We start from the raw sequence: 288,358 nt of genomic DNA on the forward strand, positions 1-288,358 counted from the left end.
TGGGAAACTCAGTTGCACTGAGGCTCTGAAGAAGATGATGGTATGTAGAAGGAGAATATATCCCTCTCTTTTGCAAGGATCATCGTGGAGGACACCAGCAAAGAGCAGGAGCAGCACAGGCAGCTGGAGAAAGCGAAGTTACTCAGTTAACCTCACAACCAGGATGATAAACCAAGCTACTGCAAGAGACACTCCATCTCCTGAAACTCGGTCTGGTACCTCTGCACTGCTCCAGGTATCCAGCCACAGGGAATGGTGCCCATTTTTCTCTATCAAGCAATGAACATTTTGCTTGATTTTGCACCAAAAGCAGAATAAGCCGGTACCTGATCACCAAGGCAGATTACAGCAGGCTTTTAACAAAGCTTTAATTTAGTTTTATCATGACTACTGGAAAAATAATGATTGTTTTGAAGGCTCTTATGTGTCAAACTAAATGTAGCAAAATTGTACACTAGAAATGGCTACTAAAAAGTAATTACAGCAGTCTTCGGATTGAGGCTAAGAGGCAAGGAAGCTAATGTAATGCTGTACCACCAGCATGCTTTTCTGTTGTGCAGTTCCCCTTGGGCTGATGCTCTTTAGCCTGGTAAATCACCTGAAGCTGGTACCTCTTGCACACTATTTGTGTTTCATTATCACAGCATTTGGGGTTGGAAAGGTTTCAGACTAAGTGTGCCCTGTACAGAAAACATTTCAATGATAATGCATTAAAACCTTCATCCTTCATGTGTTTAAATACAACCATTAGACTAATTGAGTACACAAATCAGTATGAGCGTACATCTGCCACAGAAGATAGCCAAAGCTGTTCTGCTTGAATTTACTACAGCCCTTCTGCCAAATATAGGCGGATTGACACTGCATCCAGTTTGTCGAGACCTTCATACTCTGTATTTTAGTATCCTATCTCCCTTGATCTTTCCATTAGGGGGTCCCAAAGTTGAGGAGCAGAAGACAAGGTCGTTAACCTAATGATGTGTGTCAGAACATGTCCTGTAATCTGGGTAGCTAATACTTTTATGTAAAGTTACGTATTGACATGTTCCTTTTGTTTTTGTGCACAAGTACAGACAAGGGCAAATTAACTTTTGATTTGATCAGCATGAACAACCGATCAGCTCCTGGGAAGAGGATTTTTCAAAGACACTTCCGGATGTACTTCATTTCAGTGGACTTCTCCACCCACCTATAAGGGATTTCTTCCACACTGCTTAGTCTAAGTAAAGCTCTGAAAAATGGTCTTAACTATCTTGTTTCACAGATGCACAACAAAGAAACATGCCCAGACAGGCAGCAAGGAGTCACAGTCACTTACATACCCCCTGATGTGCCACTGACTGCATTTTGTCCTGCAATGTATTTCCTCATGCATTGAAGAAGAGGGCAGCACAGAAGTGAACTTGAGCCTTGAAGCAGAGTGTTTTTGTAAAGCTACTCTTGGCAAGCGTATATGCCATGTCGCTGGTGAAGTCTGGAAGAAAGCCTTGTTTTCCAGCATTTACCAAAATTTTGCTCTGAATGAGCTGGTACCGATGAGGAGCCTTACAGACACCCCATAGTGCTCCAGCAAGGTTATGAGATACCTGATCTCCACCACACTTCAACATCCAGTTTATTGCCTTCATAGCAAGTATCCTGTCAACATCCTCTTCATAAAGCAAACCTTGGTCTTTAAAATGTGTTATTTTATCATCTGAGCCAAATCCCATCTGAGCCATTTCTGGTACCTGGTGAGCAAGGCAGACTGATAAGCTAATATCAGCAGACCAGTAAATTTTTCATTCCCATGTCTTCCCTCATCCAGGACTACGACAGTCATTTTATTTGCCAAAGACTTCCTCCTTCATGTTGTACAGAGAGAAATTATAAAGATGGCTGAAATACCCAGAAATCACATAGCAAAGAAAGTCGAATTAATTATTAAAAAAAAAAAAAAATATTCCGTGGCTGATTTTTCTCCAGCTGCACTATCAAAAAAGAGCTATCAAAGAAAACTATCATTAGTTTTTAATTCAGAGCAACTTCAGAAAGCGGCACTGACGCTTTGGCTGACAGCTTCGTGGCAGCCTTGTCATCTCCACGGGCCCGTTGCTGTCACTGGTGGGCGCTGCGGCGTCGCGGGTGCAGGTGGCTCACACAGCATCCCACTGCTGCGTGGACGCAGGCACCAGCCCTTGTGCGCACCGCAGGACCGACTTGCTGCACGAGTTTATGTGCCAGCAGCTGGCACACACCTGAGCAATAGGAGGCCCAGGCCGACACCGGCCACTGCTGGTGCGAGCCGCAAGCAGCGCCCGGGTACGTCAACGCTTTGGGGAAGAGCTGCCCCGCAACGCTGAGATAGTTTCTCTACGTGGAGGAAAAGAAAGGGCGACAAAGCCCTCAGAGGCACAGTTACTACATGTACAGTAATTTTTGTCATTTCACCTAACACCAGCCTCCTGTTTTGTTCTTTGATGCAGCAGAAAAAAGAAACCAGGGAGGAAAGTAAGTGTTGTAAAACCATCACACATAGATCAGTTCAACTTGGCAGAGGGATCTGGGGACAGATGTAAAGTCTGAAACTACTTTTAACTGAAAATATTTCATCTTGATATAGTTCCTTTACTTGGTAAAGCAAAAGTTTTGGGGGCAACTGCCTCATTTTGGACACATTCCACCCCCCCCCCCCCCCCAGCTTCTTACAGAAGTTGCTTAAATTAGAGCTGTTTCCTGAGCATAACTTGTTTGCCTGGACCCTACAGATACCGGATAAGATGCTAAGGAAAGCAGTATTTAAGAAGATGAGCGTATTTAAAACTAATAATGCTTATTTGAGGGTAGTCATCCATTTGGATTTTGGCAGAGAAACTTTAGTTTACAGCAGGAAAAGTTTGAAGAACAGGCTTCCGTGTGAGTCTCTAGTGTTTGTTGCTCTCCTACTTAAACAATGCTGTATGAAAATATATATTGTTTTGTATTATTTATGTATTAATATATTAACTTACATATTAGTAGTATATCAATAATATGTATTAACAATAACAGTTGGAGCCTACAGGCCCCAATCCTGTAAAAAGGAGACTGTAGAGGAGATTATACTCACAAAGTTTCCTGTCTGTAGCTTCTTCAGAGACCTGCGCGTTTGCCTGATGCCATTAGAGGAGAAAAATAAGATCTTTGGGGCCTCCTCCGAAATGTCGCTGGGTCTCCTCAGCCCCTGAGGCAGGGTCTTAGTGCTCTACCAAAGAGGTGGCAATCAGCTTGATGCACTGCTCCAGCTGTGCCAACAGCTGGCAAACAGGGCACCTAAGAGTTCAGGAAGGGAGAACGACAGTCGAGGTACTTGAAAAACTACCTGCAGCAAAAAATCCACATGTTCGTCGTGAGCTTAGAGCAGCAGGGCCCCCTCGCCAGCGCCAAACACAAAGACGGACGTGAGTGCACACTGTGCGCGCGAGCGTAGCTGACCTGTGATGACACAGATTGCATTAGCATCACCTGATGCTGCTGCAGGATGTCTCCTTCCAGGAGGGATGACCACTTCTACCTGTAGGAGAGCCCATGGTGTTGACCTGGCAAACTTCCTGACAGAAAACTCTCAGAAGAAAAGCAGGTGTAATGGCTAACTGACGCCTCTGCGCCGCTGATAGTTTTCATGCTCCAAACCGTGCTCTTTCATGGTGTCTTCTCTGCCCAACCCTCCTGACTGCTGCGTGCAGTGTTGGTTTCAGTAAAATAGTTACTTGTGCCGCTCATTAAATGAGGTTTTGATCATACAGTTTGGTGACCAGGGACATAGAAAGGAAATTCGCCAGCTGCCTTTCTGGGGGAAAAATGGCACTGCAGCCAGCGGCAAGTCACAGGCATGGGTGCACTTTCCCACGGCTGCCCCGCTGCACAGCTGGGCCGGGAGAGCACCGGTGCAGCAGCAGCAGCCCGTTTCATTTAGAAATGATGCAAACGCCCTCTTGCTTAATGCATAGCCCAGAAAGGGAGGTACAATGCTGCGCTGGTGTTGTCCCACAGTAACAAATGCTTTAGTTACTTGATACCACTTCATCTTCCAGGTATGCACAGGCTAGGTGGCATTTGTGCAAGGATTTATTTGTATTTACAGCCCGAAAGAGCTGAAGCTGTGATGGAAATACTCCTACTGCTCTGCAGTGCTTTTAAGTGTTAGCATGCAGTTTAGCCATGGCAAAACCTGCTGCTATTCTTTACTCTGTGGGTCTTCAGTTTGGAATGAAAATGTGTGGAGTAAATGCAAATAGGGACCCTCTGAGTTGGAGCCCCCACCCCCACCCCGAGGCAGTGGCATCTGCTGGTCTTTGATAAGAGTTTCTGCATGTGAGAGCAAAGCACTTAGACTGAAATTAAAAGCTTTGATCTCTCTTTTTTTTGTTTCATTATTATTTCATGTTTGAGGCCTTTACATGTTCTTTGCAGCTCTTATCTGGCCGGAGTATTTAGTACTCCTGCGTAGTGCGTTCGCAGGTGGAGCAATGCACCAGCCGGTTGGTCCCTGGCAGCCTCCAGTGGGCTACAAATGCACCCACGGTTACCTTTATGTGGGGCTGCTATGGCAAGCAGGCTTGGCTGCTGTGGGGACGTTTAATAGTGGTTTATGCCTCCTGCAGCAACCATCTCCACTGCAATCTCCCAATCCCCAGAAGGAGAAACATTGCGGGAATCCCGACAGGGGAAGCGGCTGCGAGCTGGTAATGCAGAAAAACTACTTTGGGGACCCTAAGCCAAGCAAAGTGGGATATTTTTTTTGGGAGGGGGGGGCTTAACCACTTTACCCTTGCCATGGTGCCACAAATGCCTCTGAAAGGCAACCACCAGGCAGAGAATGGCTGAACTGTGGCTAGTTTTGTAGCTGTTTGTGCATGCATGGTGGGGTGCCAGAGTGCAGCCCCAATACACACTCCCTCATGGCACTCAGCTATCAAAAAAGCAAGGGGTGGAGAAAGGATGCCAAGCTGCCAAATACGCTTTTTAAAGGGCCCAGTGCATCGCAAAGCCACGCACAGGGACTGCCATGACCTGCCCGTGATGAAAGCGGTACCTGCTCAGGGCCACCACCTTGCTTCAGCATCCTCAGTCCTTAACCATTTTTTTCAATAGGGGGTTTGATTGCCCATTGCCTTGCCTGGTCGCTGATGCAGGGGGCTGAGGCCGAGTGGCTTGGCCAGGGGGCTGGGGAGGGACAGAAGCCTGCGGAGGGGAGCCAGGCATCGCAGAGAAGCAATGGAGAGAGCCAACCTCTTCCCAGTGTCTGGGAGGAAGGAGGGACACATCAGACTTCCCTTTCCCCTGTCCCATTCAACACTTCTGCTTCAGTGAAAGACAAAAAAAATTTTAATTCTTTTAGAAGAATAAAATTGTTGTGGGGAGGACAGTTCTCTGAAGAGGATGGGCTGGGCAGGTAAACTAGGAGACTGCTCAGGGTGATTGCGGTCCATTTGAGAAAAGCTCCTGAGGTCACCCAGGAGCATTACAGCCTTTCCATAAAATAAAATAAAATAAAAGTAAGTAAGTAAGTGAAGAATTCAACTTCTTGGGAGCCTTTCCAAAGTGTATTCAAAGCATCAGCTGGGAAACCGTTAAATGCTTTCTTGCTTCCATGAGCTTCAGGGAAGCCAGATAAAACAGAGGAGCTGCAAAGGCAAAGTATCAACCTACCAAGGTAAGCAAAAGCTTTCAGCAGGCTGGCTTAAACATGCTTAGCAGCACCATCCTGCAAGAGCTTTGAAGGCTTATGTTGACGTTTCCTAGCATCTCTCTCTCTCTCTCTCTCTCTCTCTCTCTCTCTCTCTGTTGCTGCTGCCACCAGGGGTTGCTGCTGGGGCCGTCACCCAGCTGCCCCTCAGTCTCTGCAAGGTGCTGCCCGCCACAGCCCTGCTGGGTGTTTGGTTCCCACTCACAGGCTCGCAGCTAGAACCCATGCATCAGAGACCCTCGCCCCATGCCAAGCACGGGACCCAGCAAGTAACACAGTGACGCTCCAGGGACAGCCACAAACCATGTGTGTGGGGCCAGGGAGCCGAACTGCAGCCATGAAGAGCAGCCACATGTAACCTATAGGTGCTGGCTCAACACAGTTTCTTGTACGGCGCTAGTTCAAACCGCCAGAAGTTTGTTGGGAGTTGTGCTAAGTGCACTTTGAACAACATCACTATTATCCAACCCAGAGCTTCACTTTTCTCAATTTTACTGCTTCAGGCGCTGTTTTCTAATGCTCCCTCTTCTTGGTTCGCCCTGGATTTTTGGCTGAGGCAATATTTCCCCAGCCAAAGAAAGCAGAGGTGTCAGCAGGCGAGAGCCCTGACGATGGTGAAGTGCAGTACGCTGGGACACAAAAGCCAGTCCAGGTGACAAACTCTTGGGCCCGTGACCAGCGCTTGGCACAACACCCCCTCTCTCTTTCAGCAGCTACAACTTAAATCGTGACAGCAGGCTCCGATAACGTGGAGAGCATTGGAGGCCCTGGGTGATGGGGATGGTTTTGGAGAGGGAGTAGTTTAAGGCGGTTTCTTAATGCAAGATCTCCTAACTCAGTCGGTACCTCCACGTTTGCCTGCACTTGGCTCGGAAGGTAAGAGGCGGCAGGTGCTGCCCAGTGCTGGTCGCTGATGGGCTCCGTATTTTGCTCAATCATGCGAAGGGGCTTCCTGGGTGCTGCACTTGTCTCGTGCTGTCCTTCGCACCCCTGAACAAACCTTCCCCACCTCCGAGAGAGAGGCGTTTTGGAGGAAAAGGCCATTTTGCAAGCGATGCTGGCCTCACTCCTGAAATCATTGTTTAAGACTAACCAAACAGACAACAAACTATTGTTGTATCGCTGCGGGGCGGCCGCGGCCCGAGTCAAGCGCAGGGGTGGGACAGAGCGCAGCCACTAAAACACAGGCCAGCTTTAGCACCAGCAGCCGGTCTGGCAGCCGCAGTCAGCGCTGGTTCCCGTGCAAGTGCTGAGCTCGTGCTGCAGCTCACTCCCAAAGACAAACTGCAGAAGGGAATTAAAATTTCTGCCTGAAGTATTTAATGAGCAAAGCTTTATTTGTGTGTGTGTGTGTGTGGTGGGGGGGGAGGATAGCATTTCTGCTGCATTCAAACATCTGCAGCCGGTCAAGGAAAATACAAACAACTTCAAAGAGCAATACTATTCCCCCCCACTCAAACCAGCTAGAATTTCTATGTGCTTGCATATACTTTGTAGTATTTTTTTTTTCATCATGACAATTTAATTTTTTGTTTGCTTTTTTAAGGGAAGGGAAAAAAAAAAAAAAAACTTTTGCTTTAATGATATTTACCACAGTGAACTTGAAAGCAGCTCACAGAAGCAGAGCTCTGGCATTTTTCTGTTTGCACCGCTCAGTCGCTGGCGATTGATCTCAGAAGCCAGGCTTCATTTTCTAAGCAAAGCAAGTGGCAGTTAGCAAACTCTGATTAAAGTGAGTAGAGCTTCATCTGATGTGGCTGTTGCCACTCATTTCCACATCAAGTCTCTCTTTTTAACTACAGAGGACCTGCAGAAGACAGAACAAAAAGCACGTATCCGTCTATAATGCACTGTTGTGAAAGTTTAAGTGTTTACTAATAGGCCATCAAACTGTGAGGAAACCAGCAAGCGATGAGTATGGCTGCCTGCAGAAGAAACTCCTACAAGCTCTTGCGGAGTTTGTACAACATTCTTATCTAGCGGCCTAGACAAGACAAGGCGCTCGCTGGACTGGTGATGCTGCTAAACCCACCACGCAAAACCTGCCCTTGGGGCTCAGGAAATAAATATTAAGAAAAACGGGGGGACTGGGTTCTTGAATTTGCTTCCTGATTTTTTTGAGCCTTTAGGGCGTGCAGATCTATTACAGCTTCTGCCTCATAGGAGCATGAAGCCTAAAAGCACCTCTGCTCCTGCCATAGCTGATGCTGGCCTTGCTCGAGCTGCTCCCTGGGCAGGGGCTGACAATCTCTCCGCGGCAGCTCACGACAGACCGAATCTGAGTTACTTTTCCTCCTGTTCCTGAGGAAGGGGAGACGGCAAGGAAGGGCAGAGAAGGCGAAGCTGCATTCAAAGTGGTGCAAATACAAAATCGACAGGCTCGGAGATGATGTGCTTCCTTCAAAGGGCTGTTCACGGAGCGGCTCCTCAGCAGGATAACTAATGGCGTGTGAAAGGGTCCAAGGCACCAAACACCCACTGGCACATTGCAACAAAGTGCTCCGAAGCTGGGAAGGCTGGCAGAGCTGTACAAATAACTAACTAACTTCCCCATGGAAGGGGAAGGGGCCTCCACTGCTCCCGACTCCTTTCAAAGGCAATGCCCAGTGTCACAGCAGGCAACGTGGCAGCTCCTGGGGCTTCTACAAACCTGCACCGAAACCTTAAATTACTATCAAAGATTAAAGGCTAACACAAGCCCACCCTCCCTCGCAACTGCATTATTAAGACAACACGTTGAGCTCTGTAATTGGCTCCCGTCTGTCAGCACAGTGCTGGGTTGATAGGTTAGGACGATGGCAGGATGCTGATGTGGGTGACACGGGACTTCTGGTTTTGCCATTTTGGGGAAGAGCAACACTGGGGAAGACAAAGGTGCTCGGTCCTCGGTAGGGGATGGGAGGAAGGGGGAAATGCAGCTGCAACGGAAGCCATGGAGCAGTTCAAAAAGTTCAGTACAGGGGCTCCTGCTCTGTGTAAGCAAGAGCACTAACACAGATTTTATGTGGTTTTAAAATTGTTTTCCCTTCCTTTTGCTTGCTTTCCTGAAGACGTTCTTTCCTTCCACCTGTCAAAAACTGGACAATTCCTGCCAGAAGCCTGATCTCTCACCCTTTAATTACTATGTTTACCCAAAATGGGCCCTGTTCTCTCCTCTAAAAGCCACAGCACTAAAACCAACCGTCTATCAGCATGTTGCAGCAGCGAGCTGTACATCTTCAGCCTGGCAGAGGGTCCTTTCCATGACCTCGCAAGAAGCAAATGTGGCTTTGCCCGCTACATGCACGAAGTAGCACGCGCAGACGGCTTGCCTGATGCATGTGAACATGTTGTGCGTGGCGATCTTCTCACGCCCCCTGAGACCCAGGCTTGCTCCCCAGCTAACCCAGTTCACTTGCATTTGGGCTAAGCTAGCAAAGTGTTTCAATTCTGGTGAAAACCTGGGAACGCAACCCGTGAGACATGGAAGAGGAAGAGAAGTCTGAGGCATTGCCAGCATCATTTTATGCCTCTGCATTTAGATACGAAGAACAGTGAGACAGGGGAACTACTCAAAGAGGTGGAAAGCCAAGAGAGGGACATCGGGACAAAGTGTATCTATCTGCCCAAGAGAAACACTGATCTCGGAGAGAATACCTTAGATAATTTGGAACAACAAAAGTTGAAAGAAGGAAAAAAAAACAGAAGAATTCTAGGCATTCTGTCACAGTTAAATTTCAAAACTTAATAAAGTGATGGCAAAAGCAGCACTGGTAACTTCCCCTGGCAAGCATTTGGCCGGGAAGGGTCCTTTGGCTGGTCAGCAGTGGGTCCTGAACAGGTCAAGCGGTATCTGCTCAGCACGAGTACCACAATGACAACGCCATTAAATTGTCAATCAAGTTTAATGCATCATAAAGAAGTAAAACTACATTGGCATATTTAAGACAAACACTTTTTTTTTTCTATGCACACTATCCACTGGACAGTCCCCTTTTCAAAATAACTACTTTTAACAGTCCAAGACACTTCTTCAGAAATTCTTCACATATTCAACCTTCCACGCTTTTCCTTTTTTTAATTTGTCTGAGAAGGAAAAAAAATCATTAAACCTGAAAACATTTACATTGCAAGCCACATTAGAATGCATAACTGGCATACAATAACCAATGTATAACAATTGTGTTTTACTTAGTTCACTTTGTTCATCAATAAAAGAATATAAAAATCTTGTTCAACCGAGTGTTGTGTATTAAAATAGATTTGTATAGTACTGCACAGTTTCTCCCGGAGTTGTGAAAATGGTTGAAGGGACCATGTGCTGCCTAGTGATGGGCGCCGGAAAAAGCCAGTCCCTCGTTTTTTGTTTTTGTTTTTGTTTTTTTTTAAAAAAAGGTATTCGGCACCATGTGATATGCTGATGTGAGAGACTAGCCTTGCGTCTTGCTCTGGTGGCTTCTTGCTTTCTTCACGTACCTGTTGTGCTAACTGGCTGACAACTCGGAAAAGACGGAGGCGATGGCATCTGGTGTGTGTAATTTGAGCAAAACTGGGGTGCCCATCACTAACTTCCGAGGTAGGCCTCAGGGCTGCAGGAAAGGCCTGGGGCCTACTGAGGGGCCGGCTGGACCCTTGGAGTATCAGGAAGACTAGCTAGTGAAACAAGCAGGTGCACTAGGATTTTCTCAGGCTAATGCTAAACACCTTTCAAACGTGCTGAAATGCAACAAAATCTCAAAAACGAATCAAGTTTCCAAAAAAACAAAAAAACCCCAAAAAACCCAAACCTTTACAATTTTCCATAGCCTATCCCTCCCCCAAGACTCTTGATATTATCCAATACAAGAAACAACCCCTTGAGGCAGTTTTTTTTCCTGTACCATTTTATCTGTACAGAAATATCTGTAGCAGATATTTCTGCAAGTGAAAAAGAAAAATTAAAAAAAAAGTCGCATTATATATTTTTAACAATAAAAACGCAGTACAAAAATGTAAAGTTATCTTTTTGGCATATTATCTGTACTGGCAAGAAACAGAAACAGAATATTTATTTGCTTTTTTCTTTAAAAAAAATCAAAAATTAACAAAAAAGAACCCCCCCCCCAAAATAGTCCCTTTAATAAACAAAACCCAACCTGCCAAGGATATCCACTACTATGGTTTATGCTAAATCTTGCACAAAAACTCCATGAGAAAAATACACCAATAGCAAAATAAGTAAAAAGGACCTGCAAAAAAGTAAGGAGTTTTACAGTCATACTTTTTTAAATACTTCGGAACGCATATACAGAAGCATCAGCATGAAAATACTTCAATATTTTACTAGAAATGCTAACTTCATACAGTTTCTTTATTTAAATATCTGCAATTCTCAACTATAATAATACTGAAAAAAATGATCTTTTGTTTCAAAGGCTCTGTGAGTGTCCATGACGTCATTCTTGTCAAAACAGCCCCGTTTCCGGTTCACCTGAATCGATGGGGCCAGCTTTGTTCATTTAGTAAGAATCCATGTCAAGTCCTAAGCAGTTCAGTTTCTTCTTTTTATATTACCAATTTCCCTCCTACAAATAGCTTTCAACCCAGCTACTTCTCTACTAGTTCACTAAGTCTTTGTATTTAAAATTTTCCCCTTAAAGCAGAACTGTAAAATTGTCTGCCCCCCACAAAGGATATTCCACTTTCTATCGGCCATACTTTTCCTGTTCATCCTTATTCATAAATACATTAAGGCCAACATAACAAAAAAAATCTCATAAGCACTGAAGGTCTCGGCAAATACAAAACTGCAGCAAAAACCGCTCTGTGGGAAGTTGCTGCCACAGTGACCTACAAACTGGACTGATTGGTTTGCAAGTTCTATGCGTATAAAAACTGAGATTGTTTCTTCTTTCCTTTGTTTCAGGTTAATCTCTCCTTTGCGCATGTGTATAAAGTTCCCCCCCCCCTTCCTTTGCTTTCTTGCAGCCAGCTCTGTCAGTTGTTACCCTGTGATTGCTGCAAGGCTTTGTGCATGGCAGCAGAGGCAGATGAGGGTTTGATCCAGGGGACAGTTAGCAGGGAGGAGGTGGTGGTGGTCGTCATGGTAACCTGAATCATCTGCTCATTTTGTATCAGTCTAATGAGGGTTTTGAGACGTTCCAGTGACGAATGAGTCCCTTTCTGCTGGGCCAACAGGCTGTTTTTTAGCTCTAAGCATTTCTGTCAAACAAAGAGAAGAGGAGAGAGAAGGAAAGACTGAGAATACATTCAAATTGGTGTCAAACATCTCTCCAAACATCCTTTTGTGTCTTGAGTGCACGTCCTCAACAAATGAAGTATATTCTCCTTTGGGGATAGCAAAAACACAGCTTAATGAATGGAGTAATCACCAATGCTGCATACACCGCAGCAGCTGTCTAAGGTAACAATATTCAGCCAAGTCCACATGCATTCAGAAGACATTTTTGACCCCATCCTGTAGAAAGCCTGGCAGAACTACCTTAGGAATTCAAAAAATCTTATTGGCACAGAATCGTTATAGCTGTATTACTGCAAAGTACTGAAGCCACCAATAACATCTCTATAGCTTACCAAATGGCACTCATAAATGCTTGAGGGGGTAAGGCCCACCATGATGTATTTTGAACCTGCCACTTATTTTAGGGAGTCAGTATTGTGAAGGTAAGTTGCTTTCTCTAAACATGATTTCCGTATTTTGGGGGCATAAAACTTACTCTAAGTTACTACTGATATACCACTATAGTCACAAGAAAGCTCTTTTCCATGGAGTGCCCAAACTGCACCCATAATCACTTTAAACATTTCAGAGGAACCTACAAGAAAATGAGCACCACAGTAGGTGAGAAATGAAAGCTTCCAAAATCTTCTCCCTCTGCTCCAGCAAGAGATAAGTGAGAATCAGTAACTCTCCTTATATTCCCCACCTCCATATGCTGGGCATCCCATTCTTTACACTATCAATTGGCCTGTCAGTGACTTTGTGACAGACCAAAACCTTGAGCCCATCTGCTAGATGGAAAGGGACTGGGCTCTCTAATATCTGAAATGTCCTTTTTTCTTTCTTCCAGTGAGCCAAGGGACCTAGCTGGCAAAACTGGTTACTTGTCTGCAGGTTGCCTTGCCTTGGCTATGTTCTTGACTACCTGGCAGGGAAGAAAAAATCTCCTGTTCTGGGGAAGTGGCAAATGCTCACTTGAAAACCAGGTTCTGTTTGTTTGAAAAGCAACTGTGTAGAACTGCTCAAATATTTGTTTAAAAAGGTGAACTCTCAGGTGATGGGTAAATCATGTTGTGTTTTTACAATACCATTTCTTCTGTGATGTGTATGTGAGTTTTCCCTTTAATAAGATTTCTCTTCAATGTAAATCTTGGTTAAGGAAAACATCAGGTATGAAACTGCTCTGTGCTGGAACAGCTTTAAGTGCTTTTCTCCTTTCAAGTGGCTATGTCTCCAATAAATATAATCATTGGCTGATATTACCATTTAAACAAGAGACAGTGTTTCGCACTGAACAAATCTGATTCTGCTTAGATAGAACTCTTGCTGATGTTGGCAGTAGTGACATAGACCTAATAGCTAAATATATCCCCAAATGCCTTTCATTTTCCAAACACCTCATCCCACTGCACTGTCCTACCCACATAAGATATTCTACACCCTAGTGTCACTCCTTCCTCCATAGGTATGTTTCCAACAGTGCTGATGGTGGCTATGCATACTTAAAGGTACTATTCCCCTCTGTGATGCTTTTTAATAAGTTATTGCTTTTCCTTCCAGTCTGCTTTAAATGTAATAAATATTTTAATGTGCATCTTCTGCAATGGTAAAAAATGTAGTGACCAGTTACTCTTGCAGCTACTGCTTTAATTTTTTTAGGGTAAGGAAGTTTGAAACATTTATTGAGATTGTGATGCAAACTAACAGCCCTTAAGATTAGGCCCGAGGTGAGATAGCCCCATAAGAAACCCCTGAAGGATAGGAATTGTGGCTTTGAATTCAGCCTAATCAGTACTGTCAGTGACTGGTCCTCATACCAGAGGATGTGTGGGAGCCACTTTCAGCATCTAGCATTGGAAACAATATTTTATGTATAAAATCATTGCGAATCCATCTCCAGTCACAGAGAGTTTTTTACAATGTTCAGCCTTTAAGAGACATAATGGTGGCTATTCCTATCTAACCTCAAGAGTTTTGAGTTGACGGACAAGCAGTTACCACTGGAACTCATGGTTGTGACTGATCTTTTCATCAGATGGAAATGCCTTAATGTCACTGGGCAAATCAGAGCTGCGTATGGCACTAAAAGGAAGACAGGCACAATTTTGTGGGTTTTTTTGTGTGCAATAGGAATTCAGTCACTGGTGATTTCTTTTCCTCAGTCTGCCAAAGTAGCTTGCTTTTGTGCACGAAGAAAATCCATGTGCTTTTCCTCAGAGAGAAACATATCACATGTGAACATCCGTTCACATATCTATATGTTTTTTCAAGCATAAATTCTTTATAAACATCTCTGTAGGAGACTGTGTCCCCAGTCAAGAGTCTTACCTTCACCGCGTTGTTGAGAAGTCGATCTTTTTCTTCTAATTGTCTATGTTCACTTTTTAGCTCACTGCCTCTCTTTAATAACTTTCGCTTCTCTTCTTCTTTGACTGTGGAACAATAAAATTAAGGATTCGGAAGTTAAGAAAAGGATAGAAGGTAAAATTGTTTGCTTGACAGTACAAACCAGAAATGTGCATTTTGTAGGGTGAGTTTCAAATCTAATTAGTCTTTTGTCAACAAGAACTGTTGAAGAAATCTGAGTTTCTGTTTGCACACATGTTTCTATGTCAGTGGCTAGCACCTAGGGCAACCCAAAAGTTATAGTGCACCTTTGTGATTAATTAGAATTAATCCTTGGACCACATGTGGCCCTGGAAATCTCCAGAAAAGAGGTGAATGAAATTTAAGAACAGGTGGTTGGCACGGCCATAGTTCTGTGATCCTGCACTGATCATACAGTGTCAGACCTCTGCAAAGCTCCTCACAAACATGGTCTAATGCCCCCAAAAGCCCATTTTAAGAGTGCAATGGGGAACTAAACAAGAACAGTACACATATGAAGACCATCAGATATCATATAATACCTTATACTAATAACCGTGCTACCAAATAATACCAAAATAATTAGGTGCTGCTATTACTGCAGTATCTATGATACTAATCTGGCATGATGCTACATACACTTATACGACTGCCTAGCCTGAGAGTCTCTCTCTGCTTCACTGCCTGACTATGATTATGCCTCCAAACCCTGTTTCAAGACCCATTCCCGGACACCACTTTCAAGACAGCCTCTTCCACAGAGTGAAGTTCCTCAGAGACTGATCTCCGCTTCCTCAAAGAGTGAAAATAGGCAGGTAGCAGACAGATAGTAAGGGAAAAGAAAGTGACCTGCTGTTCCCAGCTACAGGCCTTTATGGCCCTTTGTTCAAAATGTTTAAAAATGGCAGAAAATAGCTTTAAAATACTTTTTTGATGTCAGTGACATGAAAGATTCAAAGAGTATCACTCATCATGAGCAGAGAATAGCTTGTCAATAGCTACGTTAATGCCTACCTGTTTTATGTGTAACATAGGAGTGAACAATAGCCAGAGTTCCAGTCCATGGCACATTGTCGTCTTTCTTTAACACCTACAAATCCAGGATACCAAAAAAAAAAAAAAAAAAAAAAAAAAAAAAAAAAAATAAAAGAAATAAAATCAGTATTCCAAGGACACACATACATGTTAATGTTTTTCTTCCTCCAACCTCACAGTTCTGCAGGACCAGTTATAGGGTCCTTGTCTCAGAATTCACAAGCTGAAAAGCAATGAGATGACAGTCATCTGAACAGCCATCTCTTTTTCACTTCACTATAAACAGTGCTACCAAACAGTGCTGAAATAAGTTATAAAATCCGAATTTCTTGTTGCCATGAGCAGAAGATACTCTTCCCCAGTATCTAACAAGCAGACCTTTACAACGTCAGGAATATTGCGTTGGTACTTTTGTCTACTGAGCTTGGGACAGGTTGTTTGACTGTGAAATACAAGTGTGTTGACCTAATCCTGGGCTGCTCTGCTCTCTACAGCTAACATCCAACAATCTCCTCTTGACATTTTCAAAGGAACATAACAGTGATCTCAATGCAAAACACAGAGAATTCTGAGGCTCAAAAATTAAGCCTCCATTCTACAATTCGGTGACATTGTACTGAACTAGTAATTGTTTTAGTATCAATGCAAACAGCTTTTTTCACAGCAACTAGGCAAATTAGCATTTCTAACATGGCTATGATCAGTAGCTATGTGCAATAAACAGGATTTAAAGAAAATTAAGTACTCTCCTTAATACTTTCAGATCCACTGGCGAACAGTGTCTCCTTCTGACACTGTCTTTCTCATCCGTAAGATCTACATTACTTGTTTTGCAACCCCACATGCTGGTGGCTTTATTGTAAAGAAGGGAAACAAGAAAGGACATGAATAGGCATTTTAAATCTTTTTCCAGGACAAATCTTGACAGATGTGATTACTAGGAAGCTAAGATACTAAATGTATATATAAATTCTAAGTCTAGCCCAATGAAAATACCAGAAACAAAACCAGTAAACTGCTCAAAAAACCCCCAGGACTATTTTTGCTAACCTGGTGCCCTAAACTGTGACTGTAGGTTAGATTAGTTTAGTGGTCAGCAAATTCAAGGTTTCTCCCATTTTCTTTTCTTGGTGTGCTATGCTTCATGTAGCTTACCTTCTGTTGGCACTTTGGACAGACCCAAACCCCCTTGGGGGCAGATTTGAGGGGTGGGTCCAAGCAGTTGAGGTGATATGCTCTGGGACATGTGCCACAGGGCTGCAAGTTAACACCACGCTTGCATGCAGTGCAGTGTTCATCATGGTGAATCTCATTCTGCAACAGAAGAGAAAGGATGGCTTGGGTCAAGTCACCCTATGGAGTAGTTCTCCCTGGACAGCACTCACAGCAACTATCGCAGCAGACAGGCTCACTCAAACACAAAATGTAATTGTTAAAAGTACCCTGGCTGCTGTAGAAGCAAAACAAAAATAATGCTGTATGATAACAACAAAAACAAACAAACAAGCCAGAAGCAAGTTCCATAAATGGAAATAGACAGAAAAATAAAAACCAACTAATCAAACACAGAAGGGAATCAACTAATATAGCCAGCTTGTGATGTCAGAATTGTTTCACTTGTTATTTTTGATAATGTGTCACTCCAACACATCTATCACCATGTGTAGTTCTATTTTGAAGCGTGGGTCAAAGTCAATATGTGGATCACTTGTCCTTCAAGTCCAAAGTAGAAGGAAGCAAGCAAGCAAAAGTTTCTGGGGAAAAAGCACAGTTCCATGTTTTATGTACATTGCCTTGAAGAGCAGCGAGGAAAACAATAGGCTTGAACACAACCTCTTCCCATGTATGTACCCTCTTTTGTGAATTCCTCTAGAGGGCTCCTCTGTCCCTCTGTTCTCCTTTCTGCTAATTGTTTTCTGCTGACTCTCTCTGACAATCTTTCTCAAACAAGACTGATTAGTACTTTGTCTGAAGCAATATATAAATTGAACTAAGACTCATCAACAAAGTTACAATGTCATGTAGTAAATTGCTATGCTAATCTGGTGGCAACGTTAATTACGCTTTGTATAATTAAGTGCATTTTAATACAGCAGAGACTGATTTTGAAACTCTCATGGTTTGTGAATCATTATAAAAACCCTCAAATTTCCTAGTACTTTTCCAGAAAGAATAATAATTTCATACCTCTGTTAATTCCATAAGTATATTTTCATTTTGGGGGATATTAATTATAATGTTTCATGATAATTTTAGCTAGGCTTAAATTGTGAATTTTAAATTAGTCCTGTCAGAAAATAGCTATCCAAAATATTACTGTTTAAAAATTACCTGCCTAAAAAGTCTTAATTTTAACTTCAATATAAAAAGATTTAATCTATACAAAGTAAAACACTTACTTCTTTTTCTTAAAATGTTCATTAAAATCACAAATCTGGACTACCAATTTCTCAAGCAGTGGATTTCACAAAAGGATTAAACTCAAGGCTTGAACATGAAAGCCTATGAGCTCGTCTCTCTGAAATTCTAACTTACAGGCTCAAAGATTAGTTAAGTGGGAAATGTTTCACAGAAGTAGTATGAAAGGCAAAGAGAATACTGCAGTTTTGCACCTTGATAGAGACTACAGTAATCAAAAAAAAGTACTCAATTGCACAATGATGAGGAAGACACTGGTAATACAGAAATCTTGCTAAACATACCTTCCAGAACGGATCCTCATTTGCTAGCATATGAAAGAAGGGCAGAGAACAGATTAGTGGGAAATACATCAGTGCAATGAATGCCAGTTCTCAGCTATATGAGTAATTTTAGTCAAGCAGTGACATAACAGATCAGGACATTGCCAAAATAACCATGGGCAGGAAAGAATGCAACAAAAAGCAGTGGAACTAGCATCAGTAAGTATTTTTAAATTCAAATTTAAAATTTTACATTGCAGGAGTAGTCTGTCTGAAGGTCAGATGCTAAAATACCACAGTATGAAGACTGCAGATTCTATTTCAAATTTTCAGTAGAAAGGATTTCTCCACATCTCACTTATGAAAACAGTTTTTTATGGACTTCACCCTGCTGAGTGACAAATTGTCTGGTCCCAAACCAGCAAGGCACTTAAACAGGTGCTTAACTTGTGAGTGCCACTGACTTACAGTTAAACACATGTTTAAATGTTCAGCTGATTCATGACTAATGTGTTTGGCTACTTGCAGGAGTGAGCCTTGTATTACTATCAACTCTTCATCATCAAACTGTTCACACTCAAAATGCCAAGATTATTTGACCTTTTGATGAACTGAGTTTATAGTGATTGCAGTTCACAGCCTGATAGGAGCAAAACCTGTCAGATCTGACCGCAAAGCAGACTTCATAAAAGTATTTCTGAAATGCTTCACACATTGGTCCAAAAATAAAAAGCTGGAAAATTTTAACAGCTTTATGGAAACTACACAGTGGGCTGCAATGTTTGCTGCTGACTCATAAGAGATGCATGCATACTCTCCCTGTGACAAACAGCTGATGGAGAGGCCTCTCTTTAGACTAAAATGGCAACAACCAAACTGATATTTCCGTCTTTAGCTCTCTCAGTTCCCTTTCCAATCTCATTTGGGGAAACAGCTGCCACAGCGTGATCCCACCCACATGGAGTAACCTGAGACTTCAGTTGCCACCTGCTCTCACATAGTAAAAACCTAACTTGTTATATCCATCACTATACACACTCACCTGCATATGCAAACACATTCACACCAACACTTGCACACATGTGAAAACAGGAACATCAGCCTTCAGCCCTCTGATCATCTTTGGAGCCCTATGCTGGACTCTCTCCAGTAGCTCCATGTCTCTCTTGTACTGTGCAGCCCCGATCTGGACACAGTACTCCAGATGAGGCCTCAGCAGGGCTGAGTAGAGCGGCAGGATCACCTCCCTCGACCTGCTGGCAACGCTCTTCCTAATGCACCCCAGGACACCATTGGCCTTCTTGGCCACAAGGGCACATTGCTGGCTCATGGTCAACTTGTCATCCACCAGCACTCCCAGGTCCTTCTCTGCAGAGCTGCTCTCCAGCAGGTCAGCCCCCACCTTGTACTGTTGCATGGAGTTATTTCTCCCTAGGCGCAGAACTCTTGCACTTGCCCTTGTTGGAAGTCATGAGGTTCCTCTCTGCCCAGCTCTCCAGCCTGTCCAAGTCTCTCAGAATGGCAGCACAGCCCTCAGGTGTATCAGCCACTCCTTCCAGCTTGGTATCATCAGCAAACTTGCTGAGGAGGCACTCTGTCCCTTCATCCAGGTCATTGATGAAAAAGCTGAATAGGATGGGACCCAGGACTGAGCCCTGGGGGATGCCACTAGCCACAGGCCTCCAACTGGACTCCACGTCACTGATGACAACCCTCTGAGCTCTGCCTTTCAGCCAGTTCTCAATCCACCTCACTGTCCACTTGTCTAACCCACACTTCCTGAGCTTATCTAGGAGGATGTTATGTGAGACAGTGTCAAAAGCCTTGCTGAAGTCAAGGTACACAATGTCTGCTGCTCTCCCCTACCATCTCCCATCTACCCAGCCAGGCATTCCATCATAGAAGCCTATCAGATTGGTTAAGCAGGATTTCCCCTGGGTGAATCCATGCTGACTACTCCTGATCACCTTCTTATCCTCCATATGCCTGGAGACGACATCCGGAAGCAGCTGTTCCATCACCTTTCCAGGGATGGAGGTGAGGCTGACTGGCCCATAGTTGCCTGGGTCCTACTTCTTGCCCTTCTTGAAGACTGGAGTGACATTGGCTTTCTTACAGTTCTCAGGCACCTCTCCAGTTCTCCAAGACTTTTCAAAGATGATGGAGAGCTGCTTGGCAACAACATCTGCCAGCTCCCGTGGGGGCACTCCATTAGGGCCCATGGATTTGTGGATGTCTAGCCTGCCCAGATCTCTAATCCTATCTTCCTCAACCAAAGGAAAGTCTTCCCTTCTCCAGACTTTCTCCCTTATGACCAGGCTCTGGGATTACTGGGGGCTGCCCTTAGCAGTGAAGGCTGAAACCAAGAAGGCATTCAGTAATTCTGCCTTCTCTGTAGTCTTTGTCACCAGGGCCCCCACCCCATTCAGTAGTGGGCCCACATTTCCCCTAGCCCTCCTCTTGCTATGGATGTATTTGAAGAAGCCCTTCCTGTTGTCCTTGACATCCTTTGCCAGACTCAATTCCAACTGGGCCTTAGCCTGCTTCGCAGCATCTCTACATACTCTGATTGCATTCCTATAATCCTCCCAAGTAGCCTGTCCCCTCTTCCACATTCTGTGTATTTTCTTCTTCTGTCTGAATTTGGCCAAGGGCTCCTTGCTCACCCCTGTATGCAGGTCTCCTGCCCCTTTTGCTGCACTTCTTACTCATAGGGATGCACTGTTCTTGAGCTTGGAGGAAATGATGTTTGAATACTAGCCAGCTCTCTTGGACTCCCCTTCCTTCTAGGGCCTTAACCCATGAGATTCCACCAAGTAGGTCCCTGAAGAGGCCAAAGTCAGCTCTCCTGAAGTCCAGGGTTGCAATCCTGCTTTTTGCTTTACTTCTTACCTGCAGGATCCTGAACTCCACCATCTCATGGTCACTGCAGCCAAGGCTGCCCCCAACCTTCACATCTCCAAACAGTCCCCCTCTCTGTTGGTGAGGACATGGTCCAGCAGGACACCCTTCCTCGTAGGCTCCTCCACCATTTGTGATAAGAAGTTATCATCAATGCACTGCAGGAGCCTCCTGGACTGTTTGTGCCTTGCTGTGTAGTCCCTGCAGCAGATGTCAGGGTGGTTGAAGTCCCCCAGGAGAACCAGGGCCTGTGATCATGAGGCTACCTCCAGCTGTCTATAGAAGGCCTCATCAACTTCCTCTTCCTGGTCAGGTGGCCTGGAGTAGACACCCACAACTATGTCCCTCCTGTTAGCTTGCCCTTTGATCTTTACCCATAAGCTCTCAACTGCCTTCTCCTCTTCCACCCCTAGGCAGAGCTGGATGCATTCCAGTTGCTCTCTCGCATAAAGAGCAACTTCACCACCTCGCCTCCCTGGCCTGTCTTTCCTAAAAAGCACGTAGCCGTCCATGACAGCATTCCAGTCATGCAAGCTCTCCCACCTTGTCATGCAAGGAACAGGGTCAGACAACCCAGTTGCTTCCCTTGAGGCCAGGTCTGGGTTCTCCTCATCCTGGAGTGCGCTGTTCTTCAACTGTAACTCCAAGTCTACAGGAGTATTAGCGGCCTTTCTTCTTTTTATTTGAGAAGGAACTAGTTTCCAGCCTTCTTCAACAGTGCTTTGCTGTGCTATTTCACTCTTCACAGAGTCTTCCAGCAACTCCCCTGCTGCAGGGGATTGGGACTCCGGGAGCAGTATGGTCTCTAAGAATGCCCTTTCTATCTCCTGCTCACTTTCTCGCATGCGTCGCAGTCTACTGACCTCATCCCGCAACTCTTTAACTTGACAACACAAATTGTCAACAACAGCACATCTCTTGCAGGAGGGTGGACCATCAGTCCAGGCCTTCTGGAGAGGCTCCAAGCACTCCCTGCAGCCTGAGACCTGTACGGCATCATCTGCTATAAGAGGCTCTGTCTGGGTTGAAGCTTCTGACACAGATGATGTAGCAATTCCCACAGCTACTGGCAAATATGCTTTACGGTGAGTTATAACCATGTTTGCAAGAGTGGGCACTACTAGCGCTGGAAAAAGAAAGATGTTCTCTTGCACCTAACTGCGTTCCTCCTGCGTGAACTGCTGCGCAAACTGCTCTGTCTGTTCGCTGCCTCTGTTTGCTGTGTTCATAGGGATTTCTTACTTCGTTCATTTCTCTTTTCAGCTTTTACTGAAAATGTTTAAACATTTTAAAATATGTTCACTTCTGCCTTCTAGTTGCTGAAATATTAAACTGAAGATTTTTTTTTAAAGGAGTATTACATGATTGAAGGGACAGTTAACTATGCATTGAAGGCAGACAATGAGACTACTGAAATTCCATGCTGTCTGTGACAGCAGCTACCTTTGGTTCTGAGTTTATACAGCATCTAACACATCGGTGCCCAGTACAGCAATTGCATGTAACTAACAAACATCTAAGGGTGGGAAGCTCTGCTATAAATAAGCCCAACTTAAAATTGACAGAATATGAAGAATCTGAACTCTGAAAAAAAACCCACCGAGACAGGACTCAAAAAAGAATGAACTATTAAGGAAGGACTGTGCTGTCTTCCAAGCAGCCTTGTTACAGTCACATCATCGGAACTTTCTCACTTTTCTACTTCCTTACAAAATAAAGTGGGAAATGTGGAGGAAAGAAAGTCAGAGAAATCAAACCCTACCTTATAAGAAAACCATTGACAGGCTAAGATATGGCTTGCTAACATCATCAGTCTCACTAGATAAGCATTTATGTGGGAAAAACATGTACTTTGATAAGACAAATGATAAATTATAGTTTTAATTTCAGAGAGTAAACTAAGCTAGGAATAGTTTTTTCCCCCTGAGGCTCACAGGAGCATGAGCTCTTGCTAAGAGGCATGTTGTCGTAGCTATTTACTGTGTAATATCCTCTATCACTCTCTGAGACTCTATGTATTAGAGGCATATTGTAAGTAGGCCAATTGTCTATATCTAGGACATGAAGTTTTGAAGGTGAAGAGAAGCACCAAGAGCATGTAAGCTGCTGATCCTGTGGCACAGGAATGCAAGGCCAAGCCAGAAACACAAATTTTAAGCTCTAAACATGACACTTGACAGGTATCGTGGAATTGTAAGGTTGGAAGGGACCTCTGGAGATCCATTTAGTCCAACCCTCAGCATAGCCCATACGGGGATTGAACCTGCGACCTTGGCATTAGCAGCTCCATGCTCTAACCAACTGAGCTAAACCTGGTATATCAAGCAAACACTGAAAATATGTTAAAATTTTATGTCTTCATTGAAACAACTCTTGTGAATGTTCCTTATCCTGAAATAATACTTGACTTAGAAAACTCCCTATGTTCCCTTAACTATGATGTACCTCAATAGAGCTTAGGTTGTAAAGGCAATACCAGGGCAAGGACATTCTTTACCAGCTTTCTCTCCTCTTAAATGTATTCAAGCTTCTCACTTTCTGCCTTAAAATCCTAAACACCTCCCATTTCAAGAATTGAACTTCATGCAGTTCTCTCAGCTCAATATTCTCCTTGTTTCTTCTCTCACTCTTGACTTTGCCTTTTCTGTATGTTGTGCCTTTTTCCTGGAATGGACTTCTTGACATGAGCTAATCATCATCATCTCCAAACGGCTCCTCTGAAATGGTCATTCTCAAAGGCTTTAACCATGAAATTTTCCACATCTGAAGTTCTTAAAAATACAAGATTGGAAGGCATCTTCAAGGCCATCAAATCTAGTTTTATGGCTCAAGCTCTTGGAGTCAGAAAAAAACATTTTTCGGGTATGTTTTTTAAAGAAAAAGATATGGTGAATTTCTAGCCCTTGAGTATGGACAGCAAGTTCTTAAAGCTGACAAAAGAGAGGTAAATGAAAAGCCTAGAATACTATTACTATTTTTTTAAATCCACGTATTTCAATACATATTTTTACGTACTTGGGGTTGGCAATACTGTCTTCTTCAATTAGTTCTCCTACTGCATAGTGATTACAATGCTAGAGATCAGATTTTTCATTGATTGAAGAGACTTTGGATCAGTTTCTACATAGTTTTGACCTTTAGTCTTATTCCTTAATTGTTTTTTTGCAGCAATAACATCTGTTTTCATGGCACACGGAAAAGAGCAGGGATAGGACACAAAGTTACACATTATGATACTCAAGCAGTAATTCATAAGAAATCCTACTAATAAATATTTAATATAGCATTAAAACAGTAGTGTATTCATCTACAAATATGCTTACCTCTTGCTGAAAGAAACAAGGGGTTATTCAAATAATTTGACGCAAGGCGTTTCCGCTGCAAGGGAAAAGAAACTAGTCATTGAAAAGTGCTCTGTCTCTCACTATTTTATATTAACAATCTCTAAAGGGCTTCCTTCATACATAACCAAGAATACAGAAGCTAATTCTGTGATTTAGAAGACTTGCTGCTAACTCCTAATTTAAACAGTTGCATTATTTACCATTCTAACAAGTCTTTCATAGAGCAGCTTTATGTGCACTAGATTTTATTAACGAGAGATAAGCATAAATTGCAAATGTTACTAATTGAGTTTCAGGAGACCTTTCAGAGTTTAGTAACTACAAACTAGGAGATAAATGATGTTCATAAAGGAAAAATTACATATTAAATTGTTGCTATGTGACGACATTTCTATTGGTGTACATCAAAATGGTTATAGACTTCCCACCTGCAAAAAGACATCACTACTTTCTGTGACGGTTGCTCATAACTATAAGGAACATATTTGGTTTGTAAGTTGCGTACTATAGCCTAAGCAAAATACTTCTCCTTCAGAAGTTAATACGTACAATCTCTGAAAGCTGGCAGTCATTTCAATTTCATGAGGTCACCAAAAAGACTTTCAAACCTGAAAACACAGTCCACTGGAAACACAACTGAGATGTTTAACTAATGTAACGTAGTCCATCACCAGCTTGTCAGAGGTAAAAGCTATTGGTCAATAGCAACTTGGGCTTCATTAACAGTCTATATAACCTCTAATTGACTTTTGAGCAGGACTGGAAACAGTACCATTTTCCTCGATTTGATATTGTTAGACTCTGCTTGGAAGAAAATTAGAGGGTGTTTTTTGCTAATAAATGATTTATTCTGTGATGAGTAAACTGTTCTCTTAAACGTGGGTGCCTGGCAGTTTGTTAATAAATTTTCAGCTGGCATTTCTTTCTTCAAAAAACATCCAGCCTGAAACTTAACCCCTTCCCATGCAAAAAAAACAAGCCACTAAGGGTAGGAGGAAAAAAAATGTATCTCAAAAACATAAGAAAACATTGAAAAAGAAAAAGAACATCATTCACGTGAAGACATAAGACTGATCACATTTTTGTAATCAAGGGAGTTAACATCACTACTACAGATGCCGAGTTCCAGTCGTTTGAGGGGCGTTGGCAAATAAAAAGTCTAATTTACATGCAATTTCAATTTAAACAATCATGAATTAAAGATCCTTCAGTAGACTAACTGTAAATTAAACTGCACCAAAATGCCTGAAATATCACAAAATACCTCAACTCACTGATTAGCAAATCAATCTGAGCAGCTAATTGATCAGAGAAAAACCATCTGCCTCCATTTTCCTTGAATGGCATTCCCCATGGTCAGTATTTAATGGCAGCTCCTAATGAGGACACAGATGATCAACCACAGGACTCTTTAACAGACATTCTCTCTATGTGCTATCCTTCACTTCAGGATATGCTTCTGAGAATAGATCTAATGAGAAATATGAAATAGGGGTGCACTAGTCCTCCTCCATTACCTCCTGAATCCCTGCTTAAAATAGTAGAGTTTCTCAAAAACACTGCTCAGAGTACAGCCACAAAACTTTGCAGCAAGTGTTTTAACAAAATCATCAGGACAAACCAATCTCAGAGGAGACAGCACAAATTTAACACTAGTAAGGCTAAGGTTCCGAAAATGTTAAATACTGGATGTATGAATATCTGTATTTGCTCTTTAGCGTTCACTAGAGAAAAATTCCTTAGTCTGGAAGAATTCAAGAGTGCAGAGCTGGTCTAGAGTCTAAAACACATCAATGCTTTCAAAAAGGAACAATTAAGCCACTAAGAAGCTTGACTACACTGGTGGATTTCTTCTTAGCATCATCTGCTTGCCCTCTGCCAATAAACTTGGAAAACCTGAAACACTGGTAGACCAAAATTTCTGCATTGTTGGTAATCTAAAAAAAGAAAAATCACATTCTTTAGGCTTAAAGAACTCGGAACACAGAGAAATCTTGCTTAAATAGAGAATTGGTTGCAAATAATTTTAGTTCTGTTGAAACAGAAGTTCGAATAGCTTCCATTCTGAAGTTCAAATACTGACCCCCAAATTGGGGAGAGATTTTAAGGGCAGAATTTTAATATAGCAAAAAATGTATATACTTCAATTCAGAAACAAACTAAAATTTAATTTCAGAAAAAAGTTATATTCTACTTATATTCTGGTTTTAGATAAGGTTTGCAATCTGGAATCGTATAGGACCAAATTTTGCTACTGTCGTAAGTGTGACAGTGTATGTATAAGAGGTATCAGAGATTTTCCATAGCAGTTCTATTTTTAATTGTGCATTATTATATTTATTATGCAGGCTTCCTTCCCACCTGCAGAGCACACTGATTCTTAAACCAATACATTCCTTTTATGAATATGTTACTAATATGAAAAGCAAAGTTCTCCATTTATTCTTTAGCACATATGAAAAGAGGAATAGCAATGCAAGTTTCAATGTAATGCCTCATTTCTGTTCCTTAGTTCCGACCTGCAGGGACCTTCTGTATGGATAGAAAAATAATTAGGACCAATATTAATTTAGTCCTTTTGGCCTTTATTAAAACTAACATGAATTCCAGTTTGAAGCAAGTGATGTTTTGGTGTGAAAACTGGTTGCTTAGATACTGAGATGAAATCTTGTCTTTCTTTTCCACATCAGTATCTCTTTACAAGTGAAAGCATGGTTTTGCATTCATATATACTTTTTAAATAAGAAACACTTAAAATTTTTATTAATGTGAAATAGAGCTGTGGTAGAAAGAGTGAATGATAAAGTACCTCTGTTTCCAAGAGTCCACTGTAGGCTGGATTTGCTGTGCTTCTTCTCTTTCTTTCCTGACGCTTGCTCTGGATTTCTGTAACCATGGAAAGAGATATGAATTTTGTATTTCTCATTCATCAGGGAAAAATGTAGATCTAGCTTGTTAAGCAAGATGCTCTTACCCTCAACCCCTTGGGTTTTGTGTTTAGTTCCAGTTTCTAAAGTATAATTGGGTTGCATCAGCATTGATATTTGTTGCAGTTCAAGGTTTGGCATTAATAAGCTTTTCCTTGTAAGAGTCAAAACACAGGGATTTTTATTTTTTTCCTCCAAGATGGACTAATGCTGCGCTACAAGATTTTTATTACGATCCTTTTAGAAACATATTTAGTAAGCATCAACAGAGAGCTTTCAAAACACCATCACCATCTGCTATTAACAAAAATGAATCATATAAAGCAGTAAAGTAAGTCATATCAGATGAAAGTACAAGATCCTTTTAAATTTCATTTACCTTACTTTTCTCTGTTAAGATTAGAAAAAGTATGGTCATAATGAGAAGGTTAGATTCAGTTCTAACTAGGGAGTGATGATTTATTCACCCAAAATACACAACTTCATGACTTTGAGCATGCAAAATTATACGAGCAATCCATGTCAATGGGAACAGCACACAAAGATAGGCTCACTGAATTGCAATACTGTTTGGAAAAGGGTGACACACAAAATAACTCCCTTTTACACTAAATGGTATCACCTATTCAAGACAGTATTTACTCAGCAACAACGAGTCATATGCATACTTCTGAAAGTAGTCACAGAAAGAGTGAGCAAAAACCTGGCCCACTGAAATCTATGGGTTTAACATTACTTTTCCCTCATCTAGGGTTTAATTTCTCTCATGTACTGAATTTTTCTCCAGCTGTTCATGTCAGCTGAGAACAGTAAGATTACTATAATAATATATTTTACAGCCTTTATTTTTATTTTGATAAGAAAGTAAGAGCAGTCATCTCTCAGAAGGAAAGGAACTGGCAGGAAGACTGGCTTGTCTGCTGAGCCAACCAGGAGCATGCCCAACAGAAACTCAGGACACTGCCTGGTTCTGCAGAAAGTCTGGCATCTTTTGTCAATGTCTGAGATAAAGAAGTGTATCTCAGTAAGTCCTCAGTGCCAGAATATGGCCTTCAGGATATCATGCACTATCTCCCATTTGCAATCCCACAGTAAAACACCATTCAGCTTTCAGGATATTCACGATACATGGGAACTGGATTCCTGATATATAATTGTTTCTAGGCACCTTTTCCAAAGGTTCAGAACCTCTCCACAGAATAAAAGGGGCCGTGTATCACTTCAAGTGTTGCTACAGTACATGGTATTAGTATTATCTGTTACATCTTGGACATGGTGTCCTTAGAGACGAGGCTAACACTTTGCAGATTTTGTACTGCTCTGAGAGCCAAGATACTGATTTGGAACTTTTCATTCACGAAGGACTGTAGGCTAAGCCCCTGCCCTTGGAAACAGAAACCTATCAGGAGGAAACTGGACAGATGAGAAAAAACGGAGGAGCAGCTACTTGCATATTCCTGCCAGGTTTTCTTACTGACAAGGGAGTACCTCACCTCTCACGCTTAGAAGGTGTTGCCTAGGTATATTCAAGGCATATAGTCAGGTCTGCATTCAGTCAGACATGAGATGGATGTAGGCTGCCATGCGGCCCAGTGAGCTATACAGATCTCACGATGAAGAAATATGTGATCTTAGACTGCACTGAGATGCAAAATGCTGATAAGCTCTTTGGCTGCAACCACTGGCTGGTGTCTCTCCTAGCACATTTGGTGCTAGGAAAACTCCACTCACGAGGTTATTGGATGGGTAATATATTTCTGTCCCACAGTGAAGGTATTTTCTGTGAAGTGCTCTTATGGCTATGTACAAATTACAGTCCTGAAGATTTCAAACTCTTTGGCATCCTCTGAAGGGAAGCTGGCCTCAGTGGCAGGATCAGTTGATCAATGGATCCAACAACCTGTCACAGAGCCACATGAATTAAGATGGTTTTTCTTGATGTCAGTTACAATCCTTACAGTAACATGGGAATCAAACATCATTAGAAGGTGGCAGAGATGTCACAAGAGTGGAAATTGTGCCTCAAGGCTAACAGAGAAAAGGAAGAAGTGGACTTCTGCTGACTTTTTACTTTAATCTTAACAGTGTGGGCTGTAGCCATGGTTCTTGCAGCCAGTGTTAGCAACTCAGCCTCTGTGGTCTACAGATTCTCCATGGTAAGTGAATTTGGGGTTGCAACAATCTCAGTGTCCTTGTGATAGAGCTGTGAAATGGCTGGAGTTAGGATTACTCAGCTGTAGTCTTTTTCAGAGGTTGTCACAGGAATGCAATATTGGGATTTTTCACTGGTCCAGAAAAAGAAAATAAGACTTTCACATGGCAGAGCTTCTATGTGTCAAGCTGCAAAACTGGGCTAAGTGTCTTCACAAGGAGACCATGATGCATCTTTAGCTCTCTGTTCTTATGTGTTCCAGTTTTAAAAAGAAGAATTTATTTGGTACATACTCTCACCAAGCAACAGAGCCATTTGATGGACTCTGACCCACACACATGGTATAGGCCTGGAGTACAGCTTTCAAAGAAGCATCCCTATGGGGCAGAGGATAAAAGAACAAAGCTGGCTGGTGGCAAAAGGAATAGAAATGGTGAAAATAAGAAGGAGGGAGTAACGAGCAGTGAAGAAGCTTCATTATACGTGACCACTGAGTGTTCCACCTTAAGTGAGTGAATGCAAGGAACTCAAAGGGCACTTAATGTACTCCACCCTACCTACCCATGCACCAACCATCAGGGAAGGCAGGTAGATTTATTTATTTACAGAAACTGTGAACACAAAAAATATCTGGGCTCGAGAGATAAGGAGTAATATACTTTAGGGTATATAAATTCAATCTAAATGCTTATCTAGATGCTGCCCTTTCTGCTAAATTTGGCAGAAAGAGCTCTAGCTAGTATCAGATGTGCACTGGATTTTAGTGATGTGGACAACAATTCACTGGAAATGGGGCTAGGATAACCGTGTTCATACCACACAGGGCACTGATGAGCTACCACAGAATAACTAATTGTATTTAACTGTGATGTTGGGATAATGTAAAGCGAGATTACTTTTCATCAGAAAATTTAACTACACCAGGTAGTTTTGAAGGAAGGAAACAAAAATACCAAAGTTTTGCAATAGTTCTGGCTAAAAATATTACAACATTTTCCATGGAAAAATCAAAACATTTTGATATGTTGTTAAATTAAAAACAAAAGAAGGCCTGAATAATTTTTAAATGGCTTTTTTAAATTAAGCCAAAACATGGCTTAATAAAGTAAAAATAAACAGTTTCTATTAACTTATTAAAATGTGTCAGTACTTCAAACAAATATTTCATTTTTTTCCTTTTCTAAGGTAAAAAAAGAAGTTCAGTTTTAGAATGAGCTGAACTGAACAATCCTTGTAAACATTTGGTTTTGTATCTAATTTTTTTAAATTTGTTTCTTTTTACACAGTGGTAAGTGTTCTAGTAGCTTAGAGAAAAAATTTAGTATGTCACATTCATATACTACATCATAAACTTGAGAGGCCTTATTCCTTAGTTTATATATATATATGTATAAAATCCAAACAGGAAAACAAAGCTAAACTGTATTAAATTTGACAGAGATTAATACACTTGAAGATAAGTTTATGTTGGAGGCAAAGCTTCAATGAACTACCACCATCATCATTCTGTATGGTCATTCCATGATGCCAGTAATAACAATTTATGTTTAGTGAAATATCTGCATATCTTGCAGAATGTCACCAGAAGGTTCATTCACTGTAAAAGGCCTCAGAAGATGCCTCACATTTGATCTCTGCAGAACAGTGGTCTGTTTCCGATACAGGGAAAGACATTCCTTTGGAAATTAGATGGCAAGGCTGCTAAGCTGATAGAGAACTCTACACAGGAGTGAATCAGAGCCCCTCAACACAAAATTAATGAATAAAATGAAGAAAAGTAGAAACACGGCAAATTAATGATACTGAATGAAAAGGCTTTTAATGACTCAATCTTGATACAGTTTAATTCCAAAAATGTAAAATTGAGAAACACATTAGAAGTACTAAAGTAAATTGAACTGTGTAAGGACTGGTAAGGACCACTACTTCCTGATAAATAGCAATGGCCAATAACAGTAAATACGACACAGCACTAAAATAACGATTCTTCAGCATGTGAAAGCTGTAAGGCTATTTTTGACAGTTGTAATCACCAATAGTCATGAAGAAATATCTTTTCTATATAAAATAGTTTGATGTTGGAACCATTTAGTTAAAGCTAGTAGGAATATAAAAAGTGAATTTGTCTGAAAGAATTGATTTTGCAGGATTAGTACTGTAGGAGTTAGGTTTAAAATGTGCATCTCTGGGCTTACTGTATAACAAACAGAACGGTACTTGGTGTTTTTAACATAAACGCTAAATCCACACAAACAATTTATTAGTTCCAATAAAATCAAAGGGTAAAGAATTATTCAAAATGAAGTTCTCTGTGTTGTAGGCAAAATTTGCACTTTAGCATAATTTCAAACGTTGTCCTATTTTACTTAGACAAAGAAAACCTGTCATCATTGGCACTTTTTGGATTAGAATTCTCCCCCAAAATTGCTGTAGCTTTTTAATTTCCATTTCAATCCATTACCATTAAGGGATTAAAAAGGCCAATGGCTTAAACTTTCTTTAAACTGCTTCCAAATTCTCAGTCACTAGGACATTAAATGATTTTCTAAAATGGAGATTTAAGGAGGAGAGACACAGAAAAAAAAAAAGCAACAAAACACACAGAAAACCTGCTGCATATATTGGCAAGACCTTATAATTAAGATGTTATTTTCTCCCTAATTTACAATCTATTTTAAAACGAGGGAAGAGAATCTTATTAAAAAGAAATTAAGCTGTAAAACGGTAACTCAGTCTCTTGAGTCAGCAAGATATCTAGGAATGTGGCTAACTTTAAAGCAGATAACCAGTCTTGTTGATTTCCCTAAAATTCATACACTGGAAATTCATAGATTCATAGACTGCTAAGGTTGGAAGGGACCTCTGGAGATCATTTAGTCCAACCCTCAGTGTAGCCCATATGGGGATTGAACCTGTGACCTTGGCATTAGCAGCACCATGCTCTAACCAACTGAGTTAAACCTGCGCCTGAAGGAACTGTTATTAGGAAGTGGGATACTGTAGAGGTCTGCTATCATAGAATCTGTAAGGTTGGAAGGGACCTCTGGAGATCATCTACTCCAACCCTCAAGTGAGTGGCCCATACGGGGATCGAACCTGCAACCTTGGCATTATTAGCACCATGCTCTAAGCAACTGAGCTAGTAATTTGTTGACTAGGGTTCATGGGATGGGTGGTAGATGTCAATTATCATTAACATCTTTTGTAATCAGAAATCATTTTCAGCTGTCACAGATATCAGATTAGTTCTCCATATATCAATGGAACACACCAAATTATATTCACTGAGGATAAAACTAAAACATCTCAAGCTGTGGATTTTTTTTTTTTTTTTTTTAATATAAGAATAATGGCTGTATCTATTGCTCTGTCCTCCAGAACCAGCCCCTTCTGTCACAAGAAATCCTCAAATCCATTTCATCCTTTTGGCATATTTGCTGAACAAGCTCTTTTCCTCCCATTATCTACATTTTCTGATGGGACAAAGCTAAAACTAATAAAGATTCAAATCTCTTAATTCTTGCAAGTATTTTTGGAAGGCTGCAAAAGAAAACAGAACGGTATGTGACTCTTGCATTTAATTTATGTGCAGTATTTGTCTGAAACCATGTTCAGAAGCCTAGGAAGGTATGCTAGCAGCTCTCCTATCGAAGCAGGCTCAAGCTCTGGAAATTAAGTTTATTTTTGGCTAAATAAAAATGAGCAAAAAGAAAATAATAGTTGGGGGGGAATAACTTGCTTAAAATCATACCAAACAAATCCTGACTTTCACCATTATTTTACACCCTGTTTTGTGGAACTCTAGAGACGACAGATCCAATTAACTCAAGAAATAGGAATAGGTCTATCTGTTGTGGTGAAAAGGAAGAGGGCATGCCTGCTTACAGAAGATCTGGGTAAATATCTTTGAACCTCCCTGACTTCAGCCAGATCAGCGTTGGTCAAAGCCTTTGCAGACTTTCAACTTCATTAACACCCTCCAGTTACTAACAGCCTTTAGGGGACCATGACAACTGACTTGAGCTATGAAAACGTCAGCTTAAAATCATAGAATCAGTAAGGTTGGAAGGGACCTCTGGAGATCATCTAGTCCAACCCCCCTGCTCAAACAGTGTCACCTACAGCATGTTAGACAGGGTTGCATCCAGGCAGGCCTTGAAGATCTCCAGAGAAGGAGACTCCACAACCTCTCTGGGCAACCTGGTCCTGTGCTCTGTCACTCTCACAGTGAAGAAATTCCCCCTCACATTCAGGTGGAACTTCCTGTGCTTCAAAGGCCTACCATGCTGTCTGTGTAGCCAGTTCCCATTCCTCTTGAGCTGCATAATGGAATTTGAGGCAGAACAAGAAAAGGTCAGTTATGGTTTTGAGGCTGAAAAGGGTAATTGTGCATAGGCAACATTGCACCTGATCTTCTGTAGCTCATCTGAGGAGAAAATCACTAATTTCTATTGGCTGCAGAGCAGCAGAGAGAAAAGATTTCACTCAAAAACTGAACTGTAAAACAACACATGCCATCTTACCTTCCAAATGTTCAGTTGTAACCAGTCCTAATGCTACCATAAAGGCAATTTTCTAAGGAAAAAGTAAACAGGGGTTAGACTTTTCCCTACAGCAATCATGGTAAACATAAGTAAATAAATAATCTAGCATTGTCAGAATAAACCCAATAAAGGTCTTTTAGAAATGTCTATTATTTGAATGCATAATAATGTAAAGAACTTTAATTAAGGATTTGCTTCAGGTCAGACATGTCCTATTTGTATGACTATATGACTTCAGCAATTCAGAGACCTACAAAGCAAATGCTGTATGATTATCTATTTTATACAGGTCATGATCAAAATTCAAACAGTTCAGTCAGTTCACATCCATATTACTAGTTACTGTTTTAACCATTTTTTGGAGAAGTGATCTGTGTGTTATTATTACTGTTTGGAAATGGCACTTCTTCTATTGGATATAAACAGGCTGTGTAAAATAAAAGAAGGAATCATACACTTTCAGTAAACTTTGCAGTGCTATATATCTTCTAACAATTAACAAGAAATTCAAAGGCCCGATCACCTTCTCCCCCACCTTTCAGAAATTGCTCTTCCTGAGATACATAGAAAGAATACCACATTGCATAAATTAGGAAGAGGTACATTGATCCAATATCTGCCCCCAATGTGAGTGAACAAATACCTCTTTGACACATTCTGCAAGGACAAATATGATCCACAATATTAGTCAGAATTCTTACATTTTATATATGCATAGAGCAGATCTGCATACTGACAAATCTTCAAATACGCCAAAGCAGTAATAGGGCAGGTACTAAGGCAGACTAAATTTTCTGTGATTTTTCATTAGGAAATTTTTTCTTAGAGAAGATGTTTTGCTGAAGCCTTTATATAATGTTTTTGATAGAAAGCTGAAATTCTGCTGTGTGATTCCAGGCCCAAACCAAACTGAACTCTCTGGCTTTGAGTTATGTCTATGGTACTGCAGGACCTCAGTGATATCCTCTCTCTGCTGCGCTGAAAAATCTTGCTGGATCATGTTACCCAAATGGTATTTTTATAAGGTGTAATTCCACGAGAGAGACAATCTGACTACAAATACCGAGCTGCCAAGAAAGTAGAACCTACAATCCAACTCTGAGAAAGTATCCAAAGATTACAGGAAGGTGCAATTATCTTAGCCAAAAGAAAATGTGTAGGTTTAGGTCAAATTAAGACAATGTTTAAATGGTAGAAGGTAAAAACATTCTATTTCAACCAAAGAAGGGTGAGGAGAACATGTTTCAGCACTTCCAAGTCAAAATATGTTTGACCTTTTTGTTTTGTGAAAAGCTTGATGTTTCAGCTTTTCATTTCAGTTCAGGATAAAACCAACTGATAAGTCAATGGAACTAATATTTTCTTGGTAATTCTGACATTAACACAGTGTAAGTATGAAAATAAGCATATCCTCACAAAAAAGATCTAGTTAAGGGATAGGTTCTTCAAAATCAGGTGGTCAAGACTAGGTATCCATATCTTGCATCTGTGGAAATCTCTGTCAAAGAGGTGAATTAACAACCTCATCAGATGGGAATATTGTCTTTCCACAATCTCCTAGTAGGTAATTCTTCCTGTAGATTAAAAAATGGTCATGTGGAATCTGAGCACTGACAATTTAGATGATACTTATGCTATATTTATGCCTTTCAAAACTGTGGTAATGACAGACATATGCATTCACTTGCATGTCAGATCTTGATTTCAGTAACATTCACTCCTTACACATTTAAAACACCAGCTAGTCACAGTGGGGGGTTCCACACATGAAAGGGAAGATGAATATTTGATCTGAGATCCATTGTGCAGATCTGAGAAGAAAATTAGTCAGTTGAGTTGAAATACAAACTTCACCTGACCCCTCCACCAAAACTAACTCTGTGACAGGGTAAGTCTCAGAGCTCTGAACAGTAACAATAGGAGCTAGATTTAGAAAGTTGGAATGGTTAATATGTGATCATATTTCCGCAATGGAGTATGGAATGCCTATATAATCCAAAGATTAAACAATTTCCTTTCTTCATGCTAAAATTATTTGAACAAATTTCTTACTGCATTTAATGATAGCATACTTGCTTAACATACGAAGAGTTTTCATAAATGGACTCAATAATTATTATTAAAGACAGGAAGGGTTAGTTTCTATAGATATTTGAAAGATGGTTCCTTTTCAAAAATCCCAGTACAAGCTGGATTCTTTTTAACAAACATATTAACAGAATATGTTTTCATGAGTTTTTGTACTGCATACTCATGTAGTTCATTGAACTCAACTCAAAATACAACCTCAACGGCTATATTTTCTTTTCAATATCACAGAATAACTACAATGAAACTTTGCTCATTTTCTTTACAGTAAACTACACTACCTGATGCTTCAGTTTCTCCAGGTTTTGCTGGAGATATGCTCCTTTGCTGGAGCAGGTCATGCTGGGATAACACTAGCATTTAGCCCAAAATTGCAATGAGTCTCCCATGTTTTTCTTAGGTGGAATTAAAAACATTGTCATCTAAATAACTGGCATTCATTGCAGAATTTTACTTTTTAAATAAAACACTACTAAAATGTAATACAAAACATTGCCAGAAATGTGAAATTTTAGCAATATATAAAATGATTCAAAAAGTATTGGGAGGAATTTTGGCCATTTATTGCATCTGAGATCCTCAAAAGAAAAAGTTTAAAAATAATTAAATTTTTTTTTTAAGTTTCAAAAGAGTAAAAAAGGTAAAAAGTAGACACTTATTCCAGAAAGGAACAGCTCCCTTGCTTTCATTCTTTGCAGAATTCATTCCAGTGGGAGAGGCTGGTGCTAATGAAAGTACATCACTAGACTGGCCAAAATAAACTGCTTCAGTTAGTTGCCTCCACCCTCAGGACAGCCAAGCTCACTCAAAGGAGTAGGAGGCATGCTTTTCCAGGCCCTTCTCAGCCTGAGGGGGACTAAGTTCACATTGCTGATATCTCAGGAGAGTGCTCTGTCACTGGCCTGGGATTATCTGAGTGATGGAGACTCTCTCTCCCTTCAAGGAATGCCATTCCACAGCTGGATGTCCAGGAGCTTAGGCTGTAAGAACAGCAGACACAAGGAACCTTGCTTTAACCTAATGACTAAAGCAATCAAGGAAGGGAGAAATCTTAGCCTTATGTAAAATGCACATATAACGCAGGGAGCTCTGTCCCAAATCAACTTGACAGCCTCCCAACAGAATGACCGAGCTATGAACAAAAGAAAATAAGTATCTTTTCTCTTTTGTGTTTATTCCATTACATTCAGCAGCTGCATGTGGAATTCCTGGCTGTTTGTAAGCCTGGTTATTTCTGTTTTATTTGTTGTACTATTTTAAATTAAATTTCTTAAATCCCAGTCTGTCATGACTGACATTTATGTTGAGAAGTACTGGAGTTCCTGCCTTAGTTTTGTGCTTTGAAGATAAACAAAGGTGTGGAGAGAAATGCCTAGAGTACTTATTTACTTAAAAAAAGAAAAAAAACACGGTATCTTTATTACTTTAAGGCAAAGGCCTTAAAGTTAATAATCTGTCAAACAGCTTTGAATGCTTTTGGAAATGTGCGGTATGTCTTTTCATGCAGCAAAACAAAGATTTTTACAAAACCACTTCATTTTGTAATTACATGTTCTATTTATGTCACTACATGTGTTTACACTAATTATGCTGTTACTTCTAATTACACTAATTGCATAAATACATGCCAATCAACTAAAGTTTACTTTAAAAGAACAAAAGAAATTAATTCTAGACCTACACGTTTAAGACTGTGAAACAAATCTATGAAAAGGAAAAAAAAAAAGTCATAGTTAAGGGCATAGTTCCTGCATCCTACACAGATAACTGTGCTTGCGGAGACCTCCAGTATACAGAGTAGGAACAATGTTTTCAGTTACATGAGCAAACTAGTCAAAAGGATCAATGACATCAGGATAGTTAGGAATTCAACATAAAGCTCATTAAATTTATAATTGCTCTACTAAAAAACTGTTCCCTAGTTTCACAATCTCTTCCTGCATCTCTCTGGAATTTTTGCTCAATATTTTGGGGGGCATAAGTTACACACAAAGAAAAGAGATGATTTTTCTAAAATTCACTTTTTGCTTCCTCTTTCTATTCTAGCTTTCAGTGTCTTGCCGGAGACAAAGGAAAAGCGTATACCTCCACCAGCTTTGTGTTCCTCCCTCATGCCTTCCCTAACTGGGTAAGTGGGTGAAGCTGGGCTGAAGATTCCTCACTACTACCTTGTTAGCTGGCCACTGCATGGTCAGATCCCTCAGTCCGTGGTTCAAGAATGGATACCAAGCTGTTGCATCTGCTCCAACAACTCAGTAAGGTGTAAATCTGTACATGGAGCCTTGAACCACAATGTTATAAGGTTGCCTCTACAAAGTTTCTGCCTGGTAAGGGATTTAAAGGGAGAATGGTGTGCACAGAAATAGCAGGTACTGTGGAGGCATTTTGGCTCTTAGGTCACTGGCTCCAGCTGTAAAATCAGGTATATATGAGTGGGTGTAGGCAAGGAAGTGCTTCTTCCTCCTTTCCCAAGTTTCTTGATTAATATAGTCTGGAGACTCAGGGGCACTTTCCTTAGTGAGCCCTTTGGTGCAAAGAACAGACTAAATGATTCCAAACTATCTGCCTCCTTCTCTTCAAGAGCAGAGGCTTGAATATAGAATGTCAATAAAAAAAAAATTAAAGCAGGACATACTAGCCTTTCTGCCCATAAGGTGCTACACAATGAAAGAATATTTCAGAAGTACCTCTATAAACAAACAAGCTCCTATAGTCCCATTATCAAGTGGCAATGAAGATTCATACAACGGTCAGATTTTAAACTTAGATGATTTTGTATATTTGGTATCACATGTTCTTGCAGCACCTTTGCATAAAGCTGTGATATTCTAGGCTAAAAGCCATAACATTCATTCTTCAACACTTTTAATTATATGAATCTCTTAAATAGTAAAAGGAATGAGCCCCTCACATTCTCCAAGCTGTAAATTTATATTGTAATAGTGCTTCCTGTTAAATCTACAGCTCCAAAGATTCTTTCTTGCTTCAAATTTATTAGAATAATAAGTTTAAGATTTCGCAGGACCTGAACATTTCCATATTGAAAATATTCAGTCTGTGTAACTTCTCTAACTGCCACAAAAGTACTCATAATCTAGTCAAAATCCAAAATGCCTGTTAAATATAGGCTCCATTTCTACATGGTTTCATGATTCTTTATTTAATGTATATAGCAAATGTAGTTCATAAGAGATTTAATATCAAAACCTACTTTCCACTTCCTTACTCAATTTAAAAAGGATTGAAATGTATTTCAGCCTAGAAAGAATCTGTATACATATGGAAAGACATGTACACAGCAAGTGCAAGAAATCATGTTGTAACACACAAGCTAAAAATTGTAAGATTCATTATGAAGAAGAAAATGTAAAAGCTCAGCTTACAAAAGAAATGTTAATTCAACTTCATACACAGCCTGTAAATCCAATGTTACATATTTGATAGCATAAAAAAATACATTAAGCTTGTGTGTATTTATATATATATATATATACACATATATACATATATATATATATACACACATATATACATATATATATATGTATTTCACAAGAAATACAGCTACATCCATGCAAGGTGCTTGATCATCATAGGGCCTACAATTCTTATATTTTGGGAATTGCAATGTTCAAACAATGCAACCCATATTTGTCAGTGCACCTCACTGAGGGAGAAATAACCGCAAATGTGCATGTGATGATTAGATAGAGGTGAACAACTGGCAGAACTGTGGGCACAAATGCAGTAATTATGTATTCACCCAGAAGAATGTTTAGAAATGGCTCCCGTAACTAAGCCACACTGTAGCTCATTTATAAAGAAAAAAAAAAAAATCACCTCTGGATTTTCCTCCTTTTTCTTTTTGGTAGGAGGGGGTCCCTGAGCTGACTCTTCAGGAGTTTTCTTTGTCTCCACTTTACTTTCTGTCTGGGTTTGGACTTGAGGCTGAATAATGATAACCTAAAAGACAATATACAAACAAAAGAACATAATTCACTACATGAACCTGAATTTTGCCATCCGAAACCTTTGATTCTTCATTATAGGATCACCTGATACCTATTCAGGCAACAAACACAAGTCAAAAGCCAAAAGTGTGAAAAAATGGATACCTATGTTAGGCTTCTAAATCTATAGTTGTGTTTCTAAAGCTTCAGTTTACAGATGCATCTTAAACCTACTGCAACCAAAGGGAGCCACTTGAACAGCATCTCTGAAAATTAGGACACATTATCCAGAGGGTTCCTAAAGCTGACTCAGTAACATAGTTTTAGCATCCACATTGTCAGTGATTTTAAGAAGAGATGGAACTATTGTGCGTTCAGAACCACAGTCTCATCTCAGTCATACCAGTGTTATTTCAGAGTATGCACATATTGATGGGAAAGAAGATACTCCTCACAAATACTGATATGCTGAGATCAGAATTCAATCCTCAGCATTTATGCACTGTGAGCTACTTACAGGGGATGCCCAGTTTTGCATAAACAAAATAAAACACACATTTTTATATTAAAATTCATTCTGATTTAGAACCTGTAGGATTACTATACACACCTATTATACATATATACATGCATATCTGTTAGTATATACAGTTCTGCTAGTTCTTTGAATTACCACGAGATTTACATGTTGCAGACAACATTATCTCAAAATCTATTAAATTAAAGGAATGAATGAAAATTCCTGACCACAGAAATGTAAATGTGACTTTACATCTATAACCAAAGCTTGCTAGGGACTATGGAAGACCTTCTAAAGCTCAGCTTCTTGATTAAAGTTATTGGTTTTGAACACAAGGCTTTTTACATTGCTAACTTCAAATCAATGCTATTTAATCCTTGTATATTTTATATCAATTTAGTCACTTAAAAGATTCAAGAGCATAAATGGGGGATTTGTTTTTTAACTAGTAACCAGTTAAGTACAAGACAAGTAGATCATCTTTGAAAAATATTCAAGAGAAACCTACTTTTATTAACCTCAAAAGTCATCCTATATCCTCTATGCTTTTTTAGCACTGTATTAGACCTTGCACTGCAAATAAGATCCAAAATAGTAGGAATTTGGTATCAAATTACAGTGAATATATGCTGGGCACATTGGCAGTCTTTATTGAATGTGTGCCTACTGTGAGAATGGTGATGTTCTTGTATTTCAAAGCTAAAAAGCTGTACAAAGAGGAAACAAGTAATTTATAACTTTTCCTATAATTTTTCCTACTTATTCATCTGCTGATCAGTTCTGAACCCCTGAGCTCTCATTTCATTTGGCCTTCCCTCAGAAATGGAGAAGAGAATGCCTGATTATTTGATATACTCCCCCAGGATCAGTCAATATAACTAATATCGTTGTATAATTGAAGAGGGAATCTGTAGGAAATGTGAGCCTTCACAGAATTCAGAGATTTTATTAGTGAGGACTAGTTTAAGGAAAGGAAGATCATATGGTTCTATTAGTATCAGGAGACACAATGATGCATTCTGTTCCCATTAAAAATTGCATGTACACAGAAAACTGTCTACTAGCATTAATGGGTCCCCTTAAGAATCTTCTCATTGCTTTCTGATTATTTGCTTTCAAAAGGAACCACTGACACCATTCTATACAGGGCTGTGCACTCCCAGGGGAATATTCTGCTTACATCTGCAACGTAATTCCTGTATTTAATACAAAAATGCAGTGAAAAGCAGAACCTACCTTGCTGTCGGCACTAATGAGGAGTGGTTGCACTTTAATGCTATCGTTGACCACCGAGACAGTAGCGCTGGTGCTAATAGGAGTTGCATTGTTGGGGGAGGTGGATATGATGGCGTACGCCACTCCTGCACTGCTCAGAGGAGATGAAATAGATGTAGATTCAGTGACACTTTGTGACTGGCTGTTAGGCGTCTGTACATGGCTGACGGTATTATTGGCAGTCGGGAGGGCAGGACTGGGGTTTTTGATGCTGACTACTGTTGCCTTTTGGAAAGTAGGAGGCTGTTTGGAAGGTTGGTCTCTGCACGGGGAAATAGGGAGGCTGTCTGGAATCAGGGTCTTTGGCCTAACCTACAAATAGAGATTTAGACATTATTAGACATAATCTAACATTATAATGAATAAACAGTGTAAACATGCACTCTCCCAGTAGAGCCTCTAATTGCATTAACCACATAACAGGAGTGTATGGAGAAACATAATATAGCAACTTCAAGTAGACAGCCATTCATTTAGTGAATTTCCAGCACTCCTCAGTTGAGTCATTGTTAGTCCTTAAGTCACAGCAATGCTGAGCAAGAAGGGAAAAAAAAAGGCAATTCCTCACTTTTATTAGCACATATCCATACAAATGCTATGCAAGTCACATTCAGTTCTCAGTAGTAATGCTTAAGCAAAAGCCTTTTCAAAGACTGGAAAACTCAGATGTAATAACTTCCTGTTCAGAAGGACACAACATTCTTGCTATGAATTAAGGAGCAGGAACTGAATCATTAAGGGAGTTGTGGGAAAGCATTTACAGGAACAGAAAGTGCACGCATATGATTTACATTGTGGATTAGTGAACAAAGATCCTTACCTTTTTACAGTGTACCTTTTCTAAAGGAGAAGAGATCAATCACTCTTTAACGCTCACAAAAAGGGGAGGAAAGAAACCCAGAACCGTTGAACTTACTTTGTTGCTTTAAGTAAAAAGCTAATTTGCAGCTGAGAGTGAATGCAAAAGGAACTTCGATGGATGGAGGGGGAGACTGTTTGCCAACAGTTTTGACAGCTGTAGCTCCTGCTCTATACAGAGCCATGAATGATAGCTGAAGACAATCGTTTTCAGCTGATGTGATGTGTTTCCAGTAGGGTAATTAATGTCACCCTGTCAACATGGCTCTGACTTAACAATATGTTAAGCACAGTTTCTGAACTGAAAATAAATAATTTAAACTGTTTCACATGAAGTTAACTTTACTCCCAGCTCATTCATTAGTATGACCACATAAAACTGCTAGTTCTTTCTGTGCTTATTTCAATCTGTCACTTCTCACACCTTCCATACTGTGAAACAAAATGACAAGTTCTAATAGACAGACATTGGAAACAGCTGTCTGTGTCACTATACTTTACTTTACAAGAATCATTCCAAATGCACTGACTTCAGTCTTGAGCCTAAGTAAGCAATTTAATGAAAACACAGCAATTTATTGATGTACACAAAATCATCTCTCAAGACCGGCCATCACCCGTTATCTCATCAAGAGAGAGACATACTCATTTGTCCCTGCAAAGAATACTAGGCGTAGCAACATCCACATTGTAAACTCTTCATATTTTGGTAACTCAGTTGCCAATAGGATCCTATGACCTACTAGCAATACAAACATGTATTAGAAGCACAGCCCTGCCCAGGAATATATAACTTTTAGGTAGATGGAAAGTGAAAGGGGAAATGGAGGCAAAGAAGAGCAAAAAGAAAGATTTCCGCCAGGTCCTGCAGCAGCTTAGTGACAGAGCCAGGCACCGCTGGGTTCTGATCACAATGAAGGTAACACTGAAAGGCCCTGTAGGCCCAGGGTGAAATGACACAAAACTATGCTAAACTATAGCGTATCATCTTCAGGTTACACTGACAGCAACTGGAATTTTCTTTCCTCTTATTATCTATCTAATGAATCACATTTCACATACTTTATGTAATGATTATTTGATTTATTCAGTTGAGGTAGCAGACAAATACTCTGGCCAAGATGTTTACGACAGGAGTCTATAATTCGCATCACATCTATAATTAGGCAACAGTCTTATTTTCAGCAGTAGCATACACAGGGTTGGTTTAAAACTGTCTTGGCCCAGGCATTTTGCGAACTAAGAGTTATAACATAAACAGCTCAATGTGATGGTAAATATAAAGCAGAGATATAGAGAGCTACGTGACTTGTTCATGTCAGTTATACAAGACACTATTGTAGTACCTATCTTTATGTTTTCATCAAAATATCCTTTTCCACCCTATACCTTAAATAAGTCTGTCATATGTAAGCCTGTACTTAGCTGTTCAAGCGGAACAACAGAATCACATTTGTAGAAGTAGTACCATTCTTCAGAAAAGAAAGTTTAGTTTCCGAAGCTTGGCAAAACATAGAACCAGGAACACTTAAAATTTAATCTCATAGCTATATACTTAAATTTAAACCTTAGGTGTTTAGCCAACATCTAAATTTTACTATTTCTCCTTAAAACAAAATAAATTATTTGTTAATTAATAAAACATCTACCAATGGAAATATTGTAAAGACACACAAACAGATAAACACATATATTACAAAGAAAGAGAGAGAGAGAGAGAGAATAAAGAGCACTTCAGATTCAAGATTCAAAAAAAATTCTGGCACAATTTTTGTAGTTTCTTTCTAGTCAAAACACTGTCAGGTAGTCTACTAGGATCTATTATATATGTCATTCTTAATGACATTTCTACATTTAATCCAAGGTCTAATTAAAACTCAATGTCTAAATATATTTTAACTACATAGTCATCTTTTCTACACTATTACATATATATTGATGCCAGGCATAATCCTTCAATAAATTCTCTATATAATAATACATATACATGCCCTCTATATAATTATTCACATTCTGCAAGTTGTGCATGAATAGTATTGCTTTGCCATAAAATAAGTTCTTATTACAGAGACAATGAAACGGACCTTTTTTTTCCAAAGTAATGTATTCTCTATAAAGCACTGTATATGTACTATTTGGTATGGCTTATCAAATGGTTACAACACCAGAACATATGCTTGGCATTTTCTGCCACCTTGTGATAAAACGGAGGTATAGCAGTTTTGATAGATCTAACCTCTGCAGATTTCCTGACAAGTTCATGTACTGCTGAGAAAGCATATTTATATATTTGCATTTATAGAATAAGAAAAAGGGCTGACTATAAACAAATTTTAGGTGCTCTTAGCACAAGTTAAAAGTAAAAATAAATTAAAATTAAAATGTTTATTTCAACAGCCCCCCAGGCATGAATCTGAAAAAGAAAACCAGCATAAAAACTCCTTTCGCTTTACAGTGCTCCAACACCTACGGAGCTTCCCCTCTTGAACCTAAATGCTAAGTTTAAGCACTTAATAAACAGGTAACTGCAAGATCTTTAACACAGTTCACATTATAAATCAAACTGCTACAGTAATCCGTGAGAATAAACAGCATCAATCAGGAAGAAATATAAGGGAAAGAGCTGGCATAAATGCCTTTTCTTCACAGCAAAACTGCTGCCTCAGCTTTGGGGTGAAAGGGAGAATGGGGACACCAGTCTGAAGGTGACAACCTCTGAAGAGCAACTGGGGAAAAACAAGGGCTGGGCATGGACTGTGTATTATGCGCAAGGTATCGAAGACCTGTCCTACAGAAAGTAGCATGGACCAGATGGCACCAGTCACCACCACAACAAATAAAAGGTGCAGAAGTTTAGAAAAGGGAAAGGAAGGAGAAAGAATAACAGCAGCATGTACGTTACAAAGAGAAAGCTGCGTTTGAGAGCACTGCAAATAACAATCCTCTGTAGCTCAACCTTCCTCTCCCCAAATATCTTTCATTTAATTTGTGACAGCTGCCAAAACAGAATGTGATACTACTAGGGCTATAAGTGTAGGAGAAGAGATAGCTTCTTCTTGAATATAACGATTTCACAAACCCATGTTTTTCTCGAATTTGCTCAATATCTACAATAACAGAAACGTTTGATTTTAGGTGGCAATATTCAGATACCTATAGTACTTTTCAAATAGCCTGCAGTTCAAGAACTTATTTCCAGATCTGAGAATTTACTAGGTGACTGTCTGCTTTTCAGATGGGGAAATAACAGGGAGCCTGATCCTCCAAAATGTGCAGATTGCTCTTTTGTTCAGCAGCCTCTAATTTCATATATTTTAAAGAGTCTGAGATCAGAAGGGAATCAGCTCCTGTGACTAATATGATTTCTGATATATCCCATATCATTAAGCTCCATCTATGAAACTCAAAGGCTTCCATTATACTGAAATATCATTCCAGCTCTCAAGAGCATAAATTGTTGAATACCACAGAGGTGAACAAACTGTTGAGTGGCCAAGATGGGAGAGCCTGATACGTGTCACCACTGACAAAGGCTCCTGTGATCCTGAGCAATCTGTTTTCAGAGCTACATCTGACCACATGAGCTACACCCATGCTGTAGTGAAGAAAAAGAAAGTAAAACAGAAAAACCTTTACAATCTCAAGATCCAACACAAACAAGTATGGGGAAAAACAAGAAGGGAAGGAAAGCACAAAATCCCTTCCCTCACTCTGGGCAATCATATGTAGTCCTAAAGGAGAGGATTTAATTAGAATAGTTATCTCAGCGCAGATCTGCAGGTGCTATGAGAATTGTTAAGGGTAATTCTGGTAAAAAGAAAAAAATCTGGTAAAAAAGGGCAATTCTGGTGTTCTCCTTCTGGCCCACTGAAGTGTACACAAGTGTACTCCAATTACAAAACCAAGAGTTTGATCCTCCAGCTCATGAACTGGCCACAGAATTTCTCTCAGAAACTGAAGACTGCTTTTAAAAGAAAATGCTGTAGATATCTTAATGATGAATTCATCATCAGCCCCCCCAAAAACTGGTCTAATACCCCATTAGCCTCATGACTGGCATTTTGTTGCAAGGTTGAATTTGCCTAACTTGAGTTTCCTGGATCTTGTTACAGCTTTCTCAGCAGTGCTGAAAAGCATGTCCCACTCCTCCACCCCCCCCCCCCCCCATATCAGGTATCAGCTGGATGGTGCTCAGCATCAATCAGTCCTTCCTACTGGCAGGGCCGATCTGTATTAGAGTAAATTTTTCAGCTCAATGCAGTATCACATTGCCTTTGAGAGAAAGACCATTATTCACACTTTATTTTCACTTCACCCTTGTACTCAGAGCTTAAAACCAAAAACTCAGAATGGATTTGGCACAATTCATATGTCACAGAGGCAAAGTGCTGGGAGCAGCAGACAGAGCTTTCATTCTTGAAAAGCTTTAGAGGATCACACAGAAAACATTAGCAATGGCTGATAAAATGAGTGCAATATGGAGTAATTATATCCTCACCAGAATGAACAGATGCACACTGACTTCACTAAAGCTGTGTCTATTTATGCCAGCTGAGCACTGACCCTCTCTCTTCTTTTTTATCAATACAAAATATGCAAAAGAAAAGGTTCTTCACAAGTTTACGACGACATATCCTAAAATCCAGGTTGCCCAAAGCCCTGACTACTGATGTTGCCAGCACACTTCATTTTTGGTTCCTCTCCTGATAAGCTCCCATCATCTTCAGCTTGATCGAAGATCACAGTCAAAATAAACAGTTTATTTTCTTGACACATAGGGAAGATTTAAAAACACATGTGACTATTGATCCACATACACTTCTCTTCCTTTCCTTAATAGGGCTACGCAAGGACGAGTTACTGTGTGTATTATGAGGCAACCCACACAAGCTGACTGTATCCCCCGCACAACATCTCCCCTTAGCATCTACCAGTGTTCCTAACATATTAGATACAGAAACCACATAAGAAGAGCAGAAGAGGCGAGGCAAACAGCAAGTAAATTCTCTAGCTCACATCTCCAATCTTTGCCAGTCTGGTCAGTGAGAACCAGAGAAGAAATCTTAATCTGACTGAAACCAACAGTAAGTTTTAATAGACTTCAATATGGCCACAATTGTAGCTAGTACCCCAAAACAAACCCAGGTCTCTTATTTAACATGCCACGTAAAGTATAAAACCAAGAATCACTCTGTGATATTTTCACATATGTTGAAATTATGTGAAGTAGATTGAATGTTTTCCACTGGACTATACACCTACTATATTTTGGTATTTCAATTTGTTAGTCACGGATAGCCTTCTTTAGTGAAAAGATGACATACAGATAATAAAACCTCTGTGCAATTTTTAAGAAGACAGTGCTATTTTATTTAATTTTCTCCTCTAGAAATCCTTTCAGCTTTGCTAGATACCATAGAAATGGAAGTTTTGCTGAGAGAGATGTTTATGTTGGAATTTGTCAGCTCTGCTTTTTGTTGCTGGTGGTATAATGCAGTCAGGTGGGAGTTCTTTATTAAAAATCTTATCAGTCTTTTGAACACAAAGCAGTATATGCACAGGAACTTGACCAATTTTTGCTAATGAAACATACACTTTCTCCCCACCTGTACTAACTACATTTTCTGGTTTGGCATTGCCACTATTGAGCTGATGATTTATTAAGTGGCTCTTTTTCATTTATAATGGGAAAAACTACCATTACACCAGCAAACTAAAATCAACATCATCTCAAATAATAACAAGTCAGGGTTGAAGCTGACAAGGATTCCTGCTTTTTTCTTTCCGCACAGTGATTCTGTCCTTGAACATGCAGTTGGCTATGTGCCTCTGAAAACAAAATTTTAATTCATATTGTTTAGAATTACAATAGAAATATAAAAGCTTGACTGCAATTATACACACTAGTCAATAACTTACTTCTATTTTTACTCTTTTCAGTATTACAAGTCAGCTTGCTTCTCTCTCAGATACTCATCTATGATTAACTTACTTGAATTTAAATATAAAGTATCTACAAAGCCTTTAGACACAAAAGCATGAACATCTGTCTGCTTTCCTTCTATGCCTACACTTTCACAGGTGAGCTCTGGATCATGCTATGCAGCCATGTGTCCACTGGGCCTAACCTCTGGTGTCACATTGAAGCCCATGGACATGACTGTCCCATACTGACCATCACTTCAAGAGTTTTTCATGATTTTAGACAACGATAATGGCACATTATAATGATTTGACCATTCTGGATTCATTTAATAGCCAAAATCAAAAATGTTAAAAGACAAAATAATCCCACATGGAGTTAAGGAGCTGAGAATGGATGAACTATCACTAGTCTTAGCTACTGTGTTATGAGTATCCAAAATGACAAAAATTGTTTTTGTTTGCAGACAACCTGAGCTAGATGCACAAAAAGCTGAGATATCAAAAGATGAAAACTAACATTTTATAGACATGAAGTAGTGCAGCAAATTTCTCCAAAGCTTGAGTGAGGTACTTCAGGCTGAGGAAACCTTTCTGTCAGCCTGTTGTTCAACCAGAAACCAACAGCAAAGTTATACAGCTGATGTTAAACCTTAAAAAACCAGTGCAGTCCAGATACAGGCCAGATATGGATATAAAGCCACATCATTTGCATGGATGCAAATAGTGTCAGTAGAAAGAAGAGGATATTTCTTCACATCTCCTTGGTACTTTGCAAAGCAGCATTCAACATGGAGAAACAGGAGATGAAACGTTTCACCAGGGGCAGAGATACAAAGTCAGATGTTAAAATGGCTTGAACCTTCACTGGGGGTTTTATGGATGTTTTAAACTCCTCACTTTCAGATTCTCACTGAGATTTGCCTTTCCACGTTCTTTTCAAAATGCACATGACAGTAATGAGGCACAAGTGACAAAAACATCAGTAATAGCCAGTTTCACTTCTGTTTCATGACACATCCTTGAGTATTCCACACTACTCCAATCAGTCAATTCTCAAATGAAGAAAAGATAACTGACACTTAAACTCTGAAGGGCAGATGTGACAGAGGAAGGTATTTTGGCAAATCTGCGCCTGAGTGTAGGTCCCTTGGATACATCACATGCTCACCTTTGTCGATACAGTAGAAGACTGGATTTCTTATCGCTGCCAACCTCTGGCATAGCATCATCCACAAGTAACTCCATCTTACCCATACCTTCTTGTACCGTGGCTGCATGACAGCAGTGAAAAATACGTAGCATGGAGCACTCTGGATGCACCAAAAAACCCATGATATTCCTGTGCCTCTCAGCAACATAGGCTACCTATCAAACCTATCCACTAGTAAGTAACTCAGATTCCTACAGACTTTCAAATAAAGTGCCATATCTTCATCACAATCTTCAAAGCTCTCCCTGTGAAGTCCCATGATGAAAAGCCAAGGTGGTGCATGGAGTCTTTACAACAAGGCTGACAATCAAATATGACAGTCAAATACCATTTTCACTAAACATTAAGAACACATGCTTCATCACTTCCTACGATAAACATTTTCTGTGTTTTGCTTCTCTGAAAGAGATATATAGTGGCATGCAATTAATAGCAACATGACTATAAAAAATAAACTGATAAAAATAAACCCAAACTAGAACTCTCAATTGCACATACTTCTTCCCATGGGGAAAGGATGAGGGAAGAAATAGATTACAACAGATGTTAATCTTATTGCTTAATACATTACTGGAAGGTGCTCCAAATATGGTGACAAACACAGTATAAAAGCGTATATAGAATGATCTGTATTTATTAAGGGCTACATTTTCAGCCAGGTCTCTGCAAGCCTTTATTTTGAAAAAGCGATTTGTTTCTCTGTTTACCGCATGCATACAGTCAATGAATATTAAATACTGTTGCAAAATCCTTAGGTTGGTTATATGTCACACTGATTAAGTTACCTTGAATTAGACTGCTTCTCTCCTCTACCAGCATTCCAACACATACCCCTGGAAGCGCAGAGGTTATGTACTAGAAAGGTGCATGACATTCTTAGGGGATTACAGTTCTTTTCTCCTCTGATATTGTAATAATGATTTTACTCAATTCAATTATTCCATACTCAAACAAACAATAAAGCAGTCTTGTCTTCCCATTGCACAATTTGGTTTAACTTTTTAAATAAACATGCATATCTTCTAGCTTCTTTTCCAGTTTCAATAAAAGCTGACTTGCATTTAATAATATCTTTCCCACTTTCTAGTGTCTACGCACAGTCTTCACACATTATACTTAAAAAGAATGATTTTTTTTTAGACTTACAATGCAGAGGGAGGCTTTGTCACAGACCAATCTGTTAAGACATTTCTCCTACAGTACACAGTAGCATCACACAACTTGCATTCTGACTATAAGTCTTTTTCCTCTCAAGAAATCTTCCTAGAATGCTGTCACTGGGGAGGCTGGAATAGTGGTTGGTTTTGGTACACATGTAAAAAGAAGCACCAGCCACCAGTGAAACTGTGGTTAATGAAAACCAAAGGAAGAAATTTTATAAATGAGAACGTGTTTAAGTTTTGGGAACATCAAGAGACCAAAATTTCTGTGCCCAGTGATGAATAAACATGTAGTAACAAAACAGTCCCTGTCCCAAATCAGGCTATAGCTTAGTAATTCTGTTCAGACCCTACTGAATTATGCACATTAAAATCACCAGAGAAGATTAAAATAAGCAGCATTTGACAGAAGAACTTACTATAGTCTATGGAGAAATGTGTACATTTTATTTAAAGCATTTGTGTGTACCTGTTTCTTTCTACCACTAATCTGCATGATAGTTCCATTATAGGCTTCTACTAGTCAACTCTCTGCTCTAAGGCAATTTGTAGCCCTGCTTTCAACCAAGATTGGAAAAATAGGTCAGGAAAATATCATTATGACCTGATTTAACTGCTATTCAAATAACCACAATCTCTCTCTTAATTTGAGCAGAAATTAGAATGGGCCCAAATTATTGACAACAAAATGGCAGGTTTGTTTTAGCATCTTTACCATTTCATTTAAAATATCTGTTGGAAGAACAGAAACTAAGATTTTTTCACATGTTTTCAGGTGGCTACAGCATGAATTTATTCTTCATGTAAACCAATGTAAAATAAGCAGACTATCTGCACCGCAGCAAGAAGTTAGAATTCCAACCTGACATAAGCCCTCCTCCCATCATATTTGATGGGTGCTGTAAAGCAGAGAAACTGCTCAAGAACATGCATCATCCAAGCATTTGAGGAAAGGACCTTCAAGATTTTCTTTTCAGAGTGGAGGGTGAAAGCAAAAAACTACTTGGAATTAAAATCCTAAACATCATAGCCCATAGCAGAACCTTTTACTTGATGAAAACAAAAATAACTTCATATTCTGGAAAAAAGAAAAAAGAAAAAAAAAAGAAAAAAGTTCTGCCAAAGAGGCTTGTTTTGGCAATAACGAATGCCTAAGGAAATATTGTTTGTATTGTGTAATGAACTTGTAATTAATGTTTGTTTGCTCTCCATTTAATAGCAGTTCTGCACTAAGTGATCGAATTTTGCTGCCATTTGTTAAAGTGCAGACTTTGAATCTTCATTCCCCATATGGAAGAGCTCCCAGGGGGTTGTATCATAAACCTATTCAAATGAACAAAACAAATGACAAGTATCTGTACAAGTGTGGAAAATGAGAAAGCTGCTTGTATTATTTTACATAGATATTGCAAGTGCCTCAGTTTACTTGTGTGGTATTTTCCTGCTTGGCTGCACAGACAGAAATCAAAAGAGCCTGTCTAGGTGAGGAGAAGTGAAAAGATGAGAATAATAAAGCTCCTTCAGATCTGATGAGGGGCCTTTAAAGGGAGGTGTTCCCTATTTCTCTTCAACCAGCCTGGCGAGGTTTCTTCTTCTCTACACTGAAAGTTAAAGGGGAGGCTGAAATCCCAAAGACATGGGACTGGCCAAAAGGAGAAAGTCAACAGGTAGCAGTCAGGGTGCTATCAAGAATGCAGAGACACCCTTATCTGCTCAAACCTGAAACAGGAGTGCAATCTTCTCTAGCTAAGAGAGAAGGCACTTCCAGAGGGTGACTCACAGACAACCAGGCTGCTAATGTGGCCAGGATCCTAGCAAGGATCCATCCAGACCTTTCTCTATTCTATAGAGAAGAAGCAGGCAGCAGCACAGGTAACCATGATTAAGGCAGCTTCAATACTGTTATCTTAGGTGACAACCTAAGATGGCAAGTGGGTACTTGCCACTGCACTAGACACAAGCTTCAGCTAAACTTAGCTGCTTGAGTAAGTAGGCAGGCATACTGGTGGGCTTATTGAAGCCTTTGCTGCTATGGTTTCATTGCTATTAGCGCTCAATTCTATTAAATGTAGACTTAGCAGAGCTGGAGATCAGGGGAAGTAGCAACAGCTTTCAGAATAAGATTCAGCTATAGCAAAAATGCATGAATATGAACCTTGTATTGCTTTAATTTTTGTGTGATAAGCTATGTACTTCTTGACAGATGAGTAATGAATAATGCTTTGTTTTGAAAAAGCTGTCCTTTAAATTTGCTGCAGAAAAGGTTTTAGCAGATGCCAAACTCAGTTGGGCGTTGCTTGCTAATATGTTTGGGAGACCATGGCAAAGCTGCCTCTTAGAAAGTCAGTCCTAGAATAGTAGGATTATACTACCTTATTCAGAGCTAGGTACAAGTGGCCATGCCTGTCACCCAGGAAGGACAGAAGGAGGTTAGCACCCAGCCTCCTCTGTAACGGGAGAGATGTACAACAGCTGAGAGGACATGGACTATAACAGGGCTCAATCATGCATGTTTTCCAGCTCCCCCTGCAAGATATTAAAACTCCCTTAATTTCCAAACTGAGTGAAAAAAAATCACTTTGGATTTAGTGTTTGTTTTTTCAGAGCTATGAATCAGAAGACATGTTCTTTCCCATAAAACCTTTGTATCGCCTCCTGGCACTTTTACACTTCTATCTTAAGTTTCCAGTCTTCCTGGACCTCAGATTCCTATCAACCCTCAAAATTTGTCAGAGATGACATACCCCTACAGTTTTTACAAAGAAGAGCTTTCTCAGTGATTTGGGACTGCAGCTGACTCACACTGGTCTCACAGATGGAGCACGCAGACTGTGATGAACTGGAAAGACAGACACAGTCTGTAAATGGAGCAGACTGTTGTTGAAGAAGGAGGTTCTGGCTTGTAAGAAGTCAGAAAACACTCAGAAGATGAGAAGTACCTCTGATAATGTGATCTTACATAAAGCTACCTACTTCATTTTTACTTTTGACAGTAATGAGTCTGCTGTGTGGTTATTTCCCATGCTATCTATATGAAACAGAATATTTAGTGAAATGCAGCTCAGGACTGCTGAGAAAGGGTTGTTATTTCATTAGTATTGAATATCGTTGCACAAAGAGGCCTGAAATTGAAGGTTTTGCTAGGAAACAAATGAAACAAAATGCAATATAAATAAAAACATTGCCACAAACTAAACAGAAAGACAGAAAGGATGTATTCTTTTCAAAAAGTTCAGGAAATCAGCAACTTCCACTTCTTTCAATTCTTCAGAATTGAATCTAACACAGAATGAAAATTTTTCTACTTAAAGTATGGAACATTGATGCCTCTCTAAGTGCAGCATTTGCAATGTTAGCATCATCGCTGAAACAATTAAATTAAGACTCTCTTACAGGTCTTTCAGCTGCTCCTGAACTTCATCTATTTTCAGAAACAATCTGTTCCTCTTTGACACCCCAAAATGGCAAAAATGAGTGTTCCATTATGCTGTAAGAACAACTAAACAACAGTCTTGAACTTGATAAGAAAACTATAACCTTCATTTATGTTCACAACTTCACTTTCCACAAAAAGTACATTTTGTAGAGAGAATTTAAGAACTTTATCTTGGAAATGCACCTTTCTTCAGGCAGATTTAGCTCGTAGATCTGCTTCTAGATTCTGCCTCTAAAGAAATATTAGGAAAAATTTAAAGGAAGCATAAGAAAACCTAACATTGGCTTTAATAATAGAAAGTTGTTCACATATAGAAATAGATTTCTAATGCTCACACAGGAAGAAATATATTAACAGTTGATAATCATGAGTCTAAGTCTCAGAAGAAAACTATAGAATACTAAAGCCCATAACAAAAAATGTGTTGAAAATGACATCAAAAATTTGGAGAAAGGAGGTAGAAATTGGGAATAGTAAATATATTATTTAGGTAGGAAACTTTTGCTTGATGTTAAAAAAAAAAAAAAAAAAAAAAAACAGTGAGTGTAAATCCCCTAGCACTTTCACTTTTACCCAGCCAGTCTTGCATCAGCCTGGCATAATTTCAGATCAGTTCAATTCATTGAACCAAAACTTTATACTGGGATAGGTGGAGAAAAAGCAAGTTAAGTTGGTAAGAGAATATGTGAGTCTAAATCTTGACCAGAAAGGTTGATACTTACACCTCTTCTTTAACTGCAGAATCACATCAGTGATTTGTGATGCATCTTACAAAAAGCATATATTTACACTTCATTTTCTTCTTTCACAATGAACACACAGGGTTTTTTATGGCTTTTCATTGTATGCTCCCAAAAGAAAACTGATTTTTCTTTTTTCCTCACAGATTTTTTGTAACTCTGCTGTTCAACTTTCACTGAAGATAGACTGCAAGGAACACAGCATCAAATAATTTAGGATTTATTCAGCCAAATAAGTGTGCTGAACTACACAGGCCTTGGCACCAGACAGGAACAGAGCAGAATACACATAAATGACAAAACAAACTTTGAAACTGTATTTGTACCTGAGGTAGCACTGCTGGTCCTTGTCCTGCCAACCTCTGCAAGGAGCTGACCTGAGGAACTTTAATGGGCACTGCAGTGATAGTTCCCAAAGTCTGTTGGAAAAAAAACAATTGAACACAATTTGAAACACTTGCAAAGCTGCCCCAGATGGACTCTGCCCTACCCAGCAGCTCCTTTTCAACTCTTTTGTTCAGCTCTTCCCCCAGCTCATAACAGAAGAGAGCAATACCTCAGTCCATTTGAAGCTCACTCTCTCCCTCTCTCCCTCCTCCTCCTCTCTCTCTCTCTCTCTCTCTCTCTCTCTTTCTCTCTCGTCTTAAGAGCAGGAAAGGTCTTCCTTCTTGTTAACTTCCCCTTCAAAGCACTATTAATTAAAGTATATTGTCTCCTTAGAGCATTTTGTGAGTCTGAGTGCAAAGGATATGTCTCATCATTGTTTAGATTTTTGGTACACATGGAAAATACGAGTGTGCTGCCACGACTGAAAGCTGTGTAGGCATTAGCTTGTTTTCAGATCTGAAGAAAGGTGTAACGCATTACAGTAAAACTTCAAATTCTGCATTGGTAAATGATGCATTTCATGGTAGCCAGGGTCACAAGGAACATTTACTTAGTGAATAGTAAATACTGAATTATTAAAATTGAAAGCTACTTATAAATCTAGTATAGCATACCACAACATTCAACTAAGATGGCATCCATGTAGTCCAACAGAGCCACAGTAGGGTCAGCTACTGTGATTCATGTTTATTCTCTCTACTCATCCTTAGTTGCATAATAATTTTATTTGAATCTTACCCATGAGATTTGACTTAGTTCCTTCTATAAGCAAATACTATGTTGTGAACTACATAAAGTTGACTTGGCAGATAGTAAAGTGATATTTTTAACGCAGTATTATCTTTATGCCTTATGAATGAAGTTAGATACAGAGTGGTGAGCAAAACATGGTTTTGTGATACCGAATCAAGTACACATACATCTTTCCTCCCTAAAAATATCTAGGTAGTGCCAATCCTTTGCTCACTTCTCACGTAGCTATAACGATAAAGATACCTATACATCTGTGTAAATGAGTTCTACTGTAGATGGTCTGAAGCTCGCATCTTTTTACAAGCTTCACCCACAGACACTCTGATAATATTGGACTGGCGACATTGTAAAAACTTGTACCTATTTTCCACACTAAAAGAAACAGGCAACTTACATGGTTAAAATTGAGTCCTACCTCTGAAGGACATTGCTAACTTTTCCCCTTTGCCCTCTTTCATGCACATATCCTCCCATACAGAGTTAATATTTTGCTTAACTGGCCAATACTCTTAAAATAGGTTTTGTAACTTTTATCTAACCTTTCTTAATTATGTTGGGAAGACATAGTAATAGAAGCAAGTGCACGACTGTCATTGTAAGAGCAAGAGACATTTTGTCTCTGGCCACAGAAAGTTACCAGGTTGACAGAAATGTCTAATAATCAAAAAAAGAACAGATTCATTTGGATTTCTCTACATCCATTTCTCTCCAAAACAAAGATATCTGATCACAGCCAGTAAGATAAAAGTATGTTAATACTCTCCAACTGGGAAACGAAATAAAGAGGAAACTAAATATACTGTAATCAGAAATCAAAGATAAATTGTTTCAGGTTCATGCTGATATGTTCTTCTCAGATCACAACACCAGAGTGGTAAAATAAGGTACTTTATTTTAACTATAGTGTTTGATAAGAATACTATGTATCTTCATGCAGAGTATCTCCAAAAATCTTGTCCTAAACAGTTTTTAATTTCAGCTCTACCATTCCTCCTGGAGACAACTGGGTTTGTGATGTTATATATTCAGGAAAGATTAAAATGTGCGTTAAGAGTTGGCTGAGTTAACCAAAAAGGAGACCTATGCAGTTAAAAACACGTAGACAATTTTTCCTGAGTACTCATGGATTATCAGTACCCTGGATTATCCATGAAAAAATACACTCCATTCAAATACTCTCTTGAGCAGCAGCAGAAGAAAAGCATCATTGCCACCCATGGAGGCAATGACAAGCAGTTACACCTTCCTGCTTAAGTGAAGGTCTTGGCAGCAGGAGAATGAGGAAAAGAAGGGAGTGTTCTGCAGGGATAACTGCAGTTACCCCTCTAGGAGTGAAACATGGGATAAAAAGAACGGAGAAGGATCCTATAAACTATCCAAATGAAAGACTTTATTGCTCTTCTACTGTATCACTGTCTCAGAATTTGGGAAAGAGGATGTGATGAGTTCCTGTAGGGTTTGGAGAGGAGAACTTGCGCTGCCAACTTTTACTATTGCGACTCATTGAACATATTACAGCTTCTTATTTTATACTAGCATGAACTAAAATTAATTCAGTCCAGTTATTTTGCTTTTAAAGCGAACACCAGAACAAATTTCCAAACCCACACTAGGAGAGCTGAAATTTTGTCATTCAATATGATCTGTGTTTTTCCTCCATCCCCCACATTCTTTATAAATAGATTTCATTTGTAAAGCAATGTGCCCAAGTTTTTCCTGGAAGCATCAGAGGCCCCACAACTTCTCTGGGGCTGCAGATGCACCCTCTGTGGCCAGCTAAAACAAGTGCTTCTTTCTAGAAGGTTGTGCTGAAAGTGTAGCTGCATCTCTCATCATTTTTATACATGCTACCACAGACCTAGAAAACGCACATTCTGATACTCATATCCCTACAGATACTGGATTTGCAGGAGTTTTCAGACTGGTCAACAGAATACCACATATTAAAATCAGAAATGCTGACATTGAATGGATTGGGAATCAACTATAAAGAAAAGTTAGATAAGATAGGGTTATCAATTGGTAGGATACACAGAACTCCGTGTGTCTGAGTAATAAATCTTTTTCCTTCTACTACTACAAGTATCAACCACAAGCAAAAAAATAAATCTGTCTAAAATAGAATGCTTCTATCCCATGTGAAAGGAGAGCATCTCAGCCTATGTATGCATTACTGTGCATGTTTAAATCTGTTAGGTTTAAATACACAGAACAACTGAGCCAAAAGGAATGTGAATGAGTGAAGAAACAAGAAACACCATAAAACTGTACTGTTCTCTTAGCTTCACTTGAAAACAAAGCCAGAATGTATTGTCTAAGGATATCAGAGAAATGAAATATCATTACTTCTGTCACCTGCATTCTCAAAAAAATCTTCAGATTTATTTTCCTGATTTAGGAGTACTGCAGCTATCTCAAGAGAACAGAAACAAATTATGGCATTCTAAGGTTATGAAATTTTCAGTGACAAAGATGCAGCCTACTGTTTACAAATCTTTTATAGGAAAGATCTGTTATTTAACATTCAAGGAAACAATGTCAGGATAAAAATCACATGGTCAAGAGAAAAATCAAAATATTAAGCTCATAATAATAGCACTCTAATATGTTGCAACAGAAAAATATTTGAGAGTCTATTTTATTTTTCACTATTTACATTATTTTTCTCAGCTTGGACAATTAATAGTTTAACCTATTCTATCAGCAGATTTCAATGACAGTAAACTCTGTACTTTTCCCGTAACACATTTCATGTTTTATCTCAGGATGCTTCACCTAAGTCAGTATTATTGTCTCCATTTTAGCGATGAAAAAATTTGAGGTTCAGACGTAATGTAACGTTGTCAGAGCCAGACTGTTGCACAGGTGGAAATGCAAGCCAGACTTCTTTTCTCCAGTGTGTCATTCACATGACTGATTAATCTCATCTCATCTGCTGATACACAGTCAAATCTGAGTGGCCTAATTTTTAACTCAGATTTTAATTATCAGGCCAGCATGTCTCCATGATGATGAGTCAAAGTGGGTAAAGCACATAAAACAGGGAATCACTGTTAGTCTCTGTGGAATGACTGAGGTGTGGGAGTTAGAACTGATAGCAGGGCAATTTGACTCTGGATACATTTTCAGCTTTTCAAAAAACTGTTTTGTTCCAGTTTAACTTGTAAATAGAAGAGTAGATAAAGCTACCTGCTTGGCAAACAAAAAAGTAAATATCCATATCTCATGTTACAGGCTAGGCAATGAGAACTGGAAAAACTCCCAGCTGCTCAAACTATGCCATGACAAACACTGCTCACCTTAATACTTCAGTTCTAGTCAAGTCCTCTGCTCAAGGCTATGGACTCCAAGAAGAGAGTAAGCAAGAGCTCTCTCCTCTAAAAAGTGAAATAATCTTTTTTTTCTCTTGTTGCCAGTGCCAACTGCTTTCACTCATAAACCGTCCAGGCTTTCCATGGTGAGCCTGGTGGATCAAATACATGTCACTCACTAATTCTACACTATCTTTTTCATCCATGTGGGGCTTTTTTTTTTTCTCTCCTTCCTTTCTTTCCGATTTGTCCAAAGAGCAAGCTGGTGCACATTCTTATAAACCTTTAATTAACAAGCTGAAAAGACATTTTTCTGGCAATGCCTGACCTTTAAGCACTTTGTATGAATTTATTGATACCAGCAGAAACAATAATTTAAAAGGTTATTTTATGAGTGCTGAATAGTTTATGGCAGCACTTTTGTCAAGATAAATGAGTTTCTTATTACTACATTTACAGCTCTAAGCATTTTAATAAAAAAGGTCTATAAAAGTCAAAGATAACTTCAAATCTCTCCTCTCTCTAAGTCTACTTGGGCTTTTCTAGTGACCCTCTGAATTACCTACAATGTGGAAGCAGTACTGAAATGTGCAGCAACGGGGGAAAGTTCAGAGTCAAGTTTCAGTTTGCCTCAGAATTCTTTTGATTTGATTTTATGGATTTACTATTTTACAATGAGAAAAATTTTCAGATATAAACAAATTCATCAGGTGTATTTTCCACTGCCTAACTCACTAAATTTTACATCAAGCAGCACTTGTTATGGGCAGGCATCTAGGAGCTTGTGACCCTTAGCTACCTTTACCACAAGCACCAGCCCCAGACCTCAACTGTAACAGAAATTTCAACCCCCTGCATCACTCATTTGTAGGAGTTAATGGCTAATGAACACATATGGCTGCAATACCAACCACCTCCAGTCTCGTATCTGCAGTGACCTATCCAGGGTAGACATCTAGCTGGCATGCTAGGGGAGTCTTTTGTGCATGAGTGAGCCACAGATGCTCTTGGACAAGAGCCACAGCACGCCTACTGAGCAGGTGACCTGCAAATCTCAGCTCGTGGGTAAATGTCAGCCAACAGCACGCTCTGAAGGGTCATGGTTTGAACTGCAAACAGGTGAGAAGCAACTGACAGAATCTTTATAAGTGAGCAGTTTACTCACTAAGAACATGATAATTAAAAAAGAAAAGAAAAAACCCTAAAGCCCCAGAATAGGACACTGATACTAAAAGACAAAGCACAGTTCCTCCTGTATATCCGAAAGAAAAGGGAAAAATGTAGGAGATGTTGCCAAGTGTAGCTAAAAAAAATCACCTCTCCCCCTGAGTTTTTCTATTAATACCCAAAAGCATTGCAACTATTTGCTGTATTTTCTTCTCCTATACTTCTCCTGCATTAAATCAACAGAGTCCCTTGAGCAAGGCACTCTCAAAAAGAACGGAGAGCAAGAGGAGGACAGGGACAATGGCAAGGGGACAACGGAAAAAGTGAAAAGATGGTAAAGATGGTTAGCAAATGAAAGGCTGCTGGGGCAGAAAGAGAGATCAGGTCTGCAGGGTCGAGGACCAGATTAAGGGCCATACATTTGGTTCCCTATTGCCTATTGTCTTACAACTTTTTTAGTCAATGCCTGAGTTTTTAAATCCATGACTTATACATATTTGTGAGTTTAGTAAACTTCTGCATTTCAGCCCCGAAAGAATAGAACAGTATCTCCACTTAACTGAAAGATATTTATATTTTGATCAGTTTGGGTAGATAAGATTGTTAGATTGTCTCTTACTATGCTTGCTTTGAATTATAAATTATTTTCCACTCTCATTTGCATGTACTAATAAAAGCTTAAGGACCTCTTCCTATGATTCATTATTTGGACAAACTCACTGTTGAGTTTGGATACATGAACAATTTAGGATTAAATCCCAGAGGTAAAACTGTTAGGGGACATAACTCCTCCAATTACAGAATTATACTAGTACAGATAAAATTGCTGAAGTCAATCACTGAAGAAAATCAGGTTCAGTGAGTAGCAAAAGGTTAAACAGCTACTGGTGGGAAGCCTTTCACTACAGCATGTTACCAAAACAAATACTTAACTCAGGAACATACGGACTTGTTACATCTTAGCAGAACAGTTCAATTATTTTTGAGCTCAACTGACACTGCATTGTTACATTATTTGCAAACTATTTTACACTGACATCAATACTGCAGCATAAATGTTGCGTTCCTACAAAGTACTATAGAACTGCTAATCTTTTTTGTTTTTTTTTTTTTTAAGTACATACGCATCTCTCTAAGATCTAGGTCTTCTTGTTGCAAAAAAGACACTTAAGCTATTAAAAAAATGTTTTTGTCTGTTATGTGTTCAATATTGGCAACAACAGTTTTACAGAATGGATTTTTAATGTGGTAGTGACAGGGGAACAGATTGCTATGGCAACAGCAAAGATGAAAATTCTTAACCTGAATGGATCATCACTGAAATAATTGCAAGGTTTTTTTACCCATTCTACATTCATTTTACAACTGAATGCTGCATTCAACTTTGAACTTGCTTCATGTAAATGCCAAGCACTAAATGCAACCTCCAAGTTCATTTGACTTAAAACTTGCTGCATGTTACTTCTGTAATCCAAGATAGTTACTGTTCTCTAGCTTCCATAAACATCTGAATACCATTATTTTTCCTTATACTCCAACAATAAAATACAATGTGCACTTGGATATAATTTTGACGTTCTTGCAAAATATACATACATATATATTTTTTCTTTCCTGTGGGAAAAGAAAACCTTGTGCTGTGGAAAATCATTCCTAATTTTCGAAGTATGATGAAATCACTATACATGGCATTTCTAAAAATTTGGTGGAACAGTGTCATATTTCAGTTTCATGCTCAAGTTGCATCGCAGAGACTGAACTACATACATTTTGTGTAAACAATAGTTAAACTGAGATTTCACAGAAATTTAAAGAATTCTATTCTAGCTTTTAGAAGTAAGAGCTTGTTTTCTCCACTTCCTTTCTCTCTAAACAGAATTCATTTATCATGTTCTTGTATGCATGTTTGTTATTACTACAAGGTAGACATTCAATCAGAGGCTAACAAGCCCTGTCGTATTTTTTCTTTCTTATATATCAGTATTTTTTGAAATGATCATTTCTTTGGACACTAAAATTACCCTTCCAAGCAATTGCCATTACAGCCAACTAACAAAGACTCAAACTAAGACAGATGCTGCTGCACTGAAGCAGCTACAACTGCTCCCACTGCCTGTTAGTAAGGTCCAGTAAGAGGGTAGTAACAAGCAGCAGGAGGCAAGCTACCACCTTCAATTCCTAAAACTGCTTTGAAAGTGACAGTGTGACCGAATTCTTGATTGTTGATGATGCAAAACTACTAATTTCTTTCACCACCACTCATCTGCAAGGGAACAGACAGTGATATCAAAGCTCACAAGGGTATCAGAGCAGTATACACAAAGATAAAGGAAATAATTTATCCCCACTTCTACCACGTCTCTTACACTTTTCAAACCACCATCTTTACTTCTTGCTACTTATTTATTCCCATCTGAACGACTCAAAAAACAGAAACTCAGTTTGAACACATTATGGACAAGTACTCTATCAAAGGAAAAACACGCTAAGTAAAGTTCATGAGTTTCCTTGAAGTCCCATCTCTTACTTACTCAAGGGGACAGATGCTATGGCAAATATCTAGTCTTAAATTCAGGTTCCATCCCATTATTTATTGGTTAGTACTTTGTTTTATTTAAAGGCACAGTTGTTTTTATCAAAGGAAACAGTCAGGATCTTTGGTTCATCATTAGATCACACTCTAGCTTCTAAAAAAAAAGAGAGAGAGAGAGAGAGAGAGAAAGTTTGGTTATGTGAACTGCATTAGCCTGAATATACCAGTTCTGTGATTTGATACTTTGTTCAGAAATCAAATTCAATTAATTAAGTCTCCAGCTACTGCACAAATGAGTTGCAACATCACTCAGCAGCTGTGATCACAACTACAGTCTCTTCTTCAGCCGATTCCTAAAAGATTTGCTGTTTAAGGACTAAACTGTTCCAGCTTGTTGTTGTTTTTAAAGACTAATGGCTTCAAATTACTTATTCTCTGTTCACAGGATGCAGAAAATATTTCTGAGTGAAGGAAAAATGCATGTACTGTGTGTCACACAGAGCAGACTCCAGCCTATCTCTAAAGCTGGTTCAGGCATGCATAAAAGAATACTCAGCAGGGGCACTTTAAAGCAGCTGCTTTAGTCCTACTACCATAACTCAGTTGAAGGACATGAGGATTGGGGTAGAGGAAGAGGATGAGGAGGGAGGAAGAATAATGGAGGAAATAACCATCATTCCTTGGTAATTTAAGAATCAGCACCTATCAAAAAGGCCCCTGCTGCTATTAGTAGCTAGTGAAAATTACTGTACCCTCCATATCATTCCATCTCAGCACCCATAGGGCATGAAGCTGTTTTTGCAACTTCTTGCTCTGAGCTTTCATTATACATTCTTCATTCACACTGACGAACTGGAAAACATGAGGGGAGAGACAGCTGAAGACAATCTAATTGCTCATTGCCACACAGTCCCTTTTGTCAGATGCTGTGCTGAGCTAATTCAGCTTACTAACCAGGAAAAAGAAAGTTTTCAGTTGCTTGAATTAGCTTAGGAAAGCACCCAACAAGGAATGGAGTAAGGACATGCACGGAAACAATGTTTCTGGAGACTGGGGGCAAGAGAAGGGGAACAGAAAAAATGAATGATGGTTGCAACCTTTTTGGAGGCAGCAAGCTATTAGATCAAATCAGCTGTCATAACTGTATGCTGTTACCATGCCTTGCGTATAAAATCTGTTGGAAGGAATGTGAAGAATTGGCCTAAATTCCACATAAAATGTATATAAATGTGACTGATGTTAAAATTCTGCTGTTAATACAATTACAGTTAGAAAAAGGAAACAGTAACTTTCCCAAGCAGTCTTAATTTGAATGTGCAGAACGTCCCATGAGCTTGCTTTATTTACTTTTTAGGCAGACTACCCAGCAATATTGAGCCGCCTGCCCATCAACAAAACCCAGTGGGAAATACTGCTTTAGTACAGCACGGCTGAATTACCATTACTATTGAATTCTTAACTTTCATATTCCATAGTTCTGGGATTGTAGCTGTCAAAATCACTGTCGATATTGTTACTTATGTGCCTACTTCCAATTAAAAGAAAATATTGAAAATATAGAAGGCAGCTGAGTTGGCTTTGGACAATGATAAACTCTACAGAATTCACTTATAAATGTAGTTGATTTTTAGAAGAATGATCCAAATAGAAGGGCTGATCTTTTATGTAGATTTGTTCAGACAATAACATGATATGGTAAATTTATATATATATATATAAATACATATGTATGCACACACACACAATATGGATGTGAATACACACACACACATTTCAGAATACATAATAATATATTACACATAATACTTCCCAAAGTTGTAAATATACTGAAATGAGTACCTACTAGAACAAGTATTTCCCCACAATGATAAAACCAGAAAATCTTAGAGACAATGAGAAAGTCTCTTCTCCTTCCTAAGGCACTGCATTAATGTTACTGCAGCAGATCCAGCCTTATGAAGAATAAAATCAGCAAAGGCTCCTCTGTCTCAGAGCCCAGAAATTAAATGTTTCTAGCATGCAGAAACTGTGATATCAAAAACAGAGAAAGAAATCAAAGCACAACTCTGGCCTACCATCTAGCTCATCTGACTTTTTCTGGGTCCTAATTACGACGTTTGGTCCTGCTAGTCCTAGATAAACCTGTACACTGGAACATCTTCCAAAGTCCTAGAAGGCTGAGTTTCAGAAAAAGCCACAGTGTGGCTATGTCCAACCTGGCTCCGGCTAAAAGGTTCAAAAACATATTCTCAAAACATTCTGCTTAGCTGCTGTCCAATCTTAGAGACAACTAAATCCTTATTTATGCACCTTGGATTAAACCAGTAACTTTCTGTAGGTGCCTGGAGATCTGCTTGTTGACAAGCCTGGAAGCCTGACCTTAAAGGCATTCAACAACTTAGCATCTAGAACCAAATCCAAAAGAGGACAGAGATATTTCACTGTACAATGTCCAACTGTTGGAGCCTTACTGAAGCTGGTAGGTAGGAACTGAAGCTTCTCCATGAAGGGTGGACACTTTGGGGAGAAATTTGCAACCAGTGTCCCAGGCTGGAAGCTATGTAGAGCGTCAGTAGGACTGTTCTGCTGCATTACCGTCTCTAGGTCTTGGTACTCTGCTCTGAATTAAGAGACCTGCTTCTCTCCCACCTGGGATTTGTATTCCTAAACACCCTCTTCAATGTGAACATTCAACTACTTTCATTCAAAACACACTTAAAGGAGGCTATTCTTCCCTTTCTTCTTCCTTCAGTCTTTCCTTTCAACTGATTTCTCAGGAATAAAATCGTATACTCCAAAGAAGGAAGATCTCAGTTCCCAATTAGCCTGGACTCTCTGGTAAGCCATTTAACCATCAGAGCATACTTTGGAGCAAGACTCTCACAGTTTTACCTGTTAAATTTGTCCCTGACAAAAGAAAGAACATAGACTTTATAGTCCAGTCTGAGAGAAGAGAGACCTACAATTCCAAGCAATGTTCTGGCCAGTTTGTTATTCAGCTAACGTAACAGTAGTTCTTGTGATGCCCCAAAACAAAACATTGAGTATGCAGGGAAAACAACTAGTAGAACTGTAGGCACTTACAGATTTCACCTATATCCAGACTTGACAGCAGCCTAATAAATATTCTGATGATCTAAAGTTTGAGTTCAGGACAGCTATGTGCACTTCAGCACTGAAGTACTTTTACAGAGCTAGCCTGTAAAAGTAGCCTTGCTAGAAATAAAAGAGATGAGGAGAAAACATGTCCTGTTTTTAGCTTACAGATTTTTCAAATTAGACACAACAGTAATCACTTCATAAAGGCAAAACTGTGAATATTTACAAGCCCTCACTGTGTTTAGTGAAGGTCTGTGCACAGATCCTTACAGAGATCATTGAAGAGATCAGGTCTTCATTCCACAGCCGTTCCCAGAACAGAATGGGGAAAGAGTTTGTTTTGTTTTGTTTTGTTTTGTTTTTGGACAATGGCATCTTAAATCCACAATAATTGTCAGGGAGATGTACAGCGTACTACCTGAAATTTTTTTAAACTTTTTTAGACTAATTAGCTCTCACTCTGGCAGGGTTATTTATATCATGCCACTGACCCAAAAAGCAAAATGTTGATAAAAGGATACCGTTCAGGTCTTCAGCAGACACAAAAGTTCTGTACACTCTGCATCCTGACAGTGTAAAGTAAAATCTTGAGAATCAGGAGAAACAGGCCTCAAAGGTATGCTTTTAATGAAAAGTTCTCTTTTAAAGAAAATACAATATTCGTTAATGGCAATATAAGTCTATTTTGCTGTTGTGTAATCCTTTAAATAATAGTGAAACATTGTGAGCAGCTTGCTGGTACAACTTTAGTATTACTATCTTTGACTTCAGAGGAGATGTTCCAAATTTACACATTTGAAAATGTGCATAGAACTTGTTCAGTCATACTTAGTTATTGAGGAGACTTATGAACTGAAACTTATTAAAAGAAATAATGAGAAAAGACTATAAATCAAGCTCTAGGATGATTCTGGTTCTGTGTAACAACTTTTAAACTCTGAAAGAATTCCTGGCCAGAGCAACCAGAGTTTGATCTTGTGTTCCTCAAGCCTTGAGAACAAAGGGTAAACATTTTGAACCATCACAATACTTAGTCTGGCTTTAAAGACCACATTAACATCACAGATACACCAGAAACTTGAAGTCTTTGTATTTGCTTGTACTTACAAGGCTGGTTGGGCTTTTCTTTTCAAGCAATACTAATAAATGCAGTGTCATTTCCCATATAACAAGAAATGATAAAAACAGTGATACAAGATGATAGAACATAGATTATTCAAACTTTTGAAATGGCAGTATATTTGGAAAGACAAGGGGAGGGGAAAATGAATATAGTGAAGTTTCACTTTTAAGTAAACATTGAGATATCAGAGAATAGGATGATGGTATTTTTTAGAGTAACTGCTAATTAACTACCACATACAGACTTTTAAAATCAAATCCTGCAGTATCCCTGCCAAATTTCCACAAGATTGTCATTCCTATTATGATAAAACGGCTGTCCTTCTGAATATCTTAATGTATTGATTCTTGAAGTAGAAATGTGTATTACATGAAATTAAAGAAGGCTGACTTGTATTTTTATTTTACACACCTAAGGATAGTAAGCATACAGCTAAAGTTTTTAAATCATCATTAACACTTCAGCAAACCACAGGAAATAATGTTACTTAAATCTTATCAAAACTGCCAGGCACCCTCCAGTATCACCTATTCAATCTCTACTAGTTCAGTGCTGTTGTAGGTAAAAATGAACTTACTTCCAATATAGCCAATCTTGTTGCTTGAATCAGTGAGGGATGCAACAATCAATTTGTTTATAATATCACAGTCCATCAATGTATGTGCAAATTTGATGACACAGTCACTGAACTGGGATCTTACTTAATAAAATCAAACACGAGAAACAGACTAAACAGAAGACTATAATCAGATTTCACTGAAGGGGAAAAAAAATCTGTTGTCTCCATTAACTAAACATCTAGTATAAAATCAGCGGGGATGTGTTCTTATTTTTACTGGCCAAGTCTCCAAGGACAATATTTGGCCAAAGAGCAAAAAGGGCTGACTTTTTGCCTATGCAATAACAAGATCCCTGGACCAAACCTAACATAGCAAATGCTTAGCCTTAAACATGTGATTGGTCCCACGTACTTCAGGCAGACTACCTACATACTAAAAAATGAGACCATTACTCCTCCCTCTTGAAAAAAAAAATTTATGCTTACTTGTTTTTGGAGCTATATTGATCTCCTTTTTCAACAGTGTTTAAACATATTCTTAATGACAATCTAACACTAAGTCATAAGCAACTCCACATAAGAAACTCCACAAAATTGTTTTCACTAATCATTGACACTGTTTTCCTTAAAATGTATTCTGAATCAGAATAAATAAAAAGATTAAGACCTCAGCACAGAAGAAATACACTCAGTTATAAGCACATGATTAATCCTACTGAAGACATGTGAAATACATACATGTTAAACTCAGGGTTATGCTCAAATGAAGGACAATATATCAATCTGTTCTCTGAAAATACGATAGTGAAGCCTGATTGCAAGATCAAGAAAAAGCATTTTGGTTTGTCTTACCTTGCCTGGTACCTGGCCTATTTTAAAAGGGCCTATGTTTCAGTTTTCGTAATGATAAATTCCAAGTCCAATGCAAGCCTTTCCGCCCCCAGGTCAAAAATGTGACTCAAGTCTACAGTGCACCTTCTGCACAAGAATTGTCTGCACTGAAGCAAAATCAAGCCCAAGAATGATTTAAAAGCAGTCAAAGAAGAAGCAGACCCATGATAAATAAAAGTTAGTTAACTAGTCTTTTCCCACACATACATGAGAATCAGAAACACACGATATAGCTGTTAACAGCCATCCGCCAACGCTCTGTCCTTGTCACTGATGGGAATTGAAATATATATCTCTTGCCATTCAGTTATTCTCTAAATTTAGAGATGAACAAATGTGGCTAAATTTGGATCAAATCACTCTCTGACTCACATTATCCTGCTAGGTATAAATCCTTCATACATCATACACAGAAAAGGCCACTGAATGTAATACACAATCCCTTACCTTTAAAATATACTGCATGCAGTCAAAGCAACAAATAGTAAAAAAAAAATATATAATTAAATCACAGGAAGCCTATACAAATAATTCTGATATAAGCACCAGAAAAGTGCTCATGTGTTTAAGTATGCACTCAGGAAGCTAGGTCTTCAGCTAATATATAACTACATTACTTTGAGCACAACTCTATAAAGTCCTAAGCTGTGAGGCTCTGACCTTTTGTATAGGAATATCTCCACAGATAGATTTTTTTTTCTTTCATGCACATATACAAATACTTCTAATTGCTTACTGTGTAGCAATTTAACTTGACTCTTTATAAAATGGCTGTGATGTGAAGATAACAACTAAACCCTAACATCAATAAGTGCTAATAAATATTAATATAACATAAGCACCACTTTTACTGCAATGTGAAACCAGTTTATTATCCACAGATGAAATCAAATTGCTGGCTTTATTACTGTCAGGAATGACTTCTAAGATATTTCTATTTACTACTTGAGTATTCATCAGCACTCTGTATTTACAGCATCCTCTCTCTCTCCCTCCCTCTCTCCTAGTCATACATAAGATAATTTAAGAGCAGTATTTTCTGCTACAGTTTGCCAATTAATTTAAATATAGACTCAATACATATTAGAAGATTAGTACCAGACCCACTGTCAAATCTTGATACAGTTCTAACATCAATAGGAAATCTTACCATACTTGTGTTTGTACTATGAACATTGAAAGATGATAAATAGGAGTGTGCAGACCAGTACCAAACATTCAAATTCCTAAAAATCATTCAGCTGCCTCATAAACTACAAGGATAATGAAAAAAAACACCTTTTGGTGATAACCAAAACTAAGATGTTTGGCTATATTCCCAAAGCCTTTCATTTCCTAAAGTGGTGCTTTTTATTAAAGTAACAGTACATGCAGAATAAGTAGATGTTTTTATGTATCCTGTAATTTAGAAAACCTAAGAGATGATTTCCCCACCCCCAAAGTTGATCATCTTTCATTATTACAAACTGCACTTCAATTTCAAATCACACAGCCCTCAAATTTTCTATCCATCCCCTTCCATTCTTGCCCCCCCTCCCCTTTTAAATAGAACTAACTTGAAAACTCTGACATTTGCAAGAATGCTTGCCTGGTAATTTACGTGAGGCACAGACAGCCTCAAATTACAATGAAACAGCTCCAGTGTATTACCATTTTTAGAGCACTCTTTGGCTTTCTAAAGTGAATCAAAGCTCTCCATGGGAGCTCCTCTGATTAGTGTCAAAACAACGTGTTATAAACTCAGAGCATTAGAACAAGGGATGCTGAACTTTATTTGTTTACATGGGTGGCATATAAATATATATAAAAATATCACAGAAACTTCTATAACAGGACTGCCTATATATTACTATATTTTAAGATCTTCTTTACTAGGAAGTTGAAACAGCTCCCTAGAAAAGGTGTGAAATTTAGAAGCATACGTTTTCCCCTCTTGGTCTCTTTTGGTTGATTCTCTACGCAAGTCAATTAATTACTTCGAAACTGTCTAGAAGGACCTAGATGATATGAACAGGCTGAAAGCTCATTCACTCTCTTGCTGTATCAGGAATCACTGACAAAATGAAAGTAACTTCAGTTATCTCCTTTTTCTGCTCATATTCTTTGGTAGAGATTCTTCTCAGATACTTGCAGGGGGAAAACCTATTCCATAAATACTAAAGTAGCATCCATATCTGCACTCCAGTTCACATGAACCTAGACAGTGGACATTTAGTGATAGGAACCAGAAAGCAGAACTATAGTGCGTTCTCCAAAATTGCATCTTTCTGTTGTTTCCTAGGGGTTTAAGTTCCTGTAGGGCGCTGTCTGTTTGGCAGTCCCCACAGAAACATGTTTAGCAAGGTTGCTCCTAGATCCTTACAGCAAAGCATCAGACAATCAGTGTGAGTCCACTCTTGCTTGCTCTTTCCTGCTGAATAATCCACTGCCTTCACTAGAAATGTTTGGCTATGGAAGGAATACCATGTTGTGCCTAATCAGGTTTTATTCAGTGTTTATTCAGTCATTGATACCAGTGGGTGTTTGACCCTATTGTTGACCAAATGAAAACACAGATTGAGAAAAGCAGAAATCCATGTACTTCAGATGTATTGACCACATATGTATGTCTGGGACATTTAAAAAGGAAGCCATTTATAATCAGGAAGCGTAAGTGCTTATTCTGAATCTGACATTTAAATATCCCATCAACAGCAACCAGCATTGCAAAATGGTTTAATTAACCTGAAAGGATGTAATTTTATGCTATTTAGCAAGAAATACAAAATTTAAAGTGCTTTTATGCAGGATATATCTGAATAATAAAGCCAAATTCAGCTCTGAGCTACCCGTATGTGAATATGGAGTAAATTCATGTACCTCACTTAATAAATCTGCAACTAGCATGGTGTAAATACACACAGAAACTGTCACACATACTCTATAATCTATTTCCTAAAATTACTATGCTTTTTACTGCACTGTAATGGTAAAGTTAAAAGTTAGTAAAGTCCCAGTGACAGAATGGACCACAGGATTTTGCATGGGGCTCTGAATCTTTGGGGTTACCCCTTCCCTTGTCTTTTTCTAAATTTCTCTGAGACACCTCTCCCCTTCTACATTTACAACTACATCCCGAAGATTACTTGTCTTAAAGCTACCAAAGGATGATCCAAGAGATTGAAAATACGATACTGAATACTTCCACCGTAAGCAAATGATCAGAAGCCAATCTTGGTCAGTACTAGATCTTTCTACTACATATCCTTTGAGGTCCAATATTAAAGCAATTCAATGTCTCTGTCCTACACATAGGCACGTCACGGTTGACATCCTTCTGAAAGCCACAGCAGACAATCTCTGACAGTGTGGTCTACTGGACAAAATATAAGACTGTGATGATCGTTGTGGATAAATCTGAGCTCTCTCCTGCTGTGTGACCCTAGAAGTTGTTTCATCTCTCTACATCCTGATTTCCCCAGGAATTTCATTTTGAATGCTTGGATTGTATGCTCTTTAGCTGACACTCTCTCCAGCATGCATGGAGAACAAACAGGAAGGATAACCAAGAGGTCAACATGTTAAATGAGGCTCTGCGCCTCTCTGAGCGCTCTTCAGAGTGTCTACATGCCCCCAGGCAAGACACTTGGCCCTAGATACCTCAAACCAAAGTTCCAATAGGATATACACTAAGGAAAAACTGTTTTACTGTGAGGGTGACTGAACAGCAGAACAGATTGCCCAGAGAGGTTGTGGAGACTTCATCTTTGGAGATATTCAAAAACTGTCTGGACAGGTTCCTGGGTAATCTGCTCTAGGTGACCCTGCTTGAACACAGGGGGTGGAATAGATGATCTCTAAAGGTCCTTCTAGCCTCAACCATTTTGTGATTCTGTTCTGTGGTATTTCAGAGAATGTAGGTCTTTATCTCTCTGACTGGGTCTACACAATCCTGTTGCAACATCAGCAAATCCCTTCATGTCAAATCCCTATCCACACTGCTGTCCTTCACAGCAGCTCAAATGGTGTCCCCCAGAGAGGATTTTAATCGTTAAGAGTTCTCCATAGGTTCCTCTAACGTGGTCTACTTGGATCACACTTCCTTTGCCTACAGTAACTTTGCTCTATGAACCTGTGTCCCACAGGGCACAATGGCAGGGACAGCAGTTCAACCTCACTCTGCAGCTTGCCTGTTCAAAATCTTCCTGCCACAGACTTTTTGCGTAGTTCTCTAATGTATTGCTATTTATAATAGAATGCAATTACCACACCAAGTCCACCACATAAGCTGGCAGAAGCATATAGCTTAGAGTACTAATCTGGCCCCCAGCAGGAGACTCAACTCCCTTTTCATATTTGAAGAGATTGTAAGAAATGGCAGAGTTGGAAGACAGTCAGCAAGAACTGTCATCCGCACACACATCAATGATTGTCCAGTTGCTCTAAATGAGATACCCAGAAACTAGCACCAGTGCCAAAGAAAATGAAGCTGAAGTAAGCTCTCAGCAGAACCCCTCAACATCTGGAAATTCATGAGCCACTGCTAATCAACCCACATTCGGAGAAAGGAATGATCTTATCTGAGGATACTGACAAAATCAGATTGGTCATAAGATCAGCAGCCATGGATTCCAGAAACACAACTGTTTTTTGCTACATTATAGGCAGCCTAGTATGCTTCTGATGCCATCAAGACTCATGGTCCTGATGTCAAAGATTACCAAAATGACCATAGTCATCAAAAGCCACAAGGCACTATCTTCATATTTCGCCTTGCCTAGATCTGTGTGGATCCTCTCGATTTCTCTTTTGTCCTTCTCTCAGCTCACTAGTCAGCATTTCATTCTGGCTGCTGGCACACTGAGATCAGTGCAGAAGCTGAAAATTGAGCAGCAGATCAAGAAGGACATATAAAGGAGATGGGTAAAGAGCTATGGCAAGATCTAAAGTGAGCATGGTCCACGGACTTGTAGGACAATCCGTGTTCCCAAGAATACTGACTGCAGTGTGGACATGTCTGAGGCTTTCTCAGAATGACCTAAAAGGCCAGTAGTGTGGATGTCAATACAATGATCCTGCTCAACACAGCCCATGGGAGTTTCCTGTGAGGGAGCACAAATGGATCATTTGTTTCTCAGTTTTCCAATGGTAAACTCTGGAATAATAGCACTCTAGTCACAATAACTCTATACTGTGAGGATAAATTAACTATTGCCTGTACTCAGACACTACAATAACATGGATCATAGAAGAAAGCTATAGCCACAGATAAATATATCTATAAATAAAACTCTAAGTACTACTGCAATACAAATAATAAATAAAAAGCAAAAAGACTTAGTCATACATGCAGGTGGCTTTCCAATTACAGAGGAAGCACTTTTACAGAGAGCAGAATAGAGCACATAAGTGAAATGGAGAAGAGAAAGGTAATAAATCATTCTGCAAATAAATTATTTTGAAAAATGGCCAAAACAGGCAGAGATATATTCTTAAACTTTTGAAATGGAGTTTTTTCTAGTAAATTGAATAAGCAGATAGCCAAGAGGTATATATGAGCATCCACCTACACATACAAAAGCCATTTTTTCCTGAAAAAAAAAACAGATACCCATGTAGCCTGCTCAAGCTAAACAAGGATACAAGTAGTTCTTTGAGTTGTGGAGTTAATGAAGCGTTTGTGGAGAACAGTTTACTATCTTGCTAAGAATTTATAGCACTATAAATCCTCATACTATATTTTACTTTGAAATAACCTCCCTGTATAGACAAGCCCCGAGATGCAACAGCATGTGCATAGGGAAGCTTGCCAAACTTTTCTCCATCTGACTCAGGGAATACAAGTGCGGGAAGGAAAGACCAGAGAGGAGCAGCAAGCTGCTTTTGGAGTCTCGATGGACAAAAGGGAGTCAGTATCTCGCTAGAATGCTTTCAAAGAGCCACACATAGTAATAGGGGCCTTACGATCAATTAGTGGGAAACCCTACATCAGGATCACAGATAAGAGCCAGTTCTTTATTACAGCAGTATCCAAATGTACCCAGTATCTGCCTCTTACTTCATGAGCCTTTAGGACCTATACTGGATGAATAGTGCACATACAGCAAATGACAGGTAAATACAGAGAACACTGTTTAAGTTGATTAAGCAAGAGCCAATTCCGGCAACAGCTTGACGCCAGGGTCATGGCAAAGTTTAAAGCCAGCAGTGCTGTGCTGTGTAGAGACAGAAATGCTAGCTGCAAACAACTTCACTGTGCAACCAGCAGCGCAGCTGCCTGAGAAGCAAAAGCCACCTCAAGCAGTACCCAGCATACTGCTTCTAGGACATGAAATAACTCTGTAGAGCCACTCTGTGCCATGTTTCTGTGGAGCTACTTTGTCTACTCCTTCCACAGTGCTTCACAGCCCAGTGCAGATATGCCCCTCCAGTACTTTTTGCTTTCCTCTTATTACAGCTCCTGAAAAGCAGTCGAGTGATATGACAGTTGTATTCCTCCCCCCTCCCTTGCTTGTTCCCCCAATAGCTGGCTGATCCAGTTGCCTTTCAAGCAGCCAAAAGGATTTCTGCTTTTCCCAAACTAGGTTCTGTGATGCCTGCTGGCCATCAGTTTTCCTGTTTAGAAGAGAATGAGGAGGTAGCAGAGGGCATTTTCTTTACTCAGTACATTGTTCCAGCAGAGCAGATGGGACTTTGTCCTTCAGCAAAGCAACCTCAGATCCTGCGTGCAGTCAGGAAATGGTGGCTAGAATAGGAAATAGCAAACACCATATAAATACAATTTCAATCAAAATATAATTTGAGAGTTTCATATTAAAATCTCTTTATAGTAGGAGAACAGGTATGCTGTTATCCTACATCTATCCAATAGACATGGGATATTCTCTGTATAGAACAACAGCTATTCTCTGAAGGCAAAGCACTCCTAGTGTACATACAGCATATGCCAGCAAAATTCAGCCAAAGTCAGCAAAATTCTGTTTTTGCCAACATATCTTGCTCCAGAGCATCCAAATGAAGCTCTAAGCTTGAGAAAGAGCTGTTCTCCTGATATCATTGCCCCTGCATTTCATCAGCTTAGCTCTGTCAGTCATGTCTTCATACACTGGATTGACACTGAAAAGCTGCCAAAATGTAGATATAGTGCTAGTTTCTGGAGCTTACAATTTCTGATGCTTACAGATTCCGATCATCACCAACATCACAATGTTTCTTCCTTCTAGTAAGAGGTGTGATAAATATCTGATCAATCCTCCAATGTTTGTTATGCACATATTTATTTAGATACTCTTTTCAAAGCAGATATTGCTTCCATTACAGTCAACGTTTCAAAATCACTTTAAAAATCTGCTGCGTAAACAACAGCCTAAAATGAAAGTGCTGACACACAGCTGCCCAAATGAAAATTCTATAACAAACTTGCATTTAATCCTATCTGTATTTAAAAGTTGTGTTAGATGATACTATTCGATATTTTTTTTCGGCTGAGTTTCATTTAGCATTTCATCCTTCCTGTTAGATACCCCTTGAGATGATCGCATATACAGCCTGATCCCCTTAAATGCTCTCAAGCAGACACCACTGTTCAGAAACTCATAACATTGCATTTCATGTTCTTGCCCTTTCCCTCACTTCGCAGATGCAGAGAAGAAGGATACACTACACCAGTAATCTCATTTACTACTATCAGCTTGCCACCTTAACCCAGTTTGCAGGAGGCTGTCATTATCCACCATCTCACAAACTTCATACATTCCAACAGAAAAAAAAAAAAACTTTCTGAGCCATAACAATGCCACAGAAAAAAAGAAAAGAGGAGAAAGTAAATGCTTATTAATAAGTGTCAACAATGAAGTTTCCCACTGACATTACAGTGCTGGTAGCTAAGGTGTTACTGGTATTGATTTGTAATCACCACACTGGGAACAGTCAAGAATACTGAGCTTGAAGTAAGAACAGATTTTTTCTCGCTGGACCAGAAAAAAGAAACCTTGCAAAACACATTTAATTTGGGTAGAGGAATGATAATTAATTTACAATCCAGCACTAAGCTTCCTGACAGCGTAGGGCCAAAGGTCAGCTTGCATTCTTATACATTTACAATTCAATACTTCTAATTGTTTTCATCCATGCCTGCTGACTCGCTTTCAAAAAGAGAAAACCACTTAGTTCTGTTTCAGAAACTTGCCATTGCACAGCTTTTTCTTGTATGAATTACTAACAAAATCAGTGATACTAAATCATGAAACCATAGTTGTAAAAAACATGGTAAGGTGAAGACATTTCTAAAGAAAAACACTGTACTGCTTCCTCCAATAAAATGAATGCCAAACTCAAAGGCAGCACAATATTCACATGCTATTCCACTAACGGCAAGCGCAGCTTAAAATGAAATTGTTCTTCATGAAAGAAATTGCAATGCCAAGGAAAATACTCTTTCAAATTTGAGAGCACACAACATAGAAATACACAATCTAGCATCATGATTCTGTTCCTACAAGGTACACTGTACTGCTAAATGTAACAGGATCGGTGACATGGAAGGTAGAGGTGGGACTTGTTTGGCCTTCTGAAAAAGATACACCGGAAGCATTAATGCTAATTCAACAGTCCTATAGCTTGCCAGATTAGAAATTGTTTCTTTTAACAACTCTTACAGAGATCACAGCCAATGACACAATTCGGGCTAAATACATTAAACGTTGTTTCAAGCTTCTTTCGTTATTTTTGAATTCTTTCTTCCTATGGCTTCTGACAGTGATAGTAAAAATAGTCCTTCACAAAATGACAGACCACTGAAATATAGAAACTTCTATCATTTATATGATTATCATTGCTATGATTACTTCCCAGGATTCTAAGAAATATCTACTGGAAATACCTACTTCAAGTATCTTTTCAATAAAGCACAAACAACACCTTAAATAAAGAAAAAAATCACTCAGCATGAGTACAGAACAGAAATTCAAAATCAAATTCCCTGCACAATTACTGTATTGAAACAACTAAAGGCGATGACATTTCTCCAGAAAAAGTGACAGCACAATTTAGTTCCTGAGGTGGTTGCATGTGCTTTCCCATTTGTTAGTTGATTTAATGGGTGGCGGACATGCTCTCTCTAGAGTTTAAGAGGAAACTTTATGGGTATGAAAAAGCCTCCTATATTCCAGTATAACCTTGATTTACAAATGTCTCCAGTTACGTTGTCTATAGCCCTAGAAGAACACATTTTGTTCTTCTGTCCTGAGTATTAGAAATCAAATTCCTGAGCTTGTGAAGAAGACTTAGGATACAAAAAAAAAAAAAAAAAAAAAAAAAAAAAAAAAAAAAACAGCCTCTATGTGCAGAAAGACATAAGGTTTCTTGTAGACAAAAAAATCTACTTTTCAAGTTTTAGCAATAATAGTTTAAATCTGTATGTCCTAAGTTTTAGGAAAAGGCTTTGTGACTTTCTTTGAACTTGAGATTCATCAGGATCATTTCACTCTCCTAACACATGCTCCAACTAGAGTAAAAACTCTTCTGTTGCTGTTAATTGACCACACAAAATTGTGTCCAGGACAGAGCACTCCTTTCCTTTTTGTACTCCTTCTTTTCATTAATTCAGTCATTCTATTTCATGTTTAGATTACTATGAATACAAGCATTAAAAAAAACCTCTCAATCAGTGTAACTGGAAGAAATAGTTTGGTAGGCTGCCAGCTCCTGTAGAGCTTGCAGTTCCCCCCCTGCCTAAGTGAGGGAAGGTCTGAACCACTAGCAGGATACCTGAAATTATGGCACCACAAGGAGACTCTCCACCCCTGCAGACAGTGTCTGAACCACAATACAGCAACACTTCTTTAAACCGCTTTATTAGGAACTGACTCTTAACCAGAAAGGTGGCCCCAGAGGGTGAGCAAATCATAGAACCATAGAATGGAGGCGAGCAACAGAAGTATTAAATTCCCAAGCAGGTGGACCATCTCCTCCGCTCAGCCCTCCTCTAGCAGGGCCCACATGCCAGTCCATGGTGGGTCTCAGAGGCGAGGGGACCGACCTCTCCCCCAGTGCCTGCCAGACTCCAGCAGTGCCCCATGCTTCCGGGGCAGGAGGAGAGGGGGACAACTCCCCACACTCCTGGGAGTGGGGAAGCCCCCATAACCGTAGGGGGAGGAAGTCCCTACACAGGAGAGAGGGCAAGTCTCCATACCTCCAGCGGGGACCCCATCCCAATACTCCTGGGGGTGGGGTGAGGGGTTGAGCCTGTGGACAAATCCCACATCCTCAACCTGAGGGTGGCCCTGACACTAACTGGAACCCCCCCCTCCCTGCTTCTCCAAGGCTGCGGCCCCACAACCTGCTCAGAGCCGCCACCGCACACACGCCCCTCACACGCACCCGCGCGCCCCTTTCCCGCCGCGCTCGGCACTCCCCCTTCCCGGCCCGGCGGCGGCCCCGCCCCTGCTCCCGCCCCCAGCCCGCGGCGGCGGGGGCGCCCGCCGGTACCTGGGCGTTGGAGCCGAGCTCGGGCGCTCGGCGGGCGTTCACCAGCTTGGCGGTGGTCTGCAGGTTGATGGGGGCGCTCTGCGGGGGCTCCACGCCCGCGGCGCTGCAGCCCAGCCCGCCGTTGAGGTGCGCCGTCACCATCGCGATGGGAGCCTTGGCCGGCAGGACGGAGATGGCCAGGCTCTGGCTCGGGCCGCCGCTGGGGCTCCCGCCGCCGGATGCCTTGAGGAGAGCCGGGACGCCGCCGGGCTTGGCGCTGCCGCTGGCCCCGCTGCCCACCAGCACGGCCGCGGGGCAGCTCCGCACCGCCAGCTTCTGCCAGGGGAGAGAAGGAGAGAGAGAGAAGCGCCATCATCACCCGTCGGGTTGCAGGAGGCGGCAGCGGCCGCGCGGCCCCCCGACCCTTCGCGCCCCCGCTGAGGAGAGCACCCCGCCGCGGGGGCCCGGCTCCCCCGCCGAGCCAGCGGCGGCCCGCGGCACCGCCGGAGCCGCTGCGCCCCTCGCCGTGGGGCGACAGACCGCGGAGCAAGGCGGCGGGGACCGCGCTGCCCCGTAGGGCGTGCGGTGGCGGCGCCGCCAACGGCCACTAACGGCCGGGCGCGGGCGGCGCCCCGCTCCGCCATGCTGGTGCTTTCCTGTCAGTCTCCTCGGCGGCTAACCTGGACTTGCATCTTTTTACTTTTTTTTCTCTCCTCCCCCCCTTAAAGAATGGGCAGGGAGGAAGGGCTTCACTCCACCTTGAGCGTTTGACATAGGGTTGTGGGTTTCCGGTCCTTTTTTTTTTTTTTTTTTTTTTTTTTCCTTGGGTATATGTTTATGGCTAGAACTAATGATCCTGGTATAGGTCTAGATATTCTAGCAGCACTAATTAGTAACAATAATAATAATAAAAATATTTTTAGACTTAAAAGGATGTTATTTTTCAACTTTGCCTTTCTGCCATCGGACTGAACTCCGTTAGACTTGCTAGCCTCTTGCTGAACACGCGATTAGTTCTTGTAGTTTCTCACCTTGATGTACTTTTGATTCATTTTTTCTTTTCCCTTGATCTTTATTAAATTTCCCCCCACAAACTTCCACTATTTTTTCGAGTGGCTTCTTCAAGCTAAGTTTTCTTCATAGCACCCATTAATAACTTACAGTTATCGTTATTTTCCTTGACAGATATACTTTTCAATTACTGCAGAGTGGCTGTTTTGTCATTTGGAATATGATTACATTTATTACCATTTATTTACAGCATCTGTTACAAGCCTTGTAGTCAAGATTTGTACAGACACTGTACAGTTGCCATATGGTAAATACTCAAATCTGTGTAAAATATTAACTTTTGGAAAGAAAAAAAAAATTATAAACTTATATTTAAAAAAAATAACTTCTCAGAAACTGTTCATACTAATGCTGTTGGCAGGTCAAATATATTTGGAAAAGTATGATTGGTCAATCCTCTTTTGATACTTTTAAGTATCTTATTCTTACAAGAGTTAATCTCAAAGGTGCTTAATCCTGCAAAGACTTGTGCCTGCCTTTAATTTTCTTCCCTGTGAATGGTCCTATCAGTTTCAGTGAAACTACTTCTAATGAGCCTTTTAGGAAACTTAACCACATTTATAGGTCTGCTGCTCTACTATGAAGTCGCTAAGAGTTTTGTTTGCAATTTCAGTTGTTCAAATAAAGTGTGTGTGAAGTCATAAATGTGCTTAGTTCTTTCCAGAATCAAGGTTAAAAACCTTACTTCTGGGAATAAAGTAGTAGCTTTATAGTACATAACTAATTAATCTGTCTCTTAAGGAAATAGCTTCTTACCTTTAACCCCTGCTACACACTTTTAAGGCTGAAAAATCTTCATTGTCAAATATATTTGCTCCAAGGACTGTAGTTTTTGTGCTTATCTGAATTTATAAGCAAGCATTGTAGTAGAGATATGTTTTGTATTTTAATATAAAAAGCATTATTTTTTGTGTTACCGTTACCTTAACAATCATGACTTCATATAAATTATTTCAAGCTTTGTTCATTTTTTTCTTCATATTTTATTCTCTGTTATCTAACTGGCCATCTTAAGGAAGTACATGCAATATTTTCCTTAAGATAACCTGTTCGTGTATCATATATATCTTGAAGGGGAAAGGAGAATTTTGAGTACAGAAATATGCCCATCTGTTAACTTAGAAGTACTCAAATGAAAGCCAAAAAGCTCAGGTGCATTGTATGTATGTGGAAAAAGTTGCATATGATAAAATACCATAATACTTCTATGTGGCTATTGTGTTTTGGTACTGTTCTTCCATTGGTATTCCTTGTACTGCTTCAGTGTACTAGCACATAACTGCAAATGCAAAACTCCTGCATGTATGAGAGCTGAACATTACATCTTCAAAACTCTACTGAGAACCTCCTTGCACAGTGCCTCATTAATCTGTACAGTAATACGAGTTTTCAGATTAAGATTTCAACTCTGGAGTTATATTTTTCTTTCAGTTTGTCACCTGAAACAGATTAAAAGCTCACAGACCATAGGAAAAAGCTATGCTTTGTTACAATGATATAAATCCATTCCCAGGAAGTAAATGGAGTTAGTTCAGGAGTGAAGTCTTAGTTCTGCTGAAAACAGTAGGAGTCTTGTTGCTGACATGACCACTGGGATTTCTGTTCTGTGGAAGCCTTTATCCCTAATACCTATTATTTCCTTCATTTTCGTATTGCAAAAGTACATGTTAATCTTTGTCCTCAGAATGCAAATATTTAGATTACTAAATGCAAAACTTCTCACAGAAACATTCTGTGTTTCTATACTTATTTCATACTTTCATTTAAAGCAAATAAAATTTCTAAGAGGTAATATTCTAATGGTGTTAATACAGCTTTACTTTTCGTTGGTCAGTTCAGTAACAACAACAAAAATCATCCAAGCAAACGGAATGCCATGATCCGAAAAGATGTACAATACTTGGTAGCTCAGTGGAAAAGGCAAGTAAATACAGAGTAGATTATTACTTTTGTGGCCCAAATTAATAGCTAGTAATTTTTTTTCATCTTGCTCTAAAGGAAGGAAACACACTGAGAAGTACAAAAGCAGAAATTCTGCAAACATAAAAACACTTTTTTCTTGCTACTCAAACTAATATCCATCTACTCTTCGCTGTTCTCCCTACCATACCATTAGCAGTCAATTACTGCATGTCTGTATGTCATGTTGTGGTATTTTCCTGATAAGCTGGCCAAAATGTCTATTCACATATATGCAACAAAAAAAGCTAACAGGAAATAAAGGTTACTGCTTGTTTCAAAGTCTAACTTGAGGTAAATGTTAAATGCTTTTAAAGTCAACTGTTCAGCTCCTAGTGGAAAACTTTTATTTTAATCTAGGTTTGGGGTTTCTTTAAGTACAAGAGAGAATACTCCCCCATGACAGTCTTCGAAAGGACAAATCAGCCAGAGCACTCCACAGAGAACACCACTATCCTAAGTTTATTTAAATAACCGCAAATTTTGGAAACAAAATGTGGAAGCATATATGAAGGCTAAGGTCTTCGATATTAGCTTCCAAAAGACGGTTGCAGAAAATTTGTCTATTTGTATAGAGAAAAGCAGTTAGAGTTTCTCTTTTGTGTCTCATTTAATCATGTTGTGAAAATGTACCTATTATAACTCCATAAGGTCCCCCTTAATCAGATTATGTTTGAAGGGGAAAAGATATTACTCAGTTTTGCTTTGTAATGACCTTTTTTATTTTACACACCCATGAAGACTTTGATAGAAGAGTGTTGGCAAAAACAAAGATTATGATATGAGAGATTCAAAAAAAAACCCTCAACAAAACCTACATCTGCTGCATTCTAATTCTGCCAGATTAATTAAAAGAATAGTCTTGTTTTTTTTGAAGAGAGCTAAAAATCTGCATTTTGAGAATCAGCATAGCATATTCTCTGACACTTTTGGAATGACGAATAACAAGAACCTAAGCATGCTTTGGACACTGCAGTTGAAAACGTGCTGATACAATGGAAGAGCCAAAAAAAGAAAAAAATACTGGCTCTAAATGCTGGAAAGCAGGTCGCTGCTTCTCTTCCACAGCATAACAGTCCTTACAATACACCAATTTTGAAGCAGCGCCTTTTCAATAGCAACACAACTTTCATTTTCACTGCAGGATGCCACAGGCAAACTGGAGTTTGAAATATGTATGCCAGTCACATGCAAACACACTACAATGTGCTGGAAAGCTGCTGCTGGTTTATGATTTTGCATCCTGGACATGGCACAGCCTCAAGTATTCAAAGCACAGCTAATATTTTTTTCCATATGTATCAAAACAACTCTGGCCTTTATTTTTATTTATAAGCCCTCCCCTTACATCCCTCCTTCCTATAGAGGTCTGCGTTGTAAAGGTTTGTAGGTGAGATGACAACCATGCAACAGTTTTAGCCTTGCTACCAGCAGTTATTCAAATGATACTTCTCCCATCATGTAACATGGATCATTCTTTTTAGTGAATAAAGAAATGGAAAGAGCAAAGGAAGAAATAGATCTGAAGAGTGCTGTGCTATTACAGTACAGACACTGAGAGATACACATACACACGTCCATGTGTGCACACGCCGCAGACTCCACATGGACAGTACCCACACTTTCGTTTTTTTAGCTTAGCATTTCAGTTTCTTCATTTTTACCCTGCTGCAGTTCACATCGCTTCTTCAAATCCTTACGAATCTGATGTTAGCCTTATTTGGCACATGCATCTCAAATAAGAATATGGTCCTATTCTCCAATAGGGGAATATGCTGCTGCTGGTTACTCTTCCCGGTGGCAGTAATTTAAAATAGATGCATGCCTTTCAACAAACCTTCATGTTTGCCTAGTAAAATATGAGATCTTTTTAAAAAGGACCTAAAATTCACTGTCCATCACATATATATTTTAACACCTACACGCTGTAGATAGAGACTTCAGTCCATTAATCCTTCTAGAATGATACTCTCCTGACAAAGCAGTTTTGCGATGAAAAACTGCAATTGTTTTCACAGCAGTATCATATCTTCAACTTAGCAGCCCCACAGCTAAGCGAAAACATTTGGCATAATCATAAGAGTTTATTTAGCTTTCAGAATCAACTTGCAAACCAAAATGATGTCTTGTCAATTAATAATTTAACATTTGTCGCCTATCTAAGGCCCTGCATGCAGAACAGCTGAACAGACTCCTCCAGCAATAAGGGCCTTGACCTCTGTTAATTTACTCAATTGTTGCAATAAAACTCGCTTGAACAATAGCATATTTAATATTCTAACCGTGGCAACACACAAATGCATTGCGGAGCAGCCCCTAGCCATAGCACTTGGAGAATTTCCGGCTTTCAGTACAGTCCTTTGAATTTACATGTATTTATCAAGTATTTCCAAGTTGCTACTTTCATACACAGCAGTGGTGAGTGATCCTGCCTTATGTGGGCCTTGATTCACTACACACCTGCATTGCTTCATGTGCTGAAACAGAAGTCAGGGGAGCTTATGCTGGGCATATGTATGTACACCTACATAGGTACCAAGAGGAGTCCAGTGGAGATTTATGGAGGAGAAGGGCTCTGTGGCCAGTGTTTCATCAGCAGAGTCCCACTAAAAAGCTTTTCCTTTGCAGATAACCCCTGGGCATCATGGCGCCTGTGTCCGAAGAGAAGAGCAGACGTTAAATATATTTTCATGCAACTGAGGACTGAGACACTTGCACAGAAAAGTTTAATGTTCCATTCCCAAAACATCCCATATTGCTATGGTGGTGTTGAAGCAGAGCAGCCAGCAGGGAAGGAAGCAGAGAAGGAGGAGTATTTTTAGGACGCCTGGCTCCTCCTGCCGAGCTCCCTCCAAACCATGTGCCAGAAGGTCATGATCACTTTTGGCAGCAGCAGCACAGGCCCCCTGCTTCTCCCCCAACTCCTGGGGTGCTGGGACCTCGGAGAGGCCATGGCCAGGGGAGCACCCACTCCATTGCTTCGCTCCTCCCAAAGAAGCAATAAAGCACTATCAATAGGCAAGGAAGCAGGGATTTTGCTGCTGTTTGGAACTGGTGTGTTAAATCAGGGGACACGAGTTTAAAAAAGTAAAAGAAACAGAAGAAAATCTGAGAATAAATACAAACATCCCAGCAGAAATGCTAAGAGGCACAAAAGAACGGGCAGCACTTTTGTAGGGACTGGATTTTAGTCAAGCAGGGCTGTGTGTAAAACATAGGCATGTAGGTAGGTTTATGTGTGCTGAAGTACAATCACAGTATCTTTTTTTTAATCTTCTTTTGCCTATTAGTTTCTTCTCCTTTTTCTTTCCTTTTCTCTTTTTTTTTGACAACTCACTGCCTGCCTGTCATTAGAAGTAAGAACACATTCATTTTTCTCTATCAGATCTCTGTTAATTAGCCATCGCTGCAGCAGGCTCCAGGATTTAAATTCAAAGTGAAACTCATTCTAATCAAAACTGCAGCAAACTGGGGGTTTTGTTTGACTTCAGCCTGAAAGTCAGTTAGTGTACCACTGATGTACATACCACATTACCAGCTGAGTGCTTTCAGCATCCCTCTATCAGTGTGAAATATTTAATCGGCACAAGGATCCAATCAGCACAGCAGAGGGGAATCCAGCATGTGCATTAATTTACTTTCAGTTGAAAAGCAGCAAAGCAGGTCAGAAACATATAACCTTCCCCCTTCCCCCCTCCCAGACAAATATCCAGCACATCAGAAGAGTTTTTTTGGTGGCGGGGGAGGGAATGAAAGCCACCCTCGATGAATCCAGATTGGAGAGTCAAGACAATAAATTAGTCATTCCTGCTACAGAATGACAAATACTGCCTGGAATAGAAAAGGGGGACCCCCTCCCCAGAAACATCCCCCCCCCCCAAATCCCCTCTCACACTAATTACACTGGGTTTCTGGGGTTTTTTTTAATCTTTTACTCTTTTTAAGCTGAAAGGATGGCTGAATGATTACCCCTCCTGTGTATGAAATTAATGAGAAAGAAAGCAAATGCCAGGAAATAATGAATCAGTCTTTGTATTAAGGTGCAGTGGCGCTGGATTTCCCGACCAGCCCCACTTCCCGGGAACAGCTTCCATTACTGTTATTACTAAAAATCTGGTTTTGAAGCATTACCAAATGCTTTTACACATCAGCAATTTTCATATAAGGCAGAAGCATACTGCAGCGTACCAAAGCTCAACTTTTTCTCCTACCAAATTCACCCTCACATTTCTCATCCTTACTCTCTGGAGAAGACCAAGTTCCTTATCTGTGAGAAAGCAAACAAGAAGAGATGCGCTCTTTTTTTCCCTTGTGCTCATTTACAGTGTCACCATGCAGAAATGCAACAATAGGCAAAAATTAAAGTTGCATGCAGACCCCCCCTAGCTTGTTGTCAGCTTGATGTCACCAAAACTCTCAGAGCAACCGCTTTCCAGGATGGGGCAGGAAAGAAGAATTAGAGAGCTTATGCACAGACAGAATTTTCAGATAGTGATACATAATAGTGATACATAAAGCCCTTATAAAAGGCCATATTTACTCAAGTGTAATTATCCTTTAATTTCTGAAACCATTAAACAGCTTGCTGACTTAAAAAGAAAAAGAAAAAAAAAGGAGCATTTCCAACTGTATTGCTAACTGGCAATCCACTCATCAAAGCTCCAAATTATCTGCTCCGTAACTTGCAAACAGCACTTTTTAACTAATAAGGAGCAAGAGGAGGGGGGAGAGGATGCAATTTAATGAGGAAAGTCCAAATTTACATCGCAGAACATTCTAGACATGCCGGTGCATCTCGAAGGAGGGGAGGAGGGGGAGCTAGATTTTTTTTTTTCTTAATAACCTCACAAATAATCCCCTCCTCCTTCCTCTCTCGCAGCCTGTGTCAGCGATGAAGGAAATGAGAACAAGGAGCCTGATTCACAGCTGACTCCCCGTTCGGGTTGCATCAGATCAAGAAAGCGCAGTCCAATAGTGGGGGGAGGTGATTTTTGCAGGGGAAACGCATCTACAAGCTGGCATTTTGTCTCCGCGGCCTATTAATTGGCCCACTTTGCTCTCTGAGCTCTTAAAACTTGCAGTGGAGTTACCTCTACGCACAACGTGCATGCACTCGCACACGCACTCTGTACGCACACATATAAAATGCAGTATTAGACACGCAGGAGAGACTTCTCTTAGAAAAATCTTCAAGGAAGGGGTGGTATGTTTAGGATTTTCCCGCATGGATTTTGTTATTTTCTTAATCTCAAGAAAAAAACGGCTTAGCTAACTCATCATAAGGGGATGAGACCCGACCTACAGCCGCTGTTAAAGGCAGCCTTTTGGTTGAGTCCAGAGTGCGTGCTTTGGGTCAGGCCCATAGCGATGACAGTGCAGCTTGGGCTACAAACATCTGAAGCGCTTTCTAGTGTATAACTTTCCTTTAGAATATAACCTTATTTTAGAACATACATCCTTCCAAACCCAAATTGAAAACAAAAGGGAACTTGGGTTGGCTCTGGCTGCTGATACTCCGAGGAGCGCACAGGCTGGCTCTCAAGGGGCTGCAGGGGGGTGTAAAGGGCTCCCTGCTGTGCTACATGGGTCCTTCCCTAGCCCCAAAGCTGCCATCGGCAGCTCTGTAGATTTACATCCTTCTGCCACTGGCAGCACCAGCATTTCCCGTGATTTGCGTGCCTTGTGCATTCAGGAGTGCTATGTTCAGCCTGCTTAGTTAATCTTGAAAAAGAAAAAAACAACCCCCAATCAACTCCCCCCGAAAACACACACACACACACAAAAAAAAGAATGGTGCATACACCATATAAACACTAATGCACTTCTAATTTAAGTTTTGAAAAAACAAAGGCAGCATGATTAAAGGCTGCGAGCACACAACTCGGCATATGGAGCCCCTGTGAGCGCCCTCGAACAAGTTGACTGTTTGCATTGTGTGGACAGCTCATCACTCCCGCTACAAGGCGCAGTACAGACATCTGCATTTTAAGAGGGGCATCTTCTCATTTTTAGATAAAGCAGAGGATCCATCAAATCACATTCCTGGATATCCCACTACCCTTCGTTTCTGCGCTCTGCCTCACTATTTCCTTTTCCTCTGTATGAATGTCACTAAAGCTTGCATCCTCGTATGCCTCCAGACTGAGACATGAAACTCAGGGCCTCCTGTGTTTTGCTTAAAAATGTGCTACTTTCTATGATCAAGTGGTGCAAAAAGAGATGTGACTGTATGCAATTAAAAAAAGTAAACAATAAATTAGAGTAATTTACTAAATCCAATTTCAGTGATGGTGCCTTCTGATTCAATTTTCCTCCCCCCCCCAACTTTTCTCCCCCCAGCCTTGCCCACCCCAGACATGATAATTATTTCTTTGATTTCCCCCTCCTCTACCGCCTTTTCAAATCAAATTTGGGGATGTGCATCTTTGTTAAGGCAGAAAGAACTGATGAGACAATAAATTAAGCCAAATCCTCTTCTCTTTTTCTTCTTCCCAGATAACACAGAATCCTCCTGAAATGAACAAATGTAACTGTGAACAGTTACAGGCTTCCCACGGGATCAAACCATCCGTTCCTCAGTATACATATAAAGAAGAAAGAAGTTAAACGGTTGCATTACCCTAAGGGAAGGTAGAGCTTTAGTTGTGAAGTATTCCCAACAGAAATTCTGGATAAGTTGCAAAGGAAAAAAAAAAAAGGAAAAGGAAAACCTGCCTCCTCTCCGGACCACATATAGACATTTCCCCGGGAATTTTACATGCACGCATTCCATGCCGACAGCAGAAGCTTTTAGTATTACTGTGTTACTCCAGAGTGATTACTGTTTTCCATCGGCAGGCGTATTTGCATGTTAGTCATGAAGCTGCTCCGAGCAAGCTTTCAATTTTCTAACACTCCAAAATACAGCCTTGGTGAAAGTAAACAAAGGGCAGAAAAAATGAGCCCAAATTGAGCACTTACATTTAGGCGCCTCGATCCAAATCCAGGCATTTGTGTCCACACGAGCGGCTGTCAGCTGGCCTGGGGCACCAGTAGCCAGATATAAGGCAGATATGCTGCAGTACATGCACCTGGGTGACTCCCTCACTTTGCAACAAACATATTTGGGAACAAGAATGAAACCGTGCTGCAGAGTTTAGTGCAAAACCCGAAGAGAAGGTTTCATTCACAGGAGAGAAAATGAAGGCAACATTGCGAATAGGCTTTGCTGGAAAGTATTGAGCAGCTAACAGAGGTAACACACAACACACGCTGCACGAAGTTGGGGCCCAAAGTGCATTACTTGTTTTTTCCTTCCGCAAGTCACATGAAAAACAATCTATGGATCCAAAAACACAGCAAAGCCCAGAGCCAGGGAGGACAAATACACAACTGGTAACTATATCTCTAGAAAGAGATGCTGCGACTTTGAGGAAGGCAGGCATCCAACAAAGCTGAAAGATGGGAGAGCAGTCACTCGGGGGCAAAAGCTTTCACTCCGCGCTCTCTCAGGGCTCTGATAGCCAATGCACAGAAAAGGGTTGAAGTGGCAGATCCCTGAGAAATTCTCCTCCTACATTGTAAGATAAAACAATTTATCACAACTTATGATGTACAATGAGCAATTCTGAAGGCCCTTTGTAGGTGTAAATTAGAAGGGTGAGTTTTAAAGCTTCCTATTTTCTGACACCTTAATACACGGAGGACAACAGCCTGTCCCTTCCTGAGCATCCCTGCATCACCCATAGAAAATCCTTTGTCCTGATGAAACCCTTTCAGAGGGAGGAGCTCAGAGTACTCCTTTGCGAGGAAGGTAAACCTGAGGCCACGGAGACATCTTCAGAGCATATACCCAGTCAAAGCTAGGCATTGAATCTTAATGCCATACTACAAACCTGAAATTTTAGTCATCAAAACAGCATCAGCTCATTTGCCCTGTGATGTATTTAGGGCTATCCAAAATGTGTATTTGACTAGTCAAAACTGCCCTGTTTATCCAACCTCCCAGTGAGCCAGAAAGTGGGGTGGCTGCTGCAGACCCACAGCAGCAAGCTGTCTTTTCTGTATTTTGAGACAGTGGATGTTCAAAAAGGTAGATCATTGAACAACAGATTGTCAAAAGCACAGGGTAATTTTCAACACCTGGCTGAAAATCCCACAGTCAAATTTACAGAAGCAGGGGATAATGGAAACTAGGAACTTCAAATCTCCTATCATGTGCTCAGACCACTGTGCAATGCTCTACTTTTTTTTGTGGGACACATACAATGGCCTATCTTCTCTAGGGACATGGGAGGTTCATATGGATTAAAAAAAAAAAAAAAAAAACTCCCATCCCTAATCCCCCCATCTGCCAAAGAGCTATGTGTCAGTACATGCATGTGAAAAATCAAAAGCAAACTTTTACAGTCCCAGAATCACAAACAGTAGCACTTGACTAGATACAGATAACTGATCAGTCATAATAAGAGGGGGATGCAGTGTGTAATATTTTTCTTTTAATAAGACTTCAGAGAATGCATGAAAAACTATTTCAAATGACTGAATTGTACAAATATATTAGCAGGTGTTGAAAATACTGGTGAATTCAGGAAACAAGGGAATGATGTGCTTTCACTCTAACTTAATGGAAATGCAAATAATAGGATAATGTTTAAAGGCAAAGAAAGGTATACAGCAGCAGTGTTGGGAAAGAATATTAAAAAGAGACAAAGGAGCTGCTAATGAAAGACTGCGTAGATCGGAGGAAGAAACTAAGACACTTCACAAGCATTATTCCAGAGGCCAAAGAGAGAGTAACGAGCAATAAATAATGCAGATCATGCCAATGGCAGTAAATAAAAAGGAATGGAGAAGAGAGAACGAGAAAGAAAAGACTGGGCCCACTTCAAAACAACAATAGGAGAAGAACACAAAGGAGAAGGCAAGGACGCGCTACACAGGAACTCTGCTTTTACCTTCACAAATGAAGACATAGATGATTATATAATGCACAGCTAAAATGGAAATTATCTGGAAAATTCAGAAGCTAGTCTGCAGTTGCATCTGCACTAGTTTCTAAACTACTGCTCTGAAGAGAGATGAGAGAGAGAAAGGGGTTTTGTTTGTTATTTTTCTTGCTGTGGTTGTGGAAAGCACTTCAGCCATGAGGGCTGTATAGGTAACTATAGAGAGTGACACAGATCTGTGTGCATACTTAGAAAAGATTCAAAGGCACAAAAGAAAAGCGAGAAGAGAATGAGAGAAGCTTTAGCAAACTTTTTCACAACTTTGTTACCTTTAAGGCTAAGAATAAACAACATCCCTTTGGCCTTATTTCCCATTGTGTGCTCTGAAGTGCAGAACATCATAGCCACTTATGACAAACTCTACCTCAGTCAGTCACGCAGACCCTTTGCTTGAACGTTTATCTCACACGATAGCTTTTTTTCCTGATAAAAACCGTTGTGTGAAGAAGCCAAACCCCCCAAAAATGACAAGGTCATCAGGAAAAATCTGCTGCTTTGCCCTCCAGTTCCACAGTGCACCCAATCTTTTTACATTTCCATTTGGGCTTTTTTTTTTTTTTTTTTTTTCTGTGCAAGACTGGCACATGTTACAGCTCTCCAGAGCAGAAGGCAGTGATTAGGACATGGCTGGGGAGGTCTGTGGCTGGTTTGTGCAGCAGCCTCCAGAGATCCAGGTTCAAATACAGGGCAAGCTCTAAGTGGGAAAGAAATAGGCAGGTCTTGTTCTAGTTCCCATGGTCCAAAATCATCTTGGGTCTAACACTTCCTCCAGGGATCTGTTTGGTCTGCAGCTGTGTGAATTGCAAAGACATGATGTAGAAGAACAATAGGTAAATCAAGGAGGAATGAACCGACCTGCTGCTAATTAAAACTAACCTAACCAAAAGAAAAAAAGAAAAGGGGAAAAAAAAAAAGAAAAGAAAAGAAAGAAAAGGAACACACTCCATCCTTAGGACAAGGCACCTTGGCCAAAGGAACCAAGTAAAAAGCTACGGCACCTTTTATAGCATGACCAACAAGTTGCTCCCAGCAGTAATCAACACTCGCTCTCCTCAGCTGGGTGTTCAGCAGTCTGTGTGAAAACAGCCCAGCTCCCAGCAGACAGCTGCCTACAACATAACCAATAATAACTGGCAGACTCAGCAGAGAGGCTAAAGACCGCATGGCCACAGTGAGTAAATTACCCTCTCAACCCTTAGAGGATTATAGGTCTTTGTCAAGTCATTTGGATCTAAAATTTGACCTGTCTTAAAACATTTATAGCTTGCTAGGGAATAGCTTCTGAATTCTCAACAGCCATTTCAAGGAAAATAAACCTCTTGATTATGAAAATATTATTAAAATACCTTAAATAATTCTAATAATAATTTTTACCTACAAACTGTCTTTACCTAGAAAGCTTCTGCAATGTAAACTCCCACTTCAGCTTAATATATACTAACATCTCCATGTAGACAAAGTCCTGACAAACATCATCCTCAGAGTTATGCTGACATCAGAAATCAGAAACAAACCAAAAGACCTGAAGGCATCAAAAAATCAACTCAATGGAAATAAAAATTTATCAGCCAACACAAAGGGAGAGAGCAGACAGGGAAAGAAATGTAATTTTCAAGAAATGAGACATTAAGAGAAAAGCATTCAGAACTAAGAATTTTTGACAACATGCTTTCCAGGAACCAAAAGCAAGACATGTTGAAATACAGTGCTGGTTAAAGGGAAAATGCATTTGATATTTTAACTAAAACCTTTCGGAAGAAGAAAATACAACTTCAGAGGTGTTTTTCATTAGTATGCAGCTGGACAATGTGGCAAAAGACAAATACTGCTGAATGCAGCAGTGGCTACATCTATAAATGGGAAAAGCAACCCGCAAGCAGAAAGTTTTCCAAGTTGGAAAGAAAGTAAAGCTCCTAAGTATTTTAGCGTTGTGCACAACTGAATTGCCTGCTATTTATTATTTCAATATCATCCATTAACATCACTGCACTTAAGGGCTTATCAGCATTTCCATTATAAAACTCACCATGGTAGAAGTTTATTAATTGATTGCCTTATCTAGGGAGGGAGCGCAGGAATGGAAGATGGCACATATGTTGAAACAGGGCACATATGTTCTTAGCCAAGAGATTAGATTTTTTTTTTAAAAAAATGCAAAGACATGTGAGCAATTTCCTAAGAGATTTTTTCCCGTTAATGTGCAGTCTGTGAATATAATAGCACTTGCAGGGCCACCCATGCATAAGCTGGAAAAAAACAGGACAAGGTTGGGCCAGAACAACTGCTTATGCCACTCAGCGCTTTAGAAACATGTGCTCAAATCTAAAGCCATGAAGACCCATGTTGAAAACTTTTTGCGATTTACAGGGTGCAGAGGAAAATAAAAAAGGTCTTTTGCTCCTGACAGACAGGGTGTTATAGCACTCTGTGCAGCCTTTATGTTGTTCCAAGAGCAACATATACGCTAATTAGCCTCTCTGCCTGTATGAGGGGGAATTGAGGTGCCTATTCGCCAAGCAAGATAGCAGTTGGACCAAGGAAATGAAAACAGGGCCTCAAATTTCAAGATTTATGTCCCTGTGGTTCCCTCCTCATTGAATGGCAACTGCAGATTTAAATCTGGCACACCTCCAGCCGAGCGCACAGCTGGGCTACAGAGTTGGAAGAAACTTCTACTTTTGTTTATAGACTCAATGAGTTTTATTCTTCTCTCCTGCAGTGGAGTATAACACCCATCAACCTCAGCAGAACTGGTCTTGGTTTAAACTGAAACAAAGAAAGAAATCGAGCATTTAAATTCATAAAAATATAACACAGCTAGCTGGAAAGCTGATTCTGCTATTTGCTCTCTGCTCACTGTTTTCATAAAGGATACCTGAAAGCAAGGCAGTCTACCTCAGTGTGGCTCCCTCCACTGTCAACTGTGAGAACTAGTTCAAACACAGAGCAGAGCAGAAGACTCCTCAGTCACCCCATGGGACCCCCTCTACTACAAGCTGAGACCCCTTAGCTTATCTTAGACCTTGGGAACATCCTACTAATGCTTTTATATGGAAGGAGACAGGCACTTCAGAGGGCAAATCACCCTACCCGAGAGGTAAGCTGTCCTCTGGAGGGGTCCGTCTCTTTCCACTGACCTTACAAGGCACACAGGCTTCTAATTTACTCCCTTTCACCTTACAGGTGCTGGAAGTTGGGGAATTCAAGCTCAAAGGACCATGCAACATCCGGCCATGCAAACTCACTATTCTTTTATGTTGTGTCAGTATAAAACTAGCATGTCTCAGCTTCAGGAAATCTCTGCCAAAACCGTGAATCAGACTCATTTTGTCTCATTCGAGGCCCTGAGTGTTAGACCTTCAACATCTTCTTCTCCAGAATAGCTAAGGTCAGATTTTACTTTGGTTTCAGACATGCTAAGAATTAGCTTAAATGACAGAAGAATCTATGTGTTGATCTTAAGCATAGACAATTTAGGTATGCACATCTCCAAAGCAGGTTCTCAGGATGCAGACTGCACAACCCATGACCTGATCCAAACAATCCTGCCATCCCCGCATGCTCCTCCTTCCCTTATTGTCACCACATGCCCACAGCAATAACCTCCCCTGCACATGGTTGGGCCACTGACCAGCCAGCATGCCTGGAAGGGGGGCAAAACTGCCTCTGAAGCTTGGCATGCTCACTTTTCCCCCTTCCCAAGGCTGCCAGGTGACCATCTCTGCTTTAAATTAAAGGCAATATACAAAACAGCTCCTAAGATGTGTTTCCCTTGCTATGCACATAGAATGCATATATCTTTTTGGCATGACCTGGCTTAGTAGTCCACCTACCTTCAAAATTTCTGCCTCTCCTTGAGCGGCTGCAATGTAATATGAGAATGACAGAGGGTATGAAGGGCTTCGTATTGGAGGAAGGCTGATATTGTCAAGGCTGTTCATACTGAGCTCTGAAACTTGGGTCTGACCTTATCAACAAAGATTTTTTACAACTGTGAAGAAGACAGAGCAAAATGATCCAGACAAACTCAATGTCCTGGCAAGGAGCACAAGAACAATATATAATCAAGCAAAAGCTGGCTCATGGCAACAGAAATCTGCCCTCACATCATCATGACTAAACTATAATTAGATACCGTGGTTTTTTTTAACCTGTCACATGTGATTTTTTTTTTTTAGTGGGCTGGCAACATAAGAGTAAAGATTCTTAAAATTTCGCACAAGAATATTTTAAAGTGACCTTTTAACCCTTTTCATGCTGAAGTTAAAAAAAAAATTCTCACGTAACCTGTTTTCTTTCAACTGATTGATAACTATTATGACAGATGCTGTAGTATTTGGGCCTGGTACCTAAGAAAAGACAAGTGAGTTTTAGGACAACTATTCTGCATTGTGTTATACTAACATATCAAGAGACATGTGTTCACTGAACCACAAACAGCTACAGAAAATACATTTCCCATGCAAAAGATCAGCCTTTTGAAGGCAATACCAAACATTTTGCAACCATCCCCAGGAACAGGAATGCTTTTAAGCTCTGGCTGCCAACATGCCTGATTTCCAACCTAGGGGGCAAAAAGAAGAGACAAGAATGTTTTTATTTTACTTGTCCTTTCACTGTGTTCACTAGAAAGCCTGCAGACCAGAGTAAATGGGAGCTGCACACCTTTATTAGCATGCTGAGAAATCACTGTCCCTGAAAAGCAGTCATGTTTACCCTGGAGTTTGGCTCAAGCACTCCAAAACTGCTCCCATTTTTGTTGGAACACACTCCAATGAAAGGGTGCTTACGATGACTGCCAGAGAACACCTAGCAGATTTGTCAGCATTGCATATAGGCCATTCTGTCCATTGTCTTCAAGCCAGGGGTTATGAAAGAGGTTCCACTCCAAAACTGTACAACTGTATCCCACAGGAACACATATCAGCCAGCAAGTCTGTTGAAGGGACACAACTTACTGGTTCAGCTACAGACCAATTTGGCTTCTGGATCAAAGCTGATTTGTGTCTCACTGGCTATCACATCCTGCTAGTTATCACATGCTGATCTGGACATGACTATATACACAGTCAAATGTTTTAAGGAAAGTTTAGGACTATTTAACTGACTGATCACAGCACAAACCAGAAAAGTTAGCTCAGGAATTCCTGCATGAAGCTTACAATTTCTTCCTGGAATCTGTTTTCAAACCAAAGTTAATCTCAATTCAAGGACTGCAAGTAATAGCATCTACCACTTTACTAGGTTAACGACTTTCACTGTTAAAAATCATCATCTTCTTTCTAGCTTTAGCTTCTAGCCATTTATGCCTTTCTCAGCTTTACAGTACAGTAGCCTGCTAACCCAGAATTTGTTTCCCTGAAGACAGAGAAGATGATTCTGTCTTTGTCAGTGGGGAAGACCATATCCACAGAGGGCACTGCAGGTTGGGTAGAAGAGAAGAGGCCGCTTTTGACTTCTTCAGCCTATGTCTGCAGCCAAATCAGCTATTTGCTTTCCCTGGGAAAGGCAGTGATTGCCCTTCCAGTCTCTGAGCCCAGCTTTGCACTAGGACAAAAAAAGAACAAGTCCCAAGAACCTACTAGATAGTTGTATTTTACCTTCAGAACATTGTGTACAGAAGCCAAATTCTCTTGACTCAAGTCAGGAGATTTTCCCAGGAGATGGCTGCTTCATGTAAAATTAACCCATTATATTAACTAATGGTGTGTAAATAAAACTCATTTTGCTTACACTAAATCTAGATTCAGTGAACAGTTATTCATAATAAAGAGCAGAGGGAAGCTTGCCTTTGGCACTGTGTTAAACTTTCAGTAAGATGCATTGCTCTTTGGTAAAATAGCTTTGTCAAGTCTTTTATCAATGAATTTGTCTTTCAGCCTACTAATGTAATAATAATAACCAGGAACAAATTAAAAGAATATAAGCACATCAACCAGGTACCTGCAACATGCACAATATGCAGACTTCAGAGATTTAATGGCACACTTAATGATCCAGGCTGGAACTAAATGAATTTCCATCTGGGCAAACACCCAGGGTAGTACAGGTGAAGGAAAACACTCAACGTACTCCCATTCATGGATTTTAAGGCTACAAAGGATAATTCAATTAAGCTAGTCTGACATCTCACCTAACAGTACCATAGCAGTCAAACAACTAGGGCCTAATAGCTTATGTTCAGGTAAAGCTTGACCTTCCAGAGAATGCATCCTGTCTTGATATGAAACAGCAAATCCTCTGTTTCCCTTGGTCATCCCTTCAAACAGTTAAATCTTCCTCATTCTTCAAACCTTCAACCTGGCTTCTGACCTGAGTTGGTCTGGCGTTTTACCCTCAGTGGCTGTTAAGTTTGCTAGGACTATTACGACTTTATTATGGCCCAAATTCCTAACAGCTGCCTTGTTGCTCTAGGATTTTTGTATTTTAATCAGACTCAGGGAGCCAAAGCAAGCTGAGTGTGCAGGAGCATGTGGTATCCATGTGCAATGCAGCATACCATCCAGTCTTCTCAGCCATTCACATTCTTGCAACCTACCTCTTCTAAATCCCTCCTAATATCCCAAGCCCAACACAGAACAAATACCAACTTCTGTGAAGCTATAGCAGAGAAAAAACAAAAGGCCAACTTCAAAGTTGTTGGATTTGGTGTTTGGGCTTTGAAAAACCTGTCATTTGGGAGGAAGGGTGGGAGGCTGCTCTCTCCCCCTCCTTCTCATTAAACGGCTCCTCAGAACTTGGGAGAGCTCCTGCTCCTCATTATGCATTCCTCCTTCTGGAAATAAATACTTGTGTGGGTTGTCACATTAGTCAGTAGATACATGTCAAAAACAAATTACAGCCTGGCATGGAGCCAAACATTGTATATGAGCTATAATGGAGTATCTGTTATTAAGAAGGTGGTTGGTTCTGCATGTCAGCGGGTGGAGCCTCTTCCATGAGCAGAAGCCTTATTATGAGGGGCTTTCTAAAGAAGGAACAGAGAATCACGATCTTGTTTCATTCCTTTCCCCATAAGGAGATGTTACACAAACTCCCCATATGGCTCATTGCTACGCACAGAGAAATCATACTCCTTCAATGCTTCTTCCAGCTCTGTGAAGTCAAAAACAAGCTAAGCAGTCCCACAGCTCACTTCTGCCTTTAAACAAACTGGGGATTTCCAGAGGGACTTGAACCAAAAACTTTTTTTTCCTTTCAAGGTCCAGAGATCTCTCTTTCTCTCTCTGCTGTACATACACACACACTCACACACACATATCCTTATGTTATACAACCCTCCAGTCAGTTCTGGTGTCAGTTATGATGAGCTGCCAGAGTCAAACTGTTTTTCAAAAACAGATTTAGGAAAATATACCAAATGTCCAACTCTCACTATAAACCACAAACTTCTTGATCTGAGAAATCAGCATCCAGGATTATTATCAAATTGGTCCTGTGTGGCTCCTCCCTCCACTTTTTGCATCTGTGTAAATAGGAGCCAGGGTAGATGTCCAACAAAGCCAAAATTTTGCACTAACCCTAGTAAGAGGTTGTTTGCTTATGTGAACCTAAAGGCAGAGGAGACAAAGTTCCATAATTAGATCACCTGATCTGAAAATTTCAATGAATAAATAGAATTATTTCAGTTATACATGGAGCTCTTAGAAATTCAGCTGTTATTATGACATGCCTTCCCACTGCAGTGCTAGTGCCGTCTGTAGATAGCTGCTGTAACTGTGCAACCATAGTAGAAATTAGAGTGCTACAACTTTACCATTCATACATTCATTAGCAAGAGATGAGAATGAAACTATTAGCTTTCATTCCGGTTTACCAGATAGCATGTCATTGGCCTTTTCTCTAACTTTAATGTAAATCTACACGCTGCAGTACAAAGACTGTGATTGATTTTTAAAAGGAGTCTACCAAAAATATCAAAATATGTTCAAAAATTTCTGGGCTAGGTCACTAGTAGTGAACACGAATGATCAGAAAAACCCATTAATGTCTCATCATTGAAATTCAGAATATTGCCAAAACTCAGGTGCTCAAATATCATAACTCCAACTAATCACAAGATCAATTTGAAAATATGAGACTTTTCAAAAGCAATTAACAAAAAGGTCGTTCTTCCCCTCTAGTCATTTAGTCTATAAGAGCTATGTCATCAAACTTTCAGGAATAAGCACTAGAAATCTAATTTTTGTACAAATTAAAGCTGAATATTTATAGTCACATGATTCCAACAGCTAGGGCTTTAAAATTAAAATCAAGTATTGTGTGACCCACAATATCACTGCTACAGCTGGCTGTACTTCATTTATATGCTGTAGGGGGGGTCAAATTGGACAATGAAACTAAACCTCTGCATTTTACTTCTTGTTGCTGTTCAAAACTTGTCTTGCAGTCCTCACTCACTCTTTGTAAGTCACTGCTTTTCTTCAGTCTTGATCTTTTCAAGCTTTCAGACTCCACCCTTCTAACATTTGTGTATCAAAACAGAGCAGGTCTTCAATTATTGTAAGTGATGGCAGGGCACTGATGTCTCTCTGGATCATCTATGACCACATGCACATCTGAAGGTTTATGCACAAGGGGTAAGGATGAGGTATCATTTTACATATGAACCATTCATTTGACTTAAATAAATTGAAATCAATTTTGCACCAAGGATCAAACTCATATGCTACTCATGGGTTTATAGACTACACCTAGTAATGTTTGTCGACTTAGGACATCTCAGCAAGGATAACGTGTTCTGGGTTCATGCATAGATGATATTGAATTCCAAAGTTCTAAATGTTTTTGTGACTCAGGACTCAAGCTTTTTTATACTGCTTAATGCATAGAATTAACAGCTACTGCTATTATAAAATAATAATATTATACAATTGATAAAAAACAGTTTGAATCACTTCTTCGCTATAAGACACCCACACAGCACTGCAATGTTTGCCTTACCAGCAACTCAAAGTAACATAGTTATGTTTAATTGTTTTTCTCTTTTTTTTTCAACTTTTCATTGACAGGTTTTAAACCAAATGTCATGAAAACATGTCTATTAGCCTTAAATTTCACAGCATCTTTTTTCAGTTAAGCCCTAAAACTAGACAACAATGCATTTCAGAAACAGAGCAGTGAAAGAATAAATTTATAAATAATAACAAAACTGCAACAGTAAAAGGAAATATGGGCAATAAAGACCTTTTGTTTGCAGAGATATTATTTTATTTTCTATAGAATGTTGCTCTTTGCAGACTATTTTCAGAGTGTTTTAAGAGTAGCATGCATTTTTAAAGTATCAAGACTCAGAAAGAATACAAGAGTTATTAAAACTTCTCTCAATGAAAATGACAAAAACACTAGACAATGTTTACTACCAGGATCTTGGAACGAACAGGTAAAAAAATAATGTTCTGTTCTTGCTGTTCTTTTATTTTTTAATTATTAGAAATAAAAAAGTAATCAATATTCTTCTTAAATTATGTGAATATACTGGTGACTTTCAGCAGTCAGTGTTGTCTTTTCAATGGATTAGACTTTGCAGGAGTCTTCTTTTAGGTTTCATTACTTCCAGTCACTAGGGACAATTGCTGAAATTGAAGTGTTCCCATGTCTGAACACATAAGAAGATTCAGGGATCTGGACTATAGTGAAGTAGCAGACATCTCTCACAGTATCATATTTAAGAAGCTATCTGGATGCTGGAGTCAGGACAGCAGACTGAATGCTAAACCAGTATATCTGGTTTAATACTTTGGGTGCTATATTCTTCCTCTTGCCTTTGTATGCATCAGAATAACATTAGCTTCTGAACTATAAAATCAGGAAAAGTATCTGTACTTTTTCTTCTGTCTAAGCATCATTCTGAAGGGAACAGTTTCAACACTGATGATTCAGCCTCTGTTTAGAAGACCCAGGCTTTATCAGTAACACTTATTTGGTTAATGAACAGCACATGGCACTTGCATTTTGGGTGCCAGGTTCTCAGCACCTTTTTTGAAAAACCTAGATGAGTATATGTAAAAGAAATCAAAGCAAGTTAGATATTTTAGATCATTCAGTCTCTGCTCTGGATTGGATCTGTGGATCGACTGCACATAAAATGAGATTATTCTTACGGCTTCCAATTGTGGTCCTAATTCTGAAGACTCAGCAAGGAAGGCGAGACATCAGGAAGAGCATCTCACATGACTAGATATGTCAAATGAGGACATGGAGTGAAATTGGAAAATAATAAGCTCAGCAAAACCAATTTAGAGGTGTATCTTTATCTTTGAGGGCTTATCCATTTAATAGCAGATTTGGCTATATGGTTATCTTTCAAAGCACAGAGCCATGGCTTTGCTCGAGGGAGCTATGTTTTAACAGATTTTCTGGAGAATACTGATATGTTCACGTTTCATGCCTGTGCACATCTGAGATGCTTTCTTTTTTTTTTCATTTGACGGTCTCCTTTCACAAAGGCCATTTTGGCATGTTAATAAATCTGGGCATGATGAGTGTTTTCAGCTTTTTTCTCCTTTTAATAAACCACTTACTTAGGTTTCTCAGTTCACACTTTACTTGGTGCTTAAAGTTGCCTACTAAGAGAAAAGCTACCAGTCCCAATTTGCGACTATCTAGAGATGTATAAAAGGTTCCTCAAAATTAAAAAAAAAAAAAAAAAAAAAAAAAAAAAAAAAAAAGTAGGGTTAAGTGAAAAACAAGTTTTAAAGACGACGTTTAAGAAACACTTTCAAACCGCTTCTATTCCAAATGTAAATTTTTTAGGGAGGGAGAAGAAGGAACTGAAGAGAAAAAGTGTATGCATAGTATGCAACAGGAAGGCATCTGCAGAATCTCTGCTTTTTGTTTTATCCATTGTTCTACAATGCCTAACCTCTCTCCTCAATACTATCTCCCTCTTCCTCTAATGGAGCCTTGAGACTCTCTCCTTTCCTCCAAGTTCCACAGTTATAATTCTAAAATTCTCTGTATTTTCTACCTGGTAGGGTTTTTTGGTTTTATTTGGTCTTTGTTTTTCTTAAGTAGAAAAGCCATTAAAGGGGAGGTTCTTCTGTAATCAAATTAATTTCTCTATACGATAGCCAAATGCAAGTGAAGGAGATTACAGATTAGACAAGCAAGTCCTGAAATAGCGCACCCTGAGTACTGTGTGCTATTCTGAGCCATCATCATACAAGGTTTCTGTTAGAACTGGAAAAGATTCAGAGGTCAGTAAGGTACTGCAAGAGCTTCATATCACAGCCAAAGGTGAGAAATAGCTTTTGTACAAGGAATGACAAAAAATATTATTGTCATTCAGTTTGGAAAGCAGCTGATAAAGGAAAATATGATAGAGATTTACTAAATCTGGAGAGACATGGAGAAGGGACATAGAGGCTGACTGGTTATTTTTCGTCCGATGTAAGAACAACATGGCATCAACCAAAACCAGTGGTAGCCAAGTTCAAAACAAAAGGGCCTTGCCAAAGAACACTGGGTGCTACAAGTTTATGTGGTTTCAGAGGAAAAACTGAACACATTCATGGCAAAGCTAGCCACTGATATTTTCTGAATACATGGCAATTTGGCTCAGCACACCTGAGCTGAAGTAGTTGGTGGCTGGGGGAGCCTTGCTCTTCTATTTCTCCCTACACATTCACTTCTAGCCAATAATATGGACATGATGCTAGGTGAGCTTCTAGTCAAACTCAGCACAGCCATCCTTATGTTCTCATAATAGTATGGCTTAATGGGCTGGAAATATTAGCGTATTTGAAACTCTTTTCCAGGCTCCAAAAGATTTGATTTTGTAGATGATATGTACTTGAGAAGAACATAGATTGATTTACAGATAGCAGGATAGTTTTGAAGTTATAATGCTTAAGAACACTATTTTTTCAAATGCAAACTGGATTTCAAGTCAGTGAGAGCTAATAAGTATGGGACTTCATGGTGCCAATTTTTCCGGATCACCTTTTCAGAATAAAAATGTGGCTATTTAAAGATATAAGGAAGGGGAAGAGTTCAATCCTTGCTGATGATGAAAAAGAAAGATCAAAAATATTTTAGCACTCAATAGAACAACAGCTGCAATCTTAAGCAAGATTTTTTTTTTCTGATTAAGACCAATCGAAAAAAAAAAATCAATGAACGAACAAGATGTTTTTAAGGAAAAAATTGTTTTTTAATTAATTGAATTCTGTTCAAAAAATCTTTCTCTATCACCACTCTAATGCTGAATTATCTATATTTTATCTCACAGGTTACTATGAGTGAACGAGACTAAAAAAATAGCAAGAATATGAAGGGAGACTAATGTGCTCTAAGCATGGACTGAGTTGAGAATGGGAAAGCAACCGCAAGGTGGCAAAAGTTTTGGAGCCATTCCTCCATCTTCTGCAGCCTCTCACTGGGGACACTACTATGTTGTTCTTCCTTATGTTTCTGATAGAAACAGAAGCTAAAAACATAGTAGGCTGTCCACCCTGTCTAAGAACAGAAATAAACTCAATATCCTTTCAGTACAATGCAATTGTCAGGTGTCAAATCTCTTCCTCATCTAAATTGAGGTTAAGTGACACAGTAGAGTTGCAGAGGGCCTTTTATAACTCCACAGCAAAAGGCAATATTTCCTGCACAACTTCTACCTTTCAACACTCCATTTTTTCCTCATTTTTTTTTTTTTTTTTTTTTGCCTGGTGAGCGCAAGTCAAAAAGTCAAGAGCCCCCTCCATTTCTGCACACGACATTTAAACAAATTAAATCAAGCTCAGAGAAGACTGAAACGTTTGACTTGTGCTGAATTGGGAGGTCATAACCAATTAAAGCACCAGCTATGTCTCTGCCATAGGATTCATCCTGCTTCTGCTGAAGCCAGAATTTCATCAATAATTGCAATCAGATGGGAACCTTCAACAGCTACAGGTGCTTTTTTTTTGCCCATAGTGTGATGCCATGTGATCACTGAAAGGGCATCTGACAGGGCTCTGCTACTCTATTCCTGGGTGGCTAAAATTATTACAGTTCAGAGCTGGTCATTACTCTATTAAAAAGTTAATAAGTATGTTTGTATTAGATTTGGACTAGTATTGAAATGCACATGGAGTTATAAACAAATCTGCAAATGTGTATTATCCCTACTGTGTTGGCTAGTAGGCAAATACTCTCAGTATACCTTGGTTTTAGGTAATGAAATTATTAGGAGGCATGCTAAGAAGTGACAGGTTAGCAGTGTCTGCTGCGGCCATCCTACACAGCTGCATGCAACACGCTGATTTTCTCTTGACACATTTCTAAAAGAAACATCAGTATATACCTGAAAGCTAAAAATTACTTTCAGAAAGTGAAAGAATAGAAATTCAAGAAGTGTGAAAAAGACTGCATTATGTTTTTCATAACGTCTCCACTGGAAACAAAGGACTTGTCTACACATGCAGCTATTCCAGTAGAGCTACTGCAATTTAAATTTACAGCCTTACTTAAACAAGTGTAAACAAGCTGAAACACAGTAACAGACATCCAATAATGAAATTAAGGAGACATATATGTAGATACGTATACTTATGTATGCATCTATTTACGTATATGCAAACTCAAGCCAATTAATTGACATGTGCTAGGAAAAGGATAGCTTATGTATTCTTCCGAGTATTTTCTATGATGTTTGATTACAAGCAAATTGTCCAATTGGGCCCAACACTTTAAGCATCATTTCAGTAATTAGGTAATAACTGCACCAACTCCTCAATAAATGTATGCCCACTTTCCCTTTGACTAGTTTTCTAATATTAATTTCTTCCTTAAGCATCTTAAATACTATTCATACAGAACGACAATGAAAGAAATCAAAAACCAGCTCTTTGAATCTTAAGGATTTTTTTCCTCAAAAGTTTAGAAGTTTAATCTTCTAGAAGTTAAAAGTTTGACTCTGTGGAGTAAACCAGTGAGGCTCCTGAAAGAAACGTTTTATATTTCTACAGGATTCTTGCTCCAAGAATCCCAGAACACCATAGAGGATGGTCAAACTCTTGACATTTCTCTTTGTCAAACACCCATTGTTCTAAAAGGCCAGACAAATCTGCTATTCCTGACTCAGATTTTATACTTTGCTTTGAAAGTGGACTACATACATGTACCTTAAGAACATCCCATTCCAACAGAACAACAGGCATAAAAACAGGCAACATAGTACGTCGTTATCCTTCTTAATCTTCCTTTGGCTAGTATTGTCAATGTAATGTAACAAAAGTGTTTGATTTTAAAGAATGACAGGGTAGATCTCTGGCCTTTTAAATCTCTCCTTGGCCATATATCCATATAAATTTAGCAAGGAGCAGAGTGGGGAGAAAGCCAACCTCCAAATGTCATGTCAAGGAAAAAGTTCATATGTGACAGCATTACAAAAAGGAACCTGCGTAGCAACTGTGGTGACATGTAAACCAAACATCCTATCACTCTTCCCCTCTTTACCTTTTTCTCTCAGTATTCATCCATTATTTTAAGCCTAACTCCGTAAAAAAGATTAAGTTTGTTTACCAGCCCACACTGAACCTTTGCTGAGCCGTGAATCCAACTGCGAAACCAGCTTCAAACAGCAACTTCAGAAAGATATTTGTAGCAGGAGTTATGCACACAGCCAACTCTTGGATAATGTTAAGTGGTACTAAACATTCTGTTCTCCTCCAATGTGGTATTTTTAGAAAGAACAGCACATTTTACTGGAATTGTGTAGTATGTTGAAAATAAGCTTCAGATTTTTAGTTAAAATGCAAGAAGAAAAAATCTTGCCTTGCTAAAGGTAGTTAAAATTTACTCTTTAACAGTTTTAGTTTTACTGAAAAGAACCTCCACTACTTTTCCACTGTCAGAATGAATTGACTGGGCAATAGGAAGACCTACAGTAACATTGGCTGTTTCACCAGTCTTTTCAAGCATTATATAGAAATGCTAACCAGTAGCTTTATTATATGAAAAAACTTAGGATGCTGTGCTACATGTACAAAAAGAGAATTTTGTAATCGATGTATTATTTAAAAGATTTCTTATGGATATATATTTTATAAACTGTAGGCTCAAAGCTGTCCCTTACACTCTGGAGACCAACAAGATTTTCTTTATATGCTATTCATGTTTATTCGAATTGTTTCATTAATGTGTGCATCCACTCCAAACTCAGTGGTTTTTGCAAATGATGCAGTATAAATATTTCACTTTTCTACTTCATTTAGGCAAAAAGTAATGCAACTTTTAATTTTCTTTTCCCAGGCAGAAAGTAATTCTGCCTCACTTCCAAGGATTCAAATCCCACACTATACCTACACTATTAAATTTTACCAGATAACCTCCTGCTGGGGAAACCCACACTAAAGCTGAAATATGTTTTATATTTTAAGTGTGTTGTCTCTCTCTAAGGATAATGTCAGAGATTATTTTAACATATTCATTTTACACCCTTCAACATCTCTTAGACACCAAGCAATCCAAAAAATGCAGCGGCTGGGGACAATATTACGTCAACGGAAACTAATCCAAACCAAAGAATGAAGGAAAAACTGCTGACTCAGGATCAAGACTCATCCATGCAAGCAAAGCAACAGCAGATTGATTATTTTTTAGCCTCTTGGCATATTTACAGTTAAATTGCTTCATTTGAGATAGAATCAATAATTCTAATTATGTCAATTACAGTATTAAAAATACAGTGATCTACAGTGGAGGTGACACCAGGATATAACCTGGTAAAGGAGTCTCAGCATGTTTTAGTATAGTTTTCAGATAAATATACATTGTTTATGCAAATAAAGAAGTAGAAATATAGAAATTGTTGAGTCCTAATGACCTTCCACAGTCATCTCTTCACTTCTGCTCAGAGACAGGATCAAATGCATGCAAGTATATCTAGAAGTCCCCGCACAGATGTTTGTTTAACCTAGCTAGTGAGAGAGTGAGTCTACAGTCAAGTTTAAATGACTGATACTTTATGATGCTCATTAAAGCAAACCTGCTACCCTTTTCACCTCAACTTCTGAGCTAATATTCCTGTCTTTCTTAAAAAGAAAGAAAAAAAAAGACAGGTTTTTGAAGTGATCTTGTGCAGTAGGTTATTTTAATTGCTGTAACTTAAGAAGCCCTTGATTTCTAAATGCTGACATACACACAAGCATTTTCTCTGTGTGATGACGCAGGAGATTCTGCTTCTGCAAAATTCTGGGGTAAATCATGAGATTGCTGTGTCCCAGAGTGCCTCAGTGTATCCAGAGCCTGCCAAACACCAGCAGCATTTTTCCATGCATCTTCCTTGTTACATCTTCATAGCTCCAACTCAAGTGGCTTTACTTAGGACAATGGAGTGGCTAAAGAAGAAAACCAGTTCCACCAGACATTATCTGCAAGATATTGATTGAAAGGGGTGGATTGGGGGCTGTTCATAGTTTTCACAGAACAAAGAAATCCATTGCAAAAGCTGAAGCTTAAAAACCTAGCTTCAGAAACACAAGTAGCATGAGCAGACAGAGGAACAAAGTCACTCTTCCAAAAACACAGAAATGGCAGGTAAAGGAGAAGAAGAAAAACTCCTCAGAGAACAAGTCATACTCAGGCTTCGGAATCTCAGACTGGCAAGGTGACATCTAAGAGTAGAGAGAGAGCTGAACCAGGGAAAAAGGAATTGTAAATATTCATGATTTTTTCAAGATCTGTATATCTCTAGTACTAGTTATACGGTGCTTGCTTATGATTCCTGTGAAATCAAGGTTTACTGCTCTATACAATGACAAATCCGCTAAGAGGAAAATTGTAAGCACAGAACTGCCATAAAGTTGCACGTCCGAGTGTCTTCAGACACTCTTTAGTGTCTGGAGAACACGCAGGATCGGGATTAGTTTAGGAGAAATGAAGTCTACACTTAGACTACAAGGTCTCACTTTCAAGAACACGTAACAAGGACTGAGCCTACCCTCCAGTCTGATTCAACACTCTAGTCCACCTCTCCTGCTTCGGTTAGAGCACACAACAGTATTTACTTTATTGTCTGTTATAACATCAGGTTGTCCCAATTTTCTAATTTCAATACACACATTTTTTCTAGTTTGAGAGCTTTTGGTAGCCATCCTCCAGAGAAGAACCTCAACTCTAGGTCTTGGGCCTAACTCCAGGCATTGCACAGCTGCCTGACGAGAAGAAGTTTTGACATAATCATCTTCCCTAGTGCTTCCTCCTGACAAGCTCTTGGCCAGCTAGCTCTAGGCAACTCCTACACAATGAGTGGATTTTCTGAATTCTCCTTTGGGGCATTCCTCTCTGTTCTCCCAAAAGGAGCCCAAGTATTCTGAATCCCACCTGAGGCCAGGCTTTCCAACATGGTACTGACTTCTTTTTTCCAAGATGTTTGGTGCCCACAGCTCTCCTGGAGACAGAGAGTGCACACAGCACTAAAGAAAATTCCAACATATTTTTCTAATGGTAATGTCATTTACCAATTATCTGGAAAGAACCGGATGTTCAACTCTACCTACTCAGTTTTTTTTAATGCTGTAGCATTTTGAGCACAGTTTACAAGGCTGAGTTGGCTGTGTAATTTCAGCTCCATAAACTCAAAATTTGTAAGCTCCATGTGTCTTACAACAAAGCAGTCCCATACTGTATTTAGCAGCAGCCCCCTACACCATCCTCACTAATGCCTCATTCTCTGTGTCCACATCACTAGAATTCAAAATGAAGATCGATCCAAGGGGCTGATCCCAGAGATAGCCTGATGGTGAAATACTTGGCTTGACATAATTATTTTCACACAGTATAGATTAAACTGAGTACTTAAATTCTGCTTGCGAGTTCCTAACTAACATTACTTGACTGCAGAATTTCTAATTACAAGTATTACCATTTCTAATCTTCTGAAGCTCTGCCTGCTGTGCCTGCATCCAAGTCACCACATTACAAGGTCCTCTATTGTCTTGCTGCATTCTTCTCAGGCCTGCAGATGTTAATAAACTAGAATAATGAAAAAGAAGGATAACAGTAGGTCTGAGTAGGATGATAGTACATTTTAATTTTAAATTTTAGGCTTTCTAGTAATGGGGGACAACTGAAAGCTAATGTAGGCTTAACATAGGCCAACATCAGTGAAAAAAAAAATCCTGATGACACCACAGAAAGTGTGAGCTAAAGAGAGTAGCAGAGGAATTACGAGTTGCAGAAAGGTGGAGAACCCTTAAAGATTTGGTTAAATGCAGTCCTTGACTTCAAGGAAAATAAATACAACATATGCCAAAAAGAAAGAAGTCAAGGAACAAATATCACCTGACCCAGATTTTCATGTAGTAAACAACATCTCTGGCAGAAGTAGTATCAGATAGGCCAGGACTAGTAGCCACAGGAACGACTATGGCCATTGAACCAGGACCTCAGACTCCTTATCCCCAAGCTCCCTACCCTTTGCCAGACTTCAAAGCAGCCTGAGCACCACCCATTATGTGTGGGACACATACTATGTCTAGGTGCTCCCAAACCCGACAGACAACTAAGTTGATGATGAACAGAAAGCATAAAATCATTTTGAAGTTTGTAACATAGTATGAATCCAAACATGAAAATGCAGTAAGGAAAGGCAATGTAATTCTGGTAGGAATGAACAGAGCAGATCTGCAGAGGGAATATTAATATTATTACACAGTTAATCTCTGGCTGAATTTCACCTAGTGAATTGCTAATATTAAATTCTTGCTAAAACAAACAGGTTGGGTCATTTTACTCCTTTTTATCTTGTCAAGCTCCTTTCGTTATGTCTCAGCATCTCTCCTGAACAAGCTACACCACAGCTAGTTTATAAATCTGTAAAGCTAAAAAACTGTAAAGTGGGGAAGAGGAACAGCAGAATATTGTGGTTCACATAAATAAAGTACAGTTTGCCAAGGAAAAAGTTTAATTTTTTTACATTGAGTTGTGGATTTGGTCAGAGCACTACACTGAGTAGCAGGTGTAACAGTTTTGCAGCACGTACCCATGAACCCAGCACTGATGAAAGCCAGCTTTGAAAGGCCAGATGACAATAAAATCATCCTTCAAAGCAGATAAAAAGAGATTTTATGGAAAGGAACTGGCCAAATCCTCTATTACCAACAAGAGAGAAATGCCTGTTCCCTTTGATAGAGGCCTATTTTAACAGGGAGGGAACTAGCAGCCCATGCAGTGACTTTGCAGCAGAGTGGGCTGGTGTGAGCAGCGCTGCTGCTTCCCCTGTTTGCCTATAACACTCAAGGTGAACCCATCACCTCTGAGGACAAGAGATACTGGATCAAAACAAAGTTATGCCACTTTTCTGACCCTACCTCAGCCCCTGCTGAAAAGCTTGCTCATACTGGTACTGCAGGCTCAGTCTCTCAGGCAGCTTTATACATTTGAAGCCTGGGGCCTCATCCATATACTGACCACAGATGCTGGTCAGCCATTGATTTTAAGAACCACTCATCTTGTGATCAACCACCTGCAACTGGAAAGCTCTGTCCGGAAGACAATAAAATTGACCCTTAGTGATAACAGGAAGAGGTAAACCTGGAAAAAAACATCATAGACTGCGTAATTTAATTTGTTCTTACACATCCTGTAATATATAATTACTGAATGATATCACAGGAGGGAGAAGATAAGGTTATTTGGCTTACTTTAATTGTGCATCTCCATAACTAAATAAAGCTCTAGAAATTCTTCAAGTTGACCTTGGGTTTTACTATTCTTACTTCCTAAAAGTAACAACCTGTAGTGATTTTTACTTTATGATTACTTACAAATGTTTTCTGTGTTTAAACCACTTTACCATTCCTGCTTGTAAGGGAATAACAGAGGGAGAACATTTACACTTTAAAAATCTTGATAAAATACAGTGAAGCTGTTCAAATGCCATCTTTTCCATTTTCTAACCAATAATAATAATAAAATCTACTGCTCTCCCTCCTGTACCATATCTCATTTCTTTCCTTCACCTGTGAGAGATAACATTATCACTGAAGTATAATATAACATATTCTAGTTCGTACAAACAAAAGCAGCCCAGAGAACGCACAGAAAAGTGCACCACAGCATCAAATCACCCTTCACAAACAATGATAACAAATCATCTTCCAAATGAGCTTGATTTGCACCAGTACTTTGACTGCATATTAGGTAAGGTGCATTTTTGCTTGTTGCCCACCAATTGTTCTTCCCGAGGTCCAGGCATGCCACTGCTCAATATTTAAACTACATTGCCTTTCCCAATAGCTTCCCCTTCTTCCTCTCCTTTCCCACTTGGAGTCATTCTTTGTTTTGCCTGCAATGGAGGCCCAGGCACACTGAGCTTGGGCATCGTGGCTGGAGGCAATATAAGGGCGGCAGTAAAGCAGTGGGGATCTGCTTAGCAAAGTCTGCTGCAAAGCCAATTGCTGATCCAGGTGTCAACGAGACTGGCTCAGCTGATTCCTTGCACGCCTCCTAAAGAAACCTCCCTGAAGACCGAAGATGGAGCCACCTGGCTCAAATACACCTGCTGAAACTCATATGGGGTCTCTTTGGGCCAAATGCTTATGCACTTTGCTCTGGTAATGACAGCAGGCTTGAAGTGCAGAGTGAGGCACCTCTTTGAGACCTCTTTGAGCATGCACAGAGGGATGTAAAAGAGCCTTTGTATAAGAGAAACACCCTTTCTTAGAGCCTAGTTTGACTAACAAAGCTTGTAATACCAAAATGAGATCTTAAACTGAAATGCAAGGCAACAGAGCTTTTCCAATTTGTGAACTCCTAAAATTCTCCAATGCATGTGCTAATACCAGGACAGTAAATTCAAGCATAGCAATAACAGGATTGGCTTCCCCAGACCCTCTTAGCCTTGGTTGCTTTTCACAGACCCCTGAGGTCATGCTAAAAATCACTGATCTCGTTACAACCTTTTCCATGGGGAAGAAGAAGCACCAGTCACAATAAAGCACTAGCAATAAACTGAGTCCTAATGAAGCCAATCTCGTTTTGGGATCCCAACCAATTTCTCAGACACTGACGAAATGCATTTCACTGTATCTGTTGTAAAATGTCCAGCTATTACTGCGATTATTAATTCTGCGCAGGAGACAGTGAACTGAGGTTTAGGATTATCAAGAGAGTGGATCTATAGGGCGACACGTCTCCTAGATGCTCCTCAATAGGTTCTGAATAGCCACTGAGGTGAAATAGAAATAAAGACACTTGGCACTGTACAGCCATAAGCATTTTTCCAGCTTAATAAAAAGAGTTGGTGACAGGGGCAAGAACTGAGCTAAGTCTCTACTGAGAAGTTTATTTATAAGTAATACACGATATAGAAAAGGGATCTGCAAAACCCATATCCAGTGAAAAGCATTACTGAACTCAGGGCACTTCAAAAGACTGTTTCTTTGATCCACTCTGATTTGGGAGGTAAAAAACTCTTTAAATCTCAGGAGGGGATAGAGGGGAGAGGGAAAAAGGGGATAAATTCTGCCAACTTATTGCTATCTTAACTAAAGCAAAAGATCAGAAGAAAATAACTGCTCAAAGCCCCACACAAACCTCTTTTCTAGCCATTTTACTTATGCATTGACCAGGAACGATCTTTAAGTATCTGCTTCCCTGCTCTAATACGTGAACACTAATACAACTAATACAACTGTTATATTAAACTAGAGCTGACTTGGGACTCTAGTTGGAGATGAGTGTGTGATTTACAACAGTCTGATTCTCATTCACATGCGTAACAACACAGCTCGTATTAACACCACTAGGAACACAAATGAGCTTGAAAAAAGAGAGTCTTTTCTTCAGCAAATATAAGGTCATGTAGATCTAGTGCCTTTAATAGATATAAGCAAAGCAATACCAGCAGTGGGTCTTTTACCTTAGACGTTCAAAATAGAGCCGGGATAATGTGTCACTATTTAAAAACGTAAAACATCTTACATAAAATTTAGATGTTATTCCTGCTTGCTCCTTGCTGCCTAAAAACACAGCTACATTGCCCCGAATGTTTTTGAGAACCTCCATGGCTACATTTACTTCTTCATATACCTAACACAAGATAAAGAACAGCATCCAGCCTTCTTTGTCTCTCATCGCTGAATTTTCAAAACTTACACACTTTAATTTCTGCTAGTTAAATCAGAACATCTAATAAAACCTGCGTTAGCAGCCATAAAAACCCGTGCTCTCAGGGAGGGGGAGGAGAGAAGGCTAGCTCGTCGGCAGCTGGCACTTTTATTATGAGGCATTTAAAAAGCCTGACAGCTAATGCACTTTACTAAGACACTGAACTACATACCTTCAGAAGAAATTATAATAGCTAATGAGGTTTAGTTTGGCTTGTACGTTATACTCGCTGCTTTTCTGGGAGATGGATGCCGCATTCTATATATGCTTGCCGCGCAATATGAATTCACATGGTAGCTGACAGGGATAGATTTGGAAGTAAGATTTATCTCAAAGTATGTTTCCATGTTTACACACTCAGCATCATTTTTCATACCACCTTTAACCATTATTCCTCCCTGGCAGTAGAAGTCAGGTTCTTAATTATGTGAAATTTTTCATTGTAATGAAAGGAAACATAAAGATCCTTGTGAACACACTCACATTTATAACTTATTTACAATGTGTTTTCAGACTTCCAATAATTCACAGTGCTAAAGGTGGAAGACTCCACACACTAGCTGCACTATTAATGCTTTGAAAAATTATTAACTAAACTGGAAATTTTATTAGTCAGCTTTTCATGTTAGATGTGTTCTACTGGGATTTTGCAATACCAGTGCTTACTTCATGTTCTGACAATTTTTTCTAACTAGCCTAAGATATTGTTGTGTTAGATGATGGTTTACTCATTCTATTAAGCCCTGACACTAAATACATTTTTTGATAAATTAATTCTTTGTTAAAAAGAAAGCCTTTCCTCCTGATGGAGAAAAAAAGAGAACTCCTTGTTCCAGGGGTTGTTCAGAGAGAAAAGTAAACCTCTGCAAGATCTGAAAGATAAACTTACTAATTGTCCAGCCTTTTTACCCAAGAAATACTTAGTTTTAATGAAAAAAAACCCAAAAAACAAAAAAAAAAAAAAAAAAAAAAAAAAAAACATGGTTAGGGCTGCTTTTGAGGACAAGCTCTTCACAGTTTCTGTGTATCTGTACATTTTCCTGCCAAGCACCACAATATTGCAGGGGAGTCCTGGTAGTGCTTTTGGGTTTGTTTTTCATTTCTAATGGAAAAAGGAGGAGTAGTTCCAGCTAGCTGCATCCTCTGGAAGGCCATATGAAATTAGGAGCCATGCTCCTGGCTTTTGTGGTCTCCAACGAGCAGTAATAGGAGAGCAATTCATAGCTCAATTAGTAAAGATCCTTACCTCTAGGCAAACCCATTAGGAGTATATTGCACTGGCCTCAGGGGTACGCTGCAAAACCTGCATTTTTTCCTCCATGAAAGCCCTGTTCTGAGTGTTACACTAAACTGAAGGCCTCACATTCTGAACGCAGTGGTAAAACTCAGCAACAGCAGCACTGAGAGGTGGGATTTTGTACTTGTTCTCAAAGGACATAGACTTTGGCAAATATGGATCTATTGGAAACACTATTTCCGAACACTTTGCTCTTTTTTAAGTGAAAAAATCTAGCCTGCCATTGATAACTTCCCTTGCTCTGAGTGACTCTACTCATAAATGTTGATCATCCAAATGCAGCCAGGTCCATTTGCGGTAAAACTAGATACATTGCTCCCCGAAGAAATTAGTAAAAATAACACTGTCATTTGTAAACTATTTTCCTCAGTGACAGAAAGATGCGGCTACTTCCATTGCACTAATTGCATCATTTTCATGAGCAAAATACTAATGACTTCTATTTCAGACTAGTGGCAAGTAGAGTCACATTTTTTCTTATCAAAGAAAATAGGGATCAATACCTTCCTTCATCTAGAAACAACCGAGAGAACACCATGAAGTGTCTGGCAAGGTATTCATCTTCTTATCACATTAAGGTTTGGAAAGGAGGCTTTCACAGGCCAGCATCTAATTTCTACTTTTGAGTGATGGCTACCCAACAATAGATGCCTGACCCTGCTCTTCCTTGGTTACTGATGTAAAACATTGCTGCCAGATTGCTTGTGTAATGAGATTTTATTTGAATGCTGAATTTCTGAAGGTCTAAAGACCCACTTCCCCTTCAGGTTATCTCGGCATAAGCACTGCGAAAGCCAAGCACAAGGATCACAGATACCTTGTACTTGTTCTTTGCACCCTCCAACAAGATAGACACATCTGCAGCCATGACAGATGAAGGATACAAGACCCAGAAACCAGCCTTTATTGGATGCGATTCACCCCAAATCAGACCATAGAATCACATCTTATGACCATTTAATTTTGTCATTTTGTCCTTGCTGAGGCTCCTAGGTAGGTCCTCAACCTTGAACAGATCACTACACCAAAACACCAATTTACACCTGCCAGAGTCTGTTTCATTGTCTTTTGACCCGATCACCTATTTTTTAAAGGCTTCTCACCTAAAATTCTTGCCTCTGCTTCTGGTTTATTTTTTCTTGACCATGAACATTTGATAATGTATTCTGATTAGATAGAATAATACTTTGAGTAATTTATGATGAATCTAAGGTCTGGTCTACACACACAGAAATTACACCGATTTAACTAAATCGGTTTCTAAATCAATTTAGTTAAATTGGAGCAGCTCCCAAGCGAGGACACATAAATTGGTTTAAGAATGGCTAATATCATGTTAGCTTAATTCAGTTTTAAGAATGTCCACACAAGGGGGTTGCAATGATTTTATTAAATTGATTTAGTAACCAATTTATTTCACCCAGTACTATTTGTGTGTAGGCCAGGCTAGAGAGACCAGCACAAACTGCAAAATGCAACATTAATTGTCAGCATTACTAGTTCCAGAAACTAAAAAAAAGAATTAGTTAAAATAAAGTTTTAAATGAATTTGTTACTGAGCAGCACTTGTGTCAGAATAAAGCTAACAAACAAAGGCATCTTATATGTCTTAGTAACTAAAAGTCATACTTTGTTACATTATAGCCATAGTGTAGAAAGATTAAAATGTAAAGATATTTAAACATTTTGGAGTTAAGGTGATTATTGTTAATTTTTACAGCAACACAGATGAAAATAAAACTTCACTTTTCATTTTTGACCTTCTTCTTTTCCTTCATTTTTAGGTCTTGGGTAAAGTAATGCCTGAAGAAATTCATGCTTATTTATTTCAAAAGAAATGTATTAAGAAATTAGTTTTTTGTTTCAAGGATAAAACTTAAAGGTTAGATGATGCTTTGGCAACAAAAGATACAGATGATTCCCCTTCCATTTGAGTCTTCTACAGTCAGCTACAGAAATCTAAATAGTGGTTAAAATGAGGTGGTGACCAATTTTTGAACACCTACTGTCTTCCAAAGCCAAAGGCAAAAGTTAATATTCTGACATGAGGGCAGTCCCCTCAGAAACACTGACCTGAATCTGAAGACAGGTCAAATGCCTTTTGATCTAGGGGATATTAGAAAATAGCCAGACTAAAAAAATCCCTTCTATTTTCTTTTGGTAGCAAGGATGCAATCACAATGTCATCTAAGGGAAAGAAGACATACTGGGGAAACACTACTTCATGTTTCAGGGGCCTTAAAATCATTTCACAAAGGGCAATTGGAAGTGACTGCAGAAAAAACTAATTTTTTACCTCTTTCTCCATAATATACAGGAAGCAACTAGCCAGTGATGATCACAGCCCATTGAAGTGCAAATGTCACTTGAACAGCCCGGACAGATGGGTCTTTTCATGGAGAGATTAGATTGTGGCTGTATGTCCTGGGGAGAGAGGCAGACAAGACTCCTGTGCATGTATGGCAACATGCAATATCTTACGCCTTTCAGGTTCATCAATACAAGAAGGTCTTCGTTCTGGCTCAGAATGCCTGCATCACTCAAAGCTACTTTTTGACCACTGCATTTAGAAAAAGAAAAGATTTCTTAACAAGCTATAAGAAAGTCCTAGAGACAAAGGGTTGCTCACATCAGTAATGATATTGCCCCTTTCCTTCCCACCAGTCCTTCCCATGCACGCCTTATCTTTAACAAGAGTCCTTCGAGTGCAAGGCAGGTCCCATGGCTGTGTCCTGCACTAAAGTGTCCCTCTGAGTGCCAGGGTGACGAGCTGTGGGCTGTGCCTCTGCCCTGCATCTCGGCTGCTTACCACACTTGGCTGTCTCACTGTCATTCAAGGAGCTGTTCAGAATCTGATAAATTACTTAATGTTTGCAAAGCACTTTGGTGATGAAAAGAGCTGCTCTATCAACGCAAAGTACCATGATTATTTACTCTTCTTGCCTCCCTCTCTTTGTCTTGTCCTGCCAGAGGAAAATTGGTGACCACCTACACTTTGATCTACAAACGCAAACTTATGTTGGGCCTGTGGAATTCAGGAGCATGAGAGACACCTGCTTCACATGTCATTAAATCAAAGTGGCTCACATTTAATCCTTTTCATCATGTTTTCATGAGACAGGCAAGATAATTTCCAGATAGGTAAAATATTTCAGTGATATATTTTTCACAATCAAGTATTGCTGCTATTTTACAATCACTGTTTGCTCTCCTGACTGAGGGCAAGAATCAGTTCCCAGCTCTTGGGGACTAGCCGGTAGGAATGTGTAAGGTCCCTCACACCACACACAGGCCAGTCTCAGTCCAGGCAGCTTTCAAAGCAACTGGAAGAATCAAAAAAACCTGGTGATGAGTCAGGGGGATACAACACAGTTATCATATCACCAGGAAGAAGAACCTCCTGAGAGCTACTGAATGGTGGAAAAATGTCAACTTTGATCCCCCCCCCCCCCAAAAGCCAAAACAAAAACAAACTGATCCTACCTACACAGTGGTTGGAAACATAAGTGCCCGCACTAGCAATAAGTGAAAGAAATACTGTTTTTATATTACAAGGTGCCGACTGCTACAGAACTTAACTGTAAGCAAAAGATGTGATGAGCTGCAAACCAGTTGAACTGCTCATGCTGAGTTCGTTTGTAAGAAGGAGCTGATGGCTACACACTCAAGTTTGGTATGACTGTACATGAAATGTGCACACAACTTTTCTCAAGGAAAAAGCTGTCCCTATCTGAGCTATAAATTACTCCCCAGACACAACACTCAGACCCCAGAAATATGCCACAGACCATCCTCATGAGATGTTTCACAGTTAAAAATTCAGCAAGTTTCAGTCCATTATATTCCAAAAGAAGCTCTCCCAAGTCAGACAGAAATCTATGTTTCTCATTATTTTTTTAAGGAAACAGTTGATCCTCTCTACTGGAGGAGAGCTTGCAATTTGCACAATGAAATTCAATGGCCTTTTAAGTAGTTTTCCACAACAGACATGAAATTCTGAGCTCCATCTGCATAGAGTCAAGGCGGATGCCAGCATTTAAAGGACTTTTCCATTTGATTATGACTGAAGTGCAATTCCTTAACTACGTGTGCTTGTGGTTTTGCTGCTTGGCATTGCATCTGCCTTTAGTAATTCGGAGTGTGGGTCCATCTGCCTGTACAAGTTTGGTAAAGCTCTTTGCAGGCTGCCACTTTGCAAGCATGGGTATACGCATCCCCTTAGGTGAACCCTCTCAAATCCATTCGTATAACCCGCCAGCTGCTCCTTTCTCTGCCTCTTTCTCCAGTTACTAAGCAGGAGAGAGGGTAGAAACCCGCAGCCTGCCTTCTTCCCCCTACACCTTCCCTCTTTCCCTTTCCTTCCTTCACTCCAGCGCTGCTTAGTTTGACAAACCTGTCCTCCAGGCAGAGGAAGGCTAAAAAGCACAAAGGGAAGTAAATCTGCAAATCTCAGCAAATGGCCTTCCTGGACTGAACTGCAGCAAAAATCCCACTCTTAATTACATTAATATTAAACACCTCCCTGGAAGATATTTTAAGAATGATTCTTTCCTAGTGCTTCAATAGACGGATGTGACTTTCCTGTTCCCACTTCAGAGTGCTCTTTATTAACTTTTTAAATATTTTAATTGTTGCTAATGTTTCTTCTGCGAGGAATTTCTTGTAGCAGGGAAAAAAAACGTTTGGTGGGGTTTTTCATGAGTAATTCTCAATGGAAATTCTCGTCATTACAAATCTGACCTTACATTTAAAGAGCAGCAAGAAAAAAAAAAGCATAATTAGTCACATTATTTTTCCTCCAGCATATTTAAAAAAATTAGCAACTAGAGAATGAAGGAGAGGGGGGCTGATCCTGCAGCCCTTTCACATGACAGTTGTTGCACTGATGCCTCTGGGAACGTGCATAGGGACAGCAGGATCAGGCCCTTAAGCATAAGGCAGGCATAAGTAAGGCCACCAGATAAACACAGATCAAGCCTCCTGCCATGGTATCCTCATTCCCCATTAAAGTCAATGAAAACAAAAGGAGTATGGTGCTTTATTTAAAATCCTCCCTATTTTGCAGGCCCTAGCCTTACCTTAGCCACCTACAACCCTGCTAAGAGTGCCAGGTGCCAATTCACTAACCCCATGCACTACTTCTATGCCAGTGTAATTCTATTGCTTTTAATTGCATGTCATATCAGTTTACTTCAGAGTGCCAGAGCTGAGGAGCAGGTCCTGAATATCTAATCGACAAGCAACTGTACTTCAAGCATCTCTATTTGCATTTCTACCCTGAGGCATCATTTATTATGACAACTACTCAGCACACAGGATTTTTGACTATTACACTCGTGACTTTTCACCATTCTAGTAACTACCTCTCCCAAAACAAAGAAAAAGTGTTTGGTGATAGCAGCAGTGTTTCAGATTTTGATCTAGCTTCAGGATTCAGTTGTTTTATCTGCTCGCTCCTCGCTCACACCTATGGGAACATTTTCTGTTCTTCAAAAATCACCAGTGTAGTGATCACCCACTATCATTTCATTCTCACTATTGCACAGAGATAGAATAGCAACTTTATTGCTGTCTAGCTAATGCAATCAGTGAATGATGATTCAAACTGAGATGAAACGTCTATCTTAATTAAAGGTCTGGTGGGCAGAGCTTTAATAAGAAACCTGGATTAAGTGCCATCACTTTTTTGGAATCTAAAATATACCTCTCTGCTTTAGTTTCCCTTGTGTAAAATGGGGATGATTCAACTCTCTTTTCCTCACCTTTTGTGGGCCTCATCTAGATCTATAGGTCAGAAATTGGTTTGAGCAGGATCTGGTGACTCCAGCTATAGCTTTCTAACACTGCATTGCCCTCATCTGTTCTCTCTCAGGAGTGCCAGTCCTTCAGCAGAGTTTGCAAACAAAAAGTATGCAGGTGGCCCACTGACAGTTTCAAGGCAAAGTCCAGTCTTGGATCAAAACCAATTTTCCTCATCAGCTGAAACAAAATTTTTGGACTTCATTCTGAGGAGGCTGAGATACCTCCACACAGCCTAACCATTTCATAGAGGTCAGTACTTGCAGCTCTGGGTTGATGAAGGACCACTCCAAAGCAGCAAAGTTTCTAACTCACTGCAGCCTGTCCCATTACGACTGCATTTCCAAGGTCTATGGATATGGTGTCTCATGTGGGGCATCTCTGGATGCTACTATGATAAAACTGGTGTTATTTCCAATCCAGACTTCCAACAGAACAGATAGTCTTTCCATCTCGAGAATTGTTCAGAAAGTTTTGATTACCAATGGAGATCTTTCATTTTTGGATCAGCTTATAAAATTGAATATTTTGGTTATAAAATTGAACATGTTGGTAAAAATATGCAATGTGCAGAGATGAATTTTTTTTAATCTCTAAAAGGTTTGCAGTGTTCAAACACATTGTACAAAATAAAACAGCCTGCGTGAGGATATGAAAATGAAATTAAAGTAACCAGTTCAGTGTTTCTGATTCCAAATAGCTACTATCAAGACAAGATTGAAAACAACAGCAGCAACAAAATCAAACAGTATCATTATCCATTTCCCTTTCTCTCTCCAGTGTATCTGAATCTTACGCTTTTTTTCTTGCCACTAGCAGTTTCACTCCCGATTCTAAATCAATTCACATTTGTTGTTTGAGATTCATATCCAGCTGATTATCAAAATGCAAAGAATTGTTACAGACTTAAAAACAACCAATTCATTCAGAGAAACAGGAAGATGAATCTTCAGATGGTGCTAGTCAGCATAATTCCACTCGCTCAAAAGGAATTACATCAATTTACACTAGCTCAGGATGTGGTTCACTAATTTAAATTAGGATCTTTGGATATATAATGTGTCACTGAAGAGCTCTGAAACTCCAAAGCCAGTCTGTCCTCAATTTTATCTGTTTACAGATAAGCATATTTCCTTAAAATAGCTTCAACAGCCACAGTTAAAATCTTAAACCTACTTAGGTCTCAAGTTATTACTTCCTGCTGGGAATGTCTGAAAGGAGTTAGAATATTAATCTCTTAAAATAGGTCTCCTGGGAATATATCAGTGTTTTTCCTTGATAGTATGCATTCTGTGGAATTTGATAATCCCTGGCATTTTCAGCATTTCACACAAAGTCATTCTTAAGGAATGTCTTATTGTATGTTACCTTTAAAATGTTCAGAAAGCACTGATAGCTGGTTCTACCTTTACCCTGAAGACAAACTATTTTTTTCTTTACTCTTTAATAGAAGCAAAGGCAGGACTTCTCAAAGAAGCCATTTAAGGTAAGGCTGCCAATACAAAATCTTCCATTCACTGGTGGGAAAAACTCAGCTTTCTTAAAAATCAGGCTGTAATTTCTAGCTTCTCTTTTCATTGTTTCATGTATTTAGTCCTAGCCCATCTCTTCTCTATCGCCATTTGTATGATACCAGGGCTCCTACCAAACACATAACTGTAGTAACTGTCCACTCCACCACTGGAAACATAAAAAAATCTCTTCTCTCCTGCACGGTATAGTTGTAAGAATTCACGAGTGAGAAAAAGGTCTGTAGTTCAAAGATTACAAAGTCAGCAGGGATCTTTCAGGGTTGCCTTCAACCTAAGCAGCTGTCAAGTCCACTGAGTACTTTAACATCTGCTCAATAACTTGTGATTGAGTTCTAGCACTAATTCCCAAAGGGTTGGCCCAAACTCATGGTTCACTAGTTGTTCCAGCCATCCATTGCTGTTCTGGAAACCATAAAATTTAGAGTTATTTTCAAACAAACAGATGCCTGGTAGCAGCAGTATGTGCTGATGCCCCCAAAATGTTCAGGGCTGATCATGGTAGGTGATCCAATAAGGTCGGGGGAACACTGAGAAGCAGCAAGATTCTTAGAAAGATTTTCAGTCTTAAAAGCAATGGTCAGAGACTTAAGTGCCTTATCTTGTAATCATTTCTCAGTCAGAAAGAGGTCTTTGCCCACTGATGAGCAGAAACTGGAGCACTTTGTCTGAGCTCAGCACAGGAATACTCTGTCTCGAGCGTCTCACATACTCCCAGGCATTCTTCTATTTATTGACTGTGGTCATTTAAAACCAGCTGCACCTTGGTATCAAAGTGATTGTTATCATTTTCAGCAAACCACATATTTCAGGCTAATGATGAAACCCACCGTTCTCACTCTACGTAAATTAAGACAGTAAATATATTTATTTCACTATGTTCTAATTGTATGATAAGTTTACATTTTTAATACTTTTTTTTTCCTATTCACTTTCATTTCCTTTTAGCAGATCTAATTTATTAATTAATCAGCTGTCTTGAAATATAATCCAGCCATAGTGTATTTCATTTAATGCAATTAAAAACCCTGAATGTTTTCTGGAGGGAATGTTTCTCAAATGGAGTAGGCCTTCCCTCTGGGAACTGTCAAACAATTTGAGCAATGTAATCCAGAGAAGACTCTTCTCACTGATGAGTAATTTTGTTCATCAATACTTTTCCAATAGAGAAGCTCTTTTCTGGACAAGACAAAGGACCAAATTCTGAAATCTTTACTCAATGATCATGTATATTTTCCACGATAAATCTTCCAATGACTGAGGTTGTTTCCCACAATTGTTGATACTGTTGCTTCTTTCTCCATTGACATTCAAGCAAATTCTCAGGTAGTAAAAATTCCCCCTGCACAGGAGACCAGCACCAAAGCTAACCTACTACTTCAGACCACTGTCAGCCCTCAGCTGTATCTTAAATCAGAACTGAGGGATAGATTTGAGTCTTGTATTATGGAAACAGGGAAACAAGTATCATCAAGTTGCCTTAACTAAGGCAAACACAACTTTCGAAAAATATCTCTGCTCATCCAGACACAACCACTGACTGTTGACTTCACACTGCAGTACAGTGTGATATCACAATTACTTATAGAGCTGAGACTACAATGTAACAAGGAGAGGATGAGGGATTCGGCTGTATTACAATAAACATGAGGATTAAACTGTAATGTATTTAAGGCAAGCAGCAAGGTATTTAATCCTGCCTATGTTTTATCAGTTATATTAACATCACTCTCTTCAGCAGGGGTTTCACTATAGAGTCAGTGACTCTTTAAACTTAATGCTGTTGCCGAGCCATGTGCAAAGCTCTTATGGCTTCCCTGTGACCTTAGCATGCAAAGGTTAACTTCAACATTTCAATCCCAGGCAAATCGGGGAGGTTCAGCGATCATGAAAGAAAAAAGGAAAAAGAAGGTAATAGGCAAAGATAAACAAGTCATAGACTATGCACATTTGTTTTGTTTGTCACTTGCATATTGAGAGCCACCAGGTAGTAAGGGAACTTCGGGTAAAATTGCCTTTAAAGAACACAACTGTTTTAGTTAACCTGTAGCCACCAGCAGATATATAAACTGCAGCAAGCAGAAGGTCCAAGCCTTCTTACTAAAGTGAGGGGAGATTTTTATCTGATTTTGAGAATGGATCTGTAAAAACAAACCCCCAGTGTCAGCTTGTAAAATTCTGCAGATGTGCACTCTGCTGCCACAGATCAGTGCCTGCACAATCTTTACTTATACTGGAAACAAGTAGTTGGCAGGGTCACATCTTTTTCTTGTCAGCTGTTAGTAATGGTAGATCTTTTAATCCCCAGGCATCATTAAGTCACAGGAGAGCTGCTCTTCAAATTGCATCACATTGTTTAATAGATGTTACCCGCTATAAGGAATGGAAGATATATTCCAGATTATCACAAATGTTATTTGTATACTAGTTCTGCGGCCACTAACTTTCAAAAGTTGCCAGTTCCTCTATATTGGCTTGATTATCATCTTAAAAAGAAATCTAAACTTTGCCATTGTGGCCGAATTCCAAAAATGTCCAAAATGCAGAAGATTTACTTAGAGCTGCTGAATTTTAGCTGGAAAAACTCTGACCCATCCTGCCCTGGACACATAAAATAATTATCCCTAACACTTACACTAAGGAGCTTTCTGTCTTTCTATTTCATTCCTGTAGTCATCACTAAGTTCCATTTAAATTTTAGCTGTCATCTCTAATACCTACCTTCGCAAACATAATTCATTTAATTAGCAAATTATGTAGTGGCTTTTTTATATTTTTCCCCTCAAGGCTTATTAAACATTTGCCAGGAGCATCTTCACATAAAGTACACCACACAGACAACTGTGATCTGAAGATCTGAGATCCTTGTTCCTTACTTTACAACCCGCTAGGGCAAGCAAAGCCAGGCAGAGCAGGCATTGCCCAGAAGCGCAAACTTCTGTTAGCATCTCTGCCAACAGACTAGGTTCACAGGGTGTAGTGGAAGCTGAGGGACCCTGGGTCAACAGTGGCCACAATCACATCCCAAAATGCAACCATGTGTTTGCACCACGGCTCTCATCTCGCAGTTCTTCCTCCCCTCAGAGGAATCAGCACCTCAGAGAAGTGCTGACTTGCACGCCAGCACACCTAAGTGCTTGGAGATGGAAAGCCTGGGACTCCATCTCTCCTCTCCTCTCCAAATCGTAACAAACAAGCCTTAACTCTGCTCTTGTGTCAGCTGCCAATTTGAAGGCTATGGCAAGTCCACAGAAGACCTCTGGTCCTCTCAGGAAAGAGACCACTAGCTTTCTTTTACCATCATTTCTCACAGATGAGGAGCACATCCCAAACAAACTATGCACCTAATGGTTACATTTTAAAAGCTTCTGCTTCATATACAGCAATACATACTGCCTGTAATTTAATTCCAAGTCAGATCACAAGTTGTTTAGCAAAGGGACCTCATTTACTATATTAAATTCATCTCAATCTTTTCTGTGTAGCTGAAGACTGTGATGCTATAGGTGCATGGAAAGAGAGGCAAGGAGCTGAAGACCCACCTCCTAGGGCTGAATACTTTATTTATATGAAAAAAATAATAATAATTAAATAAGCAATAATGTAGCAAAGTCAAAAACCCAGAAGGCACTAAAGGCAAACAGAACCATTTTAATAGTTTTTCAATGCTTGCCTGTACATGACAGCTGCTTTTTAAATTTAATCATTCCAGTATAGATTTCTTCATCATACATAGTAATGGTGGCATTCTCCTGCAGGGAGCTCCTGGCTTGAATGCACTGCTGAGAGACCCTCAATTTTACACAGAAAGGTGAACACAAGGGAGAAAAATGTCAGCATTGTGCAAACAAGAGCCTTTGCATGTTCCAGGCTCCAGAAATATCTAGTGAACATGAGAAAGGCGAGAAGATTATAAAGAGTAGGGTCAACTGAAAAGAACAATTCAATTTCTATCTGACCTGTGGATTTTAAACATGGAATGAGAAGATCAGTTTGCTATTCTTGGTAAAGAATGCACTTTGTGTGGGGTGCTGGTCCTGGAAACCCAACACTCTGGAGAGAGCAAACGCTGGGAAATGCCACTGGCAATGGAGACGTACGTGACTTAGTTTCGATCCTGAGCAGTGCTCAGCACCTCAGATGACACTGATTTTACTTGGTGATGACAGCACCCAGCACCCCCTTGGACCAGTAGTTCCCAAGAAGTAACAAAGCTTTCTGCTAAAGATGAGTGGATTTTAACAGAGTTGGCAAAGTAGTAAGCAGAAAGCATCTCCAAAAAAAAGAAAAAAGAGGAGAAGACATTATATGTATGCATAACACTATGCCATGCAAAACACAGTGGGCTACATTACTTTCTAGCATAAGCTTGCAGAGGGCAACATGGCTAACGAGAAGGAGATCTGGCCCCTGTGCACAGCCATCCAGTGTGGCAAAGCACAGAGGTTTCACCAGCACCAATTCCCTTTCCTTGCTCAGATAGACAATTCTGCTGGAAACGGAGTCAAGCTGGAACTCCTACAGACAGAGTCCTGAGGTTACCAAATCTTGCCCATGCTAAACGGGAGACAAACGCTGGCACAACAGCTGCTCCTAACAGCTTTGTTACAAATTTATGAAGTGGAAGTCCTGACACAGAAACCCAAGATGAAGTCAACTCCCTTACCCTGTCAAGTGCATATTTTTCTCATTATTCAACACTTAACGGGGATGACAGCCAAGATTAAATAGTCACTCATCTTCTGCGCCATTATAGCTCCTGCATGATTGCTTCAAATTAAATCTAACAGTCAATGAAATAGTCAATATTTAATTTACTCATTGCAGGTGGCGATTTAGCTCCGGTTACGATATCATTTAATGACAGAAATATTGGTATTTATCACTTTTTATGAGTCTTCAGAAGATATGGGGTTCCTTTATTAGGTAAAATGTCCATGCAGTTTTAAGTCATATGTCACCCTTAAGAGAGAAGATACTGAATGTCTTCTCCCTGCTTTTCTGGGCATTCGCTCACAGAGAAGTGGCACAAGGGTGCCGTGAATCTCCAGGGACCCAGTAAGGCAGCACCAACACTGCGATTTTTCTCCAACCACTCCTTAACTAGTTAGCTACAAAAATAACAGAACATTTGGATTTAAAAGAACCTGGTACACCAATGACAGACCAGGGCAAGCAGGGTTAATTTCTACTCTTTTGACCTCCCTGACTTAGTTAAATAAAAGCCATTACACGAGTAGGGGGAGTCCAAGCAGAAACGTTTTGGTGACATTCATTACTGACCTTTTGACCACTTAAGAGTTCATCAAGTGAAGACAGATCATTTCAGCCCTGTTTCCAGAGCAGAAAAACAAGCAGCAATGTTATTGCACCCTTTTAATAATTATGCTACAATGTTTTGCTCTTTGTTAGCTCCCTTTTGGGTGACTCAAAATATTTTGGAGCACTTCAGCTCCCTGATGAGACAGACTGTATGCACTTTCCCCCTGAAGAATGGGGTTTCTTCACGTATCAGTTATTGCCATGTAGAAAATCTCTGTCTCTCTGCCATAGGCAGTTTAGTTCTTGCTTAAAGGTCAGAAATCAGAAAGAAAAAGCACAACTAGGCTAAGTATGCAATTTTCTCTCTTCCCTTCTCTAGCTGAGTGCAGACAGAGGGCCAAGTTTGCCTTTACCCCCACACACCTCGAAGGAGTATTTGCTTGTACAAAGACCAACATTCAAGTCGCTCCCTGAGGAGGGCGTAAGAAGGCACTTTGCAGGAGAGAGGGAGGCTGGCGAGCACTAGCTGAAAGCTGGTACTGAGCAACAGCGGACGAACACAAAGCCTTCAGCCCTTCCTCCCCTGCAAAGCCATAGTCGCTTGTCTGCACTTTGGGACCAAGGTGGCTTTGCAGGGCGATGCCCAAGGCCAGCCTCTGCCACCCTCTAGCCCCAGCGAATCTCTGCCCACAGCAAAATCCAGCTGGGTTTTTCCAGCATTGCCTCACACTGGGTCCCTCTGCACTACAGACAGGGGCAGCACATTATTCCTCCCCACGCGCAGGCTCAGCTGCAGGAACTCACACGTGAGGGGACTCTGTGCATCCCTCCCTCTTTGCTCCCCAGTGGCTTGGAAAGAGAAGTCCTGCACTCATAGCAGCCACCCATAACCAAGTCTTCCCAAACCAAGATCCTAGCGCATAAAGAGGGGTACTCTGCCTGCAACACAAGAAACAGCTCAGTCCTAAGACTATACTACAACCTGTGCAATTAAATGGTAGCTAAAGAAAGTTTCAGGAAATATGTTCTTGTTTCCTGTAAGTGATGCAGTTAAAATTCTGCTTTGGGATTAATTTGGGTAACAATCTGCTTTGCTAATCATGTGTTTGCATATACTTGTTTGGGGTTCCATGTGTTGTGTGTGTCATTATGGAGTGCACAGTTACCACACTTTGCTTTCTGTAATGTGTAAAGAGCTGGTTGGAAAAACAGGAACATTTCACAAAAATATCTCTGAAACTTTGTCCCTATTTTCCATCATAAATCCTTCAATCAGTTGGTCCTACCATAAGCATTTGTACAAAGCAAAAAAACTTTTCTAGTTTTCATTTAGAAATTCCTCACTTTAAATTTTTGAACCAGATCAAAAGTATTTCCAATCTTTATTAAACCGACATAATGAGATAATGAGCTTGATATTGCGAAGAATTTTATGCTTCACAAACCCAGCAAAAATTCTAATAGTTTTTATGGCGCATTGAATTTCCAGGTCTAAACACAGACTGATTATCAGCTGGGGGGAGGGGGCAGGCAGAAAAAGGGAGAGAAAGATTTTTGTAGCCATATGCTCATTCTCATAAAGATGCACAGCCCATTAACGAGTTGAATAGTTTCATATTTGCAGCTACTTGAAAATAAAATTGTGCCTATAGCCCAAGAGCCTGCTTTCTGCCTAGCGATCAATTTTTCTGCATCTGAACTTTGAGCATAAGAAGCCCCTGCAAATCGTGGGTGCCTTGTGAGCGTTTATGTGTTAATGATGCCACGCAAAAACCCCAACGCTAACAATGGAGAGCCAGATTGCATCTTTGCCCCAAGCGCCGCGGATAACTCTGCCTCCTCGGCATCGGCAAAGCATCAAATCTCTGCCTCCCCTTCGCTCCTGGGGATGGCAATTTGCTGCTGATCTACGGCAGCTGTAAATTACAATGCACCAACCCCACTCAGCAGCGCTCCCTGATACCCTCGGGTGACCCAGCCAAACCTTCTCCTGCTCCTGCCCTAGCCAGCTGATCCTGGGCACGGGAAGAGGCAGTAGGAGGTGCACCCCACCTGCATGGCTGCAGAGAAGCCTGGCTAAAGGGATTTGGGGGTCAAGTGATGGTTTAGCAAGGGTTTCCTCGACATTTGCCATGCACGCATTTGCAGCTTGACCTCCTGCTGGCCTGCGGGTTGCTCCAGTGCTCACAAAGAACACTTTGTTTCAGGTCCATTTCTTTTCCCTCAAAATGTCTTAAGTTGCTCCCGTGCTTTCTGGACGGACCTGCTGGCACACAAGTGCCTTGGCAGGTCCATGAGCAGAGAACAGAAGTGTGGGAAGAGGAGACACAGCTGGGCAAGAAAGTGCCCCTGCCGGGGCACCTGAGGTCGCAAACCTGCTGAGGTTCAGGAAGCCTGCAAGAGCGGAGGCAGATTTTCAGCAGGCATCATGGATTGGGCCCTGAGCTGCTTGGAAACTCCAGCAATCACCTTTCAGGGGGAGCTGTCAGGTATGGAGCGCTTTGGAAAATCCGGCTGTAAATCCACAGTCTGCCCCTTCTGCTTCATTAATTGGCTGTGGGGTTTAATTTCTTCATCTCACTTTCTCCCCTCTAGTGTAATACTATAATGAAGGCAGCTAATAGAGGTTCGTGTTTCTGAGTGCAGTTAGATGTGCTGCCTGTGGTGATTCACACTTAGAAATATATTCTGGGCTAGCCAATGGGCCCCCGGCCTTCAATACAAATACGCCTCAAAAATCATTTCAGTTCCAAGTAGGCAAATGATTGCCTGGATTTTAAATAAAGACATTGCTGAGCACCATTACAGAGACATTAAGAAGAGACCACCTCTGGCTCAGGAGGTCCCTCAGCCACAAATTGTAGGAGGTTGAGCAAAGGATCCCCATTCACTTGCCCTGTTCTTATGCCCTCTCCAAGCTACCTAGTTATCGGCCACTCCATCATGAGAGATGGGCTACTTGGCTAAGGGCACCTTTGATATGACCCTGTAAGCCGTTCTTAGTCCTTATGTTCTTTTTGTTTTTAAGAAGTGAGAAGCAAGCATTGAAAACATTTCAACTCCAATACTAACGCTCATTGTTTTAAGTTACTATAGACAGAATAAAAAATAAACAACTCAGGAAGCACATAATAAACTTTAACGCCATGTTCCCAGTTGACTAGCATCAAAGAGAATGCATAACCTTGACTCCCCAATATTTCCTAGCGTTTCCAGAGCCAAAATGATTGTTCTTCTACAATGAGTACTCTGGAAATTACATCTTAAAAGGAATTTATTTCTCCAAAAATCGGAGGCAAAAATGGCAAGCTGGACCCAGTAAATTGCTGTGGTTGTGACTGCAATTCGAAAATAAAAAGCTGCAGCTTATGTTTTCTCTCTAACTTACTTCCATTTCAGGGAAGCCTGCAGAATAGATGATGACATAGGTAATTCTAAGTTCCTTCAGGGATTTTAGAAACTTTTCTTCCCTCCAAAAGAATCTGACCCCCACACTGCTTTCAAAGAAATGATAACCTGGACTATAATGGTACAAGCTACCATGAAGTTGGAGATCGAACTTTAAAAGGTATTTGGGAGCTTACACACCCATTGATTTCAATGAGAGTTAAGAGCTATTGTACTTCTAAAAACCTGGGCCCTACAGTCCTGCAGTACTATATAAAAAGAAACACTGGCAGCTCCAAACATTCAACAAATCAAGACCTAGGCTCCTTCCCGCCTCTCAGTAGATATCAGTTAAAATTTGCAAGATGTGGGCAAAATAATACAGGCAGGGTCCTTTTGGTGAGTTGAGTTTTCAAGCTTCTCTCTGCCACCAGGCAACCTAAAAACTTTTCCTTTTTTAGAAAGAAAGTTGAACATTTGCTGACAAAAGATGAGCCTTAATCCAAAAGGCATTCATTGCTGCGAGACCTATGATAAAACCACAAGGGCTGTCAGCAATATAAGCCCCAGAGACAGTCCTGTGGTTCAAAGCCTGGGTTAAGTCACAAGCAGTAAAAAATGCCTTTCTTCTCACCCTCTACCCTGCCTGTCGACATCCCCCCAAATCACAAAATGGTGTGGGACAAGTGCCCCCCAGCAGCTGATGGCAAGATTGTGCCTCTAACAGGGCACCTCGGCCACAGAATGAGGAGGTGTGGGGTGGGGTGGGAGACACATGGACAGAGATGAGCTCAAGCTTCTCTGAATGAATTGCAGGCCATCAGTGAACCGTGGTGGAATTTGCTCCATTTCTTGTGCCGCCAAAAACCGTGATTATTGCTGCTCACTCCTGGAACTGGCCCTAAAACCCGGAGAGAAGCTGAAGTTGATCCCACGCTCACCCAGTCCAATCTCTCGCACATGCCATTATATCTCATCAGGCCCACGGTAATCCTGTATCACTTGGGTAATAATTGTGTGGGAGCATCTCCAAAGGTAAACCAGTAAATTCAGAATGAAGGAGAAGACAAGGACAAGGACAAGACCCACTAAACTCACTATGATTAACCAACACAATAAATTCGAATGACCGAGGGTCTTGGGCTGGTATTTACCAACACACACCGCCGAGTTGATCAGAACACAGGACTCTCTGTGCGTGGGAGAGATAGCCTGTTATCACACCGCAGCTTGTCTTTCACACCGCATGCACCACTTGCTACACAACTCAAGCACAGCTTAGCAATTTTATTCAGCCGGTCTGCCACAAAAACTCAATTTAAAAATCACATTATTGTAACCTGTGGATATGGATCCCATTAACTAGCTCCTTGTCACTTCGTACAAGCACCATTTCTGCACATTTTAGGTACAATTTTTGTAGGAGCTTTTCTTTTCTCCCTCCCCTCTTCTGTGTTATCTCAATCTGACTAAACTTTCCTATCTGCTTTGCTGTACTTTTGCCATCCCCCCTCTCCTTCCGGCATTTTAAGCCAGGAGGCAGATTTTTAGAAGTCTGTTCATTCATTGGAGAGGCACATCCTTGTAAGCAAGGAGGGGATCGGGGAGGGGGGAAGGAATGCCTTCATGTACCATGGAAAGGGTTTCTAAAGGCACTTTGTTGCTCTCCTGGATTCTCTACAATAAAGCAAGAATGCTAAAGAGAAAACTCAAATCCAGGCATTTTCAGGCCCTCATTCCAAGCAGATAATTCCATATCACCAGAATGGGAAATGGGAAGCATCCACAGCATCGTGCAGCTCTCTCCAGCCAGCAGGGTGTTCATGCCTCACTGGACACCATGCCGTCCAAGTACCTCCTCTCTTCTCCTCATCTCTCTGGTCTGCTCAGTAAGAGCTAAAAATACTGCCCTGTGCCCAGCACAGTGCCACTATGAAAGTCCAGTTAGCCTTTCCACCCTCCAAATCTCTTTCTTTCTTTTTTCTTTTTTAATCTGGGACTTCTCTTTCAGGCTTATATAGAAACAGATTGCTCTGAGCTGAAAACATGGGGAAGAAGCATCAACCCTGTAATATTTTTGTCCACAAAATATTAAGGTGTTTTTGCTCTAGAAAACACACTTCAGCACCATTCCAGCTTATAATGGCATTAAGCAAAGCTGACTGGCCATTTTTATAGCCTTTATACTGTGCTCTTTTCAATCTGCAGCTGGGACAGTGGCCTGAAGGCTGCTTGAACTTGCACCAGAGCCTGTAGTCAGTTCCAGGGAGAAGCAGAGTTCCAAAGTGACCTACATTCCTCCTCACGGTACCTTTGCTTGATGGAAAAGCAGCCAGACTTCAGGCAGGATCTCAAAATCCTTCTACTTCATTCTGCGTGGTCAGTGACCCACATCGCCAAGTGGGAGATAATAAATAAATATGGGGTGTCCGGGTGGTTTAGGAAGGGTTGCACAGGCTAGGAAAGGGGAAGTACCCAGCAGAGCATTTCAATTCTGCACTGCCCAGGTCCATCAGGTCATTGCAGGGCAGGATCAGGAGGTCTCCAGTAACAGAAGCTACCAGAGCATCAGCGGTGCTGCCTTCAGCTGAAAGCTGTGTGGGTACAGTGAATGCCTCATTTATCCTAATACAGTGTCTAGGATAACAAGGCCAAAAATAAGTCAATTTTAAGTGAATAATATTCACTCTTTCTACTGTTTGCCTGTATTTCACTCAGCTGAGGCACTGACAGGTTGGTTTCCAGTTATAGACAGGTTGTCATAATGCTGTTGGACACCAGAACATGCCACTAAAGCCATGTGAAAAAATGTCAGTCCTAGCAGTGAGTAACATTTTGCTTCCAGGTTAGTAAGACTGCAATACAAGAAAAAGGGCAAACAAAGCCTTGGCTCCCAACACCTGTTTACTTTGAAAGAATTTAAGCAGTATCTGCACCCACAGTATGTCAGTCATGACCATTTCTGATGAAGATTTGCACAGCTCAGGAAGGAATCTGGAGACTGCTGACCTTACTTCTAACTCCCAATGCTTGGTTTATGCAGATGAAACTCTACTGTTGTCAATAGGGCTATACCTAATTTAAATAAAATTGAAAACAGAATTATTATGCCTTCTATCCTGATCCTAAACCACAGTACTTAAGTGAAGAGGTCACGTATGATGTGTGACAAACCACAAAGAAGGCAAAGCCCACTCCTGTGTTGAATTGTTGTTGAATTTCATGAAACATGCTGGTATGTGTTTTCAATTGCTAATGCCAGGGAAGATCTCCTGAAGTATCTGTATTGTGCCTTAGCAAATGATTTTGAGAAGAGCTCATGAAAACCCAGAAGAAGTTACAAAGTTATTCACAAGAGTTCAGCTGCATTTCTATTTGACACAGCCCCACAGCCAACACACCAACAGGTTTGCTGTATTTGTAATCCAGCCAAGTCAACAACTTCGAAGTTTCCAATGTGAACACCTGCACATCCTGACCAAAGCGCTTACTGGAGTAAAGAGTCTAAGTTTAAAGAGACAAAAAAAAAGCAGAAAAGCATTAATAATTATGATACGAGGTTCTAGAGAACACCTTCCTTTTCAGCTCTCTTTCCAAATACAAATTAGTGCTTTCAGTTCTTGGGGTAGCTCTTTCAAAAAAATCAATACAGCAGCTTTCTGAAGACAATGGGAAAATGTGCACTGCCTGCATTGGGAACTATATAATGCCCACGGTGAAAAAGCCATGGGCTGCAAAGAGGAAGCTAAGAGTCCTGGTTCCCACTCCTGTGCTCTACTCATGAGACAGCATTTTCCCTGTATTGCTGAACAGAGGATTTAAAGCAGCAGCAAGAACTGCTGGGATACCACATCTCACAGATGTTGCAAAATTCCTTACATTCCACAAAAATTCCTGCAGCAGTTGACCAGCAGGAGGATGTATCAGGCACTTCAGTATATTTGCTCAAGTACTTCCACCACTAGTCAGTTTGGAGTAAACTACAAACCCAACAATGACAATCATCAGGGAATTATGTAAATAGTTGTTCTACCCTATGCAATTATTTTATCAAGTGGTTCATATTGAAAATAAACTAAAAATTCATTTTCTTTCTTGAACTTCTTTTGCTTAATTACCACCAGTATTTGCAATTAAGTATCTCTCTTCAAAGGGGGAAAAAAAAGACCTTATAGTTCTTTTGAAACTAACCTTCCGGTATCCAGTGCATTAAAAGACAATATTTGGGCATAAATCTTCCTGTTTTTGCAATGCAAGAACTGTTTTGATCTCTTTGCTGCAGTTAATTGATACCTTTTGGCATGTCAGAGCACCAGGAAAAGAAAAACAAAAACAAAAAAAAAAAAAAAAAAAAAAAAGAAAAAAGAAAGAAAGAAAAAAGAAAAAAGGACAAACAGCCTGAATTCTAACAAAGGCCTACGAAAGCCTGGCTGTGCAAGTCTTTCCTCTTTGCATATCCTGTGCTTACTCTTTCCACTCTGGTCCTTGGTCCTGAAAACAAAAGGCCACTTTCCAAGACAAAGGACACCTAGGGGGATTTTATAGACCAAGTATTTATCTTTTGAAAGCCCTCTTTCAGAACATTAAGCCAATGGGTGATGTTAATTAAGCCTCACAAAAAAGCCCTCAAAATCTGCTCCCCCCCCCCGTTAAAAAAAACACAGCAACAAACACCTATGTTCTAGTGATCTTTAAAAAATGTACAAAAAAAGAAAAAAAAAGGAAAAGGAAAAAAAGAAAAGGCTGGGAGTCTCTATACAAAGTTTGCTGAGACTTCTACCATGTCCCCATGTAAGAAATGCAGGGTTAGAATCCCAGTTGTCAGCGAAAGTCCTATTTTGGAAGCTAATGACATGCAGGCTCTGGCTGCTGGTAGGAACTCGAGGCAGTAATCATGCTAAAGAACTGCTACCAAGGCAGATATATTGCCTTGCTGCTTTATCTACTTAGCTCCCCTAGCCTGTCTCTACATTAAGATAGTTTCAGAAGGGAAAGCGCTCTGTTTTAATCAGCTTAATGCAGCGGGCAGTTAAGAAGGTGCATAAAAACGTTCCTCTTAAAAAAATAAAATAAAAAAAGAGTTACAGATTCTTTTCACTTAGCTTTTAATTAAAGGATGGAGAGGTGAGTTCATGGATGGGAATAAAGCACGCCTGTGGGGACACGCTCAGGACCCGGCATGCAGCACTTAGCGGATGCCCTCCATACACCAAGCCTGAGGATGGACTGTGACTGCCAGGGTGCCGCCACGCTGGCCTGATTTACTATGGCTTCTGCTTCAAGTGGTCGTCAAAGCAAGTTCAGGCACGGTTCATCATTATTATTTCATCAATTAAATGCACTATGCTCAGCTGGCAGCCAGTGAAGTAGGCTGTCACAGATGCATCCAAATCCAGGTCAAAGGGGGTCTTTGTTCTTCCAAAAAAAAAAAAAAAGAAAGAAAGAAAAAAAAAGAAAAAGAAAAAGAAAAAGAAAAAGAAAAAGAAAAAGAAAAAAAGAAAAAGAAAAAGAAAAAGAAAAAGAAAAAGAAAAAGAAAAAGAAAAAGAAAAAGAAAAAGAAAAAGAAAAAGAAAAAGAAAAAGAAAAAGAAAAAGAAAAAGAAAAAGAAAAAGAAAAAGAAAAAGAAAAAGAAAAAGAAAAAAAATCTACTGTGGAATGAGCTGCTCCAAACTAATGAAAACAGAAATGGAGGAAAAAACAAAACCGTAAGCTCTAGCAGAAGTTAAGCAAGAGGAAAAAAACAGCACACTTTTGTCTTTCTTGAGATTCACTGGATACACTTTGTCTTCCTGTGTTCAAAGAAACTTCCATTAGGCAAAAATTCCAGACTCAGCAGTACTTTAGCAAAACGCCCTTGCTGCAAAAGACTAGGAAGAAATCCTAGTCATTTGAGGATTTTTTTTCTTCCACAGAAATCTCATTGTTTTGCTTTCAATGCCAGAGACAAACAAATGCTGCTGCCCAGTCTCTGAAATGTCTTTAAGGGCTCTCTCTCTGACTCCCCCTCTCCCAAAGTCTTTGCTCAAGCAGTTTTACTGTCCCACCATGCTGGTCCAGGAGCAGTGACCTCTGCAGTGACCACATGGGTACCCTCCTCTGCACCAGCTACCCACAAAATTCCCCTATGAGCCATGTCTCCACCACTGGAGAGAGATGTGGGCATCACCACTATTTTTAAAGTACATTTTTCCTTCACTCCAGCATCTATTCTTATTTAGCCTCATGTACAGATCCTATGGATATGTAAGCGGTCAGCACTGCTGGCCTTTGAAATACAGCAGCTTTGCAGCTGTTCAATGTTAGTTTAGTGTCTGTTCTTACAGGCAGGTGGTGATTATTGGAGGCATCAGATAGATTACGGAAAGTTTTCAGAGGAGTTGTGTGTGTTTCGCACCTCAGTCTTGTTAGCTCATATCATAGATATTCTAATTTGTTCCAAGTCATTATATGCGGGGCTTTATACAGCATTGTAAGGGTGGGTGACAAATATGTTTTCTTTTCAGAGGTTATCAGCTGACAAATAACTACCATTAATCTTGACTCTTCATCTGAGACATAAGGATTTAGCCCCCGTCTCCTGAAATTTATGTCAGAGAGCATTTCAGAAAAGGAACGGATGGCTCCTCCCTCGAACAGCAGCCAATGCACCACAGTCCCAGGCAGGCAAAGGGGAGCGCAGGCGGCATCATTAAACCCAAAGCCCATCCCACATGGCTGAGGGGACTTCATCTGATTATATGCAGCAGCTTCATCTTCACTGCAACAGCAGAAAGGCAGGCCGAGGAGGCCCCAGGCTGCACTGCAAACGAGTCTCAGCACTATTTTTTTTCCAAGTGGTAAGATAATCCATACTGAAAATAGCAATAATCAATAACGGTTCCAAACATAATTACAAGCCATTCTCCACTCATACTGAACTGTTGGGATCATGAACAAAAGCATAAGTAGGTTGAGCTCGCTCCCCATGCAATCAACAGATTTCAATGGGTTCAGCTAGAGTTCTTGCTCATAACAAATTATAGTTCAGCCTTCATTTCTCTTGTTTATTATAAAAAATGGCATTCACTACTTTGCTTCTGCTAGCCCCAGAGAACATCTGGCTGCAAAAAAAATGTGATGCACTAGTTATCTCCCATATTTAGAGAGAAAACAGTGCATGCAATAACCTGTGTGGAAAGTACATGGCTGCCTTTATCCATGTATATACCCAAAGCATTTGCACATTAATTCTCACATTAAAGGATGGTTTGACTATCCTCAACTTACAGCGAAACTGAGGCCCATAGCCATGACGTGATATGCTTGCAGTTACAGACAGGAGACAGGAAGTTCCAGTAAGTGGACACAGGGTTAGACTGGTCAGTGCTTTGCTTGTGGCATTATCTCACTTCGAATAGCCCCTGGAGTCACTGTGAGCTCTGCTATTTATTTACTTAAAATATTCACTCATGCTTTGTAGAGCTCAGGCCAAAGATAAATATAAACTGTTTTTGCAGAGTTTGAGCATGGCCCCTCTGGTAGGAGCATAAGGCACCAGGATCTTCCAATAGTCCAGTTTCTAACAGAATAAGGAGTTATTCAATGAAATCTAAAGACGATTGATTTCAAATTAACACACAAAGCTTTTTTTTCTCTTTTTCCCCTATGAATCAGCCTCTGAAACTTACTCTCACATGATATCAAGTAACATTTAGCAAATTTTCAATAGCTGCTCATTTAATAAAAATGCTCACTGTAAGGCCTTGCTCTGGAAGTCATGTCAATGCTGGAGCTCAGGGCACAAGGCTGAACTCCAACAAGACCGAGGATGAACCATCCTATCCACTGGTGCTGGACACTATTCAAAGCAGGTTATAGACCACTGGTCCAGACTCAGTTCCTAAAAACCTACATCTGTTCACTATTCACAAAGAGTAAATAAAATACCTTCTTTGCTTTGTGTTTGCTTATAATTTAGGAGGATCCATGGAGCTACATGCATTTGATTGCACTCTTTGACATGTGGTCAACCAGGCAGGTGCGTAAGGAACAGGCAGAGGAGCACTGTGCCCTGTCCCATGAGTGTTTGAACACATAGGAGCTGAGGAGCTGTGCCTGGGCCACAGCACTGGCCATCAGTACACAGGGCCAGGCAAGAAAGGTCAGTCATGCAGATTTCCAGATTTGCATCTCCACTATTATTTCTTAATCAGGAAATTCACTCTACACTCACTAGTATAAGCAAGTACCAGTATGCAGACCTCCCAGACATCGTCTCACTCTGCGTGAGAAGAAAGGTGTAACAGGAGAAGCAACTCCATCAGAGAAATGTTTCTGGAGGGCTGTAGTTTTCCATTGGCCCTTGCGCCTCAGGCTCTCCCCAGCTGTGGGAGCTAATGTCCCAGCCAGGTGACCAGCAATGCACAGACCTGACCAACGTGCCTTGCCACTGACAAGCACAGAGCTGGGGTCTGGCTGTGGCATGCCTCTGCATGTGAGTGCGGTGTCCAGGCTGCCCATATGGGATAGTGAAAGGAGAGGCAGGACTAAGAGTCCCTTCTCTAAGTGAGAGATACGATGGAGCTGACCACAATATGTGAGCCAAAAACCCCTGGACTCATCAAGCTTGGCTTCCCCAAGCTTTGATTCTCACCCAGCCTGTGCAGTACCACTTTTAAACTACTGTTAATATACTCAAGAAATGCATTACAGAAAATTGTGCTCAGAAGAAGTTTCTCATGTTAATCTCTGCTTGCTAAAACACCCTGTTTTAACTAAACTTACCCAGCTAGAGCTTGCTATAGCACAGACTGACTACAAGCTCCTTCCAAACAGTTAGGTAGCATGACAAAAACTCACACAGTGCAATTACTATTCAGGATTTTCATGACAAGCTAGTACTCCTTGACAAAAGAGTACCCCAATCCTAAGCTTTTATTGGAGTTTCAATACTGGTATCTTCATACTTGCAAAAGCACACAGTCTTTTTTTTTTTTTTTTTTTTTTTTTAATTTAAACTTCATTCTGTTATTCATGTAAAAATGTCTTATTGCACTCGTCTGAAAGTCATTTCATTATAGAAATAGCTTGTTGTACTATTTCAGGTCATGAATAATACCACAATCTAGTTTTTATTATAAATTTAGGTAATATAGACTGTAAGATCTTGGGACTAGAACCATCTTTTTTGTTCTGTATTTGTGTAAAGCCCAGGAAAATGACTGAAATTCACAGGAATTGCCACAACACTTAAGAAGTAACAACTATGTGTTCCCATTATTTGTGTTTAAATGCTACATCCAATACTATTGTGTATCATCTCCTGTACATTTTAGCAAGGTATATTAGCAAAGATCAAAATCACCTTCCTCTTTCCTGAAAAGACAACACAAGCAAACATAAAAATAAACAAAGGACAAAAGCCCTCCTATGTTTTGAAAAAAAATCAGATTTATCAAAGCTAATGCTACCGTGAAGTATAATAGTTACAGTAATGTGACACACTGTTCAAATGCAGAGTTAAAAACGTCTGCGTATGTGGCTAAAAGTTGCAATTCCATATTAAAACACGCTTGATACACATCTAAACTTTAATTTTCTAACTTTATATCTGTGTATGCTAATGGTTATTTCTGGGATAATTAAAACAACCCTACAATGTTTTATTGGTTTGGAAATACACACAAGATTAGAGCATATATTACCTTGAACTGCAAAATACTAACATAATTAATGCACATGAACACATTGATCTTTGTAACATTTAATAGACATCTACAACCTTTAGCATTAGTTAAGTAGCTGCACGCATGCACTCAAGATAGTAAAGGAACTATAAAACATATAAGATAGTAAAGGGACTATAAAACATATATTATGACAACATTTCATTTCAATTTACTGTAGCAAAAGACATATCTCCTGGTTCAGAGTTCAATTTCCCCACATTTTTCAAATTTCACAACAAAATATGCAAATGATAGTCTGTAACCAGAATATTCTGTGTTTTGATAAATTGTCCAAAACCCTCACGCATTCTTTTTTAACATAAATGAATTGTCTAGTGCCCATTAATTTTGCAAAAGTAAAACAAAATTGAAACTCAATTAAAAAAAATCTGTTCCAATCTTTTAGAAGAAGCATATGTATAATATATATGGAAACTGTAGTTCTGCATATTAAACACAGAAGGCCTGGAATTAAAATACACATTAAGTGCTCAGCAAAATGGCTTCAAAGAAGCAGCTCCTGTCTTCTGGATGAGGGCATTTAGGTAACTGCATTTAGGCAGGGACTTTTGTGGGCTTCCTGGGCAAATAATGGACTCTAATCTCCGTTATTCATGATGAAAAGAAGGCAAAGTCATAAAATGGCATTAAAGGCATATTATCTGCCAATACAGCCTGCTCCAAATGTGATTATTACTTGTAGCACATCAGCTTTAACAAGAAACCTATTTGAAATCACTAGATTTTTTTTTTCATTAGTGTTTGTTCTGCCATAAAGTCAGTTACTTCTGATTCCTGCATCCCTCTTGCACTTAATAGCACGAGTGAGGCTGCTGCAAGGGCAGGGCCATGGCAGGTAGAGTACTTGGCGAATAGCTTGGGTTCTCCAGAGGCTCCTGTAATACATGGGGAGAGCATCCCTGCTCAGCACGGTGGAGCTCTCCTAGAGAGGAATCCCATTAAGGGCAAATTCAAAAGCAGCTGCCATTTACCGGTGAGGTCTTTTCGATTATCAGCTTAAAACATGCTTGGACATTTTAAAAAAAATAATTCAATAGTGTTCAGTTATCAGACTTTCCTATACATATAGAAATACATTACTGTTGTTGTTGTTATTTGTATGTTTCTAGGAATATATCTAAACTCTTTTCTCAGGGAGCTCTGTCTACACAGCCGCCACTGGTCATTATCTTATGCAGAAGCTTGAGCAGACAGATCTTTGATCGGACCTCATTTGGCTCTCCTTATGCAGGCTTGTTACATGCAATAAATACGTGAAAGCCATCTATGACCCACCAAGCAAGGAGTCAGATGGGGCAAAATCCATACACAATAACAGAGGGCTACCCACTGTGCCTTTTTGGGGGTATTGGATTGACATAGATTAAAGGGCCTGACTTTTCATAGAATCATAGAATCAGTAAGGTTGGAAGGGACCTCTGGAGATCATCTAGTTTTACAACCTGCCAAGTTTACCTTCACTTTTCAGATTAGATGCACAAAAAATGTTTATGATACCTAGCTTGTGCCGCCGTGAGGGCCCACTGCCCAGCCAGTCTGTAGCCCTCAAGCCTCCCCCAGCTTGTCTGCCTTCCACACTACCTACACACCTCCCTCTGTAGCCCAGCACTGAGGTCCTCCTAGCCCACTGAACCAGCTCAGCTAGATCCTGCATGAAAAGCTGAGGATCCCAAAATTCACTGCTTCTTAGATCTTGTCCACGACCACCCCCTGGCTGTGGGGTGAGCAACAGCCAAATGCAATAGCATTACTATTAAAATATTTTAGTCATTGAAACAAGTGTTTTTTCATACCCTTACAAAATCCCACGGGCATGAGACACTATTGTAAGCTATCTGCTCCTCAAGGACAGTGCGGAGCAAGTTTTATACTCAGACACAAAAGCATGTGAAGAGGGGATTCATGTGCCGATACACATTTGTTTGGTTTCACTGTGCAAATGGATAAGGCTAAACCTGTATTAACAAGACATCAAATGTAACGGAGGCTTACAGAGAGCCCAAAGTCTGCAAAAGTGACTCTGACCAGTAGGTGCTTAGGGGGAACGGGGCTTTGGGAAGCAGGGCATTGTTCGCGTGGGGTTACTAAATGACATCATCCACAGTGACACCACACAACTGGCTCTAACAGCAAGGTCTGGCAGCTGCTCATGTGTCAGTAGGAAGTGCCGTGTGCCTTACTGGCCCCAATGTGGTGGGGGACCTCAGGAGCACCCAGAACAGGAGTCGATCTGATTGCATGAACTATACTTCATGGCTGCATTTGCAAGAAGGCACGGGGGTTTGGGGTTGCTCCCTTTCACAGCAGATACTATTTAAAAAAGCTGAACGGAAGCTAGGACCACCCCCCCTTTTTTTTTTCTGTTAGCACATAAATGCAGCATAAACAGCATCTATTGGGATCAGGATTGGCTTATCTGAATGAAACAAGATTTAAGTAGAAACAGATTCCTAACATTAAGACCACTGGAAAGTCTTGCAGCAGATCAAACTCTGAAAGAAGTTTGGAGCACTTTGCATACCACTCTCAAGCATAACTAGTCTAGTTTCTTTCTATGAGTCACACGCACACAGAGGACAGTCTATGTGAAAGCTGCAGGGAAGCAAGCAGGAGTGCACCACTCAATAATGACACCGAGGTTACTGTCACTTTAACAAGCTCCTACTATAGTGCTATTATCATTCAAAGCTCCTTATCATGCCAAGTGCAAATATTATGACTAGCTGAACATCTAGAGTAATCATTGCCGTAACTGTGTACGTATATTTGTATTTAATATTGAGGGCTGTTGCTGTCACCAGGCTATAAAAACCAAACTGGCATTAACATCGGCGCGGAGGATTTGCATAACGCTGACAAGGAGAAAGACTGGCACCTGGATTGATGCGTGCTGTGCAAGCAGCGTCTCGTGGCAGCACAGAGCGACCAGCTGACCAAAACGGGCCAAGATGAGAGGGCTGCTAAGCAGATGCTAACCTGATGGGCAAATGATCTTGTGATCAATGAAATTGTCTTAGCGACAATTAAAATCTGAGTTGAAACTCAAGCATGTCCAGCAAACAGTGGCCACCAGCAAAGTGCTGGCATTACTAAAAAGGAGAAGAGAAACAGTGACACTAGCAACCCATCACTCTTACAACTTCTCCTTTAATGAAAGCAGAGCAAAAACTATCTTAAACATGCAAAGGTCTTGCATCATTGTTCAACTACTAATGTCTTGGAAAGGCTTTGTATCAATTTTTTGTCTATGTTAAATCTGCTGACTTACACCAGAGGCAAATTTGGCCCCTGCCATTAACTAAGCTCTAGTCATAAGGGAAATGGATTTTGCAGTTTCAAAATCTTATAGAAGCAAGGCAGCAGAATGCCCTGTGAATTAATTTATAGTAGGATTACAGAAAGCTGTATCCACAGAGAAAAGATGGACATGTGATTGCCTGTGCAACACCTATCATTATTAATAGCAGCATGTTACTACAACTTCCATTTTGAGGAACTTGCTCTCCAGACAAGGACGTACACAGAATAAGATAGTCAGATTTAAACAGAAGAGGGAGAGACTTACGCACTGCAGCACCGGTTGCCTAAAAGGGAATATAGGCTCTGTAGCACACAAACAGGCACTTGCTTTTGCTTGATTGTTTACATCTTGGCTTTTGCCAGCACTAAGCTCATCAGTATGAAAGTACAAAGTTGAGAGCCCTCAAGAGTGGCACTAATTAATTTTTTTAAGTAATGTTAAATCCTAAATCAGATTTCGCAAATTGCTACTCAGATCACTTTTGCTGGTACCAAACAAACTGAATGATTCATAACAATGGCGCTAATCAAATCCTGAAAAGCCAAGTGACCCCCTGCACTTGCTTGATAACTGGGAAACAGTGCAAGAGAGGGCAGGAGGCTGCAAGATTAAAGTTGAAGAGGTTCAGGAGGAAATTGAAGCCAGAGATGCTTTATGTTACTGCACTGTGCTGGGAAAGCAAGCCAGCAGATTTGTTGCCCTAGAAAAAGAAGGGGGTTGGCAAAAGTTTCCAGCACACAACTGCCAGAAAGAAACTTCTCCACTGTAATGTATAAGAAGCATCACAAAGCTGTACTTTGCAAACCTTTTAGATGTACACCTGGGTATTTTCAGTGCTAAAAGACAACCATATCATCTCCAATGACTTTGGATTCATAATCCTAAGCATAGCAGTAGCTAGCTCTAGAAGACATTCTCTAAGGCAACATTCCTTATCCATGAACTGCAACAAATGTCCACTACCAGTCAACTTCAGACACTTCCGGATTTTTATTTACTTTTTTTTACAAATAGACAGACAAACCTACCATGAATGCATGACTCACTCAATCCTGCAATATGGCTCTACATAAACACTATATTGCACCTAGTTGCATCCGCTTATGCCTATTCATACAGTGTGTGGTATCACCCAGCATGACCCAGCATAGGACACTGTGGATCAAACACTGCTAGGAAGGAGAAGAGAAAGAAAAATGGTTCTTTTAAATCTGAGGCACCGCTCCATTCCACCTCGCAGGCTGGTTTAAATCAGTGTTTCCTAACTATGATAGTAATTGAAATTTAACAGGGCAAGTATTGTAAAGTGAGCGCTGCTAACTATGTTTTATATAAAGATGAGATCTAATAAGACACTTGTCATATATTCCACAACTGCCAAATGATTTTTAAAAACAGATTTATGGAGGGTGACCAGCTGTATAAAAGACTGTATGACCTGTAACACTGTACTTAAAGGAACATTATCAGCTTCAAACACCAGTGAAATTACTTTATCTATTATGGCTACAAATGCTGACTAACTCTGCTCCAACTGAACTACTCTAGCAAAGGAAAAATAATTCCCTGTTTTTTTTTTTTTTTTTTTTTTTTTTTTTTTTTTGAGTCATTGTACAATTGGCAGCAGTTTGTGTCTAGATGGGTTCAGAGTTTTGCTTTTGATTAGTTGTCGCAGGCACCAGCTATTTGGGGTTGCTATGTTCATAACCATTTACTTCCCCTTGGCAAAAGGCTCTTAGAAGCATCACTGGGGACACAGAACAAAGCTATTATTTTTTAAAATTATATATTTTAAAATAACTCAATTGGGGCCTCTATTTTTAAGGAGAATTTTAGCAGGAGGTTCCATAAATCAAATTCAAAGATTTAGAAATTTGCAGTGACTCTAAGCTTAATACTCATATTGAGATTATATACATATACACATATACCTATATATGAGCATGTGTGTATATATACATACATATACCTAATATAAAAATTGATACACATAATCAAGACATGAAACCCAAATCCAGCTTCAGACTTTGATTTTCAAGACATTGTCCTGGGTGGAGGGGTCTCATCTGGCCAAGTAATAGAGAAAAGATGTAATTGTGAAATTGGGCTCTGAGCTGATCTTTTTTTTTTTCCTGCACACTTTTCTACCTATTTTCTGAAATGACTATTTCAGGCCATGGCAGGCCCTCAACACAACATTCTGATCATACAAGAATCCAAATAATGTTCCTAAAAGAGCTACAATTTTTAATCACTTGATGTGAGGCTGTCTCTAATTTAATTTTTAGGGCTGTTTCTAATTTCAGATTTCTTTTTCATTAATGAAAATTCATGCTCTTGTATTTCAGAGCTTTCAAAGAAACAGTTGCCAGTGCTGATAGCTACAAATGTACACTGTCAGCATGATACCATTATCACCTCTTCTTAAATTAATATCGGGTAGTTTACCTCAAGCATATATCCTGAGACAATCAATTTAATGGTCTATGCAGGTGCGCTGCCAAAATCAAGACAGATACAGCAAGACAGCCAGAAGGTTACCTTATGTCTATTCTTGTGCCTCATTCTAAGTTATCTTTAATTCTGCAAATCCATTTTTTTCCATATTTTAAGCTCCTCTTAACATGACTCACATCTCCTCTCCTTTTTCTCCTTCATTTACACTTCCTGTTTCAGCTGATTAATAAACATGCCAGCTTCTATATTCCAATAAAGGAAAATTTCTACAGGCTGCTGTCACGACACCATAGCTTGCACACTAATGCTCCAAGGAGCCCGTGCATTCACAGATGGTTTCCAACTCATTGCAATGACCAACTAACTATAAGCAGTTAAGACTCAAGCTGGAGAAAACTATTGTTCTGTTTGCACTGCACACATGCGGGAAGGCTCATATACTACTTAAGGAGATACTGTCCTGCTCACTACAGCTGCAAAACCACATGAACATAATTATTTCAGCAAAGCCTCTTCTGCTGACTAGGCAGATACCACAGAGATGGTGCAGCTGTATGAAGTATGGTCCAGCCCCACAAATACAGCTATAAGCTTTTGATTTCAAGGGACTATTAGCTTCAAAATGCCTCCACCGTGGATCTGCATACAAGTCAGGAGGTCTCATCCTACCTCTGCCACCAACCTGTAGCATGACCTTAGCCATTTCACTTAGCCTTATCCTTCCCCTCATCCATCTCTGAACAAAGAAGGCAGGGGACAAGCATTATGTACAACAGTTGCTTCGGGAGTTTGCTACTAATTTATGCTTATTAATTGCTTCAAGAGCTGAGGAAGAAAAGGCATGTAAAAGCAAAGGCTTTTATTTAAAGAAGCTGGAAGACAAAGTGGGACGACATCTGTAATTCTGAAGGAAGGCTCCCAGCCAGGGAGAGATGTGCAGTGGGAGGCAGAGGTTACAGGAGCAAGCCTGGTGGCAGAGCTATGATTGGGCCAGAAGCTAATCACTCTCCTTCCTTCAGTCCTGCCTTGAGCCTCTCTGTCTCCATGCTCCATTTCCTATGTGTTCCTGAAAAGTACTTAATTTTATGTTCTGTGTACTTCTCCCAACATCTGTGATCATTTCCTCCTCGAACAGGATCAGAGGAGGCACTCTGCTCCTGCAGCAGCTCACCACGAGCTCTAGGCACAGTCCTGCCAAGTGCTGATCTCCCCAGAGAAACAATCCCCAGCTGGAGAAGTCCGGAAGAGCCAAGGGTGCTCAGAGCTTCACAGGAGGGCAGGAGCCCACCACTGGAGACAAACTCAGAAAGCAAATCTCCCCTAAGCCTTCTTGATGAAATAGGTTAGCTGATACTCCCTTACTGTACCCTAATTTTACAACACAATTTAACAACTTACTGGGAGAGCTGTAGAGGGTGCAAATCACTCAGCCTGATCTCAGGTACATCACAACACAGAAAAATCCTTCAAGGCTCCATTTTATCAGAGCAATCACAGGGAATTGGTGATCTGCCAAAAGAAAAGGTCTGAAATAGAACCTCACATTGGTGCAGGTCATAAACATCTCAGCTCCAGAATGACAAGACAGTGCCTACACTTTATTTTTTCTGATTAGTATTTGACTCTCATAACTTCACCCATCTGGAAATGAACACACATTTCTAAAGAAGTTGATAAGCATGAAGTGACTGGTCATGCAATATTAGCAACCAAGACCTTTCTTACACAGCTACATGTTCAAGCATCTTCAAATGTTTTCCACGGGCAATTCCAGATGTTCAATCTCTGGCTTTTGCTACTGCTTACGCAAGTGTGCTACACATTTAAATGATCTCTTTTGCCATGACCTATCATGCCTGCCAACTGATGGAAGTAGTTTGTAGAGTCTGTTTTGAAACAACAAGCAAAACACATGTAAAATAATACAGTAAGTAGAACATGCAAAGGAGAACCCCCCAAAACACCTGGCTTATATAAATTCATCCTTCTAGCTTATCTGTCCCCAAACAGCTCACAGACGGTGCACAGGTCAATATTAATATATATCATAATTCAGTTTATTCTGGATGACTGATAATGGGATTATTGCTCACACACCAAAAGTAAGACATCCAAAAATGTATCCTAGGGAAAATAACAATTGTCATAGCCTAATGTATTTATCACTGTGAGGCTGAACCAGAGGGGCTTGCTCAATATAGTTCCTGAAAACTAGAGAATAAGATTGTGTCATAGAATCCATAAGCAGCGTTTGAAACAGTCAGAGGACACTGAATATGAAAAGTGATTCTCTTCAGGATGATATCTCCAATTTAGGGGAATGCTTCATAATCTCATATCTAACAAAGCAATGAATATGAGGTGGTTTATAGACACATAAACTGCAGTTCCTCAGCACTTACTCTCCTCCCCTCATCCTACTCAATATGAAAACAGAGATTTAGATTGATAGATTTCTCTGTGCAGGTAGGCCTGAGCTAGCCAACACAGAAGTCATCCCTCGCTGTGGGATGCTGTCCCCCTACGGGCTTTACTCTAGCTAATCCTACCCTGAGAAGCATAGTTTTGCCACTAATCCTGGCAACCATCAGCCATCCCCACTGCTTTTTACAGAGGCCAAGGTCTGAGCAGACAGGCAGATGAAGCTCAAGCTCGTCTCTCCCTGTAGGCATCTGAACCAAAGTCCTCTGCAGTCAAAGGGGAGACTCTGGTGGCACTTAATGGGCTTGGGATCAGATTTTAAGGACAAGGCTGATGTTAGGCTGAGATGATGGGACAGGTCGTAACTGTTCCCTTGGAGAGTGAGAGGCCTTCTCTAGAGCTGCCCAGCATCAATGGGAGATGACATATGGCTAAGATATATTTTCTGTGTTTAAACTTTACTTTCAGAAGACTATTCATGCCTGTAAAGCCACAAATTGTAGTAGCCACAGTGGAAACCTCCTTAGCAAACAATGACAAAATGAAGGTATCACCAAAAAGAAAACTAAGAACCACCACAAGGATAAAGCACTCTCTTATTTCAATACTGTACCATGGAAAAACATCTGTCAAACAGTATTGCAGTCTGAAGTAATCAGTGCAACTAATTATCACTAATTGTAATATTGTTTCTGTCTTGCTGCTAATACATTTAGACTTGCTAATCAAATCAAACTATTCCACCTTGCTGTGCTGCTTTCAAATAAACATTTCAGCGAGGATAAAAAATGAAGCTTTGTTCTCATTCTTTTGTTATGGCTGTCTGGAGAGGCCAGTGGCTTTTTTTCATTATTTCACACTGTGACAAAAGTAGTAGCAAATGCCATCAGGAGCACCGTTTGGTGTTTCAGCTTGTGAGCCGGTGCAGGGGAACCGCCGTGTGCATTGTACTGTGCTGCTTCGCAGCTGGAGCTAGCCACCATCACTTCTGCCATGCAGATATGCAAGGGGCCCATGCTCTCTCAGCTTGCTAGTGTAGGAGAGCAGCACCTTTTCCGTAGATCCATGGACTGACTCTATAAGGAACTATTGAGAAACATCTAATTCCAGTGGCAAAAGGAGCTAGCGTACACAAGGCAGTCTTGCAGGTAAACCGTTAAACTGGACACGGGAACTCTGGACGCAGTTTCTGGCTCTGCTGCAGATTTTTCAGTGCAACCTTGGCCATCTTGCTAGGCCTCTCCATGCCTCAGCTGCCTGTCCATGGAAGTGGGATTATGACATGTCTTTGTCTAAACAGAAAGCTCTTCAGATAGAAACTGCTCTCTGCTCCATGTCTGTGCATGGATTAAAGAGACTCTGATCAGATTTCTGGAAGCTCTTTTAATAAAAATAACAATTAAAAGTGTGCTTTCCAGGAATGAAATTATATTTGCAAATACATGATTTTCTACACCCTGAAAAAAAAATCAGAGGAACCTCTTTCCTTGAAAATTGCACTGTTCTATACATTTTTTTTTAAATGCATGACCATGCTACTAGGGACTGAAACATATCTGAGAGCTATACATTCTGGAAAGGTATTTCAGACAGGCAAATAATCCTAAAGCACTGATGCTACTGAATTGAAGTGAACTCTTTACTATTTCTCTGGCAGCCACGCACAACATAAAGCACAAATTGCCGCAGATGCAAAATTTCACTGAAGCAAGCTAGGAGCTTATTCCACCCAAGTGCTGATATGGCCCAAATCTTAAAGGTTCCTGCAAGATCAGACTCATAGATTCTTTTTGAGGACTTTCTCCCTACCCAAATCCAACTATTCCCATGTACAGAATACGTTTTCTAGGGGAAGAACAACAGTGGAACTTTTGGAGCTGTGTCACAACAGGGACAAATGTTCTCAAAACGCTGTCATCAGGAAATATGCAGTCACTTAACTCTTACTGCAAAAACGATTAGCCACTATTTTTATCAATGCAAATGCATAGGAGACCATAGTTATGGTAACAATGGCATTGCATTTGAATATTTAGCAGCTCTTTAAAAAGCAATAACCAAATTAAAGTGCACAGTTAACAGTAGCTGCCAATTTAGCACAAGCGTTTGACATTCCTAACAAAGGAAAAAGAAAACAACTAAATATTTTATACTGAAGAGTGCCTCAGATTTTAATTAATTTTTAGTCTTTGAACTTTGTAAACAGCTACTTGTAACGGAGTTTACAAAGGCCATTTAAATTTGTGATGTTGATCTAGAAATCAATGCGTTTTCACAAAAGGCAACTCATTAGGAGTAAACATACATAAGTGCCAAGTTTTCTACATACAAGAAGCAGCACCTGGAGGCTACTGAAAGGCACAGTAATCAGAGGGATTTAAAATTGTGACAAGATGATCAAAATTAGCTGAATATATGCATTCAAAAATTTGACCTGGTTAAGAAGAATTCAGTATTTTTAAAAACCAGAGCCTGTATCTCTTGTACCTGACATTCTTCTAAAACAATTCTTCTGGAATGTGAAGATCTCTGAGGGAGTCCAGCTGCTGCTAGAGGCACTGGTGCTCTCATAAACACAAGAGAGACGCACACTGTATAGCACAAATTACCTGGCAAGTTGCAAATCTGTCCTGCAAGGTGCTTAATCACCCTTCCTAAGAGATTCGAGACATCCTCAACTCCCTCCCAGTTCAGCAGAAGTATGAGGCACTCAGCATCTTCTTGATGCTTGACCCATATGTTATAAAGCCTAGGGGTAGTGGACAGATGTGACTATAACTGTTCTGCACTTTGGACAGCAGAATTCCAATACCTAGAGTAAATATTTGAAGAGGCATGAGGAAGGAAAAAATTTATCTAAAAAGCTTTTTAAACAGCAGAGGTAGTGTCATATAGCTTGAGTTTACAGCAAAAACCTATAGACTGTGCTCACCTGCGGGCCTCGGCTAGAAAACAAAAAGATCAATTACCCAGTGTTTCCACCAAATGCAGAGCATGCTTGGACAAAATCAGAAGCTCAGGAAGGTGCTAGGACAATCAATGACTATTGAAAAGCTTCATCCCAGAACTACAGAAGCAAAGACAAAACTTCACTGGAATCTCTGTTTCCCAATAAGGTCCTTCCTTCTAGCCCACCAAAATCAAATAAGGTCTAGGAACCGAGCCCCAAGACCAGTATTATACTTCAACAAATCACATATCTTCCAGACAATGCATGTTTTTTGCATAATCTCTGTATTTTAACACCATCTAACTTTGCACAGTGAAGATTCAAGACGTTTAGTGGGGAACTTTTTCAACAATGTTAATCCCAGAAAGAGGTCAAACATTCTCCACTGCAGGATCATGCACTACATCAGAGCTGAATTTCACTCGAGATGTGTTAAGAAAGTGAAGCTAATCTGACTTTGAGGAGGAATGACTGCTGTGAATGAGAGTTCATAGATCGTAAGTACAAAGAAGGTGTTCGGGAAGGAACAAGAGTTTGTCAGCTATATCAGATTTCTAGCTAAAACTCTAGCACCAAGAAACATGCCATGGATTTGGAACACTTGTCTATGAAACTGTAAATTACCAAGTTGATTACACTGATGAATATGTGAAAATCTGTATTTCTGGGAGAAAGAACATAGATAATATTCATCATTTGATTGTTTTTGTGATTATTCACATAAAAAGTAATGCATAATTTAATACTACTTACTAACACAGTTATAAATAGTCTTTGGTTAACTGCTACAGAGGACCCTCTGGAAGAAAGTAACCAAACTGAAAGATTTTGTTACATGTCTGTGGAGATTAATTCACTACATGGCATGCTGCAAACCTATCAGAAAAACACTAGGCATGCCACATGCTTTCTGGATGTAATAAAACTGCCGTTACATTATATGTGACATTGTTGGTTTGTGTGTTGTGTACCACAAAGTGGCACAGCCTAGTTGCACTTTCATAAAAAAGAGTTAGAGACAACTAGCAGACACAATCCTGCATAGAGAGTCCTACTAGCCAGTAATACAAATAACAACTACAGGAGTAAACAAATAACTACTTTTCTTTTCTTTTTCTTTTTTCTTTTTTTTTTTTTTTTTTTTTTTTGGTTGAATTAGCCCCCTTAACAGGCTGATCTCCACACAGTGTAGGTGCACCATACCAGGGGAAGGTAAGAAGTGACCACATCCCCACTTAAAATAGCACCTCAAAAATGTGAATGTTTCTGACAGTACTTGTACCATGGCTGAAGTAAAATGAAGTCTTGTCACTGAGATCAGTGACATCAAGAACTGTAATTATCATAACAACAGGGTTTCTTTTAAGGCTTCTAGAACTGTTGGGTCTGCAATGCTATGAAAAAATTTCTCCTAGCTTCATTTGGCCCTTTCCAGATGCATGAATATACAAATACCTCTCAACAGTATTTTGACATGAATTAGTCCATCAGGTTTTCAGCTGCCTCATCAAATATTTCCCCAAAACTACTATTATAAAAAAACCAACAAACAACAATGTGGTTGTACCATACTGCAGGGAAGAAGGGCTTTATTTTGTATTTTAAAGAGAAAACATTCCTTCTTCCTGAGATTTCAGAGTTGTATTTCTTTGAATTTAGATATATTTGAATTTAGATATTTTTGAATTTAGGTATTTATGTAACTGTGGCAAGATTATAGTTATATAATCTGTATGTATAAATGCATATACACTTCAAAAACAACAATAGCTAGGCAACCTTTAAGACAGTTATTCTGAAAGTGCTATGGTGACTACCTGAAACAAGGGAGATCTCCTGTCTCTGTTTTCAAGATGGGAAAGGAGGATCAGGTGCCGGAGGGCACCTGCCAAGTATGCGCAGGGAGAAAACACCAAAACAAGGAACTGAACTGGGTTTCCAAAACCCCAAGCCAACAAGCTAGCCACTTGAATAGAATATTCATTCCAATTTAGGTAAAATCTGGGGCCTTTCTTTACCTTCCCTATCTTTGTCATTGAGTCAATGCATTAAGTTTTATCCAGCCTGTAGCAAGCCGCCAAGTGAGCAACTGCTCTGCTGCCCTCTCTGAAGCTAAACTCTCTGAAGGACAGTCCTTTAGACTTGCACCTGCAGTACATTGCAGCTGTGCTGTAACTTTGCCTGGCACATACCTCTGGATGTAAATAATGACGTTAAAATAAGTCTTATACATTCCCCAAAAGTTTTGTTCATTTGTGAGGTTCTTAGAGTGGCCTTCTCTGGGCAGTGCAGCCAGTTTGGGCCTCTGGGAAGGAATAAAGCATGGAGTTCAGCCCTTCTGCTGACTGCTTGATGCCACTGCCTCCTATGGAATTCAGCAGGAAAGCTGAGATGTTGGCTACTAGTGCTGAAAGGGGTGCAAAGGCTTCCTACTAAGCTTGAAACAACACCAAACTACTTACAGCAACCTTAACAGCTAGGCATCTTTTCAGCTCAAAGAGCCTGCAGCTCCCACTGGATGGTAAATGAACCTGTTAGGTAATACTGAGCAAAGAAAATGAATCAACAATATTTTAATAAAAATGTAATAATGCTCATTTCCTAAAGAATTACAAAATTACAACGCCTGCGTGTGTTCAGAGGCTTTGAACCAATAGTGTAATTTCAACAAAACTGGACAGAAGGGTAGAGATCCTAAGGCACAAAGTTCCAAGTACCAAGAAGCTTCATGAAAATAGGAGTTTCATTAGGGGAAATAGTTGGCCTAACTGAAGCAAAAGTCAGGCATCATAGGTCACCCCTCACTAGGCACTACAGAATACATATTTGAGAGCAACTTTGTACATCCTAGTCACTGCAAAAGTTTGAATCAGTTTGCTTCTTCCTTAAGCACCAAGATAAATCAATCCCGAGGCACAAAATCATCGGAAAACCAACTTCCATAGCTCTTATATGCACAGAGCAATGTATTTCAGAAAGCAAAAATGCTGTAGAAACCATTAGGCTTAAATAATCATAGCTAAATACTCCTAGCAAGTTGAGACCCACCCCATTCTGACAGCCTGATTTAACTGAGCAATGTTTCCAAACTGTTTTGAAGGTCAACAATATTACAGAAAGGTTCCTGCAGTGCCTGTTGAAGAGGTAAACAACACCTATTATAATCCCATTTCCACACATGCATAACTTGGCCTTGGAAACATCTGTTTATAGAACAAATTCTGATGCCAGGTTCCAAATCAGAAGAAACCTCCCTTTGCTTTCCTTTGCTTTGCAGCACCAGTGTTTACCCTTACCTTTCAGGTCACTGTTTGGCCTATGGCATTAGCATTGGGGCTTTTCATAAACCGAATCAAACTCTTTGTGATGTTTGAGGATTTCCAAGAGTGAATCTAAAAATACATTCCCCTTTTTAAATCTATATTGTCTCAGCTACCAAGGAGAGCGAGGCTGACTTGTTGTCCACTGGAGACAGCAAGAATTAGTCTAACTGCTGAAGAAGTTGAACTGAGTCCATGCTGTGTGCCAGGGACCTTTCAATCAACTTTGAAAGAATTTGGATCTAGCTCATAGTCTCTACTAGTGACTACAGCACAGACTAAGTCTGGAAAGAAAATATGTGTTAAAGATAATTGGGAAAAAAATCACTTTTGAGTATGTTCCTTTGGCGGTTGCTACAAATTTAGTGTAGCTTAATGAGCATCAGTCTTAGCACCTATTGTCCCTTCTCAATCAGCAAATCCTGGGGGCTGCTGGACTAAGGCTGCCACAGGAGATAAGAACTTCACTGATCAAGGACTGGAGGACAAGGACTGCAGATGCTGCTGTGATCAGTCCCTTCTGGGACAACTTACAGACAGGACTGCAGTTAAAGCTGGGTTTCAACAAAAGCTCTTATTGCAGAAGCGTTTAGTCTGCTTCAGCTGAAATCAACAGTAAAACTCCTGTTGACTTCAGCAAGAGATAGTACAGGCCATTGTTGAGAGCTTTTGAAAATCCAATGCTGCATCATTAAGCTACACAGCAAAAGAGAAAATCTGTTGAGCAAGAAAGGTCTAGCTGTACACCCTGACGCTTCTACAAGCACAGCTGCACTTAACTATACTACTCCTTATGTCACAAAGCATGCACCAAAGAACATGCTGGAGAGGCAATGACATTACAGATGCAGAACTGTGTCCAAAACCAGAGCTCCCGCATTCCTTACCAGCTTCTGACTAATCCCATAATGGTAGCTTTATATATGCATAGTGTTTTCTCCCCCACACAGTGGTTAGCACAGTTTCAATTTCAAAATTACATTTTGTTACATCATTCTTAGCCTCTTTATGCTTGGAAGCATCCCATCCACAAAGTGATTCACATAATGTTGCAAAGATATAAAATTCCAGAAGGATCCAACATAATGTTTACTTCCAGCTACTAACTAGTCCAATCAAACCAGAAAGAAAGAGTCTGTCTTAGGCTCCTTCAGGTTGTGAAAAGATATGGAAAAAAAAAGCTGACAAATGAGAGACTTGTCAGCTATCCTAACCTGCCAACATTCAGGAAGCTCTAGCATCCTTAACAGATATTTTGAGATCCCACTTAAGATTACTTATTCCAAATAAATCTAGAAAAATTATCCAATGCCTGAAGGCTGTGGCCACTAGCTTAAGGAAATCACTGCCTCTTTACACTTCTACACACACACACACACACACACACACACACTCTTATTCAGACACACCCCTTGCTTTAGCTTGAAAAAACAAACTATATGCCTTTGAAACTCAGTGTGCTTATGTGTACGGCTGCATCAGAATACAGTCCGGTTGCTATAGCAAATGAAAGCCAGCACCTCACATAAGATGAAAAGAAGTGAACTGAGTGCACTTATCTGATAGCTCTGTTAAAATCCCACATTTATTCATACTGAGCCAAGTTCTCCACCAGTGCAGATGTACTGATCCCAGAAAATTTTAAGCCACCAGAAAATATGACACTGTCCCCAGATGTCCTTGTACATCAAATGTCCCATTTGCGAAAAATAGCATGCAGGAAGACAAAGTAAGTCTCAAGTACCCCTATAAGTATTGTGGTCACTTTAAAAACAGTTCCACCTTACAGCAGTCCACCTACGTCTGCAGAGATACCTCTGACACAGAAACACAGAATCAGGCTCTGCCTGAAGCTTTCCTACTCAAAAACTAATGAAGGACCAAATCATAGTCACAGCAATGCACACACTGCCATGTGCTGAAGCAGTTGTGGTACTGGAGAAGGTAAGATTGTTCTAGCTGGCATCTTCTTTTGCCTAAATTCATGTTAAAACTTGTGTAACTATTTATACATCCATAATTTGTTACATTTTCAGAAAGCTAGAGAAATATTAACTAACTAGTCAATGGTCTCAGTGAACTGCTGCACTGATACTGCATTGCATTAAATTATTAAAAACTCATACAACTGGTAAAAACTTACACAATATGCAATTTCAGCTGAGTGAAAGCAAGCTGTGGGTCCAGTAAAACACAAACAATCCTTTTCTTTCTATACCAAAACAAAAGAAAAATTTCCTCCTTCAAATGTGCCCAAGTGTTATTGCCTTTTAGTAGCCGGCCTATCTGGGTTTTTCAAACACCTAAAGATATGATAAGCGTTAATCTTCTGGCTCAGTTCATTAAAGTGAGTTGTTGCAGGGTTTGGACCCCGCACTTGGAGAAGGACAGCACGAGGGGTGGCTATCCCCTGCTCTTCTTGGGTGGAAATGTCAGGAGGTCACTTGAATCCCACTAATACTGCAAAATCCCACAAACATATATGTTTAAAATACACACCTACCTTGTTTAATGTTAGGATCACTTAGATGAAACAACCACCAAACTTTACACTCTGAATCTGAAAAGCTAGCAGACTCTGGCACTATACTGAGGATGGTAAAATAGTATTTTAATCCTAGGTGGTCCCCATGGCATTTTTTCTGGTTTTCAGGGGTAGAGAGGGGGGAAGCAGGAAGGATCAGTCTGTGCCTTTCAAGGCTGAACTGACCAGTTCTTAAAAAGGTACAAGGAGTTTTACGTCAATATTTGGGAGAGAAGGTGCTGCCTATCCCAGTTATCACTAATATTCTTTTCAGGAAGGCTGACCTTTCTATTTATGTTGCACCAAGATTATATCATGTTTTCTTTCTTTTCACTTCCCCCTCCCCCTTTTTGTGCCATCCAAACTCAGGAAAGGATTGGCTGGACTTCACGGCTGTCCCTTAGTGGCAGAAAGGAGAAATAAGGATTAAAATACCACATGTCATTGCTTTTCTTTATGGCAGTGTTTAACACCCTCCCCAAGATTATTAATAGCATTTTCACAAGCTCACTCACTTTCAGTCATGCATCTGTACAAACCATGCCATCTTCTGGTGCTTCCTGGCAGCAAAAAAGAAATACCAGTGTCAGAACTTAAATTGATGCCACCAGTTCTGCCTGTGCAGGGAGCTCTCTCTTTACTTCCTCCCCCGGTAGGAGGGCAACACTGTACTTGGGAAAAACGTTTCAGGGCTTCTCCAAATACTGAAAACATAAGGAAAATGGAGCACCAGGAACATGTGTGAGAATACAAACTCTAACTGTCCTACAAACTAAGTCAGCAATCTCCATTTTGGAAAAAAAATGTATATTCAGGTACTCTTAAAAAAGGTGCTCCTGTGAGTGATGTGGTAAGACTCAAAATAGAAAAGACTTTAGGAATCAGTTTTTAAATATAACAAAAACATCTGTGTACCAGGAAATTTATGATAGCTGGAATGGATTCCCCATACATAATAAATGGGGTAACATGTCAGTTTTCACTTGCATTCCTTAAGAAATTTTTCTGTATTTTGTAGGAATGGTTCAAAACATTGTAACCTCCAAATGAGCAGCTGCTATTTTATTTCTCCCCCTGCAGTCAGCCAAGCCTCCCCATGCCTTTGCCTGTCACAGATTCCCTTCGATTCTCCAAGACCAGTTGTTTGCTTGCACTTCCTCAATTGGAAAGTTGCTCCAGAACCTCATTCTTCCTGTCACTACTTTGAGGCTAATGCAATCCCAGCCTTCTTCTGTGGCTAACGCAATCACAACTTTTAGCTGCAGAAAGAGGTCAACTGTACAGCTTAAGTTTACTTTTACTTTACACACCAAGTTTTAACGGAACACTGGCACACACAGAACACACCAGTGTACACGAATCCTTTGGCGCACATTGCCTACATTTAACTACATGCTGTAGTCACGTGTCAGGTGAAGACTCATTGCTGTGGAGAAAGCTTGCCATGTCACTGGAAAACATCCTGACATCATGGCTGCATGTCAGGCAAGAGCTGTATAAGGTCTCTATGGCATCTGAGCACTTGCTGGGAACAGAAAGCAGCTGTTACACTGTGGCACAACCTGCGTATCACTAAGTGTACCCTGACTCAACTTACATAGTCCCCAGCCTGTTAACAGCAAGCTCCATCAGCATATTGATCCCCAGCTAGGCTGCTTACACAGCTCCTAGGAGTGCTAAAGGTCAGCAGTGGTAAAATTTTTGATGAAAGAATGGTAAGGGATTTTTTTAAGGAATACTGGGAGACTACCCATTTGCTCCTTTATTTTATAGCAGCTAATATTATTTAATATTAAAGAACTCTAGGCACTAGCATACTTTCTTCCACTGATATTCACTCAATTTTCTATGGTGAGCAAAATGTTAAGAGTAAATTAGGCCAAGCAATTTTTACCTGTGTTTATGAATCGCATTAATTTCTCTGGCTTTCATGTACTAGGCAGTCCTATAAACTTGGGGAACCCAAAAAGGAGGGGAATATTCCCTACTGAGAAAAGTAAATTGGTTATACATTCTTCAGGAAATGTAAGAAAGCTCAAAGCATACTTCCGATATCATATTGAAGAAAGGTAACAAAATTCACAGATGATAACTTCCATTAACACAGGTAAATTGATTGCAGAATGTATCCCAAAAAACTACTATGCTGCGGAAGAGAGGCCTTGTCCTTGAGTGAGACTGTTCCCTGTCAAACTGAAGTACAGGCCTTATGTCTGAAATAAAGAAAATAAAAGCCTTTCGTTGAATTTCAGAATGCCATTAGACTTGAAGTGGCCCAGACCTCAGGGCTAGAAAACTTTTCTAGCTGTCAAAATAGACTGGAAAAGATAATAGGAGCTGGTTCTTCATTCATTCTTCATTGTTGCCAGGCCGCTCTCCATCATCTTTGAAAGGTCACGGAGAACTGGAGAAGTGCCTGAGGACTGGAAGAAAGCCAGTGTCACTCCAGTCTTCAAGAAGGGCAAAAAGGAGGACCCAGAAAACTACAGGCCAGTCAGCCTCACCTCCATCCCTGGAAACGTGATGGAACAGCTCATTCTGGATGTCGTCTCCAAGCACATGGAGGAAAAGAATGTAGTCAGCATGGATTCACCAGGGGGAAACCCTGATTAACCAACCTGATAGCTTTCTATGATGGAATGCCTGGCTGGGTAGATGAGGGCAGAGCAGCGGACATTGTGTACCTTGACTTCAGCAAGGCTTCTGACACTGTCTCCCATAACATCCTCCTAGATAAGCTCAGGAAGTGTGGGTTAGACAAGTGGACAGTGAGGTGGATTGAGAACTGGCTGAAAGGCAGAGCTCAGAGGGTCGTCATCAGTGGCACGGAGTCTAGTTAGAGGCCTGTGGCTAGTGGAGTTCCCCAGGGCTCAGAACTGGGTCCCATCTTGTCCAACTTACTCATCAATGACCTTGATGAGGGGACAGAGTGCCTCCTCAGCAAGTTTGCTGATGATACCAAGCTGGGAGGAATGGCTGATACACGAGAGGGCTCTGCTGCCATTCAGAGAGATCTAGACAGGCTGGAGAGCTGGGTGGAGAGGATCCTCATGAGGTTCAGCAAGGGCAAGCGCAGAGTCCTACACCTAGGGAAAAATAACTCCATGCACCAGTACAAGCTGGGGGCTGACCTGCTGGAGAGCAGCTCTGCAGAGAAGGACCTGGGAGTGCTGGTGGGTGACAGTTGACCATGAGCAAACAATGTGCCCTTGTGGCCAGGAAGGCCAATGGTATCCTGGGGTGCATTGGGAAGACTGTAGCCAGCAGGTCGAGGGAGGTGATCCTACCCCTCTACTCAGCCCTGCTGAGGCCTCATCTCAAGCACTGTGTCCAGTTCTGGGCTCCCCAGTACGAGAGAGACACGGAGCTACTGGAGAGAGTCCAGCGTAGGGCTACAAAGATGATCAGAGGGCTGGATCATCTGCCCTATCAGGAACAGCTGTGAGAGCTGGGCCTCTTTAGCCTGGGGAAGAGAAGATTGAGGGGGGATCTTATCAATGTGTATAAGTACCTGAAGGGAGGGTGTGAAGAGGATGGGGACAAATTCTTTTCAGTTGTCCTGCGTGACAGGACAAGAGGCAATGGGCAAAAACTGAACCACAGGAAGTTCTGGCTGAATGTGAAAAGGAATTTCTTCACTGTGAGAGTGACGGAGCACTGGAAGAGGTTGCCCAGAGAGGTTGTGGAGTCTCCTTCTCTGGAGATCTTCAAGGCCCGCCTGGATGCAACGCTGTCTAACATGCTCTAGGTGACCCTGCTTGAGCAGAGGTGTTGGACTAGATGATTTCCAGAAGTCCTTTCCAACCTTACCGATTCTATGATTCCATGTCCTCCCAGCATGCAGCAAACAGAGGGACGCAATCAACGTACCCATGCTCACCAGTTGTCTTTTTGTCTCTCCCTCCACCCATGCCCTGTGATACCATTACCTATAGGGAGAGAAGGGCAGGGCTGGAGTGATGCTGTGTTCAGCACAAGAGGAACTCACTGACGTGGAATACCTATTGGTAAGTCTACAGTATTACCATTTTCGGATCAAGAGTTCACTTTTGAAGCACAGCACTTTTGATCTCACAGTTCTCCACCCTTCCTGTGCTTTGGTTCACATTACAAAGTTGTCTTGGAGCAGACAAACTAGATTCCTTCTGGATCAAATTGAACAGAAAAGTACATTTCTGGAGTGTACCTAATGTGTTGCTAGCATTCATGGATGTTCAGTCCACATGACTGAGCCCCCAGTAAGTACACATTGCTGAGCACACCAGGTCCTCAGCAGCAACCCTTTTGCTCTCCATATCTGCTCCCATTGTGCTGCACTACTTGCTTATGTGGATATAGCCATCATCTTCCTACAGACCTCAAGAGACTAAAAGAAAAGAATATCTTATCTCAAGAATGTAGTTCATTTCAACACAAAAATCCATCAGGATGAGGAACTGAGGACAAGCAAGAAAGGTGGGAAACTTGCTGGTAGCCAACACAAGTGTCAGTGTCAGAAGGTTAGTTTTCGCTAGATGGTTACTAGCACTACACAGATAGCATTAACATGGACACTAGAATAAAGAAAGGCCAGTAATGACATTCTAGTAAAGAAAATCAATCGTAGCTCCAGTAGCTGGTAACTAAAAAAAGATGCAGTATATCAGTGTTAAGAAATGCACAGGATTTTGACAATTCCAACCACAACTGTTTGGAGCCACTTCAAAACTCAACTCTTCACACATTTCCTGAGTATACATTCAGCAAAATTTTGTTCTGTGCAGAAATGAATCAACTTCATGCAAATAAACTGACTGAAGCTTCTGGAAGTGAGTACCAATCCCCACTTTAATTTCCCCATCTAGTCTCAAACCTGCAGAACCAAATTCCTGCCTATCTTCATTAGCTTACTAGTCTTAACTATGCCTTTACTCTAGATATCAACTCTTAGTCCTGCTTCTCTCGCTGTCCGGCTGTATCTGTGGTGTCTATACAGTCAAGAAACGCCTCCTGCTGGGAAAGGGAGTTTTTCTCCTTACAATGTGAAGGGCGCTTAGGCCAAATTCTTTGTGCTGGGCAGAATCTGGCCCTTGAAGCTTAAACCTTTGTGTCTACTTCTCCTTATAAGTCATTTCCACTAAAAAAGACATTTTGGATGCTCTTAGTGTGGAAGGTAGGTAGTCCTCTAAAAATAACGTTGAATGGGCTTGTAAAGCAAACAAAAAAATTTTGTTTAAGAGTGATTCGTTGCACATTCAGCATTTCAGAACAAATCTCCCATAGAAGATCAGTACTTCAGAAATGTTAATTTGAAGTTTGACCAAGTTGATAATAGTGTAATGATTTTGGAAGAACTGTTCCTCCCTAATGGATCCTTGACCTGGGAAAGCAAAATTCCTTCAGTGGGTCATGACCCAACAGACTATAAAGGCTCTGTCATGTCATGAAGCTGCATCTTAATAAATCTCAGGTCATCTATTTGTCCAACCTGGTGAGAACTATGCATTTTAAAAACTTTATAACTATGCATTTACAGGATAGCTTGCTCAGAAGCTGGCTAATGAATACAGAAGTATCTAATAGTCTGCAAGAGCTTTTCCAAGCAACAGTGACTTGTCAAGTAAATATGTAGTAATAGTTGTTATTTTGACTTTCTGCTGGAAGAAGAACATTTTTTAACTCTACTTTTTAAATAAATGTCTGCAAGTGATGTCAAAATCTGAAGGTTTAGCCTCAGTTTTTGCACAGTCTTTCCAGAGAGACCATCAGCAAACTAACAGTGGCTTAAGCTGAAACTAGCTTAAATGAAGAATAAGAATCTTAGGGACCATATCATACATCACATCACTGGTTGATTTAGGACCTTTTTAGAAAAAGTAATTTGGCGATCGTAGGGGGGAAGTTATGCCAACATGGCCCAGATTTTCAGGAAGTATCAACGGTCACAGCTCAACTGAACCCAACAAATCTACGAAAACTTAATCTGGCTGATGAAGCAAACAGTGACGCCTTTTTTTTTTCTTTGAAAGAATGATGAAGCAACCTGGAAAACTATCAGAAATGGTAATGATGGACAAAGCTTTTGCACATTCCTTGAACTCAACTAACACCAGTAAAACTAAAACAGGTCATACAATACAAGCATCTAAAATAAAATAATATATGAAATATAGTATATGAAATATAACTATAAAACTATAGAAAATATAACTATAAATGAAAATAACTATATCTAATATTTCCTATAAAACTATCTTTATACGACTGCAAATCCATAACAATAAATGCAGTGGATTACCTCAGACAGCCTAAGCCAGAAAAAATCCAGCATGATTGCTCTGTATTTGTAGCATGTTTAGCAAAAACATTCAAAGATGAGTTTTGGCAAAAGTTTATTCTGCCACTGTGTATAGCTAAACTTCAGCTACTGTTGCCTCGATTTATTATTCAGTGTTTACATTATCTTATTGTCTAGGAGTCCTGCAATAGAATCTCATTAAGCCAAGCACCGAATATACACAGGACAAAAAGAGTTTCTGATGTGAAGAGCTTACAGTCCAGCACCTTTAGAAGAATGACTTTAATTAAGTAAATGCAAAGGGAAAAAAGGCAAAAATAACCAAGCACAGCCAAATTTTTTCAACCAACAGGCCTGAAATCCCAAGCTTAAATCCAGATTTAGGCTCATAAATAAAAATGTTATATCTAAAGGTGCCAGAAATGTGTGCTCATATTGAAGGCCTTGTAAGCTCTATGACTTAAAACTCTTGAATGCAAAGAAAATCAGACTTGCAGCCAAGAATAAAGGCTGACACTCAAACTCGGTATCTTAAATCAGGTCTTCAGCCTTTCCTTCAGCTACCTAAGGCATGCATTAAAGCTAAGTGTTGGCCTAGATTTCAGTCTGAGTTCCATCAGTTTTGTGAATTTACACTCAAGTCTCAACATCACTGCACAGGAGTTGCTGATGACTTCCCTCTTTAATCATCCCTGCTAGTCCTCTGTGTGTGTATGTTTGCACATACGCATGGGGGAGAGAAGGGATGAGTCTCCAATGTCGAAAAATCAGCTGAATGCTGCACTCCCACATGGAGTTTGGCATACTAAAATCATAGGCTTTTCACAACCCTCAGTTATATTATTCATGCAGCATGCACTCAGCTTGCTATTGTTCCTGCTCTCATTGTTTATAAATGAGTCTTTGCTTCATCTGAAGATGGAAGTTCCTTTAAGTTTCCCTTAGTCAAAGTACTTCTGTAATAAGCTGCAGTGCTATTGCTCAGAGGGTTAAAGAAGTTTCTGGAAATTTTTGTGCTTCTGGAAATAAAATAATATTTTCTTTCTTTATTTAATCAAAAAGCACAGTTCGGTCTAGTTGTTTTGTTTCAGCCAATCTGATACACAGGTTCTTAATTGTCTTCTTGAGGTACTGTATATCTTAGGAAAACAATTAAATGCTTCATTTTGTTCTTCATTTCTGCAATATTTGCAGAGGAGGCTTCTAAATATGTTACGTCTCTTGCTTTTACACCTCACTTAAATATTCCCAGCACTATAACATAAAGTAAATGACCCAGAGGCATGGACTTCAAATGTTTTGCATGGTGCAAGCACTATTCCTCATGGTGGGACCAGAAACTGATGATCCCTTCCATTATGGCCAATATGGCTGCAGAAAAACATATAACTCTTTCGTCTAGCAATATTGCGAATTTTATGATTTAGCTTGTTCGACAGTTCAGGCTGTCATTATTAATCCCAGTGATTGTGCAAGATTCTGAGGCATTCCCCAGCTTAGAGTTTTTTCAATCCAATTTAAGTTAATAAACAGTGAACTGAATTGCAAGAGAAAAGAATAAGTTAATCACATGGCAACGTAATCTCTTTGGGCTTCAAAGGACATCCTACTGTTTCGGGTCTAATAGCACAGTATTTTAAAAGTAGGTGGGACTGTGTCTTTTACTCCTCCATTTACTGCACACTTTCTGCTTTTAAAGTTCAGAGGACTTCCTTTAAGCTCCTGATAAGACAGATACTGCAAATTCAAAAGCGACAACAGACAGACTGTCGCCTGACATCCTGGAAGCAGAAAACTGGAGTCAAATCCATGCATATTTTGGTGTGAAAAGAAACTTCTGTTTTGAACTGAGGATTCAAGAAACATAAAGGCTTGCCAGTTAATGGAAACACATTTACATTAAGCTAATGTTAAGGAAGGAAACAATTGTTCAAAAACAATCTCCTATCTACTTGCAAATACCAAAACAATACAGAATTGATGCTTTTTGTCTTTTAAATATCAACATCTGACCTATCAGCTAGCAGCAATTTAATCAAACCTTCCCCAAAAGCAGTATTTTTAAATCAACAATCATCATCTCTGGGTACTCTTAACACTATGGATGAACTTCCTCCTCCCCCTCCTTCTCATCTACTTTTCTCCAGGTAGGTGACTTTTATCTGATTTTTCTGATTTTTATCACATCAGCTAAAACTCCAGTTTACTACAAGAAAATACATTTCTGGAAATTACACCTGTCAGGTCAACAGAAAATGCAAATTTGGCTGAATGGTACTTAGTTTGTTCATAAACTGCATTTTCCTCTTTAATTCACGAGAAAAAAAACAACAAAGTCTAGATTCTGTTGCTCATATGCATCTTCAGTAGTACCTCGCTCCTCAGCGGACCCTACTGGAAAGAGCTACTCACAGAGTTCTTCACTCAAAACATACATACAGAGACTGGGCTGTAATCAAGAATGCAAAGAACAAAAAGTATTTCTTTCTACAACAATGAAGACCACGGGTCTCTGAAAGAGTGACAGCAGTGCACTATTTTTTATTGGTTTTATAAAAAACAGTTTTTTTTTTTTGACACATTTGCATTTTAAGTGGCAGGTTTTGTCAAAGAAAAAAGAAAGAAAAAGAAAGATTGCAAGCATTTCTAGCACTGCTATATTCCGATCAGTTTTAGAGGAGCAAAAGATGATAGATTAAAATAACCCCTTGTAACAGCTGAGAGCAAATAACCTACAAGTCTGGAAACTAATCTGTGCCTGTGATGTGGACTAGCATCGAGTGGAAAGCAGACACGGAAGAAAGTGCATTGAAAGAGGCTTGGTTTGTTTTTAATTTAAGTCCCTGCTTATTCAAAAGAGTCATATCTGAATTTCCAAGAGCAAGCAAAATCACTACGCATTTACCATACTAAATGCCTTTTTCATCACCTAACAAAACAGAACAGATACAAATGAACCAATCAGGGATTTGGAGTGAGCTATCAGTGTTGGAAAAGCTAGTCTGCACATTCCAGTTGAGTCACCACAGAGAAGTGGAAAAGAAAAAAAAAAAGGAAAAAAAAGGAGAGAGAAAAAAAAAAAGCGAGGGGGGGGGGAAATAAATTACTGTGTGCAACTCCATCTGCAAACTGCTTCTCCCGCACTGGTATGTAATAAAATGTGTTGCTAAGATACAAGCTGCTAAAGAAGTTCATTAAAGGACACTTTAAACAAAGCTGCCAGACTCTTTTTCCCTTTAAAGACTGCTTATTTGGTTCTGTCCCTTGTGTTTATAATTAGATCCTCTATATGAGAGATTGTGCTCCATTCAAGCCCACTCAGCAAAGAATGTTAATAAAATAACGTAAATAAGACACTGGCTTAGGTTCTATATATTTATGGGCTACAGGGCTGTTCATAGAAATACATCTGGATTCTACTTGTATTTTTAAATGAGAAATAAAGCTTTTCAAAGTCACTGCCCCCAAGCTGGAGAGCAGAAATGTCAGTTTTTCCATCCAGCACTCTAACCTAACTTTTAGCACAGACAGGAATACTTGCAGACAAAGAAAACAGGCTTCTTTACCCAAGTTGGGAGTTTTTTGAGATACCTCGTACGTAAGATTTTATGTGCAAAACAAAGCTATCTACACCAAAATAAAGGCCAAGATTGTTTATGTCTTTCACCTGGCAATCTTTATCTTTTCCCATCTGCGCGTGAGTTTCTACATGTGTGTTAACGATTTACAGAATTTCCTTGATCGTAATATATTAATGACATGAAGAAGTCTTTTTTGTCACATTTAATTTCCAGGAAAGACATGTTATCAGAGAGATCTTTATCTGACCTTCTGTAAAATACTTTTACTCTCCATGGTAATATTTTCATGATAAGGGTATTTTTGTTTTGGTTTTGGCTGGGGGGAAAGAAAGGGCAAGCTGCATTTTGTATTCACTCATGTGTTGAAATTATATCTTAAATAATTCCAGTATTTATCCATTGGATACTTAATAACACAGGAGATGCATAAATCACAGATGAGAGTTAGTATCAGTGATTATATAGGAAATGTTACTTGTCACTTTGTAACCTGCATCTCATATTAAATTCTGTATCACAGTCCCCAGTATGTATATATTTTTAATTACATTTTCAGGCTCATTTACATGCGCATATTGGCTTTCTGCCTGAATGATATCAAAGAGAAAGACCTTATGCTCACACCCAATGACACACACACACAAGCACATTTACACACAGAGACACTCGAATCTCCACATTTCTGAGAATGGCATCTTCTCTCATCTTTTTCATTCTTAGAAAAGCTTCAGTTCACCAGTAACTCTTTCAGCAAGCCTAGCTGATTCAAAGTGTTTCAGAAAAATGGAAAATTACAGAAAATTAAGGTTAATCTCCTCTGTATGTCAGAAGTATCAATGATTCTCACTTGACTCATGTTAATCAAAACATAATATACATTTTCACTTTATATAACCTTATGAGATCTATCATCAACAGCTGGGTTTGCTCAGAAAGGTTATTCCGTGCCTTCTGTCTGGATAAGAGATAAGCTGCATCACAAAATACCAACATGATCAAGTTACGTCCATCTAGAAAGGAGAACGACCTACATACTACATAGATTTAACTTCAGTTTCAAGACCAATTACATGCTACTCTTGACTAAATGTAAGCAATTGGGCAAATTTTCAGGCAAACACACTGTTCTTGCTACAGCCTCAATGCCCAGGCTCTTAGGACTAAATTCCAACTCTGAAAATAACACTGCCTCTCAAAACACTCAAATCAGCACCACCCATCATAGCTACCAAGTTCTCAGGCCCTTATTGTTCTGATTTTCCTACTGCCACATTCAGGGCCAGTTCTCCAGTTTACTCCAGATTACATACAGTCAGAAAGGTGATTTTGTAGTTTCAGCTGGGGCACACACTTAATTCCTCCGTGAGTTAAAAAAAATAAAGTATATCCTCATATTTTTTCCACTGTCTTTGTATATTAACCAGAAGGGTATGCCTGTACATGTGCAAAAAAAAAGCCCCAGTAGTACATATTAGATTTCAATAGCTGCTTACTATTGGCAGTCGCAGGTTGTAGCTAGAACTAAGCCGCATCAGCAATTTCATATGACACTCTGGAAATTGCTACTACATAACAATAAGCAGCTGATTCAAAAAAGGGGGGGGGAGAGAAAGCATGTTTAAGGAAGTACATTTTCCCCCAGAAGAACATTTCCAAATAAAAAAGTAGCACCACCTTAAGTTACCCCCAAAAAAGATATACATACATATATATACATATACATATATATATATAAGGAACTGTGCTTAAGGTGATTTAACAAGGAGAATTGGATATGACCAAATATGATTCTGTTAAGCTGAAATAACTGTCTGCTTTAATGGGAGAAAGACAAATTTGCATTTCAATTAGTCCAATTCTTTTTTAGTTTTTCTTTGTTCTTATCTTAAACTTGCAGCACATCTTTATACTTCCCTTACCTCCAACTACTATGCATGTACAAATTGCCCTTCTTGACATCATGGTCACACACACACCATTTACCATGGCCTTGTCTTATTGATTTGCAAACTTCTACCCTTTAACTCTATTGATTACAAATTGTGTTGATGCCTCAGATTTTGTCTGGGGGGAGAGGAAAGGAGAAGGAGATATCATTTTATAATCAAGTAAAAATACCGCGTATTTTATCTTTGATCACAAAGAGAAAGGCATAGAAGGGAAAGTTAAAAGTAACTCTATATTAACGTGCCTTTATACGCCTTCATGCTTTCAACTTGAAAATCAAATATGAAATGAGATGAAAAGGGATTTTCTGAACTTGAATGTACCAGAAGTGTTTGGAGTGATGCAGTATCCCATTGGAAATGTGATTTAAAATCACCATTCAAAACCCCTCCTCCAGCATCATTCTTCAGAAAGGAGACGTAGTCTCCCTTCCTTCTATGAGCAGAATGAATCAGTGGGCCAGATCCTGAAATAAGGTGAACTAGTATAAATCTCTGACCCAAGGCACAGCTCTAGATCAGCTTCATGTATGGCATGGACCAGTGGAGAATTTTTTCCAATTGAATCACAGCTCTACACAAAGACTTCCGTGAAAGCACAGTTTTAACTGTCCAAACATCTACTACAAAATAAAAACAAATTCTAACTCCATTAGACAGAGTTGCTACATGGAACTAAAGTTTCTTTGAAAGGGTCTACCTACCAAAGTATCGTGTACAGCTGAATAAATACCTGCTCGCTGCAAGTATAAATTAGATATTTCACAATGTGTAACAGGTAGCAAGTACCATTACTGTAAGACCAGAAGAGAAATAAAAAGGTATTGTTGCCATAATTCCTTTTTCTGAATAGACAAAGGCATTGTAAGGAAAAAATTGCTAAATCACAGGGATAATCATCATAGCCAGCTCCTCTAATGAGGCATCATGGGATTACTGGAGTTATTATAAGAGTCATCTTATTGAAGAAATTCAAAGTTAATTGAAATCAATTGTACTGTTCTGACAGCAGGTGTTTTAAGTGGCTAAAATATCAAAGTGAACTCTTTAAAATGGTTAGAATGAATGTAACACTCACTTTTCAACCCTTAGCCCTGCCAAGTGATATCCTCTACAAGTGCAGAAAAGTGTACAGTCAAAGAAAAATGCTAGAATAAAATAGCATTTCACATGCCAGTCAAGCAGCTACCAAACAAAAGGTGGTTCTAACCCCCTCCAGTACACATTTTCACTACAGATGTGCAATTTCCATGAATCTTATAAGGGCAACTTAATGGAAGGCAGAAAGCCACAAGTATACATATTTCTATTGTGTTTCGCTTCTATGAAAATGTTCTTTATTACCACTTTCCCCCAATATGAATGTGTAATCTCCATGCAGAACAGCTGAAAGCACAGAGGGCTAGGATTACCGTTATACAAACTATATTCCCATGTTTCTCCTCTAAGGAGACAAAGGTAAATTCTGCTCTAGTTTTCTCACTTTTTCCACAGATAGCAAAGCAACCAATACATTACTAGATGATTCTAGGGAAAAAAAAAAAAAAAAAAAAAAAAAAAAAAAAAAAAGAGAGAGAAACTGACGCTTTCTGAATTACTGTCCAGAACTAATCTTTAATTTGATCCAGTAAATTCACTTGATTCTACAGTTGTTCGGGTTTCCCAGTAAAGTCAGCAGGACCTCAACGCGCAGAAGAACAGCAAAGTCAAGCTCATATTTAATACCTGTTGTGTCTCTGCTTAAAGACTCAATGCAGTGATTGGAAAGCTTCATATTCCACCTGGGGGATCATCACCCTGTCTCCTCTGACTTCAGCGAGTGCTTGGTAAGGCCCTTACAACCATATTCTGCTGGAAGGAATGTACATAGATACAGTTCTTGCCACAAGAAACCAGAGAGGTCTGTGCGCACACCTCAGGATAGAATTTGACATTAGGTTCAACCTGATTTGGAAATGTCTTTCAGACTTTATCTCTGCTTCCACTGACACTTGTAACCCCGATTTTATCTCAACAATTTTGAAAGTACCCAACCATATGAAATACTGAGCTTTGGCAAATGTCAATAATTTCGCCTTTAACGTGTAAACAATGCTGCCATTTCCAGGCACAGTACAAGCGCGCATTTCAACAAACCTAAAAAAATCTCCTCCTTTCCCCTTAAAAGAAAGATACAACATAGGCAAAACCAGACATCTTGAGTTCAGTAGTTTCCAACAACTTGTGTAAGAAGTGTTTTTAAATTTTAGGAAAACTCATGGTTTCCACAAATAGGCTTTGCTGGTAATCACTAAAAGCAAAAATAAAGTCAGTGGTTTAATTTCAATATATTACCCAAAAATGCAAACCAACAGTAATACAGGTTGGAAGAGTCTGCCTGAAACTAATGTTGATTTTCTGCATAGATAGTAAATTATAGTAAAGAAATGAGGCAATGCAAAAGTGAATGTCATATATATAATGTCTTTCAGGAAGACATATTTTTATTACTGCGCTCCAGGACAGGCTATCTGAATTCAGAGTTCATCACAGTTGAAAATACAGTAGCCCACACAAGCTCGTTGTTATTTTTTAAGACCTGGCTTACTACCTAATACTTATGTCAAAAACAGTTAACTTGTGATCGGAGGTTAAAGGTTTCTTTATTTGTTTATCTTAATCTATTAATTAATAAGAGACAACTTTCTAAGATGAAAAGACCCTAATGACTCTTTATGGAAATAAAGAAACAAGAAACACATGCAGCAGAGCACCTCTGGTGTGCTTTTAAGACCGGTGCTGGCTCTTATGATAGCTCTTTTATTTACATATAAATGCTTGTTGCTTGACAATTTAGATAAAAATGTTACTGCTGCTCTGCATGTGATGTAGATTGAAGGTGTAAAACCACTGGACCAACTAATGGAGTCTTCACACATCATATCTTGTTAAAGAAGAGGTAACCCACTCTCAAACGCTATTATAATTCATCAAAACTATAGTATACAAAAGATACAATTTCTAACAAAAGTCTAACTTTGTCTTTCTGAATAAGATGCCAAATTCATTGGCATTCATCATTTAAATAATGAAAATGATCTCTCCATAAAACCTATTTGACACAATTGGGAAAAATATGAAAACTATATCTAATTCTGTATTTCTCTACACGAGCAACATAAATGAAACATTGACGAGGGGGAAATTTAATTAGGTTTCAAACTGAACTCTAACTTTTACAAAAGTCTACTTTATATATTTACCTCATGCACCAAGAGTTAAGCTTGTCTTTCAGTTCTTTCTGTCTTTATTTGTAACTTTTTTTAAAAAGGAAATGTTGCCCTAAATGCTAATGGCTACAGTGGGAAGCTGAAGAAAGGGATACAGAAAGATAATACTCACCTCTGCTATATTTAAAATGGATGTGGATGATGTGATCATCCATTTGTTTTACTACGTGTTTCATCATCCACATGCGCCTTATAATTGAAACGTAATTTTAGCATCTTTTTTATCCAGTGCATGCACAAAGGTATACATTATTGAACTATGAATTAGTTGTTCCTAAACAAATCTTCAGGGGGTAGCAGGGAAGAAAAGTAAATATTATGTAAAAACAATCTCCCTACTTACATTGCCTTCTTAATTTTATTTCAGTGTTTTAGTATACTCACAAAAGGGAGAGCCTGAAACCACTGAACAGATGCAACAGCACTAAAACTACTGCTGCAGTAGTCTTCAGTGTATCTCCTTCACGCCCTGAATAGGGACCAATAGTTCATTCATAAGCCACTATGCAAGGATAAAGTACTAATTATACAAAGTCTGAAAAGTTACACAAAGGTTTTGTGACTTGGTCAAAGACTAAGACTTCCAAACTCATTTCACTTGTGACCCAAGAAAGATTTCAATTTAGACCTCCAGAGATGGCAGTCTGGAGCAAGAGGACACCACATCATCACCACCTAGTCTCTTATTTATAAGCTCTTGTTGCATCAGATGCTGAAATCAGTAAAAAAAATACAAAATTAGGTTTCTTCCTAAAAATAGTCGTCATTCCCACTGTGTCAAATTTCCAGTTTACAGAATTTTAGTGTTGTACATTTAATTACGTTACAGGCTATAGATCTATTTACAAGAGTATGAGAAGAGAGAGTCATAAATAGGTGACCATTGTTTACTAGTTAGTTTGGATTATACAGAAAATGTTGTGCAAGCTTAGCAAAAATCTTTTTCACCGAGCTGAATCAGAACATTCCAACTGTATTTTCCAGTGTGTCTCTCTGCCTTATCTAAATTCCAACATGACACATAATAAATAGCTTCTCATTTACTATCATCATAAAAATTTAAACAGCCTTGAAATAGTTGCTACAATACAAGGGAAAATGATCAAATGTATATTCTAAATACCCACTTAGAACAGTAAAACTATTTCCATATTGAAGAAAGAACACATAAAGATGCATTGTTGCAGTAAAGGCTGTTACCTCGTTTAAAAAAAAAAATCCTCTACTCAGTATAGTAGTATTAGAGTCAACAACTTGCCGTTTTACACTGCAAAAAAGGACTAACAGCCCTTAGCTATCATGTAGTGTCAGATTTGCTTTAAAAAAGAAAGTATCTGATTTGATTCTATACAGTGATTAAACATCTTTGTGCTCTGCTGAGTAGGGTATTCTATCCCCTCCCCCCTCCAAAAATGGCATCAAAGCAATCAAAATGGTAATGTTCAGCATGAATGGGGCCCCATCCCCCACCTTCAAACTCTGCAGACTTTTCTCCATGTTAGAAGAAACCAACACCCCTTCCTCACAAAATGGAAGCTTCCACTACCAAATTGAGAGTGCTGACAAATTCTGATTACAATAAACTGGGAGGAAAAGGGTGGCATGCAATCACCATCCTCCAACGGGCACGGATTATATATGCATGGCTCACTTTTCAACTTTAACCACAACTCCAGCAAAAAAAAAAAAAAAAAAAAAAATGTGCCCGTGTCTCCCCCTCTCTGCCTACCCCCCACCCCCACTCCGCCCCGTCCTTCCCCCCGGGCTGCTGCCCCGGGGCTGGCTCCGCGCCGGGGGTAGAGGGAGTGAGGGGCGCCCGGCCCGCCGCGGGCGCTGTCCGCGCCCGTGGTGCTGAAGGGGCCGCCGCATTCCTCAGGAAGCGCCACCCATCCCGCCGCCGCCGCCGCCGCCGCGGGGCCGGCCAGCTCCGCGCTGCCCCGCGGGGACCCACCACGGGGCGGGGGCAGCCCGTGGGGGGCTCAATCCCGCTTTTTCAACTGGCGCTACTACTGCCCTGGTACATGAGGAAGTCCTAAAAGTGTGTGTGTGTTGGGGGGGGGGGGGGTGTGGATAGTTTGGGGAGTGCGAGCGCGAGCGCTGTCCGCGGTGCTGAACGCCCCCGCCGCCCCCGCGCACCCGGCAACTTCGCTCCCCGCCGCCGCCGCGGGGGCGGGTCACACGCGGCGCCGCGTACGCGGGGGTCACTCGGCACGGAGAAAGTTTGGGGAGGGCGGGTGGGGGGGGGAGGGAGGGGGTGCTGGGAAGGGAGGTTTCTGGCTTGTTTTGTTCCCGTCTGTTTTTTTTTTCTCCCTCCCGCGTTTGAAACAGGTTAATCTGCTTTTATCCCTATTTTGGGGAAGGGGGGAAAAAGTGAAAGTGCCTAAGTGTACTCGAATCAAAAGCTAACACGTCAGATCAGACCAAGGGAAGAGAAAGGCAAGTGAGGAAGAAAAAAAAAAGAGAGAGAGAGAAAGAAAGAAAGAAAGAAAGAAAGAAAGAAGAAAATAAAAGAAATAAAGTGATCAATAAAAATCAGTTTTGTAATCGAAAGCAGAAATGGCTCCAAACTAGGCTCCAGCCTCCTTGTTCCCAACTCTTCCTCTGCACATTCCGCAGAAGTGCACAAAGTAGCCCAAGATAGGAGAATTTTCCATATTCCTAAAACATGTCGACCAACTCAAAATGGACGCCTCATTTTTTTTTACGTTTTAACTACTGCTTATCTTTTTACTGCTAGTACTAAAATCATTCTTTCCCCCAGCAAGACATCTAAGAATCCGACCTCATTTTGAAAACATGCATTTTCTCACTTTACGCTTAGGAAAATGGATGTTATATGCTCTGCTGTCGGTATTTTTCAGCTAACGCAGACACTTTTCGGATGTTTAGAAAGTGCATTGTAAAAACAAGAAGAAAAACCAAACACAACTGAATCGATCTGTTCCTTACTTGTTTTTCATTAAGAGCTGCTATTCTTGATTGCCTTTCATGGATTTGTTTCTTAAGATCCCCATTCTGCAAAAACGGCAATAAGATGCATATTAAAGGCAAAGTGTAAACTAACCCCAGTAATGAATAAACTTGCGATCTAGAAATTGTTCAAAGGCAAAACCGCTCCACCGAAGCCGTACAAAAGCATGCACACACAAAACACCCTCTTTAGTAAGAAAGCTCAGTGCAAACTACAAAATGAGATCTCTTACTGATAAAGTTTCTCATCCTGCTGTCCCAACACAACTGCGCTTATTACAGCAGGATAAAATACTGAAGAAGAGAAAAAAAGGATCTGCATTTACCTGTGGATCTTGCTTCATCTGTGCAACTAGTTTCTATAAAAAAAAATACCCCCCAAAAAAGGAGGAATTAGAAACTGTTTCAAGTTTAATGGATTTTTTTTTATATGTATGGATGTGTGTGGACGGGGGAGGGAGGGGGGTAAGGAACAAAGAGGCAAGTAAACACTGCGAGTCAGTTTCAAGCAAAGCTCATAAATATTCAAGTCTCGTCCTAATCTCTCCAACACACACACACACACACACACACACACACACACTCGCACAAGCACCGACCGCAATGTTAACTCTCCGGATCTCCACAACACACACACAGACACACACACACACAAAAAAAAAAAAATAAAAGAGAAGAAAAAAAAAAAAGAAAAACTCAGCCAAACAATCCGCAAAACTACTTTGGCGAAGTGCTCGCCATTGCCGCGGGGGGCCGGGGGGGGACCCGCGGGGAGCCCCGGCCCTGGCCCCGCCGCCCCCGGCCCCACTCCCCCCGCTCCCCGGATCGATAGCCCCTGCGACAAGAAGCAATCGCTACTTGGTAAGCATGCAACACTGGTTCCCTTCCGATTTCCCTCGCCCTCTAAAAAGCGCCGGGGACAGAAATAACATTTTTTTATGATCATTTTATTATTTTATTTTTTTTTTTACCTGATGACATTGGATTTCCACTTTTAACGCCTCTTGCAAGCTGTGTAGCTCCATCCCTGCAACTTGCCAGGCACTTTTTCTGCCACTTTCAGATCCGAATGAAGTTTTTTGTTTGTTTGTTTGTTTGTTTGGTTTGGCTTTTTTGTTTTGTTTGGTTTGGTTTGGCTTGCTTTTTTTGCCTCCTTTTCTTTCCTTTTTTTTTTTTTTTTGTCCTTTTTTTGGCTTTTTTTTCTCTCTTTTTGCAACCGACCAGGCAGGCAGCCACCCCTCCCTCCACGGAAAAAAAAAAAAAAAAAAAAAAAGGAAAGAAAGAAAGGAAGGCCAGGAAAGATTTTTTTAAAAAAAAAAAGAAAAAGAAAAAAAAGCAATAATAATAATAAGGAAAAAAAAAAACGACAACAACAATCGAAAGAAACAACTACTCAGGCTGCAAAGCAAGTTCTTTGCCTCTTTGCTGGGGACACGGACTCATCACTCACTTTCCGCCAAACTACCGGGGGGGCCCCTCCCCGCGCGCCGCCGCCCGCGCGCGGCCCCCCCCCCTCCGCGCGCGCGGCCCCCGCCGCCGCCCGCCCCGCCCCCGCCGCCGCGCCCCCCGCCTCCCACCGCCCCCCGCCGGCCCCCGCCAATGGGGCACGGCCAGGACCGAAACCGGCAGGGACTATATTTCTCCTCGGAGCGCGCGCGCCGGGATTTCACTTTGCCTCGGGAAAAAGTTGTGCCGCGGCTCGTCAATGCTAATGCGGCGGTGCCCGGATGGAGCGGGGGGAGGAAGGAGGACCTGCTTGGGGGGGGGAGGGGGGCAGTGAAGGCTTTCGGACCGCGCATGCGTACTGCCCTCAACGCCGCCGCCGCCGCCGCCGTGGTGGGCGAGAGAACAACAAAGTGCCGGGGCGAGCGCGGGCGCGGGCGCGCGCGCAGAGGGGCGGGGCGTGTGTGCGGGGCGGGGCGGGGCGGGGCGGGGGAGGGGCCAACGCCCCTAACGGTCGCGTTGACGCCCTCCCGCTCTGCTCAGGTCGTTCGGCACGGCTGAGCGGGGCGCAGCGTGGAGTCGCTCTCGGGGCCTGGGGCGGGGAGGGAGGAAGTTTCTCACAGTTTCTTTCCTCTCTCCCATGCCCGCTATTTTCTGCCTCACTCGTTCCCCTTCCCTTCCTCTTCTTGCTCACTTTCCTCCTTTAGCCTCGCCTTCCCTTCCCTGCTCTCCTTCTTTAGTTCTGCTCCGGGGTGCGTAAGGAGCTGCCACACAGTAATTTCTTGCCAGTGACCATTTCAGCAAGCTGAGAAGGGCTCCCTTGCACCCCTCACGGTAGAGGATGGTATCTGCTCGAGGCCCACATCTACCCCGAGCGCCATGCAAAGAGTTGCAGACCTAAAGATTCACTTCCTGGGCCTGAGGGCCAGGCTCCAACGGGGCTGTTTGCATCCGCCCATCTTCCCATTTTCCGTCTAGCTCCCATTTAGAAGAATCAGAGCAATGGAAAGCAGGGCAACATGTAGCAGGGGTGGCCTGAATGTCCGTCTCTGTCTTGGCTTAGCCACAAGGAAACAAAAGCAAAAGTAAAGTTTTTTTAAAAAGGCAGCTGAAGTCTGAGTGGGAAATAAGTTTCCAGATCTCAATCATTTCACAGGTCTAATTGGGAATATGGGAACACAAACTGTTGAAGTGTTCAATAGCTGAAGAGGAAAGGGTTGGAAAGCCTGAGACGGCAGGGCACAAGTCCCGTGTACAAGAATCCACTGCTAAGGAACAGTAATACGGAACTGAATACTAAGTAAAAGCAACAAGGCTTTAAACCAACATGGAAGAGTTGACACGAGTGGACGCTCCTTTTAATCCGAACCAAGTCTTAGTTTTTTGATTGCCAGTAACAAATATAGGTACCACCAAGTCACCCAGCAACACAAATGTGATCTAGATCAGATGTGGACACCTCACCATTAGGTCACTTTTGTTCCAAAATAACATATGACCCTGCTTCAGGTCATATGGACAGACAACACCTGATCAAGCATGAAGCCTGTTGTCAATTTTTAAATATATTTAAACTGGCAGCACAAATTTATACCAAGTCAGAGTTTTGCCATGCAGCTGCAATATTTTTGATGTCGTAATAGGAGCCTTACAGTTAGATTTACTGTCTTGTTGATGCATGGCTAGAGTGGCATTGGAAGCCAAAGATAATGTTCAGAATAATTTTATTAATGACATTGAAAATTAATGGCATATCTTAAACAAGCAGTTAGATGGTATGATGGGGATGAGAACCTTGATATATAGATACTTGCATTCCTGCAGTGAATGCACACAGACATTTTATTTAAACTGCACAAGAACATTGGTTTGAAACTAACCCTAAAGGATTAGTCAGTATTTAAAATACCTCTGGGCTCCAGATGTGCTTGGATGCCAATTTTAATAGCAAATTAAATTCATCTCAAAACTAATTAAGGATACCAATACACACCAAAACCAACTTACATCAAATATACCGTAATTAAAGCTGGTTTTGAGTTATAACATACAGGAAGTCCAAAACATAATATCTAGCTTTCATTAAACTTCTCAGTTATAAGTAATGCCCAAACGTGATATAAATTATTACATTAAAATCATACATAGATTCATGATGAAATATTCTCAGGTTGGCCAAATTAGGAATAAGGATCTCAAAAGCAGAATTGAAAATTTTTGTTTAACCTTGCAGTCAGTCAAACACTAGCCTCAGAGTGCGTTAGAAGACTCTTACTCATGATAGCATTTCTTATTGTAACTGGCTACAATTTCAGCATTTATTTAGTGTATGCACATAGCTTAAACAGGTAAAATCAAGAAGCTAGTTTCATTCTTTCTCTAAAAATAATTTCTAAGTGGGTTCATTTTCTAGGGTCAGTATACTTGTCTGTGGATTTAAAGTATTTGCAGGGGGGTGTTTAATTCAATGAAGTGTTTTAGCTGTATAGGGGATTTTATCAAACTCGACTTACAGGAATAAGGACAAATAGGTGAATCATGCAAATACACAAATATTTAAATATGAAATCAGTGTAACTTCTTATGTGTTATGTACAAAAGTATTTGCTTGTGCATGACCCAACAAAAGTAAGGTTTTGAAAGGTATAGAAATATCTGATAAGACCTGACATCTGTAGTGAGATACATGAATAGAGCAGGCTTCTAAGCAGTCAAATCAGTCTACTCATAGGTTTACATTTACTGTAAACAAGCCAAGTAACCATTTGAAATATGTTTTGAAAAAGAGAAGCCTGAAGTACATTGGAAAAGTTACCTTTGTAATCTCTGGTTATATCAGTGTAAAACTTCTGTGAGATTAGAATCAGGCCCTGACTAAACTAGTGAAGTATGATTTATTTATGTATTAGTTGTTAATTCATTGACATTCTGCTGGCTGATTTGTTTTAATGCGTATTTCATTGGTAGTGCAATAACAAGAGCAAAGTCTTATTCTCAGAACCATAAAATGGTTACTTGTTCATCAAAATAAAAATAGCAATTACTGTTAGACTAACTTGCAATTTCATAAGGTGTACAACTTCATGAAATCACCTGCAAGGGGTTAGGGTTATTGTGTTGTCCTTCCTGCAGCAGTAAGATACCAATAGGAAAAGTTTTGAAATTGTTTCAATCTCTCTGCTGTGCAAGAATTGGTTTATTTGTCTGCAAAGCTATGATGGGTCACAGATTTTAATATGCAGGAAATGTTGATATAAATTAGAAATACATTACTTTTCATTTATTGATACTGCTTATATTATTTTTCTCAGGAAATTCCGTAAAATACATTAATCTGTCAAATACATTTATACAATAACGTTATGCAGTCACCTGTAAAAATGGTAACAGCTTTATGCAGTTTACTTGGAGATTATCATGGCAGAAGTCATCCAGCTTGCTGGAGGGGCAAGAGAGCTTCCATTCCACCCATGTATCTGCATAAGGGATGTTTGTGGTTTAACTGGAGGTTGTAGGAATGGGAGACAAAGCAGAACAGCTGGCAGTGTTGCAAAGGGGCCTGTTTAAGCATGGAAATTTATGGTCAGTGCTAACCAAAAAAAGTCCTATTATATGAAGTGTAACATGTCATGTGGTTAAACACATTTTTCATTGACCCCTGGAAAGATTATTCTTGCTTATAGCTTCTTCTGGAACATCAGAAGTCCTCTAGAAGTCCATCCTCTTTCCTTGCACTAGATGAGGAGTTTTACAGACAAAAATATTCTGCAATCCCGAAGTGTATTCTACAGTGAAATACAACTGTGTACATTTTTTCAGATGAATAAGGACCAAGAGGTAATTTCACAAATATTTCTGCACATGAAAAGCTTTATGCATGTGAATCATTTTGATAACCCCTGGTAATAAAGTTACTTATGTGCACAAGTGTTTCAGAATCAGACCCTTTTTCTACAAAAAGTTATTGCAAAAATGTTTTTGACATCTTTTAGGATAGCCTAAAAATGCACAGTGCAGCATCAATAAAAGACTAATAAATGACAATTTTTGTAATGATATTTTGCTGCGTGCAGAGATTTACGACCAATCATTGCATCAAGAACGCAAACCTCCTGGAAGTCCTTTTTCCAAGGTATCTAATTACATGTAGCCAGGAATCTGACATCTGGCAGTCAAATCCCACACTTTAAATCCCTGCATGAACTCATAATGTTTCTCCCTTACTAGATATTATCACTGATTTCAGAAGAAGACTTGCAAAGCTACAGAGGAGAACAAGGCATGTAGCTGCATCCTGGTAATACCTTATTTCTATTATAAATTTCTTAGAAAACACAATTCTCCCCTATCTTTGTGTAATATGCTCCCTGTCTTTCTTACAAGGAATGTTAAAAACCTGCAGAGGATTAAAGTATTGGACAGTGATTTGTAAAATCAACCAATGGCTTCACTGTAATTTCCCTGCACTGTGAATTCTTCTTCCCAAATTGGCAAGGAGAAGTGTCTGAACATAATAAGGTCATGGGCAGCCTAACAAAGGGGGCAGCCACTTAACAGAGGCTGCCCTGGGAAACTGCTTGAGGTTAATGCAAACTATGGGTACTACGGAGGTTCAGTTTTGTACAAACCAGGATTAGTTTTCCTACAAGAGCAAAGAACACTTATTGCACATGGGGAAAAAGCAATGGCAATGAAACTTAGGAACCAGGTAAAAAAGAACAGAGTAGCAAGCCACATTGAGAAGCTAAAGATTAGCTGATCTAGGCAAGAGGTGTAGTGACCTGTATTTCATAGTAATCTCCAGCTTACAGTCTGTTGCTTCCCCTTCGTCTCTTCATCTTAACTGAGAAGGTGCTTTAGAGAACTGGAATTATGTTATGGAAGTAACCTTTTTTCCTCTTCACAAAATTAAGTTTATTGGGGATTAGAGACAATGATTGTCTCAGTCGAGATTGGGAGATGTAGCCAGTTCTTGTCTTTGGTGAAAAATCCTTCAAGAGAGGCGAAATGAATCAGGAAACTCATGAGTTTCCTAACAGACATTCTTATCATAGGAAGGAAGGGATATGGGGGATGGGGAAATGTCAATGTTCTGAAATACATAGGAGGATGCAACATTCATCTGAAGAGCTGATCTTCTGGGTTCTTTCCCCAGTCTGCAACATTTCTCTCTGTCTCATTACCTGGAGCTCCATCTCCCAACAGTTCCTTTACCAGAGTTGCAAATTATTCACTGTTCCCAGGCTCATAGGTTACCTATTCCATGCAGTTGCAAAAGGGATATGTTTCAATTTTCTTTATTTACTCAGTAAAATTTGTGCCACAGGAGCAGGATTTATTCTCCTTCCATCCCTTCTTCATCATGCATTTCAAGGCTGAGAGGACTATCAATCACACATTGTTAGATGAAAACAACATCAGAAGGCAATTCAATCCCTTTGAAGATTCATTGTGGGAAGAAAGAACTTACTATACCAACCATGGCAAAGACCTCAGCTGAATTTTGGCAACCTCTGTTTAGCTGGATTGCTGAAGCTGTTGTTCCTTGTCTGCAGCTTTCTGCCTCATCTTGTTGTTTTCTTTGGTTTTTGTTTTTTTCAGCACCCTTTCAATTCCCTCCTGCTGCTGCTCAACTCATATATTTTATCCAGTCTGATCCTGCTCCCTCAAACAGTTCTGGAAATAAAATGGTATAGCAATGTTGGATCAACTTTGCAGATGAGGCAAGCATTTAAGATGACAGTCTGACATCTAGTGATCCTCCTTCAATGCAGAGAAATCCTTCTACCTACTCCTTTCCCTTTCTCCTACCAGAAAATCTTTGACTCCAAATAACATTTATCCCTCCAGAGTTGGAAGGGAAGAGAAGCAGCAAATCAGCATCTAAGCACATTGTTCTTCACTGATTATAACTCTGTAATATTTTCATTTATAAACAATGTGATGAAATCGGTAATATGACATTTGGAGATAATCTGAAGTTTGGAGGGCCATAGGTATGTTGAAAGATAGTTCAGAATGATTGTGTAAAACTGGAGAAATGCTCTGAAAAAAGTAACATGCATTTCCGTATGAACCATGTGAGGGATATGAATCTATGTGAGGGATCACATTTAGGCAGATATAATCAACATCACAAATACAAGGATAGGAAATAACTGCTTAGATAGTTTTTCTGCAGGAAGGGAATTTGGTTTTAGAGTGGATCACAAGCTGAATGAGAGTCAAAAACATCATACTTTTGTAAAAATGGTTGAGGTGCATAATCAGGAGTGTAGTCTTTAGACACCTGAAGTGATCCTTCTGCTCTGCTCAGCATAGGCAAAGTCTCAGCTGAACAGGTGTATCCAGTTTTGAGCACCCATACTTTAAGCAAGCTGTGCCTGAGTTGAAGAGAAAGCATAGGATGCTAATAAGAACAACCAGAGGTCTGGAGCATGTTTGATCTACACAGACAATATTAATTACAGGAGTGGAGCTATTTAGGCTAAGAGGAAGACTGAGGGCATTCAGGTTAACAGTCTTCAGGCCTATAAAAAGAAGAAAGGAATAGTCTATTCTTTGTCCATGGCAGAGAACAGGAAGGGATGGATTTATATTGCAGTAAAGGAGATTCAGACTAGACATTAGGAGAAACATATCTAAAGGTGAAACTATGTAATGCTGGAACACATTCCCTTTGGAGACACTGGAATTGCTGTTATGGGAGATCTCTTAAGAAGGAGTTAAACAAACAACTTCAAGAAAGGACAGGAGTATTGTTTGATACTCTCAGAGGAATCAAATAGGCAAGATGACCTCTTACGATTCTTCTGGACCAGTATACTATTATTCCTCTGATAACACAGCTGATGCAACAGATTAGGATCCCCTAAATTTCATCTGCTACCAGTACTCCTTCACAGCATTCCTCCTCCACAGGGTGCAGATACACAGCTGTACTCTTCCTTATATTTCATTCTCTAGCTGGCAACATTCAACTCTGATTCCCAGTTACCTGTTTACAATAGCTATTAACCTGTTCCTTGCTGCATAAGAGCCCCATCCCTATTGCTTATCTTTTTAAAGCATCATAAACACAAACTTTCCACTGATTGCTTGAACAGCAAAAGAACGGAAAAATGAGTTCCTATGACCACGTTCCATTTAGGAGGATTTTTAAACTTCAGGTCATCCTCAACTATAGGGGTAAAAGACAAAGGAAAACAGACACGTTTTCCATGTAATAATTTAGAATGCAAGATGCAACTTGAAAAAAGTCTAAGATACTTCTAGTCTTTAATGAAGTGTCAAAATTTTTTTGAATATACTTATTTGCTTGCTTTGATTTTTCCACATCCATAGGGAGGATTTACATGTCCTGATTTCTCAGAAATACTCTTAATATCAGTCAGAAGTTGTCTAAGATCCTTCCAGACTCAAACACTTTGTAAAGGCCAGTGGACAGACACATATTCTCAAGGCTTTTACTCAGTCTTTGTCCTGTAATTAAAAGGGCAAATTTACTTTCCCTCCACAAGAGCATGGCATTCAGGATTTGGCCCATGTGATTTTCTATTACAAGTTTTCAGCTCCATCACATTTCTGCAACACAGATTTCCTCAACACAGAAGGTTGGCCTTCAGTGGGTGTCAGTACAGAGTGTTTCCTATTTTTAAAGCTTGTCATGCTGGTGAGATTTGAGGGCACCGAAGGCCAGCTGTGTAAATGCACTTATGCCTCTGACTTGGATCCCTAGCACCTTTATAAATCTGACTTGTCTTGCAAGGCACTAATTTGTTTGATTTCAAGAAACGTTATGTGCCTTTACACCTTTAAAAACCTGTCTTTTTTCCCTTGAAGAAGGAGCTCTTCATCTTGTCATCCTGAGTCCATTGTTTGCAATTAAATGGTTTCCTTTCCATTATCAGCTCAAAGCATTTCTCCAGTTAGAATACTCTCTGTTGTTCTCTCACTAATGCTGAGTAAGCATATTCCTGTTTTGCCTTTCATCCTGTCCTTCCATCTCTCTCTTGCATTTCCCCTGATTTTTTCCAGCTATCTCATTTTAGCCTTCTATCTAGACTGTAGGATCAGACCTACCAAACAGACTCTGAATCTCGAGATAGCACTAATTTTTTTCCTATATTCACATAACACTTACTAACTTCAATGGAAAGTGCCCAGTTACATCTGCAGAAAAAAATTGGCCCTTTAAATGCAAATTGCCATTAATTTTTCAACACGTTGGACACAAGGCACGTGAGCCAGCAATGTGTCCTTGTGGCCAAGAAGGCCAATGGTATCCTGGGGTGTGTTGGAAAGACTGTTGCCAGCAGGTCAAGGGAGGTCATCCTGCCCCTCTACTCAGCCCTGGTGAGGCCTCATCTCAAGTACTGTGTCCAGTTCTGGGCTGCCCAGTACAAGAGAGACATGGAGCTGCTGGAGAGAGTCCAGTGTAGGGCTACGAGGATGATCAGAGGAGTGAAGCATCTGCCCTCCGAGGAACAGTTGCGAGAGCTGGGCCTCTTTAGCCTGGGGAAGAGAAGACTGAGGGGGGATCTTATCAATGTCTATAAGTATCTGAAAGGAGGGTGTCAAGGGGATGGGGCCAAACTCTTTTCAGTTGTCCCGTGTGACAGGACAAGAGGCAACGGGCACAAACTGAACCACAGGAAGTTCCGCCTGAACATGAGGAGGAATTTCTTCACTGTGAGAGTGACGGAGCCCTGGACCAGGTTGCCCAGAGAGGTTGTGGAGTCTCCTTCTCTGGAGATCTTCAAGGCCCGCCTGGATGCAACCCTGTCTAACATGCTCTAGGTGACCTTGCTGAGCAGGAAGGTTGGACTAGATGATGTCCAGAGGTCCCTTCCGACCTTACTGATTCTATGATTCTATGACAAAGATGGATAAAAGGGTTACGTGATTCGATAAATCAACAGCTAGGTTTTAGCATTTATTTCAGTCCTTGGAAATCCCTCCCTGTGCTGCCACATGCGTAGGTCAAAGGGCTTCAAAAAAATGCAGACACTCTGATGCAAGAAAAATGTACTAAAATCAAAACTTTTGGCATATTTGGAAGTCTCAACAGCACTGTCCCTATGCTGCTTTTATGGAAAGAGCTCCATCAATAAGCATAATATAGAACTTGAGATAAAGGGGTAAACAATATGTTTCTCTTACCAGGAGTAACCATGGAGAATTGACATAGCAGTGCCTGGTAAAGTAAATTAAATGTTTTGCGGGGAAAATGGATTCCTAGTAGGGATTTTTGTGTTCATTCTCACTGGAAAGGTTAAAACAAACAGTTCTTTTCTCACTTGACTCCCTGTTTCAAAAGAGCAAAACTTTGAATCGCTCTAAATAGACTTTCACATTCATGTAAATGACCATGCAAAGTGTTAAACTGAAAATCCAGGTTTTAGTACTGTGTCCAGATTATACAGCAACCTATGCAAAAAGATAGCTAAGCTCCACATAGTCCTGGACATTTGGGGAAAATGGTCAAGAAAATGGGGTTTTTTGGAGAGACTTCAGCATCTTTGCCTTCTACTATGTCAAACGATGTCAAGAAATATAGGTTTGCAGAATTCTTTCTGCAGCATCTGGCAACTTACTCAAAGGAGGAGATGCATCTGGGCTGAGCTACTGAAGCAGGTCCTGAGACTGTAACACACCTGATTTACTCCTGTTATGTCAGCACGAAGTATAATTACTAGCTCTGAGATTTAAATCAATGCAGTGTGATTTTCCAAAGCTCTCATACTGGGTTAAAATCACTAACTTTGAAGTCAGGGGTGAAATTCAAATGAGGTAGAATAATGCTAGTGCTGAACACTTCTGAAAATCCCTCCCATGAACTTTAATCTGAAGGAATACTTTAAAATTTGATGAGCAAATTCTGGGGCTATCTTTTCTTATGTCGAAAAGGGTGCTTTTTTTTCCTGAAAATGAAGTCATTTTGAGGTGTATCAAGTTACACACCTAAAAAAAAAAAAAAAGTAGACAAATTCACTAGTCTTTCTCAGTCTAAGCTAGAAGCATAAGAACTGAGGCATATAGTTACAAAAACATGAAATTGTGTCAAAGTTTAAAAGACTTTTAAAGGAAATGGAACTTAAATTCTCTTTGCCTAAGTGACAGTCACTTGGACTTATAATGCTCCATCCCTCTCAGGATGTGTGACCTCACACTCCAATCCTATTGACTTTCAGTGAAACTTGGGCTCCTAATCTCATCTGAAAAACAGATCCTCTGTTTCACTCTTTCAGGCCCATGTTCAGAAGCTGAATTAAAAAATTACGCTTTGTTAGGCAATGTTTCTTTATTGACTTTAAGAAGCTATTCTATTCCTGAGTTTCTACCTTCTGGATATGAATATTTGGGGAGCTTCCCAGCCAAGCAAGGGTTAGAGGCACATATCCAAAGTGGAGTGGAGAATTGGTTCAAAGCAAAGTGCCATTCCATGCAAGCAGCTGCATCTGTGTTCTTTCAGTACTTGCACTGAAAGCACTTTATCAGTAAATCACCACAGGTCTCATAGCTTTCAGAGGCTCGGCAATGACAGTGGATTACTAACTCGCCAACAATTTGTCTCTCAGGCAGAAAAATGTTCCTCCTTCAGCATCAGCTTTGTATGTTTTTCGTCCTTCCTGTTATTTTTTTTTCCTGAGCAGATGCTTCATGAATACATGCTAGGCATGTCTCAGCCTGTTATTCTTTGAGCTCCTGTGGTTTCCTCTCAAGGGTGAATGAGGAGGGAATATATCCCTTAAAAATTTGCAACATTATCCTACATTTTTCAGCAGAATCCCTCACTGATTCCAAAGTGCGCTTTTTCACACTGATATATGGCTGGATACAGCACAGTAAACAACTGAGAATCTGTCTAGCTTTGTCTGAAGGGGCAGCTATAGTGTCTGAAGAGCACATCCTCCAAAACTTTAGATTTGGACTGACTGATGGCATTTATAGCACTTCTTCTTTAACAGCTGCATTTGAGACAGAGTATCCTAAGCCATTCTCATGTCAAATGGCATGACTGTGAGAATATCAGCAGCAATATAATGGACAGGAGCAAGTACAGTTTGATCAGTGGATATGCAGTACTTCAAACCTGGTAGTGGGTGAGGATTCCTATCCGATCTATGCCTGATCCTGCAGTGCCAGAAGGCACCGAGAGCAGTCCAGGCACTGGAACAGCTCAGGTAGCTGATGCCATTGAGTATACATTCACCTCTCTCTGCTGAGTGTTTATAACGTCTACTCCCAGAAGTTTCACATTAATGAAGAAATCAAGCAGATACTGAAGTTTGTCTCAAGTTCTCTCCTCATTTTTTGTTCCTCTGTCTCCTTCCTGAGGAATGAGTAGTCCATACCTTCCCGCATGACTCTCCAGAATATGTCCTGACCTCCTTTTCAGACAGGAGGTAATGAGCTACAATATGTTTTCTAAACACATCCAACACCCATTATCACATGGGAAAATATGGGTAGCTTGTTGGATAAACCTAGCTGAAAATCAGAAATACAAAAAATATCTCTCACACTAAGTCTGAGGTTTCTCAAAATGCTAAGAGATATTGATACCTCTTTCCAAAAAGAGTTCTGAATGTAAATCTCTTGAGCAGTTTCGAAAATGTCATCCTGAAAGTTTTATATAAGCTCTCTAGTAGAGAAGGATAGGAGGGAATAACCAAATACCAGTCCAAGCTCACTCACGCTTCAACCATGTTATTTATTATGGAAGTGGTACCAGAGCCGGTAGTGTCTTCACTCTACAAAATGAGTCATCTGTCATGAGGGAAAATTTTTGTTGCCCTAATACACTATGAACCAGGCCTGGCTCTGGCAGGGGCCAAGAACTTTCTGATCTCTGTCTTCTCCTCATGGTCAGCGTGGAAAACGCACTCTGACACCTGTCACCTTGGCTCTGTCCCAGTTGATTCAGCTGCCAGATGCCACCTTCTGCTCTTGCACAAAGTGGCTACAAATGTATTCCCTATGTTTTGTTCACTGGCAGTGATTTAATTCAATCCCACTTTTACTTCAGATGGAAATACTAAATTAATTTCTGCGATGGAACGCAACAGGGCTTTGTAGTTCAATGAAAAGACAGTGACCCACTATGGAACGAATATTACAATGAAGCTTTCACCTCTCCTTGGCTCTGCGCAGAAGTCTCCAGCAGTCCTGAGAAGAATTTCCATGGGACAGTCAAATTTCTGCTGAATAGGATAAAAAGATGAAGCAGCCCATTTCGCAGTATTCAGCAGTCTCCTGCACACAGAAGCCCTGCTTACCATTTCTGCTGAACAGAGCCCTAGGGCAGAGAATATGTTGAACTCCCATAGTGGAGTGCTAGTAATGGCTTTTTAAAACTATATCAATTTGTATCATTTGCAAAGAACGAATATTTAATCTGGTTTTAATTACACAAACCTCCTAATACTGAATTCCTTTTTCTGTCTTCCTCCCCACACCCTTTTTCAATTTTGTTGTTCCTGCTGTTGCCCTATACTTCCAGCCTTCCTCTGATTTGCAAGGCTGATCCAGTCACCAGAATCTTTTTATCACTCAGCTTTGAAAAAAAAGAATTGAATTTCTTTTGTACATTGGGGTGAATTTGTAAATAACACTCGTTCAACAAATTTTGCTCCAAGGATCACTCTGGGAATATATTCAGATCAATATCATCCCTGTTAATATTGCTTGAAAGTAACACTGCACAGCACCACAATGAGGCTATGAAAATATCATCTTCAAAATGAGGGATCTGAAAAAGTCAAGTGAGAAGCATTGAGTGAGAGGATATTGTACATGCAGTCTTCGTGCACGCATTCTCAGAAGCAGGAGGTACTAGTTACCTGTCTTGCTGCACCACATAGGCCCCCCAGGTATAACGGTTGTGCTAGGAGCTGTACAAGCTGAGGTTAAAAAAAGAAAAGGTATAATATTTATGACATAAAGACCTGGTGTTCAATGCAATTGTTGATCATTGTGTTTTACTTAATATATAAGTATAGGGAAGAGCTCTAAAGAATATTAACATGAACATTCTGCCTCCTCAGGAGTTTTTTCTGTTCTTTAAATAAACATATTGAGGTTCTTTAAATAGTCCTCTCTGCACTAAGTATGATTGCAACAAAAGATGTGCAAAGGCTGCAAAACACAAAGCACCAGAAAAAAAAAAAAAAAAAAAAAAAAGACAGACTCAGCCCTTGAGTGAGTGAGTCTATCTCCTGACCACCTCTTGTCTTAGGGTATTAAAATGCTCTCACTTCACTCACAAGCTCTTCTCCAAAGCTTGATAAAACAAATGGCTCTTGAGCACTTCTTAAAAGTCACCAGGGCCTGCCAAAATAAAGCAGGGGGTATGTACACCAGGCATATACACCTTGATAATTATTTTTTCCCAGCTAAATATGGAAAGACTTTGGTGCTGTAGGTCTCCAATACAATGGTATCTCCAAAGATACTGTCCTCCAGTCAAGGCTGTGCTACAAAGATAAGAACAAACAGATTGAATTACACACAGCCTGAAAGTTGATGCAAATCTTTGAGCTGCAAATTGTCCAAGTTGGGCAAAAAAGGCCTCCTGTGTCCTGATACTTCCTGTGTCAAAGAGGCTGCTATAACATTTTCCACAGTAATTTCCCAGTCTAAATGCTTTCCCTCAGTCTTTTTCTGGGCTAGATGTCAGCCTCTCTGTCCTCGTCCTAGTTAAATACTAGGTGAGTTGTATAAGAATGCCAAGCAATTCATGCTACTACATTCTCTAATGCCTGCTTTATTCTGTTTATGTCTCTGCAGAAACCCTTTTTTTTTTTTTTTTCAATTTTGTCCATTCTTGCAAGACTAGCATTTGGTTTTGTTTTTTAAATGCTCCTTGTTCTGGATCTACATCCACTCCCAGGCCTTTTATTTACTGAGGAAAAGCTGAAAACATGATCTAGGCATGCCACAAAACCAGAATCAGAAAGCAAGCAAAAGGAAGCCCACATTTGCTTTGAAAACATCTCATGATTTTTTTATTCAGTCTCATGATAAGGTAGGAATGAGCTGGCTCATGATGTTTGAGTGCTGTGGCTCAGCAATACTGCTTTTGTTGTGAGAATGTCTGTGCACAGCCTCTACTCCCTGTGCTCCTTCATCTTGCTCTGAGTTGCATTGCTGGAGAAATACAAAGTCGCAAAAGTTAAAAGAGAACAATGAAGAATAATTAGGACTAAAAGCACAAGACTTTTCCTGTAATAGCTGCCTTCTTCTTCTAGAGGTTCCCCTTCAATTCCTAGTCATAAAACTACATTATAAAGAGGCATTGTGAAAACAAATGTGATCTTACTGCATGGGCTGGCACTGTGACTTTCTGTCAAAGGAGCTTTTCCTGCTCCAATGGCAGTTAAAGGAAGCTGTGTGGCTGAGAGCAAGGGAGGTAGGACTGGGGCTAGCAGGACCCTGCCAGCTCTTGGGAAAGTCAACATGAGCCATTTCCCTTGACTCCAGTGGCAGCTGAGTTGAGCCCAAGATGAAGCCAGCTGCACGAGAGCAATGAACAAAAGCAGATTTTTTTTTCACAGCATTATACCTGCTAACTGGAAAAGACCAAATGGATTCTGTAATCAGGAGACAAAATATTAAATGTAAATAATGACAGCCCTGTAAACACATTCCTCTCTTACTGATGAATCCCTTTAGGACTGCTTTGTAGCAATCAAGTTAAACAAGCAAACAAGCATTGCTTAGATCCAAGTTTTCCTTTACTTGATTCTACAAGAATGGGAGTAAACCTGTTGGTCTTTACTCCTGGGTTCCATCTTCTCAACTTGTATTGATTTGTTACAATTTCAGTCATACAATACTTTGTGGTAATCTTTTTACTTTAATTATCATTGTGTTAGGCTTTGAAAAACATGATTTACCTTGCTGAATGCATTTTACACTCATCTGCTCTGAAGTGATAGGAAAATACAAAATGTATTTGCCACTAACAATGTTTTTGTATATCTCGCTAACATAAAACATTGGTAGGTAGTGGTTCAAATGTTATACATAAAATGCTAAGAGGAATACAGCAATAATCATAAACTTCTGTTAATGATTAGCAACCAAAGATCTAGCTTCAGTTCAGGGCATGCGTTTTGCAGTATAAAATACCCACAGTTTTGAAACATGATCCTGCAACTCAGATGAATAAGTCTTGGCACATGAGATTAGAACCACTGAAATCAATGAATTCCTTTATTCAACCTTAACACGCATTGACTTCAATAAGGTTTGCCTAAGGACATGCAGGGTTTGTTCGAGCAGACCTACTTGTTTGAGTGAGAACTGCAAGACTAGGTTTGCAGTTTGCTTTTCATGCAAACAGTAGGTCTGATCTTTCTTAAACCTAGGAAATCTTCATTTTCATCCAAACCAGATCTGGGCCCAGAAAACCAGCAGTGCAGTAAAACTGGCTATTTAGCAGTATAATAACAAGAATTAATAATAATAGTGAAACAAGAGAGAAATTCAGAGGGAAAGGGTAAGAAGAGTAGCATTTTCATTAGTAACATGTTGAAAAGGAATAGTCTTTATTTGGGCCCAGATTTGCACACTTTGGAAACATCATATTCCCACTGGGCTCAGTGGCAAAGGTGTAAAATAGGAGTCAGCAAAAGAAATTTTGTAAGCCAAATTCGTGTAACTCTTGCAATAAAGAAGGTTGTAGTGGAGAAACTGATTAAATCCCATACTCAACTTTGTGAAATCAAAGAATTACATAAATGAATCCACTCTTATCAACAAATAGTTTAGAAAAATGTACCCTCCTTCCTTCATACTTTATGCATAATGTGAAGGCATCTGGAAGTCTGAGCATCTTCTAGCAATATGGAAAAACGTGCTCCTGGACTCTAATCTGTAGTTCTGATCCCAGAGCTGAGGAAGCCCTGGAGCTTGTCCTGTAGAGAGGGTATACCTAATAGTAGTCTCAAGATGGGCTCGAGAATACCATCTAGAGGTTCCCCATTCAGGCAAGCATCCTCCAGAGCTTTGTCACTATGTGATGACTAGCCTGTGCCTCATGCCAGAGCTCAGCCACAGGAATCTGAGCAAACCCACCATTACTGCCGTGCACATACACAAAACATACAAGGGCTGGGGATTCAAGCAGAAAATAGTAGGTTCAGTTATTTCTCTGTTGGAGCATGTGAAAAGGGGATGGCGGGGGAATAGACTGAACCTGCCACCATCTTTCCACCACTCACTGGATGGAGCCAGGAGATCTTTGGGAAAGGAAAGAGGTAGCACCATGTTGTTGGGGAAAATTGGCAATAAATGACTTTTTCTTAGGGAACCGGGGAGAAAACATAGCTCCTGAGGACACGTCTGAGACAGAGTGCCTCCTTATCACCTCTTTCTCATGCCGATGCTTAAAGTCATAGACCTGGCTCAAATTATGCGTTTGTTATACTACAAATATGCATAATAAAAAAATAACAACTACTTAAGCCCTACCCGGTTGATATAAAAATGCCACCTTGATATTGATTTCGATTTCAGTGAAAACGGTGTTCGTTGTTAATACGTTTTAACAGTCCATAGTAATGTCGAAGCCCAGACTTCACAGACAAAAGTGAAGGCATAATGGAGTGAAACAGATGGGACTGTTACCTTTGTGCATGCTGCAACAATAGAAGAGTGAACAGAAAACACTAATGTGAAAAATACATATTTAAAACTATTCTCTCTGAAATGTTTTCTATGTTAGCAGCAGCACAATTATTTTTTGAATATATACGTGCAAAGGTCTTTAACATAAAATAACCATGGCAAGGTATCCTAGGGTCAAGGACAAAATAGAGCAATGAAAACTACAGCAGAACAAGAATGAATTTCTCTGCCAAACCAGCCAGGGAGGTTAATCTTTCTGTCTTGCCATTTAAAATAACATACAAGCTCATGTATATTGACATGATATTTGTCTTTTGTCACAGAGGCAATTGACACACTGTGCATACAGAGTGTGTGTGTGTGTGTGTGTATATGTGTGTATATATATATATATATATATATATATGTCTCTACATCTCTGCATCTCTGTACCTCTACGTCTATATCTACACACACATACATGCATGCATCCACATGCTTACATATAACATCTGCTACTAAATTTTGCTGTAGTTGTTTAAATCTGACCACTAAACACATGCACACGCCACAGCACACAACTACGCAAGTTGAATCAGCTCCCTAAGGAGTAGAGGCTTGGCTAGCAGATTCCTAGTTCATTATAATCACCACTTTCTATCTCTTGTTATAGAAAACCTCTGTCACCAGGATTCTTTAGAAACCTGAGGCCAATGTCTCTTCATTTAAACTGGTGTCATTTTGCTGAAGTCAAAGGTATAACTGAGAGGGCAGTGTTTATAGGAAGACCACTTCAAACCAGCAATTTCTTTTTTTTTCTTTTTTTCCTTTTTTTTTTTTTTTTTTTTTTGTAAAGCCTCGATAAGGTTTCTGCTTTCACTCAAATCTCTGTTAGTACTAATCACTCTCAACCCAACAGAGTCAAAATTAATTAAACAACCCTCTTTTTCCCCAGTGTAAAAACACAGGAACTAAAAATAAACCTGTTACAAAATGCGCATTTTGTTTATACATATTTACACAGACCTCAGATCGCAATATATGCAGTACCAGAAGGATAAAGCCATCTGATGCAGAAGATCAGTAAAGCAATCTGTAGGCTCTACAGGGGCCAGAAAAGCAGCATTTGTATGGTGACAAATGACATTATGCAAGACATATATGTGCTTTAGTTCGGGATACAGTTGCCTAAGTTGTGTGTATATCTGGAGTAACTGGCAAAGATCTGGTTCATCCCTTCCCACAAAAGAATAGTGTTCTCTCTCCTCTGTGAATTTATTAAAGATTTCAAAGGTCAGGAGAACCTTCTTCCCACTTTAGGATTTAACCACTTTGGCTTCATTCTTTTTCTTCTTCTTCCTTTTTTTTTTTTTTTTAATTTGATTTTTGAGTTTGATTTTGGAAGCAGCAAGTTCCTCCTTCTTTTCAAGGAGCTGCCTTTTGCAACTCTTGCGTGCTCAACACACATGATGTGTCAGCAAAGTAAATATGTAGAGAGATTTTATTCTACTGAGGAGTGTGATGGGGGAGGAAGAAGGGTGGTGAAAAGCCCTTCTCCTCGCGGTCCCCCCCCCACCCCGCCCCGACTCTGTCTTGCCTGCTGGGAAATGTAGTCCTACCACAGCTGCCTGGGAACAAAAGGCAGCGGCTGCGCTGGTAGGAGGCGCCGCCGCCGCGCTGCGCTGCTTTGCGCACCCGCGGGCCAGGCCGGGCCGGGGCCGCCGCGGAGCCTGCGCTGGTGCCCGCTGCTTGTTCCCGGGTTTTAGTTAGTGTCCTGCCACTACGCGTCAGTGTTTTAGGGCTCTGGCAACGTGAATCGCTGCTCCTATCTCTTTTCGTTTGCGCGTGGCTGAACAAGATTGCCAAACTTTCCCACTGCTTTTTGTGTGCGCGTAAGAGGTGTTTAACAGGCGTAGGAAACGTTCTTGCTTGGATTTGATTTGTTTTTTTATGCTTTCAACTTCACATCTCGACAGGAAAACAAAGCGCTCGCCTCAGGTTTTGACATGTTCATTTAAATATTTCTAAATGAATAGGTTGGGGGGGGGACATGACGCCGTTCTTCCCCGGTTACCGTTGGTGTTTTTAACCTACAGTCACATTTCACAATTACCTACCTCAGGCCTCATCCCTTTATTTCTGTATGCATTTGCTACCTAAACCCCACCACCACCACCAACAAAAGAAAGTGAAGTAATTTCTTCATTTCAGCCTTACGGGCAAGCAGCTGTGGGGGTAGAAAATGCAAATTCTTGGAAACCCTCTGGGATTTTTTTTCTTTTTCTCTTTCTTCCCCCCCTCGCCTCCTCCAAGGAAATCAGGTGCTCAGCATCATGCTTGAAAAGGAGAGGGGCATTTGCTCCTGATAATGCAAACACTTTTGCTAATGCGTAAGATAGGAGTTTTCTTGGCAACCCTTTCATAGAGATAGCACTGCATGCACACGAGGCAATAGCCCGGGTCTCCTTCTCTTCAATCTCCTTCTTTCACTCTCCGTCTCTCTTTTGCCTTGGTAATTACTTCAAGTTTCCACTTTCCATCCCCCCACCCTGTTAACCTTGGCTCCGCAGTTTCTGCTGATGACTCTCTGCGCCTTTTCTTCAGTACATCAGCTGTTACTTTTCATTTCATGGCTCACTGGTGAAACTCTGCGACTCTTTTTTCTTTACATGTCCAACCTGTTTTCTCCCCCAGATGCTTTTGACTTTTCTCAAGGTCTTGTCTTTTGTCACATTAAAGTCGTGCTCACGCACTGCTATACGCTATGTGCGTGTATTTTAAAAGAGAAGGAGGAGGAAGGAGGGCTGGCGTGTCCAAACAGCCGGGGCTGTGAGATGGCTGGGTAGCTGGGAAAGGAGGCGGAGGGGAGGGGGAAAGAGATGGGGGCCTTTGGCCAGCCCTTCTTGCCTTGCTGCATGAGGTGGAGGTGGAGGAGGCACGTGGCCTCAGCCCTCCGGGACGGGCTCTTTGTTCTAAAAACAGGGCTGGTAAAAGTATTGCCAAGTTAATCCCTGCGTTCACGCACCCACACGGGGAATGAAGGCTAGCACAGGACTGCCGTACCTCAGAGAAAACATGGGAAAGAAAGATCCACCCCTTAGGCCCACGGGGATGATTTTAACCCCCCCCCTTCATCCATCCTTCAGCCTCCTGTGGAGGGGTACACAGTGGCTGGCTAAACATTGCTCCACTCGCGGTTCTCCAGTGTTTGTGTGGTTGGTGACACTGGCTCCGGCTGTAAAGGTGTTTGATGCCGTGGGGCTGGGTTTTACCATCTTTTAATAACCAAAGCAGGAAACGGTGGAGAGTATGCGAAAGGATGGATCAGCAAGCGCTTGTCACTGTGGCGCATGGGGGAAGGGAGACACATCGGCTTGATTTAGTGACTGACTTGGGAAAACACTCTTTGACTGGGGAAGGGGGCTGTTTAGGGGGAAGGGAGAGGGAGGAAGGGTTAACGAAGGAGCAGCTGGTGAGAGGAACAGGCAGCCCTAGAAAATCAACCTGCCGTCCGTCTCCTGAATGGAGGCTGTATACAAGCCCAAGTAGCAGCCCCCATAAGCAGCTCTAACTCTAGGTCACCAGTGTGGGAAAAGCCAGGAGAGGCTGCCATTACAGAGGGCCTGGGTCTCCAGCTCAGAAGAAACTATTAGGACACCCTCTGACTTTGTCCATCAGCATAAGTCCCCTTGCCTTCAGCCTTGCTCAGAGCTTCTCAGGCAGTCAGGGCAGGCATGTGGTTACTCTGTTTCTCATCTCAGTTTTTTCACATGTCCTGCAAACCCTTGAGTCAAAAATGAGATTAGGATTACTTGACCTCTCCCTCCCATACACACTGAAAAACACTGCTGTCCTTTTTAACTTAGAAACACATACGTTTTCTGTTGTTAACTGCTGTCCTTAGTCTCCGTCCTGGTTTCCGGTTTGCTGCAGTGACTCAATACCACTTAGGGAAGCCAGCACAAGCCAACATGCCCAGAGACATGGCATTGCCCTTACTGCCCTCAGTCACAAACTTAGTCAGGAGAAAGTCAGAAAAAGCCCTTGAGCGTAAAATTCAGTATCATCTCCCTTGCAGTGAGAATTTAGGACTTTCCTATGCCCCAGAGGCAGGTAAACCTGAGCTAAGGCTGCCTGTAGTAACACCCCCCCAACAGGGGCCTGGATGAGGCCAACCTATTTGGGCTAGTGGAGTCTTAGGCCAAGGAACAGGTGAGCTTCCCCAAAAGGCTGGTAAATCTACAGTGTTGTGTGCCTCCAAGTGGTGAAGGGACATGTAGATGTTAGGAACACAGCCTCTCCCGCTACAGAAAATGTGAGGCGTCTTAGGATAGTTGGGGGAAGGGATGCTGACATAGGGCAAATGGCATATTGCAGTGGGAAGATAGAGCAGAAACCTCACATTCCTGCAATGGGATTGTTTGTGAGAGTAATTCACAAATCTATACTGGAATGTACTTCAATAGTTCCACCATACACAATTTGTAGAAAGAGAGAATGGAGATGCCGGCCCCAAGGAGAGACTTTCAAACTGAAATCCACAGGGTCCTTGATGCTGTCTGAGGCACTCTGTACTCTGGCCGGAATGGAATTTAAGAAGGGTCCCTGTCCTCCCTTCACATACTGCTGTTCTGCGGCACCGCCTTCCTGCAGCACTGGCACTTACGGTTATTTGGCTATCCACCCCAAATTTGTTCTCAGCAAAATAAATAAAGGGCTTTTCAGCCAGATCAGCTCCCAGAGCTGTATCAGCACACAGTTGCACGAGCAACATTGCCAGTAAAAGGCAGGGGGACAAATGCGCAGTGGGGGTCAGTGGGAATGACTGTGACAGCCTGTCTTTGGTTAGAGCTAAAGCTCAGCAATAACTACAGCATGGCTACAGCTCTGCCGTGAGACAAGAGATGTTACTAGCCAAATACGCCTCAACAATATCTGCCATGTTACTTTGCCACATTTTAACACTGCCAGGGTTTTACAGCAGCTGCTCTCCAAGGCAGGTTGGAATTTGTTTTTCCACACTCTCGTCCCTTTTAAGTGTCTAGCATTAGCACTGACTGCGGAAAGGTGGGCATCTGGGGAGTCACCAACTACAGGAAAAAACTACCTGTTACTTTGAAAAAGACTGTTCCCTTACTAGCTTTGGAGAAATTTTAATCTCTTCCCTGTTTGTTCCATTTATCTAGAAGTACACACTTCCGTATATCAAGGTGCTGCTAAATGTAACGTGTATTAGCAACCTACAGTACTTCATTATACCTTATTCTAATTCTGTGCCATCCTTAAGATGCAGCTGTACTTCGGTGACAAAAATAAGAATTTCTGAACACAGTGTTCAGTACACACGGCTACGGCGTTCCAAATGGTGACAGCAAGAGCAACCTTTTAGCAGAAGTAAATGATGAGAAAAACAGGCTTCTCATGATTATAACTTAGAGTTAAGATAAAACTAACAAGCTTGCATCCACTTGTCAGCTGGGTCCAATAAAGAGTCTCTGACATTTTCAAAAGGGGTAGAAAACTATCTTTCAGCTTGGAGACCAGCCCTCTGCATGCTGTGGAAATAAGTGTGTATATGATAGATCTAATAATAGGAGGCTGTCATGGTGATGGGTGCCCGGAATAACTAGTATATCCCTCTGCCTCTCACTCCCTCCTTTCCTCTCAATCTCCCACCAACTCAGCCTATGTGTCCCTCAACCTCTCCTCATTGAACTTGGTGGGATTCAGCTTCCTTTGGAGCTATTTGCAAGACTGGATCCTAAAGGGTACCTTCCTGGCAACCAGCTGAGAGTAGCAAGATAAACTGGGCACCGACTCTCCGTAGAAATATGTCACACTAGCGTAACCACAAAAGAAAGCCACAGTACTGCTGTATTCACTGCACATCAAGTGGGTACAAAATTGGCAGCGACTGGTTTGGGCCCACCAGCCCACCCTGTTACTGGTGTTAGCATAAGAGAAGGAGAATATAGGAAAATGTTTTGTGGAAATAGAGGTAGGGAACCAAAAGAGAAAAATGTGCAAGATTTCCTCTGGCAATCCTGAAGAAATGTCTTCTCTGTGCAGAGACAAACTTCAGTGTAATCTTTGCATTTCCTACCCCAACTCCTACTTCTCTCTCTCTCTTTCTTTTTTAAGGACATCAGTATTTTTCAGTCGTAAAAGAGTCTTTGTAATGTACTCATTTTGTGAGGCCTTTTGTTACCTCCACATAATTCTCCCAGACAATTATTATCACAGCCATTGTCACACAATCCAGTTAAAGTAGTTCTCTCGCGCCTCCGTTTCTTTCTCCCCCTACAAAATGAAATGTTTGAATGAAGAGTTACATTCCTCAGGATAATGAACTTTCCAAAAGGAAGGCAATAGAAATTACATATTAATTAAGAATGATAAAATGTAGGAAGGTATTTATATCACATTCAGAGACTAGGAACAGGGAAAGAGTTGAGTTTGTTTTCTTGGCACAAGAGCTTCTTACTAAAAAAACCCAAAACCATAAACACACATGCCTTTTCTCCTATTACACCTTCTCTGCAGGGATGAGTAAGAGCACGCATGGAACAAAAGATTTTCTTTTCAGTTGATGACTCCTGAGAGGATGCTGTGTCACTGACCACATGCAAGTGAGAAAAGATAAAATCTTCTCCTAAAACTGTTGTAATACCCTACCAAGGACATTTTACTTTGTTTTCTGCATCACTAGAATAGACAGTAAAACTACAAAAAGCTTCATCATTGTTAGATTTGAGGCAACCCTGTCCTTTGGGGTTAGTCTAGAAGCTCATACACGCAGAAGGCATCAGCTTGCTTTGTGTTTGTAAACCACCAAGTACAAAGGAGGCATGCTCCAGGACTGGCTCCAGGAGCAGCACATAGAATCATAGAATCAGTAAGGTTGGAAGGGACCTCTGGAGATCACCCAGTCCAACCTCCCTACTCAAGCAAGGTCACCTAGAGCATGTTAGACAGGGTTGCATCCAGGCGGGCCTTGAAGATCTCCAGAGAAGGAGACTCCACAACCTCTCTGGGCAACCTGGTCCAGGGCTCTGTCACTCTCATAGTGAAGAAATTCCTCCTCATGTTCAGGCGGAACTTCCTGTGGTTCAGTTTGTGCCCATTGCCTCTTGTCCTGTCGCTTGGCACCACTGAAAAGAGTTCAGCCCCATCCCCTTGACACCCTCCCTTCAGATACTTATAGACATTGATAAGATCCCCCCCTCAGTCTTCTCTTCCCCAGGATAAAGAGGCCCAGCTCTCGCAGCTGTTCCTCAGAGGGCAGATGATCCAGCCCTCTGATCATCTTCATAGCCCTATGCTGGACTCTCTCCAGTAGCTCCGTGTCTCTCTTGTACTGGGGATCCAAGAACTGGACACAGTACAAGAGGTACGTCAGGTACAAGAACAATTATATTAATTATACATACTTGCCATATTCACACCACTTTTTCCAGGTGTTCTAGAAAGCCGACTTCACTGCTGCTGGCAAAACAGCTTCCTCTTCTTTCTCCTCCAAGGAGAATGCGAAGGACATTTCTATTACAGAAGGCTCTATTACAGAAGAGACTGCACTCAATACCACTGTGCCTTTCCAGGGGCTTAGATCAGATCAGTGCTTGAAACCCTTGGCCACACCATAAAGCATACTTCTCTACCAGTCATATTGCTTGCGCTCCTTCAAGTAGCTACAGCACTGTACAAGAGAGAGAGAGAGTAGCTGTGGTCACACCAGTAGTTTTGTCAGGACTGTGGTATCCGTGCCCCCTGAATAACAGTAGTGTAATGTAAATGTGACCAAATTCACTTTGCAAATTGAAAAACTTTTCAGGTGAAGTCTTCAGAACCAGAGTTGCCATGTTCTAGGCCATTTTAGGGTTTCTGTTTCAGCTGTCATGAATGCTCATTAACCATCTAAGTCTACAGGCTTTTTGAGTATTGAGGACTTTGCTATATTCAGTTTGGGATATGCCACCAAATATTTCTTTCTTCATTCAAGTTTGGCTTTTTTTCCCCACAAAGTTCTAAGCAGGCAACCATGTTAAAATGTAAGTCGAATAAAAAAAGACTTTAAAAGCTTTAATGTCGTTCACACTTAATCTCAGTAATTTCCTAGCCAGGAAAATTTTCGAGAACTGAGGAGAGGCTGGTGTGCCAAAAACCTTTCTGCTTTTTTCAGTGATACCAGTTGTTCTAAAAAAAGATTCCATCTCTGATTTATATTCTTATACCATGTGACAATGCTATTACTATAACACAGACAGCAGCCACCTTCTGCTTGTTCACAAAACATAACTGTTTGTGGTTATGCTTTAAAAGCAGACATGACTTCAACTAGGCTTAACCTCTAAGTCTAGTACTGAAGCCCTTTTTGAACAATGGGAGCAGATACTGCTTTTGGTTACACCTGGCAAACTCCGTGCCGGGACTCCAGATTCAAACCAGCATGAATGCAAGACGCTGGTTTGTTTGAATGCCATAATTACAGGCTTTCTGCCTGAGGATGATCCTAATGAGTGTAGCTGTTACAGACATCACTCTAAATATAGACAGGCTCCATGTGACTCATGGCAGATGTCAGTTTGCTATTTAAACCCTGCTCTTTCTATGACTTGCAAAGATGAGACAAGGGAGAGGGAGACTCCAAGTTCTTGTACAGTTTAATCATATGCGCAGTTTAATCTCCTTGCAAAAGTTGCTAAAGCACAATAACAGTAGCTGAATGATATGGGGAATGCACATCTGAAGACCAAAGTGAATTTATGAATCGAGTCATTAATGAAACAGATTTGTTATCTTCATCTTAAAAGGATCTTTGCCCCCCAGATAAAGGACAAACAGGTTCATGTGGAACGCTGTCCACCTAGCCTTAGTGCAGACCAGCTAAAAACTGCTGCTTCTCAAGAGCTGTCTCTCTCCATGAGCCATCATGTTAGGCCACAAGTGAATGTATGGTCTGTCTCCATTTTTACCTAGTTTAGTCAGTGCTATCATCTCCAAAATACATTGCAGCACATTGACTTAAATTAAAAATAAGTCTAATAATAAATGAGTGGTAGAAAAGTGATCTCAAATCTAATACAACACAGTAGAATATACCAGCGATTTTTAATCTATTTGCTTGTTAACTAGAATTCATAAAAGCAAGGGCTTTTAGTAGAGACAATAAGTAAAATAGATACTAAAGGAAATAGGAAAGCCTGTTATTGATCATTTGCTGCTAGCAAATGCTGCCGTGATGCAAATGCCATCTGTAAAAGACGTTCTATCTGTGGGTGAGTTTTAGAAAGAAACCCCTTTTTGCTGTTGAGAGGCAAATTTTGCACTGCCTTGTGTTTCATTCAAACATATTAATCTCTAGGGGGCACTAGTCCAGCAGAATTTTCTAGAGAAATGAATCCCAAATCAGTCTTGGCCTGAGGAGTGGAAGAGAGGGCAGTGGGGAAGACCTGAATCCCTGGGCAAAGGGAAGAGAAAAAGGAGAAGTCTTTGTTCTCTTGCAGAATAGAAGAAATTTTTGCAGGAATGCTGCTGAATCCAGCCAGCACAAGGTGGTGCACTGTAGCTGGTTTCTCTGCCAAAGTTAAATGAAAGCCCTTCATGGCCTTTTTACATATGGAAAAGGCTAACCTGGGAGAAGAGCATAAACCTCTGGCCTGGTATTCATATGCTATTGTCATCAACTGGATTTCAATATTGTCTAACGATCAGCTTGTGATGCCACACTGCAGACACTGTGTGCACAAATGATGGGATGGTTCCACAAAGCTGAGCAGGTACCTACCTCTCAGTAAGTAAGCAGCAGGAGTGGAAACAGAGGGGAAGGAATACCCCAAAGCTGAGAAATAAATAGTAAAATGGAGGCTAGAAGCCAAGACTTGGGATACAATGCTCTGAACCTTAGGCATGAAACTTTGAAGTTGTCTGTCTCTTTTGATTGCCTCTAAAGGAAGCCTCAGCCAGTTTAGATATCTCACAGAGGCATCTGCAGTTAGGTGGAATAAGTCTAGACCCAAGTCTCCAGTTTCCAAGGTCTGCAATTTCTCTAGTACAACCCAGACTACTATACCTGTGGTTTGAATAGAGGCACAACAGATTCAGAGTGAAATACTTGTTTAAAGTTGAAGGCAAGTTAATTTGTGGTTCACATTCAGTGGGCAGAGGCAGGCTTGGTAGATATTTTTGACAATGACAGCCCGTAAACAGATGCAGGAAAGGAGATTCCAAACTTACTAAGAGCCTCCTATCACAATTTATGCATGTCTATAAATATACATAATATATAAATGTATGTATAAATATATATATTTAAAGAGGTGGAGGAAAATTATCTTTTAGTTATAAAATTGATGTACATATGCCCTGGTACTCTAAAACACAAAGTGAAGAAGCCTTAATACAGTGTGAGGCTGGCAATTCTGCCAATAGTAGACAGAGCATATCCATTTCTTGAGCATTTTCCTAGGAAAAATATGTCCACTTGCTGAATAAAGTCATTCTCTTCTACTCTTTATTGGAAGGAAAACTTCCAATAAGCAGGTCACAGGGCTTCAACTTGCCACCACACTCCCTGTGCTTAAGCTGCTACCTAATACACACCCTGGGGCACAGGAAAAGCCTTGCTTCTGAGACAAGAGACCCTCTGTACTGAGGATACACAGAGCAATCGTTACTATACAAGAAAAAAAGGAGTGTTGTGAGAGCTGTGACCTCTTACTCAGGACACCAGGGGTAATGACAGCAACAAAAACATGGAGGTGAGGCTCTAACTCATTCTTACAACATCTGGGGTCCCTGTAGGACCCGGTGTGCTGCTCTGATGCAGCATCCTCTCCAGCTTCTTCTGGTCAGGTGCAGGCTGTTGAGCCATCACACATCTGAAACACATCTGAAAAAAATACCATCCTGTCCAGTCATGCTTACAGAGGGTCTAATGCCCTTGCCATTTTCATATATGTAGCCCTGTTGGCTTCATGGAGGAATCAAAGGGGTTTCAGTGAAGTATAATTTCTCCTGTCAGTATTAGAAAAGAAAGAAAAAGAACTTTCTGCTCACTGTTTATTCTCCAGAGCAGTAAAAAAAGTGTTGGTTTGTGCTGGTTTCATGGAAGTTGTTTTAAGTTTACATCCAACAGGAATTAAACCAGAATCTGTCCCATTGTATGCAATAACTCAATAAGCTACAGGCAGTGTTGACATTTGTAATATTATTTTTTATCATTAATTTCTATATTAATAGCTTACAGGTCAAAGAAACAGTTTCTTATTTGAAGAAATTGCCAGAAATTGGTTTTAGTGCCTTTTCCATCTTTTAAACTTTTTTTGCAACACTGATACAAAGTTACTATTTGCATTCTGATATAAAATATTTTTGCTACTTTTGCATAGTGTTAAAAAACTAACAATTTTCTATATATTCTAATGTAACATACTTAAGCCTTGATGAATTGCATGAATGCCAAAGGAAGCAATGCATGTCTATTGACCATATGTACTTTAGGAAGCTTTATTTTAAAGGCTTAATCTGTTTTATTTGAAATAGTTTGGAACTGCAGATTTTAATAGGGGACCTCCTTTGACTTATTGGACACTCCTTAAATTTTAATATACAGTAGTAGGCAATATGTGCTCTTTTCCCTTAAATGAAATTTTGCCCATTAGGTTCTTTTTCCAAATACAGGAGTTATATTACTATTAAGAATCACCAATTTATAGCCTAATTAAACATCAAACTTGAATCACTTTAACTGAAAAAAAAAAAAAAAAAAAAAAAAAAAAACTATATGATGGAAAGTCAACAAAATCTTGGAATCTTGGATCAAAGATCAAAATCTTGGAAAATCACAAACAGCTAAGTGAAAATATCTTAAGAAGTTACCAGAACAGTAACTGGGATTTGCATTTGTAACAACAAAATACACATGGACAATTATTACATCTCAGCTGAAGGGTGGCAACTTTCTAAATCACTTGAATTCAATTGTTGGAACCATCTGACCACTTTGAAACTGGTTTTTTTAGTATAGTAGATAAAAAGAAGAGTTAAGTAAACACTTATTTTGTATTCCCCTGAATGAACATTATTTATGCTTAGCCAAATCCTCTTTCACTCTGTCCCAAGAAAGAAAAAACCCAAATTGCACAAAACTGAAAATCATATTTTGGGTGCTAAATCAATTATTTAGCTCAACCTGAAATATTCTGTTTTCATGTCTTACTTATCTTTAAAAATGCACTTAAAAGCATTTTTAGAACTAAAACATAATTTGTAAAGAAAAGATATTAACAACAATAGTTAAAAAGATCCAGACTCCCTTATTTTTCAGTCCAAACGCAACTTCTCGTTAAGTAAATTCTGTGTTTGAAAATTTTAGTAGTTCTACTGCTGGGAGATCTTTTATAAAATACTATTTTTTCTATGCAAACACTTTATCTCATTTATAATCAAAGGAACATTGGCCTGAGCTGTCAGTCAAACTTAAAAGGGCCATTTTGTGATAATAGTAGAGAGGCCACATGGGAGGATTTTGTCATTCTGGTAACAAAGGCCTTGAAGCATGACTTTGACTTAAGAATGGGCACTTTTAGGATTGAATTTGGGATATACATTCTTTCAGATGCATTTATCAGAAACACTTTGTTTCAGGTAGAATAATGTTGGTTTCTCTTTCTGTAACTAAACAGAAATTATAAGGGCCTCCAACAGTTTCTGCTATTTGCTTGTCTTCTTTTTAAAAGGTATTTTTGTGGAGCTTTCACTACAGAAAAGCTAAGGAAGATTTTAAAAGCATTTACACTGAGTACACCTGTCATTATTCCTAAATTGCTTACACAGTTATTTAAGTACTAAATGCCAACTGTCAACATGAAAATTGCCTAAGCAGATTTACATAGCCTCCTTCCTTAGTGTTTACAAACTTCAGTTGCTCCACAACCCCTCTGCCTGTTTTTTGCTGGGACAGTCTTTCAGTCAGAGCATACTGAAGTGGCAGGAAAAAAGAGAGGCTGGAAAGAAGATTAGGAAAGTTTCGGAGACCCATTATCTAGCCTCTATGTTTTATAGGCTGCTTTTTCACAGAAGCTCTGGCAAACCCAGGAATAAGCAGATCAGTCATCACCAGCAGGTAAAGAGCATTTTCCATGGCCAGGAAATGACAACTCCCTTCCTGGGTGTCCATGGGTCTAACAAGGAGAGGTCTTGAAGCCCCTGGAGGAGAGGCAGTCTCTGAGCCTCTGAGTGACATACTCCAAGGGAAAAGCAGAAAATAGTGTTATACTATCTCAGAGGGCTTTTTAGCACACCTGGCAACTTCTCTCAGAACTAAACAAGAAGGTTTGAGAGCTATTTAAATATGATAAAACAATGGGAGAGACCAAAGTTCAGACCACATCTATGGGAGTGAAGGGAAGGGCATAATCCAGCTCCCATGGACTTCATTGTTGAAACTCCTGTTTGACACCGATGGGAACAACACTGGACTCCAAGGAGAAGAGTGACGCAGAGCATTCAGTGCTTTATGAAAGCGTTTTCCCTGTCAGCAGTTTCACAGCCCATTTGCTTTGCCTTTTGGGGTGTTTTTTCCCATCTTCTTCTCTTTCATGTAATTTTTGGAGTTTTTCCTACTTCAGCTGAATGGTATGAAGAGCTGAGGTTGCATTTTTTTTGTTGCTTGCAAAACAGTTTATAATATTGCAGGGTAGGAGCCAATTAGAATAGAGAGGTTATGACAACCAGTCACATGAGAGAGATTCACATATTTTCCATCGCCTTAAAGAAACAGCAAATCCCTGGGTTCCACAGGTCTGTTAAAAGTGCTAGAGCACTAGGCTGTCACTGGGAGCTACGCAAATTAAGTAGGGGCTACCTGCAAGAAAACATAACCAACCTTAATGCCTTTGGTGGTATCATTGCCCCTGAAATAGCTACGGCAATTCCTCTCTAGTGCAATTCTGGTTATTCTTGTTTCTCTGTCTTCAGTCTTTGTTTTGCCTAGGAAATCGTACTCAGCTGGACTGTGTATCTGACAGCCCCATTACCCAAAAGACATTACATAGCAGTGGCAGCACTGCTACCTTTCAATATCTCCACAGAGCTGAGAAATGAAACATCATTTGAGGTGCTCTTCCATGACAGTTGGCCCTCAAAATTATTCCTTGATTTTCCAAATACACACTAATTTCTTCGTCATCTTGTGTTAACTGCAAAACACATAGTGGAATTGGATAAAAATTTGCAAGGAAAATTTTGGTCATAAAACATCCATCAAACTCAAAACTTCTCAAGGCAACATGTCAGTGGCAATGAAGGGAAAGACTTCTCAACTCCACAAGGAGACATTTGGAAGGGTGGACTCCAGAAAAGTCAACAGCCTGGCAGACACCTGAAAAACGAAGGGGCAGCAGAGCCAGACTGAACTCGAGCCTTCCTCACTGAAGGTAGTGGTCCAGTGAGGGAGAGGTTTCAGAGAGGAGTCACTAAGTCCTCTCTCCTTTGCCTTCCTGTTCTGCTTCCCAGTTCCCTCAGCTACATGGGGCAGGAGCTTTTCCTCAGGTGAACTAAGAGCTCAGAGACCATTTAATGACTGTAAATTAACAGATGAGTTGAGAAAAGCCAAAAGACTACCGGGGGAAAAAAAAGCATAGAGAGAGAGAGGAGAAAAATGTATCTTTTTGAGATGGAGCCAGTTAGGAGAGGGCTTGGGACTTTGAGCAAGGATGTAAGTTGCTCAAAACTTCTTGTTATTCCTGCTCTACTAAAGGAAAATTGGAAACAGTTTTACAAAATTATGTAACTGTACTTTTAGTGTATAATCTTACTTATTTGCACAATTTCACTGGTGAGAGAACACAACATGAGTTTTCAAATATATTATTGAAGTGTACAACGCAGTCAAGATCTCTTAAAAAACAGGATCCCAAGTATATCTTTACTTTTCCTTACAGTTGTCTTCCTTTTACACAGCTCTTTAGGACATCTATTGTTAGTTTTTTCTACTAAATGTTTGTACTGAAGTAATACAAAAGAACATATTTGTGCCAAGTACTGTACAAACATGCCATGAAAACAATCTTCCCTTAGAAAAGGATTTAAAAGCTCATATATAGCCTAAAATTAGACTGCCCTTTGAATGGGAGATTTTGGGAACCATATGGCCTCCAAAACAATCATGAACACTTTAACTGGAGACACCTGAGGCCACAAAACCTGTGCCCGTTTCCAAAGCAGTGTTATCGCCTGCCTACTTCCATGGGTGAGGGACCCCATACTGGTCTGGCACTGCTGGGTTCTTTCCATATATTAACCTTGGAAATAACATTGACCTCCATCTTGCTCTACAGAAAGCATGTTTTTACCTCTCTGTTGGGCTGGTTTGTGCCTCAACCCCTGAGGAAGCGCGTGAGATAGCTGGTAGCTATCTCTCTATACTCCCCCTCAGAGCCACCTCAGTGTACCTCAGCAATGTGAGCAGAACCAGATTTTGCCACCGCAATCACAAGAGGCAAAGATGCTATTTTTTTCTCACAGACACTGATGGCAAAACACGGCTCTGGGGCTAAGGTGGAGCAGATCTGCTTGGAGCAAGTCCATCTCCCGGTGTCAGTATGGGAGGTTCCTGGGGTTGCTCTCAGGAGTGTCTTCCCAGGTAAGCCAAATCGGCTGGCACAGGGCCTTGGGGGGCAGTGGGACTTGGTTACTTTACATAAGCTCAGAAGCCAGTCCTTCATATTAAAAGCTACATGTCAGCACACAGCTCAAAATTGTTGTGAACGACGTGCTCTTCAATACATGCCTGTAAGGCTGCACCGCTCTTCACTATGTGGGCTTTTCTTCATTTCTTCGTATCTTTTTTTTTTTTTTGGTCCCTACATGGCTTTTTATCCTCCCTCTTATTATTTCTTTTTACCTTTCACTTCTCTTTGCCCCCTCCTTCAATCATTACTTCTGTGTTCCAGGACTTCTGTACAGTTCTAAGTTTTGCCTACGCATAGTCTGTTTAAACAGTATTTTTAAAGTGCTAAAAATCGTTTGAGTTCATTATTAGAAAAGTAAGGAAAAATAAGCAAGAGAAGTTTACCAGCTGCTCATGCTTCTGGCTCTTCAAAATAATTTCTAGTTAAAATAAATAAATACAGTTGGCAGGGATTTTTTCTTTAAAAAGTCTAATGGCATTTGGTAGTTTGAAAGCATCTTTCTACAGCAAGTAAAGAACAAATGCACATATGCAATACAAATATTTTTCATATTTTTGTAACTGTTATTTTTGTATTTAAGTAGCTATTTACATGACAGATTCTGTGGGTCTGAAGCCACTAATAAGGCACACTTATTAAGCTTGTATTTTTGGGCATGTGTGGGGCATATTTACAAATACATGCAAAATTAGGGATAGAGTGGAGCTTCCTTATAATGACATTGTAAGAAGGTGTGTGTGGGTTTTTATCCACTTACATGAAATGTGTCATTAAAAAAGTATTTTCAAAACTGTCATTAAAAATCCTGTCTCCATTTAAGTCACTGGCAGTTGAACTGAGTCAAAGTTTTTCCCTAGATGTGTTCAGTGTGGGGAAGAGGACAGATCATGAGACAAGGACCCAGGGGCTCTGCACTGTCTGGCTCAATGATTTGGAGCAAGTCATTTCACCTCATTTTCCCTACATTTAATATAAGTGACATACACCCTTTTATGATCTACTGGTGACAACTATTCTTCTGATTGCTATTAGAGAAAGCAATCTCAATAAATCTCCCCCACCCTCTGAAGTTTTGGCCCCCACACTGAATATACAATGCTATGACAAGTAGAATTCACACCCAGCCTGATCTTTTCCCACAGAGTTAATAGCAGAAGACTCTTATCTCTCATATTGCAAGGCAGCTCTTTTCATCTGAATTAAGATTTGCACTTGGTGTGTGTTGGTACATGCCCTGCTCCTTCCCCTACTGTTGTGCATGTAGCTACACTGCTTCAGCCGCTCTTCTTTGGGACAAAGCTGTGGGGTTTCCCTGCAGCCTCCAACCTAGACGATGGATTTTCTTCATCTTTGATTCCCTCGGTTATACCTTCTTGGACAGTAGCTGTTGGCTGGCATGAGTGCCTAAACCACCTTGTATCTGCTTACCAGGCTTCGTAACCTCCATGGCCTGCCCAAAGGCTGGATGCTGTTGCATCTTCAAGCCCAGCTGCGAGGGCCAGGCAGCTAAGGGCAGGCTTTGTCCCTCTGGGACTAGGAGCTATAAAAATAAGAACTCCTCATCTTTGAAATGCATTTCTGCTTATGATGAGACCCAGAGCAGTGCTTGCAGTGGAACATTGGCACATGTGAAGAAATTGCCATCAGAGAGGTTGTATTTATGCTGTCTGGCATAGTATCGCCTCTCCTAACTAAGTATGTTTTAGTAATGTTTGATGAAGCACAGAGGACTTTTTAAGCATAAGGATCACAATTTTGCATTATGGTAGAAGTCAGTAAAACCAGACTTGCTGTGTACACAAGTCAAACACACCCATGCTCATTTTACACATTGCTTAGCTTCTGTTTTGAGGGCTCCACTGGCACACAAGCTCTCTTTTGGCTGTTGGCACAGAGGTGATTTCCATCTTGGCGCAGAGTTTCTTTACTGATGCAATGACTTGCTGTGAAAACCCAAATGCATGGAACCCATCCAGTCAAAAAGCAGAAGGGCAAATTTAACAGCATGCAAGCAGGCACATCCCCCCAGAATGCTACATGTTTAGAGAGAAGCCTATGCCTCTTGGACACATAGCAAGCACCACATCAAAGGCAGAGAAAAGGTGGGAGAAAAGATGTGCTAAGAAAGCACTGCTGCTACTACTAATTTTGCTGCTTGAGAGAGCAGGAGGGAGGCAATGGTTTCCAAAATTAGCTGAAAAGAGTCCAGGGAATGAGATGAGGGTCCGAAGGCAGAGGAGAGGGAGGAAAGGGAAGAACAAGTGAGTAGGAAGATCATTCCATACTCTAGTGTCCATCACCCTCGCCCCTCAGGTCTCCACCTTGCAAGAGCAAACCTGGAGTTAGCACAAGGTTTGTTTTGCCTCTGTACAAATTTATTTCACTTCTTCTACTCTTATTTTGCAGAGGGACCTGCTTCACACATACTGAGAATACCCTCACTGTATTGCAGGCTTCTTGCAGTGTTTTTTGGTTCAGTATAAGCCCATTTTTAGTAAAGCCCACAATCCCAATTCTTCAGTCTCTGCACCGGAAAAAACGCCTGCTGATCCTTCTAAGATCAGGCTGCAAAACCAATACTTTCAGGTGCCTTCATGATAAGAATAGAAAACCCAAACCTTTGAGGCCATATGAGATCCCTTATTGACCCAAATACATGATGAGCAAACCCTCCCATTCATTTAGACTTTGTGTGGGGCAGGTAAATACAATTGGCACTGGCTAGGTGTCCAAAATAACTCCTTAATGGCTCTAAAAAGGTCACCTTTTTCACTTGTGCTTTTTAGTTCATTATGGCCCCAGTACTACCAAGACTTAAGCAGGTGCATTATTTTAATTCATTTGACCTCAGTGAGACTATTCACATATGTAAAGTTATGCAAAAGCTTAAATCTGTGCAGAATCAGGATTTCTGGGCTTAATCTAAATCCTGTTGAAGATTTCAGGCAGTTTTCTCTCTTTCTCTGCTTATAAAAGGGAGGCATTTCTAGCAAAGCATATCACACATGATATAGGGGTCTGGCCAGGGACTCTGCTAACCTGGAGTCATCTCCTTTTGAGGGACCTCAGATAAGTCAGCTTGGGAATGCTTGCACTACAAAGTGGGGCATAGTAAGAAAGGCCTGGAGCTAACAGAGAGCATGGACTTACCAGCTGAGGTCTATTAGCATTGCATTGCGGTGGCCATCTTCATTCCTGCCTGGTTCTCGCCAGTGAGCCCTGGAGCTGGTTCCTCCATTTTTCCCATGGGGAAGCTTGTGTCTGTCTGTATGCTCCAATGCAGAGGTATCTTGAGCATCTTCCAGAAAAATGAGGATGATATTACTTTTCCTTTCAGGGAAATTAAACACATTAAAACCATTAATGACTGCAACAGGCATAGGCCAGAGAGTGAATTGGGGCAGAAGGGGGCAGTCAAATAGCACCATCACGATACCTAGTTTGGAATTAGTGTTTGTAGGAACGTCCGAGGCTATTCCTTTGCCTGAACACTTCAACAAGGCTATGCACATGCATACAGATTAGGGGCAGAAGAACGAAGTCTTGTGTTTTTAGACTTTCTTTGCTCCTTAAAAAAAAAGAATCTGTGACCGCACATAAAATCTGTGATATGTGAACTCAAAAATAACATTATCCAATCCAGTCAGTCACTGCTGAGTTTCATTCTTATACCGTTCAAGTCCTTTCTAACGGATAATTAGAGACGTTACCACATCCTCGCACCACCCTTACCTGCCACATAGCTGTGTATAGTCACAGTAGTAAACTTGCAGTTACAGGATTTCATGTGCAATTCTACTGGCCACCCTATCTGCCTCAAGGCAGCTGTGGAAATCCTCAGAGAGGTGGGATCTCCTGCTCTAGGACCCACTAAGATGATGACCTGATTTAAGCCAACAGGAAAACACTGCCAACAGGATCCTCTCCTTCTAGTTCAAGAGTTGCCATTCTTCCCAACCTCATAAGCTACATATCAAAGAGCTGAGTAAAGGGCAAATTTCAGGAATAGGTAAGAGGTAACAGTGGTTCTCCACAAGAGTCCCAGGACATCTCTGTGGGACATGGCAACCCTGAGCATGCATCCTCCTCCTAGGGCAATGCACCAGCCTCCATGGGCTTGCATCCTCCCAGGATGAAGAACTACCAGCACCCACTACCCTCATGTCCATGTGGCCCTGTGGCCAGCAATACGGCATAAGTGCAGTGTGGGTCCCATATATGAACTTCTGAAGGGCTTGAGAGCCAGAGAATACCACCATGTCTGCACTAGTCCCACCTCTGCATTTGACACACAGAACCCCAAATCATCATTATTATTTCTCCTCTGCTGTCAGTTAAAGAGCAAAGAACTGCACTGCATCAACAGAGGTGACTCAATGCAAAAGCATATCCAGCTAAAGTAGATTTCTTAAAAGTTATCTGTGATTCTCTTCAGAGGTACAATGGAAAATTTTCCTTAACCTGCAAAGTCCTCATTGATTTCAGTGAGAAATCTACAAAAATAAGTTATGTTTGGACAGTAAGCGTTTAGGATGCAATTTAAATACTTTGGAAGTCAATGTAAGGTCTCCAATTTAGGAAAGACAGGACAGGAAGGCGAGGTGGTGGAGTTGCTCTTTGTGTGAGAGAGCAACCGGAATGTATCGAGCTCTGCCTAGGGGTGGATGAAGAGCCAGTCAAGAGCTTATGGGTAAGGATTAAAGGGCAGGCTAGCATGGGAGACTTGTGAGTGTCTACTACAGGCCACATGATCAGGAAGAGGAAGTCAATGAGGTCTTCTACAGACAGCTGGAAGTAGCCTCACGATCTGGTTCTCATGGGGGACTTCAGTCACCCTGATAGCGACTAGAAAGACAACACAGCTAGGTGCACACAGTCCAGGAGATTCCTGCAGAGCACTGGTGATCACTTTTTAACACAGGTGGTGGAGGAGCCAATGAGGAGAGGTGTGCTGCTGGACCCTGTACTAACCAACAAAGAAGGACTGGTTGGAGGTGTGAAGGTTAGGGGCAGCCTTGGCTGCAGAGACCATGAGATAATGGAGTTAGAATCCTGTGAGGAGGAAGCAGGGCAATAAGCTGGATTGCAGCCCTGGACTTCAGGAGAGCTAACTTTGGGCTCTTCAGCGACCTACTTGGTGGAATCCCATGGGTTAAGGCCCTAGAGGGAAGGGGAGTCCAGGAGAGCTGGCTAGTATTCAAGCATCACTTCCTCCAAGCGCAAGAGCAGTGCATCCCAAGGAGAAAGAAGTCCAGCACAGAGGGCAGGAGACCTGCATGGAAGAGCAAGGAGCTCCTGACAAAACTCAGACAGAAGAACAAAGTACACAGAATGTGGAAGAGGGGATAGGCCACTTGGGAGGATTATAAGAACACTGTCAGAGTATGCAGGGATGTGATGAGGAAGGCTAAGGCACAGTTGGAATTAAATCTGGCAAGGGATGTCAAGGAGAAAAAGAAGAACTTCTTCAAATACATCAGTAGCAAGAGGAAGACTAGGGAAAATGTGGGCCCGCTGCTAAATGGGGTGGGACTCTGGTGACAAAGGCTACAGAAAAGGCAGAGTTACTGAATGCCTTCTTGGCTTCAGTCTTCACTGCTAAGGGTAGGCCTCAGGAATCCCAGAGCCTGGAGGCAAGGGATAAAGTCTGGAGAAGGGAAGACTTTCCTTTAGTTGAGGAGGATGGGGTTAGAGATCTAGGCAAACTTAACATCCACAAATCCATAGGTCCTGATGGGATGCATCCACGAGTACAGAGGGAGCTGGCAGATGTTGTTACTAGGCCATTCTCCATCATTTTTGAAAGGTCCTGGAGAACTGGAGAGGTGCCTGAGGCCAATGTCACTCCAGTCTTCAAGAAGGGCAAGAAGGAGAACCCAGGCAACTATAGGCCGTTCAGCCTCCATCCCTGGAAAGGTGATGGAACAACTCATTCTGGATGTCATCTCCAGACATATGGAGGAAAAGAAGGTGATCAGGAGTAGTCAGCATGGATTCACCAAGGGGAAATCATGTTTAACTAATATGATCGTCTTCTATGCTGGCATGACTGGCTGGGTAGATGAGGGGAGAGCAGTGGATGTTGTCTACCTTGACTTCAGCAAGGCTTTCAACACTGTCTCCCATAACATCCTCCTAGGCAAGCTCAGGAAGCGCAGGCTAAATGAGTGGACAGTGAGCTGGATTGAAAACTGGCTGAAAGGCAGAGCTCAGAGGATTGTGCTCAGTGGTGCAGAATCTAGTTGGAGGTCTCTAGCTAGTGGAGTCCCCCAGGGCTCAGAACTGGGTCCAGTCTTGTTCAACTTCATCAGTGACCTGGATGAGGGGAGAGAGTGCCTCCTCAGTAAGTTTGCCGATGACACCAAGCTGGGAGGAGTGGCTGATATTTCAGAAGGCCGTGCTGCCATTCAAAGAGATCTGGACAGGCTGGAGAGTTGGACAGAGAGGAACCTCATGAGGTTCAACAAGAGCGAGTGCAGGGTCCTGCACTTAGGGAGAAGTAACTCCATGCACCAGTACAAGCTGAGGGCTGACCTGCTAGAAAGCAGCTCTGCAGAGAAGGTCCTGGGAGTGCTGGTGGGTGACAGTTGACCATGAGCCAGCAATGTGCCCTTGTGGCCAAGAAGGCCAATGGTATCCTGGAGTGCATTGGGAAGACTGTTGCCAGCAGGTTGAGGGAGGTGATTCTGCCCCTCTACTCAGCCCTGGTGAGGCCTCATCTTGAGTACTGTGTCCAGTTCTGGGTTCCCCAGTATAAGAGAGATATGGAACTACTGGAGAGAGTCCAGTGTAGGGCTACAGAGATGATTAGCGGGCTGGATCATCTGCCCTCTGAGGAACAGCTGTGAGGCTAAGTCTGTTTAGCCTGGGGAAGAGAAGACTGAGAGGGGATCTTATCAATGTGTATAAGTACCTGAAGGGAGGGTGTCAAGGGGATGGGGCTGAACTCTTTTCAGTGGTGCCAAGTGACAGGACAAGAGGCAATGGGCACAAACTGAACCACAGGAAGTTCTGCCTGAATGTAAGGAGGAATTTCTTCACTGTGAGAGTGATGGAGCACTGGACCAGGCTGCCCAGAGAGGTTGTGGAGTCTCCTTCTCTGGAGATCTTCAAGGCCTGCCTGGATGCAATCCTGTCTAACATGCTCTAGGTGACCCTGCTTGAGCAGGAGGATTGGACTAGATGATCTCCAGAGGTCCCTTCCAACCTTACCCATCCTGTGATTCTGTGACTTATTTTAATAGATTTGGATCAGACCATAAATACCACACAGTCAGATCCTCTAAGAGGAAGTGTAGAATTTGTAGGGGAGATTTGACCTTAGGATATTTAGGAGGGTATTCACATCTTTTCAGGAATTCTTTATGTTCCCCATAAGGCATCCTGACTTTCACTGCAGCAAAGACAATAAAGACACAGAGTGCTTTCTATAAGACCTAATGTTTTCAAATGCTAAAATCTTTATGGAAAAAAAGATGTTTTACAGCAAAACATTACAGGTATGATCCTTACCTACAGCTGAATTTTGAGTTGTTTTTAGAGAAACATCACTGCATTGTTAAATGCTCATGTATGAACTATCTATTTTTTCCCACCTGCAAAATTCAGTCCTGAAAGACTAGCATTCCTGAGATCATAGAGGAGATAAAAATTCTATTTTGAAACAGACAGATTTACAGTATTTTTCACTTACTAATTGAAACTCATGAAGGGGCTAGCATTATAGAAAAGATATGCACACAGAAGCATACACAGCTGGCACAAGGAATCTCATGCATTTATATTAAAACACTTCAATAACATTAAGCACTTTGTACAAATCTGAATTTTGATTGCGTGAGTTCTTCAAAAGGGACTATTGTCCACAAAATAAATTGTTGACCTATAATAAGGTCTTTATGGCTGCTGGATCACTTAGACCAAGCCATCTTTAAAGAGTCTCCACTGTCTAATCCCATTAGTTAAAGACTTGACATCTCATTTCTTTAAGTGTCTTCATGCTTTAACTCCTTTTAAGCATTGTGAAAAAAATCCATCTGCTTATTAAAGCAATAACTTAAAATGAACAGTTAAGCTGAAAACAGGAGAAAATGTGGACTGCTGGCTCCACTAGCACTATTTGTTTTACAAACTATTTATTAAGAACAGGGAAGATCAGTTTGAATAGAGTCTTTTCTATTCCAGGTGATAGGAAAAGCCGTCCTTTCCTACCTGGGTTCCTCTCTTGCATTTGTGTTATTCAAAACAAACAAACAAACAAACAAGAAACTAGAGGAAACTGCCCAATCTTGTCTTAAAAGAAGACCAACTTGATTACCCACTAGGGAGGCACACACCACTCTCCCTCCCTCCCCATAGCTTTGCATCCAAAGTCAACTTACCCTATAGTCATTCTACGTGTAATTTTGCCAACTTCAAATGTGCAAATATTTATTCACTGGATACTCAGAATTCCTGGAAGTAGTTTACCAGTGATGATGTAAAACAAAGGAGGGGAAAAAAGTTAGATTTGTGTTCTTTACCTTCTAATTGCTGAAAGTTTTGGCTTTGCTTTTCATTATGTACTAGAGTTTTGACGTTGGCAAGGGACAAAATTTACCATGAGCACCTCTGTGATTTAGGAGCCAAAAATTTCAGCAGCTTTTGATTAGCCCTAGGTTCTAGGCATGTTTAAAAAATGGACACAAGTCCAATGCCAAGTCACTGAGGGGCACTCCTGATTTTTTTTTCTTTTCCTTATAGAAGTTATGGAAAGTACATGAGAAAGTGCAATCCTATAACTCCCACATACATTAGAGCTGGATTTTAATGATGGGGTTGTATTCACAGCTTACCACAATACATGCGCTATGAAGACATTTTAGAAGCAGTGTAATTAGTCTCACCCGCTAAAGCTATGCTTAATTGCTTAAGGATTGCTTAATCTTTTGTCTTCTCCCCTGAAAAGGTACACAGAAGACAAAAAAAATTCTACTGGGCTTGTCTGCTTTTCTCGGCTTCCTTGCTGGCATTAACTGTTCAACTCCACCAACATTAAAATACACAATATGCACATTCCCTTCATCAGCTCTCCTAATGCTTTTGCAATACAACTTTTTCACAACTCTGGTTGTCTGAACAGGATCACACAGGAGTGGCTACATGCATGTGTTGAACTGGGGCCAGAGCAGAAAGGAAACAAAATAGGAGGTCAGTCCTGCAGCTTTGGAACAACTGTTTTGCTAACTACTTTTGGACTAACAAACAGATTTATATTCAGCAATTCCCTGAGCAAACAACCTATTTAACTCTATAACAGCCATGGGGATCAAAAATCATCAAAACATGCCTCAGCAACAATCTCCATCCCCATCAATTCGCTGGGGACTGGTCAGAGGGTCCCCAACACTTGCAGCAGACTCCTAGTTTCTGCACAAACTTAAATCTTTTATGGACTGATCAGAAAAGGGCACTTGTAGCACACATTCTTCAGTGGGATGTGTGCAGTTTTGGAAGTTAATGCAATGAGCAGTTTACTCAGCAGAACATATGCAATTGCCCAGGGCCCCAGCGTGTCACTCTGATACATGGCGCCAGAACAACATGAAGAATATTTTAGTTACTCTCTGCAGGGCAGGAAAATTATTGTGCAAACATTAAAGGAATGCGCACAGCCTGCATCGCATGCAGTTACACCATGCTTTTCCGAAACCCCGCATTTTTTGTCACGGTACATTGCCTGATGGCTGTTTTCCTGATAAATGTATATCCTCCTTTTGAATTCTTCAATATCCTCTGAAAAGTTTGTAGTGCCAGCTCTAAGAGCAGTTTCAAAGTATTATTCTCATAGAGTAAAGCAGGCATTAAACTTAAGCCTATTTTACTATACCTATGCAAATAATTGTCATTTTTGTTCATTGACTGAGCTTAAGAACAGACAGAGAGGGTTTCAGGTTGATATGAAATATTTTTGATTGATGGATTGATTTTTTTTTCCAGGGGAAATGGAAAAACTGCATATGGTGATCAACGGAAAGCTTCTGTCCAAACTTTGTAGTTTTCAGTTTTTAAAATTATATGTAAGTGTCAAAACATTTAGAATGTGTCAAAACAAAAACATTTGGGCTTTTTAAAATGATCTCTCTCTTTTTTTTAATGAAGCAATTTAATAAATTCAGCACTAGTCCATGGATTAGTGAAATGTCTCAGCAGAAGTTGTTTCTCTGCTGTCATGTTTAGGTGGTGGGCAGAGTCCGTAGTCTCAAAGTTCAGCATATGTTTGCACACTTTATTGAATAATGCTTTTACTTTGGTCACTGCATTTCAGGAAATACCTTTTCCAGATTAGTTACAACCTTTAACACTTTCTGCTCTTCATAGCTGCCAAAACTTTGTCACAGGTAAACTTAATTTTTCTCTGCTCACTTGTGTCACTTCACTTCACTTTACTTTCTTGAGAAGGAGCCAAATAGAGCATCCTCCACCTCTGCTCGGAAGAATACAGCCACAGTGCTCTAAGTACATAACCTCCTGCAGTATGTGTAAAACCTTCTTAATGACTAACCAAACTCTAAATTTGGCAAGAACCCTGCAAGGTGCAGTATAGGTATGGAGGAAGAAAAGTATACAGTGACCACTAGATGGCTTTCTCTGGTAAACCTAGCTTTGCAGCATAGGATGACACTTTTTTCACCTTTATGTTTCTTCCTCCCTGCTTATGATTTTGGTCTTAATGTGGAAAAAGTAGCAAAATCAGTTTAAGTGCGCTGTCTCTAGAAAACATTGCCCCAAAGTTTCATGGTGTCCTGCTCATTGCTGTCTTCCTCTAGTAAAGTGCATGCAAGTGAAAGCTTCCCAGGCATTTCCTTCAGAAAATCCCTCCTGTTGGCCTCAAAACACCTTTTGCACTCTCCCGACAGCCAAACTGATGTAGTGACAACCTGGATGTTAAAATGGGGCATACTGCAATGGCATTCAATACTTCCTATCCTAAACCACTTTTCCAGCTCTGCCTCCCCTCTACGCAATCAGACTGCAAGACTAGAATAGATAAATTACAGATATGTGGCTACAATTATTATCAGACCTCAGTATAAGAAATAAGATAGGGATTTCATAAGAGATTTTGGTTAGTTTCCAAATCAGGCAATTGTTCACCTTGTATTGTAAAAAACTCTGCAGGAAAGGCAGAGAAGAAAACCTGCTATTCCTAGAGCAGCTTTGCGGCAACTGAGCTTCGTGCTGCAGCTCCTGCCAATGGACAAAACATTTGCCTACTCCATGGTTGCCTTTTGCCTTGATTAATACCATTTTGTTTATTCTGATGTCTGTTCTGATTTGCTTTTGGCTCAACCAAATGGCAGTTGTCAGCATTGCGATCCTCTCAGGTCCACAGGAAAAGGCAGGAAAAAAAGATAGCTCACTGTATCCACATTTCACTGGTGTTAGTGTTGGCAGTGATCAATCTAAAGTATTTCTCACCGTGCAACATTTTTCGTACAATTTCCTCTATTCCACAAATTATGCTTACTACTTTATGTTAGGTGACGTGACTGACTGAGGTGATTTTGGGTGACTCAACCTTCCTGCTGAAGTCAGCAGGAGTAGCTGGACACAGTAAGCTCTACTTTCTACAGAGAGATACCAGGCTGCATACACTGGCTATTAAATGTGTATTATAACAGTAAGAAAGAATGACCCAAAGTGGAGTGGGAAATCATAGAAGATAAATTTCATGCCTCTCTGACTGTTTCTTTGCATCAGTCTTATCACAAGGAATTTTCTATACTCTTATGCTCCACTCCATCGTGTAATTTCAGCTGTTTTAGTGGAGATATGCCAGTTCATACCAGCTAAGATATGGCCTACTAGGATTATTGCCAAAGTAGATGGAGCAAGTCTAAGGGATTAGGCTATGTTGATATTAAATAAGTGGATGGTGAATAACTTGAGTAACTCCCAGACAATAAATCACCACCATCGGATGGCATTTGTCCAAGTATTTTCAATGCACTAAACCCCAAAGTTATCTGAAGGTACTAGCAGAGATCAGAGCCTCTCAGGCCTTAACCTTGCAGGTTGCTCCTATGAGAAATTAGCTGAACTTATGCAATGGTGTGGAACAGTTTATAGGCCTTTTTATGATACTGAAGAGTCACTGCCGCTGCAGTGATGTGGTAAGTATCACAGAAGAAGAAAAACCTCCAAAATCATAAATAAGAACGGACAAATTTATCTTGGCTCTGGGTATAGACCATGGCTCTGCGTACTTCTCTGTCAGTGGTATTGGCTTAAGTTGCCCCATTTCTGCTCTTGGGCCTTTGTCTTCAGTTGTGGAAGTAGATCCATCCACATTGAAACAATTCAACGAACTGCTCCTACAAAAAGAGGGCTGAGTTTTTTGGTAGGTTATTTTCAACTTGTATCAGTTCCCTGATCCAGGGCATTTCACAGCTTGACAGACCTTTTGGGTGACAAAGCTGAAAGCACAATGGAAGGGCAGAAAGGAGCTGCTTGTATGCAGGGAGATAGTAGTGTTTGTTAACCAGCTCTTGAGCTTTCTTTGGAAAAAAATGTTAATTGGTAAAGGAGACACAAGTGAGAAAACTTACAAAAATTCTTACAAATGGCTTTTGAAAGGCTGTTCAATAGCATCTATCAGATCCATATTTGCTATCTGTAGGTAAAGACATAAAATGATTCAAATGACAGAAGTGATAAAAAGATACGTAACAAACAAACAAACCAAAAAGGTTTATCCCACCATCTACTAAGAGATCAGAGTGTTTCCTCCAAGCACTTGCTATGTCTGTTTCCTAAGATGTACTCCTTTGCTACCAAAGGACTAAAGCACAAAAATCTCTGGTTTCCAACAGCATATTTAACATTTTCTGCTTACTATCCTGATTTTTAAGAAGGCTGTTTCTAGCTTGTACTTCCCAGCATTCCCTGGTCTCTCTTATTCTTGCAGCCGCTGCACAGAAAGCCTGAACAGCCTCAAGTAGGTACCCAAGCTTCATCCAGCCGTCAGCATTGCTGGCATCTGCTCTGTAACGTGCAGCTTTTCAATATGATAATAAGCAATTAGCTAGGCATTTATGAACATGAAGAACAGAAGATTTGTACATAGTTAGTGCAAGATTTTCTGCTGAATGCACCAACAGATACTATAGGGATAATAACAAGCCAGGTACCAGAAACTCCAAATGTTTCAGACTGCAGCAAAAGGGAGAGGCCACTGATTTAGGTAAATTATCTGCCACCATGTGATTGCTCAATAGTTAACATGGAGCGCAATGGTGTTTATTCACTTGTCCAGATTTATATAAACTTCAATAGCCTTGAACTAATATCCTTTCATGTCTCAAATGGTAAACCTATTCAAGCATAAGAACTTCGCTAAGGTTTGTTTAAATAATAATAATAATAAAAAAAGCAGCAAACCAAAGACATTATTCTGTTAGATATGCCCATCCAAACAACACATTCTTTAATCAGAGCTGAGCAAAGCCAGCCAAGCCTGTTTCATGAGGTTTCTGGTTTTGGATAGTGCAGTTCCTCTCCAGTCTGAAACCACATCTCTCCCCCAACTTTGACAATTTACACAGAAGGGAATGGAACCATGAGGCTCCTTAGAGCTCAGGAGTCTCTGAATTTAGGGTAATCTGCATCAGACATTTGTTTCCCAATATTTTCCTTTTGCATGTGTTCTTATACACTGCAATGCAGTCACATCATTGTAGCATGCTGGGCCCACAAAGATGTGCTCTTCCTTTAGAGAATGTCAGGGACAAGCAGCATATCTCTCAGGGACTTTGGACTCACATTTAGTCCTGGGCAGAGACACTAGCATAGGTGCTGGGAGCAGAGGGCTCCTGCTTCAGGCTGATGAGCTCTACAGGCACCACAAGGAACAGAATGATACCTAGGATGCAGACTTGCATTCTTTGTCCCCCATCATCTGAGGACTCCCTCTGTCACCATGTCTTGTTCAGTATAGACATGGCTGGAAGTTCTCAAGAAAAAGCATTTGACTTTGCCTCCAAAACAACATTTGTGAGTTTTTTCTGTGCCATCTCCACTCTTCTAGTGTACTTCTGAGATGCAGAGACAACTACATGCAGAATTCCTACTGCTCCCACTGACACAGCAGAGAGTTAGTTTCAGCACCCTGGCTCCTGCTTTCCCCTGCTAGGACTGTAAGGCTTTCCTTCACCCTCTGCAACATCACCCTAGATGCTGGAGTTGATACATTTCCATTTACTCCTCCCTAGAGTTTTTTCCCTAAAGAACAGGAGTGATCCCCATCCCTTGGTCTTTGGTATTCAACACTGTATTTGCCTTGGGTAAAAAAAATGCAGTTTTTAAAATAAGTCCTTCCTACACAGTGACCCAGATGAATCCAAGCACTCTCTAGATTGTTTTATGCTGTTCCAGTCTTTTGCCATATGCAAATTTTACTGGAAGGCATTTTACACTTTCTTTGAGGTCATTAGTAAAAAATGAACAAATGTATCATTGCGCTATTGCCAGTCACTGCAGAGCATCACTGCAAGAAATGATTCCCCAATGACAAGCACCTTTTGAGCTCTCTCAACCAGCCTATTCTCAACTCATTTGTCCCCCCAAAATAGCACTGTACAAAACTAAGCATATTAGATCAGATTACTTCTATTAATAATCAAATTTGTAATCAGATCAAAGGATGACATGAGATTTTTTTAGATGAGCTGGGTTTGACATAAAATTGGGTTTACTGGCAATAACTGTATTCATAACCATAAAATGATATTCTGCATAAATTGAATGCCTGTTTTCAATTATTTTTCCTGGAATTCACATCACCCTAACAAGCCTATAGCCTTGCTTGTTTCTGTATTTATTTGAAGTTCTAGCATGCTATTAATCTTCCACTGTTCTGGAGTTTCTTTGGTGCTCAAAATGCATGAAAAGTTAACACCCAGGTGTATCTTTTCAGAACTCCTGGCAAAAGCTATTCAGGTGAGCAAAACGGATAGCATTTACTGCTGCACAGATGTTCCTCATTCTGCTCCGTTACCAGCAAACTGAAAAATACTCCAGCACTTGTCATCTGACCTCAGTACTTCAGCCTTGCTTTCCAAAGATGATAATAATAATAATAAAAAAAAAAAAAAAACCACAAAACATATCTATTGAACAATTCTGTCTTTTCTGTCTTACTATGGATTATTTTAGTGTCTCCAGCTACTAAGAGGTCAATACCACCACTGGAACTTATTCTTCCTCCAAACAAAATCGCTACAGCATGAGAACTGTTAATGTGATTTTACTCCCAATGCTTTTATATCGGTGTTCCTTATCCCTACACAGAGGTAGCCTACTTTCTTACATCTGAAAGGACATAGAGACTCCTATAAAACTGCTGAGATTAATGGGAAAACCCTAGTTTATTCCAACTGAATTGAGGAAATGTAGCTGCAGGCTTGCTTGTTCTTGGAGTTTCTCAATGACATTGACCAGAGCATCAACCAGCATAAGCGGCAGGGGGCCTTTTGCTGTCCATTAGAGCATGGGTGATTTTTATAGTACTAGAGATTTTATACACACACACACACACACACACACACGAACTAGTTACTTCTAATGACAGGCTGGACCTAGTTGTGTCAGGCACTGTTCCTGGTTCTAGTGAAACAGTTGTTGTAAGACCTTATGAAACGCTCCATTACCATGCCTGTAGCCAACCACACATTTAATAGGCAAAATTTCAAATTTCTTGAAGTAAAGCACATGCTTAAGCAGATCTAGGATCCCAGGTCTGGGTATGTAACAGCAGTAGCATAAGGCCATATTAGAAGATTTAAATATTACATCAGTAAACATAAAACCTTCTGTCGCAGAAATCCAATTAAGGGAACAATTATTATTTGTAAAAGGATGTTACTGTACAACAAAATGGAATGACCACCCAAAGGCAACACTGAGAAGGTAGCTCTGCCTGGTTCTGCATAACAGAACCTTGCTTGCTCTACAAGCAAAGAAGAAAGTACCCTGAAGTCCTAGACAGTGGTACCTGCAAGAATATTTTTATATAGTTGAAGGGTAGCAAACACAAGAAAAGTAAATAACTGTTTTGCAATAGCGGAAAAGCAGGGAGTTGCTGGGTAAGAGGTCAATGTTATAAATTTATTTGGTGAGACTGAGGGGCTTGGTGTGTGATCATCTACCAAATAGTTTAGTAAGGTAGAGAGCCCAGTGACTAGATGTCATCAAACTCAGAGCAGAGCTGCTGGTTGGTGGAAAGAATCCACCAGTCACTGAATTACTATTAAAAGCAATGTGAATATTTTGTAACTGTGGTTAAATGCAAATGTTTCGCATCTGTTTTTGGAAACAAAGCTGTTTTCATTTCTCCCAACTGAAGTTATTTCAATTTAGTGTGTATTTATAATGAATGTAGCTGCTAACATGAACAAATCTCTCATCTTTAAAGACAGCTTTGTACTGTTGTTTTATTTAAGTGATTTTGACATTGCTGTGGAGCCTTATGAAGCTAATAGATTAAGGTACTTTGGAGAAATATGCTCATGGACAACCAGCTTCTTTTCTCTCTTTAGGTCATATCACAGTATTGATTTTAAACTAGAAATCAACTGAGAGCTTAGCTTAAAAAAAAGTTTAAAAAAAAATCGGTGCTACAATATGATTTGTGAACTGCTATCTTTCCAATGTCTTCTCAGTGAGTCAGTGCACTATTTAGAGGCTATAAACTCACTCTCTTTCCAGGGATTTCACGGTATTAACAAATAAATTAACAAGATAACAAATTAAACGCAGAATCCTGCTTCATTTCTTCCAAGGTTGCTCCATGAGGGCTCATAAGTCTACTCAGCTTTTGCCTTTTTATCAAGGGATTTCCTCACCCACTTCCCACCAATATGGAGCAGAAACCAAGTCCGTCACCAGAAGCTCCCAACCACCCGCAACAGCAGCAATGCTTGTTAACAGAGTGCAGTATCTTAGGCCACCATTGCTAATCTGCTAAATGGCTATGACATCTTTTAAGGAAAAAAGTTGACTTCTTGGTGGAAAAAAGAATACTGGAGTTAGGACTTTATTCTAAGAGTGAACCACATTATCAAGTACGTCCTAAGGTTAAACATCAAATGCAAAAGTTCCGTGGATTTTCACACATAAAAGTTTACTCTAGTATGTAATTTTATTAGAGTTATGAATTGAGCATTGTAACTTACTAGTTTTGAGGTGTTTCCCTCTCCAGCCCGTATAGCCCTAGCTGCTGGAATTATATGATCAGGAAAGATTCTCAGCTTCCACTTACTGGCTTAAATTCACATCTTCCTATACTATTGTGTTGGTACAGGAAAACTTGAAAACATAAGCTCTAAAGGGTTAAAACACTGAGAATAAAAGGAAGCATTAAAAAAAGCATGATCTTCAAGCTAACCATTTAATTTTGAGTGTCTGTAAAATATTGTTTGTTTCTGATTTAAGAGTACTACATACAAGACTGGAAAAACATCATAGGTACCCCATTTCCTCTTAGTTTACTGAGCGTGATATAGCAAAATAATTACTTGCTGCTTATGCAGCGTTTTGAGCTACTTTGGGCTATAGGAATGCAATATTTAGTTTAGGCCAGCCCTTCTTGTAGGTAACTCATTTATTCTAGGGATGCTCTTATATCATTCTGTTAATTTACCAAGATCTTAGAGCAATTATAAGTGCAAGTTATTCTCACTTTAATGCCTGGACACCCATCGAGTGTAAATCCCCCCTTACTCCTCCATCACACCCCTCTGAACAGAGCTTGAGAGTAAATGTGAAGAACTCCATAGATGCCAACAGCTCAAGCTAGAAGTTTGTTTCAAAGAAAAAATTCAAAGTGATCGTTTAAACATAAAGTCCTATGTAGACTGTGACCTGTTTGCTGGGAAAACTAGCCTTTATACTTCCTGCCGTCCCAGCTGAACCTACTGTTGCGAGAACAGGGCTTGGATCGGGCTTGTCACAGTACACTACTTTTGGCCCAGTAGGAAGGCTTGTCTCAGAGGCAGCCTTGATTTAAGAATTTGGGGTAAAGTCACACTCTTTAAATAGAGCCACTGCGTGAATTATGCTTCCCAAGCATGTACACATAGCATGTTTTAAGTTGCTGCAACAGCGATCATAGTGTTTCAGTAACTTTACTGCGTGCTTATATAGGACGTATTTAAGAACTTCAGCACGAGCTGATACCATGAGTATGCACTCAGGGTCCACACTGGATTTTTATTTCCCTTCTAAGTCCATGTCTTTGTCACTTTTGTCAACTGAGCTAGCCAGCTGAAAGCCAGACTATTTATGGCTACCCATGGCCATACGCCATACCCATGGCATAGCAATCCCTTTTACCTCTGCCTAAGTGTGCCCTGATCCCTTTACAATTATAAATACTAGCCAAAATAATTGCTACATATTAGAATTAGCTGCAGAAATGCTCACCAGTCATCTCTAGCTCCTGTATGGCAGCACATAATGCAGGTCTGTGCATTAGGCATGGCTACCCTGATTCACTAAAGGCAGCTCCTAGTAAAATACAGATACAGCTCATGAATACATCTCAGGTGTCTAGTGTGTCAGGAGCAAGAATCAAGTAGAGGTGGTTTAGTAAGTCATCTCTGTGAGCTCTGAACAGCAATCATAATCGGCCTGTTTTGAATAATGTTCTGAAGTGACAGGGATGTTACAGGAGGAAGATTCATGTACAGAAATGCTTTATGTAATGACTTTTTTCTTTGGCTAACGGGATGCTCTAGGATGTGAAAAGGAGAGTCATTAAGGCTTGCTGGATGTTTAAGAAGAGATACCTCTAGCTTTCCACTCCGAGCATCAGTGTAACTGTGCTGCCTCTTTCAATGCAGTGAGCTCAGCTCAAGCTGTTCAGTCCTTCTCTGATCTGGAAGCCAGGGAGGGGATTCAGAGCTCCTCTGTCTCCAGCAGCTTAACTTAATTCCACTGATGTCTCACAGCTGATAAACTACTACCTCTGATCTGATCACCTGTATGAGCAATCAGAGCAGAGTCATCTAATTTATACGAAAAGTGGGAACAAAGCAAGAGGGAGAGGCCAAGTTCTTATGGCACAGAAGCTATTTTGCTAGCATAAAGAAGAACTCCACAATGATTTAGATACGGGGTCACTTGGGTTCATGATTGGACTCAACTTTACATTCACTTTTTTTTTTTTTTTTTTTTAAAAAAAAAAGAAATCTACCATTTTTACAAGAGCTGGCAGTAGCTGCTGTTGCACAAGTTTAGCAGCTAGGAGTAGTAACCATTGTTATCAAGCAAGTTTCACTCAAAGGGAAACCTGGAACTTTAAAAACTCTGACGTTCAAAAGCTCCCATGTTCACAAAGACTCAAGCTGAAACACCTCACAAACCCCAGTTACTTCCCCCATCACACTGGATTTGATCTAACATGGATTATTAGCAGTTTTCTCATCTAATAATTTGTGAAGATTATGCTTGTGGCTTGCAACAGCATTTTAGAAGGGAGCCCAGCCCAGGGCTGAACAAAACACCAGTCTGAGGAGATACATGATCAGGATTCTTGTGAGAGTGTGTTATTGCAGCTGACCTGCTGGAAAGCAGCTCTGCAGAAAAGCACCTGGAAGTTCTGGTGGACAAGTTGACCACGAGCCAGCAATGTGCTGCTGTAGGCAAAAAGGCCAATGGTATCCTGGGGTGCATTAGGAAGAGTGTTGCCACTAGGTCGAGGGAGTTGATTCTGCTGCTCAACTCAGCCCTGGTGAGGCCACATCTGGAGTACTGTGTCCAATTCTGGGCTCCCCAGTACAAGAGAGATGTGGAACTGCATGTCCATGGAGACATGGAGAGAATCCGGCCTAGGGCTACAAAGATGATGAGAGTACTGGAGCATTTCCCCTGTAAGGAAAGGCTGCAAGAGCTGGGTCCATTTAGCCTCGAGAGGAAAAGACTGAGAGGGGATCTTATCTATGTCTACAAATATCTTAAGTGAGGGTGTCAAGAGGATGCGGTTGAACTCTTTTCAGTGGTGCCAAGCAACAGGACAAGAGGCAACAGGCACAAACTGAAACACAGGAAGTTCCGCCTGAATATGAAGCGGAATTTCTTCACTGTGAGAGTGACGGAGCACTAGAACAAGTTGCCCAGAGAGGTTGTGGAGTCTCCTTCTCTGGAGATATTCAAGGCCCATCTGCCTTGCATCCATGTTTAACATGCTCTAGGTAACCCTGCTTGAGCAGAGTGTTGGACTAGATGATCTCCAGAGGTCCCTTCCAACCTTACCCATTCTGTGATCTGTGTGATTCTGTGATCAAGCAGGAGTTGGGAGGGGCCTGAGAAGAGGTCTGGAATGGCCTGAAAAGAAAAGATTGGAGAGTCAGGACAGAGTTTGTATTTCAGGACACTTCTCTGAACTGAAACCCATTCTTCTCACTAAGCTTATGTGAATTTCAAATCAATATTGTTTTTCATTTTTGTAATGAGTTTTGCAAAAATTTAGCAAAAGCTGAAAGTTGTTGTATCCTCCCCTGCATTTTCCAGGCCAGGAGAAAAACACGTCATCCCAAACCTTCAAACTTGTGCTACACAAAATGTCTACAAGACAGCTAAATACCCATCTGTTTACTGCTTCTTTAAATCTGTATCTAGAGGCTGCAGAAATGAGAAGCTTGGGAAAATTCAAATGAGAGAGAACAATACAACAGAAACATTGTATTTTTCCTAGACCAGTAAGTCTTTCTTCAGGCCTAGAAGTAGATTCCTTACCATCAAAAACCAATATGAAAACAACTGACTTGACAGTTGTGGCAGAACTGCAGATAGAGAAAGGCATGCAAAATTGCAAGTAAAGAATATATGACTTGTTCAGCCAATGCTTCTTCATACAGAAGGACCACCCCTCTGCCTAGAGAAAGGGATCACCCAACTTTTATGCCATCAGGGTGTGGGATTGATAGGGGATCCTGCACCAGAATGAGAACAGGATAAGCTGAAAAATTCTGGGTAGGGCTAGGAGAGATGGGAGGTTGGTTGTTCCAGGCAAGGTGGATGGAATGGGGGCTGGTGAGGACACTTTCCATTCACTTTATGTTGAAAAAAAGAAAAGAAAAAGCAAAACAAAAAAACACCACACACTCACAACATACCACCACCATTCTTTTCCCCTTTGGCCATTGATCATTTGTTTAGGTCACTTTTTCCCTTTGGATAGCTGAAAAAAAGATTTCTTCAGCACGGTGAACTTCCTAGAGGGCCCCAATTTCAAACACCTGTGCTACCATAACCATTTATAATATTATTATATTCATGCTACACCTGTTGCAAGGGTCCATGTCCTAAACTAGTTTGAAATTCCTAAATTCATTTGATGCATGTCACCAGGAATACATCACACTGTGACACTTACTAGTTATTGCCATCCTAGGCAGCTCTTGCCAGCCAAACACCATTGGCTTCACGTCCTGCTATTCTAGGCACCTAATGCTAACATACCACCTTTTTCATGCACTAAATATCTATGCAACTCCTTTCCTGTAAATAGAAGTTAATTTATATGTTCTGGTGATCTTCCCTACTCCTGGCTTTCATCAACTAATTGCTACCCAACCTTATAGGTCAAGGACCAGCCCCTTTAACATCAATGACAGGACTCCTGTTTGCTCCACTAAGGAATGGGATTTCACCTTCTCCCTTTGACTTCAACAAAACATCCAGTTTGCCAATAAAAATGACTTTTACTGGCAGCAATAGTACCTCAGAAGTAATTGCTAGCACGCCTCATGCCTCTCCCCTCCTTCCCCAGTATTTTGATGCTGTGCACATTTGCCCTTGTATGTGTCAGTACTGTGTTTTGGAAGTGCAAAACAGAAGTTAGAATAAACAGCTTTCTGCTTCTTTCACCCTCCTGCTCTCCTTTCCTTTCTGAGGCTCTAGGAGTTGCTTGCACTAATCACCATAGAAATCTGTTGGTTTGTACAACCTTATTTTAAGATTCAGGCTTTTGGAGGTCATTTGACTCATTTATACATCCACAGGGATGGCCAGATTTGCTCTGCTCAGCTTCACAGCTTTCACTTACAGCAGGGCTGCGTAATCGGCTTTGATGAGCTCATGAAAAGAGACAAAGCAAAAACGTACAACATTCCAGTTATACAGAGAGAGAAGTTTCTGCTGGAATGAATCAGAAAGAGCTGACTGCTGCCTGCAGTTCTTGTTCTGGCTTTATTATGATTTAATGTCCCAAAGAATTTTTTTGTTGTTGTTTCTTTTCAAGGCCACTGCCACCTTATGGCCACAGGAAGCTGTTTCAGTGCAGAAAATACATGTACTGCCTCACCTTAATATTTAGGGAGCTGACAGTGTACTAGACAGCCCATTTTCCAGAGTACTTAAACCCTTCACTCTCAGAAACATATTGATTGCAAATACTGTGGAAAACACTGAAAACAGGTTTCAAACAACCTTTAAAACAGGCCAGTGCAGATGGCTGAGCCTGTGTTTGTGCAATAATCACATCATCATTAGCAGTCAAGTGAAATTGATTAAACTAAGAAAGTTCTTAGTGAAAAAATTCTTTTATACAATTTTCCAACCAAAGAGAGAGGGATACACACAGAAAGGTGAAAAAACATTTTTTTTATTTTGAGAAACATGACCATGACACTTGTTATATTTTAAAAGAAAGCAAAGCTAGAGGTAGGCAGGAACCACATTTCATTTTATGTCAGAGTTAACGGTATACCTGCAGCTACAGGTTAAGTGTCAACCTTGAAAGTATTCATTTTTTCTCTTTCAGATGGGTAAATTCCCCATTTTTATACCAACAGAGGCCTTAACAATTTTAACATGTTCATCCACTGCACACCTCAGTGATGTGAAAGAGATGTTATTTCTATTTTCCAAACGAGGAACACAGGCACAAAGGCAAAATCCTGTTCAGTATTGCCAAAGTTAAGAAACTCAACTATGAGTAAGGTATTGCCTTTCCCAGACAGTTATCATTTTGGATATTGGAAGATTCAGAAAGTTGAAACCAAGATGATGACAAGAGGCCAGATGAGGTGCTTGGGTCCAGCACTACTTTTGTAGGTTGTATGACAATTTTATTAGTTCTCATTGACCACTTTCTGTGCCACCCTTCTGCTACATATTGCACACCTCCAGGAGGTGGGCAACAGCCCCCTATTTCAAAACTCAGTCTGGCAACATGCCTGGTGGAGCATGGGACGAGCTTGGGATGTACAGTTCACTGCTATACCATTCAAAGCGTTTTGATTTTAGATCATTCTGACTTGAAGATTCTGTTCATTCTCTCAAAACATTCCAAATGTTGTGGAAGGAGATGAAAAGCAGCATAAAGCCATTCATGCCCCCTTCTACACAGGGGGACTAAAATCTATTTCAGGCAAAGGTGGCTGAATCCAAACTAGCAAATTTTAATGAAGTACCATGTTGCTGACTCAGTGAACTCTAGCAAAAATGGAGTTCCACCTTAAAATATAGCATCAGTCAAACACAAAAGAAGGCTTGGTGATGGTGTTTAACACTACAGATGTTTCACATAAATCACGTGCATAATTTTCAATTTTGCACTATTTTGCTTGTCCTAATTCCATATCAAGCTAAGAAGAGAAATGGGAGTGGATTTATTGTGCCACTACTGACACTAGAGGTAGAAAGGATCACATGTTCTCAGATTTCTGAAGCAGCTTAGGTACTCCAAATATCCCTGCAGTTTGGAGACTCTTCATGGTAGACTCTACATGTCTACGTAGCCTATTTGACACATACAATTAAAAGCTAGCAAGCAAAAATAGAGACACCTCACATGTACATTTACAAGGATCTAAAAATTGCTTTGCGGATATGGTCACTTTGTCAGCAATCAGTTGCATGGCTGTACAGTTACCATTTAGCATAGATTTCTCAGATCAGCTGTGTGCTTATTGCATTTGTTTATCACTTATTAATCCTTTACAAGTAGTCAGTCAGTAGAATCTTAACTGAAGTCTTACTTCAGAGACAATCCATGGCCATCCATTATCCTGGCAGCTTTTCCAGGTAGCCAACACCACTGTTAATAAGCAATGGCAATCAAGGGCTAGCTTTAAGTCTGGCTAGCACCATACCCAGCTGTCCCCCATTCTTCACATTCCTCGATGAATAAACAAGAGATAGCCTTTGGCACAAGACAGAAGGAAGATTCCAATACAGTTCTGGATTCAGAACAAAAACACAAAGTCACTCTGCCTTCATACTTAATAAAACCAGTATGACAGCACTTGTTTCAGCACACAGTAATTTATCCTTTAATATTTTTCAGGTGAGAATTTGCCTTCTTGGTTGATTTTCCCTGCTGGACAATACTATCAGTGGAGTGCCCATTAGTCAGAATCCTGCGTGGACACTTAAGTGACCAGATTTTAAAAATAACTTTGGATTTTCAGCGTTGAGCTGTTTTGCAAGTCTAGCCCTACACATCAAAGTGAGTATGTAGAGTATTACAATAAAATTTGATAAACCTACTTCATCAAAAGCTGATTCTCTATTCTGATTACTTTATTAAAGTACAGCAGTATAATACTGATGCATCATAGTAAGGAGTTATATCTATCACAAACTCATGATCACCTATGGTCAGAGCAGTTCTAAACACAGGTTTTGAATATGAGTAACTACGCTAGTGTGTGATTTCTTTTACAAGATATTGTTACATTGGTACAATCACTGTTGTGCACTTAATTAAAGTAGTGGTAAGGCAATTCAAATCACTGTACCTTTTATTCCTTTTCTTTCCTGTATGGGAGCAAACAATAGTTACTCCTATAACATAGCATTTACACTGCTATACCTGTATCACCAACAGAAGATTTGTAGGCAATCTTGGGATAGGAATTATCTTGCTGTTTAGTTGCTTAGAGGTCACAGAAGCACAGAGGTCACAGAGGTCACAGAGGTCTTCTGCATACAGCTACAGCAAAATAAGATTCCCTCACTCCAGCCCAAAGCTAGCACATTCCCTAATCTCCTAAGAGAGTAGGTTTTGCAAGTGCTTCCTAATTTGCTCCAAGCAAAACTCACCTGGATCAGCCTAAAAAGTTTAACCTCGTCTGAGTTACTAGTGAAATTCTGCTTGGAGCATTAGAGACAGCTGAGTCCAGAAGAGGACTCCACCTCACTAACAGAGTCCCTACCTACAGCTGCTCAGCTAACAGCTCAGTGTTTTGCTAAACCAATACAGAGAAGCAGCAGTCCTGCCTTGTGGCTGTGAATGATCTCTTATAAACATGGAGAGCTGCATAAGCCTTTGCTACGTGTCCAGTGTTAGACAAAAGCAGCATGGGATCACCGCAACCAGCAACTTCACAGCACTTCTGACAGAGAGAACATTACCGTTGGTGGAGTGAACCTCTGAAACTGAAACACTGGACTGCTTTTTCCCTGTCATCTGAATGGATTATTTCAGAAAACTGTCAAGAAGTGCCTTTTCCTCCACCAAAGAAAGTATGTTCTTGTAGTAGGAAAGTTGACACAGATAATTTCTGAAAATGGTTTATAATCTCACAACCAAGAAGTCCAAAGAAGTTTCTAAAGGAAAAAGACTGCTAAACTACAAGAGATATTCCACTTATCGTGTTAATCACTGGGCCAATACAAACCTCACACAATCTTTACTTTCACTTGTATTATCGAACTCAATGGAATCTCTATTTATTACCTGAGCTTTAAATTAAAATTATGAGCTCTTAAAGAGGTGGCAGATCGCTTCACAACTTCCTGTTTCGTGAACATACAAGAATGAACTTCCTGACAGTTCTGTTTTCCTGTTTGTGTTGTAGTCATTGCATTATATCCTCCTGTTAGAAACTGTCATCATGGTAATTTTAAATCAGTTATGCATCTGATTTTGAAACCTGTCAAGGATTTAAAGGTTTCTAAAATTCCTGTTAGGAAGGACAAGAAAACACCTGTGGAGGTGTTTGCCGAACATGCATACCTCAATGGGTTTGGCAAGGCTCCAGGCTTCTGCCTCCCTTGCCTGGCTGTGATGCCGTTCTGGCCCCTGCTGTCATGGTATCGATTTAGCCACCTCCCACACACATAGGCCTCACTAAAAACACAGTGGCAGGCATGGCTTTTTTTCAGAAACACAGCCAGGATATACTGAGATCACCTTCCTAGTCTAATTACCACCACTGAAAACTAAGAATTGCCAACAGAAAAGTACACTGTATGTGAAAAGCCCAAGTAGAATTTGCTATTCTGAACTGAGATCTACCTTTCTGGTATTCTACAAGAGCACCCATCAATTCTGTTGGTGTTCATTCTCTCTCACTCCCCAGAGATTTGTTTTCTTTTTTCTGTGCCAGGTAAATTGGAACAGTTGCAGCAGGAAAGCTGCTTCTACCTCAGACTAGTCATCGACTTAAGGGCCAGGCACTCTGCAGAGGTTGGGAATCAAACCCTCACTTATAGTAGGAAGGGTTAATGCCACTGGTCTAAAACAGAGACGTCTTTCCTCAAGTTTTGGTAGGCAGGGTGGGATTTCAAAAGCAGCCCTGACCTCAGCATGTCGTTGTTCTTGCCTTGAGTGGGCATATGGGCCCTTCCTAGATGCCAGTTCTTCCACAGACTCCGTAGAGAACAGTACCAGTTGTACACACACACATAAATATAAGTGTATATATGCATACATACACATATATACTTTTATATACATACATATATATGTATTTATATCTATGTACTCTCCCTACAGCTAGAGTGCCTAACTCAGTATAGGGACCTTACTCTGGAAGCCTGTTGCATAAAAGTTAGGCATTATAATGCAGAGATGATTACAGAAAAGGCCTGTAGTAGAACAGAAAGGGAATCCCAGAGCTCAAGAGACCTGGGCAAAAATCCCGACTGGTGGAGCACCCTATTCCTCTGAATTGGCCTGACTAACTGATAATCTGAAAGACTAGACCTCCTACCCTGCGACACAGGAGGTCATGATGAGAAGAGTGAGCTATTTATGGTACATCTGAACTGTTTGGTTTCTCCAATTCAGGAAAATTAAGAAGACAAACAACAAGCTCAAGAAATGCCAAGTGTCCAAGGGAGAAAAAGGAATGAGCTGTAAGAAGGAAATTCTACCTTAGTTTCCTAGAGAATATATTTGTTCTGTCCCGGGTATAACCTGTCTTTAAATAATCTATTGCATGACGAGTTGTCAGAAACTGCTCCTACGAGCGTTCTCGCCCTTTGGAGGACAGCAAGTTCAGTTGCCAAAGACAGTACAAAGACTAGAGCATTACAAGAGACTTAGCAGCCAGAAGCAAGGCCCATCCATCCATTTTGCTGACTAACCTGTCATCGTCAGGATGTGTTGCTTGAGAGGGAGAGAGAAAGGCAGCTCTGAGAAGAATGGTAGAGGAACCAAAGCACAAGAACTGCTAGCAGGAAGGAAAGATTTATGATCTGCAAGAGGTGGCTTCAAAATCTACACCTTTGGGCCAAAGGCTTTTCCGTCTCCAGTTTAAAGACCCAGAAGATAGCTGCATGCAGGCAGGAGAAGGGTCTTTCAAAACCAAAATAAGACCCATGCTAAGGAAGGTAATCAAGGAGACAAGAGTTCCATGCAATGGTTAGGAAAGATGAACAGAATTTCTCAGCATTGAATAAGTATGATATAAACTAAGCACAAGGTAGGTAGCACTTTGGTGTTGAGAGCACTTGTAGGTCTTTGTGGCTTGCTAATGGGGCAAGACTCCCTGAGAGATGCAAGATTATACATCCACAGAGCAAAAGGAGAATTCCTTTACCCTTAGCAGCTGGTGTTCACATTTTTAAAATTGTCTACGTAGTACTACTCTGTGTTTGTTCCTTACTAAAATCTATTTTTTGCTCATTTTGCTGCCAGTGCTTCAAATTTATTATTACCCCATTTCACTGTTTCTTGTCAACATTTGCCTGTGAATGAAGTAAAAGCAAGTTTGGATTGATTACAACTATCTTTAAGTGAACTGGAAATACATAGTTATGCAAATTGCCCTGCGTGGTAGCCAAATAACACCACAACTTTGAAAGATAGGAATGAAATGTGCTATCTAAATGATCAGTGGTATTATTTGCTCTTAATTATGTATTGCTTTTCAACAGCTGTTTGGCTTGCAGCACCTATTGTTTTAATGTTGCTAGAATAAAGGCTCTTTTAGCTGTTACAACACCACTGCTTTGCCCCAGTTACTGTTATTAACAAGGACCAGGAGTTGACCCCGGCTATATGGCATGGCTATGCAAAGAAACACCTTTGGACTAATGGTGTTTCCATTACTCCTAATATTTTTCCAGGATGCATCCTTTTTTATTTGCATCATAAAGACTGTAAAGTACTTTTACATGACACCTCTAAATCCTTTATAATGCATGATGTCAAACAGCCCATTTAGTAGCGACTCTGTGGTATAAAGTACCACACTACACGGAAGTTGCTATGCTGAATTGTGTCAAAAGACCTACTTTTCTAATTCCCTCATAATCTTATGGATGGAAATAGCACATTGTAGCAGTTCAGAAGCTGTTCCAGTGTGACATATCAAGTGTTACTGCAGCACTATTTTGATGGTGAGTCATCATACAAGACAATGTATTGATACAAATATTGATGTACCAGAAAGTGATTTTTTTTCCCCTCTCTCAAATCACCATTGTGGAGGAAGGAAATAAAGTGAATGGGAGCAAAGTGCAAAGTACTGTTCTGAAACATCTGACCTATCATTAACAAAACTAAAAAAAGTTGTGGTCATCTTAAAGCTCTGACTTGCACCAACTAACAAAGAACAGTTCTCACAAAGAATCCCTCTTATCTCATCCCATTGTTCCAAAATATTGCACTTATATATCTTTGACTACAACACGAGGGGAGTAAGCTGAAAGTAGTAGGACATCTTTAATTCAGAATTTCCTCACCACTCAAGTCAAGCCAGACCTTCAAGTTTGCTTTGAAATAATCTTTGCACATGATAATATGGCTTGGCGGAAGAGGCAGGACAGGTTTTGGATTAAGGCCCTGAACTGGGATTCAGAAGCTCAGGCTTAGCTCCCTGTTCTGTCACTAAAATTGAGGTGTTCCAAGCTATTGATCAGATTGGAAGCATGCTTTTATTTGGTATCTAGGAAAACTGCAAAAGAGCAGAAACATAGCACTCCATCAAAGAGCATAAAGGGACAATAAACTGAATGCAATGTATCTAGACAGCAACCTCATTACCTGCAGAAAAGATTCAGGATAAAATCTTTGCTCTCTTCACAGAAAATTCACAATTTCTTTTATGTAGCTTGTTACAGTTCAAATAATTGGTTATGTAACCGGCAAACAAATCCACATGTTAAGACCCAATTCATATGTAGGTACAAAAATAGAGCTGGCTTATTAAACTCACTTATTCTAGAAGTGTATCGTTTATGCAGATTTCAGTGTTTTGTATGCAACTCCTAGCAGCAAAGAGAATAAACTGATGTCCTGAATCTTATCTAGTTTAAATGGAAGTGAAACTACCCTAGTTTACCCTATATAGCTAATAAAGAGACTTGTGTTTTAGGCTAAACCCAAGCTAGTTATATAACTATCTACAAAGGAAAAGTAGAAAAACAGGAGTGACTACAACATGCACATTATAGCATTAACTAATGTTTCTCTTCCAGAGTTTCTGTTCTGCTTCTCTGCCCTCCTTTTCTTCAGCAGAGGGTGATCATTGCCTGTCTGTAGCTAGTACAGTCAGATCTGTGCCAAGTGAAACCAATCTAATTATATTTGTTGGCATGCAAATGCAGCCCACTATTTCTTAAGCAGTTTTCAAAGATATAGTCATGCTAGTAATTAATATATGCTACGATGCAAGATAAAAGCCACAGAGAACACTGCACTTATTACATGTCATACGCATTCCTGGCACAAAGATCTGAATCCTGCTGTCCACAGCCAGATTTCTATATGCCTTTCAGAGGTAAATGACCAGCTACTGAATCCACTTTCAACAAGGAAAGAGAGTTAAATTAAACTGGAATACATTAGCAGTATGCTCACATGGTAAGCATGTGCACACGGTAAGCGACTATGACTCAGCTACGTGCTGTGATTTATTGTGCTGCAATAACTTGCTTGTGCATTGAAAGTGAAGACAATGTAAAGCTCACTGAAAATACAAGCCTGTACCTGATTTGGGATCAAAACTCTTTTAACAAGAGCTTCTACCGGGATAAGGATGGGAAGAGGTGGCCTGCTGTCTTTTTTACTGGATGGCAAAGAATGGGGGAGTGACACATACTTGCTACTGTGTGAATGTTGATAGGGTGCCATCATGGCTGGCTGGTGGAATGGTACTTGTGCTCCTGATCTAGGGACTTAGAGAACCCAGATTTAAGCAACAAATGGAAGACCTGAATGTAAGGTCCTCTTTCACCACACGGCACCTCTCCTCTCATTCCAGCTCTGCACTTCCCTAAGTAGTTGCCCTTCTACAGCATTTGCAGGTGCTGTGGACTTCAGAGCAGCGTGTTTGTCTTCACCAGTGACCAAAATGCTGTTGGCTCAAGGTAAGCTACACTGCTGCACAGTGATGACAGCTGATGATGTCGTCCATCATTATCTATCATATGCTAGCACTGACATAATCTTTACATATGGCATCCACATCTCACTTAATTACACTGCACCATCTGACACAAGTTAAATTTTTTCAGGTCATCCAAAACATGCTTCAGAATGAAACAGTGTGAGGAGCACAAAGTAAGGTTTTTGTAGGAGCGCTTTTTCCCCTCCAAGGCTATGAACTACCCTCAGTGTTTTCATGCCACTTCTTGCAAAAGCCACTTGCCTGGTTGGAGGATTGCACTCCTGACAGCTGACAGCTTCTACTGTCCACACAAGGGTTATAAATGCCTATTATATGAATACAATAAATGTTACCTTGGGGTTTCTGTTTATATGTGAAACTTGTTTCCATACTAATGAGCAACTATTAATATTGCTGCATCTCTAAGATGTCTTCTTTTCAGTTTAGCATTGAATTTTTTTTCTGACATAAATAGAGGATTGTGCTGTCAATTCACCACTAAAGTCAATTCTGGAACACAGCTGTTCTATGTTTTTCTTTTCGTTCTCAGTGATTACTTTATCATGTACTGGTGTCATGTCTTAAACTTCTTTCTAGGTGCATTTTCTAGCAATATCTCTGTCCTTTTTCACCTGAGAAGTTTTTACCATGACAAGCTGCACATCCAAAGTGCAAGTGGGCTTTGTATTCATTAGAAAAAAAGTTGATGAAAATGGATGATCAAAACATGGCGAAAAAAACGCCCAAATCTATAAAATATGGATCAAACAGCTGTAAACTATGGATCTCCATTTTCTTCTCAATAAACCTACCTGATGAAATCTCTGGCCAATTCAGTCAAATCAATTTACCTGACTTCAGATGGTTGTGGATTGTGAGTATGGATCATGTTTCCTTTTCTCCCAAAATAAATCATGTGACTCCTTAAAATCAAATGATCTTTCATAGAATCCACACTTTTGAGCCTAATTGCCTCAATAGCTGATCTTAATCTCTTTGCAATACCTTTGTTAATATTGTATTCACAGTATGCAGTAAAGAGACTGGTCTCCAGTCTGATATGTCTTCTTTTTCTCCTTTCCTGTAAATCAATGTGATTAGCTCTTCTTGGCTCATCGATCCTGTCAGCTTGCTTTTCCACCATGTGCTGTTATAAACTTCCAGCAGCTTCTTCCCCCAAGTGTCCCCCAAATTCTAATAAAAATCCCTAGGAAGCCCATCACTGTGCCATTCTTTGCCAGTTTTAAGGCACGTTAGAGGCTTAGATGCTGTTTTCTACAGGCCAGATTGTAATCATCTCACTTGCACTGAATAACATCTATGTTATGAGTAATTCCCACTGAGCCCAATGGGGCTATTTGTGATATACAGCATTATTCAAGATGAGCAACAGTGTCACATTTTGGTCCCTTCACCAGTCTTGGTTCCACTAAATGCAATGGCAGAACCTCTATTTGTTTCACTGGATGCAAGAGCAGGACTCAGGTATCCTAACAAAGATTATCTGTAGGCCTAGTTCACTCAGTGGAAATACTCACTTGTACCAAGTTTCTCACATACAAAAAGTTTTCTAAAATATGGTATTATTTTATATTAAGTGCTAACTACTGAAACTGCATGTTTTTCTCACTCATTTTTTTCCTTTCTTCAAAGTATTGACATTTTTACCCTAATTTCAGTTACTCTTTTCAATTCATCTGTAACCACAGGTTTTGCCTCATAGAGACAGACAGCTCTTTGCACTGCTGAAATCAATGGCAAAATTATTGTTGGCTTCAGTAGCATCAGATAAAGTTTTTGAAGTACTGTCTTGTTTCTAAAAAGGACAATTTGATTTGATTCTCCAAAGTTCTGATTCTTGCCTAGTGTTCTGCATCAGATTTTTAAATGTTCAGCTGTTTCTTTCAGTCACCCTGTTTTTATTGCTGTCTTCTGCTTTCATTCCCATATGTATCAATAGCTTCTATTGGCTTTTGGGAGCGTGGACGATATATTAGCTTCTTTAGATGTGAGAGGATGTACCTCTAAAGAGATGCTCACAGAGGAAATGAGGTTAAAGGAAAAAAGGGGCAAAGGGGATTTTAAAAGATTAGAAATCACTATGGCCTTTCAGAAGTGAGTCAATTAAAGGAAATTAAGTGCAAATGGAGCCCCTTTAGGAGGATCATGAGGAATACTTAGGAGAGAGGACACTAGTTTTATCGTTGTTTGTTCACACTGGGAAGAGTTGAAACATGGGAATTTCTCTTTGGACATTCCAGTCCAAGTTTTGCTGGACCGAGATTTAATTCTCTCACAGAGGATCTCCCTGTGTCCTATTTTAAATAGACATCCTTTTGAACATATCGAAGGTATTTTCATATTGAGTTCTGCACTGCCATGGCAAACAGTAGTTTGCCAGTAGTAGGCAAACAGGTTGCCTACTTTTTTTTAATTTGTATCTTCTCTTCAGTAAACAGTCACTTTCTAAAACTGAGAACATTTTTCCCCTGGTCTTCTGCTCCTTCCACACTGCAAAGAGTAGGCTACTTCTCTTTTTTTTCTCCTTTTATCCTTCAGACCCAGTCATTCAAGTTGGGGTTAGTCTATCGGTTGGACATCACACAAGGGACATCAACATCTTCATCCATGCTGTGCCTGTTCTCTAGTTAAACAGGGATCTTCAGTCTCCAAGCCTGTCAGTGTGGCTCCTTTTGTGATCACTAAATTCACACACACAAAAATGAAAGACAAGTGGAAAATCTAGCTTGTCTCAGTGGGAGGGAAGTTAGTTCCATAAAAAGACACGAAAGCCATGCAGAGTGAGAGCCACAGTGCTTTGGATGCAAAACGGGTGAAAAAACGAATCCCTGGCTGAGGGAGGGTGGCATATTCCTGCTTCTGATCTGGAGGCAGAGCAGAGCCTCCGTGTTGCCCTCCTTTGAGACTTTTATATGCCCTGCGGGGAAAAGGAGCCTCCTGGGATGGCTCTTAGGCTTAGAGGAGTAAATACAGATTATCAGCTAATCACCATAAACCTCAAGGATTAATGAATGATCTAATTCGATGTGGAAATGCCATCAGCACCTGAAGCCTGGAGTGTGTATATCCTTCCTGAAGTTTGGCTCCAGTGTAGTACAATAAATTATTATTATTTTTTTTAAGTAGGTCTGCAATACAGCAATAATGCTTCCATTTTAAATGGTCATCACAGCACCAAGTAAATATTTCATCAGTGTTTTACAAAACAGACTCTGAAATGGTGCATGTTAACAGTGTTAGCAGTAGAATTATTAATTTTTCATACACTCCTAAAGTGTAATTAATAAAGCTCACCTTCTCCTCCATCCACAGCAGTCACCGCTTCATCCTTTTGAACAAGTGACTTGCAGCAGAAGGGAAGTGCCACTGCCACAGAGCCTGTGGCGTGGCTGGTGGAGACCACCAAAATGAGGCCTTCTGGTAACTCTGGGGCTGTAAATTTGGTGCTAAGGTAAGCTGATCTCCCCGCCTTGAGAAAGAAGGTGCTTGTGTGAGTGTGGGTGTGTGTAAAGGGTCCTGATCTCCATGCTGCAGAGCAATCAGAGGTGCTGTGTGCCACTGGTGTCAGTAAAGCTGGAGGAACTTTGAAACATCTTCCTCACTCAGGGCTGCTCCATGTTCCTGCATTTTGCTGGAGGTAGAGCAAAGGTCAGGTGCAAGCCTGCAGATTGGAAACCACCTATACAGTCATTGTCCTGGGTGAAATCCAAAGCCAGAAGAGGCTGCCGTGCTAAATGTGTTTGCAAATGTTGATGCTGACAGAGCCATGTTTCACTTCTCGAGCACTCAGCATCTGCTGGAGCACTGGGTGGCCCATAAGCCTACGCCAGGTGGCCTGTGAAGCAGATGCTGTGTGGAAAACTGGAAAGATTAAAAAAAAAATTTATGTTAAAGTAACATTTTATAGATAAAGCCTTTCCTAACACTTTCCCTTGTCTTTTAAAAAGAGGTGGAGGGGGAAAAGAGAGATCATGAGAGGATGACAGGGAGAGAGAGAGAGAGAGAGAGAGAGAGAGAGAGAGAATGAGAATGCAAATAAAATCAAAACCAGAATTAAAACCAGGCCATCAAACAAAACACAGACCGGGAAAAAAGATCATTTTATCTCAAAACAAAACTGAACCATTAGTTGAAACTTTTTGTTGACACCGGATTGGAAGGAACCAGAACATAGATGACACTAAACACAGTCTATATGAAAAAATGTAAATTCCAACATTTACACAGAGGTTTTCAGAACCACCAAAACAAAACAGGCTACCTGAGGGAAATCTACTGAATTTCCAAATAATATGAAAATACTATAAAAGAGCTAGGTACTGTGCTAAGTTGGGTGATAGTCTTCTATTAATCTTAAAAATACCAATGGAAGATAAATATGTAAGACTACCTGAACATCTGAACCCAAATCACAACGTTCTTCAGAGAATATTTAATTTATCTATATATGTGTGTTCTGTTTGTCCTGAATGTAATTGGTCAACGATCTTTATCAAAAAAACAAATAAACAACCCCCACTGTTTGCTTTTTTCTAACATTTATTTCCTCTTGTCAGAAAATTAAAGTTTTGACTGACAACTGAAAAATGGTAATTGTAGCAATTGTCAGCTTTATATATTTTTGTCAAAAATTGCTAGGAGCTATTTTCCATGCAAAATTAAATCCCTTTTTTGATCAAGTCTGCTCCTGATTTCTGTACCAATGTCTTCCTAGTGAGCATTGGCAATACCCTACAGCTCTCTGACCCTTTCTTCATCTACCTCTAAAACCAATAATAATGCTAATAATATTTACCTTCATCACTCAAGTTTAGTGAAGCTTCATTAAGGAATATTTTAAAGCACTTTAAGACTCTTAAATGAAGGCTGCTCAGACAGTATAAAATTCAATTACACTAGAAACTAAAAAGCCATGATTTAATCCTTAGCACCTAGGTAAAACACAATCTAAAAAACATATATTACAACTGGAGACGAGAAACAAAACATACAATACAAGAGGTGGAGCTGTCAGCACAGTTAATATGATAACTGCTTTCATATAATTTAGCTCAAATAAATTAGTTATGGCTTGTCAAACTGAATCCGTGGCTAAACCTGTGGATAACAACAGAGAAGCATGCTGCTAACGTGGATGATTACAAATTGAGCTGCTTTACTCAGCTCAAGAACTTGAGCCTTGCAATCCACCAACCTGGAATGTGTGATGGAAGGGTAGGGAGCAAGAACATAAATTTGTATCTAGGCAACATCAAGAAACCTGTATTTGGAAAAAAAAAGTCTTTGTTTCTTTAAGGTTACTAAGTGCATTAGTAAGGGCATGTCATATTAGGTATAATTGGCTAAGAGGTGATAAAACCTTCTTATCTCAATTTAAAATGGGCCTTATAGATGATCATCAAATTAGTAACAGGTGAGAAGATGAAAAAAAAAATGTTAAACTATTTCCAAAGAGGTTATTGTCTACTTAATGTTTGAAGTTTGTTGTTTTCCTATGTATTTTTTTCTATAGCTCTCCAAGAAAAGTATGTGGTTGCAACACATAAACTATTCAGTGTGAAGATTTATACCACGATCCTGTCACTTGAGTGACAGTCTATGGGTGCATGGCCCCATTTCAATAATTGACTGTGATCTGGCTTTGGTTTTCTACCAGTAATCAAAAACGCCCTGGCCACTTGACACAGAATGATGCTGGTCTAGTAACAACTCAACCTGCTGCTTCACAACATCCTGCTTCACACTCATCCTGCTACTTTTCCAGCAGGGTTTAGGAAGGATCAAAGATCTTTGCAACAGAGCAGCAGGGGTAGCTTTCCATTTGCTGGAGAGACCTAGGTTTGTTTTAAAAATGATGTAGACAGAGGTACACTGATCTGCTAGATAGACCAAAAAGTACATCTAGGATACATACACAGCTATTTGTCAAATGCCTGAGTAGAGTACAATTCAGCCCTGTCAAATTTCAGTCAGTGTTATGCCTTGGGTGACAATCATTTCAGCTCTAGAATAAATTCAGCTCAAATCAGAATATTTCTTTGATATGCTTACTTTATATTTCTCTGATTTTTCAGACCTTGCCAGTATTTCTTGGGTCCATAAAGTGTAGAGCAGAGAATTTTTAAATGTGTATTACCAATTCCTAAGGGACCTGAATAATTTCTAGTTTGAATCACTTTTCCTTTGAGCCTCATCTAGGATACAGAAACAGGAGTGTTGTGCAGGGAGCAGACTATAGCCAGGCAAAGGGACTAAAGGCTATGCAGTCCTGTAATCCCAAATCACAAGATAGTCAGTCCAGTTTTACTGCACTCCAGACTCCAGGACAGACGTCTGTCCCTCAAGCCCATGTGGATGGGATCCTCCCCATTTCCCAGCTTTTCTTCTCTTCAGTGTAGAGTTATATTTGTATGGCTTTACTGAACTTTTTTGTAAGTTAGTGACTTTTTTTGCTATGGTACCGCACACATTTATTTCAGAGGACTGTTGTGCACTACATGGATTTTCATAAAAAGGAGCTCTTAAGTCATTTCTGGGTGTCCTGTCCTTTAAGAACGTGAGTTTTAAAGGAGCACATCAATAAGAATGCTCAAGACTTCCGATGCAATCTTAACTTTTCCTTAGCAAAATGCTTACATTACAGCCTGCAAGGTAAGCAAATCATCCTGTGTACATGTGATATTTATGCCTTTTTTTGGTGAAGGTAATATGAGATTCTCCTATTTCTGTGTAGGTTATTTACATGGCAGAAGCCTGCACAACTGTTTTTATTTAACCTTGAAATGGGAAGACCCAAGGGCATCATTATGATCATACCTACATACAGAAAAAAATATCAAGTTCCTCTTTTAGACAGAAAAACACACTCATGAAATCTTTTCCTTCACAGTATCCAGATAGAGAGTAGGAAGACAGTTCTTCCTCCCAGCTATAATGTTGTACAATTGTCTAAATGTATTACTACTTGTTTGTGGTTTTTTGGTTTTGCTTTTTTTCTGCAAATCCTTGTAGACCACAAGACAAAACTAAAGATATCAGGCATGAAGTTGATGATGTGTTCTTAATTCAAGAACAATAATTAACTTACAAAAAATCATAGTGGAACTAGACTCCAATTTTCCATATATTTCAATGCTAAGATGGATTTCTTGTATTTTACCAGTGGGACGTGATAATGGAGGTGATAATGTCAGCTCTCATGTACCCAAAACTAATCCCCTCCACACATATATCAAAACTCATGTTGTTAATACAAGACCAACTCCTGCTACAAGCTCAGTAGGACGTTCTTAAGGAAGGAGGAGAAATGAGTATAAGATTAAGACTATAGCAAATAGAAATTTCATTGTCTAAGGGGCATAATGAATAGATTTTACTATATGGCAATTCTTATAGATAAATAAGAAATATTGTCAATAGAGATGTGTAAAATGTACCTAATGAAGCTCAAAGACAGGCAGCTAGTCTGTTTTCTGTTCTATTTGAATAGAATATCTTCTGTTGTGCTCTACTCTGTTTTATTTCTCTTCTATTACCTGCTTGAATCTTAGATGCTCAAGTTTGCTGTAAGGATTGTCAACATCTACAGACCTTTCCTGTGACCCTTGTCTTCTGGTCTGCTATCCTTCCCTTCCAGGCCTCCCAGGTGGATCAGAGAGGCCTCCTGGAAACCTATCCCAAACTCAGATGTTTCAGATTTTGCCTGACATTATGGAAGAATTTGATTGTTTCCACTTGAGTTTTCAGGTTATTTGAGCTGATCTTCCACAGTGTCAAGACAATGCTAAGAGCTTACCCAGCTCTTTATCCAACATAAAAGATATATAATCATATATTATGAATTTATCCATTGTAACAATTCAACAAGAACGATATACTAATAATATGACCTTGCCCTGCTCTTATTTCAGTCTATAGTAAAGATAGACTATAATCTCTATTCTCATATATAATTTCAAGATTTCATTAAAAACAAGAAAATCCCAAGAGTATAATTTTCCAGTTCTTGGCAACCAGAAATTGAAAAGATTGTGGTTTTCAGTTGAAAAGGTGAAGGGCTTTGGATTTTCTTGAAAAGTAGTCCCAATTATTTGCCTATATAGGTAATTCATAAGGCATAAACTTAACCCTTCATCCAAAATAAAAACATTCCACAGTATGTTTTTTTTGAGAAGCCCATCTCACTAGAGACTTTCTTACTGAGTTTAAAGGAAAAAAGTTTGTACCACAGCTCTTATATGATGTGCTTGAGATGCCTCTTAACAAAAGTGTTTATGGAAATGTGTTGTCCCAGCAGCAGAGAGTTTCTTCCTTATTTTGTCAGTGCTTGATGGAAAAAGTGCTCTTGGCAAGCAACAGTGTGCTCCCACCGCCAAGTAGCTGGGGAAAGGGGGTGGGAAGCAGGGATGTGAGACTCCTCCCTCTCATTTCTCCACTTAGCTGTGCACAGTGGGAAGGGAAGAGTTAGCCCTATCCAGTTTGTTTTTTGCCAAAAGAGGTAACTGATGCTGGAGGGAAATGAGAGTTAGAAACAGCAGGGTTCCCCACACACACCCAGGAAACATTGGTGAGAATGAAAACAAGTGCTTCCTCAATATTTTTCATGAAAATTTTTGACTTTTCTCTGAAATATCAATGCCTCAAAATTCTGATTTGAAAAATCAGAGGCATCTATTACCAGCTTTCCTCTGTCTTCTGTGATCGAGGAGTAGATACCCTGTATAAAGTAGAAACATTACCTATAGCAAATTAGACCACATAGGGCAGCATGAAGGAGTAAAGAAAGGCCTGTTACCTTGTTGCTGTGATGCCTGAAATTTCCTCAGTTGGGATTAGTGAAAGCAGCTGAGTCCATGTCATTCAGAGCCACTCAAACGCAACCACAACACTTGCAGATCCAAGCTGCTTCGTGCAGGCCTAATTTAAGTGCCTTTGCTCTTGAGGCACAGTTAATCTAAATATAGCTATCTTACGGCAGGACTCAACTGAGTTTTGGAAATGCTGCAATAGCGAATCATGGGAATTATACTTCAAGCATTCCCATATTGTTGTTTTGCTCTGTGGACCAGACTTTACACCCCAGAGTGCAACATGGCCAAAGAATCCCGTGATGACCATTAGTAAGTAGGTCAACAGGAAAAATACCTCTCCCCCGCACCCCTCAAAGCTTGTTTTACCAAAGATATTGTACAGTGCTAAACTGAACTCATAATTGGATTGGGGTAAACTCAATCTTCTACAGAAAAAACTTTTTTTTTTTTTTTTTTTTTTTTTTTTTTTTTTTTTTTGTCTAGTCATGAGTGAGAAGAGCATTTTGCTCCTAAAAACACCCATGCAAGATCATAGGAAAGTATCAGTGATTAAACATTTACAGTGTAATTAGCAAGTACTCAGACACAGTATAAAAACACATGGTCTGATGGGGACCTAGATAAAACGGATGCAAAGAAGCGCCTAGTTTTTCATATGACCCCATCTAGGGCTCTCAGAACCAGTTCGGTTCTCTAGAGCCTGCCCTCAGCTTTGCGTCAGTTTTTGATTTTTAACCTTCAGGTGTTTAAATCATTTTACAATGTACCAAGGAAGTCCAGTCCTTCCCATTCAAGGGCTGGAAGACCCTTTATGGAAGCTGATACATTTTGAAATTTACACATTTCACACACATCTCAGGTTCCCTGAAGAGGCTGTAGAGTCTCCATCCTTGGAGATATTCAAAATCCATCTGGAGAGGGTCCTGGCAACCTGTTTTAGGTGACCCTGCTTGAGCAGGGGGTTGGATTAGATGATCTCCAGAGGCCCCTTCCAAACTCAACTGTTCTGTGATTATGTGATTTACCTAATAAACTTAATTTTTGCTTGCAGATCATCTGCTCACTTTCAGATGTCATTGATCTCTCAGAGGATGCCTGTCCACAAACCCAAAATGAACTTTCAAATCAATACATCTTTTTATCCTAAATGATGGCATGTAGCCCAGCTATCAATTTCTTTTTGTCTGAGATTGCCATTTCCACTTCAACAGAAGCTTTGCTGTTGTAAAAGCAGTTGGCATAAATGAGATCTTGCATTTTCTATTTGTGTAATTTGTAATACAGTAAGATTACTTGCTATAAGATAAAGCACTAAAGATAGACTTATCATTTAACATTAGGTTTGGATATTTTTGGTCACACAGACAAATGGATGAGATCAAACTCAACACTCACTAAATATATATCTTGCCTTGAATATTTAAGTCTAAAATTAAATTAAATCTTGCAGATATAAAATAGAAGTGGAATTTGTAAGCTGAAGCTTTTCTTTTCTTAGAGTAATGAAATGGTTAAGGATTTTTTCAAAGAACTTTGGAGGCACAATGGAGAAGCACAGAAGCATAAATCTGAAGGTTAAATTTGTATTGGCTTTGCTCCTCCTTCCCATAGGAGCACAGATGGTAAAAACCTTAAAGCTACCGCTGCTATTATGGAATAAATGAATTATCGGTTTCTCCCGCACAATGCTAACTATGGAAGGCGTCTTCCTACTCACATCATGATCAAGATTATTTAAATGAAGAACTGCTGTTTGTTTGATTTTAAAAAGGAGGGGTGGAAAAAAATCTCTGAAGGACCTGGATCACCCTTTGGACTTAGAGCAATATCTTCTACACAGTTGCCTAAAGCTGCAAAGCCAGCAAAGTCCACTGGATTTCTAAAATAATGCTAGTATCTCTCTCCCCTCAGCTTCTGCTTCAAAGAATGGCTGTTTGCTTGTTGTAGTGGTTGCAAGAGAAGTATACCTGAGAAGTAGCATTCCTAGAGGGAAGGCAAAGAAAAAAAGAAATCTGTGTTGCATATTGCTTCCTGGGAAGAGAGCTAGTCAATGTGAGGGATAATGAAAACAAGGCAATACAAAGCACTAAGAAATATACTGGAGGGATGTATTCTCTCTGATGCTATGATTAAAATTATCATTTGGAAAAGATGAACTCCACTCCACTCATGCTTCTGCAAGTGCTAAAGCACAACTTAAGACCACTTTAACTAACATTAAGACCCTGATAGACTTCAGGAAAGCATCTCTTTTCACAGAGCGTATAAGCAATTGAAGTAGATGAAACTAAGATTTCAGCTGATGTTAAAATATGGATGAAACAAGATCAGGATCTAAACCCCTGAGCCAATATTTCTGCTCAAATTCAGTGAGAAAAGTAGCAGACTGCGTGAACTCAGTGGCATAGGTTTTACCTAAATGAAATTATCATTTGAACCCTGAAGGTTAAAGTGAGCGTAAATTCTTATGTGTACTACCTAAAATTACTTAGTAGTTTAGATCATCTCTTCTGAACCCTCTGTACAGTGAGATTAAAAAAAAAAAAAAAAAAAAAAAAAAAAAAGAATTTCCTTGTTTATTTTTGAGCTCTGGACTTCTAGGGATTGTATATTCAAGCTATTTTTTCACAACAAAAAAGCTAACCAACCCAAGCTAAAGTTTTTATGCAGTCGCCTTATTCCAAAAGCAGTGGTTTCAAGAATGACTTAAAGAATCACAGCTAAATAGCAGGAAGTAGCACCAATGAAAACTCGCATATATGTTTCTCTCTATAGGGTCTTTGAAGGTGACCTTACTGTGAATACTAAACTTGGTATTAAGAGTAACAAAGAGTAACAGATCATTTCTCTTCAACATTGCTACAGTGTATGTCTGCAGACTATTGCTGCTTTATGTGGATCGTGTGGATAAGATGGTTCCCGCTTTCTGGGTAGAACTGTGCCCTGATATTCACTAATGTATGACATTAATAGGGTTCTGCTGGGTAGGTGAGTTACAGTTTGAGATGTCAATGAGACAAGAGCTTAAAGAAATGCAAGTTTACTTTAAAAAGAGGACTTTTTAATCTAAAAAGGATTTGTTTTTCTTCAGTCAAATGTAGGTCCCTTTTTCTTTTAATTGCCACAGTATATAATTTGGAAAATATTAGTCATGCTTCTTTCAAAAATACAAGTAGGGAAATTACACGGGCACTGAAGCATTCAGATGAAAGTGATATCATTAAAAAATAGCAGAAATACAGTAAGGAGAAAATTAATAGTTAGTTGTTCTCTTCAAAAAAGTTCAGTAAAATTATGAAATACTTCCTCTGAGTTATAAATGTAGTCATTTGTGCTGCATTATTTGTACAGATAAAAGTAAGTTATTGCATGACTGAATAACACAATTAGATTTTTAATGTTGAACTCTGCCAAGCCATTTTACACCCACTGTCTGCAGCACAGCAACAGTTCCAACCAAATAGGTTTTCTGGGGATCGATATCAGAAAGTACACCCAACCAACAGCAGGACTGGAAGGACATCATCTGCTGATGACCAACACAGGTGACCTGAAAAAAGGAAGCTGATTAATTTTCCTACAACAGATACTATCTTTTTCATCAAAATTTTGAGGAATAGGTATGTTTTTCTGCACTATTATTCTTCCCTACAGATGTTTGCATGGCTGGCATAAGGTTTGGCCAAGGCCTATGAGCCAGCTCCTTCTGCATGCCCACTACCTTCATTATTCAGCACCAAGGCTTCTCTGGCTCATTGAAACAGTATCTCTGTTAAGTCCAAAACGGAGAGAAGCCCGAAGCAGCAATGAAGACTGGAATCGCTGTTGTGCAGACTCCTCTGTCCTGAGATGAATGCTTTAATACCACTGGGCTTCATGGAGGCCAGAAATACTCTCAAAAGTAATGATTCTTCTGGTTGTACTTCTTATTTACACCTATCTTTCTGCAACTGAATTTGCAGCAAGCTCCCAGTCATATCCTTACATTCTGCAGCCTTTAAAGCTAGAAGAGCAGAAGTTCTCCCCTCACATTCAGTTCCCTGGGGCTAAACGCTACTGCTTTCTGGGAAACATGACCTGCTGGCTGGCAAACTGCTCCTGCAGTGCTGCTGGCACTACATCACTTAATAGCATTTGTAGGCAGAGTTGCCAAAAAAAAAAAAAAAACAAAAACAAAAAAAAAAAACACAACACCGGAAGCTTGTCAGAAAGAAAGCAATAAATAGTAAGAGGAAGATAGCAGCAGCTTGGGGAACACCATTTAACCCTATCGGATGAAAAGTTGTTAATGGCTAAAAAATAATATTACATCTCTATCAAAGTGGAATTTGAAGAATGGATCCATAAGGGGGATGGCAGAACAGCAGCAACATGGAGGGGACAGAGGAGGGGTAGCAAGTGAGGGGAATAAGAGGGAGTGAATACACAGTCAGACTGTCAGACTATCCGGGGTCATACAGGACAGCATCTTAGATTCTCACCTCCACATCCCAGTCTGAACTCTGCTGTAATAGCTCGCACACAGGCAAAACTCAGCCACAAATGGCCAAGCACGTGATCTGGATGAACAACAGGTAAATACTGAGCAGCGAAGCAGAGCATGGAAGAAGGAAGTGCACTTGTCCAAGATAAATCAAAGACAATGTGAAGTGTATGTATGTATATATTTTCATAGTCCTTAGAATAAACTTGCTTGGGACAGCTTTAAGCTAGTATAATCAGATATAAAAAGGAAGAAAAGTCACAGGTTGAACCTGAGGACTACTGTATTCTGTATGAAAGCACTTCATTATATTGAGCTGGGGAAAGAGTAGGCTAATCCCCAAAATAGAGATAATCTATCTTGAGCAGGACAGCATGTTTAAGGAAGGTGGTGAAGGTTTTATTCTTCCTTTTTTTTTTTTTTTCCTTTTTTTTTTCTTTTTTTTTTTTTTTTTGAATACTATAAATAAAAAGTAATAATCATAATAATGGCTTCTGGACAGAATTCCAGCTAAATGCCTTCAAAATAGTTGCACTGTGAAACAAGCCAAATGGAAAAGGTTACATAAAAAATAAAACAAAAGTTTGCATTTGCATTGGTCAAGTAAGAAGAGAAAAAAGGATTCATAGCATATCAAATTTCACAGAACACATGAAATTATTTTCCCTGAATATAATTTATTGAAAGACAGAGTAGGTTCAGTACTCTAATATTCATTCACCATTACATTTGTCAAGTGCTATTTGCCTGGCTCTTTGTTTCATCGTGATGTCTTGTCCTGTTTGATTTCATGCTCTTTATTTAATTCACTTTCTGTGATAAAAGCCTGAAAGAGTGTTTGTGGAGTGTTTCATGCAAACATTTTTCACCTTCCTCACCTATAGGGTTTGCTCTGTTTGGGTCTCTTGATTGATATCGTTTACCTTTTGGTATTCACTGACATATTTTCTGGCATCCACAGTGTCACAGAACCCTAAAAAGGGTGTGAATAGCATTGTCAGAGCAGCATAACAGCACCATAACCTTCATGAAAATCCAGATCTTGGTATTTCCATTGTTTCCCCATTTTTTTTTTTTAATGTAATGTCTAGAGTAGGAGGAGAATGCTCTACTGCAGGGCAATTTTTGTTGCTCTCCCTACTGGGTTTTGTTGGGCTGTATTTATAAAATAACCTATCCCCTGGTGGACTGCATGCAGGTCTCTTCCCTCTTCCCCCCACTAATTTTTTTCCCCTCAAAAAATTAGGATGCAGTTATAGTAGCTTCTGGGGAGGGGAGTGGGGAAGAGCATGGCAGCTACTATATATGAAATTATTTTAACTAGTTATCTTTCTCATAGAGGAAAGATTTGATCTAAAGGTATGAGCACTAAACTAGGAACTCTGATTTCTCAACAAAGCACTAATATAAAATTCCTCTTTAGCCTTGAGCCAGTCATTTCATTGCTCTCCTTCAAGATCCCCATTTGTAAAACATAAATGATATTTACTTACCTCATTGAGGTGTTGTAAACTGCATTCCCACTTCACATCATCATGCTCACTTACTCCTCCAGTTCAATAGCTACAGTTTTTAAAAGATAATGCTCTTATTTAAAGAGGAAAGGGATTTCAGATTAATGGAATTGATATTTCTTCGAGTTTGAAAGCAGACCTTCTTTTAGCTCCTAGCAGTGCTTATTTACCCTGGCAGATTTTAGGCTTTACCTGCAACAAAAAAAGAGATGCAGAAACTATTACAAATTATTTTCCTGACAGATCTTGGGGCAAATTCCAACCCTGGCTAGTGAATTTCACCCACTAGAGTCTCCTGAGCTCATAAAAAAAGAAAAATGTTTCCAGAATGTCCTCATTCCTCCCAATTGCTTATTGCCAGCCAGCAATTGAAAAGGCAGTGGAAGTTGGTGGAGTTTTGAACAACCTTACCCAGAAGATTATGTATGTGCACATATAAGCTGGAGCCCCAGGGGTACTCCCATATCAACAAGAACCATGCTCCAATGCATGAACTTGCACATGTCTTCAGGAGTTACGGCCTTCTGATTTCTCAGGTGGCAGTACAGATGTCCCAGACAAAACATTTCAAATCCTGCTGTTCTTCTTTAGTCCGAGGTTGTAGTCAACAAAATGCAATTGGGCATTCAAATAGGAAGACTCTGTCCTCACATATGTTGGATTGAACAATTCATTGGAACAAGGAGAACTGAACTTCCTGCTCCTCTTCCCCTTCCATGTGCAGTTACTTCACTTCCACACCAATCAAAGGTCCACTGTAATAGATCATCAAGAGATATTTGTCATTAGCAATTCATTACTGGGATTCCCCTTCGATAGATACATTGAAAAATCACTTTGCCACCTCCTCTTACAATCAATTTGATATGCATCTATGGTTTAGCAGGATGTCAGCCTCATTGGCCTGGTACATGAGAAGTAAGGTCACAGCAATTATTTAACCACTAGTTAAGCATGTTACTTTTCTGATTCTTCCTCCCCCTTCTCCCTAAGTCTCAGAGCATGTACAACACCTGAAAGTGCTTAATAGTTGTCATCCATATATTATTTCTTTTTCTGCCTAGTATTAAATCCTTTGACTTCATCTTTATTTCTGTCAATATATCTTGATTTCAGTCTCCAGAGAAATTTGTGTATGCTAATTATGATCACCTTCATCATGACGGACACCTTGTTATGACACACTGAAATGCTGACTTCCAAAGAGAAGAGTAAAACTGCCCATGCAGACATGGGGTTCCCTTTTGAAAACATATGGTATGAATTTTCTGCAGATGAAAGGCAGCCCTCAATGGAGACATTTGCCTGGAAAAACAAATCAACCCTTAAGGCTGTCAGCTGTGAGACCCACTTCCACAGGCTGCAGCTGCTAAGATACTACTTCCAAATAGCAGCTGACATAGGAAAACATGATGCTCTGCTAAAACCCTCATACTTTCTGCTGTGAAGTTGCTGGAGTCCCACAGCATTCCTTGCTTTGAGGGGAAGGAGGACAGGATGTTAACCAAAAGCAGACTGGGTATAGGGTGGACCAGGGCTGTATTTTCACATTCCAGCTGTTTATCCTGCTATTCACGTCATGACAGTCCTGAGGATGAAAGACTGGGCAGCATAGACAGCAAGAAAAGAAAGCACCTCAGGCTGCTGAGCAGAGCCAAGGGACTAGGTAGAGGCAGAGTGGGAACTTCAGGCTGCTACAACAGCAGAGGAGCAAACTGTAATCAAAAAACAGAAATGAGAGAGATTCAACTGTTTGGGCAAGGACACCAAACCAAGGAGCTGAGTGGGATACTTGGATGCAACACAGATGTGTTTGTGCTCTCACTGTCCTGCAGACACTTGTCAGTTCAGGGTGAATCCACTGGCCTGGCAGGACACCAAGCTAACCACGTTCACCCAGATTTAGGCAGGCTTGCAGTACAGGCAAAATTCAAAAGTTCAGTAGCATCTGCTTACAAAAGCCCACACAGACATATGCTAACATCACCCACTGACGTCTATACATGTGTTACTTGTCCATGCAGCAAAATTTAGACCTACAGAGATATCTGAGGGAGCTCTGAGAAAACTTGCCTGATAGCTGGACAGACTGAGGACCTCTATTAGCACTGCTGCATTACATGGTACTTGCACAAGCTCATTTATGTCTCACAGAATCACAGAATGGGTAAAGTTGGAAGGGACCTCTGGAGATCATCTAGTCCAACCCCCCTGCTCAAGCAGGGTCACCTAGAACATGTTAGACAGGATCACATCCAGGCAGGTTCTGAGTATCTCCAGAGAAGGAGATTCCACAACCTCTCTGGGCAACCTGGTCCAGTGCTCTGTCACTCTCACAGTGAAGAAATTCCTCCTCATATAAACTTTCTGTGTTTGTGCCCATTGCCTCTTGTCCTGTCGCTTGGCACCACTGAAGAGTTCAGACCCTCCCTTGACACCCTCCCTTCAGATACTTATAGACATTGATAAGATCCCCCCTCAGTCTTCTCTTCCCCAGGCTAAACAGACTTAGCTCACAGCCTTTCCTCATATGGCAGATGCTCCAGCCCTCTGATCATCCTTGTAGCCCTATGCTGGAATCTCTCCAGTAGCTCCATGTCTCTCTTGTACTGGGCAGCCCAGAACTGGATGCAGTACTGCAGATGAGGCCTCACTGGGGCTGAGTAGAGGGGCAGGATCACCTCCCTTGACCTGCTGGCAACCCTCTTCCTAATGCACCCCAGGATACCATTGGCCTTCCTGGCCACAAGGGCACATTGCTGGCTCATGGTCAACTTGTCATCCACCAGCACTCCCAGGTCCTTCTCGGCAGAGCTGCTCTCCAGAAGGTCAGCCCCCAGCTTGTACTGGTGCATGGAGTTATTCCTACCAAGGTGCAGGACCCTGCACTTGCCCTTGTTGAACCTCATGCGGTTTTTCTCCGCCCAACTCTCCAGCCTGTCCAGATCTCTCTGAATGGCAGCACAGCCCTCTGGTGCATCTCCTCCCAGCCTGGTATCACTGGCAAACTTGCTGAGGAGGCACTCTGTCCCTTCATCCAGATCACTGATGAAAAAGTTTAACAGGACTGGACCCAGTTCAGAGCCCTGAGGGATGCCACTGGCTACAGGCCTCCAACCAGACTCTGCACTACGGAGCACAACCCTCAGAGTTCTGCCTTTCAGCCAGTTCTCAGTCCACCTCACAGTCTACTTGCCTAACACACTTCCTGAGCTTGCCTAGGAGGATGTTATGGGAGACAGTGTTGAAAGCCTTGCTGAAGTCAAGGTAGACAACATCCACTGCTCTCCCCTCATCTACCCAGCCAGTCATGCCAGCATAGAAGGCTGTCAGATTAGCTAAGCATGATTTCCCATTGGTGAATCCACACTGACTATTCCTGATCACCTTCTTATCCTCCATATGTTTGGAGATGACATCCAGAAGGAGCTGTTCCATCACCTTTCCAGGGATGGAGGTGAAGCTGACTGGCCTATAGTTGCCTGGTTCCTCCTTCTTGCCCTTCTTGAAGACTGGAGTGACACTGGCTTTCTTCCAGTCCTCAGGCACCTCTCCAGCTCTCCAGGACCTTTCAAAGATGATGGAGAGTGGCTTGGCAATAACATCTGCCAGCTCCCTCAGTACCTGTGGGTGCATCCCATCAGGGCCCATTTAGGTGTACATCTGGTGTTGAACCCTGCAGAGATGAGCTTTAGGTTATTCCCAAAGAATAGAGACAGAATCTAGTCCCTCATGGCAGAAGTCAGATCCTTTAAACCATAAACATTTCATTCCCATTGCTAAATCTCCCATCTGAAAACAACACAGCTTCCTATTTCTATAAGAAATGAGATGGAGGTCCTACAAAAAAAAAAGCCTTCCGCATTATAAAACCTTGATTATTCCACTGATTACGTCCAGTGTTGACAGGGTCCCATGGAAAAATTAATACCTGAACTTTTAATTAAAGATTATGTACTACTAAATATACAGGAAGGGCAGTCTTAATTTTGGCATTGCACACTGTTTATATGCTTTACATTCTCAATGTCATTATTGTAATTATAGTTGTTTGTAATATCAGAAAAGATGGCAAGTATCTTTTATTTACATGAAAAGTACCTCTCAGCTTAGAAACACCTGTTCTTTTCCCCCAAAATACTATTTCTAGGAACTGACAATGAGAGATAAGTGGTAGGCAGAGCTTTTCAGGATTCCCAGGACTAGCGCCAAACCAGTGAAATCACACTGGGCCTGTTACAGCACTAACCCCTCCCCTGTCCCATGGGCAAAGCTGCTTGGGTGGCATGGACAGGAGAAGCGTGGGAAGCCTTGGGAAAACTGAGCTCACAAGCTGGGGATTAAGGGGAAGGCAGGGGACAAATATACCTGTGAAAACTTCCATGTGGCTCTCACTCTAGCGCTGTGGTACTTCTACTGAGAGGTTAAGGTGCCCTTACCTTTTGCAGTGTACCAGCGGATGTGTAGATAGTAACTATGGAGCTGCTGCTGTATAATTACTCTTAACTTTCACTGGTTGGTGTGTGTTCATATCCTTGGGCAGAATGATGGTATTTGTAAACAACCACACAAGGCCACAACTACTTCTACTGAGTTTTAGAGTTTGCGCGTGCCCAGATGCAAAAGCATATAAGCTGTGTGAGAAATGTTCCATTGACAAATTTGATCAGAGTGTCTGATGTCCTACAGCCTAGCAAAGAATGAAGCCAAAGATGCTGGTTCAAATAAGAGACATTTACCCATAAGAACTTTTGCCTCCATCTGTCTTAATTATACTGAATTAAATCATTTCTTTGAAGAAAGGAATTAGTGTTCCTTGTCCCTCTACATAGTGAGTCTCTTCCTCAGGTCCAACCCCATGACAGCATGGGGTCACATGCATGATGATCTTCAGCATTTATTACAGGAATTACACCTTCTGAATAGATGTACATAAACTCATTTGGACAAATAAAAGAAAACCTCTCTCTGGGCAATCCAGTTATTGTTGTGTTTGACTAAGGAACGGCATTTTGTACTAAATTGTTGGTTGTATTTTTCTCTATTCACATGCAGCTTTTGCTGGAGCATAACCAGCATTTCCAGGTTGTAGAAAAAAGCCTTTATGAAAGGCCTATACATGCTGTTTCTTCCTGCCTGATGTCTGCTAGGTAGTAAAGACTCACTGGCAAAAGGTTGTTTGGACATGCATAGTGACTGAGAATAAAACTGATAATTAGAGATGCCTGGCTACTGAAATAAATGCTACTCATTTCTACCTACAGGCACTAAATAATAACTTGCAATTGGTGGGCTACCTAGTCTTACTCATGAACTGAAAAAATTCTAGGGGGTCATCCACTGAACGACTTAGTAATTAAACTAAAACTGAGCTAGGCTTATAGCAAAGGAACAAGAAATTGAGAAAAAAACTAATTATGGCAAATTTAACTTTGTATAACTCAGCTTGTTACTGGATTCCATCTGCTGTGGTATTTTTAGAAAAAAATATAAAAGGAAAAGGTTATGTATCATATTGACAGGGTAAGAAACGAAGTTATCATGACAGGTAAAACTATGGTTTGAACCCTATTTTCTTTGCCATTGAAACTTAATCTTACAATCTTACAATGGCAATGCTGGGCCTTCTTCATTCTGAGACCTGGAGGATGCCAAGAAGCAACTGGGTCTGAAGGATGGAGCTGCTGACTCCAGCTGAAAATGAAACTGCAGATATTGCCCCTACCAAACCACCGTCACTCCATCACATTATGGTTCAGGAAAGCTTGTTCCTGATGCTGAGGATAGCCTGATCCTGCATGTTTTGTCATCAGTCCTGTAGCATGTATTTTACTGTTTCAGGGACTATCTATGGAACCAGGTGAGCAGCAGACCTTCCCTCCCTCTGAACCGAGGCTAGAGCTTAAGTTTTGTGGCAGCTCTAAAAAAAAAAACAAAGCAGAGCCAGGCTGTCCCTAAGGTTTCCCACAAGACAGGGTCCATCCCTTCCTCCCTTTGATAGCAGGCAGTCAACAAAACAGCTCAGGTACCTCCTCTGAAGCCAAATCCTCCCCAAGTCCTCTGGCTCATTTGCCCCTAGACAACACAGACACCTCCTCAGCAATTCCCCCAAACTTCACCACCAGCTGTAGGAGATTTCTGCTGGAATAAGGAGAGAGCCCTGTGTTACCTGGTGAAGATCCCCTTTGGATCCATCAGTGGATGAAGCATTGCAAGCGACATATCCACATTCAAGGGAAGGTTTCTTAGCTTTAGAGTTTGAGTGGATTTTTTGTTTCTGTTTAATACGTAACTCCTCTAAAAGCCATATAAAACAGCTATAAATACTGAAAAATTTGGTTTCTCACAACCCTTCATTCATGATTTTCTAGAATACATAAAGGAAAACAAGAAGGGGAAAGTAGTGAGGCATTAAGAGCTAGAGAAAAAGGGAAATAGAAACAGACTTGAAAAAATGGCCTCAAAGCCTATTTTCCACACAAGCTGTGACACAATCCTTAGCCTGGAGATGTTGTGGGTATACCACCTACCTGCGTGACCGATGTGTCCTAGCAGCGTGCACTGCTTTTCCAGGCTGCAGATACTTGCATGCTCACACACCCAGTCATATTTTATGGCCTGGAAACAATAGTAATCATGGTAAGAGAAATGCCTATAACATGGCAAATTAATATTGCTAGTAAACTGTTCAATATTATCTTTTTCTGCAATGTTATAGAGATAGGAGAGAGCCCTAACAAAGTATGTGTGGAGTACAAAAATAATAAATTAAATTACAAGTGAACAGCAATTCAATATTTTGCATGAAAAAATCAATTTTTGCTTTCATCTCTGTTATACAGCAGGCAAAAGAAAGAACCAGCATATTAGCTCCTCACACTCCAAAACTGCCGAAGCAGAGACCTGACTGTTATTTTTCTAAGCCATTAAAGCTTCTTCCTTTTGTATTGGTTTTTATTTTGGGCTTCTCTTTTCACCCTCCACCGACTCTGTGATGTGGTAACTGTATAGGTGAAGTTGATAGCATTGTCTAATTTTATGTCAGTCAATATTTTGTATTGCAAGGCCTGTTTCTATGCTTAGAACTTTGCCAAACTTTAAGCATTCTGGGTGAAATTCAGCATTCCAGTTATCAGGCTCAGACAGGCTGCAGGGTTTGTATTTGTTTAATTTCATTTCAGTCAAAGCAAATCCACTCTTTCCCTAAGCAAAACTATAGAAAAATATGTGGCTCTCCTTGGTAAAAATAAACGAACAAGCTTAGCAATCCTTACTTGAGATTTGTATCCTGAAATTCATGGGAGATTGTGCACTCTATGAAGGAAGAGCAGTTTGTGGGGAACATGAATTTTTGGCAAAATTTGTCCAAGTTACAAGACCATTACCAAAATCAACTTGTACATACTCAAAAGACATTTTTCATGCTTCGCAGCTTATTTCTTTAACTATTTTATCCTCATGAAGCTTGATGCAGGTGAGATTAAGCAGAACATTCCCTGCAACTCTAAGGCTGGTTAAAGATCTCAGGAAAGGTGTTTAGAAGTGGCAGCCAGGAGCACACTTATCCAGAATGGCTGGAAACACAGGTGGGGGAGGAAACTGGCTAAAGAACCAGTAGATGGAAGCTGAGGCTCAGAAAAAGCCAGAGACTGGGATGAGGGGCATAGAAAATAAGACATGAGTACTAGTACTGGCTGGAAAATGAAAATTAGGTTGAGCTGCCTAAGAGACAACAACTAGATCAGCCAGATGATCTGGAACCATGAACAGGAAAGGAAAAATGGATGACACTTGTCTTCTTGCATGGGAGGGGACTGAAGGGAGCTCATCTCCCTTAAAAACTAGCCAGGGAAAGTGGCTCTAGAAGTTTCATCCCAGTTTATGATCACACTGAGTGTCAACACAATGCCAAGAAATGGATTTTTTGTTTTAATTTACCTCTAATTTAACATTACACAATTTCATATATGCATTAAAAGGACATTATTAATGCTGAAAGATCTAACCCTAAGAAGTCAGGAAAATGCTCTTGAGTATACACAGCGATACAGAATTATTCTGCCCTCATTTTACCATTTATATTTGACTTTATAACCCTAAGCATGCTCTTTAACACAGTGTGTGTGTTTGTGTGTACACATGCAAACATTCAGAGATATTCACCAGTGCAGATTTTATGCGGGTGGACTCAGAAATATCCTCTGTCTGTCAGTGGAGATGGGAAGCAGACTGAGCCTAAAACTCTACCACTGGGCTTGTGCAGGTTGAAGATAAAAAAATAAAAGCGCAGCAGGTAAAACATCTCCCACAAAACTGGCCTCTTCAGAGCTTGATCCAAAATCCAATTAAGTCTTTGCAAAGACTTCATTTCCTAGCCCTTTCACTAGGAATCATTTCAATTAGCTTTGGATCAGGTCATTAGCAATTTTTTACCTAGCCAGGTGGTATGTTTTACCAATGCAGATTTCACATAGAAAATATCAGAAAGCCATTGAATAGCCATTGAGCAGGCTGTACAGGAAAAAGGGCCATGCTGTAAATCAAAACTTACTTAAAGACTATTTTTCTATAGATCTTTCACATTCCTGCTGAAGCTTTCATCTCATCTCAAAGAGTGCCATGCTCCCCATTTTTCTCTTGAAAGTCAGGAATAAGTTTACTGGTGTGGTCTTGACAGGTTTTATTTTCAGAGCAGCTAATAAATCATGGCTGCAGTTCAAGTCAGTATGCAGCTGTATGTGTACATTGCTGCTACTAGTTTTGGTAAGCTGCCTTTTCAGCATCACATAAACATGTGCTTAGTAGACATACATGCATCTGTTGTACTGAAGTAAGCCCTATGGTATGCCACTATGGCATACTATATACACGCTACAATATTATTAGAAATACTTCTTACCCACTTCCTCACCTTGGTAAAAATTTGCAAGCTACAAAAAGCTCTGCTGATGCCCCTGGAAGATGGACCATACCCACCTCACCCCAGCTGCAAAATCTGAAAGAAAAGGATGCTTGTAGGATGCCTTTACCCTCCTTGTACAGCAGGTAGGTGCTGCCCCACAACAGCAAAGTAATGGCACATCCATGTGCTGCACTGCCATCTAGCCCATGTACAGAGACGAAGAGAGCACATCAAATCTAGCTATGAGGGGATTAACAATTCAGACTTTCAGCCTGTGGTCAAAAGATCCCTGCAGCCTAAGAACAACTTCTAGAGGGTCCGTGAAAGGTCAGGCAGGAAAGCTGACCTGTTGCGCATAGACTTAAATTCACTAGATAACAGGCTGCACCACCACTAGAAAATATTTAGAGGTCTGCAATTGGCAAAGGTGGAAAAATCAGTGATTAGGATGTATCAGGTAACACCTCCACTTCTATGCCAAAATTTAAGCAACAAAAGTGCTGTGAAAGAGGACAGGGATGCACTCACCATGATCAAAACTGTCTGTCAGGACAGATGATGTCAAATGAGCCACTTCTGTGTGGGCCCCAGAAAATATGGCCTATTTTCTCTATCCCCTTGGTCTATCACACCTTAAAGCTCCTTCGGTGTTACTTCTCATTTAATGAAACAGCTGGACAGCATCTTTCCCCTCCTCATGTTTTGTACATTTTTAATGAGAGCCATGTGGGCAATCTGATTCCTTAGGAAACTTGCATTTGACAAGTACAGATTTCTGGCCCCATTTCTATTAACATGCTCTTTGCAGAGGCAGGTCCATGACTCCAAGGCTGCTGTAACAGCAGGTTAGGCTGTTACGCGCTTCAGGCTTTGGAAGAAATCCAAGTTGCTAGCCACTTCAAAACACCCTGGGGTGGCAACAAATGCATTGCAATAAAAGCACCGTGACCTATTTACATAGGTCCTGGTTGTAGTCTTTGCCATCAAACTTGGGGCCACCCGTCTATTCCTGGCTTCTGCCAACTAATAATAGCCTGCCCCAAGGCTGCAAGAAGAAGGTGTGAGATGATCAGGGACATCAAAGGGGGAGCTGCACCTCAAGTTGAGAGGTTGTACCTCCCAAGTGAGAAGGTCGAGCTTAACAGATGTGGCTTTTATAGCTCATTCAGTATTTGCAGTTTGACTGTCTCTGTCACTGTCCTAGCCAATTCTGAACCAAGAGTAGCGCATCTTGTGCTCGATACTGGAAGTAAGGGGGGCAGCAGTTGGGAGACTGGCATCACAGCTGTGCTACCATAGCAGGTACAAAGATAGCACATACATCTCTGCAGTTGATGTAAAGCTTTCTGGTGAAGATTTCCCAGGTGCTAGCAATTCCAGACACTCCTTTAGCAAAACCATCACTCGTCAATACTGCACTCAGCAAGAGAGACTAGGAAAATGTCTCACTTTCGTTTCAAAACACTTGCAGGCTTGGGGCAACCCAGCTAGTGATTCACATCCACTTTTTCTACTTAAAAAAAGTTAATCACACTTTTCCAAAAGCAGCATTTTTATAAATATCCAAGACAGATGCTTCATCTGTTCTGTAGCAGTGTCATCTAGTTTATGTAAGTGGGCAGATTTGTCAGCATGAGAAATTTCTGAATGATGGTGCTTGGGGCCAATTATCACTTGCATTCCCCCCTACTCCAGTCTATATGGATTTTGGTTCTGCTACATTTTTGGGTTTATTTTCATTGAAATGGGAAGCGATGTGAATTGTTTGCAGTGATATGCCTAGGTCTCTGTTTTGAAAGGGGCAAAGTGATCATTTGGGCAATACACAGGGAACAGTAGGAGCAAACAGCTTATTGTCACAATTAAGTGGCCCTTTCCACAGGAGAGAGAAAAATCATTTCTACCACTCAAAGCAGCCAGCTAAGGCTTAATGAATACTCACAAGCCAGAATAAACTTAATAAGCCTGAACTGATGAAGATTATCACAGAAGAGAAAGGCTCTGCTCCTGCAATTGGATCAGCCCAGCTGGGACCAGCACATCTCTTTGACTTTTGCTTTCTTCTCTTTGTCTTGTTGGACTCCTACCAGGTTTCCTTATCTCCTTATGTCCTTTTATCCTCCTGGCAGGTAGGAGAAGTCATGGTGCTGCTGAGAAGGATCTCCCTAGGCACTCGTGGGCACAACATCTGTGGGAGAAAGTTGACAAATCTTTGGCACCGGATGGCGACTCTTATGGGGAAGCAAACAGTGGTTTGTTACAGTCTTAGGGCTGAATTTTCCTTGAATGCTTGGATTGAATAAGCTCCTGTTTCCTCACTCCAGGTGAACAGTGATGTTTTCATCACTACAACGTAGTAGTTATTCTAGAGGTCAACATTTTATCTTGTCCGATATAAACCCTCCTACAAAACATAGATTTTACAAGTTTTTATGTATGATTCCTTCACTTCGGACTTTTTCCTTTCATAGCCAAAGCCAAATACATTCCTAATTTTCCTTAGGGAGGAAAACTTATTCTCTCTCTTTCAACTCACACCAAAAATATAGCTGACCCAGTTACCACTCTATTCTTTAGAGCTGCTCAGTCAGGAATCAGCTGGGGAGAGCAGGATGAATAAATGACATCCTGGATCAAATACATAATTAAAGGGTACTAAATACAGCTGGTCATAATTTTTCAAAGGAAAGGGTTTTTTTTATAGTTTTATGTAAATCAACATTTTTCAATGCTTTTCACATTATCAAATTTTTTTTTACTGTCTCACATATTTTGAATATAGTTATGTCCACCAAAATAGCTGTCAACTATTAAACAAAGACTGAAGATGTTTTTTTATATAAGAAATTAGATTTAATTTTTGTGTGAACTGCAACTATTGCCCCCCAAAATGACAACTTTATGAAGAAGTTTTCCATTTTATTCTGAAAGCTTTTTACTAAAAGATTATTGTCTTTTTTTCCTCTTTTTTTCCCCTTTCATGAAAAAAAATCTGTAAAATATCTGTGAAAATACCTATTCTGTGATTAGGTCACTCTTCAGTGAGTAACCTGACTTTTTCTTGAAAAGATGTTATTTACAATTTTGAATTGGTTATCAGCACTTTTTTTTTTTTAAACCAAAAACTCTACATTAGAATCCTTTAATTGCTATTCAATGACTACTTTTATAAAGATGTGAAAGGAAGCTTCTCTATTTCTCCACCCCCTGAATATAAAAATACATTTTTTGAATCCTGCAAAATGTAAGAATTTTAAGATTAAAAGGATAATATGAATATTTTTCTCTTTCAGGTTCTAGTAATGAAGAAAATATATAGAACCTATTTTTCAAGGAAACCAAGCATTGTTACTTCCTTCTGTCAGTTTAAACCAATTCAGAGCAACTGTAAATGCGCTTACATTGCTGCTTATTACATCATTTTTATTTGAGCACATAGTAGCTTTTCCTTCTCAAAGGCTTAACAGCTTCCAATAGTAATCAGGAACAAGTAACCTCAGAACTTTCTCAGAGCATCTCACATCCCATTTTTTCTCCACCTCTGACTTTCCTCTGAGCCTCCTCCCTCCAGAAATAGAGGAAGGGTGTGAGTGGCATTAATTAATTTATCTGTTATACACATTGGTGGAAAGTGTGTCCTCTGAGCTGTTCCTTTAAGAATAAGTGCTTCATCAATCTTAAGCTGATCACCTCACATACACAATTTCAGCCCAACAGAATAATGACTACTGTTATTTGAGGACACACGATATTACCTCTAGAGAAGACCTTCAACCAGTGCTTGTTCCACCTAAGTCTGCACACCTCCTTACTTCCTCAGAGGCGTCTTTAGGGAGATAAATTTTCTCTAGCATATCAGCAACAGCTTTGGCCTATTTCCACCACTGTTGCCTTGTTGGGGGAAAATGGATCCCAATGAAGGCAGGAATCAGGGAAACAAGGATCAGATGGGCACGGCTCTGATGAAAGGTTTTAGGAAAAGCCTTCTGGCCTCTCCTGGGTAAAGGGTCATGGGAAGGCTATAAGCTTCTGCAATGAGGTTTCAGAGTAACTAGTAACACAGGTGGCTTTGCAATGAAGCGTAATCTAATGCACACCTTGCACACAGTGCCTGCTCACATACTGTAGTAACAGGAGAGCAACAGTGACAAGTACGAAGGTGAAAGTAGAGGGGTAAGCCAATTTACTGTGTGCTTTTTAGCCTTTCCCTGGGTGAAAGAGCCAAACTTAGAAGTTCTCCTTTACCTTGGGGTGTTATTTGGGTTTCCTTTTCTGTGTTCAGATCTCTCCAGGTCATATTTTGTGATTTAGTTGAGACTTTAACAGAGCAAGCTATTTTGACTAACTCTTTCGTTCAAGAAACAAAAGTACATACTGACTGAAGCACTGATTACAATTTCCTTAATTATTTTAGTTGGAACAAATTCCTAATTTTAAAAATTAATGTAATTTAGAACTGCTTTGCTTTTTTGTTGGAAATAAAAGTTAATTATAAAAACATAAAGCAACCTCATGCTTTGCTTTGTTTTGAACTAAATATCTTTTTTTAATGTGAAGAGGGTTAGTGCCATTTTGACATTAACGTAATTTTGGTTTTCATACTCTGAAATACTCTTTCCCATGGCTTCCTGGCAGTTCAAGAAGGAAACAAGTTATTGGCAGAGCTAGCTGTAGCCTTTTTAGTGTATGTGTGTTACTTCCCTAATGTTCGTGAAAACTTGATCTTGGCTCAAATCATAAAAAATGCACGTTCCCTTCTACATGGCAACTGCAATAATTATGTTCTTGCTAAATTTTAGATTCATTTGAATGTGAAAGTCATCTTCATCATTATATATTATTACAATATAGGGAAACAATGCCCTGTTCCATCTTAGAGAGGCTGGTGTTTAGATCTAAACCTTGTAAATAACTTTCATGTAGTAGGGTGAAGGGTCTTAAATACTGAATTATCTTTATTTGTTTTTATGAGCTTCCACTATACCTTTTTCTAAGTTCATACAAAATAAAGCTAAGTAAAGCTTGCATCTGATGCTCCTTAATGACTCAGGAAAAGGAGGTTCTCCAACCCTTGAATAGAGACAAACCAGACAGATTATAACCAAGGCATGTACCATACATTTCCTCTTCAATTTTTGGGGGGTAAGGTACATGGGCCAGAAAAATGGTGAAGCTTGTGCTTTGTAGAAACCATAATTAGGATTTTTCCCTCCGGAGGGCAGGGGTTTAATGTTAGTTGTCTTTATCTGATCTAGTTGTCCATTGTGGACCCTTTATGGACAGTGGAGAGAAACAGACCCTTGCAAAGCAAAATGTATTTTAGAGAACATCAACCTTATTACAAAAGTCACTGTACTATAGTGATGCTGCTTTCTTACTGTTGACTAAACAGGGAACCCCAATACATAGATGTCTAAATATGGACTGATGAATCCCATTCCAAATGCCTGCACAGCACAGCAGAGAGGTTCTAATTCAAACAACTAGACTTAAGCAGGAATTAAGTTTTTAGTCCTCATTATTTACCTTAACAGCTGAATATAACCTGCAGATTTTGCTGTCAAGAATTCTGACTTCTAGGCAAACTGTACAAGGCCAGTGTTAATGTGACCCATGCTGAGAATTAGTAAGTGGGACTTGCAGTCTGTGGTAAATTAGGCTAAAATTGTATAAGCCTGATATTCAGACTAAACTTTTTCAGAAGATTTCAAAAATTCCACCCAACTCTCTTTTCTCCTCTCTTGGGCATCAAATATTCAACCAAAGCCTTCAGCAACTGAAACAACAAAGAATCTGTTCAGAGAGACCTTTAGTGTATATATAAGGACACTGATTACATAGCAGCATAGTCTTACGGAAACAAAAGCTTCTTCTGGCATTGCAAGATGGATTGAAATGGAATTTTGGAAACTGAGCATTTGGAAATGGAACAAGAGAACTAGGCAGGCTAAAAGAAATGAAGTTATCAAAACATGACAGTAAAGTAACATGAGGGATATATGTTAAGCTGATGAAAAGTAATACAGAAATAGGAATGAAAGCTGTTTGTCAAATTTAACCAATCAGTAAGCAAGCATTTGGGTGGAGGTTCTCTAAACAGCAAGTATCTATCTGTTGAAAGAGTATTTGAACTTCACAGCATCACTGAAATTCCTTTGCATTAGCTGAGATGCTTTGGCCCTCTCAGCTGTAATAGAGGCACAGAGACTGCAGGATTGTCAGTTATCTCTGAATTTACCAGCTTTTGTGAGTTCCATTATTTTATCACTGTGATTTTTTTCTTTCTCCATGAGTACATGCAGATTATGATTCTACTCACAGTGCTGCAGCAAGTGAAGAGAAAACTGGCTGCCTGCGCAATATCCCCCAATATACTTCATGCAGCCACTGATTGCATTCATGTTTTTCCCACAGTAGCCCCGGCATGCAATGAGGAAAACACATAGGCACTAGGAAAAACACTGTCAGAGCAACAAGCTTTGACTAGCCTGTCTATTGCCTGTGAATATATGTGAAGTGAGGAGAGATTGCAGTGATCTAACTATGATTGCTGTTTGTGAGTGAATACAAATTTCATGTCTGGGTGACCATCTCCTAATTGCTGCTGCATTTTTTTTCCAGTGGAGCTTACATTTGAAGCTGGTTATTCCTGAGCAATCTGCATGGAGACTACAACTGTTAAAAGACAATTAATAGGAATGAGACAAGGTGCCTCTCCTGACTGCCCTCCACAGGAGCCAGTGAGCAGCCCGCCACGCACCCTCTCCCTCTGTGACAACTAGGAAGCCTTGTCTGACAAAGACACAGAGTGCTACTAAGCTCCTACTTGTCATACGTTTGCGACTTGCTAACCAAGAGCAAGATTTTGGTCTGTGCACTGGTTTATTTAAAGATTAGTTTTTCTCCTAGCTACCATCTCCGCATAATGGACAGAAGCACTTCAGCTTTTAGCCTTGTCTTTGCTGATCAGTACTGATTTTAAATGTAGTTATAATAATTACATATTTAGCATCTTTGGGAGATGGAGTTGAAAAAGCAATGATTTATACATACTTTGGTTCCAGTTAATGCAAGTTAATCATGGAATAAACAGATTTATCATATCAGTAATTCTGAGATGAATTGTTAAGGTGAATCAAATGATTTAATATTTTAGAAGCATCACCACCTGTGTTCAGCATTAACATCTCATGCTTATACTATCATTACCCAATTACGAAGTACCCTACAAGGCAGATAAGCATGGATGGAGAAATTGTGGCAAAGCAAGATGCAGCAACTTGCAAAGCCGTTCATCATATGAGTAAGAAAACTAGGAATGAAAACCAAGTTTCCCAAGTTATTATCACTACCCTATAGTAACACTGTCTCTCATTATGCACTCTTCACTTTCATATCGTGCTTTTTGTCTGATGGATCCAGTGTCAACATACACAGAAATGGTTCAATCAGCAAAACCCCTCAACTCTAATGCAAGAACTGGAGAACACCCTATTGCTGAAGAGTTAAACTTCATAAAGTGGGTAAGGTCTTGAAGAGAGGGATTAAATTTATTCTATGTATTTATGCAGTGCCTTGCAACTATGATGTTAGACTTGGAGGTCTCCAAGGCTAACACTAACAAACGCAAGAGATTCTCCAATTAATGCGTTGACTCTCGCATCTGATTCTTCAGAAAGTTTCTGAATGGAAACTGATGATCCCACCCACAAAGCAAATATTTCAAGGAAATATATTAACTTCGACATGACATCCTGTGTCTTGCTTTGCATATGTGGTTCCTAAAGATAGATATCAATTCATATTCTTAGAAAAACTAGACTTGTAGGGAGGGGGCTGCCACAGGAATTACATGAAAAGTGGTCTTAAATGGCAGGTGGTACAAAGTAATGCATGGGTTAATCATACAGAGTTCAAGGCTGTTGACAAGTCTTAGCAATAAACCAGGATAAAGGAAGGCATTTTGAATACTAACACTGTACAGGTGAGCTAGAACAGAGTTTCAGGCAAACCGATGGCAAGAAGAGCAGAGAAATCTCAGGCTTCCTTGTAAATCAGAGGAAAAACACAGCAGGTGAAGTGCAAGCCCTCTCAGTCCCTTGTGCATGCACCAGTCTAGATTTGCCCCCACCACCACAGCATTGTCGTTCTGCACCCCAAGCACACGTGCTGGCTGTGCCAAATCATGACTGCTGACAAAACAGAAAAAAGAATTAGAATTTACACAAGAACTACCTTAACTCTGACCACAAGCTTTCAGTACATAGAATTTCATACAGCACACAGAATTGGATGATGTGGCAGGTATTTCTCTGTTCTTACCCTTAATCCCTATTTGTATTTATGCTATAGAATAGAGCTGCATTAAAGTAGTGGATATATCAGAAACCACTGGTACAGCAGAACGATATTCCCACGCACCATAATTGAGACTGCAAGAAAAACGGCAGGCATCCTTCATAAATATTTTAAAATGAAGGTGTAGAAAAGTCTGACTTACACTCATTTTATGAACTTTAAAGATGACTATTTCTATTGCTACACCTACATACGTTCCCACACAAAAAAGAACTGTACTAATTTAAAATAAAAGAACACAGATGATTATATCCTGACTGAGAATCATACCTTGAAACATAATAGTAATATTCAGAGATGTAGAAAGGGCAGAGTAAAAAGGGAGAATCCCACGGGAGGAATAAATATACAAGATCTAACAAATATTGGTGCTGTGAGGAGAGTTTCAGTTCTGTTGTAGAAAGGACAATGGGCAAAGAGGAGTCATGCCCTACAATAAGACCAAAGTTTGAACAATGTAAATCAGAATTAATACTGAGATGCAAGGATAGTTTTCAAATCTAGACTTATATCTGATGAATTGATTAAATATTATGTGAAATCTAGAAAAGTGGGTTCATAAAGATTAAGTAGAATTTTTCTATACTTTCACAGTTGTTGTTGCTGTTGTTGTTGTCTAGGAACAGATAACAGCATCCATTGCTCCAGATTGGTTACTTTTGGTTATCATTTGCCTCCTTATCTTTCTGGAGAGTAAAACCCCAATTTAGCATGATGTCCAGGCACAAATAAGACTTCATGCAAATTACTTCTCTAGGATGTCCATGTTTATATCCTGAGCTGCACAAGTAAAACCAGTAAAGAAGTCAGTTAAACAAGATTCTGCCCTTACACCTTTCTGCCAAAAAAAACATGCATGGACATTGTAGCTTGATCTTCTCCCTTTCCCTGCTCCTTGGGTTTTACTTCTATTTTTCCCAGCTTTGCCGCATACAAACTGGAAGACTTGATGGAAGTCACCTCACTGGGTTATTTTCCCATTTCCCCATTTATAAAACACAAATAACAGCACTTTCCTTGTGTGCTGCAATTCAAGAATGAAAAGCACAGTAAAAAAAAAAAAAAAAAAAAAAAGCTATTATAAACAGAAGAGATTTCCCATGCACAGCAGTTGGCTAAAAGAACCCACAGAAATTTTACCTGCCCAGATGCTCTGCTCCCATTTAGGGCCATCAATATTCATCCTATTAATGTTATGTTCGTTCTGGTAAAACTGTTTGAGGAAACGGTTTTGGGCCTCTACCACAAGATGAAAAACACCACAGTCACACGAGTTAAAACAGTGACCCAGTACAGCTTCACTTCGCCAGTTCAAATATGTTCAGAATTCTCTCCAGTTCCTACTGAACAGTTTTTAGACTTGGACAGCTCAGCTGCTTCAGGTTGATTTTTTTTAAAAAAAAGCCTGCAAATAAATAATGCAAATATCCAGGTTTCCCATGTCTAGCGTGGTTTCTAAACTATGATATTTTATTAGCATTATTTATCAGCATTAGCAGAGAGTGGCAGTCCCCTGGCCGCTTCTGCTAGCTTCCAAATTTCCGTGTAGCCATCTAGTGGAAGACGACTGAAATTAAAAAAGACGGAGGATTATTTCCAGCATTTGCAAGAACTTAAGAGTAAGTGCCTGGTAAATCAAAAGAGACAAGTACCTTGCTGAAAGTCTTACTAAAATATAATATACAGCTAAACAGCAGCAGTTTTATTAGGCAACCTCCTGTCTTAAGAAAACATAATAAAAGATCCTCAAATGTAATGGGTTGGTTTATCCTATCAGCTTCGTTCTATTTTGATGCATCTCTGTTCTGAATCAGATGAGTTTATTTCTGATTACATAAAGGTAAATGAGATGGGAATTGGGCCTATTAAATGTATATTTAGCTGCTTCCCTAAGCAATCTATTGCTTATTTAAGCCTGATACAAACAACTAATAGAAAAACTAACTCACTGCCTAAAAGAAACACATTTTGGTTCCTACTGTTCAGTATAGCTGTAGGTGACTCCAAAGGACTGAAGTTTCACTGAAACTGTAAACAGGTGTATACTGATTGATTCTGTAATACCTTTTAGGGGAAAATATCCTCTCTTATAAGTGGGAAGCAAATGCATGAAACTCTATACAAACTTAATAAGGAACCATGATGGACAAATAGGACTTTCTTCAGCTACTGTAGCAACTGCCTGAAGAAACAAAATACAATCAGGCTGCAGTCTGACACAAATCTCCTTGCGTTTCCATTAAATAATAACAAGAGAACTGTGTTCATTTCTCCTTGTTCTGAGTGTCACTCAGAAACTTAATTTTAATTGAGTTAAGGTCACAAAAAAAACCCAATTACTCAGAAAGATTGTGATACATATTAGTTAAGGGCAGAAGTGGTAACTGAACCTTAATTCTGGTTCTGACTTTTACTCACTTTCTGCATCAGAGCAATTTACAGCCATATTCCTGCCTCAGTTTCTCCATTTGTAAAACAAGAGAAATAGCACTATCAAAAACACAGGAAGTTCTTTCACTGCAACATGAATCTAGTCAAATTTCAATATTAACAGCAGTATAGTAGCCAGATGAAATAGTTTCTCCATAAAATAAATTCTTATGTATTCACCTTTTCAATTCAAATATTCACCTTTCCCTGTTTTTACCTAACATTCAAGTTTTGTGAACACTAATAGTTTCACAGCAAGTTCTGGGTTATGTTGATGCATTGATGCATCAGTGTTGATGGCATGAGAATCTGGTTTAGTATTTGCAAAGTATAAAATAAATTCTTATGTATTCACCTTTTCAATTCAAATATTCACCTTTCCCTGTTTTTACCTAACATTCAAGTTTTGTGAACACTAATAGTTTCACAGCAAGTTCTGGGTTATGTTGATGCATTGATGCATCAATGTTGATGGCATGAGAATCTGGTTTAGTATTTGCAAAGTATTTTGAGGATAAAAGGCACCAATAAACTGTAATCTGAGTATTACTGGATCTATATAGAGGTGAACTGGAAAGTTGAGATTACTAGCATTGCCAATATTTCCAAATCATAACATTAAATTCCTCTTGTTGAATAGTATTTTTCTGACTGTTGCCAATAGAACAAACTGATATCCTGTACGAGAAATGCATATGATGGTGGTCCAGTCAGACTGGGAAGGAGCATACTGAGCTAGCCTGCTTTATTTTAAGTTCCACTTTACTCTAAAAAAAGGTTGACATAACTGACAACTTAGGTTGTCTGAAGGGCAAGCCACTACTAAGGCAGGACTAGAATTTGTCTTTACCTGGCTGAGTTTTATTTAGAAAATCAGCTGCTTTTTGCCTCCAAGATAGTCCCAAAAATAGAAACAAACAATTAGAGATTGTATGTTATTCTAAGCTTTTGGTTGCATTTTTCCTAGAAACCCAGAGGTCTAATTTTTTATTTTTCTGAATTCCCAGGGTTTACTTGCACAATTCCCATTAATATTGATGGGAGTCAGACATCTTTAAAATCCCAATGCACACAAAAAAGGATAGACTCCTAAGTGAATGTCTATTATAAAAGGACAAAGAACTGCAGTCTTTGCAAAAGCCTGCAAAGAGTATTCTTCTGTTTAATGCTCTAATAAGTGTCCTATTATCCATTTAGTTCAATTACATGAATGAGTCTAGTTTTTCCAAAGCCTTTCGTTTTGTCACACAGAGTACAGAGAGGCTGACAAGAAAGATGAACCACTGCTAGCTCTTGGGTAGCTATACCGATCTCCCACTATACCTCAGTAAGAAACAGGACCTACTTGTTAGCAGAAAGGAAACAAGCATCACAATGGCTCCCAGTAGAGCCCTCCAGGTAAAAATCTGACAATGATCCCATTGTAAACCTCCTATCATCAAAATGTTTTTATTCTCCTCCATTATCAAATCTTTAGGGTCTCAGACTTAGCAAACAAGGAGGAAATAGCTCCCTTCTGAACTGCTCTGAAGAATATAAGACCACACTGAACAATTTAAGCAAGAGCTACATATTTTTATATGCTTTTTAATTCTCAGAAATTGATTTTGTTGTTTTTACACAACAGTGACTTTTAATAGACATCCAGTTTCTTTTTAGGAGAAGCCCCTCTCAATGCCACATAATGAGAGATGCAAATACACAGTACTTAGCAAGGGGAGAAAGTATACCAAGACATTTCAAGAGTCAGGGACTCAATAATGAGTTGTTTAACCTAATCTATCAGACGAGTCAGCATCTGAAAAAAATGGATGGAAAATCATCACAGACTTCAAGGACATTTCACAGTATTGGCGCACATGCTACATATTTGAAGGTGGAATGTAAACACACAGATGTGTTTTATGTGACCTGGTCTTTTATATCTTATGTTCTATCAATTCATCCAACACTCAATAGCTGCAATTATGGTACACATTGGTAGCCCCTTTGTATAGGGAGCAAAGCACACACTGTCTACAGCCAAGTCTCATGCTTCCGTGTTTCCTTGTCATGTTAGACTACCTACAGCTCTGAAGACGGTAGTACAATCTTCATACTGGGAAGTATAGGTTTTAGTAATAATGTGACAGGCACAGATTTTCAGGAAAGATATAACAGTAAGAATCCTATTTATACCCTATTCTGTAAATAATCCAGTTTCTAAATTTACTGAAACAAGTATTTATGCAATGCAACCTCATTGCCCCTACAGTATACTGGGTAATAGCACTTTTTTAAAATTGATTTTTTTTTTCTTAATGAGGTACACTGCAGCAGTTACCTGAGAGCCATTATAGTCTGGTAAACCACAAGGAATTGAAAAATGAATCTCAGCTATATAACTATTTATGTATGTTGATGTGCATATAAGAAACTCAGCCCTGATAAGGTCATTTGAACCTACTATAAAGATTAAAGTGCAAGAAAGAGCACTTTTCTTTAAACCACTCTTGAAGGCCAGTGAAATCATGACTTATTTTTGTTCACTGAAATTCTGTAAGAGGAACAGTACTTGGCATCTTGATCCTTTCTGTCTGTTTTAGTTCCAAGTTCTTCTTCCTAGACACTTGATCCTCCTAAAGGGAAGAAAGCTCCATCAGCCCCAGCACGCAATCACTTTTCTCTCCATTAGCATGCTCAAATCCTAGCACAAGGAACAAACACCAAGGGATGGCGAAAACTCGGTCCTTCATCCTCTGTCATTGCCTATGTAATACAGTTGCTGCTGGGTGATAGGAGTCAGCGCTGACTTTCTATCTCACTGTTTAAACAGAACAATGAAGTTACGTTAACACAGGCCAGTTGTATACTGGCCCAAACATTTCAGTCAGAAGAGTGCTTTCTACCAGTACAATTATAGAGCTATTGTCCCTAGTATTGTCCCAACTGGCTCTTTCCTGCTCCTACTTGTACTTCTCAAAGGAAGCAAGAGGAGCAAAAGTGACAGAAGCCTGATTTCTGTTCTCATCAAATTAAAAATTTTGGTATCTCTACCCCTAGCTGGCCAGGATACTTGACTATATTATGGCAGAAATTGTTTAAATAGATACACATCCAAATCCACTTCCTACAGGTTTTGGTCAGATACTATGGAGCAACCAAATTGATGGATAAGGAGGTCATTTTTGGTGCACTGAAGGAAAAGGCCCAAGGGTGACCATCAGAGTTTTAGAGAGGGTCAGGACTGAAGGCTTCAAAGCCTATTAAACAACATCTTATTATTTCTAACAATGTGCTCAAAACAAATTCTCTTAGTAGCAGAAAATGTCTTACGGGGTTTAAGGAGGTGGCTTTGTGATATCAGTTCAGTGATAATGTGTATTTCAAATATTTTATAAAGTAGGCAACATCAATCAACATTTGACACTGCATTGAACATCAGAAAACTTTCTAGAAAAATGTTTTTTCTATTGATGTCAATTTTCATTTCTACTTAGTAGACAACATGCTAACAAAATGAATATGACCAAACCATACTATCTGTGATTATATAAAACATGTCCCTGTTCAGTAAACTCGAAATGCAATTACATATGGCCTCACTGATCTCAGCTGTTTAAGCATTTTGCCTTTAAATTTATCATTTTAGTATATCTTCAGTGACTCAGACCAGCCTATTGTCTTTCTGCACATAATAATACTCTAACAGCTAGATTCTCAGCAACAACAACAACAAAAGTTTACTTTTTTAAGTAAAAGAATTTATCAAGGGCTAAACAACACACTAAAAAAAAAAAAAAAAAAAAGCAAACTCCTCAAAATCATCAGTAGTATTTCAAATATAATCCCAAGTCTTGAGAGCCATAATATACTCTAATGACAACAGGAAATCTGTCCTGGAAAGAAGTTTCAGCTAGAAGAACATTCTTAAGACTTAGCAATGTGTTCCTCAGAAGATTCAATTTGACGCATATTGAAGTTAATGGAAAGCATACCACTGTTTTTACTGGGTGTTGTGTTGATCTGAAAATGAATAGCTGTTTCACTGTTGGCAATTTAAATATTCATTCTTCCCCATCTGCAATGGTCACATCAAACTCCTGATTTTCAGAACGAATATACTTGCCCAGCTTCATGTTCCTTTTTTTTTCAGTCCCTAGTAAAGGGAAAAAATTCCTTTAAACATTGTTATAACATATTCTTCATAATATTTTTAGCTGAGTGAAGAAGAAAACTAGAACTTAAACATAGTATATCAATGAAATCAAAAGAATGAAGGCCTACTGCTCTTATCAAATCTGGACAAGCATTATCAAGCAACAACTGACATTGACTAGGACTGAATGTAGGTTTCTATGTATTTTGACGGAAATTCAGAATTAGCTTTTCTTTCATCTTCCATGAGTGCATATACTACTGTTTTATTTATTATCAGCAAGTTGTGAAAAACAGCACAATTATTTTAGGAACATGTATAGAAATCAGGATTCATGTAGTTCCCTCGAAAGTTCATTTTCTTTCACTTCTCCAGAAAAGTTTCAATAGTACTTCAGAGAGCAAAAGTTTCAATAGTTCTTCAGAGAGCAAAAATGATGCAACATCTGAGCTGACTTGGGGTTCTTAATACATATTGTAGAAGATAGTCAAGGACGCAGCGGAAATAAGCAACTTTCAAGTGACCCTTGATCTGACATGAATTTGAAAAAAGGAGTCAAACAATTCTGAGTAACAAACAAGTGAAAACACCACTAAGTATTTTTGAACAAACTTCTGAGAGACAAAGGTAAATGATCTGGCAGGAGTATTTTTCAAAGCTCTAGTGAATATGAGTTTAGATGCAGGCAAAATTGCTTGTATAAAACTGAAACATATGTTTTCCAGCAGAACTTTAGTAACATCATTATTTACTGAAAGAAATGGAGATCCAGAAACTAACTTCTCGCAATTTGGGCTGAAATTAAAACAAAAAACAAACAGGGGGAAGTTTAAACTTGGGGGAAGTTTATATAAATAGATTTAATGTGTATTTAACACCCCTGATTTTCTATATCAGCTTTTCATGAGGCTTTAGAGGACAGACAGAAATAAAGGCTTACTCATACATAGCCTTTGAACAAATGCAATGCCAGACCCAATTTTCTGTTCCCTAAAGGATGTTTTAAGTAACTGCAAAAGGAAAATTTAACCGTTACACAAGAGATGAACTCAGCTCACACGTTTTCTTTTCTGGAGGCTATGACATCGCCTAATAATTAAAATGTTCCATATTGTCAACATTTGTAAGGAACAAATGACTACATACAATAGTCAACCTGAGTGCCATTTACTGATCTGTTGGCTTCTAAATTGTCTTTGGTAAAAGATCACTTCCAGTTTTTCAGTAGCCAGCTGAACAGTTATTTGGTATACATCTACATACAAGCCTTTCCTGGCTATGTCCATCGAGTATGTAGGTTTCACAACACCTCAAATATATTTTTAATAGGCTTTGGAAGCTTTTATTGGGTGTCTCAGTATTGTATCTAAAATTTCAGTGAATTCAGAGCTTTCACATTGCAACTAACGATGCTTACCAGCAACATAAAATCCACATTTCTAGTCTCATGAAGATTTGATGTTCTATTAGTGCATACTTTGAGATGCTATAAAGTCCACAGGCTATAAAAGGATTTCTGACTGAATGGCAGAATTTGGATAGTCCCTAAAAGGTGAGCATTCAGGTTGTTCAACAGAATATAGTACCTAATCCTCTTTTGATCATTTCCATTATTCTAGTGAATGCTGAAAGAAAAAAAGGCAAATTAAATTCTTTCACCTTAAAGGTGTTAATAACATGTGCCCTCTCTTCGTCCCTCCGCACACTACCCAATCAGTAACTCCATCATAATACAAATTAATTACATTTTAAATACTGTGAGTGGGAATTCCTCCCAGACACACCTGCTGCCATAAGGACATCAAAGAAAATCTACCTGTGCTAGGCTCTGGAAAAGTTGTTGTTGCCATTTGCATTTACTTCTGATTTTTAATTTGCACATGGATGATTCACTCTAATCCAGAAGCACCTAACTGTGTGAGTTGTCACTGTATTTCTCAAAGTGTTACCATCTGTCATTTTGTTATGTAATCCCTCTGATTTTCCCTTTAAAGACACAATTAGATAGGGCTAGTGTAAAAGATGTGACTGTAATATGGGGAAAGACACCATCTCACTCCGTGCCTTTGCAGAGGAAGAAAGAGGGCAAAACACTACTGCTACTCTTGTAGTGCAGGCATGCCTGCCTGCCTGAAGATTGTCACCTGTCCTTCAGACAGGGAGAGAAGTAAAAATTTTCATACAGAAGTTTGAAAGGCATCTCCAGTGTGAAAGGCTGATATGCCACTGCCTGCTCTGCAGGTCTTGAAGATCTGTCCTGTTAGAAATACATAGCATCCACTTCACCGTATCACAGCAAACAACAGCATATAAGATGAATACCTTACCTGGGAGTAAGAGACCTGTGGTGTCTGGGACAGCACATTTCAGTTTTAACGTCATCCTAAGAATATGACCTTCCTTTCCTCCATTCCACTGAGAAAGATGAAAACTGTCTCCTTCATGCACTGAGAGGTTACTTCTTGAAGGAGATGTTTTAGAAGTGTTTTAGAGATTAGCCCACGTACTTTAAGCTATGGTACAGGAGCTGCCATGTGAAGTACTCATTCCAAAAATGATTATAGCAAATACTTCCACTTAAGTGCTAAGTGCACAGAATTGAGTTGCTCTAAATATCTTATGCATTCTCTGAAGAAAATAGATGCCAAGTTTTGTACTCATTCTTCCTTAGATGTATCATAATTTTGAGCAGCATAAGTTGAACCTCTCTTTTAATGAAGTAACATGATTATTAGTATGCAGCATTACAGAATAATAATAAGTATTAGAAAAAAAATTAGATTATAGTAACGAGAAACATAAATCATTCTTTACATCTGTTCTGAGAGCAATTGTGGGAAAAGTTATTGCAGAAAAAGGATGTTCAGCATAGCAGAGGCTGTGCTGGTGTCTTCTCTAACTAGTGGATTTGCTTTTGCGTGGTTAATTAATGAAATTAAAAGTTTACATGAGAAATTCCTGTGCTGTTTGAGGGGAAATCCTGTTTTACAAGGGCAGCTATAGCATGCTGATACTGAGGAATCTGAAGTGAAGGACTTTGAGCATTGTAAAATGAATCTGTTTGTCTTCCAGACAGTGGAAAATAACATTCCTCAATATAGAAACAATGGAAGGTTACCCATAAATCTATACACTTTACCAGCAAAGCATTCAACTGTGAGCTATGCTGTGGATACTTTGTATCAAAGGGGTACCCAAAAAATTGCCTGAAGGAATAATTAAAGATGCAATCCCATCCTAATATATTTAGGCTTCTACACGTAAAGTTAGGGTTGGCAATCCTAACTTGGAAATTCTGGCTTTAAACCTTTCTATACAGGACAAATTCTTTTGTCATGATTATACTTTCACTTAATCTCTGTATAGGTACATAGACTGCTCTCTGAAAACATATTTCCAGATAGAAATATGATCACCAGAATTTCAGATGTTGAAATGGCTAAGATCCCAAATAACACCTTGTGCACTGGAAAGATGCTTCTTAAACTAACCACCAAAAGTATGCAGGAATAGCCACAATATAGTTAGCTACTAAGATAAAAGCCCTAGTCTTTCCACTTACTGTTTTGGCCTTTAAGATGATGGCTGAAGGAATGTGATCAGTTCTTGTGTTCCTGACTTCAGACCAAGTTCTGAGTCCATTTTCTGTGATATGTGAGAAAAAAATAAAAGTTTTTTTTTTTTTTTTGCCAATCATGTAGCTCCATAGTGGTACAATATGCCATATACATACCCTCCCCCCAAACCTAGCAACTAACAAAATTTTTCCTGCGTTTGGCCTTCTCCTGGTGAAATCTGCATTCACAGAAAACACTTTCCCTACACTGCTCCCTGTGGCTTTCAAAGCTGATTTTGGACAGATGAGGCACAGTGCTACTGATATGCTTTGATATGTTCATATTTGCTGTAAAATATAACAATTTCAGTAGTTTATTATGGGATATTTTCTTAAGGGAAAAATGTCATAAACAATATTACAGGAGAAACACCTTGTCCTTGTTTATCAAAACATAATGAAACTTTTGAGTAATTTTTTTTACTGGCATTCAGCTACATGTAACAGCTAACCAAACTGACTGAGGTGACCAAGGTGCATCAGATGTCTAAGATTTCTTCCTTGCTGGGTCACAAAAAAAAAGTGGGACATAGAAAACTCAGCTTTCTGCAGACAGGCATCATTGATCAGTCAGTCAGTCATATACATAAGCTATATAATGTATAGATTAGCACTCCCCTGAGGAAAAAGCAGCCTGAAGAGTCTTTCAGAAATAAACATACTAGAGAAACAGTGCAGTCATGTTAATAATGGACAATACTGCTAAGAAGAAGCTTTTTATTAAAGCTTATTATTTGGTTTAGTGAAAATAATAGCTTAACTGGTGTTCAGTCTGTTTCCCCCCTGAAGAGCATATTATTTCAAGTATTTCTAGATGTGAAATGAGGGCTTTATTATCTTGGATTTTGAACAATAAAATAAAAGATGAGAACAAATGATAATGTTTCCCAACATTTTTTTATGTACTTGAATCACTGAGACTTAAAAAAAATCTTGTACAATAGCTTTGAGTACCATTTTCTTGGAAAGCCTGATTCCAACAAAAGAAAATTGCAGTTTCAAGTAATTCACACATTAAATGTATCCCCTTAAATGCTGATCCCCTTAGTGTTCTCATTTTAACATTTCTTTCAAAGTTATTTTCCAAAAATGCTTTTTTTCCCTCCAAGAAATCTGAAGTTTATCGTTTGTTTCCTTGCTGCCACTCATTAACTGAATGAACCTTCAACTAGTTCAGCTAGAAGAAAAGCCTTTCTCCTTTCTTGGAGAGAGGAAAGGGAATTGCATCATATCTGCTATGGAGGAGAAATGGCCTCATTGCTGTGGGTGACAGATAGAGTAAAAGCTGACAGATTTTGCAGCCAACCTTATCTTAATTGCCACCTTTCCAACACAAGCCCAAGGAGAAGGACTTTCTGCTAACTATGCTGTGTGAGCTGTCCACAGCTTCTCCATGTCCTGTAGTTCTTTCACATTTTTGCACTTCATTGCAAAAAAGCCCTCTGTATCTCTGCAGGAGAGGATATAATCCACAGTTTTATAAGAATTCTTTTAAAATTCATATCAAGTCATTCATAATATGGCTCACACATTCAAAAAAAAGAACACAAATGCAATAGCTGCAAACTGAGCAAAGCAAAGGCATAGCATAAGAACTTCTGGGTAGTGTTAAATGAGTTCACTGCAGTGGAAAGATCCAGTTAGCCAACGATGTTTTTAAGAAGGATGATAAAGCACATTTTATGAGAATACATGCTATAAATTCTCTCATATTTTATATCTGGCTTAATCAGCACTGATGGTAAGGAAAAAGTTACTGTTAGAATTATAGTAGTTGCCAGTAACAAGGCGTGAGTTAGTATTCTTTTACATAATAATAGTGTGTCAGATTTTCTGTCATCTCTCTTCTATAATGGGAATTTGCAATGGTGTCTCCTTGCTAAGAGAGACAAACAAGCAGAGAACTTAGCAAAGTAGTTTTCAAACAACTTTTACTTGCTAGCATAAGAATCAAAACACATTTACTAAATTCAGCATAAATGTTTTCCCATCCCATAAATATTTTAGATGTCAAATTTCTCCCTATTCTTCAGGAGGGCAAACAGTAGGACTTTTGAGTAAGAGAAAGAGCAGGAGATTGACTTCTAAAGTCAGCTTAATGAAACAAAAAAGGATAAAAAGTGCCCCCTCAAAAGCCGTCACCCAGCCACGCTATTACAAAGTACACTGACCATAGTGATGTGCCAGACAAAACAATATTGTGACTATTTGTTCAATCCTTGGGCTATTATGGAGTATGTCAGATTAATTCACTATTTTAGGTTAATGATTTTAGAAATAAAATGTACTGGTGCACGGGATTATTCCTGGAGGACTCTGCACTTCCCTTAGTTGAACCTCATGAGGTTCCTCTCTGCCCATCTCTCCAACTGTTCAAGGACCCTCTGAATAGCAGCACAGCCTTCTGGAGCCACTCCTCCAGTTGTATAACATCTGTAAACTTGCTGAGCGTGCACATAGTCCCATAATCCAGATCATTGATGAAGAAGGCTTTCAACACTGTCTCCCATAACATCCTCCTAGGCAAGCTCAGGAAGTGTGAGTTAGACGAGTGGATTGTGAAGTGGACTGAGAACTGGCTGAAAGGCAGAGCTCTGAGGGTTGTGCTCAGTGGTGCAGAGTCTAGTTGGAGGCCTGTAGCTACTGTAGCTAGTGGAGTTCCCCAGGGCTCAGTACTGGCTCCAGTCTTGTTCAACTTACTCATCAATAACCTGGATGAAGGGACAGAGTGCCTCCTCAGCAAGTTTGCCATTGATACCAAGCTGGGAGGAGTGGCTAATATCCCAGAGGGCTGTGCTGTGTTTCAGAGAGATCTGGACAGGCTGGAGAGCTGGGTGGAGAGGAACCTCATGAGGTTCAACAAGGGCAAGTGCAGAGTTCTGCACCTCAGTAGGAACAACACCATGCACCAGTACAGGCTGGAGGGTGACCTTCTGGAGAGCAGCTCCGCAGAGAAGGACCTGGGAGTGCTGTTGAATTACAAGTTGACCACGATCAGCAACGTGCCCTTGTGGCCAGGAAGGCCAATGGTATCCTTGGGTGCATTAGTGTTGCCAGCAGGTCAAGGGAGGTGATCCTGCCCCTCTACTCAGCCCCAGTGAGGCCTCATCTGCAGTACTGCATCCAGTTCTGGGCTGCCCAGTACAAGAGAGACATGGAACTACTGGAGAGAGTCCAGTACAGGGCTACAAAGATGATCAGAGGGCTAGAGCATTTCCCCTGTGAGGAACAGCTATGAGAGCTGAGTCTGTTTAGCCTGGAGAAGACTGAGGGGGGATCTTATCAATGTCTATAAGTATCTGAAGGGAGGGTGTCAAGGGGATGGGGACAAACTCTTTTCAGTGGTGCCATGCGACAGGACAAGAGGCAATGGGCACAAACTGAAACACAGGAAGTTCCGCCTGAACGTGAGGGGGAATTTCTTCACTGTGAGAGTGACAGAGCACCAGAACAGGTTGCCCACAGAGGTTGTAGAATTTATTTCTCTGGAGATATTCAAAACCCGTCTGGATGCAGTCCTGTCTAACATGCTCTAGGTGACCCTGTTTGAGCAGGGAGGTTGGACTAGATGATCTCCAGAGGCCCCTTCCAACCTTACCCATTCTGTGATTCTGTGATTCTGAGATGGACAGGACAGAACCAAGTAAACATGCACATTCAAATCCTCCATTAGGACATGAAGAGATACCAGGATCTCTAAACTATGGACAGATTTGAGGGGAATGAACTGGGAGAGAAGGACTTGTATCTGCCACCCACTTTTCAGAGCATGGCCCTCTATAGCCAAAGGACATGGCCTAGAGAAGTATAACTATGACTGCCACTATAAAGTCCTTCTAGAAGTACATCATAGCCCTCAAACCATAGCGAAAGAAAGAGACTTTCCTTCCTAGAGGCCTTCACAACCCTAATAGGATCAGTTTTCCCATCTTCACTTCTCCAAAGTCCAAGCAATTTCCTTCAGGCCTTCCCTTTATTCCCAATGTACCATGATCATAGAAATGACCTTTGTTGCTGCCAGCAATGGGAACACACAAACTACTTTGCACCTCACACTGAGTGTGGCTCAGACACCTTGAATTTACTCTGTGGCAGAGTTTTTCCTCAAATGCTTGCCATTGTGAAGAAAGACGTTTCAAACAGGTAATATAAGAAGCCAGGTGTGAAAAACACTGTCTCCAAACATGCTAGAAGTAGTCAGTATTTACATATAGACTATGAAAGATAATGTTTAAAATCCAAAACAAAGCCAGCAGTTTGCTAAATATAATAATCAGTAAGTGATTATCTGAATAAAATAGACTTCTTAGAACAGAGACAAGGAAGGCCATAAATGTTACTCAAACAGCTAATACATCTGTATTCAGTAGGACTCTTCCTGTAAGGAAGAACAACTCACATGAGTAGGGTATGCAAGATCACTGTTCATGTATCAAATAAACAAACACAGAGTTTACCGCAGGAAATACTGTCAGATAGCAACAGTAAGGAAAAATGGGGCAATAGAAGGTTGTGTTGCTTCAGGACTATATTGTCTGGCTACGGGGGAAAAAAAAAAACAAAAAACATTATATAGGGAAGCTACACCTGCATCAGTGATATAAAAAAGGTAAATGCTCGGGTGCATTTGAAGCTAAAATACATTTAGAACTCAACCAGCGTTGAGCATTGTTATAGTTCATGTTTTCTACTTACAGTACAATGTATGCATATTTCTTGTAGACAAGGCCTGGGGGAAGAGAGAATTCAAATGAGATATGCCATAGTTTGGCTGTCTGAGTCAGTCTGATTATACTTTCATATATTCAGGAAGATTTACAAATGGATTGTGTGATTTTATTGTGAAAACATCCTTGTCTACAGGACAATCAGCAAATCCAAAATTGCTGCTCTTCAAGGATACTTGTCCTGAGCACAGGAAAGTGGAAAAAATATTGATAAAAGAGTTCAAAATCTTTTTAGCTTCCCTAAAGGAGGAAACAAAGGACAGTTTGGAGGCTTTGAAGTATCACAGCTAAATATTAAACATGTACTCTGTTGGGTTTGAAAATGGATTCAGTTACAAATACACAGCCACAACCAGAAATTCACCTTTGTATTTTTTCTGTATTTCATTTGCAATATTATTCAAATATAAAATATAACTCAAAGCCTTTCTTTAGCCTCATATTTTGCATAACTTTGTATCTCCCTCACATCAGCTGCCACTGACAAATTCTAAGATCTTTAGGTCCGCTGTCAAGAGCAACAATGTGGCTACGCATACTGTGGCATACACAGTATATGCAGGTCATGGTTGAAGGAAGGGGGAAAAGGCCCTTGACCAACTGTATTCACTACTGCCTTCTCACATCTTGGGAGTCTGGCATCAGTGAGCATCTTAGGCCTGTGAGCTACTGCATAGTTCCTTTTCCTTTCAAGGCAATAGTTACAGCTCTGTCATCTGCTGATAGCTGAGTTTTAAGCACTGTAATTTGCCCTATGTTGAGCTTTTTCACTGAACCATTTATTCTTGGCCTTATAATTTTTTCAAATCCTACCATAAAATGCATTGACTCTCTTTCACTTTTCTTAATGAAATCATTTGTACTTGCACCTTCTTCTTTTCTAGTTCACATGTTTTTTCACTTGAGATTCTTCAGACTGTGCTTCTTGGTCCCCAAATATACCAAATGTCAGAGTGCCACAGCATTGTCTAATTAGAAGTCTACCTTCCTTTTCCTGTAATACAAACAAAACTGTAAGAAAAGGATTGCGGGGGATATTACGGTGACATGGAGGGAATTCTAAAGTTCTACATCCAAGGTCTTGCCTTACTTTGTTGCTCTCCACAAATTCAGAAGAAAAAAAATCTGAAATAATGCACACAAACTTTGTGTGTACTGTGAACAATTTCCAGCTTCCTAACTCACTTTCCCACAATATTACTCCCAGTGGCTAGTATGCAGGTCACTTCACAATGCAGATCATCTCCATTTATCCTGTATGATCTTGAGAGTCCTAGCCTCTTATCTTGACCAGATTCACTAACAGCAGTATGCAACTTTGTTGTGCCATGAGTGCCAAAGAATGGCTAAATGGAAGCTGTGGTTACAGTCCTTTTTCTGAAGCGTGATGATGTGGTCACTGGGAATATGTGAAGCAGACTGGTTCACACTAGAGAAGCCTGTACAAATGACACACAGACGTTACTGTGATACCTCCTGAGCACTGAGATCGCTGTGCAATATTGACATGACCTACCCAGTCCAAACCAGGGTGGTTGTGTGCCCTAAGAGCCATGGGATGGTTTTCACTGTATCTGCCAAAGA

The 288,358-nt window shown here is 40.1% G+C and overlaps 1 protein-coding gene across 2 annotated transcripts; it reads right to left on the reverse strand.

Annotated features, from left to right (window-relative positions):
- Positions 1 to 11,662: 11,662 nt before the first annotated feature.
- Positions 11,663 to 176,559, reverse strand: PHF21B (PHD finger protein 21B). 2 transcript variants are annotated; one of them, XM_062570771.1, is made up of 15 exons: positions 176,390 to 176,559; positions 175,745 to 175,777; positions 175,398 to 175,463; positions 79,310 to 79,624; positions 55,346 to 55,438; positions 41,652 to 42,002; positions 39,786 to 39,908; positions 33,837 to 33,888; positions 27,044 to 27,120; positions 24,214 to 24,268; positions 18,011 to 18,033; positions 16,464 to 16,622; positions 15,288 to 15,363; positions 14,235 to 14,338; positions 11,663 to 11,887 (listed from the first exon to the last, which is right to left on the reverse strand). In XM_062570771.1, the coding sequence occupies exons 1-15, from the start codon at positions 176,441 to 176,443 to the stop codon at positions 11,663 to 11,665; spliced, it is 1,806 nt and encodes a 601-aa protein (XP_062426755.1). In that variant the 5' UTR covers positions 176,444 to 176,559. The 2 variants fall into 2 exon arrangements, with proteins under 2 accessions (XP_062426755.1, XP_062426765.1); XM_062570781.1 differs by lacking the exon at positions 79,310 to 79,624.
- Positions 176,560 to 288,358: the final 111,799 nt, after the last annotated feature.

The sequence above is a fragment of the Rhea pennata genome, chromosome 1, assembly GCF_028389875.1.
Source record: "Rhea pennata isolate bPtePen1 chromosome 1, bPtePen1.pri, whole genome shotgun sequence".
NCBI lineage: Eukaryota > Metazoa > Chordata > Aves > Rheiformes > Rheidae > Rhea > Rhea pennata.

Bases quoted from the DNA above. Each gene is read 5' to 3' on its own strand.
- PHF21B (XM_062570771.1), bottom strand. From the start codon at position 176,443: ATGGAGCTACACAGCTTGCAAGAGGCGTTAAAAGTGGAAATCCAATGT. The intron at 175,778-176,389 runs GTAAAAAAAAAA...TTTTTTTTATAG, and splicing joins TGGAAATCCAATGTCATCAG to AAACTAGTTGCACAGATGAA. The intron at 18,034-24,213 runs GTAAGCATATTT...TTCATATGCTAG, and splicing joins CTTGTTTCTTTCAGCAAGAG to CAAATGAGGATCCGTTCTGG.